Source organism: Hippopotamus amphibius, chromosome 15 (genome assembly GCF_030028045.1).
Source record: "Hippopotamus amphibius kiboko isolate mHipAmp2 chromosome 15, mHipAmp2.hap2, whole genome shotgun sequence".
NCBI lineage: Eukaryota > Metazoa > Chordata > Mammalia > Artiodactyla > Hippopotamidae > Hippopotamus > Hippopotamus amphibius.
In genome coordinates, this window is record NC_080200.1 from 46717864 (window position 1) to 47006221 (window position 288358).

General features: G+C 33.8%; 1 protein-coding gene across 1 annotated transcript; it reads right to left on the reverse strand.

The window, feature by feature from the left end:
- Window positions 1–244469: 244469 nt before the first annotated feature.
- Window positions 244470–246277, reverse strand: LOC130837475 (calcium-binding protein 39-like). Its single transcript, XM_057710446.1, has one exon. The coding sequence runs from the start codon at window positions 245869–245871 to the stop codon at window positions 244846–244848; it is 1026 nt and encodes a 341-aa protein (XP_057566429.1). The 5' UTR covers window positions 245872–246277; the 3' UTR covers window positions 244470–244845.
- Between the last annotated feature and the right edge of the window lie 42081 nt (window positions 246278–288358).

Sequence of the window (288358 nt, forward strand, 5' to 3'; positions counted from 1 at the left end):
CTGCATACCACAATGAAGAGTAGCCACCGCTCACTGCAACTAGAGAGAGCCTGTGTGCAGCAACGAAGAACCAACGCAGACAATAAATAAATAAATAAATAAATAAATATTAAAAAAATAAAATAAAATGTTTTGACAGTTGGGCCTTCCACCTGAGATGTATAATGCCCACAGGTTCTGGAGGCAGAGATGTAACAGACCAATTAGCAGAAGGTACTTAGGGTCCAGTTTTCATGTGCTTCACCTGGAGACTGAGCATAATCTTATTTCAAGTTCCTTCAGGCCCTTCAGCTGAAACAGTGTAACACACCAAAACTGGGCAAAGACTAATGCAATTACCCTGCACTCCAGTTATAGTTGTTGAGGGAGAGATTGATCTAATCCTAAAGACAAAGAATAATCTGGACTCCAATGTCCCTTAAAACATTGATCCAGACAGAACTTTCTCATGTCAGGATAAGTTAAAGAATTTAAGAAGAGAAAAAAGAAAGATGGAAGGAAGGAAGGGAGGGAGGGAGGAATAGAGGGACAAAGTGATGGAGGGACAGAGAGAGAGAGAGAGAGAAATAAAACAATATTATAAATACAAATAAATAATAAACTTGAAGATTCAGAAGACTCACTTGGAAAATGTGCTTTATAAATTCTAGGGAAAATTTTCTGTAAGAAAGACTGCCAGGAAATACAGAATAGATTGAAAAAAAGAAAAAAAAAAGACAACAGATCAAGATAAAAATAGAAATGAATAGGATGCAAAAAAATATTGCATAAAAACCAAAAAGAGCATAAGTAAAATAATACTGTAAACAATATAAAAAAGAACTTACAGTGCAAAACAATGTAGCACTGTGGATGGAAAGTCTGGGAAGCAATCCTACTTTTGAGAAAATAAGGAGCTAGAGATAGAGTATGTGATATAGATGTTAGACAATTATGTTTATTTAACATATACATTAGAAAAAATGAACAGGATCTGTACTCAAAGAAATAATGGAGGACATTTTTTGTGTTTGTAAAAAATTAAGAATGTAAAATTAAGCCTAATTTAAAAAATGGTAATATGTATTTTAAAGGTCTTTCAGGAAAGATCAATGAAAATAAATCCATTTTTTTCTGGAATGCCAGGAAAGGAAGTGTGGTCTGTTCCAATAAGTTGTACCCTAAAGTCCTAAGTTCTCTAGAGTCATCTATTTAGTTTTTATTTAAAAAAATAGACCTCACATTTTTTTTCTTTAATTAGTATAGAAGTTCTTCTTAATTCGGTTTGAATAACAATGGAGGAGGTGTTTGAAGGAGGGCATTAGGGACAGTGAGGGTTATAATTCCTGTGTATAAGATTTTCATATAATTCCATTGTTTGGTCTCATTCCATTCCTGCCCAGGATTTTAGAACTTTAGATTGTCATTATGTTTCTTGCCTTTTTTTCAGTTGCAAATTCCATATATTCTTGGTTGCTGATGACTTGTTTCAATTTGAGCTGTCAACATGGTTTCATTTACTTTTTCTCTTGAAAATAACCTTGAACAAGTCACAAAAATAATAGATTTTTACTCCCTTCCTCCATTTTTCTTTCCTACCTTCCTCTCACCCCCTATCCCTCCCTGCCTCCCTCTCTTATTTCTCTCTCTTTCCTCTTTCTTTTCCCTCCCTCCTTCTCTCTTTCTTCTCTTTCTTCTCTCTGTCTCTACAGCTCTTCCTTGGCTTAAAATGGAATTAAATCCCAATAAACCATTGTAAGCTGAAAATATCAAGGGGGAAAAAAAAGAAAAGTACCTAGAACCTTCTTAACTACTCATACTAAGGTATTTAGTTCTATCTTTTTAATGAGGTCTTGCAAGGAAATGGAGACAAGCTAGATGTTTAGCTTATTATCTCAAAAATTTCTTCAATTGTTAACCAAAACAATACACACATATAATTGAGGGATAAAGTGTAAATAACATAAATCTTTATCATACAGTGGGAAAAAATAAGAGCAAGAGAGCACATGAGAAAGAAAAGAGAGAGAGTAGTGGAGAGATGTATAAATGTGCTAGTTGCTTGATGTAGCAATGCTAATCATGAGATGTTTAAAGACATTTGAACAAGAAATGGGCTTTTAAATATATGTATGGAGAAGATTCTTCTTAAGTGTTTTGCATATCATCTGAAAAAAGGCATTAACAGCATTTTTGCTCTGCAAAATCTTTTCAAGGATGTTTGTATAGTAAGCAACCTTGGAAGACAGAAAATGTCTCCCTCTGAGCAGATTTAACTCTCCAGGATAATAAGATAATAACTCTCACAGGTATAAAGATTGGCAGGTTTGCTAGTAGCTGCTTACGCAAAATGGGGCTTCCTAATGTCAGGGTTCATCTCTTATAAAGCACCTCCACTGCATGTGAAAGCATCATCTGGCCTTCAGTGTGTTGCTCTGTAGGAATTGGGGCTCAGGGAATGGGCAAAAATAATGTGTACAGGGCTACTGTTATTACATTGACCAATACACTTTCCTTTGTCTCTGGCAAAGTTATCTATAAATTTGTTGCTAGAGAATTTATGAATTCACAAGTAAACTAAAATCCTAGACCCTTCAAAGTTCTTGACAACATGTTATTTAAAAATACAACAATCATCAACAGAACTTAATCACACATCAAAAAATGTGAAGTGTTGGCAGGAAGGTGTAGGTAAAAATCGAAATTGTTATATCCCTTAAGGGTAGTCAGCAAATAATGCCTTATATCTATTCATCAACACATAGTATTGTAATCATGCTGTGTAGAGTTAGGGAGGTAGGAAAAACAACAAAAAGACTAAAGTATGTAGTGTTCAAAAAGATTTGCCTGTGACAAGTCTTAGAATGTGAAAGTAAGACAGAATCTGGCAGTTTCTCATGAAAAGATGTTTTTTCTCCTTTTTTAAATGAATTATATGATAATTTAACCTGGAAATATAGTCCTTTAAGTATCCTGGTAGAATAATCAAAAATAGTTGTTTAAATGAAAATAAACATAGTATGATATAGGTCTTTTCCTCTACTATATTAAGTGCCAGCAGACAATTAGAGTAACTTCTGTAAAAGACAAAGAAAATTACGATGCTGAAGAATACATAATTAGGACTTTTTTTCTTTCATGAATTTAAGCAACAAAAAAATCATTCTCAGATATGGAGAATTCTGTAGCTATACCACACACATAGCTTTCTTAAAGGTATTTCTTAGATACCTAGTGAAAGATAATGAAATCAAAAAAGCTCAAGGGTAGGGAATATAAAAAATCTGGCAGATTACCATGAGAGATTATCAACACACATAATTTGCAATGTGTTTCAAGCTTCCTTTGGACAGTTGTTTGCTCAGGAAACCATACTAGTCTGCACACACAAATGATCATGTAAAGAAAGGGACACAGAGAGAGTGTCATTTCATAAAGGCAAAGGAAAATGAATTACATCTTAACAAGAACAAATTCATTACCATTTGATATTCCTCAGTAAATAAATAGAATATAATGGGAAATCTCTCCTTAAAGGGTTTGAGAACACATCGAGAACTCTAGTTAAATAAGATTGTACTGTTTTAAAGCAAAATTACACTTTATTAAACACGAGAACTCAATATTTCAATGTGTTAAAGTGATTAACATTTTAGAGTGTGTGAGTGATTTAGGCTTTATAACTAAATGTCATAAATACGTTCTTTCAAAATCTCTGTATTTTCAATGTTTAACGGATCACACATGCATCAGTTTAATTAAATATGGGGTACAACAAATAAATATGGCATCTTTCTGGTTTATAAATTCCATTTTCTTTTGGATCATCTTAGGTTAAGCCACATCCTTAGGTCTTAAGCATCCATTGTATCTGGCAACTTTGATTATCTGGATGTGCAACACGAAGTCCTTCACATAACCACCACAAATATTAAACCATGTGATAAGAATTACAGGGTCTTCCCATTAAAAACAAAGTAGCTGTAAAGTACTCTTCACATAAAAAGTTTAGATAGTAAATAAAATTCATGTTGAAAAGGAGTATAAGTTTCACATAGAAGATATTTCAATTCCAGAGAAAGAGCAGAGAGTATTTTCTTCACCTCATTTTACTTTCAAAGACCACCAGAGAGAAAATCAAGTTATTCATGTCTCCAATTTCTTCCAATTTGGTGGGAAAAGGAAATATGATTTATCAAATTTGATTTGTGGAAATGTTTAGAATGATGATTCTGCTCTAGGACATGGGCTTATATTTGTGGAAATTTAAAATTTATAAAAAATTTAAGGGACATTTTGCTTAAGGGGAAAAATAAATCACATACTGTCTTATTGAATAGTTCATACTTAAAAATTAGGTCACAAACATGAGGAAATATTTTCCAAAAATATTTTCATACTTGTATTCCAGTGATTACTGCTGTGGCAGGAACGATGAGTGAAAGAGTAAACTCCTTATGTGTCTGTGTGCCTTAATAATTTCCTCTGGCTTCTTGCTCTCCATACCAAGGTACTATGCTAACAGCAGATGTTCTAATTTCTGATGTATAGTTCTAAAAATAGTTGATTATTAAAAATTTTTAAGTGCATTAAGAAAACTTTAAGATTTCAGATTGTTGAGGTAATGCTTTTGTATTACAAATGTGATTATACCCACACAGGATTAAATCTTCCACATTTTCTATTGCAATAGCTTATAAACACTTTTAAATTTGGCATACTATATTAAAAAAACTCACTTTTTGTATAGTGAGTTTTCAAACAAGATATTACCTTTAATAATTTCTCTTCAAAGTCAGCAAAGAGTTAGAATTTGAAAGATTGGTGCTCAGTATAGAGTTTTTATTATTCCATTGTCTATTTATAGATACTAATAACACCATATGGTCCATTGATGCAAACACCTATCAGCCAGCCAAATATTGATTAAGTCACTTGGAATTACCTGAGGCACATGGGGAGGTAAAGGAGATTTGATTACACATTTATATATGTTTGATTAAAACTGTCCTTTAATCTAGTAGAACTTAGATAAAACAAATATTAAAACAAGGAATTTTTTCTCAGAGGAAAAAGTGTTTTTCCCACTTCTCTGCATTTATATACTGAATTTCTCAATAATTTAGACATATATGCAAGACACAATTTTATTTTATCTATTTGCATACTTTCATATATTCAAATATAATCTTGCTACTCTTCACACTTGGTAATTTTAATTGGCAGCAGGGAGATGCTTTCCACAGAAGTAGGGACCTCTTTTCTTGCACATAACCTTGGAAAAAATGTCAGGATTTATTTACATTGTCCCAATTTCCAACAACTTCCAAGTAAATATCATTGGTTTATAGACACCTTCAGGTTAGGTTACATTAAATTGTTGTAAATGGTGGTAATTCATTGGTCTACTTACTAAAGTAGTACTTTTATATTTGCCATGTATTTTAATGAGACAAAAGTATTCAAGTGCTCTAATTTGTTCAACTGCCAGTTTGAAAAGCAAAAAAAAAAAAAAAAAAAATTAACTTAAAGTTACCAAACTTGATAAGGCTCAAATCTTACCTATAATCTATCTGTATGAAATTCATGAATAAGGATGCATATTGTATAATATGTAGTTTATATTATGTGGCTTCTGCTGACATTGCCCTGAAAATAAAAAAAAAAGTAGATTATTATGAATTTTTCTGACCATGAATTCAACTATTTACTAATGATCATCAAATATAATCATAAATACTGCTATTGCTACTATAGTGTGAACCTAAGTACGATAACATAAGCATAACAGTTTTTAAAGCAATATACATATTACATTTCTGGCAAATTCATAGCCTGCAGTGACATTCAGCCAATAACATGATTTTAATTAATTTCCAGGATGTTATTGTTTCATAATTAATAATAATAGGAAAAAAACAACCTTTGCATCTAAATATGATTTAAAAGGGAATATAAAAGCAGTTGTAATTACCAAGTGGTTTTTAAACATTTAACAGTGATACTCTAACAGACAAGTGATTAAGATCTTAGGTATTATCTTGAAGGCAATGTTGAAGATAAACTTAGGAAAAAAAGAATATGGTAATAATTTTTGACAGATTGCTACTAGGCGTAAGTTTTAGAAATAGGAGAAAAGTGGTAAAATGAGTTTCTGAGAATAGGAAAATGTGTGCATAATTTTATTATTTTTAATAAATAATTGATAAGGTTTTTTGTGCTTACCCTTGCCCCCAAATACTTTACTTCTCATAAGCCTCTAAGTATTTTCTGAATAATATTTTAAAAGAAAATGATTTTAGTAACTAGTAATTTTAGAAGATAGCTATTAAATACTTCAATGTAAAACAGTAGTCTCTAGAAACAAAAATCTTGTTCTTAACTGCTTTAAATTCTAGTCTCTTTATGTTTCTTTAGAGTACAATAAATATTTTCTTACCTAAAAATAACTTTGTCAGTGAAGCATTTTACTGTGACAATTCCTGCTTGTCATACATTCACTGCTTTATTTTTCTCTATAATAAATGACAAACATTACAATAAGCACAGTTCTCAGATATTCATTGTCATAATCCAAATCTGCTATATTTAATATCATATGCTTCCCTTTAAAAAAATCAACATTCACCTGACCTGTGCTCTACTAAACTGTTCAGTTAACTAAATGTATCATGAATATCAGGTTAAAATAGGTTGGACCTAATCAGTACTTTTTGGAAAATACATTTGAATAATCTTTGTCAATTTAAACTTAGTCAAGAACATGCAATTTAAATATCTCTCACATAAGAAGTATACCATTTGCATTTTCAGATTCAAGTTTAATTTACAGTATATGATGACGATACGTGAACCAAGCATCATGCTTGAAATACTTAAATAAATTAAATTAAAACTTAAAACACTTTTAAAGTCAAACAAAGGAACTGTTTTTGTCCATTCAGGCCACTGTAATAAAAATGCCATTGACTGGCTAGCTTAAACTACAAGTATGTACTTCTCATGATTTTGGGGACTGGAAAGTCTCATAATCAAGTATCTAGCAGATTCAATGTCTGGTGAGAGCATGCTTCCTGGTTCATAGAAAGCCGTTTTCTGGCAGTGTCGTCATTTAGTAGAGAGAGCCAGGGAGCTCTCTGGGCTCTCTTTTAAAAGGTCACTAATTCCTTTCATGAAGGCCACCTTCCTAACCTAATCGCCTCCCAAAGGCCTCATGTAATCACACTGAGAGGTAGGATTTCAACATATGAATTTGGAGAGACAAAAAACATTCAGTTCATAGCAGGAGTGAGGTTTTATTTGACTTTTTAAAAATACTTATCTAGGCTTATGTAAATAACAAGTATAAATCTCAAAACTATTCTTGAATCATGACTCTGATACTGTAGAACATTTTTCCTACCCCAGAACACAAATGTCAAATTATGTTCTTGAGATATTACTTGCAAACTTAGTCTATATTCTAAAATAACTGAAGTTTTGGTTGCAAAAAATGGAAATGTCAACTCAAGTTGTGAGAACAAACATTATAAATATTTGTTTCTCATATTACTCCCAACAGAAAGCATCAGTTAAAGAGGTGAGTCTAAAAATATTATATCTGTTTTGTAAATGTCAGCCCATCTCTCTTATGGTCATTCCAATGTTTGTTTTCCCAATGCTTCCATTAGCAGTGTGACCATGTTAACAGGTGGGCACTGATCACTCTCTCCAAATCTAATCAAGTTACTACCACTGCTTAACTCTCTAACTTCTAGAGAATAGGTGGATGTTGAACACTCAATATGACATCTCCCAAGAAATCATCTATCTGGCAGCCTCCATTATCTCAGAGGCAGCAAATTATCTTTCCAGGAATCAATGTGTACTCTATGTACTCTATGTATAGTTTGCCTTTCCTTTCTGGTATTAGTTTTCTATCATAGCTTTAGCAAATTATCAACAAACTCATAGTTTAAAACATTACAAATTTATCATCTTACAGTTCTGTAGCTCAGAAGTGTGATGCAGTGCTTTAGTCTGCACCAGGTTAAAATCAAGGTATAGCAGGGTCTTCAGGCTCTAGAGAAGGACTGGGTTCCTTGCTCATTTAAGTTGTTGGCAGAATCCTGTCCTTGTGAAATCTCTGGGGTGTTTGTTTGTTTGTTTCAGAATGTGACCTTAGGACTGTTCCCAGCTTCTAGAGGTCACACACATTTCTAGAGCTCCTCTCTCCATCTTCAAAGCCAGCAACAACAGACTGAGCCCCTGTCAAACTTTAAATCTCCACTCCCTCTTCTTTTGTCTCATCTTTGTGACCTACTCAGGAATGATTGTCCACTTTAGGATATCAAATAACCTAGAATAATAACCCCACCTCAAGCTCCTTAATCTTAATCATATCTGCAAAGTTCCATTTGTCTTGTAAGGAAAGATATTTACATGTTCTGGGCAGTAGGGTATGGACATCTTTGGGGAAGAGTATGATTCTGCCTCCCACATGCGTGTAGTAGTACCTCATCAGCACCTCCACACATGTGCTTACAGAATTCATGAACTATCACACAGTATCACACAAAAAATATCATAGAACAAAAAACACCACCTCCATGGCAATGTGGACATGGCAATGGCATTGATACCATGAGATTTCCTGGTTTTATAGCACATCCAGTTGTCTTAATTCATTTAGACTGCTATAATAAAAAATCACAGACTTGGTGCTTATAAAAAATAGAAATTTATTTTTCACATTTATGGAGGATGAAGTCTGAGGTCAGGGGTGCCAGCATTGCCAGGTGAGGGCCCTCTTCTAGGTTATTGTATCTTCATGCATTGGAAGGGGTGAGCTAGCTCTTTATAAAAGCACTAATCCCATTTGCGAAAGCACCATCCTCGTGACCTAATCATCGTCCAAAGCCTTCATCTCCTAATACCATTGCCTTATGTATTAGGTTTTTAGCATATATCAATTTTTTGGAGGGAGTCACAAATATTCACTCAATAGTACCTATATTCTGTAAGAAATGTTGTTATGCTAGCTTTCAGGATCAAATGACATACTAAAAGTCTAGACCCTCATATATGGTAATGTGTACCCCATAGCTAGAATATATGAACCTAGGCATATACATATCTATATGTATGTGTATATCTCCTGTATATTCACCTTTGCAGACTTCCATGTATATATATGAACCTATATATATATATATATATATATATAAATTAATCTTTATTGGAATATTGTTGCTTTACAATGTTGTGTTATTTTCTGCTGTACAGCAAAGTGAATCAGCTATATCCCCTCTTTTTTGGATTTCCTTCCCATTTAGGTCACCACAGAGCATTTAGTAGAATCCCCTGTGCTATACAGTAGATTCTCATTAATTATCCATTTTACACATAGTAGTGTGTTTATGTCAATCCCAAGCTCCCAATTCATCCCTGCCCTCAGCCCACTGTATCCATACATCTGTTATCCACCTCTGTGTCTCTATTTCTGCTTTGCAAAAAAGTTCCTCTGTACGATTTTTCTAGATTCTACATATATGCTTTAATACACAATATTTGTTTTTCTCTTTCTGACTTCACTCTGTATGACAGTCTCTGGGTCCATCCACATCTCTGCAAAATTGCACAATTTCATTCCTTTTTATGGCTGAGTAATATTCCATTGTATATATGTACCACATCTTTTTTATCCATTCTTCTGTTGATGGACACTTAGTTTGCTTCCATGTCCTGACTATTGTAAACAGCACTGCAGTGAACATTGGGATGCATGTGTCTTTTTGAATTATGGTTTTCTCTGGGTATATGCCCAGTAGTGGGATTTCTTGGTCATATGATAGTTCTATTTTTAGTTTTTTAAGGACCCTCCATACTATTGTCCATAGTGATTATATCAATTTACACTCCCACCAACAGTGCAAGAGGGCTCCCTTTTCTCCACATCCTGTCCAGCATTTATTGTTTGTAGATATTTTGATGATGACCATTCTGCCCTATGTGAGGTAATACCCCATTTTAGTTTTGATTTTCATTTCTCTAATAACTAGTGATATTGAGTATCTTTTCATGTGTTTGTTGGCCATCTGTACATCTTCTTTGGAGAAATGTCTATTTAGGTCTTCTACCCATTTTTGATTAGGTTGCATTTTGTTTGTTTGTTTGGTTGGTTTTTTGATATTGAACTGCCTGAGCTGTCTGGATATTTTGGAGATGAATCCCTTGTCAGTTGCCTCATTTGCAAATATTTTCTCCCATTCTGAGGGTTGTCTTTTCGTCTTGTTTATGGTTTCCTTTGTTGTGTAAAAGCTTTTAAGTTTAATTAGGTCCCAATTGGGTCTTTTTTTTTTTTTATTTTCATTACTCTAGGACATGGGCCAAAAAGGATCTTGCTGTGACTTCTGTCAAAGAGTATTCTTCCTATGTTTTCCTCTAAGAGTTTTATAGTGTCTGGCTTTACATTTAGGTCTTTAATCCATTTTGTGTTTATTTTTCTGTATGGTATTAGAGAGTGTTCTAATTTTATTCTTTTACAAGTAGTTGTCAAGTTTTCCCAGCACCACTTAACGAAGAAACTTTCTTTTCTCCATTGTATATTCTTGCCTCCTTTGTCATAGACCTCAGGTGCGTGGGATTCTGTATATTTACAGTAAGTGATTCAAACTTGACAAATAAGATGGCATTTGGTAGGCCTAGGGACAAAAATGTTACAAGCTTCTGACCTGTCTCTCTGGGTCATGAACCAATGCCAAGGAGTAAACTAATAAATTACTATTGTAAAAAACTAAAACAAAAATGAGCAAAGAAAGAAAGAAAGACAGGCTTAATTATATTGTTGGTGGAGAAATCTAGAATGGACTGTATTCTTTAAAGATGTCTTTAAATGGCTGTCCCAATTATGGAAAGCCTAGATCCAAATCTAATCATGTAGGGGAAATGGGTTCCTAGTTAATACCACTATTGTCAATATTTGTTATACGAGTCTCAACACCATTGTAATTGATATAGAGCTGTTGAAGATATTAAAATTCAGTGTTCTCTTTTAATTGCGGGACACAAATGCATTATTTTAATGCTTTTTAAAACAAAATTACAACTTATAGAATACTTACTCTGGGCCAGACACTGGGCTTGGCATAGATATTTTTTTACATAGGAATTGTGGGTTATAAAAACTAAGTAATTTAACCAATTAAGATTATACAACTGAAAAGTTTCAAGCAGGAAGTTGAATGCTATTCGGGTTTTTCAAAGTCTGCTAACAGACATTTATCTCAAAATTTCTGTGTTAATTGCAGAAAATAATTTTTTAAAGCAGCAATTTACGTGATATTTTCATATTAGTGTGATAATAAACTTTTTCAAATCATGAGAGCATAGCAAACATAAATATAAGGAAATCCAAAAATATTATTTTTAAATTAATAACATGTTAATTCAAATCTTTTAATTTAATCAATGTTTTTATTTAACACACCATTAAAAACCAGACGATTTTAAAAATAAAAGATACTACTTTTGTTTTACATGTAGTTAATATTATATCATTATTACTTACATCATTTTTTTTCAGTGATAGAAATAATTATTTAATTCTATCAGTGAATGAATTAATTCACTTAATTCCATTCCCAATGCTATTTATGTTCCACAAAGCATATTATTTTATTTATTCATAAAATTATGAACATTGCTATGCAATAATATTACAGATATAAGTTAATTTTACTTTTTTAATAACAATTGTTTAGCATATTCTAATTTAACAAGTTGCTATTTGATACCTTGGGCCAAATTGCTTTTATCACTCTTTATACGTGATATTTGCATATGTTAGTACATTTTAGTTTTTTACTTTTCTCACGAACTTAAACATAGCAATTTGTTTTTCACTGATGGTCAGCAGATATTTGATAAAGTTGTGTGTTCAGTTAGCTGTATCCCCCCCCCCCCCTTGGCTTTTTTTTTAATTTTTTATTTTATATTTATTTTTATTTTTTTTATTTTTTTGGGGGTACACCAGGTTCAATCATCTGTTTCCATAGACACATCCCCGTACTCCCTCCTTTCCCCGACCCCCGCCCCTCGAGTCCCCCCCACCCTCCCTGCCCCAGTCCTCCAAGGCATCTTCCATCCTCGAGTTGGACTCCCTTTCTTATACAACAACTTCCCACTGACTATTTTACAGTTGGTAGTATATATATGTCTGTGCTACTCTCTCGCTTCATCTCAGTTTCCCCTTCACCCCCCGCCCCCTCCCATACCTCGAGTTTTCCAGTCCATTCTCTGTATCTGCATGCTTATTCTTGTCACTGAGTTCATCAGTACCATTTTCAGATTCCGTATATGTGAGTTAGCATACAATATTTGTCCTTCTCTTTCTGACTTACTTCACTCTGTGTGACAGATTGTAGTTCTATCCACCTCATTACATATAGCTCCATCTCATCCTTTTTTATAACTGAGTAATATTCCATTGTATATATATGCCACATCTTCTGTATCCATTCATTTGTTGATGGGCATTTAGGTTGCTTCCATGTCCTGGCTATTGTAAAGAGTGCTGCAATAAACATGATGGTACAAGTTTCTTTTGGGATTATGGTTTTCTTTGGGTATATGCCCAGGAGTGGGATGACTGGATCAAATGGTAGTTCTATGTGTAGTTTTTTAAGGAACCTCCAAATTGTTTTCCATAGTGGCTATACCAACTTACAGTCCCACCAACAGTGCAGGAGAGTTCCCTTTTCTCCACACCCTCTCCAACATTTGTTGTTTCCAGACTTTGTGATGATGGCCATTCTGATTGGTGTGAGGTGATACCTCATTGTGGCTTTGACTTGCATTTCTCTGATGATTAGTGATGTTGAACATCTTTTCATGTGTTTGTTGGCCATCTGTATGTCTTCTTTGGAGAAATGTCTATTTAGGTCTTCTGCCCATTTGTGGATTGGGTTATTTGCTTTTTTGGTATGAAGCTGCATGAGCTGCTTGTATATTTTGGAGGTTAAGCCTTTGTCCGTTGTTTCATAGGCAATTATTTTTTCCCATTCTGAGGGTTGCCTTTTAGTCTTCTTTATGGTTTCTTTTGCTGTGCAAAAGCTTTTAAGTTTCATGAGGTCCCATTTGTTTATTCTTGATTTTATTTCCCTGATTCTAGGAGGTGGGTCCAAAAGGATCTTGCTTTGATGGATGTCATAGAGTGTTCTGCCTATGTTTTCCTCTAGGAGTTTGATAGTGTCTGGCCTTACATGTAGGTCTTTAATCCATTTGGAGTTTATTTTTGTGTATGGTGTTAGGAAGTGTTCTAATTTCATTCTTTTACATGTTGCTGTCCAATTTTCCCAGCACCACTTATTGAAGAGGCTGTCTTTTTTCCATTGTATACTCACTCCTCCTTTGTCAAAGATAAGGTGCCCATATGTGTTTGGGCTTACTTCTGAGTTCTCTATTCTATTCCATTGATCTTCCATTCTATCTTTGTGCCAGTACCATACTGTCTTGATCACTATGGCCTTGTAGTATAGTTTGAAGTCAGGAAGCCTGATTCCACCAACTCCATTTTTCCTTCTCAAGATTGCTTTGGCTATTCGGGGTCTTTTGCATTTCCATACAAATCATAAGATTTCTTGCTCTAGTTCTGTGAAAAATGCCATTGGTAATTTGATCGGGATTGCATTGAATCTGTAAATTGCTTTGGGTACTACAGACATTTTCACGATGTTGATTCTTCCAATCCAGGAACATTGCATGTCCCTCCATCTGTTTGTGTCATCTTTGATTTCTTTCATCAATGTCTTAAAGTTTTCTGCATACAGATCTTTTGCCTCCTTAGGCAGGTTTATTCCTAGGTATTTTATTCTTTTGGTTGCAATGGAGAATGGGAGAGTTTCCTTAATTTCTCTTTCTGCTCTTCCGCTGTTAGTGTATAGGAATGCAAGAGATTTCTGTGCATTAATTTTGTATCCTGCTACTTTACTAAACTCATCAATGAGTGCTAGCAGTTTTCTGGTAGAGTCTTGAGGGTTTTCTATATATAATATCATGTCATCTTCAAACAGTGACAATTTTACTTCTTCTTTTCCAATGTGGATTCCTTTGATTTCTTTTTCTTCTCTGATTGCTGTGGCTAAACCTTCCAAAACTATGTTGAATAATAGTGGTGAGAGTGGACACCCTTGTCTTGTTCCTGTTCCTAGAGGGAATTCTTCCAGTTTTTCCCCATTTAGAACGATGTTCGCTTTTGGTTTTTCATATATGGCTTTTATGATGTTGAGGTAATTTCCTTCTATGCCCATTTTCTGGAGAGCTTTTATCATAAATGGATGTTGAACTTTGTCAAAAGCTTTTTCTGCATCTATTGAAATGATCATATGGTTTTTATCCTTCCATTTGTTGATAAGATGTATTACATTGATTGATTTGCATATATTGAAGAATCCTTGCATCCCAGGGATAAACCCCACTTGATCATGGTGTATGATTTTTTTAATGTGCTGTTGGAGTCTGTTAGCTAGTATTTTGTTGAGGATTTTTGCATCTATATTCATCAGTGATATTGGTCTATAGTTTTCTTTTTTTGTGACATCTTTGCCTGGTTTTGGTATCAGGGTGATGGTGGCCTCGTAGAATGAGTTTGGGAGTGCTCTGCCTTCTGCAATATTTTGGAAGAGTTTGAGAAGGATAGGTGTTAACTCTTCTCGAAATGTTTGATAGAATTCGCCCGTGAACCCATCGGGTCCTGGGCTTTTGTGTGTTGGGAGATTTTTAATCACTGCCTCAATTTCTGTACTTGTGATTGGTCTGTTCATGGTTTCTATTTCTTCCTGGTTCAGTCTTGGAAGATTGTATTTATCTAAGAATGTATCCATTTCTTCCAGGTTATCCAATTGATTGGCATATAGTTGCTTGTAGTAGTCTCTCATGATGTTTTGTATTGCTGAGGTGTCCGTTGTTACTTCTCCTTTTTCATTTCTAATTCTGATGATTTGCATCTTCCCCCTTTTTTTCTTGATGAGTCTGGCTAATGGTTTATCAATTTTGTTAATCTTCTCAAAGAACCAGCTTTTAGTTTTATTCATTTTTCTTATGGTTTCTTTCTTTTTCATTTATTTCTGCTCTGATCTTTATGATTTCTTTCCTTCTGCTCACTTTGGGGTTTCTTTGTTCTTCTTTCTCTAGTTGTTTTAGGTGTAAGGTTAGGTTGTTTATTCGATCATTTTCTTGTTTCTTAAGGTAGGACTGTATTGCTATAAACTTCCCTCTTAGAACTGCTTTTGCTGCATCCCATAGGTTTTGGGTTGTTGTGTTTTCGTTGTCATTTGTTTCTAGATATTTTTTGATTTCCTCTTTGATTTCTTTAGTGATTTTTTGGATGTTTAAGAGTGAATTGTTTAGCCTCCATGTGTTTGTATTTTTTGCAGTTTTTTTCCTGTAATTGATATCTAGTCTCATGGCGTTGTGGTCTGAGAAGATGCTTGATATGATTTCAATTTTCTTGAATTTGCTGAGGTTTGATTTGTGACCCAAGATGTGATCTATCCTGGAAAATGTTCCGTGTGCACTTGAGAAGAAAGTGTAGTCTGTCGTTTTTGGATGGAATGTCCTATAAATATCAATGAAGTCGAGATGGTCTAATGTGTCATTTAAAGCTTGTGTGTCTTTATTTATTTTCTGTTTGGATGATCTGTCCATTGATGTAAGTGGGGTGTTCAAGTCTCCCACTATTATTGTGTTACTGTCAATTTCCCCTTTTATGGCTGTTAGCATTTGCCTTATGTATTGAGGTGCTCCTATATTGGGGGCACAGATATTTACCATTGTGATATGTTCTTCTTGGATGGATCCCTTGATCATTATGTAGTGTCCTTCCTTGTCTCTTTTAATAGTCTTTACTTTCAAGTCTAATTTGTCTGATATGAGTATTGCTACTCCAGCTTTCTTTAGACTTCCATTTGCATGGAATACCTTTTTCCATCCCTTTCCTTTCAGTCTATATGTATGCCTTGGTCTGAAGTGGGTTTCTTGTAGGCAGCATATAGAAGGGTCTTGTTTTTGTATCCATTCAGCCAGTCTGTGTCTTTTGGTTGGAGCATTGAATCCATTTACATTTAAGGTGATTATTGACATGTGTGTTCCGATTACCACTTTCTTAATTTTTTTGGGTTTGTTTTTGCAGGTGTTTTCCTTCTCTTGTGTTTCCTACTTAGAGAAGTTCCTTTAGCACTTGTTGTAAGGCTGGTTTGGTGGTGCTGAATTCTCTTCACTTTTGCTTGTCTGGAAAGCTTTTGATTTCTCCCTCAAATCTGAATGAGATTCTTGCTGGGTAGAGTATTCTTGGCTGTAGGTTTCTCTCTTTCAGGACTTTTAGTATATCCTGCCATTCCCTTCTGGCCTGCAGAGTTTCTGTAGAGAGGTCTGCTGTTATCCTGATAGGTTTTCCCTTATATGTTGTTTGTTGCTTTTCTCTTGCTGCTTTTAATATTTTTTCTTTGTGTTTAATTGTCGTTAGTTTGATTAATATGTGTCTTGGTGTATTTCTCCTTGGGTTTATTCTGCGTGGGACTCTCTGTGCTTCTTGGACTTGGTTAATTATTTCCTTTCCCATATTGGGGAAGTTTTCCACTAGAACCCCTTCAAATATTTTCTCAGACCCTTTCTTGTTTTCTTCTTCTTCTGGGATGCCTATAGTTCGAATGTTGTTACGTTTAAGGTTATCACTGAGGTCTCTGAGACTGTCTTCTAATCTTTTTATTCTTTTTTCTTTTTCCTGCACTGTGGCAGTTATTTCCCCCATTCTGTCTTCCAACTCACTTATTCTTTCTTCTGCCTCAGTCATTCTGCTGGTTATAGCATCTAGAGTATTTTTAATGTCAGTTATTTTGTTATCCATTGCTGTTTGTTTTTCTGAGTTCTTATGAACTGTTTCTTGTACTTTCTCTATTTTGTTATCGAGATTTTGTATCATTTTTACTATCATTACTCTAAATTCTTTTTCAGGCATTTTTCCTATTTCCTCTTCATTTATTTAGTCTTGTGGGTTTTTTTCCTGCTCCTTTGCCTGCATGGTGTTTCTTTATTTCCTCATGGTTGTCCAAACTTTTGGGGTTGCTTGTCCTGGCAATAGAGGTGTTTATAGAAGACTGTCCAAGCCTCAGACTAATGTCCAAGTATTGGATTACACGAATATTCAGTCTAGGAAACACATACATGTATAAGACACACAATTACTGAATCCGTTAGGACATAAGTCTCTAGAAAGACCTGACAGAACCCCAGTGTGCTATCAGATATTCAAAGAGAAACCCAGCAGAAATTGACAACTGAAACAGAACAAATCAGAGACAAAAGCAAAAGCAAACAAACAACAAATAACACCCTACACATACAAACATCAATCCAGGGAGATTTTGTAAGCTAGGATCAAGTATAGAAAAGAGCTGGAGTACCACCAGAGAGAATGGAGATTCTCAGAATGTAATTAGACAACTGTACTAAGAACTAAGATAAAGACAAAAGCCTAATATTAAATACCACGGCAGTGCGTCATCTGGAGAATAGAGCAAGGAGTCTGAGCAGACCGACAGTGTTGCTTATAAGTATGTTAAGATAAAATAAACTTAAAAAGGCTGGAAGGAAGGGGAACAGAAGAGCGTAATGTGGTTGGAAATATGCAAATAAAAAGAAAGGAATAGAAATGTATAAAAGATAGGGATGAAAGGAAAGTATGAGAGATATTTTGCCCATACTACCAAAAACTTAGCTAGATATAGAAGTATATAAAAAGGCAAAAAAAAAGAATAAAAAATATCATTAAAAAATTATGTTATAAAACTTCTAGATCCCTTAGGGCTATGATCATATTTAATAAATCAAAAAAAAAAAAAAAAAAGAGAGAGAGAGAGAGAAAGAAAAAAAAAAAAAATCCAGAACTGATCCCAGAATGGACCAGTTCAATAGGTATTGATACTACTATTTCTGTTTCCTTAGCGTCTCAGCTGTAAGTGTCCTTCTCCTTGCCTTAGGTTGTTTTTTGCGTTATTCTGTGACCAGCAGAGGTTCCTTTATTGTTAGTCTGTAAGCGTCGGTGTGTGCGGAGGGAGAGGGTACAATAGTGGCTCCTTCTCCTGGGAGTGAGTGAGCAGTGGTGCACTGTTGTTTCAGTCAGGCTTGGAGGTGCCTGTTGCAGAGGGCGCTGGTGGCTCAGGTGTAAACAGAAAGAGTTGGGCCTCTCTCGGGTTTTTTTCTTTTTGATGCTGTTTTTTTTTTTTTTTTCTCTCCGCAGCCTCCCTGCTGCTGGCGTTGCAAGGGGTTTTAATCTAGCCCTGCCCAAGCGCCTGAGGGTGCTTGTTATCCCTGAGCGCCTTAGGTGGCCCGCAGGGCATCTCTCCACTGCCTGTTGCAGAGGCCCCGAAAGAGAGGGAGAGGCTATGCGCATGGCTCCTCCCCCCCGCCCGTGAGCCTGCAGCCTCCAGCCACCATCATGGCCAGGCAGCTCTCAGGGACGGGGACTCCTCTCCGCGGACCTCCTCCCTCCTGTCCTCTTGGTCTGTCACCCTACCAGCAACAATGTTTCTCACCCTGAACCAGCTCTCCGGTTCCCACGCTCCCACTCCTGGACCCTCCGTTCAGCCGCGGATCGATGTCTCGGTCCGGGAACGCTGAGCTGCGCTGCGGTCCCTCCGTATGTTTCTCACTCCCTCCCATCTGCCACAGCTCCGCCGCTTCACCCTCTTTGAGCCGTCATAGATGCCTCCCTACCGGCTATGTTGGGCTCCCCACAGCCCTCTCTGGTGTCCGAGGCCATCTGCTGGTGTTCAGCTGGTTCTCTGTGGGAATCTCGGCGTCCTTCCGTGCATTCCCAATGCATCTGTGGAGAGGGATGCACTCCATGTCTCTCTACTTCACCGCCATCTTTTTTCCCTACTTACATCTTTAAATCAGTGGAGTTAATACTACATTATCAGTTCAAGTAAAAGAAGATATGCTTTTGTGATTGTTTAAGAAGTAAAAATCCGATATTTCACTTTATTATTTGTAATCTCTGATGAAACATTTTATCTGTGATTAACATGTGACCATGTTTAATTTAAGCATACCAACTTTAATGATTTAACTCCAATGGGTGTTTACTTAAAGCTTTACAACTGTGAGGAAAGATAGCTAATCAGATTTTATAAGATTAGAGCATGGGGAATGGTTGAAATTCACCAAAAAATCTGCTGGAAACAATAGATGTATCAGTGAAGTCTAGATAAAAAAAGGTGAGGCAAACTTTCCAAAACGCACAAAATCCAAAACAAGTCTTCAAACTTGCTGGCTTAATGAGCCAATAGATATGACCTATTTTATGAAATAGATAATTGTTATTCCCAGTGAAATGCGAACAATCAAATCAGCAGCTCATGTATTTTATGTTATGTGTATGGGCTCATAAGTGGCTGGCTATATAATTTTATTTGTATTGTAAATGTATTTGTTTTATTTTATAAATACAATTTTGTTGGACTTATCCAAATAATTGGAGCAATCAGGGTCAATGTAAAATATGAAGATCCAGTGTACATTTAATTTGTTTTCACATTGGGCTAGGTGATGGGACTGCCAAGCTTTGATAATAAATGTCACATGTAGTACATTCATTTTCCAAAACAGTCTAGATTTGTAGAATTCTGTTATGATTATTTTATCCCACTTGTATGTTTTCATTCTCGTATTGCTAATTCTTGGCCAACTTTTTACATTTTTAAAAAATATTTTTTCATGATTTTTTCAGAATTGCATCTATTTTGTATCTATTTTGTTAGTCCATTTAGGGAATAAATATTTGGCTGGGGAAGATCTTATTTATTAACAGATTAAAAGTTTTTATTTTCTGCTTGTATCTTTATTTCCCCAAATATATGAAATAAATAGTTTTGTCCTAAAGAGTATTATCTAGTCAGGAGACAAGATGCATTCATAATGACAAAAAGTATTTACTAAGTGCCAATTCAGTACTTCAGACATTATAACTACTGGTGAGATTGTAAATTCAGCATAAATGTTGCTAATGTGGGTCTTGCTTGATGCTGCAAAATTGACAGAAAAAATTGCTAAAAAAATTCTAGGAAAGGCCATGCTTGAGACAAATTCTTGTTTTTGTTTCACAGCCAGAACTCATTTTAGAAACAAGAATTCAGAGTAGAAGATCTATAGGAGCTATGAACAGACAGGTGGTCTACTGCGGAATTTTGTTGTTTTGGAAAGAAAGAGAAAGAAAGGAAAGAAAGAAAGAAAGAAAAAGAAAGAAAGAAAGAAAGGAAGGAAGGAAGGAAGGAGGGAGGGAGGGAAGGAAGGAAGGAAGGAAGGAAGGAAGGAAGGAAGGAAGGAAGGAAGGAAGGAAGGAAGGAAGAAAAAAGAAAAATGACAAGGATGACAGAAGAGGGCTGCTTGTGAGGAAGAAGAGTTGGAAACTAAACTTGATGATGAAAGAGTCAAGGAAAGATAGAGATGGAGTTTAAACTGTTAACCAGAGGCAGAAGAGATTGTAGAGTGTCAGATAATGCAACAAAGTAGGGAATATGTATTTCTTCTAGATGTTAAAGCAGTCACTCAACTTCATATAAGGCAGCTATGTGGGGGTGATAGCCTGATATTGCCAATTGTTTTAATTTTTCAATTGATTTTTTGATGTCACATTCCATTAAAATATGGGAGTCAAACTAAGCACATAGACCAATTGTGTTCCTGAAAGTCTATTATGAAAGTCTTATGTATCCAGTGTTCACTTTAATTTGAAATAAAACATTAAAATTTTATTACTGTGTATTTGAATTTGAGATACAGGGTGGTAGCTTATATTGTCAATAAAGAAAGATGACGCTAACAAAATGAATATGTTTCCTCTGTTTCTTCACAAAAATATTTTGATTACCTGTCTTTTATCTGAAAGCCAGAGCTTAAACTAAATATATTTTTCCACTTGAATATATCACCAGTTAGACAGAAACTTTATTCCTGTTTATAATATATATTTCATATTTTTTAGATATTAAAAAGACCACAGATACAATTTATTGACTCTAACTGTATTTTAGTTATTTTCAATAAACTCATTGCATATTAGACAGTTTGTTTATTCTCCTCAAGTTGTTTGAATCATTCATTCACAGATATACCCTGAGTTTCTACTGTGTGAAAGGAACTGGGATATAATAGTAAACAAAACAAACAAAAGTTCACCTCTAATGGAACTTATATTCTAGTAGAAGAAAGTGTCATGAAATACAACAAATAAAATATAATGCAGGTTACCTTGTGTGTGTGTGTGTGTGTGTGTGTGTGTGTGTGTGTGTGTGTTACAGAAAGACAAATTTAATTGTTGGAAGGTGGAAGGTGGGGAGAATTGAGTAAGTTTTGAAACTCGAGCTACCATGGTCAGGGAAGACCCCACTGAGGAGGTGATTCTCAATAACAAGTGAGGTAACATATCTTTAGATCTCTGGTGGAAGAATATTCTAGACTAATGTTTCTCAACTTTTTAAATATGTCATTAGGTTGACATATATAAACTAAAATGTATAAAATAGATAACTAATAAGGAAAAATATCAAATTGTACACTTTAAATATATACAGTTTATTGTATGTCAATGATATCGCAATAAAACTCTTAAAAAATAAATGTCATTAGGAGCCTTTTTAGACATTGTTAATTGTCCCCTCTATAAGAAATTCAATCCTGAGAATAAGATTTTGACCATTAAGGTTGAACACTGGAGAGCCAAAACCAATTTTAATACCTAAGGATTTTTTTATTCCTCCAAAAATTCCTTTTTGCTCTCTTGGGAGCAAAACTGACCAGGTTAAAAATGTGTTTTCTAGACTTACAAACCACAAATGCAAAAACTCAAAAGCCCTTGTATGAGAATACATGCATGTCTAAGGACACCTAGAAGGTTAGTGCCTGAGACAGAGAGAACTAGTAAGAGAACAGTAGAAGAATAAAAAGGATAAGAGGGTAGAAAACATATACAACCTTATTAGTCAAAATTTCAACTTTGACATAGTCAGAGGACTTTAAGCACAGGAGCAATAGGATCTAATTTAAGTTTTGAAAGGTCAGCTTGGCTGTTCTGCCATGTCTAGTGGGAATAAGAGAAGAAGCAAGGAAACCATTTAGACAACCTTTGCCAGCAGGTCTGGTTACAGAATCTGAGAGGCCAGTGCAAGATGAAAATGTTGGATTCCAATTTAAAAAGTTACCAAGAATTTCAAGAAGCCAAGAGCAAAGCATTAAACCAAGAGCAGAGTCCTTCTATATATTCACAGAGAACTACTACACAGGTAACTCATATATGAATCTGGCCCTGTTTGCAACAATTCTTGGATCTGGGTGGTGACATTGTCAGTGCTGAGATTAAAAGTTGGATACTGAAGGCTTAACAGACAGGATTTGTTTATAATGTGGATAAGGGTTGTGATAGAAAGAGAAGAGACAATCATAAACTTAGGTTTTGTCTTAAGCAATTAAAAGAATAAAATAGACCTGAACTGAGGTAAAGAGAACAGCAAAGAAATTGGCTGAAGAGGTTTATTTGTGTTACTGTCCTCATTCTTGCAATTTCATATAAGATATCATTTCTGAATTATAACTTATTTTATATCCTTTATGTGTATTATCATTATTTTGAGTTATTTTAATTTTAAAAATGATGCCAGAAATAATGCACTTACTTGAATAATGAAATCCTTTTTCTATATTTTGCGGACTACTTCTTTTAGGAGTTTAAGTCAGTTTCAGTAGTAATTAAAGAAAATATGTTCATAATTGTCATGTAAATATGTACATGAGATTCACATGCATGCTTGCATTTGATTTCACTTTGAGTGTCTTTAAGATTCACATTTACCTTATCTGCTTGAAAGAACTTGTGGATAAATCAAACTAAATATTGATGTTCAAGTAAAGTAATTTGTATCTAAATTTTTGAATCTTAGACTTATGATTAAATGACATAGGTGTCCTTTTCACCTTCATTCTTACTGATTACAAAATGATCAAGTTCTGGATTAAAAAAATAATTCATAAGCAGCATAACATACCTTGTGATAAAAATGATAAGACCACCTACATAGTAAGCTTATTATTTTTTAAAGCCAACATCTGTTAGTGTCTACTAAGCTTTAAAATGTACACATTCTATGAACCAGTAAGTGAACTTCTCCATCGCTACCCCTATTTCTTAATAGCCTTCCTTCCTTATGTTGACTTTTTGTTCTTTAATTTAAAATGCTCTAAGGACACAAATGTCAAGTAAATTGCCTATAATTGCATTCATACTTGTTATTAAATTCAGTTAATAAGTATACTCTAAATATATACAAAAATGAAATTATGCATTCAGGCTTTAATTTTCATGCTAATCTTTTGCTTATTTTCTAATCAATGATGAAAAAAGCCTTAAGATGCTCTTCAGCTTCGACTCTGGAGGTCAACAAGGACAGCAAGAGCAGAGAGCTGATAAAATGGGGGCTACAAGGCAGAGTGAGCCACTGTGATTATTTCCTCAGTGTCTGTCTTGCAAAAAGATCTTGTTATCTCAAAACTCAAGAAGATTATAAAGGTTATTTTTCAAGGTAGAAGATGTGGCAAAAAAACTACTCAATCATGCTGTCAAAGATTTGTGTAGCTGAAATTAGAATTTATATTAGAAAATGTATTCCTCTTTTTATTGGATAAAGCAGAGAATTGAAATTGATCATTAAATCTGTTTCTTAAATTTGATGAAGTCAAACAACTGAGGAACCTAAAACACTGTTTTGAACAAGATATGTAATTATTTTCTAAAGTAATGAAATAAAGTAAGAAAGGACATACCACATCACAGAAACTATAATAGAATGGAGAGTTAATTTCATGTTTTGTATTCATTTCTAATTAATTATTAATATTAAGACTCTACCACAGATACATATTTCTAGATATGAAATATACACTTACTACTATATAGTATTTATCTGGACCTCTCTCTCCACATAATAAAAGATATTAAAAATATTTGGGGATTTTTTACAATGCAATAGTATGTGTGTGTGTGTATTTTAAAAGAGAAAGGCATAAAAAATGTTGACATATCAGGAGCTTTGTAAGCAGCTCTTTGAATTTCAAATAAGGGCTTCTCATATTACGTTTTAAAGAAATAATTCAAAATTTATTTGCAGTTTTTTTTTTTTAAGATTCTACTTCATAATTCCAAACCATTGAGAAAAAAAGACTCTAAGGAGCAATTTATTGATGGATTTTAATAGTGAAATATATGAAAATAAAAAGCAAGGAAGGGAGCTTACCATTTATCTTCTATTATTTTTGTAATAAAATAAAATATTTACTGATTGAGCTCTCCAGAAACAATTCTTCTTTGAAAGAATGACTGTGTACCAGCAATATTAGAGATGCTGATTGTACATGTGGATTAAAATACTGTAAAGGAGCATAAGAAGTGACAACTACCATTTGAAAATATTTGTAATTCATTTGGATTAAAATATATTAAAAGAGTGCAGTAACTGACAAACAACTACCATCTGACAGTATTTATAATTCATATATGTTCATATTTAACCAATAATTTCAGGCAATCAAAAGATTTTATAGTAAAATGAAATTATACAGATTTCATAATTATGTGCAAACACAAAGTCCATAAAATCAGTGAAGACCTAAAATGTTAATTTGAAAATAAAAAATTCTCCCAAGTTTCTTTGATAAAATAATTGCTGATATTAATGTTTTCATTTATCTTCGATATTTCTATATTTTTACATCCATACTCAGTTTAGATTTGTGAGAGTTATATTACATTTATTCTGCATAGGTGGAACTATCCAGTTCTTCAATTCATATAATTTTCTGTTATTATCTTCTAGAAGTATAAAGTGAGTTTCACTAACGTACAGATCCAAAAACAGTATATTGGACAATGTCTTCTATAACATAAGTATACAAGAAAAGAAACTTTTTTTTGGAACAATTTTATCTGGATTTTTCTTGTTGCTACACCAAATGGTTACTGAACATTTAGCAATGAATAATTTATATATCAAATATTTAGCAGAATTATATGCCACACACTGTGCTAGATGCTGAACAAGACACATAAGGTTGTTTCCCTCTTAAAGTGTGTACTCTATTGGGGAATTCAAACTTGGAAAAAAATGTTTACAAGTGTCCTGAATGTTACCTAAGAGAAGAATGTTGCAAGTTGAATTACGAAAACCCAGAGGAATGGATCTTCAATATGGTTTAAGGAAAGGAGACTATACCTCCCAGTTTGTCTGGAACAGGTCAATTTATGTCCATTATCCAGATGTAACTGTCAATTATAGCCCATTTCACTCTCAAGATTGTTCTTGTATAAGCAATAAATGATATAGTTTCCTTACTTAAGACTATCTTAATTACCACTTTCTCTCAAATGTGTTTTGGCTTCTGTTAAGTAACAAATATTCAAACACTGGGCTTTTCAGGAATTCACCAATATGAATATTGCTGATTGAAAGGAATAGCATATTTTTTCTTATCAGACAGTATAATTAGGAGGCAAAGCTACGGTGACCTTATGGAACTTACCATAAACTCACCTGGTTGGTTGGTCAACTTTCGTTTACATGAATGTCCTTAGGGAACATGGAAAAAAATATATAAATTATCCTCTAAGCTAAATTGTGAGTCTTTTTAATAAAGTGATTAGATACTTAGTTGTGATTTACAAGTGCCATGCCAGGAGGAATGAAAATAATATCAATTTGGTAAGTTGTTTAGCAGCAATTTATTGTTAAAATTGAATAAAATATAGACTACTTCTAAATGTATTTGAGCTTTGTTTCTATTTTATAGAAATTTTCCAATGTCATTAAAAGCAATCCAAAATCTTTCCTTCACAGAAGTGGCCTCTTATTCACCCAAAGACATGCTTTCCACGAGAACTACTTTCCAGACAAGAATTTGTTGAGATGTTTCTCTATTGCTTGCTATGTATAGCCAGATACCCATCCTCTGATTTTCACTCCTTTTAGTGCTATAAACACAGGTGTCCATTCCCAGGTGTTCCTCATTTCCTTAAAGATCTATTGCTTCCACTCAGTTCAGTTACTGTCACATTCTTACTTATTGGTTGCAAGTAATAGAAACCATATTTGATTAGGCAAGACAGGTGTATCAAATAGTTTATACAGTCAATGGGAAAGCAGAAGCACTAGACCCAGACAATAATTAAGAAAGACAAAGCACAGCCAAAATCTTTCCACAGAAACAATCAACTAGCATTACTGCCACCAATGATACTTAAAGTCCCTATGGTCACTGCTTCAGCATTCTGGCTGGCAGACAGCTCCACTATACCACTTCAGTTCATTTGCTTTCCTGATTCCCCTTATCCCACTGAATGCTACCTACTTATGCCTTTGTAAAACATGGCAAATAAATAATAACCAATGAAGAGGCTAAGAAAGGACAAAATAGTACAATGAGGGCATGGGGAGAGCATCACATTGGAAAACTGAAGTGAAGACCCTGAGGTCGAGTTTACATCAATGGTAGCCAAAGAATTATTTTTTAAAAACTCATCTACCTAGTCATTCAGATGTCACATATTAAATAGTCCATGACCCTTTGAAATCTTTTCAAATTGGTTGTATGTTTGTATTTTTTTCATCTCTACCTTTTCCCCTTTAAATGTGTCTTCTCCTTTAATTATCTTAACTTATGATATTTTTCATTCACCCACGCTGCTCTTATTTAGGTACAATATGCAGTATAGAATATTATTTTCACATAAGTAAAAGCATGTTTCATATTATGATTTATTTTGTTTGTAATTTATAAATTGATGATGTGATATGTCCATTATATCATTGTGCATTGTTTATTGCTCCTTAACAAACCACATCAAAACATAGTGGCTTCAAGTGATGCCACCTTAATTGGTGGGTAGGCAACTGGGCTCAGATGAGGGACTTTGTGAGGGGTTTTTCTTGGTGTTCTCATGGGCTTGCAGTCATAAAATGGCTTGACTGAGATTGAATGGTTCCATATATCTTCACTCACATGTGTGGCTGTTGGGTCCTACATATGGACTGTGGTTCCTCAGTTCTCATTCGTGTGGTTTCTCATGTTCCAGTGGCATGGCTTTATATATTGGCCTTATGGCTAGAAGAGGAAAGGAAAGGAATGCAGACTTCTTGAGAAGTCATCTCCTAAACTCTAAAATGTCATCTATAGACCATCCTATGGGTCAAGGGAAGTCATATTTCCAGCTCAGATTCAGTGGTTGAGGAAATAGATCCTATTTCTTTTTTTAATTAATTAATTTATTTATATATAATTTATTTATTTTATTGGCTGTGTTGGGTCTTCGTTGCTGCACACGGGCTTTCTCTAGTTGTGGCAAGCGGGGGCTACTCTTCATTGTGGTGCGCAGGCTTCTCATTGCTGTAGCTTCTCTTGTTGTAGAACACAGGCTCTAGACACGTGGGCTTCAGCAGTTGCAGCACATGGGCTCAACAGCTGTGGCTTACAGGCTCTAGAGCGCAGCCTCAATAGTTGTGGCACACGGGCTTAGTTGCTCCGCGACATGTGGTATCTTCCTGGGGCAGGGATCGAACCCATGTTCCCTGCATTGGCAGGCAGATTCTTACCCACTGTGCCACCTAGGAAGTCCCTAGATCCTATTTCTTGATAGGAGTGTGGCAAAGGTATTGCCAAAGAGCATACACATGGGGTAGAAGGAATTATTGAGGCCATTAAAAGAAATCAATTCCAATACCTAACATAAAAAGAATAGAGATAGTTAGTTTAGTTACAGAAATAACATTTTAATTTACTCTATTAAGGATACTACATTAAATGGGAAAGCATGATGAATATAGTAGATGAATATAATAATAAAGGAGAAGTACCCTTTTGACAGTTTTTGCTCTTTCATAGTGGTATTTTATTTCCAACTCATTCAAATATGTTTTCGAAAACAGAGTAGAGTATCTTCTGAATGCAAATGATCTTTTGATTCATATTATTTTCTCAGTGCAAAATACCAAGATAAACAATATTAAGGCAGTAATAAATAATTTTGATAAAATATAACATTCAGAATAAAAAATATATGGCATCTTTTAGTATTAAGAAATATGAGATAAATTAAATAAAAATGGCATCATTTTAGTTTTCTTTATATTTGCTATTTTAGTACAGACCTTTATTGCTCATAACAAAGCACTATAGTGGGAACAGAGAAATGATCCATTTACATGGACTTAGTCATTAGGATTCATATTAGATAAGGGGAAAAAAGGAAGTCATATATGTGAGAAAGGGAATGAGTACAAGATAATTTCTACCATCCTAGTCCAGAGCAATAAGACTTCTGTTACCTAAGCATTTCATTGTTCACCTCCTTGACCTACTTGCAAGAATTCACGGTCATCACAGTAGTTGTAGAATCTAATTTATTTGCAAAGACCTGCGTGGAAAAGGAGTTTACAAATCTCCCTTGGTAATCTTTTTAGGGTCCAGTATGAATTTCTGTCAAGTGTATCTTCCTGTTGTCCAATCTAAATCACTCCTGCTGTGATTTAAACATATTTCTAAGTCTTCTACTCTCAGTGGAAATGAAGAGCAGCTGGTTATAATACTCCTTCATGTACTTGAAGGTTACAGTTTTAAAAGGCACTCATTTAATCTGCTCTAATAAAACTCATGGATCTTGACATATTTCCTTTAAAAGATGATTGAAGGTGTTTAAGTGATCACAAGCCATAAAAATTTTAGCATGTTAATATAGCAATAGACAAACAAAATAGTTCCTATATGTACTTCTCTCCTTGTTCGCAATGCATTACATGTGTTGATAGCTTTGGCATAGTGTTTTTTTTTTTTTTCATCCCATGGGGATCACAGTCAGGATTTTAAGTATTTCAATTTGTGTGAAAGTTGTAATACGAAAAGAAAAGCATGAGTGTATGCAAAAATTCTGACCCTCAATTTTTTAAAAACACTTACAAATCTTTATGAGTTTAATTTATTTAATGATATCATCTTAAATTTCCTTAATTTTCTAATTTGAGCAGTGAAAACATGACAATCTGGCTTATTTTAGGAGTTAGTTGATATGTAAAAACTGTTGAATTCCAGAATTGAATTAGATAAATAATTGTGAGTGGACTGGAAAGACACTGTGAGGAGAGAACAAGTTTTTTATTTAGGGGATATATGGTACAGTAAATCTTCAGAAAGACCATAACCGAATGTATAAGAGTCTTAAATATCTCTTGTCTATACTTCTTATTTAATACAACATCCCAGCTGGAATGCACAGATTATTTGTAGTAGTGTTAGCATCTTGAAGGATGCATCAAAAGGGACACATTCGGGACACCCAAAGTTCTAGATTCACCAAGGCATCCCACTATGGATTCAACCTGTGTCTAGCAAAGCTCAATATGAGCATATAATAGTTCCACCAAAATCATTTGGTAATCTCTCCTATATTTAGATCTTCCAGACTATCAGATTGTGTTCAAATCAATCATTATAAATCTACCTATATTTTATGATTTCCTAGAATCCACCACAAAAGTCAGTGGCTGTAAACAACAATAATATATTATTGCTCAGGCATCTGTAGGTCAGCTGTTTTACACTGGGCTATTCTAAGCAGTCTGCTCATCTTTGGCAGACTTGCTCATGGCTCTACAAGTAAACCAGGGAGAAACTGACATACGTTATGCTGAATCTCATTCTTCTGAGATCACAGACCTAAGTGGGACATATTTCACATGGAGATGGAAGAGCTGCAAGAGGGAAACAGAAATCGGTGACGGGTTTTTTTAGGCCTAAGCTCAAAATCAGTACACTGTCACTTCCATCACCTTGAGCTGTTACCACTTGGGCAAGTTAAGGTTCAGATATACCTGTTGGCTCTTAGCGAGAGGGACTGCAAAATTACATGCCAAGAAGCATGGATATCTGGAAGGGTGAAAAATTATTTAAATATATGTGAAACTATTTGCCTGTGAACCCTATTGGCTAGAAACTTATTTGTTAAGAGAGAGAATTCTACATTAATTATATGAACTATTTTGATATTTTCTAAAATTTTTATTTCTTCTAATATAAGGATATTTTGTATTGGTTTTATATATATATATACATGTGTATCATGCATGCAAATGTTTTATACGTCATACATACATATGTACAAAATCAAAATACACCATTTATTATCAGCTTTGAAATTTATTTTTAAAGTTGTTTTGCAGTATGCAGTATTGTGATTATTTCAAATTCTTGATATAGGAAAAATATTGGTCAAATATCAGGAGATAAACACTTTTCAGTGCCAGGTCACAACTAATAGATCTATCAAATTTTTTAGCTGAATAAAAGGTTCAAACCAAATGTAAACATCAGTCAAATGAATCCGCTTTTTAACTAGTATTTTATATGCTACACCATATATCAAATGAATATACATAATATTTAAAAAATAATAGCTCAGCCTTTAAAACATAAAACCTTACGATAGTTAATTTTGTGTGTCAACTTTGCTGTATCATTGATGTCCAGATATCTGGCTAAACACTATTTCCAAGTGTATTTATGATAATGTTTCCAAAAGAGATTAGCATCTGATCTGGTAGATTAAGTTAACTAAATTGCCCTCCACATGTGAATGGGCATCATAAAAACCCTTTAGGGCATGAATATAACAAAAATTTGGAGAAAGGAATAATTTGCACACACACTCTCTCTCTCTTTGCATGACTGGTTGATCTGAACAGTGGTTTTCTCTTGCCCTTGGTGCTCCTGGTTCTCAGGCTTTCAGACACAGACTTGGAAAATACACCATCAGCTCTCTGGTTCTCATGCCTTTGAGCTAAGTCACCAGCATTCCTTGGTCCCCAGCTTGCAGTAGGTAGGTTGTGGGACTTCTCAGCCTCCATAATCATGTCAGCCAAACTTATGATGTCTCTGTTTATACATATCTATATCTATCTATCTATCCATCTATCTATCTCTCTCTATATATATCTTCTTAATTGTGTTTCTGTGGGAAACTATGGCTATTACAGATCTCTATCTCATGCCTTTCAAATATTTGAGTGGAAATAGAAGCTCTCCAAGTTCTTCCTGCTTGAATGGTTGGGCAGAGATACACCAATATTTAAACTCCTTGTATAAGCACCTGGTTACTAATATTCTATCTGAATGTGTTATATCTATGAATATTAAAATAGAGATATCAAATTATAAATTTTATTTTTCTCATTTGTAGTCTTAATGATCTAGTTACCGCTATTATCTAATTTAGAGTTACAGGTTAGCAAGCTGTGACAGTTCTCATAACATAGTCTAATATATAAATAATGCTGAAACTTTAGTTGTGGAAATGTATTTAATATTTATCCATCTTACAAATTCCTTTTTAATTTTTTTTAATTAGGAAGATATAAAAGTCCACACGAAATGACTTAAGAAGAATGTGTGGGGAAGTAAAAAAGAACATAAACACAGGCACTTCACTTAGGTTACTATTCTTGCAGTGGACAGCAGAGAATTAGAAAATTCCTACAGGGAAAGGTTGGGTCAAGAGAATTTTTTTCTAATATGGATTTCAAAAGTAAAACTCTTTATGCTTAAGGGTGAGAGAGGAAAATTGCAGTAATAAAATACTTGAGTTGGTGGAGGGGTATGGCAATTGGATTATGAATGAAAGACTGTTGTTGAACCCCAGTTCGTGTGCCTTCACACTGTGAGGACGCTAAACCCAAAATATTGGAGTCTGGAGCAGAGAAAAGTATATTGGATGGACCATGGAAGGAGAATGGGAGGCTTGTGCTTAGAAGACCCAAACTCCCAGATGAGTTTTAGGGAAATATTTTTTTTTATTGGAATATAATTGCTTTACACTCTTGTACCAGTTTTTGAGGAACACCAAAGTCAATCAGCTGTATTTATACACATATCCCCATATTCCCTCCCTCCCTTGACTCCCCCCCCCACCCTCCCCATCCCGGCCCTCTAAAGCATCATCCATCATCGAGTTGATCTCCCTTTGTTATACAGCGACTTCCCACTGGCTATCTATTTTACAGTTGGTAGTATATATGTCTATGCTACTCTCTCACTTCAACCCACCTTCCCCTTCATCCCCCGACCACCCCCCAACCTCATGTCCTTCAGTCCATTCTCTGCATCTGCATACATATTCTTGTCTTGTCACTGGGTTCATCAGTACAATTTTTTGTTATGAGTTAGCACACAATATTTGTTTTTCTCTCTCTGGCTTACTTCACTCTGTATGACAGACTCTAGGTCTATCCACCTCATTATATATAGCTCCATCTCATCCCTTTTTATAGCTGAGTAATATTCCATTGTATATATATGCCACATCTTCTTTATCCATTCATTCGTTGATGGGCATTTAGGTTGCTTCCATGTCCTGGCTATTGTAAATAGTGCTGCAATAAACATTATGGTACATGTTTCTTTTGGGATTATGGTTTTCTCTGGGTATATGCCCAGGAGTGGGATTACTGGATCATATGGTAGTTCTATTTGTAGTTTTTTAGGGAACCTCCAAACTGTTTTCCATAGTGGCTGTACCAACTTACATTCCCACCAAGAGTGCAGGAGAGTTCCCTTTTCTACACACCCTCTCCAACATTTGTTGTTTCCAGATTTTTTGATGATGGCCATTCTGATTGGTGTGAGGTGATACCTCATTGTGGCTTTGACTTGCATTTCTCCGATGATTAGTGATGTTGAGCATCTTTTCATGTGTTTGTTGGCCATCTGTATGTCTCCTTCGGAGCAATGTCTGTTTAGGTCTTCCGCCCATTTGTGGATTGGGTTATTTGCTTTTTTGGTATTAAGCTGCATGAGCTGCTAGTATATTTTGGAGGTTAAGCCTTTGTCCGTTGTTTCATAGGCAACTATTTTTTCCCATTCTAAGGGCTGCTTCTTTTCTTGTTTATGGTTTCTTTCACTGTGCAAAAGCCTTTAAGTTTCATTAGGTTCATTTGTTTATTCCTGATTTTATTTCCATTATTCTAGGAGGTGTGTCAAATAGGATCTTGCTTTGATGGATGTCATAGAGTGTTCTGCCTATGTTTTTCTCTGGGCATTTTATAGTGTCTGGCCTTACATATAGGTCTTTAATCCATTTGGAGTTTATTTTTGTGTATGGTGTTAGGAAGTGTTCTAATTTCATTCTTTTACATGTTGCTGTCCAATTTTCCCAGCACCACTTATTGAAGAGGCTGTCTTTTTTCCATTGTATATTCTTGCCTCCTTTGTCAAAGATAAGCTGCCCATATGTGCTTGGGCTTACCTCTGAGGTCTCTATTCTGTTCCATTGATCTTCCTTTCTGTTTTTGTGCCAGTACCATACTGTCTTGATCACTATGGCCTTGTAGTATAGTTTGAAGTCAGGAAGCCTAATTCCACCAACTCCATCTTTCCTTCTCAAGATTGCTTTGGCTATTCAGGGTCTTTTGCGTTTCCATACAAATCATAAGATTTCTTATTCTAGTTCTGTGAAAAATGTCATTGGTAATTTGATAGGGATTGCATTGAATCTGTAAATTGCTTTGGGTAGTGCAGTCATTTTCATTATGTTGGTTCTTCCAATCCAGGAACATGGTATGTCCCTCCATCTGTTTGTGTCATCTTTGATTTCTTTCATCAGTGTCTTAAAGTTTTCTTCATACAGATCTTTTGCCTCCTTAGGCAGGTTTACTTCTAGGTATTTTATGCTTTTGTTGGAATGGCAAATGGGAGAGTTCCCTTAATTTCTCTTTCTGCTCTTCCATTGTTAGTGTATAGGAATGCAAGAGATTTCTGTGCATTAATTTTGTATCCTGCTACTTTACTAAACTCATCAATTAGTACTAGCAGTTTTCTTGTAGAGTCTTTAGGGTCTTCTATGTATACTATCATGTCATCTGCAAAGAGTGACAATTTTACTTCTTCTTTTCCAATGTGGATTCCTTTGATTTCTTTTTCTTCTCTGATTGCTGTGGCTAAAACTTCCAAAACTATATTGAATAATAATGGTGAGAGTGGGCACCCTTGTTTTGTTCCTATTCTTAGAGGGAATTCTTTCAGTTTTTCCCCATTTGGAATGATGTTGGTTTTTGGTTTTTCATATATGGCTTTTATTATGTTGAGGTAATTTCCTTCTATGCCCATTTTCTGGAGAGCTTTTATCATAAACGGATGTTGAATTTTGTCAAAAGCTTTTTCTGCATCTATTGAGATTATCATATGTTTTTTACCCTTCAGTTTGTTTATATGATGCATCACATTGATTTATTTGTGTATGTTGAAGAATCCTTGCATCTCAGGGATAAACCCCACTTGATCATGGTGTATGATATTTTTAATGTGCTGTTGGATTCTCTTAGCTAGTATTTTGTTGGGGATTTTTGCATCTATATTTATCAGTGATATTCATCTGTAATGTTCTTTTTTTGTGACATCTTTGCCTGGTTTTGGTATCAGGGTGATGGTGGCCTCATAGAATGAGTTTGGCAGTGTTCCTCCTTCTTCTATATTTTGGAAGAGTTTGAGAAGGATAGGTATTAGCTTTTTTCGAAATGTTGGATAGAATTCGCCTGTGAACCCATCTGGTCCTAGGCTTTTGTGTGTTGGGAGATTTTTAATCACTGCCTCAATTTCCGTACTTGTGATTGGTCTGTTCATGGTTTCTATTTCTTCCTGGTTCAGTCTTGGAAGATTGTATTTTTCTAAGAATTTATCCATTTCTTCTAGGTTATCCAATTTATTGGCATATAGTTGCTTGTAATAGTCTCCAATGATCTTTTGTATTTCTGTGGTGTCTGTGTTACTTCTCCTTTTTCCTTTCTAATTCTGTTGATTTGCATCTTCTTCCTTTTTTTCCTGATGAGGCTGGCTAATGGTTTATCAATTTTGTTAATCTTCTCAAAGAACCAGCTTTTAGTTTTATTCATTTTTGCTATTGCTTCCTTCCTTTCTTTTTCATTTATTTCTGATCTGATCTTTATGATTTCTTTCCTTCTGCTCACTTTGGGGTTTCTTTGCTCTTTTTCTAATTGTTTTCAGTGTAAGGTTAGTGTGTTTATTTGATTTTTTTCTTGTTTCTCAAGGTAGGACTGTATTGCTATAAACTTCCCTCTTAGAACTGCTTTTGCTGCATCCCATAGGTTTTGGGTTGTTGTGTTTTTGTTGTCATTTGTTTCTAGATATTTTTTTATTTCCTCTTTGATTTCTTTAGTGATTTCTTGGATGTTTAATAGTGAATTGTTTAGCTTCCATGTGTTTGTATTTTTTTCATTTTTTTTTTTTTTCCTAAAATTGATATCTAGTCTCATGGCATTGTGGTCTGAGAAGATGCTTGATATGATTTCAATTTTCTTGTATTTGCTGAGGTTTGATTTGTGACCCAAGATGTGATCTATCCTGGAAAATGTTCTGTGTGCACTTGACAAGAAAGTGTATTCTGTCATTTTTGGATGGAATGTCCTATAAATATCAGTTAAGTCAAGATGGTCTAATGTGTCATTTAAAGCTTGTGTGTCCTTATTTGTTTTCTGTTTGGATGATCTGTCCATTGATGTAAGTGGGGTCTTCAAGTCTCCCACTATTATTGTGTTACTGTCAATTTCCCCTTTTATGGCTGTTAGCATTTGCCTTATGTATTGAGGTACTCCTATGTTGGGGGCATAGATATTTACCATTGTGATATGTTCTTCTTGGATGGATCCCTTGATCATTATGTAGTGTCCTTCCTTGTCTCTTGTAATAGTCTTTATTTTCAAGTCTAATTTGTCTGATATGAGTATTGCTACTCCAGCTTTCTTTTGACTTCCATTTGCATGGAATACCTTTTTCCATCCCTTTACTTTCAGTCTGTATGTATGCCTTGGTCTGAAGTGGGTTTCTTGTAGGCAGCATATAGAAGGGTCTTGTTTTTGTATCCATTCAGCCAGTCTGTGTCTTTTGGTTGGAGCATTTAGTCCATTTACATTTAAGGTGATTATTGACATGTGTATTCTGATTACCATTTTCTTAATTGTTTTGGGTTTGTTTTTGTAGGTGTTTTCCTTTTCTTGTGTTTCCTACTTAGAGAATTTCCTTTAGCACTTGTTGTAAGGCTGGTTTGGTGGTGCCAAATTCTCTTACCTTTTGCTTGTTTGGAAAACTTTTGATTTCTCCCTCAAATCTGAATGAGATTCTTGCTGGGTAGAGTATTCTTGGCTGTAAGTTTTTCTCTTTCAGGACTTTCAGTATATCCTGCCATTCCCTTCTGGCCTGCAGAGTTTCTGTAGAAAGGTCAGCTGTTATCCTGATGGGTTTTCCCTTATATGTTGTTTGTTGCTTTTCTCTTGCTGCTTTTAATATTTTTTCTTTGTGTTTAATTTTCATTAGTTTGATTAATATATGCCTTGGAATATTTCTCCTTGGGTTTATTCTGCGTGGGACTCTCTGTGCTTCTTGGACTTGGTTAATTATTTCCTTTCCCATGTTGGGGAAGTTTTCCACTAGAACCTCTTCAAATATTTTCTCAGACCCTTTCTTTTTTTCTTCTTCTTCTGGAATGCCTATGATTCGAATGTTGGTATGCTTAATGCTACCACTGAGGTCTCTGAGACTGTCTTCTAATCTTTTTATTCTTTTTTCTTTTTCCTGCACTGTGGCAGTTATTTCCCCCATTCTATCTTCCACCTCACTTATTCATTCTTCTTTCTCAGTTATTCTGCTGTTTATATCATCTAGAGTATTTTTAATTTCAGTTATTTTGTTGCCCACTGCTGTTTGTTCATTCTTTAGTTCTTCTGAGTCCTTAGTAACTGTTTGTTGTACTTTTTCTATTTTGTTATCAAGATTTTGTATCATTTTTACTATCATTACTCTGAATTCTTTTTCAGGCATTTTTCCTGTTTCCTCTTCATTTATTTGGTCTTGTGGGTTTTTTTCCTGCTCATTTGCCTGCATGGTGTTTGTTTTCTCATGGTAGTCCAAACTTCAGGGGTTGCTTGTCCTGGCAATAAAGGGGTTTCAAGAGGATTGTCCAAGCCCCAGACTAATGGAAGAGTGTTGTGTCAAATGAATACTAAGTTTAGGAAACACATACATGTGTAAGACACACAAATACTGAATCCAATAGAACATAAGACACTAGAAAGAACTGATAGAAGAACCCCAGTATGCTATCAGACATTCAAAGAAGAAACCAATAGAAATTCAAAACCAAAACCAAACAAAACAGAAACAAAAGCAAAAACAAACAGACAAACAAATAACACCACAGATGTACAAACACAAATCCAGGGTGATATCGAAAGCTAAGATCAAATATGAAAAAGGTCTAGAGTACCACCATAGAGACTGGAGATTCTCAGAATGAAATTAGACAAGTATAATAAGAACTAAGATAAAGAAAAAACCTAATAATAAATACCTAGGTGGTATGTCATCTGGAGAATAAAACAAGGGGACTGAGCAGATCGATAATCTAGCTTAAAAGTATGTTAAGATAAAATAAACTGAAAAAGGAGAGAAGACGGCAACAGAATAGCACAGTGTGACTGGAAATATGAAAATAAAAAGAAAGAAATGGAAATGTATCAAAGATAGAGATGAAGAGAAGGTAGGAGAGATATATAGTCAGCACTACAAAAAACTTAGTTAGAAATAGAAGTATATAAAAAGGCTAAAATTAAAAATAGAAATAAAAATAGAATAAATAATATGTTATAAAACTTGTAGATCCCTTAGGACTAAGATTATAATTAATAAAGAAAAAAAAAAAAACAAAAAAAACTAGAGCTGACCCCAGAAAGGACCAGTTCAATAGAATTAATACTAATATTTCTGTTTCCTTGGATTCTCAGCTGTAAGTGTCCTTCTACCCACTTTGGGTTTTTTGTATTATTCTGCGACCAGCAGAGCTTCCTTTATTGTTCGTCTGTAAGCGCTGGTGTGTGTGGAGGGAGAGGGTACAATAGTGGCTCCTTCCCCTGGGAGTGAGTGAGCAGTGGTGCACTGTCTGGGTCATGGCAGTTCAGTCAGGCGTACAGATGCCTGTTGCAGAGGGACACTGGTGACTTAGGTGTAAACAGAATGTCTCAGAGTTGGGCCTCTCTCTGGACTTTTTGCTCTCAGCTGCCGGCACTCTAAGCCAGCCCTGCCCGAGGGCCTTTGTTATCCCTGAGTGCCTTAGCTTGGCCCACAGGGGTCCTTCCTCTGCCTGTGCTGAGAGACAGAGAGAGAGAGAGACAGAGAGAGAGAGAGAGAGAGAGAGAGAGAGAGAGAGAGAGGCTATGCCCCCTATTCTTCCCCACTGCCTGTGAGCCAGGAGCATCCAGCTGCCACCATGGCCCTGCAGCTCTCTGGGGCAGGCACTCCTCGCTGAGGACCTCTTCCCTCCTGTCCTCTCCGTCTGTCTCCCCACTGCCAACAATGTTTCTCACCCTGAACCAGTTCTCTGGTTCCCACGCTCCCACTCCCAGACCCCCTGTTCAGCTGTGAATCAACATCTTAGTCTGGGAACGCTGAGCCCTGGTGTGGACCATCTGTGTGTTTCTCACTCCCTCTAGTCTGCCACAGCTCAGCTGCTTCAACCTCTTTGAGCCATCGTAGATGCCTCCCTACCAGTTAAGTCGGGATCCTTGCAGTCCTTTCTGGTGTCCAAGGTCATCTGCTGGTGTTCAGTTGGTTCTCTGTGGGAATTATTGTGTCTTTTGGTGCATTCCCAATGCATCTGTGGAGAGGGATGCATTCCACATCCCTCTGCTTCACCACCATCTTTCTCCCTCCTAGGGAAACATTTTTAAAGGCAAGGTATGAGAAGACAGTTGCAGGGTATGTGATCAGATTATGCACAATTCTGATTGGTTGATGGTGAGGTAACAGGGCTATATCACAAGTTTGAAATTCATCAATCCTCAGGCTTCAGTAGGTCTTCCATTTGGCAGGGGTTTAGTATATGTAAAACAACTCAGGAAATGTTCATCAGATACTGTTATCTAGGTACTTCAGGGAAGAACTAAAGATTCTGTGACTGCCATATGGCTGATTTACTGTTTAAATTCTAACCAGTTCTCCTAGTCCAACTGCTATTTTTGTCACTACATGTTTATATGATTTTAATCATTAATTCTTGAGTCAGGATTTTGTGACTCAAGAGAGGCCTGGGAGACTAGAGCTTTTCTACAAACAAGAGGCAGGCAGAGGACACGGTTGGTGGTGTTTTGTCCCAGGAAGGCCCCATAGGATCCAGCTCAGTTGTAAGACCTTAGATAGAAGTAAGGTATTTCTTAATTTGTAATATGAGTGAAGTCAGAACATAAGTGTTCAAAAGAAGGAGCATTGTTAGATCTGGGAACAGAAGTATGACTTCTTCTTTTTCAATTGCTTTAATTTTTCAAACAATGTTAGGAAAAGTTTTCTGCTAAATGTGCAGGGGCAGGTAGATGGGATATAAAATAAGTATATCAGAGAATGGGAATGTAAAGTTAATAGATACATGTAATAGTGCCCATTTGAGGTTTGTGTACATAAATAAGGTGGGACTATGTAATATTGCTATGTTATTCTTCTTGTGATATTCAGACACAGATGTGAACTCAGAATAGATCAATATCTGGGGTGAGGTTTGTCTACTTGCATATGTCAGATGTAGAGAATAGCATAAGACATTAGGGGATGATATTGTTAATAAAGGAAATGAGGAAACAAATTGCTGCATAATGAGAACCTGTGGCATAAATTTGTTGGAGTTCTCAGTGCAATCAGAAGACTTTTGGAGTACAACACTTAGAATAAGTAAATTTGTTGGGAAAAGATAAGATATTTAGGAGACAGGATTCCTTTTTTTTTAAATAGTGGCTTTTTTTCTTCTATTTTTGACTCTGCCATGAATTGTTTTTTATTTTATTTATTTATTTATTTATTTATTTATGGCTGTGCTGCTTGTCTTGTGGGATCTTAGTCCCCTGACCAGAGATCTAACCCAGGCCCCCAGCAGTGGCAACACTGAGTCCTAACCACCAGACCACCAGGGAATTCCCAACAGGATTCTTAAAAGAGGCATTTCAGAGAAAAGGCAGTTACTAGCACTGGCAGTCAATCTTAAGTGTGGCCACGTGAGCAGTTAGCTAACCATTGTAATTCTGATTTTATAGCGGCATGACAGGTTGTCTGGATTTCCTTCATTGTTCTGCAGAAATTATTCTTGAAGACTTTCTGCTGAATACTCCTCAGGAGAAGTTTGAAACCATCCTGATTTCACCCCTTTAACTTGAATTTTATCCATCCCTGAGGCTTCTTCAAATAGTCATAACATAATATATCAAGTGTTGATTGTACCTTAATCAATTAATTACTGACCAATGATTTTTGCTTTTAATTGTCTGCTTCAATTCTTCTTTAATTTTGACAAATTTATATTCTATGACATTTTAAAATACTTTTTCTCTTTCATATTTTGTGCTTTATACTTCAGGTGAATCAATTATCCATTTCTTAATATTCTTGTAATATGTACTTCATAATTATCTTGCTTGAACTTGATGTTATTTAATTTTCCTTCTGATTTCTCAGTGATTATCCCAAGTCTATCTTCCAGTCTATTGGTTTAGGTACTGATAAAAAGGAATTCTGCTCTATATTTTTATCTTACTAATGTTTGTTTCTATAATTTTACTTTTGTCCTCAGCATTATCTGTTTATCTTAACCTTGTATTTTAAATATAACTTTTCCCATTCATATTAAAATTTTTTCATTATCCTAAGAGTGAAATGTTTGTCTTTAACTTTGATGTCATACTTCTCTTTTTTCCTTCTTTTTAAAATTTTCTCCATAATTTTTGCCATATTTCTTTCAATTTTACTGATTTTTAATGTGGACAGCCATACTCAAACTAGGTACTTCCCAGGTAAAAATATCTAACCATTCTCCCTGACTTCATGTGCACTTTGTCTGAGACTGGTTTTCCTCTCCTTAGAGATTAGACCTAAGGGCTGGTTTTGCAGAATTCTAGTCTCTATGCTTTACATTTGCCTGTTGGTAGATTTAGGTTAAAATCCTCAAATCACTTCAGATTTGAGGCATATTTTATTCTTATCCAGCATATTTTAAGCTTTTGAGCAGCTTTCTCCACTTCAGGTTGACCCCAGGAACTTTTATTATAGTTTGGAAAGACTTTTGATCTTAGAGTCATTTGGTATTTTCCTGTATGTTTCCTAAATCCCCTCAGCCTGCTTTTCTTAAATGGATGAACTTTTTCACATTGCTTTTCTACCACCATCCTTATGCCTATTGAAAAACATGGCTCTACCTAGTATATATTTTTAATTGTGTTGGTAAAAGAGCAGTGTATTGATTCTGATGTATGTTTTTGGAATATAAATTTATGGAAAATTTCTGAAGCATAATTTTGCAATATATTTTCAAAGTACATAAAATATATATTTTGGGATAACAATCTGAAATTTATTTTTTCTAAGGAAGCAAGTATTACCAGTAATTTTTAAAGTTATATTAAAAAACTGCTATTTAGAAACAGTAAGAGATTAGTCAAGAAAAATATGGGGCTTAATATAATGGAATAATATACAAGTTCTTAAAATCAAGGGAAATGCAGGTTATACAAATATGGCAACTTTATTATTGCACTGAATATTTATTTATATGTGAATATAAATATAAAATAATCTGGAAGGAAACATAATAACAATGCTATTGTCTGGAACTGAATTACAGATTACATTTAGACCCTTTTCCCCCTGCCAGTTTTTCTAGCATTACCTTGTGTTATTTCACAACCAAAATAAATACATTATTTTTGAAAGCCACTATGTATCATCTTTATGTTATATGTGACTATTAATAGTGAAGGTTTTCTCTTCTACATGGTGTATTTAGCCCAATGATATAACAGTTAGATTAATAAATATGCATGTATATGTAAACAATATTTATTTAATCAGTGAAATAATACTTCATTATATTATACACATCAGAAAATGTATAATGACTAAATTCTTACTCATGAAAGTTTGATTATGATTAACCAGAATCTGTGTGGTCTGAAGTAGATAATCTAAAGATTCTAAATAATACTCTACTACATCCAGAAAAATTGTCTACACATTAGGGAGATGTATTAAACATGAACTCTATTTACCTTAGACAGCTAGCAGCATAAAAGATATTTATTTCTTCTACATATTTTAAGACCCAAAATGTACATTTATATTTATTTTGTAGGAAAAATATATGAGATTTACGAATATGACAACTTAAATTTATCTTTAGCTGTTCCCTTTTGTAGAATTGTGTAAATTAGAAAACAAAAGCCTTCTTAAACTTATACTTAGTTCAGCAGTATGTATTAGACTTTCATTTTCACAAAATCAAAGTGAGGTATTGAAGTATATTGAAGTAGTGAAGTATTGAATGAGAATCAGAATCATTTTATATGAAAATATAGTTGAATGTAACCTCACATAGGACTATTAATCTGAAGGCCATCATGGCATAAGGTATGTCAATAGAAATTAGAAATATAAATACGGAGAAAAACTTTATTATGAAGGTGTTGGTTGTGATGGGGAATGATCTTTTCACACATACTCTTTTAATCTTACTTGAAAAAAATGAAGTGATGCAAGTTTATGAAATCATGCAAAAGTGAAAATTATTTTGTTAGAACAGAGATGTTATAGATGGTTTTATTTTTAAGTACTAAATTATCTTACAATTTCAATTTTAAACTTCAGAAAATAGAAACTGCTTAAATTTCATGAATGACTCAAAATCATCAGGTAATACTAAATTTAAATCAGCATGGGAAAAGGTATTTTTGCTTGAAATATACCTTAAGAGGGAGCCATGGGAACAATGTCTGTCATTATCATTCACTGTGTTTTAGGAGAAAGGAGAAATGAGCACAGATCTATTCCTTAGGCAAGAGTAAGCCCTGTGACTTCTCTGGTCCAGAGAGACAAAGGAACCATGGATCAATTTGCTAACTAACTGTGGTGCAAAGTCCTAGACTTCTCAGAAAAGACTCTCAGATAGCTTTCACTTTGTTTTAAAAAGATAAGGTCTGATTCACTCCAACTTATCTGGAGGTTTAACTGTAAAAACCATGTAATTTTTTATGGGTCATTTTTCTTGTGCCTGTTCTAAAAGTTTCATAGTTCCTTAGTTCCTATCCCTAAGGACTTAATTCCTAGATTGTAGAGTGTATTGGCTATATACACACATAGCCAAAAACAAAACAAAACAAAACAACAACAACAACAACCACACAAACAAAAACCAGAAAGAAAGGAAGAAAATAAAAGAAATGAAAAGGGAAAAGAAAACATAAGGGCACATTCATACATAAAATGAATTAGATAAACATGCAGATCATTAATAGTGTGCTTTTATCTACTTACTTTTCCACATGAACATTGGAAATATTTGGAGGCAGCAAATCAACCAGACTAGTCACATCAAATATGATAAAATTTTAAGATCTTAGTAAATACAGAGATTAGAAATGATGCAAGTTAAAAAAAAAAGTATATAAAATTGACTAGTGGCAAATATAATTCACAGAATATAAGCAAACATCCTTACAAAAAGTTGATCTAGCAATATGGAAGACTCTGGCCATTTATACTTAATTCCATAATACTCCAAATACAGAGAAAGAGATTAAAATGCCACAGGGACACTCAAGGAAAAAAAGAAGAAGAAGAAGGAGGAGGAGGAGGAGGAGGAGGAGGAGGAGGAGGAGAAGGAGAAGGAGAAGAAGAAGAACATTGTTTCTGTAAACCAGAAATCAAACAGCAATTCAAAGTAAAAGTTCAGATTGATCTTGCTAGTAGCCTGGACTACTGGTGGTAGAATGGACCATGGGTTGGGAATTTCATTCTGTAAAGTAACTGAGGGGCAGTAACACTAGTCTAGTATCACTAGTCTAGCTAAGAACAAATACTTAATTTTTTTTTTAATTTAAGGATGAAGAAAATGCATTTGACAAAATTCAACATTCATTTATGATAAAATCTCTCAAGAAACCATGTTTAAAGAGTATGTACCTCAACATAATGAAGACCATATATGACAACCTATAGCTAGCATTGTACTCAACTGTGAAAAGCTAAAAACTTTTCCCCTAAGATCAGAAAGTAGACAAGAATGTCCAATTTTGACACTTCTATTCAACATCATATTGAAAGTCCGAGCCAGAGCAAATAGGTGAGGGAAAAAAAATAGGAGGCATCCAAACTGAAAAGGAAGATGTAAAACTTTCACTATTTCCAGATGACATGATATTATATTTAAAAAACCCTAAAGACTCCATCAAAAAACAGAACTTGCAGCATACAAAATCAGTATATAAAATCTTGCTTCTATTCACTAATAACAAACTACCAGAAACAGAAATTAAGAAAATAATCCCATTTGCAATTGCATCAAAAAGAATAAAATACCTAGGGATAAATTTAACCAAGCAGGTGAAAGACCTGTATATAGTAAATTTTTAAACTTTTTGAAAATTGGTATGCAAAAATTCTATCTTACCTATACACTTTATGTGTGACCATAGTTTGTGTTAAGGCTACATAGTCAGGGTTTGAGAATAAGCACACTCAGCCTCATAGTGAGCATCACATGAAAACGAGGTAGATCAGCGCAATGTCCAAAAGCCAACAACGTGAAGGATAACTGAGCTGTGCCTACGTGAGCTGTGAAGTGTTTAGGGGTTTTTGTGTCTGGGTGAAGCAATCACAAAACCAAGTACAAAGGGAGAGGGGGAGGGAGGGAAGAAGGGACAAAGAGAGAGAAAGGAGAGAGAGAGAGAAAGAGAGAGAGAATGAGAAGAGAGAATTTCCACTCAGACTCAGGGTAAACTTACAAACTAGAAATCCAAAATACATGAAGATAAAAAAAAGTGTGAGTTGGCAGAACTGTCTAGACTAGTCAACTCATGTTTCTAACCATGGTAGAGAGCTGTAACTATGACTAGAAAGCAATTGCTGAACCAGGTTCTACCTTCTCAGAGTCCCTTCAGTCTATGTGTAGCCATGCAACTTGTTTTCCCAATTGGAATATGAAGAGAAGAAATCACTTTCATTTACAAGGAAAGATTCTAAACTACAGATGTGCTTTTCACACATAATCACTTTTCTGTCTTCTGGATGCAAAAAAATGCAGAGGCTCTTATTGATAGAGGTACAACAAGATGGAAGGAGGCTAAGTTATCTACAACAAGAACTCCCATTTTTTTACTGTTATAAGGGGAAAAAAAAATCATGGTGTCTTTGAACTGTCATAAATGAGGGTCTATTTATTAGAATATTAGTATTGCTCTAGTGAAAATACAATAATAATTTGTGCTAATAATTCCAACAAACTCAAAAAGCAGATTTATTCTATCCAGGCAAAATAAATAATTTCAATAACTATGATTAATTACCTCAGATACAAGGAAAATAATACTGTTCATATAACTCCATATAACTCACCAGAGTGAATGATGTCAAAGTGGAAGATTAAATAGGCATATATATTAAAATAAACATACAGAAGTTAAAATATGTAATTATTGGAGTAAAAACAAACTACTTATATAAACTATAGACTGGACAAATTCTTAGGGCATTTTAGTCAATTAGAATTTAAGACTAAGGACTCCATCACTCTTCACAGAGAGAAGAAAACTATGAAAAAGCTATTAAGAAATGTGTACTATTTTAAGAGGCATCGATATCTTCCTGATGATTATTTCAGATAAAAAAAATTAAGAAAATGATAGAGAAAAAAATAAATATAATAAAGGTTAAGGATTTGTTCTATCAAAGACATGACTCTTACTGTAAAAGTTGACATGAATTACTTTCTAGGATAAATAAAATAAATCCACACCAGATAGAACATAATGAAAGTGAAAATATCAGATATGAAGAGAAAATCTGAAAGGGACTTTAATAGTTTAAGTTACCTACAAAAGAATGGCAATGAGACTGAGAGTCCTTTTCTCAGCAATAATAGGCAAGAGGTAAGATGGAGTAATCCCTTATAAGACCTAAGGAAAGGAAACTGTTCTATGAGTCTATAATGGGGTAAGCTATCATTAGAGATTGTTATTGAAATAAGGCTATTTCATCAGTACAAGAACCAATATTTTACCCCTGAATTTCTGTTAAAAAATTACCAAACAGAAATTATGGGATAGATACCAATTATAATGATTACTAATATCTATAGTGTTAACTATTTAAATATTATCTATAAAATTATAACTAATTATTATGATTTAAAAAAAGGAAATAAAATTCCAGCCAATGATGTTTAGGTTGAAACCAGATGTCTAATTAGTAGTTATGACTTACAAATTTCACTTTATTTTATGCACTTAGTATAATTAATATGAAATTTAATTTGTGCCAATTAAATTGTTAAAAATAATTTAAAGTCATTATAAAATTTGATATTGGTACATCATAGTAAACATATCAAAGAATGCTGACAGTACTCAAACTTTAATTTAAAAAAAAAATTTTTCCCTGAAAGATCCTGAAAATCAGCATGCAAATTTGATTCAGTAATTCCATAAAGCAGGAATATGCATTTTCCAGAATTTTAAAAAACTAACACATTGTGAAAAATAGTCCATTTATTTTTAGACTATAACTTTATTACTAAGAGAATATTCTTTTCAAAGAAATTGGGACAATCTGGTCTATTTATAATATTGAAATACTGTTTGTGTCAATATGATTTCTGGGAGATAAGAAATCATGCAGGGGAAACAGATAAAGTGGCTTAATTTGAACAAATTCCCTTCTCTGTCAATATTCTATCTAGCCACATATATATATATATATATACTGAATTGTTTAAGTATACTTTAAATTGTTTTGGGAGTATAGGTAATGCCGGTTAAATTTTTAAGTATACTATGTCTTGTCTCGTAAGCCAATATACCTCTTATTAATAAGGAAAAAATCAAATACAATTGATTTTTATTGGCATGTTCTTACCTTTGGCCGTGACAGTGATAGACAGTGCTGCTACTGAATCATTAATAAGGAGCTATCTCTGTTTATAAATCATAGGCCAGTGTTTGTTAAATACACCATGCCACTTTTCTTAAAATCATCAGTTTCTTAAATAAATAGTCATCATGTCTTTGGAAACATATTGAAAGTATAATGAATTCTATCACAAATACAAGCAAATCACTTGTACCAGAATTTTACAAATCAATAAATGTTTCACATGATGGCTTGAATACTCATTTGCTTTTCAATTTGAAAATATTACTTGTAAAGAGTTATTTCTTTGAAAATTTCCAGCAATCCTTGCTATTATGTTTAAGTTTTCATCTGTACGTGTTTAGTATATATTTTAACCCATTACTACTTTAGCAAAATAACAATTTCTACCCTATTTTTATTTCTATCTTTATATGTAAGCTGTATAAAATATCTTATTGACTATTTCCTTCCTTCCTCATTCAAAAATGTACCTTCTTGCTTCTTGGTTTTCTCTCTGTTCAAAAACATGTCAATTTCAAAACAACCTATAGAGTAAACTTTTAATATATTCCACTGATTTTAGGGGGTTTCTTCATCATTAGAGAATATCCAATCAAACTACTAGTCTACATTTACAAAGATGCAGATGTCATTAAAGAAACTCTTGCTTGTTCAATAGTTAGCCCTGTTAAACACTGCAGTGTGTTAAACTCCTTCAAAATGCTAGAAATCCACTATTTCTTTAATAACAAGACATCCTAAGTTATGATTATGTTCACATTTCCTATTTCAATATTCAAAATGTTTGTTATACGTATATGCCAAGGAGATTTCATTCATTCTTTATACTTAATCAATATCGTAAGGTTAGTTTTATATTACACAATGAAAAAAATTAACAGTAATTTACAGTTTATCCCTAATGCTAAAGATTGGAATTTATGGGGGTTAATGGATCTGTTCTTTTACTTGCTAAATAAAATGTGTCTCCTTAGGTGATGGTTACCATTTCTTAATTAAGAATCCACTAAAGTGCCATCCAAATGTACATAATTTATTCCCTTTATATTATTGGACTGGGAATTTTTCCAATGAATAAAACATCTTATTCTGAGGCAAAATGAAAACTAATATTTTAAAGCTTGAAGAAATATCATTTCCTTACCTTGTTTTAAAGAAATCATTTCTTTAACTTGTTAAATAATAAATCTATATTATAATGAAGAACAAATCAGGATAGTACCTAATCTGACTTTCAGCAAGGGCACTAGCTAAAATCTAAAATGATTGCTTCCAAATGAAAGTATAGAACCCTTAATGGTAGAGGAAAAATATGCATATATATATATATATATAAAATATATTATATATATGTGTGTGTCTGTGTATATATATGTGTGTGTGTGTGTGTGTGTGTATATATATATATATATATATATATATATATATATACTATGTGTGTATATATGTATTATTATTGTTGCCTATTATTTTTTTCTTGTATTAAATAATTGATCTTGCTCCTAGCCATACTTACCATAATAGACAGTATACATATCAACATTGGTTTCTTGAATGACAAAAGTTGTCAGGAGCTTTATAAGGGAAGAGATTTTAAAAGAGACAGTAAGAACCAGATGGCAATACTCTGTAGAGGTTAACATAATGCAACCAAAAAATGGGTCAATGTTTTTAATTTTTATTTGTTTAATACATAAAAGTCCTTTGAAAAGAACTATGAAGTGTTTGGAAAGTCCCTCAAAAGAAAAAACTCTGAAATTTTCAGTAAATATGATTGCCAGAGCTACTTAGCAGACATATACAGAAATGACTCCTGTCTTAACTTTGCCTAATTCCTGAGCTATGGTTAGTCTCTAGATCCTTTAAGTCACTTCCATACACTATTTTTATATGTATTATTGAACTAATGATAATTTTAATGTACCTGGTATGGAATTGTTCCATTAAATCACATTTAAATCATTGTTATACTTATGAGAAATTGTTAATTAATTTGAGAGCTTAAGTTAGTCCAAAAAATTATCCTTTATTCAGTGGAAGAGTTAAGGTTTACAATATATTTGGTGCACATCCTTTCTTGCCACATGTCCAAAAATAATGATAACTTAAATATACAATTATCAACAAATACACTAGAGATATATAGAAGATAAAAATCAAGACCATAATATTTTGAAAATTCAATTGAAGATGTTTCATTGCCAACTTTTATTCATATTATAATTTAGATAGAGATTCTTCATTGGGAAGGTAATTTTTATTATTACAACCTTCAAGACCAATATGAAGATGAATTTAAATCATCTCCTAGAATAACTTAGTCACCTTATCACCCAGGTAAAAATTACTTGCTTAGAACTCTAGCATCCCTGTCATAGTTAAAATATCTCTTTATTTGATTCCACTCTTCACTGATAATCCACAAGTGACTTTTGCATAAATAAATCTGACTTCTTACCAACTTGAGATTTCAATCATGATTGTTTTCCATTGTTTTGCTGCTGAGTGATTCCCAAAAATGGCAGAATGTAATTTTTAATTTCTTGTTACTAAAATTAATCTAGACCTATTTTTCAGAATCTATCACATATCTGAAGAATGTTGCATAAGAACATTGTTAGATACAGGAGAAATGTATGAGAATTATTTCATCTTGTCTCAGTTTTGCACTTGCTGACTCCAACAAAATTTCAAACATTGCAATTTTAAGTATTCATGTTGAATTATTTAATACAAGGATACAAAAAGCAGTGGGTCAAACACAAAATCACAAGTGGTAAGACTTTTCTACTATTTGCATTTGGTGATGAAAAAGTGACCATCATTTTGAAACCCTGCAACAGCTGTCCTATTTTAGCAGTCTCTAAAACCCAACTCATAGCAGTAACATCTTTCCTATCCCCTTTTACACTGATTCTACAGTTCTAGGTATATGTGTACAAAGAGAAAAGTAGGTAATACAGAAATATGATTTCTTTGCAGCAGGAAGAGAAACTATATGACTAAGTATTACCTGAAATTGAAGGTTAGACTAGAGTCCTAACATCCCTGAAAATAACATTTGTTGACAACACACTGATTAGATTTATTAAAAGACTAATATTGATTTTTCTATTAAAATTTGTTCATTCCCATCCTAAAATTCATGTTTCAAATCATTTTTATAAAATAAGGATGCACAAGCATGCCTAAGAAACTAATTAAATTACACCAAACATACTGGCTACAAATGTAGTAGAATTTTATAACAGAGAAAATGCCATGTTTTAGATAACAGCAAAATATTTTTAAACAAATTGCCTGTCATTTTAGATTTTTTTCCTATAATGACTCTTCTAAAAACATCACATCCCATTTTTAATTAAAAATACCATGTACTTGTCTTTATGTATTAGGAGGGAAGACTTATTACAAATCTTGATGTCTCCTTTCATGAGAGGGCACTCATCCATGTAACAGTTCTGGTCTATTATCTACTCCCTCACTGCTTCCTCCTCTAGGCAGAAGGAATTACCTGTCTTATGAGAGTATTTAGAAGGCACAGTGGGAGTGCCGTCCCCCCTCATATCTATCAGGAATTAGGCTATCCTCTAGAGCACACATTCTTTGTTACCCCATGCTATTACTTACAAAGATAGGCTCTGTCTAGAAGGACGTTAAGGTCCAACACAGCCTCTTAACAAGAGGTAAGTCTATCCAGTTCTGGAGTCTGCAATCAAAGCCCTATCATCAAATACCCAAAGCATATTACCCAATGTTAGCCATATCAACCATATGATTATTTCTCTATCTGCTTTTGTCTTTTCCTTCATTTGGTTCAGAATTTGCATAGGGAAAGATGCTAATCTGGGGACACCTTAAAATTCTCAATGTAACCCTAGTATTTATCATAATATTAAAGCATTAGATTACTAGCACTTACTTGTTTGCAAATGAATGCCAACTAGCTTAGGTAGAAAAAGTTGAATTCAGTAGCCTTTGTAAAAAAAAAAAAAATCACAGATCAGGAAGGTATATAGCCAAAGAAATGACTAGAATTCTAAAGCTGAGCACCATCTCTCCTCTCTGATCTCTCTCCATCCTCTTTTCTAATTTCTTCTTGTTTTCACTTCATTCTCTAAGGCCAGTTCTCTCTATCTAGTGGGAGCTATGGTTGCAGACAGATATGTGCTTCTATTTTTAAGTGTCATAAACAGAAAGGAAAAAAAATGTGTTCTTCCTTATCTGTCATTCATAGAAAACAAAAACAAAAACAAGAGCAAACATAGGAGAAAAAATACCTCAAAAAGTTTGGCTTAAGATTTATATGTATTCCTTGAACACTACTGTTGGCAGGGATGGCAAATAAGCTTGACTTGGCCTTTGTCAATGTAACAGAATTCTGTGACTAAGGATTTAGTATATCATTAGAGAAAACAATCAGACAAACCAATGTAGAATAGGTGTAGTTCATGAGATTCAATAGCCTGAAAAACAAGAACAAAACATGTTGAATGCTTTTATATAAAATAGGCATGTTGGGGCAGTGGAATACAGAAATGGATGTGATGTACCTCTTAGCACTTAAGAACATGTGCAGGAATACATAGGGTAAATATTCCAATATTGGCATATTTAACAATATTTTACTCTTTCTTCCCTCTCTCAATAGGGTTAAAATAGCATTTGGGGGTGTGATGTATGCAGATGATAGAAAATGGATAAATGAGTAACATAACCATGCCAGACCATAAATATTAAAAGTTCCTCAAATTTCAGATTTTTCGGGATAGCACAAATAAGCTTTTGGACAGATGTGTCTTCTAGGGCAGCTGTCCATGTGACTAAGTGTATTAGTTTCTTAATGTACAAATGTGCACGGTAAGTTTGTATGCCTTAATTATCTGTGTAATGAAAGAATGGTATGGCTCCAGTAAATTATAAAAAAATAAATCTTTTGTATGTCCTGTTCTCAAGGAAGCAGGGCATGCATGAGACTACTCCTTCTGTGGGGGTGAGGGAGGTGAGGCATGAATCTTTGACTCAGAAGATTGTAGATTTAGTTGGACCAGGAGAAGCAATGAAAAAAATCTGGATAGGATGGTAATACCTGTTTATATTCAGATAACACATACACAATAATAATACATGTTCATTTTGAGATGGCTAAGGAACATACTGGAATTTAATTTAATTTTTGTATTTTGAAATAGTTAAATAAGCAATGTTTGGAGTCACTACAGAAAAAAATATTCATCTAGAAGAGTCATTTAAAATAAATGTGATTTGAATAAAATATAAAATCTGGTTTTGTTTCCAATATGAAAAAGAAATAAATTAGCATTTTAAACCAGAATTACAAGAAGAATGCTTAACTTACTTAAGAGGAAAAGTTGCATTAAGAAACACCAAATTATATGTAAGTGGCTTATTAATATATGTCATTTACCCATTTTTAAAATTCTACTTGGCAAGAAATTATTAACTAGTTTGTGGCAATGTGCACTTTTAAATTAAACAGCAGAAATTGTTAACATGATACATAAATGAAATATTTTTGTATATTTAAATAAAACTTTATTCCAGATAGACTGAATTAGTAGAGGTTGGCTATTAATGTGTGATTATAATTTGCCTTAAAACATTTAACAGCTTATAAAATGTAGAAGGTGCTCTGTTTTCTCTCTGTTGAGGTTAGATTTGGAAGGAGTGTAAACATTTTCCTCAATTATCACAATCATCTGTTAAATTGCCCAGATAATTACAGAATTTCTGGTCCTGCGTGCTAAAGAATGGAAGATGTCTGAGAAAGGTTGAAAGAAGAGATGAAAGGAAAATCACCTAAAAGGATTGAAAGAATAGATTTTCAGATAAATTTTGTGCCAGCTTTTATATAAGAACATTGTAAGTTTTCAAACAATCCAAAAATATATCACCATTTTACAGCTGTGGAAACTGAGGCATAGCCAAATTAAATGAGTTTTTCCAGTAAAGTCATAACACAAAACTAGGGTTAGTGGTTTTCTATCTTATGTTATTTCTATTGTGTGGTATCGTTAGGTCGAGTTATACATTCCAGGAAAAATTTCCAGGCATGGTTAGCCAGTCCAGCCATTTCAGGCAAGAAACAGAAACACAGAATATGGAAAGACAATAGATAAGTGTTTGACCAGTAGTTACTTCTGGAGAGGAAGCAAGATGAGGTGGAGTCAGAGCTTAGGAATAAAACTGACTTGGGGGAATATGAAGGACTGAACTATAACTCTTAAATCAGTAGTATTTCTAATTAATTATTTTATTTTTAATAAATAAACAGTGCATGCTAGAAATGTGTGAAATAACATTAAATATTTGTCACACTATTCCCTGTTAAAGCAATAAATCAATGAAAGGCAATTACATGTAAAGACATACACTAATAGTAAACTAGAAGGGTTACATATGCTGTAGTTAGAACACTTCTGATCATTGTGATGATTTATATGCTGCCATTTTTATGCCAAGGCTAATTTTCTTGATTTTGTACTTAGCAGCTTATTACACAAATTCAAATTTCATACTCATTCCAAAACCCACCCCATTTTTGAGAATGTGACTTACTGTTACAACAACCAAACTTCAAAACATTCCATTTACGGGTCAATGAGACCACTGGTGGGATTTCACTATGCTCAGGAATTTGTTGACGGGACCACCAAATAAGAAAAATACACTACTGACTTAGTTTGCCTAGAGAAGCCTGTACAGGATAGAAGATTGTTTCTTTGATTACAGGATACATTTAAGAAAATCTCAGAGTAGCTTTGGGACTTCCTTGGTGGCAAAGTGCTTAAGAATCCTCCTGCCAATGCAGGGGACATGGGTTCGAGATCCCAAATACAGCGGAACAAATAAGCCCATGTGCCACAACTACTGAGTCTGTGCTCTAGAGCCTGTGTGCCACAACTTCTGAAGCCCATATGACACAATTATTGAAGCCCATGTGATTAGAGCCCATGCTCCACAAAAGAAGCCACCACACTGAGAAGCCCGTGCATCACAAGGAAGAGTAGCCCTTGCTTGCCGCAACTAGAGAAAGCCCATACACAACAGCAAAGACCCAAGAGACTGCACAGTTATGAGACTGCACAGATATGAGAATTACTAACATGATTAAAAAATTAAAAAAATAAAATCTAAGAGTAGCTTAGAATGATCTTGAGAATTTAAAATGTAAAGAATATTAAAAGCTATGATAGATGATTTATCCATTACAAGATATACTCAAAAATGATATTTACATCATGTGAAATAATTTCACATGTAGAACTTAGCATTTAATAGAACATAATTTCTATGAAGAAAGTATGAAAGGCAAGTCTATAAGCAAATAATACAGTTTACACTTTAATGGTAATTGATTGTCTAAAGATCTGCAACAGAATCCACAGTAGGCTTTGTTTTATTTTAGTAGTTTTTGAAACTGTGTTATATGGCAGGCAAACTTCCAAGTCCTGTTAGTCAAATAAGAAATGCTCTGTTTTCATAAAACTCGAGTAAAGCCCTTGGAATAGTTTATATATATTAAATGCATCCTATCATAATTTTATTTCATTATAAAAGAAGAAAAGAACAAATGTAATATGCTTTCTCATACTTCTTTGCATTCCAGCAATTAACTGTGTGTAGGAGGAAATTAAGGGATCATTAAATTCTGATAGTAGGAGAGAGAGACAGAGGGACACCGAAGAGGGAGAACAGGAGGGAGGAGGGAAAATCCTAGGTAGTATTTATGCTATCATTATTTATACTATTATGTTTTATACTTATGCTATTATATTTATGCTATCATTAAAAGATTAAGAAAGAGTTTTTTGGAAAATGCATAGATAGTAAATTATCTCTGATTATGCAAGTGATTAAAACACTTTAATCTTGGCCAAAATATTTTGATAGATATTATTTTTATATTAATGACACTTGCTATGCAAAAGAATAAGCAAATAAATTCTGTGACACTAAGCCAAACTAAATATGTGATTCTGTATGATCCTTATATTTCTGGGTATGAGAATTGTGGATGACTCAAAATTCATGTCTCATTTTGGGTTAAACTGTAACTGCATAGGTTGTTCTACATGTTACCAGTCCAAAACAAACAAACAAACAAACAAAAACACACTATTTATGTCTACCAGTTTAATTTCTTGTAAAGGTTAATCACTCTTAGTCACCCTAGCTGACAAACAGTAAAAAGGCATCAGGTCAACTCCCTGGAAGGAAAACTTCAAATTTGTACAGCTGTACACCTATGGCAATCCATGTATATTTGAAGACACATTTTCTCATTTCTAATATGCATATGGTTACAGATTGCTTTTCATATAAATCTGTGAAATGTTGTGTGGCATGTGAACATTTGCCCATCTGGAGAATTGATCATAAAACTCATTTTCTATGATTTAATGAAACTAGAAATCCATGAGCAAGAACAGTTTCATCTTTGTATCCAAACATTGGTAGGTTTTACAATCACTTGTATGTTCCATAATATGCTCCTAATTTTATAAATGATTAATTTATGTTTCAAAGATAATAAACCTGGTAGTATGAACTTTGGACATAAATTCATGTCAACATATATCAAAGAAATATGTTTTAACATTTTTCATACATCTTCCCCAATACCTCTCCCCCCTGCCTCAAATCCCACTTCTCAGAAAAGCTGAATGCCTTCAAAAACACTATTATGTAGTTTAGTGGAAGCTGTTGCTGGCACTGCACAAAATGAAGTATAGATTATATGATTCAAATGTACCAAAACAAATGATATTTTTGGAATTAAATTAGAATTTTATTGCTTTCTCTGATCATTTTGGAAACTATTCTGTAATAAAAGATTATTACCATCCATGCATGTGCTATGGAATTCTCAAAAGCAGACATCAAAAGAAATTGCCCACCACCAGCCTCTCAGAAAAAATAAAAATTTCTCTGGAAAATGTTAATGATAACTTGAGAAAAGAAATATTTTTTGTTTTCATAAAAATAATCTGTCTACTCTGCTCCAGTCAACCTTTTAAGTGTCTTTGAGATAAACTGAGATAAAGAGATGAATATGATATGGTCCATGCTCCCTAAAATTATACAATATTTTCTAGTACTATGTGGTCCAGAAACTTCTTAGCAAAAAAAATCTATGAGAGACTTGATTTAAGCCGCTAATATGCAATTGCATCTTAATTTTCTCTTTGCAGGCTGTTTCATTTAATAAAATAACCAATTTTTAACAGAAAATCTAAACTGTAATACATCTAGAATTATAATTAAGGATTACTTGGTGAGAATTACCAATATATCCTAATTTTAATAAAGATAGGTAATATGGAAGAGAATAAAATGCAAAAGTTTTATACACCTTGACATTAACTAGAATGTTCTCTCTTTTGATTTATGTTTTTCCTTATCAAGTACCTTGCAAATATTATCTAGGTTATATTAAAGGAATATACTTAACTTATTGATTACCATACTCACTTGTCAGTTATAAAGATTGTATTAAAATAGATCTGTGTTTTCAAACATGGTGGCTGTTAGCCACATGTAGCTAAAGAGAAGTTGAAATGTGGTCAGTCTGAATTGAGATCTGTTGTTAAGTATAATACACATATCACAATTTGAAGATTTAGTGTGAAAAAATATGTAATGTATCTCATAAATTCTTTTAAGAAGATTCAAATCTTTATAAATCATTTTCATGAGTGGAAAAATACACAGGTGTCTTGTTTACTAAGCAATTCTTATGTATAATGATATAAAATCTTATGTATAATGATATAAAAACATAGGACATGTTAGCCTATTTTGCTATGTTTTGAAGATCAGCTGAAATTATGGGAAAGCAAAGAAACAAATAAGTCAAATTGTGTATAAGTATATATGTATTTGTACTTTGTTTTCTGTGTGTGCTTATTTTTGTTGATGTACAATAAATTAAAAAAAGAGATTTGGGGTTTTATTGAGATACATGGCTTCATATTTGAGGTGGTGGAACTGAATGAAGCAGAGATAAATACAACTTACTTCTTATAAATGACAGATTCATTTATCATAGACCAACAGATTCAGAGGAAATAATTAAAAATAACTAGAAAAGTGGGGCCCAATTAACAACAACAATAAAAACATTTTTTGGAGGCATATTAAAGCTACCAAGTAACCCAGGGCTTAAGGGGCCAAAATCTCAGAAAGAAGGAAAATTGAATGAAGTTAGCTAAAACTTGTCCAACAATGCTTCCTGTCTTGAGGTACTTCACAGTCTATAAGCGGCTCATGGGGAGAGGCTAATAAATAGAAGCTAAGAAACTAAGAAGCAAAACAGAGTTTGGCTATTGTGGTCTCTGGGATTTGGGGAGACAAAAAATGGAGTTCATAGGCTACCAAGGAGAAAAGGTAAAATCTTAAGGTTTCAGTTATGATCCATGAAGTGCTATGCTCTAAAACATAGCATAGGCCATTCTTCACAAAAACTTAATGCAAGCCTTGAAGATTCTCAGTCTCTGTCCAAATTAAGATGATCTAACCTTAAAATAACTGCCTAACAGAAGAAATTGTAAGACTCACTTGAAGAAAAAGTACTGTTATTAAGAAATTGACATTGTCATATAAACAATGACCAGCATTCAAGTGGATAACAAATAAATGAATAAATCCGCGGACAAAAGACAAGCATGCCAAAAGACAAGACCAAATTTCTGAAAACAAAAAACACAATTTTGATATCAGCATTAGACAACATAGACTTTTTAAAGCCATTGATACACGAATATGATATAATAAGTAAATGACTTTGCACCATGATTAACTATTGCTATCTTAGAAAGACTAGCAAAAGCTTCTATTCAGAAAAGTATAAGCATTTATCTAATTGAGAATGATTTTTAAATGAGTGTTCATGTGAAGATTCAGAAAAATACTCAAAACAAATAAGAATTACCACCATTTAGAGACAGGTTATATATGCAAAAATGCATTATGATTAACACACACTATAGCAGAATTACTGTCACAGGGTTATTCAGTAGTTTAAACAGAATGTAATTATATGTTTGAAGTCAGAAGCAAAAAGTGAACTAGATTTTAATAAAAATGTCCTATTTGTACAATGCATTGAGAATATCTACTCCCAAGGAAAACACAATGAGTCACTTTGCTTTTCTCAAATATAATTAATTAATAACTTGTATTTAGAATTTTCCATTTCCCTACTAACCTTTGCTCTCTCCTTTGAAAAATAAAATGACTATACAAACTATTTCTGTGTTTTCACAGATTACAAATTGAAGGAGCATATTGAATGGAAAATTATAAGATTTGAGTATTATTCATGTTATATAGATAAGGAATTTAATTGCATTGACATTTTCTTACATAATTATATTTTCCAATGAAGTAATACACAATAGTTATTATTGTATGTTAATAAAGATTCCAAATCAAATACAATGTTTAACATATAATATATTTTGATAAATGTATTCTGAAATGTGTAGAAATTGATTGCAAAAGCAGCATGTTGTTTTGATTAGAGCTACTGTTGGTGAATTCAGTGGTATAGAATATCTTAGGATAGAATATCCTAAGATATAGAATACCTCAGGAGTTGTGCTCTTTGGGCACACATCTGCCCAGAGCTACTGCCCTGTGCTCCACCATCTTCTCAGCCAAACTATTCCAGAGTTGTCTTCATAGAAAGGCACTATTTTGTTATATCCTGGTCCATCTTTAATCCATTCCAGCCTGGCATCTGTATCTGCTACTAACACTCGACCAAAAATCCTCTTGCAGTCACCACTGATTTCCATTATACTAAAGCTAAGGGAAACGTTATACTTTTCACTTTACCATACTTTACTAGACTTATTGCCTGCATTTATTTCTTTCCTTCAATAATATCATTTTTTCCCTGTATATTGTAAGACCACATCCCCTTTCTCCTTTCTCATTTATTCAGCCCTTGTCTCTCTCTCCCTTGTCTCTCTCTCCTCTCTCCCTCCCCACTTATACTAAGATATTTCCTTTTTTCTCAGTGTTCTTTACCACTTTCTTCTCCTTAAAATAGATATGATTTTGGTGTCACTTGGGACCCAAGTTATTCCCATTCTTTCTATAGGTAGCACCGTGCAGTACTGCAATTATATTTCGAGTGCTTGACACTTATTAAGAACTCTCTGTTTATGAAATAATTTTAAAAATAAGCAGTCTTATCCTTTAAACCTGGTTTTAAAGAGTATCACTATGGAAAAAGAATAGTTACTTCATTCTAGAACTTTATACCTACCACACCTTAATATTGTCTTTTCGACATTTGTTTGATGTCTCACAAGCCTCTCTAGTGTACACTTTCCAAAACTGAACCCTTGGTTTGTTTCTTCCCTTCCTCTACACACCCTGCATTTTGTTTGTTTGTTTGTTTCCCCTTACAGGCCCTGACATGCAACAGGCTTCACTGATCATAAAGACTAATTTATCCATGTAATCTCTTTTTGAGCAAAGTTTGGCATTTTTTTTCATCACAGTAATTCCATCTACTGTAATCATACACACATATGCACACATTTGCAAACAGACACATACATGTATGTATATGTGTAGTTTTCAAATGAACCATAACCATCTTTAATAAAATAATTGCATCTGCGTTATTCACTCTTTTATTATCAGCTCCTTACAAAGTATGCGGAATATATTTGGCAATCAGTATGTACTTGGAAATAAATGAATTAATGAGCTTAAGCTCTTTGACTATAGCATTTTCTTTTATTGGTTACATGAGTACACTCTATTTTCTTTAAAACTTATAACATCCTAGTTTGTTTTATAATTGCTTCTGTGCATGGTTTATCACCTGTAATAAATTTTAAAACTATAGAATATAAATGCTATTTTTTGAATTAGTAAATAAATGATTAAATGTTATTATTATTAAGAAATAAATGCATATGTCTTTTACTATTTTAAAGGATATCTCATTATATGCCTACACATTAAGTATGTAATTTGTTCATCTAGTGAAAAGCAATTTTCCTAATAAATCATAATTCTCTGACTCTTTCTTGTGTTTTGGTTATATAAAATACTTTCAGATAACTTCTTAGATATATAAGCAATCTATATGTTAAGTTGAAGCATTATAATTGAAATTGTTCAAATATTCCTATTAATATTATAAATATGTACATTTTTGAAATCTATTCTGTCATTAGGACTATGCTTTTAATAAAGGACAGAAGATCAATTTTGAAGATTTCTTGTCATTGCCTATTCTGCATCTGAATCTCTGTATTCAACATCATAAACTTGCTTAAGAATAAAATTTTTTAATTTTAGAAATAAAAATTCATGCCTACATGTCACTGACACCAAAACTCAGGAGTTGAGCATATTTGTATTTTCCCTAAGCTCTGAACACTTGTGAAAGTTTGCTAAATATAGAGAGCCTCTTGCTCAGTTGGTTTTGTCACATTTACACTCAGTACTACTATTTCATCTTATCCTCTTCCTTCCACGTGCTCCACAGGAAAAAAGGAGTATGATCCTTAACCCATGGCACCATTTGGATTCCTATTGTCCAAGCTATACTTTACATCTCTCTCATCACATGGCTAGGAAAGTGAAAAGAGTTTTGGAAACAGTGGAGTGGAAGCTGGTAAACAATGTTAAAAGAACTAGTACACAGTAGCAAACTCAGTTAAAAATAGGTACACATGTATACATATGGGTTCTAATTAAAAAAGTATATATATGCATATCAAAAACAATTTGACAAAAATAAATTTGGTTATGTTTTACTGAAATTACCAATTTATGAAAAGCATGCAGCAGGTATCATTTATTTGCTGAAATACTATCTTTTAAAAATCTATTTGACATTTGTATTGACTGATTTTTATTTTGTTTACCTGAACTATTGAAGGTATTTAATTGAAGGTAACTTCATATGTCTATATCTATATCTACCTAGCTTACCTATCATCTATTTATCTACCTAATGACAACTTTTACTAACAACTTTTATTACACATCAACAATTTTTATAATTTGCTTTGTTCATATATATTATGTAATTTGATCTTTGTCATACTTCTTTTAGATATACAGACCTGTTCTCTTTACTGTTATTTTAAAGAACAAAAAGTTGAATCTCAGAAATCCAAATTCATTAGCTAAAATAATTGCAAATAACACAGGAAAGGACATACAGTTCCATTTAGGAACTGACTATTAGTGTCCCATGAAGAAACATGCCTGTGATTCAGAGTTTCTTTTCAATATCCAAGTCTTTCTTTTGAGTTGGGTGACATACAACAATAGCATTACCCTTCTTGGTTCTGGCTTTGTTCCCAGGATTATACACATTTCTTTTTCTTTGTATTCTGTTACGAGTCAGATGCTATAAAAACTGAATGGTTTCAATTTTCTAGAAGTACATTTATTCATGGGTGAGACTTCAATGTCTATCGTTCCTTAACTGCCTATCTTCCTGCCCAACACACAAGAGTAGATCAAGACTTTTTATTTCATTCCACAACCAAGCTGGAGAATAATCGCTTAAATATCAAGGACACTGTTGGAGCCTTGTTTCCTAGGAAAATGTTTTGCTTCTTTCCTAAAATTAGTACTCTCAGGAATCTACCAGCCACAACATTGGAGGTATTTGTTTATTTTGGCTCTTCCTTTAGGTCAAGCTAAATAGAATGATATGGCTTGGAAGGAAAAGAATATCTCAACTTTCCCTACAGTTTCCTGTCAAGAAAAGATTAAAATACTTTGCTCCAGACATGTAAGCACATATTTCCTTGATCCAGTGTCTTGGACCTTCTAGATGAATTGAGATTCATCTTAGTGCATTCAGGTTGCTATAACAAAGTACCATAGACTGGGTAGCTTACAAACAATAGAAATTTATTTCTGTTCTGGAGACTAGGAAGTCCAAGAAAAGGGTTCCTATGTGATTGGTTCCGGCGAGGTCCCTCATAAGTGTGGCAGACTGCAGATTTCTGGTTTTATCCTCCCAGGGCAGAAAGAAGGCTAACGAACTCTCTGGGCTCCTTTATATAAGGGCATTAATCCCATTCTTGAGGGCTTACTCCTCATGAACTAATTACCTCCCCCAAACCCTATATTCTAATGCCATCACAATGGGGACTAGGATTTCAACATATGGACTTGGGGTGGGGAGACACAAACATTCAGTCCATTGCAGGACACCTGAACTGGAATTGCTACAGTGTAGTATAAATAAAAAATAGTATTTATGTGATCCAGACTAGTTTTTCCAGGGCCTTGGACTTGGTGGCAATCCCTGGTTCAGAATACTATGTTCCTTTCTGAGAATTTTCTTCTGTGAAAGATATTTTCCTCCAGTATTTCATGAAGAGTGCTGGTTAAAAGAAACACTCAGTTATTTTAAAATTCATCCCTTTTTGAGAGGTATGGTTATATCATCTAGCTTCCTACATTTACAACTTGCTACCTAACGCAGACCCCAACAATCATATACATCATCAAAGCCGTCAATCTTTTGATTCTATCAGTTTCACATTTCTTTATCTTTTAATGTCCTTGTAACCTCCTTTACCCATCTTGAATTCCATGGTCAAGTGCACGTACTTGACCCCATGGTTTGTCATACTCAACTGGCAAAACCACACTCTAATTAAATCTAACACTTCAACTGCTGTTTATCTGCATCCTTAAAGATCAACCCGAAAGGAGATAAATACACAACTACATTGACTGAACTCACTTTAAATTTATGACATGAACCTCAAGTGAAATCTTAATGCAGTTTGCAGTCATGCAATGCTTCCCTAGGATATTCATTCCTCCAGCCAATTTTTACCCATACCCTTCTCTCTCCAAATCTCCACATCTCTTATTCCTCATCTGCGGCTGATGAACTTGTGTTTTATAACATTGGAGGCAGTTAGACACAAACATTCCAACTTCTACTACCACTTTCCAACTTCTTCTACCCACTTACAGCATATGCACCATTTCCTCTAACTGCCTTTTAATCATTGTAGAGCAGATGCTAAACTGGGTGGCAACAACCCCCAAATTTCCCATGGATAGAAATTACAGGGCCCATGAATTTGTATGAAAAAATGCTATATCCTTATTTTTACTAATTCTTAACTGACATATTATGTTTCTTTAAAAGATGAATATAGGCAAACACTGAATTGTAATATTTGTAACTCATTAGCGCAGATCATTTTCACATTGCACTGCATTAGTGTAAATATTCCTTACACTAATCACAACTTTGAAACAATGGCAAACATACCACTCGAACTTGTTATTTAAACCATTAATAGAGAAATACAGTTTACTATAATAAAATTTTGTTTTTAATATTATAAAAATGCATGCATTTACATATGATTGGTTTTGTTTGAAGTCCTAAAATATTACTTTGATTAGAAGTCAATAGCCAGCATGCCAAAAAGTTTCATGGTATAACAATTTTAAGAAATCCTCTAAAGAATTGACCATATCCTAACCACAGTGAATCCCTTTATATGTATACTGGATCATTTCCCTTTTACCTACTCAAGGATATCATCCCAGTAATTTTTCCTGCTTACTTCCATATTAGTCAGGGTACTCTAGGGAAATGGGACCAATCAGAGTAGGATCAGGAGAGAGAAGAAGAAGAGAGAGAGAGAAAGACAGAAAGAGAGAGACAAAGACACACACAGAGAGATAGAGAGGCAGGTCTGAAGGCAAAATTCTTTCCTCCTAGGGAGATTTCATAATTTTTTCTTTTAAGACCTTCAACTGATTTGATGAGGCCCGCCTACATTAAGGAGGGTAATATGTTTTACTCAAAGCCTACTGATTTAAACAACATTTGACCAAGTAATTGGGCAAAATAGACTACTCAAGCTAACACCTAGAATTAACCATTATATCAAGATTTTTGTCATTGGCATAAAAAACACTTAAATTTCTGTCATTTAACAATATGATTTCTTGTGATCTGATCCTATTTTGCTTACCAAAGACAAATCCATTCCTGTTTCCCTTCTCAGGTAAGCTCCCTGAAACAGTTGTGCACCCACACTGTTTCCAAATTCTCTCCTCATATTCTGTCATGAAGCCACACTGATCATGCCTTATCCCAATTCTAACAAAAGTGCTCTTGTTGATGTAATCAGTGATCTTTACCTTACTAAATCCAATATGTTATTTTCATTCTTTATCTTACATGACCCATCAGCAGCATAAAATTCTACTGATCTTTATAACTTTCTTGATAAGCTTTGCTCATTTTGTCTCTTCTTTTTTCTCCTAATTCTTGTAGTCTTTTTCTTCTCTTGTCTCTGATTTCATAATGTTGACTTCTCAGACTTCCAGGCCTCTTCTACACTTCTTTATTATACTGGTTATCACAAGCAGCCTCATGGTTTACGTACCAATGACTCCCAAATATAATTTTTAGTCCTTTTTACCTGAAATCTAAATTCATTAGTTCAACTGCCTGCTAAATATCTCAAATAGTGTCTAATACACATTTAAAGTTCTACACATCTAATAGTGTACCCTTCATATTCCCCCTCCAAATCTACTCTGCCTATCAACTTCTCTGTCTCAGTTGATGACAACTTCATTTTGCACATTTTTAGACATCATTCTTCAAATACTTATTGTCATTCTTCAGTTTTTCTTTTTTCCTTCATACTAGACATTTAGAAACATTTCTGGCTCCTCTTTTAAAATATCAACAAGATCCAACTACTTGTCACTATTTCACTAATATCTCACCAATCATCGCTCTGATCCAAGCAATCCTCTTTGGTAATCTATATTACTGCATTGACTTCCTAACTGTGCTCTACCTTTGACCTCATTCAGTCTATTCTTAGCAAAGAAGCCAGAGTGAGTTTTTTAAGGTATGTGAAATCAAATCACTCCTCTGCTCAAAATCCTGCAACAGGTTCCCATTATGTTTAAGTAAAAACATAATGTCCTGAAATTGGCTACAAGTATCTCTCTGTGATTTGACACCTGCTTCCTCCCTAACTTCATTTTCTGTTCTACTGATAGCTCATTCCCTTCAAATCATATGGGGATGGTGATGGTGGGAGTGATAATCTTGCTGTTTCTGGAACATGCCAGTCATACCTCTGCTTAGGTCATTTGCCCTCATAGTCCATCTGCCTGGAAAACATCTCCCCAGATTTCCTCATGACTCTTACCTCCAATCATCTGCCCTTCTTTGTGAGCCCCACTACAACCTCCCTTTTGAAATTATAACTCACACTTCCAATCCCTATGCATAACATAACCTTGCTATGGTTTTCTTTTGACAAAGCACTTATCACCCTCTAGCATACTAAAAAGTATACTTATTTAGTGTATCAACAGTGTAGTATATATCTCCCACTGATATGTCAAGCTCCACAAAAGTAAAGAGGATGTGTCTTTCTTTTCTTTTCTTTTCTTTTCTTTTTTCTTTTCTTTTTTCTTTCCTTCCCTTTTTCTTCTTCTTCCTCTTCCTTTTTTCTTCTCTCTCTTCCTTATTTTCTTCTTCTTCCTTTCTCCTCTACTACTATTTCTCCTCCTCCTTCTCATTCTCCTTCTTCTTCCCCTTGCCTTCCCCCTTTCTCCTCCTCCTCTCCCTTCTCTTCCTCCTCCACCAACTTCTTCTTCTTCTCAATGTTTTATTCACTGAAGTATTTCAAACGTTTGGAAGAGATCGTATTATAGATAGTAAAAAAAATATCTGTTGAATACAGGGAGCCATTCAACACATTGCATCTTTCTATGAAATTATCTAGAACAAACTTCCCAGTTTAGTTAAAGGAACACTTAGTATTACTTAAGAGAGAGGGAAAAAAAGAAAAAGAAAGCTGGATTTGGTCTTAAACCTTCAATATCTTATAAGCATTCATTTCATTATTGTACGATGGTGATTTTAGCCATCCTACTCAATTTTTCAACATTCCCATTCTAAAATCAGATTGATTTCATTTGGCCAGAGTGAAAATGATTAAGCTCTAATCAAAATAACTGTTAACAAAAATGCCTCCCACACTTTTTTTTAAAAAGAGATATTGACATATTTGTAGGTAATCAGATTTAATAGGACACAAAACAGTAATGCTTTTCTTGTTTTTCTTTTGTTTTCTATCTCTCAACTGCTTCTTTCCTTTTTGTGTGTGTGTGTGTCTGTGTGTGTGTTCTCATCTCAGCTGTGAATGTTAGGTGCATTTTCTTAACTAGAAGTAAACTCTTCTTTTGATTCATCCATCTTTAGGATTTTCTTATTACAAAAATATAGAAGGTGCTTTGGAGACAAACAGCATCGGTTCAGATCTTTGATGTGGCATAAATTAATTTCTTGCAAATGCCACATGATTACTCCATGCTACAATTTCCTCATTTTCTAATTAGGAAAATAAGAATATTTTAGAGCTTTTGTAGAAATTAAATTATTTTACACATCCAGTGTTTATAAAACTATGTTTTGCACATGCTAAAAATTCAATATTAGCCCACTTTATTTCCTCCATTCATAATTCCAGAGGATATTATTAGAAGTTCTCAGTACATAGAAAATATATTAAAGTTAGTATTTGGAAAATTAAAATTCAGTGACAACACAGAAAACTCATTTTCTTCTGTATTTGTTCAGATAAAAAAATCATTGTATTAGATAGTTAAGGTCATCCCTTGGGTAAAATGTACTATATTTCGCCATGAGTTGTCAGTTTGGAAGTTCATATTGATCCTGAAAACCCACGTCTATTAAAAAAAAAAATGAAAAACACCCTAACTTTTTTTTGCTTTACATTTTTTCTCATCTCTTTGTTCTATAAAGAGAATATAAACTTTCTTTTACTGATCTTGGCTTTTACATTTCTTCAGATTCACTTTTCTCTTTTCTGTCACCTTCAGATTACAAAGTTATCCTAAGCGACCTTGAGAGTTGAAATTTTTTATTGAGTTTTCCTTTTACTATCATGCTTTTTTTTTTATTAAAGAACTGTGCTTTGAAAAAGGACATTTTCTTTTTGAAACTAAATTCACTTTTGAAGGTATTTGACAGCATCCATTATTTGTGTTTGTTGAGAGTTCATCAGAGACAACATGGGATGAGGAAATATCTCACCTCCAAGCTCAGAGAACACACTCAGCTTCAATTGCTTCATTTCATCTTCCAATTTAAAGGGGGCTTAAACATCATCTGAAACTACTCATGCATTTGGAAAGACTTCTGAACAATTAAGATTTATTACATATCAATGGCATCTAGTATGTTACAGGATTTCTTCGCAACTTGCCTGTGTGCTGTCCAGCAGGAAAGAGCATTCACAAATATGTTGGCATCTTCTTTTGAGTTGCAACAATCAGGGAATTAACATCTGCAAGGAGGAGATTATACTCATGCATCATATTGAGATTTTTCACACACTTCTGCTATTGCTTCAAAAATACATCCCTTGTGACATATTCCATGAAGGAGCTAATAAATCTGCAGGCAGAAGGCAACCTTGAAACACTGCCACTGCTGTTGAGAAGTAATTAATGATAATATCTTCTCCTCACCATTATGCTTGCCATATTTTTTTAGCTCTTGACTAGGGCACTCATGTATTATTTTTTAAAAATTAGAAGTTTCCATTCATATTATCCCTTAAGCCATCTCATTTTGTGTTATTAACTACAAAACATCTTAGATTGTCAAATTAGAATTGTTTGTATACATTAAGAGAAAAGAAACTAAGTATTTTATTGGTGTGTTAATGACATTTACACTTGAGCTTTCCCTTTATTGGTTTCATGTATTTTTAAAATTATTTTTAAATTTCTCTGTGAGTCTTCTCCTGGTAGCTGTTTATTCTGGAGGGTGTTGAGTTTTAGTTGTGTGTGTGTGTGTATGTGTGTGAAATTAAATTGGTATTAAGATAACCTGGTAATTTCCTGATTCCTTCAAAGGATTCTCTGTATTATACAGAAACTGTATTTTAGAAGCATTTGCCTTCTTGGTGAATAATAAATGAACATTTTTCTCCATACAGTATATCAGGAATGTGATGTATATTTTAATTTTTATAAGTAAAACCTCTTTTGTTAGGGGTCAAAAGCTCAAATCCCTGGATGATCACAGCTGGTGGAGTGAACTAGACATATCTCTGATGTTTATTATAGGTCTAATAGGTATATTTCTATTTACCCAATGTAAATGTGTTAAGTTCATTTTAAATATCAAATACAAAATGGGTTATGAATACCTATTAGCATTATGATTAGATATCTAACTTTCATTGGGTGTTATTAGGTGTCAGGCACTATGCCAAGCATGCTACATATGTTAGCTCATGCGATTTTAACATCGACCTTAGAAAGTTAGTCCCATAATTATTCCTTTTTTACAGTGTAAGGAATTAAAGTTCAGAGAGGTTAAATAAATTGCCCAAAGTCATAAAGAAAATAAGCAGCAGAGCCTGGATTCAATGCCAGGAAATTTGCTGAAATTTCAGCACCTATTCTAATTGTCATATTTCAATTTTTTTCAAGCAATAATAATAACCATAAAAATTCACCTAAAGTAATTTCCCACATAGATAAAAATATTAGAAATTCTTAATCTTCTTTTCTTTTCTCAGTGGAATCTTTTAAGTCTCTTATTATCCTAGTATGCGGATTTGCTAAGAATTTTTTAACTTGTTCAATTCATTGTGTCTTTGTTTTTGTTCATCAGTGTAATTAAAATATTCTATACTTATAAAGGAGGGGAAGGTCAATAAGACAGTAAAACTATTTACTTTTAGATTCATTTTATATAGAGTTTAACTGTAGGTTTATGATTGTACAAATGGTAACTTAATAAGTAATCAACTGTATTTAAATTTAAATTAAAAGTAATTTACATAAAATATACTATCAGCCTGTATTCCACAAAAGAAAAGCCCTACACTGTGAACAAGAATTACCAATATATTTAGTATTTCTGAGTTTTTGAATTAAAGGACACTTAGAGAAAGAAAATTTTTAAAGTAAAAAGATTTTAAAAAATGATACAAATGAACTTATTTACAAAACAGAAATAGACTCACAGACGTAGAAAACCAATTCAGGGTTACCAAAGGGGGAAGAGGGTGGAGGGATAAATTAGAAGTTTGGGATTAACGGATACACACCAAAATGTATATAATATAAATATACAACGAGGACTGACTGTATAGCACAGGAAACTATATTCAATATCTTGTAATAACCTATGATGGAAAAGAATGTCAACAATAATATATATTCTTTCTTTTCAAAGTGAATCACTTTGCTGTACATTTGAAACTAACACAACTTTGTAAAACAACTATATTTAAAAAAAAGTAAAACGATTTTGACTCTGGAAATTAATTTTACATTGTTGTCTCCTGATACTGATTCTAAATATAAGCTTGAATTAAACTTTCAGATTCAGTAACTTTTACCCCATGATCTGACAATCTGCTAAACTTACTGCATAATGCAATGTAAGTTTCCTTATGTTTTAATTGCTATAAACTCAACCTTTGTGTATTTGGCTTTCTCATGAGAAAGCAGGTCTTTGATGAATTTTACTAGCACAATCTATACTATTCAACAGGTTAAATTCAATGGACAATTGACTCACAAATTGTACTGGTTTGCTCAGGCTGCCATCACAAAATAGTGTAGACTGAATGGCTTAAAAAAGACAAATTTGTTCTCTGCAAAATCTGGAGGGTGGAAGTCCAATATCAAGATGTCAGCAGTGTTAGTGTTGGTGAGGATTCTCTTCCTGAATTGGAGATGACAGCTTTTGTTTGTGTCACACAGCCTTGCAGAGAAAGAGACAGAGAGAGCGAGAGACAGAGAGCACACAAACAAGCTCTGGTATCTCTTCTTCTTAAGGACACCAATTCTATTGGACTTCATGCTCTGTAAGGCTTTAGGCCCTGAAGATTCAGAGGGAAACAAGATTTACTGCCTCCAAGATGCCCATGTTCTAGTATGAGAAACAGAGTAAATAAATGGCTTGTTTCTATAATAAAAGTATGTCAAGTTGGAATGCTAAGTAGGAAGGGTGGTTATAACCTTTATGGAGAAAACGATTAAAAAAATCACAAATGTCACAGTAATGGGTCATACAGAGGAGCTAGAATTCAAAGGCAGATGAGTGATTAGAGTTCATGCCAAGCTGTGTATTAGAATTTGCACAAACTTGTATATAACTGCCAATTTTTCAGTATGGCTAGAACAATGAAGGGGATTGGTGAGAAAAGGGGGTAGTAAATGCCACATTCAGGTGTTCATACTCAGTACTAGGGATCAAAGAAAGGGTTTTCAATAGAGGAGTAATATTATAAGCCTTTTATACATTTAAAATGACATGCATGGTATTATTTAAAGAGGTACTGGGGAAGAAAGATACTGGAGGTTTGGAGCCCAGAGGATTTTGCAGTAGCTCTAGTGTCAGCAATTAAGGACCTAAATTAATGTATTTATATCTGAAACAGGGTACAGAGGAGAGAATCAAATAATAGCTTGACAGGTTCCATAAATAGGTCATGATGAGTGATAAGGAGCAAGGGGGAAATCCATGCAAAGACCTGGATTCTAACTTCTAAATAATTCATAAGAGTTCAGTCTATTGTCTGTGGGTAGTTGGTAGCTGTTGCTGTTGTTATTGTGTGTGTGCATGTTGGGAGTCAGAGGATGGCTATTTGTTAGCAGTTGTCCAAAATGGGGTACACTGAGTTGTCTGCCACATCTAATATATACACTATTTAAAGGAAGAAGTCTTGTTGGTAGTATATGTTCATATGGATGTGGATCTCTGAGGTGAGGTATGAGTATGATTTTGGGAAGAGGTAACATGAGGTGGGTGATTATGGAAGAGATTGCTTAAGGAGTGCCTGTTGTATTATTCAGTACATGAGAACTGATTAACAAAACCCAGAGCCAAGCAACATTTCAGAAAGAAACAGAGAAATAGTTGGCTAACTTAATGTCCATTCCCAAGTGACTTCTTCCTTGCCAACTTCACTGTCTCCATTGCTGCTAGGAATGGCACATAAAACAAATTTTACCATAGAAAACAAAAGCAAAACTGCTGGGAAGCTTCAGGGAAAACTTTTACTTTCCAGATGCAAGGAAGTGATTTGCTGGTGGCATCTCTTTCTCCCTTCCTCCTGTGTTGAATATAAATAGGATGACTGAAGTTGCAGGATAGACGTTGTGAAAAAAAAAAAAGAAAAAAAACACAGAAATCATGAGATGTTGCCCTTATAGCTCTGAATCACTTAGTTATGCAAGATGAATACATTTTGGAGATCTGCTATTCAACATAGTGTCTATGTTATAGTTAACACCGTAGGTGCACTTAAAAATTTATGAAGAAGGTTGATCTCATAGTTAGTGTTCTCTCCCCTCCTGACACTTTCAAAAGGGGAGGGGGGGCATTAGGAAATTTTTGGAGGTGATAGATGTGCTTATTACCTTGATAGCAGTGATGGTTTCATGGATGTATGCATATATCCAAACTCATGATATTGTGTACAATAAATGTGTCTAGTTTTTGTATATCAATTATATTTCAGTAAGTTTTTTTTTAAATACACACCTCAAATATTTGTTATCCTGAGAAAATATAACACTTCTTTTCAAGCCATTTAGTAAAGCTCTGTCTCTTGAAGAAGGATGTATCCTATCTGCTACAAAGAAGTAGCAAGGCAAAGAAGGAAAACTCAGAAACAGTCAAAATGTTAATATCCGTTGTCAACTTTATACCAAGAAGAAACTAAGAGACAGCAACTCCAAATTGTTAATGTAAATAAGGAACAAAATATAATTTAATTTTTAAAAATTGATTTTATCTTAAAATTTAGAAAATATCCACACATGGATCTAAATTTATGATAGACACATCATGTTATTACACGATACTTTCCAAACACTTTAAAAAGTAGTACTAAGATCAATTTTGAATAGATCAATCATTCAATAAACATTGTTTTTCACACTAAAAGATGTTCACTTTATGTTTCTTCCAAATTGGAAACAGACCCTTGAAGTTATAAAAGTAATGTATGCTCATCAGAAAAACAAAAAAAAGACAAAAAAAACAGATCAGATAGTTAAGTATAAATAAAATGGTAAAATATACTCAGAATTCCCACTACCAATAAAAAAAACCCTGTTCATGTTTTGATACCTAAACTTTCAGATTTTTTCCTTTGGTTAACACACTATTTAATATGTATGACACAGATATGGTATGCAGAAATTAATGGAATACATGTGTAATGAAATTTTATAGAGAGATATTTTTGTTATATAGGCAGCTCAGAGGAGTAATATATTATTAGCTTTATTCTTATTTTTTCCCTCATTTCTTCCTTTTAAAACATATCTTATTTCCATTAATATATTTTGGAAATAAGAGTCCTTGTCTTTTTTGGTTCATATTATTGAAGAAGGTAGATATACTCAAGCATATTTAGTGTGGATTAGATAACATGAAGTTAAATAATCAAACACAAAATCATGGCAGCTATGAATAGATTGTTTTGGAGAAGAGACACTGCAAACTCAAAGTTAAAAGAAAGTGTGACTTTTGTTCCTTTCTTTCTTTTACTTGCCATTGACTTAATTTAATACATATTTATCTTAGAAATTGGGTTATTTAAATTGCTTTTTCATTTCATTATGGTTCAAAAGGAATTATGGTTTCATTAATATGATAAATAATGTTGAAATTTAAAAATTACAAATGGAGTATATTAAGGAATTTGAAATAAAATGGGGCTTGATCTATGTATTTCATAATTTGTCTCTGGTCTTGTTTTTTTCCCCCATAAATTTGGAACTATATAATGTATATGTACATTTAATATGTTTGCATCACTGTATTTTCCACTTTACTGTGGTCATGGAACAATAAATTTGGATCCAAGCTGTCAGCTCTTATGACTATTTAATGTTGCATTTTATACACATATCTTAATTTAACTAAGTAAAGTTTACTGCTCAATTAACATGGAACTCTATATACCTTGTCAAGAGATGAGATATGCATTTAGTTGCTTTAAATTTTTGAAGATTACTGGTATAGTTTATTTTACAAATTATATATTTTGTTAACATATCCTTTTATTACATTGATTTTTTAATGTTAGAAGCATATCTGATTTTTAATAAAATAAGTAAATGAGAATGATTATCACACTCAGTTTATAAATTCCACTATCAACTTCTCCATTTTTTTCTTCATGTATTTTTGCTTACAGTTTGATTTAACAAATTATTGACAGAAAGTTCCACTTCATGTGAGTGGATAGGTTTTTTGAGTCAAGAAAAAGATTTGTCTATAAAGACCTACATGGTTTTAAATTTTGGACTTGCTCTATTAAGTACTATTAGAAGTTAAGACATAACTTATTAATTTTTTACAACAATTTTATTTACCAAAAAAAACCTACTTTGATTTCATGATGATCACTAGGTAAATAGAAGGTGGAAACTAGCCTAGAATATAGTAGACTAGAATATAGTAACTAATAATATTTCATTTCAAATATAATTTTTAAACACACAGCACTTAGCATGTTAATAAAAATATAGGAGTAGACAAACATTTAGAAACAATCAAGTTACAAGGGTATTTAACTAAATAACAATCAAAATAGAACATCTGATTACCTTTGCTTAGAAACCATTATGCAGATTTAATGCCTTTCTATTTCTAGTGCACACACTTAAATTGAAAGTCTATTTGTTATCAAAAGAAGTCCTCTTACCCCAGCTGTGGTGCTGGATGTGTTGTCTTTGCTTTCTCTACTGCTATATTTACAGACAATATATTGACACATACCACTTTGATTCACCAAGGCCAGATCTTAAAGCAGGCAATAGAGCTTTAGTAAGTCTAGGTGAGAGCACTTGGATTTTATCATCATAAGAAATGGATTTATTTTATTCGTTTAGAAAAAAACTGGACCAAATGGTGTCCAGATCTTGGAGACACAAAACAGGCAAAAAACCAGCAGAAGGGATAGTTGCCAAAAGCAAAAGTAGATATTTTAACAACATCTGCCTAGATTCCCCTGGCCATTGATTTACATGTTGCAGTTAAGGCAGCTTACAATATCTGAGTGCCCATCAGGTTTCAGAGAGCCAAGAAATGTTTAGTTGCTGATTTAAAACAAAACATCCCCCTGTGGCTTGACATCTATTTCTGGGCTCTAAAGGTCATTTTGAAATATTTAGACAGTTAAATTACAGAAATTAGGGCATTATACTTAAACTCTAAAAGACTTTGCTCAAATTGCAGGCTATTGAAGGGCTACACATTAAAGAAATCAAACAAAATATGATGGAAGTGAGGAGACCAGGCTTTGCCACTAACTATGGAATATAAACCTGAAAAATCCACTAATATTCTCTACTCTTTAGTTTCTGTAACTGAAAGATGAATTTGTGAAACCAGACAGCTTACAATGTCCCTTCCAGTACCAATATGTATTCCTGTATGATTTATTGGTATTTCTACTAGAATTATTTGTCCTGTTGGTTTAGATGACTTGTTGAAAATACAAATAATTAATTTTTTGAATTACTATGTCTCAGATATCCTCTATTCTTATGACTATCAAAATAAAGTTTCTCTAAGCTTTGAACAAGACTGTATTTTTAACCAAAGTATAGTTTTTCTATTTGTGTAACATATATAAATCTTGGTATATTGTCAAGGCATAATGTAATCAAAAAGGTATACAAAATAAAGCAACCATGAATATGATTATTATGAAAACAATTTTATTTTTTCCTGGGAGTGATGAAGTTGAACTTTGCTGAAAGTTTTAGTGTTCTCTATTTGAACTATCTTCTGAACTATCTTTGAAGACAAAGATATATGAGCTGTACTGTTGGTATTGATACCTACATTGCACCTTTAATGCGCCTATTAGATTTTATACTCTTATATTTCAGACAATTACATTGTCCGTTTCTTCTTTCTCCCAAAATGTTTGTAAAGATTTTTAAGATAGCTAAAATTTTATATAGCTTACTAGCTTAATTTCTTGGTTATTTCATCAGCTAATGAATACTGGTGTTATATTCAGAGATCCAATTTAGTAAATAATATAGGATCCAAGGTGCAAATCAAAGCAAACAAAGTTCAAGAAAGCATTTGTGTATAAGTAGGATATTTAAATTATATTTAAATTATTTTTCCAAACATTACTTTTCTACACATCTTTTTTAGTGTTGTTTTTCAATGTATCACACTAGCATTGAACAGTTTCATAAGTTCCTAAAGTGCTGCCTCTACCAAGTGGAAGCCTCAGGAAATTAAAATGCCTATTTCACTGTAGTTACTAAGCAAAAGTTTTCTGAATTACCCAGGAGACTCTGCTAAATAGCATTGAGTCAAAAGTCTAATGGAAGTTAAAGAGGTTAACTAGCATTTTTGCTCACAGGTCCTTTTCATATCATAATGAAGAGGAAGTTGGAAAAAAGAGCAAATATTTTGTGTAATCAGCATCTAGTTAGTCTGCTTTTCCAAGAGCCTTGAACTTTCTATAAAATTATAGCTTAGGTCTCCCTTTGTTCAGACTCTATGACTGTCCTACACATATGTGTGTGTATATATATATAATTTTTAAATATATATATTTTAAAATTTAAACTAATATAACAAATTGTGTTTGAAAAATTCCTGTTGAGCTTCTTGGGAAAGATACAGTTTAAAAATAGAGGGATGGTTTGTACAGCCAAAGTAGTGCTCTGAATTCACCTGTTGATAATCACTTTTGTTGCAGGTACATTACAATGATGGATAGTGTGTAAAATAAAAGTTGCAAAATTAGGCTCATAAAAAAATGAATATCTACAACTAAAAGAAAAAGAACAACAGTAGAAAAAGTAGTGAGCACAGTTCTGCCATTGTCTAAAGGGGCTTTAGTCCCATGTGCAGTGGTGGTCAGACATTTGGATTCTACAGCATAACAGGTGCTAAACACACTCCATACATAGATGAGAAATTGGATCCAGCCTCACTTGTTGAATTTAAGAGAGAGAAACAGAAAGACAGAGAGAGAGAGAGAGAGAGAGAGAGAGAGAGAGAGACTGAGAGAGAGAAGAGAAGTGAGAATGCAAAGAAAGTAGAAATCTAAAATAATAAGAAAAGAAAAATATAAAAATAAGAGATAAACCTAATTCTAAAAAGATAACAAATTTTGTAATTAAACTATAAATTCACAACAGGAAATAATAATGCTACTTAACTTAAAAAAGATATTAAGTAAAAATATTGAAGATGTTCACAGAGATAAAATTAGGATATTTGTCCTAAAAATTTATAGACAAATTATTAAACAAAAATACATACAGATATTGTGTCAGCAATAAGCAAACACATTTTGAAAAAATAGAAATCTTGGATAAAATTTAAGTTATGCATACTCTTAAGGATTTGAGAAACAAGAGACTACACACAAAGCACATTAGTGAAACAGAATACAGTCTGAAGAATTTCATCACAAATGAAGCAGAGAAAAAGTCCACATTCCACTATCATGTAGGTAGTCACAAGAGAACTATGAATTCTCTGCACTAACGAAAACAAGTTAGAGAATTAATGGAACTATTGTTTATGCATATAAGAGAGCTCATATCACAAAGAAAACCAATGAACAAACAGCCAATTTGATGAGTATCTCTTGTCAAACAAAGAGGCCCACAGCTGCTTTTATCTTTGGAGCGATAGAAGGAAGAAGAAAAGAGAAGAAAGTTTTAATGGCTCTTAAAAGCAAAGTGAGGGGTAGCCTAAGAGTATAAATTCTCTAGAGTAACAAATGTACAGACAAACTTTAACAATCAGACATTTCTTTCCACCAGTCTTTACTAAGTGCTCACAGAAAGGATGGAGATAAAGAGAGATCTGAGAGTATTAGGACAAGGTAGGAAAACTGATATAACCACTACAGACACTTCAGGCTTTAGCTGGATCTAAGGCAGCAGCCCTCTACAATTGAGGAAATAGCAGGAGAGGTGACAGAGACTGCTAAATTCCGGTCTTTGGGCCCTCTGAGAAAAAGTCTCTCTGAATCTTATAGGGAGAATTAAACACTGGATATATGCATTGGAAAGCGTGACAGAACTGAGAAAGAGAGAGATTTCTTCTGATTTGCAACTGCTCAGAACTATGAGGCTGAAGGCAGAGAAAGCTATTTGAAATCTGCTTTCCTGCAAAATAGAAGCTTGTGGCCCTGAACTCAAATAATTTGAAGCATGCAATGAACTGAATGTAACAAAAGCAAGAAGATTACAATAATACTAATACTACTATACTAATAATAATAATACCCTATTCCAACACAGACTTGATTGCCTTAAAAAAGATTCAGCTTGACAGAAGAGAATGCCTACAGTTGTCTGTATATAAATATTACCTACATAAATGTCTAATGATAGTTGATCAAAATGTCTGGCATTGTAGTGAAAACAAAATTACAAAGCATAAAAGAAGCAAGACAATATGGTACGTTATCAAGAAAGGAAATTGTCAATGGAACAAGATAGAGAGATATCATAGATTTTGGAATTGTTATATATGTACTTAAATTAATTAAGATAAATACATTAAGGAATCTGACAATTAAAGGGGAACAGCATTCCTGACATGACAGAGAAGAAAGTAAAATAAATAAATAAACAAATAAACAATGGTTCAAATCAAAAGTAAGATATAACAAAATGTTTTGGTTTATCAGCAGAGAAAAAAATCAATAGATTTTAAAACAGGTCAAAAATACAAGTATAGTTGAAATTACACTAAAGAAAAATAGAATTAAAAAAGAAGAAAGAAATGATAATCTGAAATTTATAGGAAAATATCATATAGTCTATCATACCTATCATTGAAATTCCAGAAAATAATATGAGAAATAATGAATTAGGCATTAAAAATATGAGGGATGATAATTTAGAATTTTTTAATTGATAAAAGACATCAACTGAAATATCCATAGAGCTCAGCACATGTCGAGCAGAATAAATTGAGAACAGTACACCTATGCACATTATATACAAGCTGCACAAAAACTTATTTTAAAAGCCATTAGATGGGGAAAAGGAAACATAAAAAGAAGGGAAACAATTAGAATGACTTCTCACTGCATCAAATAAAAAATGGAATTCACATTAAAAATTATGAGAGAAAAAGAACTGTTAATCTAGAATTATAAAATCAGTAAAAATTTTCTTCATCAATAAAGTCAATATAAATACATTTTTTCAGCAGGCAAGAGCTGAACAAATTTTTCTTGAACAAAGCTCCAACAGAAGAAATGAAAGAGTACAGATCTTATGCCTCCTTAGGTAGGTTTATCCCTAGGTATTTTATTCTTATTGTTGTGATGGTAAATGGGAGTGTTTTCTTAATTTCTCTTTCTGACCTTTCATTGTTAGCTTACAGAAATGCAACAGGTTTCTTTGTATTAACTTTGTATCCTGCAACTTTACCAAATTCATTGATGAGCTCTAGTAGTTTTCTGGTATCATCTTTAGGATTTTCTACGTATAGTATCATGTCATCTGAAAATAATGACAGTTTTACTTCTTTTCCAATTTGTATCATTTTTATTTCTTTTTCTTCTCTGACTGCTGTGGCTATAATTTCCAAAACTGTGTTGAATAAAAGTGGCAAGAATGGACATCCTTGTCTTCTTCCTGATCTCAGGGAAAATGCTTTCAGCTTTTCATCATTAAGTATGATAACAACATCATTAAGTATGTGGGTTTGTTATATATGGCCTTTATTATGTTGAAGTATGTTCCCTCTACGCCCACTTTCTGGAGAGTTTTTATCATAAATGGATGTTGAATTTTATCAAAAGCTTTTTCTGCATCTATTGTGATAATCATATGGTTTTTATTCTTCAATTTGTTAATGTGGTGTATCACACTGACTGAACTGTAAGACACTGATGAAAGAAATCAAAGATGACACAAACAGATGAAAAGATATACCATGTTCTTGGGTTGGAGCAATCAATATTCTTAAAATGACTATACTACCCAAGGCAATCTACAGAGTTAATGGAATCCCTATCAAACTACCAATGGCATTTTTCACAAAACTAGAACAAAATATTTTTAAATTAGTATGGAAACACAAAAGACCTGAAACAGCCAAAGCAATCTTGAGAAACAAAAACAAAGTGGGGTACCAGGCTTCCCAACTTTAAGCTTTGATTACAAAGCTAAAGTAATCAAAACAGTATGGTACTGGCACAAAAACAGAAATATAGATCAATGGAACAAGATAGAAAGCCCAGAAATAAACCCATGCACCTACAGTCAATTAATCTATGACAAAGGAGCAAGAATATACAATGGAGAAGACTGTCTCTTCAATAAGTGGTTCTGGGAAAGCTGAACAGCTACACATAAAAGATTGAAATTAGAACATTCTCTAACACCACACACAAAAATAAATTCAAAATGGAGTAAAGACCTAAATGTGAGACCGGATACTATAAAACTCTTAGAGGAACGCATAGGCAGGACACTCTTTGACATAAATCACAGAAATATTTTTTTGGATCTGTCTCCTACAGTAATGGAAATAAAAACAAAATAAGTAAATGGGACCTAATTAAACATTAAAGCTTTTGCACAGCAAAGGAAACCATAAACAAAATGAAAAGACAACCTACAGAATGGGAGAAAATATTTGCAAATGATGCAACAAACAAGGGATTAATCTCCAAAATATATAAACAACTCATATAAATGAATATAAAAAAGGGAAACAAACCAATTAAAAAAGGGCAGAAGATCTAAATAGACATTTCTCCAAAGAAGACATAGAGACAGCCAAAAGGCACATGAAAAGATGCTCAACATCACTAGAGAAATACAAATCAAAACTAGAATGAGGTATCACCTCACAGGGGTCAGAATGGTCATCATCAAAAAGTCTACAAATAATAACTGCTGAAGAGAGTGTGAAGAAAAAGGAACCCTCCTACACTGTTGATGTGAATGTAAATTGATACAGCCACTATGGAGAAGAATATGGAGGTTCCTTAAAAAAAACTAAAAATAGAACTACCATATGATCCTGCAACCCCAGTTCTGAGTGTATATCAGTAGAAAACCAAAACTTGAAAAGATACATATGCCCCAATGTTCACTGAAGCATTATATACAATAGCCAAGACATAGAAGCAACCTAAGTGTCCACTGACAGATAAATGGATGAAGAAGATGTAGTATATATACACAATTGAATATTACCCAGCCATAAAAAGAAATGAAATTGGGTAATTTGCAGAAATGTAGATGGATTGAGTTTATCATACCAACTGAAGTAAGCCAAAGAAAGAAAAATATCATATGATATTGCATATACATGGAATCTAAAAAAACACAATACAAATGAACTTATACACAAAATAAACATAGAAAACAAACTTTGATAACTTTGATTACCAAAGGGGAAAGGGCCTGGGGGAGGTATAAATTAGGAGTTTAGGATTAACAGATATACATTACTATATATATATATTTATAAAGTAGATAGGCAGACATAGAAGACAAACTTTTGGTTACCAAAGGGGAATGGGCTGGAGGAGGGATAAATTAGGAGTTTAGGATTAACAGATACACACTACTATATATGTTAATAAAGTAGATAACCAACAAGGACCTAATGTATAGCACAGAAAACTATACTCAATATTTTGTAATTACCTATAAGGAAAAGAATCTGAAAAACACACACACACACATATATATATATATATATATATATATATATATGTATATGTATAACTGAATCACTTTGCTATATACCTGAAACTAACAAAACATTGTAAATCAACTGTACTTCAATTTAAAAAAGAAAAAAAGGAAATGAAACACATATATTTTTTCTTTTTTTAAGTCAGGGAAAAATAGGCTTCTACAAAAAGAACGAAAAAAAGTAGGTATGATCATGATGCAGATTAACAATAAAGCATGTTTTTTCTTATCAATGAATGGTTTAGAAAAAGTCTCCAAATGCATGTTGTTTAGAGCTGAATGGCCCTAGGCAAACTTTGCTTCACCAATGAGAAATTCTGTGCCCTGAATGTGGAGTCATCACAGCAAGCATAACAACATCAATCATTTGGGGTATGATTTTCACTCAGACATATCTGAGTTTAATCCATGCTCCAGCCTTGCTTTGTGAACAAGTAAATTGTAATGACTGTACAAGAAGTCTTGTATTCCCCATCTGTATAATAGGAACCACCATGAATCCTTATAAGAATGCTGCAAGAATAAGAAATGAATATACAAAATCATCAAGCACAGAGCTTGACATCTTAGACCCTCTCAATGCTTCTGTTAATTTTTTGGTCCATGGACAGGATAAGACAACCTGGCATGATTCACTTTAGAGTGGAAAGTGATGGATGGAGCAAAGTGAAGGAAGAGAAGAGAAAGTAAGAACATCATTTTCATGACAGAGAATGGATATGCTGACAATGCCACTGGGAGTCTTGTTTGTTAGAAGTGAGAGAACCACCCAAATGAATATCAAAGATATCAGTGGTTATTTGGCACAGATACATGGTGAAATTATAGCAATTAAAATAAATAACCTAGATGTAGCTGTACAAATAATGAAAACTCAAAGGAAAGTAATTTGGCTAACAAATTATCTGCAGTATAAGGAAACTTAAATGTTTTATATTACACAGATAATATAAATTTTTATGATGAAATATTTAAAATATATTAAAAAGTACAGTGAAAACAATAAAGACCAGAGTATCCACTACTCAACACCATCAAATTAAAGGATATTGTCATAATTATATCAATTTTTTTCAGTATTAAAATAATACATGTATATTTGAAGGCCCACCTCCCTCCCCATTTTATTTTCCACATTCTTGCTCATTTTCTCTCCCCAGAGGGAACACTATACTAAATTTGATATGCATTAAATATTACCCTGTGTTTTCAGCACATTTAGTATAATACTGTTGGGGTTCAGGACACTATTCTAAAACATGGCACATTGGTATGTTGGATATTTTAAGCAGAAGGAGTTTGAGAAAACAGCAGAATCAAGAAGGTCACTCTGACCTTCTGCCCTTTTCTTCTAAAACAGGTCATAAACCATCACGTGAGCCCTCCCTATTTTCAGAAGAAAGGAGCATCTTTATCTCCAAAGACACAGGTATATGAGTAGAATTCACACAAATGGACCTTGCTAAGTTTCCCTCAGCTTATTCCATTTACCTCACATTTCTACACAAATGCCCACTCTTCATCAAACCTAACATAAAAATACTCAGGTCTAACTGTTTCTTTGGGTCCTTATTTCCTTATGAAGTCTCCCATGTCATAAAATTAATGCTAATACATTTTCAGACCCAGCCAGGAACCCTAAGAGGGTCAAGGAAAACTTTTCCATTCCCTATTATACTATCTATAAACAATGTTATTATTCCACATTATAATTCTTTATATACTTTAAAGGTCATGTTGAAATTGGTGTTTAAGAATAATACATCTCGTGATTTAACACTCTTGGTACATTTCACTGTGGTTCATTAAATTTAACTACATTACATATTCCACTATCTGAAAAGAAAAGGAGCTTTAAAAATAACTTCTAATATCTGGGATTTATATTACATGTAGAAATCAAATAAGTGACTTCAAAAGTATGCAGAGCCAGATAAAAGTTACTGAAAGTATGCTGTTTTTAAAGTTCTTATCTTATTGGTTAAGAGTTAGAATATTTTTTGAAGATACACTGAAACATTAAAGAGTATTTTAGTATACACAGTGACTACATTTAAAAGCTCAGTACAGATGATAAAATGGAATACTAAAATGTATCAATTTACCCCTTTCTCAGAAAAACAAGTTGGAAAGAATGAATAAGGAAAAGAAAGAGCAGGCTGAATAAACATATCAAAATTAAAAGTGGAAATTTAAATTCAAGCATGTGAATAATTGCACTAAATATAAATGGAAAAAGCACTCCTAATAAAGCACAGACATTTTTAATCATATTTTTAAATGCAGACTTCAGGACAAGGAATTGCCAGAGCAAAATAGGACATGTCTTAATGATAAAAGAGTCAGTTCATGAAGAACTCCTAGCAATCTTAAATATGTAGCCATCTAATAACAAAGCAACTAAAAAGCAAATAATTCAGGGAAATAGGGAAAGAGCGAGACAAATCTAAAACCATGGTTGGAAATATTAACCCTCTTCTCTATAATTGAAAGTAATGATCCAAAAGGTTTAAAGATTGCTATAAATAAATTGACCTAATGAAACTGTATAGAATATTACATCAACCACAGAAAAATATACATTCTCCTCAACACCAAGATCCACTGTGGGTTAACTCCAGCTTTCAACAAATTTCAAAGGATCCAAAGAGACAGAGTATGGTTTCTGACTATATTATGATCAGAATTGTATTTGAAATCATTAACCATAAAATTTCCAGAGAATTTCACTAATATTTGGAAATTAAGCAACAAATCTACATACTGCATGAGTTGAGGCATCAGGGAGATGAAGTGTCATCACCAAAGCCTGAGAAAGAGAAAACAGCAGATAAAAAAGGAATCTGGAAGCATGCAAAATCTAATAAAGTATTTCAAGAAGATGGGAATGGTTAACTGTTAATTGTTCTTTTTTTAAAATAAGTTTATTTATTCATTTTTTATTTTTGGCTGTGTTGGGTCTTTGTTGCTATGCACTGGCTTTCCCTAGTTGCAGAGAGTGGGGACTACTCTTTGTTGAGGTGTGTGGGCTACTCAGTGCGGTGGCTTCTCTTGTTGTGGAGCATGGGCTCTAGGCACGTGGGCTTCAGTAGTTGTGGCTCTGGGGCTCCAGAGCACAGGTTTAGTAGTTGTGGCACACAGTCTTAGTTGCTCCACAGCATATGGAATCTTCCCAGGCCAGGGATTGAACCCATGTCCCCACATTGGCAGGTGGATTCTTAACTGCTGTGCCACCTGGGAAGTCCTGTTAATTGTTCTTATAGACCACTTAAGATGAGGACTGGGACTAGAACATTGGATGTAGCAAAAAAAAAAAAAAAAAAAAATGGAGAGTATAGATAACAGGACCAGTGAAAATGGAGATTTTAAAACTGGACACACTTTAGGCTAGTGTTTTAAAGAAAAGCAGAGAAATGAGGCCATAGTAGAACATTAGTGTGAAATTAAAATATTTGTTTATAAATATAGGCAATAATACAACATGAGTTTATACTAGTGAGAAAGATCCAATAAAGAAGAGAAAAACTGATGACTCTGGAAAGGCAAGAATTGCTGGGACCAAGCATATTTTAGTAGGTAAAAAGAGTAATATATATGTGAAAGGAAGTGACTTTGGTGTTAGACCGAATATATGTTTCATCTATAAAAAAGAAAGAATGCTCTATCACAGGTTTATGTTGTTCTTGGACATTGTGGGAATTCTATTCTCATTGCTTTAAAATGTCCAGTGTGTAGCATAAAAACAGACACATAGACCAATGGAACAGAAAAGCCCAGAAATAACCCCCTGCATATACAGTCAACTAATTTTGGCAGGAGAGTCAAGAATACCCAATGGAGAAAAGATAGTCTTTTCAACAAATGCTGCTTGGAAAACTGGATATTCACATGCAAAAGAATAAAATTGGATCCCTATATCACTCACAAAATTTCACTACTCATGAAAATTAACACAAAATTGATTAAAGACTTAAATATAAGACCTTAAAATGTAAAACACTTACAAGAGAAAGGGATTCCTGATATTAATTTTGGCAAAAACTTTTTTGGATATGACACCAAATAAACAAGAAAAAAAGCAAAAGTAAACAAATGGGACTACAGCAAACTAACAACAAAAGAAACAATCAATAGAATCAAGAGACAACATGTGAAATGGGAGAAAATATTTGAAAACCATATATAATAAGGGGTTAAATTCCAAAATATATCAAGAACTCATACAACTCAATAGAAAAAAAAAGCCAGTTAAAAAATGGACAGAGGACCTGAATAAACATTTTTCCAAAGAAGATATAAAAATGGCCAACTAGTATATGAAAGGGTGTTTAATATCACTAATCATCAAGGAAATGCAAATCAAAACCACAATGAAATACCATCTCACACTTGTTAGTGTGTATATTATGAAAAAGACAAGAGGGCTTCCTAGGTGGCGCAGTGGTTAAGAATCCGCCTGCCAATGCAGAGGTCACGGGTTCGATCCCAGCTCCAGGAAGATCCCACATGCCGCGGAGCAACTAAGCCCGTGTGCCAAAAAAAAAAAAAAGACAAGAGATAAGAAGTGTTGGAGAGGATGTGCAGAAAAGGGAACACTAGTGCACTATTGGTAGGAATGTACATTAGTACAGCCACTATAGGAAACAGTGTGGAAGTTCCACAAGAAATTAAAAATAGAACTACCATATGACCCAACAATCCCACTCCTGAGTATATATCCAAAGGAAATGAAATTGCTATTTCAAAGAGATATCTGGACCAGCATGTTCATTGCAGCATTTTTCACTACAATCAATACATGCAATCAACTTAACTATTCATGGAAAGATAAACGGTAAGGAAAATGTGGTAACTATACACAATGGAACATTACTCAGCCATGAGAAAGAAGGAAATCCTGCCATTTGTGTCAACATGAATGGAATCTGAGAGTATTGTGCTAAGTGAAATAAGTAAGACAGAGAACAATATTGGGTTGGCCAAGAGGTTCTTTTGGGATTTTCTGTAAGATGGTACGGAAGAATCCAAATGAACTTTTTTGCCAACCCAATATTTTAAATCTTAGTTATATATGGAATCTGAAAAAAAAAGTCCAACTCATAGAAACAGAGAGTGGAATAGTATTTGCCAGGGGCCACAGGTTGGGGGAAAGGAGGAAATAAAAAAATACATATATCGCAGTGCAATAGTAAACTGTAATTAGCTGAAGCAGGAGGTGAAGGATTTGAGATTTGAGGAGAAAAGAAAGTATATGAAACAGTCAGCTAGGATTGAAGAATGTTCGATGATTTCTGCACAGTTAGAAACCCCTTGAGTTTCATTGCCAAAAATTTTGAGTGGGAACAGGTAGCAAAGTATTTTTTTTCCTCCAGTTTCCTTCAGTGGCATCAGAGTGTAATACATGGGATTTAATCAGATTTGTGGTACTATCAACCAAGTAAAACAGAGGGAGGGGAAAGGAATTGAGCATGTGTACAGAGGAGTAATTGTTATGATTACACATAAAATTAGACTAAGGGAGAAAGAAAAAAAGGGTTTGAGCTGGATGATGGTCAGCAAAAGGTGGTCAAATGAATAGGTGTTGTTTTTGGTAGCATCAAAAGATCAATGAAACTGTGATTTTTAGAGATTAATGTGGAAATCTAAGGGGTGTTGGTTGTGGACTGGGATGCTTCAAATTAAGTAGTCATATAGTAAATATTTTAAATCAAAAGTTATACTCAGAGATTCTGCAGTTAAGATAATACAGCAATACTGGAACATCATTTGAGCAGGTGACATTTATGCTCAGGATAGGCCACATGATGGTGAAGCTAAGCCCCTTTACATTTTCCTCTATGACATAAAGCAGAACAACATTTATTAGAATGAAGTTTAGGCATCTCATCCAGCACTGTATGGCAGGAAACATACCCAGTAGTGTCCTGTAGTTCATCTGGAACTTAGCTCTTTGCAGTCTAAATTTCAGTCTTCAGATCTTCCTGAACAACTAGGCTATATTTGCAATATATATTTCTAATCTTCAATATATAAAATGTTCTTATTATGAGAAACTCTTTTCCTCTATATAAGCCCTTGCTTCTACTGTGCCAGCTTAGTAAAAATGAATTTGCTTAAGTGGCCATGGTCAGCTATGAAAACCATCAGAAGTTTAGTTACTAGGGATTTTAGGTGGCCTATTAAATATCAATTTCTTAACTCTAGACAATGAAGCCTATTATTGAGATAAAACACTGGTGATCTTCAATGCTCTGCTACTGTAAAAATCCTGCCCAGCTTGTATTTACCAAAATTAAAATCTAAAGCCACCCACTTGGGCTGCTTCAGGTCCTTACATGTATAAATCTTTTTTTAAGGTTACAGGACATTTCACTAAAATGTTAAAGTTTTAAGGCATCCATCTGTTATGTACATAAATTTTTCCCTGGTTGATGTTGAAACAAATTGAGAAATAAAACAGAAAACAGACATCTGAATTAAAATTATGATGAAAGCTTTACTATTAATAACCCATCTATATAATATGGATTTAGATTTGTGGCCAACAGACTAAGAGGTTATCAATTGTCATTTTAACTGACTAAACTATGGGATTCCCAATTTAGGAAAAATTGGGGAAAACAGAGCAGCCTTCCCTGTTTAGAATTACTACTACATATCAGTTTAGGATACAGTGAAGAAAAAAAAAAAAAAGAAACTCTATTTCTTTCAGCTCTTTTATATGTTAATACCTCACAATCAAGAAACATGGTCCAAGACTTCCCTGTGGTTTAGTGGGTAAGAATCCGCCTGCCAATGCAATGGACACGGGTTCAATCCCTGGTCCAGGAAGATCCCACTTGCTGCTGCCGTGGAGCGACTAAGCCCGTGTGCCACAACTGCTGAGCCTGCACTCTAGAGCCCACAAGCCACAACTATGGAGCCCATGTGCCACAACTACTGAAGCCAGTGTGCCTAGAGCCTGTGCTCTGCAACAAGAGAAGCCACCACAATGAGAAGCCCGTGCACCACAACGAAGAGTAGACCCTGCTCTCTGCAATTTGAGAAAGCCTGAATGCTGCAATGAAGATCCAATGCAGCCAATAAATAAAAAAAAATAAACATAAAAAAAAAGAAAAAGAAACATGGGCCAATGGAGGTCATACACTTAACAATTAGCATCGGCCCCCTAAGGAGGGATGGGTAAAGGTGAGGGAAAAATTTTCATAACAATTTACTATCACAGAAGAGGCTCCCTGTGGAAACTTAAACATAGGAGAAATTTTACATTTCTAGTAAATTAAAATAAGATATTTAGACTTGAAACACATTGATGCACATCAAAACCCATGGCAGGCAGAGACAGGAAACCAATAAGTATTTAGTGTACTTTTATAAACAATAAAGCACTTAGAATAGACAAAAACAATTGTTCAAAATAACAACATCAACCAAAAGGAAGTGTAAAGAAAAAAATAATAAACATATAAATAGGAATATCAAGCAAAGAACAGAAAAAGAGAGGAGAGAGAGAGAGATTAATAAACAAGTAGAAGCTGAAATTTTAGGGGAAAAGGTCAGAAAAGTATAAATATTTCTTAAAAATTCTATACTATCAAAAGAATTAAAGTAGGGCATAAATGACAAATCAAAACACTTAGAAAATTATATAACCAAATACGGATACAAAGGTCATTAAATTGTACAGAGTAAACACGGAAGTAATCCTTAGAGAACAGAGTATGAACAAAAGTATAAAAAATTTGAAAACTTAAGAGTAGTGAATGTGCCTCTGAAAAAATAAAAAGTGGAATTTACACTTCAGGAAGATCTAGGAAATATCAGAAATCAATTACCATAAAAATAAACTGGTAAACTATGAGGCATAAAAAACTAGGAGCAGAGAGTCCTTCAGATTTGTTAAAACTTGCCTTTAAGAAACACATAATCTCCATTTTATGTCACTTTTTCAAGACATTAAAAATAAATCTATCCAATGTATTCTAGAAGAATATAATTGCACACACACACACAAATCTAAGAATAAAAGGAAAAACTTGTGTTTAGCAGAACTGCTACCCAGATACCATCTTCCACCTCCAGGTCAGGGTTGTCAAAGTTCTAATGCAGCATCTATAAAGTGCAGAAACTGATTCTCAGGTACACTCCCCCTTATGTGTCTGGTAACAAAAAAGAAAAAAAAAATTATTCTCTGACCTCACAGACCTTTTTATCTGGTAGAAGGGATAATATTTGTAATAATGTAGATGTAATGAAAGACAGAATATGAAAAATGATGAAATAAAATTTCCCAAATCTGTAAAAATAAATAAATAATTGATTTAGTGGAAAGAGGGGTTAAGGAGAAGGATAAGAATGTATATAGAAACAGTCAAGAATACTGTTTGTGCTATACAGTAAATCCTTGTTATTTATCTATTTTACATGTAGTAGTTTGTGTCTGTTAATCCCATACTCCTAATTTGTCCCTCCATCACTCACCTCCCCTTTGGTAACCATAAGTTTGTTTTCTATGTCTGTGAATCTGTTTTGTACATAGATTCATTTGTATTATATTTAGATTCCACATGTACATATCACAGGGAATTATATTCAATATCTTATAGTAATTTATAATGAAAAAAATCTCAAAAAAAAAGGAACACTTTGCTGTGTACCTGAAACTAACAGTTATAAATCAATTATACATTAATAAAAATTTTATAAAGATAAATAAAAAAACAATACTGCCTAAGTTAAGGCAACCATGTGCCTAGACTCTAAGGCTCATTTAGAGACTTACCATAAAATTCCAATAACACAGCCATTGATTTTCTAGACTGTTCTACCTCCAGTTAATTGAAAGTAATCTGGAAATTCAAAACAGCCTTCCTCTAGATATTTGCTCACTTACAATGCAAGCACATTTTTGTGATGTGTTTAGTTAGTGGATTAGTGAATTGGGTATGTCAGAAAGATTCAGCTTGCTAATTAGCGTTTTTAATGAGTTTTTGCCATGTCACTCCTTAGTAGTCTATTTACTGTTTTCCATACTGTAGCTTGAAAGCCAAAATCTTAGTGGGTTTCAATTAACGCAAAGTATTTCTACTATAATCACCCCAGTCATAATATTTAATGACTTCACTCAATAGAAGACATAGTAATAATAATGCAAGGTATAAGATCAAATGTATAAATATTCATATAATTATGTAACAGATACAAACATTAAAGTAAAATAAAGTAATGTGTTCAGGTAGAATTCAAAGAAGAATTACCTGTATTATACAGGTTATATATATGATATATACATGCAATGATATTTATTTAAATGAAGTTTTAATTAACTTTCAGTTAAATTCAAACTATCTTAGTTTTACTGGCTGCATACTCTGTGATAGATTATTTCATTTGCAAATTCTGTGGCATTGTTGAATACACCGTAACTCATAAGCAGTACCTGTATATCAACTACATTGATTTATTAGTATACTGCTATCTATTATTATACTTTTATGGTAACTCCTGTATTGGTTTGGCACATGTAATAAGCAAAATGAAGAAATACATGTCTATCCATTGAGTGAGTCTATAGTCTGGAACAACTCCCAATTAAGGAAATCTTAATTGTGCTGTGCTGTATATTAGCTGGCTTCCATTGTGTTGTAACTTCACATTGGATAGGGAATTTAGAGTCAGATTTCAGATTTGGTGAATGCTAAGCTTTGTATAAAGCTGAGATTGTTTAACTCTGTCCAAGGTGAGAAACTTCTTTTAAATTTCCTGAATATTTTTATGGAAGATGCAACATATAAAATTGATTTACAAGAAAATCTGTCTCCTTTTCCATGTTATACATTGGGAAGTGCCTTCTCAGCTAGAGACAACATTCCCTAGCCTCCTTACATGTGGTGGGCTATGAGTTGTCTCCAGGGAAATGTGAGCAGAAGGATGTGTATCATTCTAGATAAAGTCAATTAAGAATCAGGAGAGTCTTCCCCTTACTCTTACTTTTCCCTTTTGAGGACTGAGAGCAGAGGACTCTTGGAGTTTCTAGGGGACAGCAGAACCATAGTCAGAAGCAACTTGGTCCCTGAATCACTAGACAGAGAAAACACTCCAACCAGACAGGAACACCCATATTAGCTAGTTAAAGGAGTGAGAAGTAAACTTCTTCTGTGTTAACTCACTGAAGTTTGAGGTTTTATTTTTTATGTTATGGAGAGCTACCCTAATTACAGAAGAAATTCAGCATTCTTCTATACACATGAATACCCTTTTTTTTTTTAAATTGCATTATCCCTGATTATGTGAATGCTTATTAGGTACATTTACAAATCGGTCTCCTAATAATGACCTATCAAACAAAAATCCAGCATACACACACACACACGCACACACACATATCAATCACCCATACTTCAACAGTGGGATAAAGTCAAAGTCCAAATGTTAATATTTAGAAAACTGCCTGAAAAGCAAAACATACATGCATACATTATTATTCATCCAGCTTATCAACACATTGTGGAATAAAAAGGCAAATAAGAAAATATGTTTTCTTTCTCCAGGGGTTACTTCACCTCCTCATTCCTCTTTATTTTATCATGCATATTGCTATGGGGAAACGGGAGGCCTATTATTAAAACAATCCTTAATCCTAAGGGAAACAAGCTGGTTATGCAGATGGGATCTAAGTGAAAAGAATAAGTTATAAAAAAGTTCAGTGAAATCATATTACAGGAAGAATATACAGAACACTGGGTTCCCCATGGAAATCTATGATTATATGAAATTAACTTTAAATCCCCTTTGTTTGTTATTACTAATTGATGGTTGGAGGCAACATAGCTAAAATATGAAAAGAAGAAAAATCCAATTAATTACTTGACCTTATTTTTAATAAAAAATATTTATTTAATAATTATATAATTGTTTTAATAACATTTCCAGACATAACTGCCAGAAATTCATTGAAGGGTGAGTATGAGTCTGGCTTTAAACATTCCATGCTAGGATCAGAATCCTTTGTTTGCAGACTCTCCACTTTATTTGTTCAGTCACACCTAACTGGACAAGGAGCAGGTACCTCACTCAAGCAAGAATAATCAGAATTTCATCCCAAGGAATTTTTTTAAACATCTTTATTGGAGTATAACTGCTTTACAATGTTGTATTAGTTTCTACTGTACAACAAAGTGAATCAGCTCTATGTACACATATATCCCCATATTCCCTTCATCTTGAGTCTCCCTCTCACCCCCATCTCACCCCTCTAGATTGTCACAAAGCACTGAGCAGATCTCTGTGTGCAATGTAGCAGCTTCCCACTAGCTATCTATTTTACATCTGGTAGTGTATATGTGTCAATGCTACTCTCTTACTACGTCCCAGCCTCCCCTTTCTCTCCTTTGTCCTCAGGTCCATTCTCTATGTCTGTGTCTTTATTCCTGCCCTGCCATCAAGTTCATCAGTACCATTTTTATAAATTCCAGGGAATTTTTAATTGGTGATGTTGAAAAATTTTCTCATGGCACTTGGATGTTTAACTTGTAAACTCATGAGCTCTGAATAGGTTCTTTTGCCCTATGGACTCAGTTCCTTCTGGAAATTGAATAACGTTGCATGTGACCAGCAAGATGAAGGAGAAACATTGTGAAATGCTTCTCAGTGATGCTTATAAGCCTTTCCAATCGTTAGTTCTATTGTATCCAGTTTAGGAAGGGACCCTGTATCATTTTGTTTAATCTAACTTCATTAATGTTCTATCACTTGAAATCCCAAAAAAAACTTTTAAAAAAAATCTCTAATATAAACATATAAAATAATGTTGGAAGAAAAATTGGATTTCTTATTCTAGTAACTTCTTGAATCATTTATGCTTTTTCACCTGCAGGAGAACTGCTTCAGCAAAATTTAACAGCATCAATGGGCTATATTAGGACTAGAGGAGAGACACTATGCCTCATTTTTCTGAACTCTAGAATGTATTCTGTCTTTGAAATCTGTGAACTTTTTTCTCTTCTGTGTTATAGTTTAACTTATAGTTCACCCTGAAGCAGTTAAGAACAAAACCTCTTTCTATTCAAAGTGGTCTCATTCCCCATCTCTTTTGGTGAAGCATAACTCATTAGCATACTTTCTTTTCTGATAAATGTATTTATGAAATTTTATTGAAAGTAAAATTGATTATTTCATGATTTTAAACCTCCTGTAATTTACTCTATTAATAACAAAATGTTGGGTGAAACATAAGACTGTAGACAATAAGGTTAGATCCTCAGGTTATATGCAATTGAGGCTCAAAAAAAAAATGTCTACTGTCCTATGCATTTTGTTTGAAGGTGTTACTGTAATTTATTCAGTAACAGAAGTAAGCGACATTTAACACATTTTTGATAAGCATTTCTGTTGCTTGAGAAAAGTTGATAAGAACACTTTCTTTTCCCTTGTAAGCCTTTTTATTTTGAATGGAACATACAAGGTTCAGTTTATTCTATTTATTGTACAGTCACTGCATGAAGGACTGTAAGAGCCAGGCACGGAGGCTCTAAACCACATTTAAGCAGAACAAACACACTGAGTCTCCCAGGCAACAGATTTCATACTGCTGATGGAGGTACCACAGCACTCTGCAGGACACAGGATGGGTCAAGGATGAGTATCAAGGACATCAGTGTGATGGGCGAGTGAACGGACTATGGCTCAAAACACTGAGTAGGGTAAAGAAATGGTGATTCAGAGACTCTGATTCTGACCCCTCAGATGGGGTCTGTATGTAAAAACCACATGTGGGCTTCCCAGCATTTTTTGCCCTTGTTTGGCTGCAAACTGGCCCCTGGTAGTGATGCATTTGGACATAGAATCAGTACCTAGGACAGGGGCACTCAGAACATAATTTTCACACAAGCTACTCAGCACCCACACGACAGAGTCTTCACTCAAAGACCTGGGAACTGGAGTAGCACAACTATAAATATTTTTACAACAAAGAACTCTTAGCATCACCTTCACATTTAAGCACTTTTTGATGAAGACCCAGGACACACAAGGGGGTGTGTGTGTGTGTGTGTATACATATATATCTCCACAATAACTTTAGTGAACATCCACATCTCCTGTAGATACAAAATAAAAGAAAAAGAAATAAAATATTTTTTCTTGTGATGAAAACTCAGGATTTACTCTTAGAAACCTTCATATATAACCTACAGCAGTGTTAATTATATTTATCTTGTTGTATACATATCTCTAGTACTTATTTATTTTATAACTGAAAGTTTGTATGTTTTAACTGCCTTCATCCAATCCCCCCACTCCACATAAACACAAATATGATCGCTTTTTCTATGTGATTGTTTCTTTGTTTTTGAAGTATAATTGACCTACAACACCATGTTAGTTGCCTTTACACAACATATAGACTTGATATTTCTATACATTTCAAAACGATCTCCACTATAAGTCTAATTACCATGAAGGGCTATATTTTGCCACTGCCAACCCCTTCTTCCTTGGAGTACACATAGCTCTATTCTTAGTGACAGATCTGTCGGTTAACTGGAAACCAAACCGTCCAAGGATTTAAGGAAAACAGACATCTGGAATATTTCATACGTCCACACCCAAGGAAGAGATAAACATGTTAAATTCCAAAGTTCACAGGAGGCTACCCCAGGATCTGTCTTTCCTGAGTGCCAAATGTTTTATGTTTTTGTTTTTGTTTTGTTTTTTTGTGTTTGATTTTAACTTGCTCACATTGAGAACAGCCAGGTTGGTCAATACAACCTCCTACCTAATTCTTCCCCAGAGAAGGTAGAGAAGAAATCAGACAAATAGCAGGCAGAGCAATAAAAGACTCCTGCACGATAGGGATGCACCTTCATGGCACAAACAACCCTGGAGACTGGGGGGGGGGGGCAGTGTGGAGGCTGACTCCCCAGGGAGGTATGGTGGGCGCTGAGCTTCACTGGCCTGAACATGACCTTTGGCCCAGTCTGGCCCACTGCCCACTTAATTCCAACAGGTATACAAAGGCAAGAAAGCCTGGACCAGTATTTTGTTCCTACATCTGAGGCTGCAGTGCTGCACAGATGAAGTTAACATTCAACCCAAGAGCCATTACACAGAGAACTCTGCAAGTCCCCGGGGCAGGTCTTCACCCTCCTCACCCCTCACTGAGGTTAGAAGGCAGGAGGGTGACAGACCACCCCAAGAACCCTCCTAACACCTCAACAGTAAAATCAAGCATAGAATTACATTAGTGGATGTCCAGCCAGCTGACAGACTGGGACAGCATGGGAGTTTCAACAAGGCATACTGTTGTTTTCTGTTTATTTTGAAGAGTTAATGTGAAAGGAAGTTGTCAAACCTATTTCCCTATGCTTCAAAATCCATCCAAAGGATTATAATAGGCAGGAAGAGACATTGTGCTGTAAACGTCCAAGTATGGGTGTATCAAGGAAGTTTCCTCCAGTCCTCTCTTATGCACAGTATCTGTTTCTGTTTGTCACTGTTTTTTCAGCTTTACTGAAGCATGACTGACAAATAAAATCATAATATATTTAAAGTATACAAGGTGCTTTGATACATGTATACATTGTGAAAGGAGTCCCACAATCAAGTTAATTAACACATTCATTACCTCACATATTAGTCTTCTTTTTTCTTTTTTTTTTTTTGGTAAGAATAGTTAAGTTCTACTTTCAGCAAATTTCAATTATACAGTAGAGTTTTTATCACTATAGCTACCGTATTATATATTAGATTCTGAGAACTTATCTTAAAAATGTTTGCTGTTCACATGGAGACTGTCACCACTTTTGTGAGGAGGTCCCAAGGCAAATCTGAGTGCTGACTGGGAGGTAGGGGAGAAGAAGGTAGGTTGGGGGACTTCTCTGGCAGTCCAGTGGTTAAGACTCCCTGCTTTCATTGCAGGGAGCACAGGTTAGATCCCTGGTCAGGGAACTAAGATCCTGCATGCTGCAAGATGTAGCCAAAAGGTAAATAAATAAATAAACAGTGAGCTTCCTGAGAACTAGGATGCTGCTAAAAAAGAAAAAGAAGAAGAAGAAGGCAGCTTGGCAGTAGGAAGTGCTGAGAAGCTGGGCTGCCAAGAGGCTTGACTTTCTGTCAGGTCAGTGAGTCCATGTAATGAAAAATGACTCTTAGCACAGCTTATCTCAACATTGTCAGTTTTCTGAGTCAGCTTCGGCACTTTGTTCCCCAGAAACCTGAATTCTTACAGCAGCAAACTGACAAAGGTAAGACCCATGCATACGTATGAAAGTGTTGTTCTGTGGGTTGATTTCCACTGTCCAACACACATACTTGGCTGCAATTTCAGTCTCCAACCATAAGAATGCCTCCTTTCTTTGCATCTATGAGGCCAAAATTTGCTGCAAAGTAAAGATGCTAAAAAATGCATAAACATTCAAAGTTTTACTTCTATTTTGTGCACTTTGTTTCAAAGGATTTCTGCCACTCTGCTGGCACACAGCTCACAGAGGCCAACTGCCTTCCGTCCTGTTATGCTGTATATTATTTCAACATGTTCCATTCTTCTTTGAACCTGGGTGATCAACAAGGGCTGACCAACTCCTTTGCTCCCTTAGCAGCTTCTCTTCCAATTCAAAGGTACTTTATCACTTCATTTTTGCTGTTGTTGCAAAGCCTTTTCACAGGATTTAGTGATAGCATAGGCATTTCTAGATTTCTTTACATAAATGGTTGTTCAAGTCTCTGGTTCTTCCCATGAACCCCAGATGGTCTCCTTTGTCCCATCCACGGATGCAGGTGTCATTCCCCCAGAGCAGGTAGGTGAAAGCTGCTTCTAGATCTTCTGCCAGCTTCCTTAGAAACACTTAATTTTATTGTTATTATTTTAAAATAACTTCTATTATTTCAAGATTTCAAAAGGAAGAAATAAGGAGAGCACCCAACGACCTGAAGCTAAAGTATTCTTTACTTCTGTTCTTAAGCAGTTTTTAAGGGCTCCTTTTTTTTAAATTGAGGTATAATTGACATATAACACTATATTAGTTTCATAAAACTGATTCAAGATTTGTATAAAGTGATTACCACAGTAAGTCTAATTAACATCCATTACCGTACATACAAAGTTTTTACTGTGATGAGAACCTTTAAGATCTACTCTTAGCAACTTTCAAAAATGCAATACAGTGTTATTAACTATAGTCATCATGCTGTACATTACATTCCCATAACTTATTTTATAACTGGAAGATTGTACCTGTCGAGCCCCTTCACTAATTTTACCCACCGCTTATCCCCATCAATCTGTTCTCCATACCTATGAGCTCATGTTTTTTATTTATTATTTTTAATTTCACACATAAATGAGATTACATTTGTCCTTCTCTGTCTGACATTTCATTTAGCATATTGCCCTCAAAGTCCATCCACATTGTTGCAAATGTAAAGATTTCCTTCTTTTCTATGGGTGAACACTGTTCATATATATATATATATATATATATACACATATATATATATATATCACAATTTCTTTACCTATTTATCTATCAATAGATACTTAGGTTATTTCCATTCCCAGTAATGCCGCAATGAACATGAGTGTGCATATATCTTTTTGAGTTAGTGTTTTCACTTTATCTGGATAAATATTCAAAAATGAAATTGCTGGTTTATATAGTAGTTCTATTTTTAATTTTTGAAGAAGTTCCATCCTAATTAATTGGATTGTTTGAATTGTTGCTACTGAATTGTGTGAGTTCTTTATATATTTAAAATATTAACCCTTTATCAGATACATGATTTGCAAATATTTTCTCCCATTCAGTAGATTGCCTTTTCATTTTGTTGATGTTTTCTTTGCTGTGCAGAATCTTTCTAGTTTGATGTAGCCCCACTTGTTTATTTTTGCTTTTATTGCATTTGCTTTTGGTGTCAAATTCAAGAAATTCATCATCAATATTGACATCAAGAAGCTTACCACTTATGTTTACTTCTAGGTGTTTTATGGTTTCAGATATTATGAAGAACACCTAATTTTAAATGAAGCAAAGTAAACTTATTTTAAATTAAAGATAAATGCTACAACAACACTTAGGCTTCAACACTTGGAAATATTAGAACTTAATATACAGATTTTTGTCTATGATGTTAATATAATTATAATATTTAAACTGTACACATAAACTCATATTATACCATATTTGAATAACCTTAAATATCTCACAATATTTTATTGGTATAGTTTTAAATTTAAAGTAAAATTATATGTTTAAATACTTTGTTCTGATTACTCCAACTAATCAGAGTTAGGCCAGAATTTCTAGATTAAGGGCCTGGTCCTCCAGAAGACTGTACTCACTGCAGACACTAGATACAAGTTTTGGGGTCCCCAGGCCACCCTCACTTCTGACCAGCTGGTTATAAATTTGAGGGTTCCCACCACTCCTTCAGGTTTGATAATTTACTAGAACAACCCAAAGAACTCAGAAAGAGCTATACTTATGATTACAATTTGATTACAGCAAACAGGTACAAACCAGAAACAGCCAAAGAAAGAGACACATAGAGCAAACTCTAGGAGGACTGCAAACACAAATCCTTTGTTGTCCTCTCCATGTGGAACCAGGAAGCATCAGGAAGCATCAACCTCCCAGCATATGGGTGATAATACACAGAGTTGCTAACCAAGGAAGTTCATCCAAGCTTTAGTATCTAAAAGTTCTGGTTGGGGTTTCATTCTTTTTTTTTTTTTTTCCCCTGGCTGTGCCACATGGCTTGGGATCTTAGTTCATAGACCAGGGATTGAACATGAGCCCTCAGCAGTGAAAGAATGGAGTCCTAACCACTGGACAACCAAGCAAATCTTGGGGTTTCTTTTTATAGGGATGGTTGGTTGGATCATTGGTCATGCCTCAGTTTACAGCTTCACTCATCTCTCCAGAGGTCTGGTTTATATCATGTTGCTTTAATATATGTTTTTTATTTTGAAATAGTTTTTTTTTTAATATATTTAACTCTTCTTTATGCAGCATGTGGTATCTTAGCTCCCCAACCAAGGATCAAACCTGTGTCCCTGCATTGGGAGCGCTAAGTCTTAACCACTGGACAGCCAGGGAAGTCCTGTTATCATGTTGCTTTAAGCGCTAATCCTTACATGGTTGGTGAATTGCCAGCGTCTATCCTGAATCATTTCCTTCACACAAATTATCTACCATCAGGAGTAGTCAGAACCCACCATGAATAACAATGACACGTCTATCTCTAGGGAAGATCCAAGAGTTTAGAGGTGACATCCCAGGAACTGGGGACAAAGGCCAACAAAATTCATTATTAGACAAATGCTTAATCATAACCAAAAAATGAGTTAAGGAGTACTTGTGTAGTGCAGGTAACATTCTACTATAAAAACTGAGAAACAAAATTAGTGTTTTCCCTCAGACAGTAAGCTATCTAAACATTACAGAAAAGTTGGCCCTAATGCTTTCTGCTGGCAAAGCTAGACTTGTCCTCTAGAAATAGTTTCAGTTATATTTTAGTATAAGGGAAAAGAAAAAAAATAGGATATTTTCCCCCAGAGTTCCATATCATAGCAGGCATCAGAAACAGTGATGCTTTGAAATGTATTCCTAATCATTAGTTATTAGTCTATGTTGTTTGTGGGTAGCAGAGGTATACTCAGAAATGACCCCATAGGCCAGAAAATTCTAGAGAGTGATTTCTGCATATGTCTACAGAACAAAATAGGAACAAAATCACACCTTAGATACTTGAGGAGCTTACATGAATGTATAAGGTTGCATTCTCTGTGACCCAGATGCAGAATAATTATGTTCAGATATTGCACAATCCAATATAACAAAGTGCTTTAAAATGCATTCCTTGAAGGTGGCCTGCCCGAGTACAAATACCTATTCACTTACCAGCTGTATGCCTCGGGGAAAGTCAGTTAACTTATGGTGTTGATATTAATAATGCTCTCTCAGAAAACTATAAAATTTAACTGAAGAGAATTCAGCTGAAGTTATTAAGCAACATCTGACTCATTTCAAATATTTAATAAATGGGAACTAATAGTAGTAGTAGTAATAGCAGTAGTGTCACCGGCAAAGCTCATTAACATTTCCTGGGAAATAAAAATAGAATGGGGTAATAAAATAAAATCTAACATTTTTCTTTTCCTTTGCGCTAAGTCTAGTCTCAACATGCTCATAAGGTGCTGTGTGCAGAGATCTTGTCCCCGACACCTCAGACCAGAGTTCCAAGCGCAAAATGGCTGCCACGCCACTTCTGCTCTGGATAGCATGCACAAGCGCTGCCCGTGACACTCCACTCCAGATGTCGGCCCTGGGCCGTGTGCAGTGACATTGTGCCCAGCACTGCTATCTGCAGCCTGAGCAGCACAGCTGCGCCAACCAGGCAAGAACTCTGCCCACTTCCCTCCGTGCTGATGGAGTGCTAGAAAGCAGCCCTGCCCACCACCTGTGGGGAGAGCCTCCACTCTAGAGAGGGAGCTCACACCTCTTCATCCTCTGATCAAAGAATAAAGATTTCCTTTACTTCTGAACCCAACTCAGTCTGGTTCTATTGGCTCAAGGAGCACTATGAAGAAGGACCCTTGTTAGGAACCAACTTTGGAGGGTAGGTAACAGTTGTAGTAACACTGGTCTCAGTAGAACATTTAGCATACTTTCTTCCATCTAAAATGTGGAATTATTTTTATTCAAAATTAGAAAATCTAAAAATATGCCTTGTAAAACAGAGGAAACACAAATTTTAATTAGAAGACTTAAAAAATACATTCGTGAAGAATAAAGCTCCAGTGTATGCCTTTGGTGAGTAATTTTTGAGAGTTCAGAAATTGTCCCATAGAGAGCACTGAGATAGGAGACAGAGCTCATCCCTGATGGTGAGGTTGAGAAAAGGATATTCCTTTGCCTCCTTTTGCTTTGCTCGAGTGCCTCTATGACTGCTCATCTAACAAAGCTAAGAGGCCACTTCTAGGTACTGAATAAGGGCATTCACTTGTTTGTTTATTGGCTGCAACTGAATTTGTAAGGGCTTTGTTTTGATATCTGTTTGTCCCACTTTGAAATTCCATCTCCATAACATAGTGCCCAGAGTAGAGTTCCTTCCATTCTTTAGTTGTCTAGGGCCCGTCTTTCTGACTATATATCCAGTTTGTTAACTATTGCCCAAGAGCTGTATAAATCTATACTTTATCATGGTTGTTGTTATATAGTTCTTCTGATGAAATCAAAAGTATGACTTTTAATTCTGCTCATTTAGAGGATATATATTTTCTTTCTGCAGTCAAATGCATCTGTCACGGGTCACAGTGTAGCTGACTTCCAGATTGAATGTTGGTTCTCTGCCTTGAGCCATGATGCTTATTGGGAGTCTTCTAATAATTGGTTGTGAGAGAGATCTATTTAACCCCTTTTAAGTATGAGGTTAGGTAACTTCTAAGAGGCATTTAATGTACAGCCCAAAGGCATCTCATCTACTTATTCACATATGTGATCAGTATCACTAGTGCTCACCCCTGATGCATATTTGTAAAATCTCCATTTCCACTTGATGAAGACAGACCTCTGTGCCTTTCACTCTCTGTTGGAATACCTTCTGACATAAACCCTGAAATGACTTTATTAAAGCCCAATAAACCATATTCTACTTTTCAAAGCGGGTACACCTGGAATAATTTTCTACATTAAAATGACAGCACTCACCACTAGACAGTGCTTACAGGCCTCTTTGTCAAAGACTCCAGTCAACATAAGTGTATATTGCTGACATTTCTGATATTTTTTGAGCATGAGAGTTACATATGGAGTTGCATTATTTATCTATTGCTTTGTAACACATTATCAAAAACATAGCTGCTGGAAACAACACACATTCATTATCTCACAGCTTTTGTGGGTCAAAGATCTTGTTACATCTTAGCTGGATTCTCTGTTCCAGGGTATCTCAAAAGACTGTGATGAAGATGTTGGCCAAGGTAGTGGTCTCAACTGAAGTCTTGACAGGGGAAAGATCTGCTTCCATACTCAGGTATCTGGCAGCAAGATTCCATTCCTTGTGAGCTATTGGAATGAGGGCCTCTCCGTCCCATGCTAGCAGTTGGCTATAGGCTTTCCTCATTAACTTGCCCCTTGGCCCTCACCAACATGGCCACTCACTTTGTCAAGTTCACTAAGGATGAGAAAGTTTGTTAACAAGGCTGATGTCATGATCTTATGTAAACTAATTGCAAAAGTGATAACCCATCACTTTTGCCATATTTTATTTATAAGAAGCAAGTCACTAGTCCAGTCTACACTCAAAGGAGAGAGATTACAAAAGAACATAAATACCAGGAGATAGAGATTATTCAGGGTTAAATTAAATTCTTCGTGCAACAGTTACCAGAAGATCAAAAGGGCAATAACCCTCTGAAGCTCAAGAGAGCCTAGTATTGTTTAGGTCACTAATTAAATCCAGATGTTTTCACAATTTTGTGGATAGGAATACTACTCAGATATGGTGCACGATTTCTCCAGATACAGAAAACCGATCTTTCTGCACCTTCTTTAGATTTTGGAACAACAACAACAAAAAATCCAATAATTTAATTTGGCTAAATGAGAAGTAACTTTAGTTGCTCTGGCCCAAATAAAAAGAATTGTACTTTTCTTCCTAGGTCCTGTGCTTCATTCAAGTTAATCAACCTCCCACTAATAGTTATATTACTAATTGAATATTTTAATTCATTTTTACCCTAATCTTTAGGTTAAGATATCAACATCCTATCATCAATTTAATGAATAACAATAGTTTTCAATTAGATCAAACTTCAGTCTCCTCACCAGATGGTGTCAATACACACAAAAATTTAAATGTCCCCATGGGAGAATAATAAATGTATATTTCATTCCATCTCACATTAATGAAAATTGGCTCTGACATTTTTCTGAAATAGAAATTGAAAAAAAAATGAGTTAGTTTAAGCCATCGCTAAATATCAACCCTCCTTCATGGAGTGAATTAGCACCGTATCAGGCACAGCTGACACTGTTGCAGGCACCAATTTTATTCAATACTGGCAGTTAAACCAGGTTTTCTCAAAAACTGTGCTTGACTATTAAACAATACATTTTTAGTTATTCTTACATTGGCATATAATATGTTATTAATTAAAATTGAAACTTCTGTCTCCCAAGTAACCAACATGGTTTTGAATTAAGTATTTCAGTGGAACAAATAATTCTAAAGTTTCCTTATAGCATACCTAACTAAAAGAGCATAAGGGAGCCAATTTGGACAACATCCTTTCCCTCAATACTTGAGGAGGGAAAGTGTACTACATTTAGATATCACATATTTCAAACAACATATTCTGGTAGAGCTTTGGCAGCATCACTGCTCATCTTAGTATACTCCTATCCTTGGAAAACTAATCTATTTGGTTGGTACAATATGTGGAATTAAAAAGCTTGCCATATTCAAATAAACATATTTAAAAGGTAAAAAAAGACTTCATAGTTTATCTGTTCTAATCTCTGATTTTCAATAAACAACCATTATGAATTTCATAGTAAATCTTAATACATATTATATTTAATAAATATAGACATTATAAAAACTAACAAATTTTTCTGAATTAATGTATTTATAATTATATTAAATAAACAATAAGATTTATGAATCTGCCTTTCTCAATACTCAAGCTCAAAAAACATCCTTATCATCTTACTGGTAGTAGTCAATGGGTTTTGTCTTTAATTACAAAATGCTCCTCACTCATCAATTTTATGTGCTAATGAAAAAAATAAGAGATCACTTAACATTAGCAACACTTTAAACATTCTATTGTATTTGGTTTGGTAAAGCAATATTATATTTTTCATATTTTAATTTAGGCCTTATTATCTTGTTTACTCTCAATCACATACTTTGGTCCAGTTTCTAACCCTTTCTGACCAGTCTTTTTAATCACATTATATCCACTAGTTCTAATAAAGGTTTTGCACCATTTTAAGTGAGCAGGTAAAACACTTTTTCATGTGTATTAACATTATGACAAAGCTTAACACATTTCTTTATGGGCTACCATTAATATAACTTTTCTACTAAATTCAAGGTAAATATCTTTTATTTTCTTTATGTTTTCAAAGCTGAAGCTAATAACTACACATGCCAATGTTTATGAAAAATATTGCAATCTATTACAATGTTACTGGAGACCATTTCATGTCTCAGGAAGATATTTTTGCCTACTGACTTCTAAGACAAGTAGATACTGTATTTGTGAAGACAACTTTCGTAACATTAAAATGAGAATAAATTTGAGTTTCTGGATGCATCAATATTATCAATGGCTAATTTTCTACTTCTGTGTAATAAAAATTTATCTCGTATCTCCAACATTTGAGATATTAACATAAACACAGTTAAAAATACATTGAAATTACCCAAATGAATAAAATTCTTTGTGTATGCTCTTCCATATCAATTCTTTAAATATTTTCAAATGGTGATTCTTTGTCATCAATGTGAATAAAAATTAGTCCATGAAATCATTCATGTATTCTAGAATTACTGTTGTAAAATATCACAATATATTAAAATTGTTTTTTATGAATAAGTGACATTCATTAAGTCTGGCTTGCATCAAAAGTCAACATTTTTCAGTATTTCATTATATGATAAGTGTGGTAACTAATATGAGAAACATGCCCAAATATGGGTAGGTGAGTAGTTCATTGTGACAGATGCTGGCTTGACAAAATCATTATGTCTTATATTAATGTATTTTTTCCTGTATCTAACTTGCTACAACTAAACTTCATTAACACTTTAGGAAATATGAGCCTTTCTCCATCTGGTGCCTGGCTTTTTTAAAATGCATTTGCTGTAATTTAGAAAATCTGTAAACAGCTGGCAAAAAATGTATTTTTATTAAGTTCTTCAGCACCATATTTGAAAGACCTGTAGCTTTTGCATACATTTCTAAAATTCAGAATATTTTCTTTATTTTTCAACTCTGTAATCTCCACAGTTTTTCTAAATTTTAAGAGATTAATCGGCTTCATCTTTAATCATGAACCTGTATGTAATTTTCATATTTAAATTTTATATGTGGATAATTCAACTGATATTTGGCCTTAAAATTATTAAAATCATGAGAGACTCCCTTTTGTTTATTTTAACAACAAAGATTTCAGACAGTGGTTCTCAATTCATACAAGATCACTGAATGAATAATTTGTATGTTTCTGTTTTTAAGCTTCCTTTTTACATATATTACATACCATATGTACTTTCTCTATTGCTAAAAATTAGCTCACATCCAGAGTCATATCTTTCTGATTTCCTTACAACCTTTCATATTAAACAGTAATATCAGTAATTTATAAAGATTTAAGGATGTCACTAGAGAGTATAAGTAGTGGAATATATATGTTTTATAGAAACATAAACAATCTCAGAAGCACATCACTGACAAAAGTTAGGAAAAATTGTAATAAGAAAGTGAAGAAGAGCTGGTAGCAATAACTTTAACTAAACAAAACTTTTTGTTTATATTAAAATAGGTGACTAAGTATTCAGAAAAAAAAAAAAACTAAAAAGGCAGCAGTAAGGAGTATATAAATAATTTATCAAAATATTCCTAAAATCATTAGAGATAAAATCTATAAATGAAGGTGGGAACCCAGTATGAGAGACAGTTTTGCTCTGGGTATGTTGCTATAAAAATGATGAACTTGACAAACTTTGGTTCTCCAAGACTCAATGTACACCAAGGGATGAGGATATAATCTCAACACCTGCCAAAGTTGAATTCAAGACCATTCTTTTATAAAAGTACAATTCCACATTGTTATAATTTCTTCAAAAGTAAGAACTAAGTGAAATCTTCATCTTAAGAAGGTTGAAATAAAAGTTGCTCATTGCAGAGCAGGAGGTCTGCTGAGTGAGGATTTCCCTAAAAAGTTGTAATCAGAAGCAAATGCTAACATGGATCTGAAAATCAAGATCACATCACATTTTTAGCCCAGAAGACAGTTGTCCTAAATATCTACTATAAATAAAGACACATCATGTTTGGGGTAATTTTCCTTAATAGCTTCATAAATTATTTTAAGGGACAGTGAGCAAATCATGCTCAAACCAATGGATGAACAGATATCTTATGTTTATAAATTAGGAGACCTGAAAGGGTAAAGATGTCAATTTTCTCTAAATTGGGCTAGAGATTCAAGAATATATATTAAAATGCCATTAATTTTTTTTCTTTTATTGATGTTACCTAACAAAGTTTTCTAAAATTTATTTGGAAAAACAGTCAAGAATAGTCTAGGTATTATTAAAGAAAATTCACATAATTAGTGGATTTTTCCTTACCACAGGGTTTATCGTAAAGCTGTGGTAATTGACAGAATTACATCAGTGAAACAATAGGAAAATACATCAATGGAAAAGAAAAGAGAGTTCAGAAGTAGATCCATATTATATAAACACAATATTTAATTGAGATTGTATTGCAGATCAATGAACAAAGTATAGACATTTAAAATAAACCTCTATGCTATTGGTTATCTAACTAAAAGAGGTAGGATTATAGTCGTTAAGGACACAACCTGGAGCCAGATGCCTACATTCAAATCTCAGAAACGCACTTACCAGGTTTGTAATTTTTTTTTCTTAATTGGAATATAATTGCTTTACATTCTTGTACCAGTTTTTGAGGTACACAAAGGTCAATCATCTGTATTTATACACATATCCCCATATTCCCTCTCTCCCTCGACTCGCCCCCACCCTCCCCGTCCCAGTCCTCTAAGGCATCATACATCATCGAGTTGAACTCCCTTTGTTGTACAGCAATTTCCCACTGGCTATCTACTTTACAGTTAGTAGTATATATATGTCTATGCTACTCTCTCACTTCATCTCAGCTTCCCCTTCACCCCTCACCCCCTCAAACCTTGAGTTCTCCAGTCCATTCTCTGTATCTGTGTCCTTATTCTTGTCACTGAGTTCATCAGTGCCATTTTTAGATTTCATATATATGAGTTAGCATACAATATTTGTCTTTCTCTTTCTGCCTTACTTCACTCTGTATGACAGACTCTAGGTCTATCCACCTCGTTACATTAGCTCCATCGCATTCCTTTTTATAGCTGAGTAATATTCCATTGTATATATATGCCACATCTTCTTTATCCATTCATTTGTTGATGGGCATTTAGGTTGCTTCCATGACCTGGCTATAATAGGACTGCAATAAACATTATGGTACATATGTCTTTTGGGATTATGGTTTTCTTTGGGTATATGCCCAGCAGTGGGATTACTGGATCATATGGTAGTTCTATGTGTAGTTTTTTAAGGAACCTCCAAACTGTTTTCCATAGTGGCTGTAGCAACTTACATTCCCACCAACAGTGCAGGAGACTTCCCTTTTCTCCACACCCTCTCCAACATTTGTGGTTTCCAGATTTTGTGATGATGGCCATTCTGATCGGTGTGAGGTGATACCGCATTGTGGCTTTGACTTGCATTTCTCTGATGATGAGTGATGTTGAGCATCTTTTCATGTGTTTGTTGGCCATCTGTATGTCTTCTTTGGAGAAATGTCTATTTAGGTCTTCTGCCCATTTGTGGATTGGGTTATTTGCTTTTCTTGTATGAAGCTGCATGAGCTGCTTGTATATTTTGGAGGTTAATCCTTTGTCCGTTGTTTCATAGGCAACTATTTTTTCCCATTCTGAGGGTTGCCTTCTAGTCTTGTTTATGGTTTCTTTTGCTGTGCAAAAGCTTTTAAGTTTCATGAGGTCTCATTTGTTTATTTTTTATTTTATTTCCATGATTCTAGGAGGTGGGTCCAAAAGGATCTTGCTTTGATGGATGTCATAGAGTGTTCTGCCTATGTTTTCCTCGAGGAGTTTTATAGTGTCTGGCCTTACATGTAGGTCTTTAATCCATTGTGAGTTTATTTTTGTGTATGGTGTTAGGAAGTGTTCTAATTTCATTCTTTTACATGTTGCTGTCCAATTTTCCCAGCACCACTTATTGAAGAGGCTGTCTTTTTTCCATTGTATATTTGTGCCTCCTTTGTCAAAGATAAGGTGCCCATATGCTTGGGCTTACCTCTGAGTTCTCTATTCTATTCCATTGATCTTCCTTTCTGTTTTTGTGCCAGTACCATACTGTCTTGATCACTGTGGCCTTGTAGTATAGTTTGAAGTAAGGAAGGTTGATTCACCAATTCCAGCTTTCCTTCTCAAGATTGCTTTGGCTAGTTGGGGTCTTTTGCATTTTCATGCAAATTGTAAGATTTCTTGTTCTAGTTCTGTGAAAAATAACATTGGTAATTTGATCGGGATTGCATTGAATCTGTAAATTGCTTTGGGTAGTACAGTCATTTTCATTATGTTGGTTCTTCCAGTCCAGGAACATGGTATGTCCCTCCATCTGTTTGTGTCATCTTTGATTTCTTTCATCAGTGTCTTAAAGTTTTCTGCATACAGATCTTTTGCCTCTTTAGGCAGGTTTATTTCTAGGTATTTTATTCTTTTGGTTGCAATGGTAAATGGGAGAGTTTCCTTAATTTCTCTTTCTGCTCTTTTGCTGTTAGTGTATAGGAATGCAAGAGATTTCTGTGCATTAATTTTGTATCCTGCTACTTTACTAAACTCATCAATGAGTGCTAGCAGTTTTCTGGTAGAGTCTTTAGGGTTTTCTATGTATACTATCATGTCATCTGCAAAGAGTGACCATTTTACTTCTTCTTTTCCAATTTGGATTCCTTTTAGTTCTTTTTCTTCCCTGATTGCTGTGGCTAAACCTTCCAAAGCTATGTTGAATAATAATGGTGAGAGTGGACACCCTTGTCTTGTTCCTGTTCTTAGAGGGAATTCTTTCAGTTTTTCCCCATTTGGAACGATGTTGGTTTTTGGTTTCTCATATATGTTTTTTATTATGTTGAGGTAATTTCCTTCTATGCCCATTTTCTGGAGAGCTTTTATCATAAATGGATGTTGAATTTTGTTGAAAGCTTTTTCTGTGTCTATTGAAATGATCATATGGTTTTTTATCCTTCAATTTGTTGATATGATGTATCACATTGATTGATTTGCATATATTGAAGAATCCTTGCATCCCAGGGATAAACCCCACTTGATCATGATGTATGATATTTTTAATGTGCTGCTGGAGTCTGTTAGCTAGAATTCTGTTGAGGATTTTTGCATCTATATTCATCAGTGATATTGGTCTGTAATTTTCTTTTTTTGTGACATCTTTGCTTGGTTTTGGTATCAGGGTGATGATGGCCTCGTAGAATGAGTTTGGGAGTGTTCCTCCTTCTTCTATGTTTTGGAAGAGTTTGAGAAGGATAGCTGTTATCTCTTCTCAAAATGTTTGATAGAATTCGCCTGTGAATCCATCTGGCCTTGGACTTTTGTTTGTTGGGAGATTTTTAATCACTGCCTCAATTTCCGTACTTGTGATCGGTCTGTTCATAGTTTCTATTTCTTCCTGGTTCAGTCTTGGAAGATTGTACTTTTCTAAGAATGTATCCATTTCTTCCAGGTTATCCAATTTATTGGCATAAAGTTGCTTGTAGTAGTCTTTCATGATCTTTTGTATTTCTGAGGTGTCCGCTGTTCCTTCTCCTTTTTCATTTCTAATTCTGTTGATTTGTGTCTTCTTCCTTTTTTTCTTGATGAGTCTGGCTAATGGTTTATCAATTTTGTTAATCTTCTCAAAGAACCAGCTTTTAGTTTTATTACTGTTTGCTATGGCTTCCTTCCTTTCTTTTTCATTTATTTCTGCTCTGATCTTTATGATTTCTTTCCTTCTGCTCACTTTGGGGTTTCTTTGTTCTTCTTTCTCTAATTGTTTTAGGTGTAAGGTTAGGTTGTTTGTTCAATATTTTTCTTGTTTCTTAAGATAGGGCTGTATTGCTATAAGCTTCCCTCTTAGAACCGCTTTTGCTGCGTCCCATAGGTTTTGGGTTGTTGTGTTTTCATCGTCGTTTGTTTCTAGATATTTTTTGATTTCCTCTTTGATTTCTTTAGTGATTTTTTGGTTGTTTAATAGTGTATTGTTTAGCCTCCATGTGTTTGTATTTTTTACAGTTTTTTTTCCTGTAATTGATATCTAGTCTCATGGAATTGTGGTCTGAGAAGATGCTTGATATGATTTCAATTTTCTTGAATTTACCGAGGTTTGATATGTGACCCAAGATGTGATCTATCCCAGAAAATGTTCCATGTGTACTTGAGAAGAAAGTGTATTCTGTCATTTTTGGATGGAATGTCCTATAAATATCAATTAAGTCGAGAATGTCTAATGTGTCATTTAAAGCTTGTGTGTCTTTATTTATTTTCTGTTTGGATGATCTGTCCATTGATGTAAGTGGGGTGTTCAAGTCTCCCACTATTATTGTGTTACTGTCGATTTCCCCTTTTATGGCTGTTAGCATTTGCCTTATGTATTGAGGTGCTCCTATGTTGGGGGCATAGATATTTACCATTGTGATATGTTTTTCTTGAATGGATCCCTTGATCATAATAGTCTTTAAAGTCTAATTTGTCTGATATGAGTATTGCTACTCCAGCTTTCTTTTGACTTCCATTTGCATGGAATACCTTTTTCCATCCCTTTACTTTCAGTCTATATGTGTCCCTTGGTCTGAGGTGGTTTTCTTGTAGGCAGCATATAGAAGGGTCTTGTTTTTGTATCCATTCCACCAGTCTGTGTCTTTTGGTTGGAGCATTTAATGCATTTACATATAAGGTGATTATTGACATGTGTGTTCCGATTACCACTTTCTTAATTTTTTTGGGTTTGTTTTTGTAGGTGTTTTCCTTCTCTTGTGTTTCCTACTTAGAGAAGTTCCTTTAGCAATTGTTGTAAGGCTGGGTTGGTGCTTCCTTCAGAGGGTTCTTGTGGAGATTAATTAAAGTAATATATGTAAAGTATTAAGATGAATAACTGATAGCTAGCAAACACAACATGTATTGGTTATTATCCATGATTATCATAATTACCTCCATCATCACTAAATAATCACCATCATGATGTGGGAAAACAAATTTGGGATCCTACCTCGTAACATATGTAAAATAATTTACAGGTAGGCTAAAGACTGGAATGAGAACGTCAAAACTTTAAGGATATTTCATTTCTATGTTTGAGGGAGTTAGACATAGGGATGGTTTTGTTGGACATAGAGATGGAAGTCATTTTTATTGTGTTATCTGAGAATTGACAAATATTAACTGAGAATTAATATTTCCCTACCAGTTTTCATGTGCCACAATGTTGTCACTGAACCAGCAGTTAATTATTTTAATGTGTATTTATGTTTCAGTAAATTTTACAGATTCTTAAAATTCTACCCTATTCCTTCTTCTAAGCTTACCCAAGTAAGTATCATCTTTCATAGAGAAAATGCTGTTTTTACTCTACCTGAAAACTTTTCAGCTCATCCAAAATCAGAGTTATGTATTTTATGTATTCAATACTGTTCACAACACTCATTTAGCACTCATCACTTTAACCATACAATATTTTAAATCTGTCCAATGGCTAAAAATTCTGAGCTTAGAGTAAGGCATATCTAAGTTTGAGAACAAATTCTAGCAGTTATTAATTGAAGGTCTGGATAAATGACAAACTTTCTAAAGCTCAGTTTTCATATTTGCAATATAGGATCAAAAATATTTGACTGATGAGATTTGATTGGCTTTAACTCTCATGTAAACAATATGCTTATCATAGCAAGTCTGATTATTTTGCCATTTTCAATTTTACTCTAAACATATCGGCAGAAAATGTTGTGTGTGATATTGTTTATATCCACCTGATCACTATTCAAAATATATTGTACAGAGAATTCTTTAATAAGTGTTTATTGCTTATTATGGGAGCTGCTGCATAAGTTCAATCTCCCCATACTGCTGTAAATTGTGTTTTGAAAGACCTCAGCACCAAATATAATCTTCTTCTCCTATTTTCATGCATTTAGTGCTACACAAAGACATCCACTTCTATAGTTATTGAGAAAGGAATCTTTTTCATTCTATTGTTCCCATATAATTATAAAGCAAAAACTAAAGGAGAAAGAATTCAGGGAGTAATAGAATTTTGCTCTTGTGTGTGAAAATATTACAACCAATGGTCCTTGGTATTCTAGAATGTTTTCATTAAATCTCATTACCTTATTTAAATAACATCTCTTTTTCTAATTGTTTGACTTTCTAAACTCATAATGTGCTTGAAACACTGTTGTCTTTCAAAAACAAACAAAAAACAAACAAAAAACACACTCCAGAAGAGCTTCTTTTCAAAATTAGTTTTCAGCTGATCACCACGACTCCAGAGCATGTTTAATTATACAAGACACTAAAAATAGTCACCAATCACCACCTTGTTACTGCAGAATGCTTTCTCTATCCCTCTCTCTGTCACTTTCCTTCTTTGTCTTTGTCTCTAGGGGGAGGTGGAGTATACTTTTATTTGTATTATGCCAGAAGTAGGGGAGAGACACAATCTTTATTTGCCATTATCTGGCAAGCAATATATTTAGGTTATATGGGCAAGCTGTTATGCACAGATCTTTCTGGCAATTTATATGATGGCTTTTTTTTTCCTGGACTTAGTGTCTTTTAAGAGGCAATGTAGCTTTTTAAAAGAATTTTTATTGAGGTATAGTTGATTTACAATGTTGTGTTAGTTTCAAGTGTATAGCAAAGTGAATCTGTTGTACATATACATATGTATGTGTATGTATGCATTGCTTTGAGTGAATTTTTACTTTCATGGAATCCATGTTAAATGTTAAGGTAGAGCCAGTCAATTCCACACAGAATTATGAATGGCAGAATCAGAAGAGCTCTTTGTATATACTCCCTGAGACCCTAAACTTCACCACTGAGGAGTTGCTATCTGGTCTCTGTTTCAAAACATCTAAACATAGAAACAGCTACTTCTCAATGAGGTTCATTTACCTTTTGTCTGTATATAACTTCAGGAAATGTTCTTTTATACTAAATCTGAAGTTTCCTTCTTAAAATTTCCACCCAAAGAAGTTTATCCTTATGTTTGAAGTCACATAAAATAAGCCTTATACTTTTTTCTTCATTACAGACAATTAAAAGATACAAATTGGAGGACAACATTTTTCTCACAACAAAAAAAAAATCATTTGCACTCTCCTTGGCACTTAGTACAAATTTGAGCACTCAGTTTTCACAAAAGTTCTCTTGGATAGGTATTTTTAACCCAATTTTTGTAGGAAAATAATCAAGGCACAGCTTCTAATACACCATGGTTTTCTTATGACTTTTTTTCTCTGAGAAAAATAGCAGTTTATTTTCTCATCAAATTACAATTTCAACTCTTTCTTAGTATCCCAATTTGTATCCATTAGGCATGCTCTGCTTTTCTTTATTTTTCATAAATTCTTCTTTTTTGCTTTTGTTTTTGTATTTAAATACTAATGCTGAAAAGAAAAGAAGGAAGGAAGGAAAGGAGGGAGGAAGGAAGATAACAAGAAGAGAAAAGGACAGTAGAAAGAAAATGTATTCAGATGCAACCTCTCTAAGACATGTGTTCTACACTGAAGAAAAAGGTTTCCCTCAGCACTATCTGTAATTATCTTTGCAGTTATAATTTGGAGCTTTAAGTCTCTAAATTTGTAATAAAATATTTTTGATGCACTCATGGCTTCTGGTTTCTAAGTGTGTTATTATCTATAATATGATTTGAAGAATGGTGTGAGAAAAGAAATATCTATATTCCTAAAATTGTCATCTATGAAGCTAAGCATCAAAACATGGCAGAAAATACATTTTTAACATCTGTAATCATTAAAGACTAAAAAGACAGTTTTATGTCACTTTTATTCTATACATTGAAAAAAATTATAATCCTATTTAATACTATTATACTCCTATTTAATACTATTATACTTTATACTGTCTTTCCAATTCTATTTAATATTATACCAACACATTTGGATTACAGATACAGGCATATTCCTATACTGCTAAACACTGATTCTTACATTTCAACAGCTCTTACCCTGATCACTTTGTTCAGAGAATTTTACATACTTAAGTAACATATCAATATTTATTGCCCAATAATAACTGACAAATATTGACTGGAATGAATCTTAGCACTGTACCTGTATTAACTCATTTAATCCCCATAAAAAACCCTTATGTGACTGTATACTACTATTCTTCCATTTTAGAGAAAGATGCTGAAGCCACAGAGAAGTTTCATGATATGACCAAAGTTACAAAGTTTGGTAATGGCAGTACCTGGGTTGGAATTCAAGCAATTTGGCTGTAGAGTCTGTGTTTTTAATCAACATCTCTAATGTAAGTCTTCATTATTTTAAATATCCATAATTCCTATAGATGCAGGTTATATTAAGTTAATTTGTCTTGGAACTCATGGCATACAACAGTCTATCATGATTGTTGAATTATATATAATAGCACTAAACTAGTGAATAGCTACAGCATTGTCACACATGTACATACACAAGCAAACTCACCCCCCCACCCCCCCACACACAGAGACAGAATCATCACTGGAAAACATCTTTGAGGTCCAGTCCACTCTAAGATTCCTTAATTTTAGCAAATGCTGGGATGGCAGATGGCTCAGTAGCACATGCTACACAGACTTGAATGTAAATGCATGATTATAAATCACTTACCATCATCACTTTCTAATTCCTTTCACAAGAATTCCTGATAACAGTATTTTTAAAATCACTTATTCAACAATTGTTACTTACTAGACTCAGGGTATTCTGCTTTTCCCCTCAAATTGTGATCCAAACACAAGCATTAAAAACATATCCTGGGAACTTCTTTGTAATGCAGAATTTTAGGGCTCATTCCAAACCTAAGTCAAAAATCTTTATTTTACCAAGATTCCATGTGATTCATATGCACATTGAAGTTCAATAAGCATTGCATTAAAGTATTCAATAGGGTCTGCCTTCCAGTAGCTTACAGTCTTCTCTGATGCACATTATGGTACAGACATGTGGCATTTGTGTTTAAGTGTAAATTATTTAAAATGAAATAACCTTACAAATGTAATTTTTCAGTAACACTAACCACATTTCAAGTGTTCAATAATTACTCATGTGGCTAGTGAATACTATATTGGATACATATTGGGTAATACTATATTGAAAAGTATATGATGATGAAAAGATGATGGAGAATTTCCATGATTGCTGAAAGTTCTATTGAAGGCATTTCTCTGGATCAAGGAGAGACTATTTTTGATGTTATTGGTCAAGAAGTAAATTTTTTAGGCTTTGTGGTTTATGTACACTCTCTGCTGCATGATCTTTTTTAAAAACAACTCTTTTTTAAAAAGTAAAAGCAATTCTTAGCTCATGGGTAGTATGAAAATAGACCACGTGCTAGATTTGGCCTACAGACCATGGTCTGTAGATTCCTGCTCCATATGAGAACTTGGTAGATAAATGTGTGGGTAAGAATGCTTAGAAGAACATGTGCAAAGTACTGTGTGTTGACTCAAAAAGACCAGAAGTCAAAAGCAAAACACACAAAGTTTTTAGATTTTATTCTCATTTAAGGCACCCCTTGATTTTAATCTGATTTCTTTTCCTATTAAACATTTCTAAGGAAGGACAGAGGTGGTCCAACATATATCCTGAATTCTACCCAGTGCTAGAACAGCCCTGCAATCAAACATAGCTGTACCAAGAAGGGACTGACAAAACAGCACTCTAAGTTGACAAAAACTTGATACCTGTAACTGGAGATACAGTATAGCAATTGCAAGAAACAATAATGATGATATCAAATTAACCAAAACAATGTTAGTTCACTTTATTTGTGGCACCTCTTTCTCACAAGAGCTTCAGGCTCCTATAAAGCTTTACAATTGTTTCTGTGAGAGTATTGAAATATTTCACTTCAACTTTGAACAAAAAGCAAGCTAATCCACACCCCTTATTTACCACCTATGTGCATGGAAATTCTGTTTTCTTCTGTAACCATAGCCCTGAGCCCTCAAAAACCACTTTGTGGTGAACACTTCTTGAGAGTCCACTAAATTATAATATTTCCCAGGGAATGGGATAGGATGTCTTAACATATGTTTCATTACATTTTACATAATATGGTAATTTTAGCCCCTATCTGACCTCAAACTATCAGAAAATTAAAGGAAAAAGAAAATATCCAGTGGTAGACACTAGACTGTAATCAGAATTCCTCTTTTCGAAACAAGAGAGTTACTGAATTTAGCTCTTAAGGTTTAGTCTAATCTTCCCTTTGAAGGAATTTCCCTCTAGGAGGGGCCTCTCCTCCTCTACAAAAAGACTTCTATTGAGCCTGTATGTTCTGTTTTCAGTGTTCCCAGGCATGTCTGGACTCTAGGAGTGATAATAGCCCAGATTCAGGTGATATCCCTGCAACACATAAAGTAGAGAAGGAAGCAAAATAATATAAAAATTTTAATTTCTTGATAACTCACTGAAGTAAAAGTAAAGTAACTTTTAAAAGATTTTTTCTAATTAATAGGTTAGATACAATTGACTGTTGAACAACATGGGTTTGAACTACGTGAGTCCACTTATAAGCACATTTGTTTTTCACTAAATATTTACTACAGTGCTACACTCCCCAGTTGGTTGAATCTGTGGATGAAGATACGATGTAAGGTTATGAGCAGATTTTCAAATTCAAGGACGGTTGGCACCCTTAACCCCTGAGTTGTTCAAGGGTCAATTGTATTACATTATTTTATGATAAATATCAAAATCATTAAAGGTCAAATTGTAAAGCCATAAAAGCATTTCATTTTAACTTTATTGACAATCATTTATAATAGCAAAAAAATAAGTATACCTTAATGATAAAAATTTATTCTTCTCCTTTACTTAGGTTAAACATCTCTTCATGGTTTGTGATACTTAAACTATTCCCTGTATTTAAACTTGGCCATTACTTCTACTTGTGAATAGCCTTCTATTTATACAGGAAAAAACTCTTCTATCTGAACCTCATTAAATTATTTGTCTGATTATGTAAATTGTAAATGTTTTAATAATGGAGTTACTTGAAATACATAATGCTACTGACAACTAATTATATTGTAAATTGCATTATAGCATGTTTGCTATTTCAGTTTTACTGCTCAGCCAGGAGGTATAAAATTGGTAGTTAAGTATTCAAAATATAATTACTTTAATAAATGTGCCATACCTTGCATATATTTTCAATCTTCTATTTATTAAAAGAATTGTAACAATGCTTCAATGACAACAAAAAACTTGATTCTCCCATATCAAAAGATAATTGAATTTTGAAACTATAACATTTAAATGGAAGAGTGTTAAGAGCCTTGAAGGCATATTGATATGCTTAGCAAAAACACAAGTGTAAGTTAACTAAACTCTACTTTCACATTGTTTGTGGTTTACTCTAAAACTTCATTGAGTAATTGCTCATAAAAAAGATAAACTAAAGCATATGGAAAATGATATTATATAAATATATATAGTAGCCTTTTGGGCAGAGAACATGAAAAATAATTAGATTATATGTAAACATGACTACAGATAGCAACCACCCAAAGCAGAGAAGGAAACAGGGTGAAATCTATTTTACACATCCATTGTTTGTTGTTAACAAGGACATCATGCCTTGGCAATAAAGGAGATCTGTTTCCCTAGGATACCCTCATCAACTGACACCACATTCACATTATACAACTCATGTCAGTAGGAAATGTTCAATAGTTGATAACAGCTAAAAATGCCCAGAACTTAGATAGACAAAATATTGTATATTACACACTGAGGATTATTTTTTGTTTGTTTTTTCCTGTGTTGCAACATCTCTTCTAGGGTATGGCCTATTTGCTGCATGTTATACAAGTACAAAATTGGGAAACAAATTATGCTAAAGCCTTACTACAAAATCTTGTGATCTCAAAGTGTTCAAGTAGTCTATGTGAACTTCAGTGTACAGTGTGCAGAAAAGATACACGCACCCAGTGCTCATAGCAGCATCACTTATAATAGTCAAGACATGGAAGCAACCTAAATGTCCATCAACAGATGAATGGATAAAGAAGATGTGGTACATATATACAATGAAATATTACTTAGCCATAAAAAAGAATGAAATAATGCTATTTGCAGCAATGTGGATGGACCTAGAGATTATCCTACTGAGTGAAGTAAATCAGACAGTGGAAAACAAACATCACATGATATCACTCACATGTGAAATCTAAAAACACAATACAAATAAACTTATTTACAAAACAGAAAGACTCACACACTTAGAAAACTAACTTATGGTTATCAAAGGGGAAAGGTGGAGGGGAGGGATAAATTAGGAAGTTAGGATTAACATATACACACTACCATATATAAAAGAGATAATAAACAAGGACATACTGTATAGTGCAGGAAACTCTACTTAACACTCTGTAATAACCTATATGGAAAAAAAAATATGAGAAAGAAGAGATATATGTATAGGTGTAACTAAATCACTTTGCTGTATGCGTGAAACCAATGCAACATTGTAAGTCAACTATATTCCAACATAAAATATACAGTACATTTAGTAGGTCTTTGGAACACACAAAATAATTGCATTTGTACAATTATAAATATGCTTTAGAAAATTAAATTTGTTTTGAGATTGATCCTGAAAAAATTATGGGTTCCTCTTTCAATTTGAAAGGCTGTTCTCATTATGAAAGCAATTCATGGTCATATTAACCATGCAAATTTCAGGAAAAATCTTTAAGGACAAAATGATAGGCACTTATATTCTCATTATGCTGTGATAACTTTGTTATAATTTATGTGTGTACTTTGCATGCGTATGCCTCAGTCTATTTTCCTCTTTCTCTCCATATACAAATTATCTAGTAAAAATCTTAAAACTTTTAAATTGTTTTCACTTTAAGATATGTTATGAATATTTTATTTTTTATTTCTTTTTCCAAATACGATTTTTATGATCTCACATCATAGTTTTAATATTAATATTTTGTATTAGTCTGGAAGAAGTCTGTATAGATAGTCAAGAGATAAAGGATATTAAGAACAACCTTATGCCAATAAAATCTGACAATTTGCATGAAATCAGTAACATTTTAAAAACACAATGTATCAAAAAATAAAGGAAGCAACAGGTAATCTGAAAATCTGGTGTCTATTAAAGAAAAAAAGAAAAAATCCCTACAAATTATAATCCACAAGCTCAGACCCATATGTCTTCCTTAAAATTCTTCCAAATATATAAGAAAAGAATGACAGCAATCTTATACAAAATACTCCATATAATAGGAACACAAAGCAATCAATTTTATGAGGCCTCAAGTAACTTTGATACCAACACCAGAAAAGTGTATTAGAAGGAAAAAATTACAGACACATCACTCTCATGAGCACAGATTTGATAATTATAAACAGAATATTAGCAAAAGAAATCAGGCAAGCAAAGGGATAAGTACACCCAATAAAGTATGTCAATTCCTTGAATATATGAGTGATTTAGCATCTACAATACATTCAATGTAATTCAAAATATTAAGAAATAAAAGACCCTAGTATTTCTATAGATACAGAAAATTTGGTTGATAAAGTAATCAATCCATTCATGATATAATCTTTTAGTAAGCTAGTAATAGAGGGTAACCTTTTTATTTAAATAAAGAGTAATACCCACAAATCTACAACAACTATGATCAATGATAGTGAAATATAAACCCTGAGTTCTGTATGAGGCAAGGATATTGCTAGTACTATGAAACACTGTATAAGAGTGGATCACACAAGAACAATAAGGTCAAAAGACAAACAAACAAAAAACAAAACAATGAATGAAAGATAACATATAATACCATAAAATATTTTAAAAATAATAAAATATGGTTTGGAAATGATGATATAATTGCCATTATTTGCTGATGATGACACAGTGCACCCACCAGAATGGCTAACATATTAAAATGAGACAAAACAAAATGTTAGGAAGGTCTTGAACTACTTGAAATATCATCTGCTGTTGGGAGTGAAAATAAGCAGAACAACTTTGGAGCAGTGAACACATACATGCCCTATGACTAGCAATTTCACTCACAGGTAAATAATCTAACAACAATGTTTGAATACTTTTATAAAAGACACATGCAAGAACATTCATAAAGACATTACTTGTTACAACCTAAAATTGGAAACTAGCCAAATACCCATCAACATCAGAATGAAGTTTTTTTATATTACATGATAAAATATTATTTAGTAATCAGAATAAACAAACCTCAACTACATATGAAAATATGGAAGATTCTCATGGTATAATATTGACACAAGAGCCAAACCAAAGAGTATTTCCTGTATTGATCAAATTCAAGACAAGAAACACCCATCTTTGGTGCTGGAAATCAAGATAGGACTTTTCTTGGCATAGTTGGGGTTAATGACAGGAAAGAGGTACAAAGGAGCCTTCAGGGATGCTAATAATTTTATGATTATTGAGTGACTTGCACATTCCTGTTTCTATGTAATATTCAATGAAGAGTTTAAATACTTTCTTCATACTCTATTTTATTGCAATTTTCCCTAAAAGTACATCTTAATTTATTCTTGAAAATTTTTATATTTATCACCTTAATCAGAGTATCATACAACAAACTATATACCTAATTTGAAGTTTATTTCCTAAAATATCCTGTTGCTCTAGGTCTCTAAATTTTATAATTGTGTTTTTAATAACATTTTATAAAGTTATTATCAGTTGAGTTTTTAATATAAAATTATGACATATCCATATATGATTATCAAAACAATGCATATGTAAATATATCTTACATTTGATAAATATTTATTAAAAATAAAATCTTCTGATTTATGCATGTCTTAATTTGATAGGAGTCCTATTTAAAATCATTAAATGCACAAATAGATACTATTTCCTGAAATGAAACCATGTTCCAGCAGTCTTCCTTTATATAACTGTAGACTCTGAGAAAATATGTTCACATAAAAAAATAAATCAAAGTGGCAATGTATTTTATAGTGATATCACTCAACTTCTTGTATGCCTCCTTACAACATCATAAAAATTTCATAGTAATTTATCATCAAAAAATTATTTTTAATGACCTACAATAATATGAGAACTGAATTTTGTTTTTCATCCAATATGTTTAGAACAACAACAAAAATAAATGGACTGGTTTAAAAGGATTTATTACTCAGGAATTGTCATTTCCAATTTTTTTCAATAATTTCACCAGTTAAGCACTACATTTTTAAATGTCCCTTTGTTTGTTATACTGAAATTTTCTTACTCCCAGGATATTCTTCTCTGGTAAGATTCCAAGTATATGAGAAATACGTGAGAAGGGACAATTTTGAAAGTGTAAGAAAGATTGACAGATGAATTCCTATAAATATCAATTTTGAGGAAGAGAGTAAATAGACTATAAGAATCTGAAATGTAACTTAAGATTCTTTAAAGTACCATGAACTTTGGAAAATGTCATGTTTCCTGAGATAGCCATACATTATTATAAAAACTGCTACACTATTGTGCCTTTCAACTTGATCCCTGTCCACATATCCAACTGAAAGAACATTCTACAGCAGGCCCACATGGACTGACTCTCATTAAAGAGGGCTGAGGAAATGGTGAGTTAGAAACCATAAATAGTGTGAATTTTAGAAGAATAGAGATTCAAGTGCAAGAGTTAAGTGGCTTCTCTAGAACCACCCAGAAACTGCTGAAGTATTCTGTGGTCCTAAATAAGAGAGGAGGGAGGGGGTAGATTTAACAAATTACTTAGAAAATATATTAAGTGACTCTTCATAGACTTTAAAATTATGATTTAATTTGAGCATAGCAGGGCACTTGATACAGAAATGGGAGAAAATAAATAAATGGAAAATATGTTCAAGATTGTTTTTCATTAACACAAACTACATTCTTAATGTAGTCTTTAATTCCAGATAATCACTTTAATTGTTGTTTTCTTTATAATGTATTTTAAAATGTTACTGATGTTGAGAGAAGAATCATGAAATATACATACACAACAAAGCTGTTGTTATTTCTATATACGGTTTGATGAGAAAAATTAATTCACTTTTTATTCCATAGTGAAAGAAAACTGAATTTATATAAAGTGACATATTGTTAAGATTGCTTAAGAATATCTTATAAACATGTAAGAAAATGCTTTTCTGCCATAATGAATTATTTTTTCATGTTTCTATTGAACTTGACACTTTGGTTCCTTCGAATAACATTTTAATTGAAGGCCATGAACCTGAAAGTTTAGACTTATTTACTGACAGCAGGGTAATTCTCTGAACATTATTTTTCATGTCATCATTCTGTAATAGTGAAGGACAAATCTGACTCTATATTGGATTTGTTTCTTTTACTTTAACCTTTGTAATCTATTGCTTTTGCTACAAGTTAAGAATATTGTCTATATCTTGAAATACACTAGCTCATTCTCAAGGCTCTTACCTTCAAAGATATAACACTTTTCCATTCATACAGATATAAAAAGTTGCAGAACAGAGAATAATATTTGTCTTGTTAGAGGCTCCTATTACAGGTTAATAGGAACATCAAGACCTGACCTATAGGGATAGCTGCAAGAACAAAGAATTCTGACACCTGAGAAGTTTGCAACAACCAACCACACCCCCTCCCCTTTTAGTATGAAAGAAACTTGAATTTTAACTCAGGTAAGATGGTTCTTTGGGACACTAGTACACCATCTCTTCAGTCTGCTGGCTTTCTGGATAAAGTAGCTACTACTTGCCCCAACAACTGGTCTGTCCTTCTATTGGTGGGCCATGTGGCGAGCAGCATGAGCTTGCGCTTAGCAACAATTCTCTCATAACATCCCCTTGACAAGTTTAATGCTTGCTTATCTACTTGTCTTCAAAATATTTTATACACATTTTACATACATCAACAATTAAGTAGGGACCTCCCTGGTGGTGCAGTGGTTAAGAATCTGCCTGCCAATGCAGGGGACATGGGTTCAAGCCCTGGTCCAGGAAGATTCCACATGCCGCAGAGCAACTAAGCCAGTGCACCACAACTACTAAGCCGGTGCTCTAGAGCCCATGTGCTGCAACTACTGAAGCCCACGTGCCTAGAGCTCGTGCTCCACAACTAGAGAAGCCACCGCACTGAGAAGCCTCCGCTCCACAATGAAGAGTAGCCCCAGTCACCACAACTAGAGAAAGCCCACATGCAGCAATGATGACCCAACACAGTCAAATAAATAAATAAATAAAAATATTTTAAAAAATTAAGTAAAATTCATGACAATAATGAGGTTCCTCAGCTTAATCTTTTGTAGCATGGAGGCTGTGCATATAGTGCTTACTGAAAATTTCCCCAACATGATGGCTCCAGGTTAAAATTTCTAAGATTCTTTACATAGGAAGTGTGAGTATCCAGAGATGTTTCTCAGTCCTGTTAGCTCTGTTGTTGCATTTTGTTTTGTTTCATTTTCCAGATAGTCTCTAAACTGTTCTGTCTTCATCCTGGTCAACTGATGCTACCTAGAGACATTATCACTTCTTCCTTGTCCTGACATGGGTGTTGCTTTGATTTCCATCCCCAATCATCTGGCAGAGATAAAACTGAAGAGAAAGAAAAAAGAAAAAAGAAAATAGAGACATTTAGGTAGCTTTAGATATCAGCTTGCAGAGCCACAATCTAAAGTGTTCCACTTTAGAATGGTCTGAGGTCTATTGTTTCAGCAGGAGTAGTTTTCCTTGACTTGGAAACATCTGTCTTCTATCAAATAGTAAAATATACTTGTATGTTTCATTCTCCTGAACAGCTCATCCTGTTTATTTTCTTTTTCTTTCTTTTTTTTTTTAGTCATGTCCTAGCCTTGAGCAAGAAAAGATTGATGACTAAAGTTGTGTAGTGATTTACCAGACCATCTACTCCATTCATTGTGGAAAATCTCATTCTTTTATTAACGTTATTATTTACTAAGCAGCAGATGCCAAATGCTGTAGCTGAAACTGCTTATCTTCCCAAATCAGTCCTTTAAAATCAACTTTATTTTTAGTGTTAAATAACTTATAAAATTGGCTTCAAGTGAAGCTATACTAAATGTCTAAAATTGGCTTGTAAAATAATTGACCACTGTAGCTGCAAGTTCAAACCTAGATTAGTATTCATTTGGTATCTTTCCAAACCAATTATTTCAGACTTACAATTTTATTTTCTACAGAAATACTTCCTAACTTCTGTCTCTGTCCCTTTTGAACTTACTTTTAGATTTCACTATCCTTTTTCTTGAAAATGTGAATGTTGGGTTAATTAAAAAAATAATAAAGTGACAAAAACAAAAGTGAATTTCAAATGAATATTTAACTGTGAGAATTAAGATAACAACAAAAAGCAATGATTAATATTGTGAACATTTACAAAGCTTATATGCATTTACTTTTTAATACTAATACCCATGTTGCTGTAAGTAAAGAATGTGAGGGATGGAATGGCTATCATTATAAGTCAAGATCAGAGATGCATTATCTTTTTTGTTTCTATGAGGAGACAAATGTTGTTATTTAATACTTTATCATCTGATTTTGTGGGTACATGATCATTATTGGTTTTAATAACTTTGCCTTTAATCATAAACAAATAATTTTATTATACTTATTACAGTGATTAAAATGGTTTGCCCAACATCTTCTGTTGTTGTCAATGAACTGTACAGAAAAACTATCTAAAATTTGAAAATAAGTCCAAAAAACATATTGAAAACACATTAAAACAGGATTTCAATATCATACTGGGTATTGTTTAACAAGCTTCCCTTGCCCTTAGGATTATTTAATTATCTAGGGGGATGTTCCTGTGTACTGATTTTGCTATTTACTGTTTGATTAAAGCCTAGACAATGTAAAATGCACTCTAATATGCAGGTTTCTGTTCGATAGAGAAGACAATTCCCAAATTTATGGTTTTATTACCCTATGGGGATTTCCTAATTTTATATCGAACTTAACTACATTTCTCTAATACCTTTCCTAATGACTACTAATGACCAATTTTCAAAATGTTATTTGAACCAGCTTTCTTATTTTACTGATTTCCTCATTAATGAGTTAATAAATCTTTGACATATGTTCATATCATACTTATAAAGAGGTACGCTTTTAACTTTTTAAAAATTATATTTTGTTAGTATAAATATACCTTACTCCCCTATGTGTTTCTTGCTTCATTATTGAGTTAAATTTTATATGTTCAGCCACCATAATTGAAGCTGTCAAAGAGTCAGTTGCAAGTTTAAAATCTTTATTTGATTAAAGATGTTTAACTTCTGTGATTGACCAAAAAAATGAACTTTTTTAGATGTGTTGATTTCCATATGATTTTACAGCTGACAAAAATTGTGCAAATTAATGCTGAATTTTCTGAAACTCTTTGCTTTGATCTCAATGCTGTTTATTTCTAGACTTATCACACCTCAATAACCATTTCAAGAGGCAGATTTGTTCACTGGTTCATGAGTCTTTATTTCCTTTTGTAAAGTGTATAAACCCTGAACTCACTTTATCCCCTTCCGCTGGCTTGGCTCTATATACTAAGTGAAATTAATTTCTTCTGCTCATTTGTCCTATGCTAGTTTGCCCACAGAAATCTAAAATCAAGTGCATTTTCCTTCTATTCTTACAATTCAAGTTAGTTTATAAGAAAGATTTAGGTATAAGCTTCTCTTATCTGTCAGGATCCAAAATAATCCTCATCCTATTTCTTACTGAAACTATGCACACAAGTTGAACTCAAAGGCAACAATAAATGAAAAATTAAAATTTACATATTTTATATCATTTATAAAATATAGTAAGCATAGAATGTTTCCTATAAAGCCTCCTCTATTTAAACATGTGTAAAAGTGTCAGGAAATAGATAGGTGAATTTTACTTGGATTGGGAAATCAGTGTCAGGAAATGATGTCACTTGCATGATATAAGTACTCACAGCATTTAAAGTCAAAGCTGTTAAAATAGTAAAATACCTCCTTCTATTCTACTGAGCATATTGCATTTCTACTGGGGGAAGGCAGTTTATAGAACTTCAGAGAAAATTGTGTTCAAATTTTCAAAGTATCCAACTTGATGTTTTTCCTCATACATGTCCTGGCAGCTCTGAGGTTTCTTTGTCAATCAGAAGTGCATAAGCTGTTACTAGTGAAAGGCATTGCCATGTCACAACAAATTTCTCTTGCTAAAGCAACATCAACGTGAACCACAGGATTTTATTTTCCACTATTAAAGAATATAAAATAACATGTAAACCAACCTAAATCATATTTGTCTTCATGCAAATTATCTAATTGAAATATTCTCTCTGTTCACTTAAGCTCTAGTGCAAATACTAGAAAGGCATCTCTATATTCTTTTTGCAGAATAAATTGTACTTCCTCAGAAACTAAATGTAATTGATGGTTTACAACATTATTTTTAACATTCTTATTTACATATTATCCTTTTCCCCTAAGTAATTTGAGGAAATAAACCTGCTTTAGATCTTTCTACTGAACTCATTTTCATGTAGGCTTTATCTTTGTTTATTCTGGGAATTAGAATGGAGGTTATTATTTTCAAATAAACCATTATTATATTCTTTGTATTTAGGAACAATGACATTGCCATTCTGTTTTAGGATAGTATATTTTTCAGGGTTTGGTCAAAGAAGAATAAATCCCCTTGATAAAGGGGATTTATTATGCTGATATGATCTTATATATTTGTGAAACTGAGTTAGGCCCACTAAATAAGTCTGTTACCCTGGCATTTGGTACTGGTCCTGAAGTCAGCAGGTTGGGCTATCAGGGAGGAAAGAGGAACATGATAAAGGGGTGGCCAGGAAAACTGGTCCCATCAGGGATGAGCTGAAATCCATTGAAATGAAACCATGTTTTTCTTTGATCACTTCTATCCTCCAACCTCAGTGTAACTTGCAGAACTGGTACACTGCATCATAGTACTCCATATGGACCACCCCTAGGAACTGAGGAAACTAAACAAGGTGGTAAGGTGGAAACTGAAGGAATTACAGCCCAGCTGCTGCACTAAAGAGATGGAGATTTTGGAGGAGCTGAAGGTCCTGAAACCACCAGCCACCAACAGAGTGACCCAACTGAGAATGATAATGTACTTGAGCTGGAACAGGTCCTGAACTTCTTTGATATTTCTGTGTTTCACTTCCCTTTGCTAAATTCTGTGCAAGTTTATCTTGTAGCCTAAGAAGCATGCCATCATTTCTCACTGTCCTTTTAAATTTAAATTTCCCAATTTGCTATTATTTTTACTCATCTTGAATTTGTCCATATAGGGCTTAATAATATCGTTTAGGAAATTAACATGCATTGTGAATTTTCTATTTGTTGAGCATCTGGGAAGCTTTGATTTCTTTTCAAAATTCTGAGCTATTGAACAACTTTAATTGTTATTGGTAGTAGTCGTAGTGCTATTTTTCCTGCTGTCTCTGTATTATATTGCTACTCTTATTATTGATTTGAGACCTCTAAAAGCACAGCTTCATTAATGCTTTCCTTTGTATCTTGTTTTTTTCTTGTAAAGATGATTATAGAAGATTGTATTGATCTTTGAAATTCAGCATTTTCAGTGATATAGTTAGATATCTCTTCCCATTAATTTTCACTGTAATAAATGAGTTATTTTCATTTGCAGATACATGTCTATTTCACCTCAGGATATTTTTTTTTATGTAGTAAATAATTAAAGTGTCCTTTTGTCAGTGTCAACATGTTGTTTTGTTTTAATTTTTAGGAGTCAATGATTTGTATGTTGAGGTGCTATCCATTTTCAGTCCCACTCCCAGCTGTTAATTAAAACAAATTTTTTTGCAGTTTTCATCTCATTATTTATTAAGTTAAGCAGAATATCTTAGGTTCCAAAGGCTCTTTCACCATATTAATAGCTAGATATTTTTCCTGGTTGAATTTGTACTTTTCTGCTTTGATGATAGTTTAAATTTATATCTGCAGTTATTTGCATTATTCTGTTTTTTCATAAATCTGATGACACCTTTCTATCAACATTCATATACATATTTTCCATCCTTTTTATACCTTTCCTGATCATATAATCCCTTGCCACACTGGGCTCCAACTTCTTCTATGCATTTTTATTTTTACGATTTCCAAGTTGTCCAATTTTTCTTCATAGCCAGGACTTCTGTTCTTTATTCATCAATGGAAAATAAAATTTAAAACCTATAAACAGTATTTATACTGTCTTGAGTTTCTATATATTTACCTATGCTGAGAAATATAATATGATAGGATTGCATTTCTTTTTATATGAATCCTATGTGAGGACCCCTAGTTGAACAGAATTTGAATGTTATTTTTAAGCATTAATGTAATATATTCTAATATATGCTTAAAAACTTACCAGTTTTGAAATTTATTTTGAGCCTTTTATTATGGATATCATTTTTTATTTTCTTTAATTCTCTCTTTTGAGCTTCAAAATGCCTTTCTTATTTTTACTATATTTGTGTTAGGGATATATACTCTATATAACTCAAATTTTCAGTATGTTCACTTTCTGGTTTTCAGAAATGACTCTCCCAGATTTCTCCAAGTTTCTTCTTTGAGAATGGGAAAGAGAAATCCTAACACTCAGAGAGTGTACAGAAATCACCCATTTTTTTTGTTTGTTTTTGGTTTGTTGGTTGGTTTGGTTTTTATTTTCTCTGTTATCTGGGACTTCAGCCTCCAAGCAAACTTGTAGCTGTGGCAGTGGTTGGAATTGGAGCCTATAGGGACCAAAATTTAGAGGGTCTGGAAAGTGTTCCAAAATTTGGAGTTGTGGTTGCAAGAGGACGAGGCCAACCTCTGCTGCTTTTCTTTTCTCAGCGATCTCCCGGGATGTGGTTTTAGTTGCTGAGGTTCAGGGCAGAGCAAACTAACTAAAGCAACTCCATCATCATGGTTGGATGAATGAAAAATGGAGTGTAGGGAACCAAAAATTACCACAGAGATCAAAGAAAGGGAAGATCTCAGGAAAGCAACCTCACAAAATTTTTATGAATTCCTCAACTCACCACTGATTTGAAGAGTCTCAAATCAAAAGTGAAACCTTCCTTTCAGTTCCAAAAAGCCAAAAAAAAGAGCAAAATAAACCAAAGAAAGGATATAATAACTATATGCTAAATCAACAGAATTGAGAGCAGACAGCAACACAAAATAGAATACACATACTAACCAATATCAGGAATTAAACATGGGATATAACTAAAGACACCACAGGCATCAAGAGAATGAGGGATTATTATGAAGAAACATACACACATAATTTTGGTAGCACAGATGAAATAGACCAATGCCTTGAAATCTATAAACTACTAAAACTTTCTTAAGATGAAATGGTTAATCCCTATAGTCCTGTTACTATTAAGAGATTGAAATTGTAATTAAACACATTTCACAGAAGAAAACTTCAGGCCTACATGGTTTTACTGGCTAATCCTGCCAAACATTTAAAGAAGAAATAACACTGATTCTACAAAATCCATCCTGGAAGACAGAACACAAGAGAACATTTTGCAACTCATTTAATAAAGCCAGCATTATCCTCATTCCGAAATCAGAGAAAGACAGTACAAGAAAGAAAATAATAGTTTAATATGCCTCATGTACTACATGCAAAATTCCTCAATGAAATATTAGCAAGTTTAATCTAACAGTATATAAAATGAATACATCACAACCAAGTACAGTTTATTCTAGGAATGTAAGTCTGGTTTGATAATAGAAAATTTAATTTAGTTCACCATATCATGGGTCTCAAGAAGAAAAGAAATGTGTGTATATATATATATATGTATATATATATACACACATATATATATATACATGAATTGACACAGAAAAGGCATTTTACAAAAATACAACATCCATTCACAATGAAAACTGTCACTAAACAAGGAATAGAAGGGAATATACCTGACTAAAAAAGGAATCTATAAAAAGCTTACATCTAACATCATGCCAAATGATGAATGACTGAAGGTTTTCACTGTAAGATCAAAAAGAAAAGGCAAAGCTACCCTTACCACTCCTGCACTTTTACACTCCTACACTCCTATTTAATATTGTACTTAAAGGAAGAAAGGAAGGGGAAAGAAGGGTTATATGCATATAATACATTTTTTAATTGGTTAAGCCATCTAAAATTAAATAAAACACCTAACATCACTTCCAATTTGGGTTCTTCTGAGAATGCACATTTGGCTTGGAATTCAAATTGAGTAACTAAAATTTATTATATTATTGATTTCAAGGGACCTATCATATACTTAATACAATAGATGCAGAAAAAATGACATCTCATAAATCCCAGTACCCATTACAGGAAAGGAAACAATAACAAATTAAGAATAAAAGCTAACTTCTGTAAACTAATGAAGATATGTACAATAAAGCTATGCTCATTCATAGCATTCCCCCAAATACTGAGAACAAAAAAGGATATTCCATATCCCCAATTTTATTCAACATTACATTGGATGTCCTACTTGGAACATTAATGTGCAGACAAAAAAAAAAAGTATGTCAATTGGAAAATAAGAGAAAAAATTATTTTACTTTCAGATTATATGATTATGTAACAAGAAAATCCAAAAGAATCTTCTACATGAAATTATTGTAACTGAAAAGAGTTCACCATATTGCTGAATCCTATTTCAATATTGAAAAATAAAGTACAGATTAAAACATGAACCAGAAATTTCACTTACGGATATATATCCAAAATAACTGAAAGCAGGGTTTCAAAGAGTTATTTGGACACCCATATTCATCGCAGTATTATTCACAATAGCCAAGGGAATAGCTTTCAGCCTTAAAAACAGAGGGCATTCTGACATGTGCTTATGACGTGGGTAAAACTTGAAGACATTACACTGAGTGAAAAAAAATGGCCACAGAAAGACAAATAGCGTATGATTCCACTTATATGAGATACCTAGAATAGTCAAATTCATACAGACAGAAGGAAAAATAGTGATTGCCAGACACTGGGGGCGAAAGGAGATGAAGAGTTGTCGTTGCTCACTGAATACAGATGTTCAGTTTTGAAGGGCAAAAGAGTTCTGGAGATTGGTTTTACCTCAGCATGAACATACTTAATACTACTGAACTTAAAAATGGTTAAGATAGTAAATTTTGTTGTTTAGCCACAATTTTTAAAATTAAGTATTAGTTTTTAGTATTCTTCTTCCTTCTCTTTGCCTTGTAAAATCCATTGAAAACTATGCTAATGTTTCCCTCATTTTCTCTAGGTAGTGCATCTTCTTTCTACTTATCCACGCTCTAAATATCCATAAGAATATATTATTTCATTTATTCAAGTCACATCTATTAAGTGTGAAAAGAATCTAGACACTAGTTATGTACTAAGGAAACAGTGGTCAATAGACAAAAAATGCCTTGCCTTGACCACCAAAAAATGATGTGTATATATATATATATATATATATATATATATATAACAGTATACTTTTTAATTCAAATTGTGTAAATACTACTTAAATAGATGAATAGAAGGTAATAAAAATGAGGTGTTCAAAGAAAGTTTTGCCTAGGAGGACATTTAGGCATACAGGGGATATGGGGATATATGTATAAATACAGCTGATTCACTTTGGTGTAGCTCAAAAGCTGGTACAAGAGTGTAAAGCAATTATATTCCAATAAAGAGCTTAAAAAAAAATAACTGGGGACAGCTTTCATGGGATATGGAATTAAAAATGCATAAACCCAAAAATAAAAAATAAAATAAAATAAAAAAATGCATAAACCCAGGAAATTTGTACATGTTTAGGGTTTTCAATGCCCATGATAAGACTAATATAAATGGAATAATTAATAAGGGATATGAGGATTAGGAGATTTGGTGGTAGGGATAGGAGAGGCCAGTCATACAGGGCCTTTGTAAGCCATAATAAGGACTTCAGATTTCTTTTCGCTAACAATGGAAGACATCAGAAAATATAACCAAAAAAGTGATATAATGTATGACATTACATATATATACCTTTTAATATAGACAATAGATTGAATGGTTATGCAATAGTATTGGAGATAACTGAAAAGCCAAAGTCCTGGAGTAGATAAAAGAGGATAGAATTCATCTTCCATAGGATGAGTTTAATGAGAGCAAGCTGTTTCTCCCAACGTGTTAGCAGGAAATAGAAGCAGAAAAAAAGTTTTGCTAGGAAGCAAATGAAGATTAATCTTCAAGACTACTCTCTTGTCATAGGCTCTGAAGAACATTAATAATGTATTAATGTGGGCAAGTGTTTTACGTAAAGTTTGTAAAATAATATATTTTATCTGCATTTGCTAACATTGTTATTTCTTAGTGTCAGTTTTCCCCCATAGTCACAATTCCCTGGTGTCAAATGGTGCTGTGATGGCCACTGTTAATCTATATAAAGGGAAGATGGCTAAAAGACACATTGAGTTTGACTTTAGGGTTTTATGTCTATGCAGTTCACATTCATTTCTGTCTTCCAGGAATATTTGCACCTACTATACTGATCTTCTTGTTACAAAAATTATTTTACTCAACTAATGTATTGTAGAGTAATGGAAATCATTTGTAACTTTGACATTTATTCTAAACACTGGGTGTGCTAGGAAGACATACTTAATTCATCTAAAAAAAAGTAGAGGAAATGTCAAATGTTGTACCATTGGAAGGATAAAAGCTGAAACATATATATAAGAAAGACTAAAGTGATGTAACATACGATAGTGAAGTGAAATTGATTTATTATTATTAGATTTTTAGAAATTCAATTTGGATAAGAAATTAGGATATCCCCTATTAGAGCAAAGAAAGAAGGGTACAGAGAGTAGAGATTTACTAAGTTATATAAACACTTGTTATTTAACAAACTGTCATTAAATTATTATAGGACAGTCACTGTTGCATCATCCTTTCTTTAAAGATAAATCTATGAGAAAAATACAGCTATAGCCAAGCTCTTACTTCTGGATTCTGTTAAAAGGTAGTGCTATATAGGCACTTAATTGATCCTTCTAAAATTTCCCCCAAAATCACCAATCATAGTTATATTAGTATAGCATCATAAACTACCAAGAGGTGCAGAATGGAGTGGCCCTTTTCTGCTCCCAATAAATTATTATCTTTTGACTTTTCCTGTAATTCTCAGGGCAATAAAAGTGAAACAAAAAAGTAGCTAGTAGCTATTGATCACTATGTGAAATCTCATGAAACTATATGATTCTTTTCTTTTAATGATGGATTACTGTCTGTAGCCCACAAATTACAACAAGTGTCATTTATATATTTCCTAAAAGGCAGTGATGACAGAATTATTTTTGTTGTTTGGAAAGAGAAGTGGTTCTATATTTTGGTAAAGCAGCATGACGAAGGGGAAAGAGAACATAACCAAGATTCATGTGCTCATATTTTCAGTTACTAACTAGTTATGCTTTGAGCAAAATAATTCATCTTTGTGAACCTCAGTTTACCAATCTGTGCAATACTATAGTTAGATTTATATCCTCTAAATTTGTAGATAGTACAAAATTATACCTTATCATTTTGATCTGCTGGAGATACAAAGTCATTACAGTTTATAAATAGGATTTCAATAAACTAAATAGACATTATTTTTTGTAAATTACTTTGGAAATTATAGCAAGATTAGATATAGTACTGCAAGATCAATTCTTGAACATTTTAATAAAACAACTCAATAAATAACATTGTGCTCATTTCTCAGAAACTAAAGCTCTTCACATCAATGTTTTATACATTCATTGGGGATCATTTGTATCCCTCATCCTAAGATACACTTCTGTAGAATTACACTTATCTCTTCACAAAGTACTAAAGAGGGAAGTTAAAAGAGTTGATACAAGAAGCTAAGAACCACTTTCCAGGTGAGTCATCTTCTGACACTCCATCTGGTACAGAATTGACAGATTACCAGCAATTTTGGATGCAGCAATTAAAAAAAAAGTTAAAATCTCATTTTATTGGAAGTTTGAAAATCAGCGAATGCCCCTCACTCAAGTAAAATGTTTCAACACATTTTTAGGTCTTTTGAAATCTTCACAACTACTTCTAGAATGATGGCATTAAGATTTTGTAGATACACTTTCAAGTTAAACAACCATAATTGGTGAAAATTATAAATTACTACAATTTTTAAGTTTCTTGAAATTGTCCTAAGGGAATGCAATAAATGAGGACACATTTATTCAAGTAAGTCTACAAATCTTGGAAAGAACAGTAAAAATATGTGGCATTTGGGCCATGACTCTGTCCCTTTACCTACAAACCCAGTATGACAGAAATTCTACACTTGAATTTGCAGGTAAGATCACAGGGTTTCCTATTCTTCAAGCAACCAGTCAAAATTAGACTATTACCCACAGAGAGACAGGCCATCAGTAATTTTCATACACCCCTGCTTCAAATTATAGAAGCTCTGTGCCAGGCAAAAACAGCTAAGAAGGCTGGGGTTCTATTCTGTCTAGCCCTATTCCTTGGGTTGAGGCTTCACCTCAGCTACAGCTAACTGATAGTATGGAGGCCTCAATTACACTCACTGCAGCTCAACAGTAGAGTTGAGGTTTCATGGATAGAGAGGCAAACCCAAAAGACCATAGGCTACTGTCCTTGCTGAGTACTCTCACTCATACAGAAGTGTCATTCCAAGAGAAGTGGGCACTGTATCCATGCTGAGGTACAGAGTAGTGGCACAGGGTTTTCACCTAGGGGGAGCCTCTGAAGAAATTCCAAAAGAATTGACTTTATTTGGAACAGAGTTTGGGGAAGATCAAGTTTAAGAGCACTTTAGAACACAACAGAGATTTTGGTAGTAAGGAATTAGGAGTAGGCTGGTATTTCCATGAGTCGATAAGCTAAACTCTACATAAACTACACGTTTACCAGAAAGAACAAAGGAAAGAGATTGCTGATAACAGCCCTCCTTGGGTTAGAACAAACCTCAAAGATTAGCTTGAAAGAATACCCTTGAAGAAGGAGCCTAATGTAATGTGATCAGACTATTGAACAATATATACTTGAGATCATTGTCCAAAACATTAGAGAAATCAGCTGTCACTTAGTGGAAACTAAAAGCTGGATGTGATGTCAACAGAAGTAAGCAGATTAACAAACATATCAGAGCTGGAGACATTCAAAGGCAACATTGTGAAAACCAGTATCTTCTCAGGGTGACTGTGTGCAAGCCCAAGGTTATTCCCTCTGGAGAATGAAATCAGAGTAAGCACCCTGCTGGGAAAATAACAGGAAGTAAAATAGTACATGCCAGGTACTAAACAGATAAACAGACAACATCAACAAGCTCTTGGAGGGGCATGAAGGCTCATGGTAGTGTGGTTGTATCAGAATCCAAAAGTACTGCACTATATTATCTAAAATATTCCATCTCTAATGAAAAGTTTTGAGATAATAAACTAGCAAATAAACAAAAAGGAGCAATGCATAGAAAGGAAATGAAGCAGAAATTGCTAAGCTTGAACTTAGCAAAGTCTTCAAAATCGCTAGTGTAAATTTTCAAAGGACTAAGAAAAACCATATTTAAAGAAGTTAAGGGAAGCATGATGGCAATACCTCATCAAAGACTGTATCTATAAAAATATAGAAATTACAAAATAGATTGAACATTCTGGAGTTGAAGGGCATAATAACTGACATGAAAAATTAACTACAGGAACTCAACTGGCAGATGTGAACCGGCAGAAAAAGAAAAAGCAAAAGAATAAGAAAACATGTAGATAGATCAATAGAGATTATGCAATCTGAAGAAGAGAAAGAGGAATAAAGATAAATGAACAGAGCATCAGAAAAACATGGAACACTTACTTGTACCAACATACAAATAATAAAAGCACAAAAGGAGAGGAGAGAGAGTAGAAGTAGTTGAGGAAATGATAGGTGAAAATTTTACAAATTATGATAAAAATATTAATTTGTACGCTCAAGAAAGAAAATAAGTGTTAATTAGGATTAATTTAGGATTTTCTTAGTCACATCATAGTAAACGTACTGAAAGATTGACAATGAGAATGCTGTGAAAGCAGCAAAGAAAAATAACAACGTATATGGAAAATCCCAATAATATTAATAGCCAACTTCTCATCAGAAAAAAATGAGGTCCAGAACAGAAGTCAGTAGGATTACATCTGCATAGTGCTGAAAGAAAGAAAAAAATATATTCACTCGGGAGTATTATCTCTAGAATGTTTTGAATGTAAGCTCTCTTTCAAAAATAAAGGTTAAAAAAATACTTCCCCAGAAAAACAAAACTGAGAGATTTATTGCTGTAAGATTGGCCTTATAAGAATTAGTAAAATAATTATTTAACCTGAAATTAAGTGGCTCAAGACAGTAATTCAAATACACAAAGCAAAGAGCATGTTAAAGGTAACTACATAATTATGAAAGACAATATGAATGCACATACATTTTCTTTACTTTAGCTGATACAAAAATCAATTCCATAAACAATAGGTATATAATTGTGTTGTTGGCTTGTCACATATAGAAATGTAATATATTTGACATAACAGGACAATGAAGAGGCCGGACCCCAAACTGTATTGGAAAAAGGAAATGACACAAGATAGTTCTCACATTGGAAGAAATGAAGAGAACTAGAAATGGTTAATAAGTTAATGTAACAAACTATGTAAATATGCATTTGCTTCCCCTTATTTTTTTCAGTTTCTTTAGAAGACATAAAAATGCTTAAAATAATAATTAAAACAATGTATTTTGTAATTTGTAACATAAATTTGATGTAACATGTAAACCAATAATAGCACAAAAAGGAGGAAGAAAAACTATACAGGATGAAGATTTCTATATCCTACAGGAATTAAGTTAGTATAAATTTGAAAGCGATTATGATAAGATATTTATGGTAAGCCCCAGATCAGCTATTAAGAAAATAACTCAGAAAAACATACTGAAAAAAGTGATTAAAGGAATTAAAAATGTTTCACTGTAAAAATATTCATTTAATGAAAAAGAAAGAAATGGAAGAACAAAGGAGCAAATAAGACAGGAAACATTTTGAAAATGAAAATAAAATTGCATATATCAATCAAAATATATCAATGAAGGTACATATGAATGAATTAAACAACCCAATCAAAAAGAGATTGACACACTGTATAATAAAAACAGGATTGAAGACTGTTTTCTACTGGAGACACATAAATCTATGATACAAGTAAGTTAAAAGTAGAAGGATGAAAAATCTTCATCATGCAAACAGCAAATATAAGGAAGCTGGAATGACTATAACTACATCTTACAAAATAAATTTAAAATAAAAAATGTCACTAGAACCATAAAAATGAATGAAGTGCTGATATGCTGCAGCATGAATGACGCTTGAAAATAATATGTTAAGTGAAAGAAGTCAGTCTCTCCCTCCCAAAAAACCCTACATATTGTACAATTCCACTTATGTAACATAACTAATTGTGAAAGAATTGTCCTTAGGCCATTACGTATGCATTTCAGAACAGAACATAGTTTTGCCATAGAATACCCACTCATCAATTTAATCAGCACCATGTTAGCTGTATAAAAATGCTGCTTATGCAGAAGCATAGCCATATACCACACTACAAATAATTATGAAATATTTCCATCTAAAAGTTGTAAGAAATGGTAACATTAATTTAAACCAAAAAATCAAAAAGGCATTCTTTGTATTTTTTTCCTGGAACTTTGAAATCTTTTCTGATTGAAAAAATAATAAACTTCTAATAACTTAAACATAAAGTTTAAAGACACATATAGATTCTGCTCTACATTAGTTGAACACCAGAGCTTGCTCTAAATCACCACTTGTTGGTGAATTGCCAAAGCCTTTCAATTAATTAAGTCACTGTATTTGGCTCTGTCTCTGGTGGGTTTACTGCTTATCCCAAGCAGGTGTTGATGGATTAGGACATTTCATTCTGGCTGATTCCTGATTAAATTTGGACAAAGACTCTGACAGCTGTCATGTCTCTGTTTCCCAGAACTCTTTCCTCAAATCAGAAAGCACCCAGCTTACCACATGAGAAAAGCATGTAGAGCCATCTTGTGCAGATAACTCTAAAGTTAGCAAGAGGTATGCAAAAACATCTTATTTTTATCTTAATCATCTCTGACTCAGCCAGAAGGTCCATTTAAATTGAACAGAAGGAACTTTGAAAAGTCTAATTTTTTGTGTGTAATTAAAAATAAAAATGTAGTGTTCATTTTCCATTATCCCTATTTTATTCTATTAACAGTGCAAAATATTCTCAAGGCCTCAGATTCTCACTCTCACGATAAATATGAGTAAGGGTCACAAACTGTGACTTGGCTGCACTGGATTCCTTCTAAGATCATTTGTCCGGGGAACAATGAAGAAGATACACTGCAGTTTAGATCCTCATCAAAACAGAAAAGTTAATTGGCCTTCTATATCTTTATAGTATTCAAATTACTTAAACTCATTTTGCTTTTGTAAAGGACATTTATTTCAGAATAAAATTCTTATGTAATCTTTATGTTCCTTATAGATCTATTTCTTCTTTTTTAATGGACATGCATGAAACAAATTGTTGCTAAATTTATAAATAATGCCTTACATAGTAATTGCATCTGTTATTGCTTTTGTTTTCTGGGAATTGATAGTGTACCTTCTTTGCAGCAAGAATAATGGAAGTCTATTTATCCATCCCTCTCTACCTTATATTTCCTCTGAGCAGCAAAGTGCAGGGTAGAACCAATTATGAAACACATGAGAAAAATTGTATTGTACACATAATTTTCCTTTCCTTAGTTTCACCCACCTCAGGTGTCTCCTGCTTCCTTGTGGCTTTCTCTTTTCACTGAATAAGCAGTGCAGGTCACTGTGTGAGTCCAGGTGATTCCACCATCTGAGGCCAAGCAGGTAAAGGTCTGGGTCTGGTATTTGGTTAGAATATTACTCAGCCCATGGGATCTGGCTTCTCCAGAAACTGCAAAAGTGACCAGGTAATGCCCTCTACTATGTGGTTCATAGCGATGGTAATTAACTTCTCATGAAGGAACTGCCTTCGACAGGAGGTGCAAGGGAAACAGGAGACAGGTCAGATTGTTTCTCTTTTACCTCTTATAGCAGTCAATTTGGAGGCAGTTTTTTTGTTTGTTTGTTTTGCTTTCTTGTATGGTCTCTCGGAAAACATCCACATGGTGGAGGGACATACTTGTGTAGCAACTCATTTCAAGTCTCCATACGTGGTTGTGAAACTGGCAGGTGCATTTGCTTCTCATCTTTCTCCAACTAATCTCTGTTTTTCTCACTTTCTCTGCCCTGCAAATGCTCCACCTAAGAAATCGTATGCACTTGTCTTGCCTCACCTATGTCTTCAAGGAAACTAGATGTAAACATGAGGGCAAGGAAGCTTTGTTTCTCATCTTGGACAATCCTCTCATGAAGTGGTGCTGTGGACTATAAGAGAGTTACCTTCTTACTGTGAGGGTCAGAGAAGGCTTTTTGGAAGAAGTGACAGATGGGCCAGTGTCTGAAGCAGGTTCTCAGTAGCATTTAACATATATGCCTGAGCTAACTATAACAATATCCTTAAAACCAGAAAAAAAAATTTACACATGATTATGATTTGATTTTACTTCATTAACAATAGATTTTGTATTTTTCCATCTAAAAGAATGAAGAAAAACAGTAGAGAACATATCATATAGTATATATGGCATATACTATATGCATGTATATAGATATGTGTGTTTTTGTATATATATATACTATATATATATGAATCATCTTTTACACAGACTATTAAATCAGAATGACCTGCATTCAAATTCCTGGATTCTTCAGATTGTTAAATTTTCTGAACCTTAGTTTTAGGTTTAATAATTGTAGAAAAATAATATTTAAATAAAATGATTAAAAGATGAGAAGATAGGACAGAAAATAGCAAAAGAGTAGATACTGCAAGCAACATTCTCTTCATTCTCTCACCTGAATGGTGGTTATCTTCTTACACAATGATCATGAGAATTATCTCCCATTAGCCATTTTTGGGCTGAGGAACTTGTTTTCTCCTACTTTTTATAGTTTTTTAAATTCATTCATTCATTCTACAAATATTTTTAATTAACTACTTTTCATGTGATACAGCAGTGATCCAAACAAATGAGAAGTCTGACATTTTAGGGTTTATGTTCAAGAAGATGGGTCCTTTCCTACTCCTTTAATCTCTTCCAAATCACTGGACTATTTTCCCCTAGCCTAAAATGTGCTAAATTACTACCCATAAACAAAACAAAAATACTTCATGTCTCTGTTCTCTAACAATTTAATATAGTTTGTTTTAAAGCCAAGCTTCTACAGTCTGAAAATATTATTGTCATTTTTCTGACCTCCCATTAACTCCTCAACCTACCATAATAGAGCTTCTACCCTCTACATTTCTAATAAAACTGTTTTCCCCAGTTCACAAATTACTTCTTAGTTTCAAAACATGATGAATCCTTTTCAGTTCTTGTCTCACTTGACCTTGCTGTACCACTTAATTTGTGCTCCATTAATTTATTCTTGAAAGTGGCCTTCTTAGTTTCTGTGACACTATTCTCCACTAGTTTTCTTTCAGTTCCTTTGGGCATTCAAGCCTAATAGTGAATTTCAATTTCTTTGACTTTGTCTATTTTGTTAAAAAGAGTGTTCCTGCCTCAGGCTCTCTTCTCTTTGTTAATAAACTAGTCCTGCTTCTGGAATTCTTTCCTGTCCCTGCACATGGGCATCCTTCCACCATGCCCATACTACTCTAATGTATTTCCCCACTGCATGAGATCCACAGTTTTGGACATTTTTCTTTATCTGTTTAGTGCCTCTGCAATGTGAGGTCCTGTTGGCAAGAACAGGGTTTTCATCCACTTGGATGAAATGATAATTTCTAACATAGTTTTAAACATACCCTAAGCACTTAAAAAATGAATTTAAATGTAATCTTAATTACATTGTATAATTAATGGGTGATATTACCCACTCCCATTAGCATATACCCCCTACCACATCTGATGACTTCCACATGTGTATCTCAGGCTCTTTTTCTAAAGAAGTCTCATGTCATTACTCACAATTGGGCCAGAGTTTATAAAATGAGCTCAAATCTTGACAATTTTCTTGCCTAAAACTTTTCTGCATCTTCTCATTTTCTTCACAGGATACAACCTACGCTCCTTAGCAAGGACTATAAATTTCTTCACTTTCTGATCTCTGCTGACAAACTACCTATAATTTTCCTTCATCATCATGATGGTCATTCTGGTGCATCAGCCTGTCTAGGCTATAATTCCCAGTTGTTCAGACATTAACTTGGTGTTTCTGCATTGTGTAGCTGTGCTTAAACCCCATAATCAGTGAATTATAATCAGTTTAAGTAAGGAATATTATCCTAGAAAATGGGGTGAACCTGATTCAATCAGTTAAAAGGTCTTAAAAGCAGAGGTGAGGCTTTCATAAAAAGGAAAACTCTGCCTATGGGTGGTAGTTTCAGCCTGCGTCCCTGAGTACAGTTGTGGTCTCCCTGATTGGCCCACCATATGGATTTTGGATTGCTTGCCTAGCTCCCACAACTGTGTAAACCAATTTCTTGCAATCAATATCTTAGCATATATGTCTTATTCATTCTGCTTCTCTGGAGAACATTTACTGAAACAGATTTTGGTACTGAGAGTGGTTCTAGAGGAACAGAATCTTAAGAATGTGTCGTCTGAATTGGTTTTATGTGATGTAGCATCGTTTCTCTAATTTGATCAGATTTAGAGGCACTCAATTATTCTATTTTTAGCTGGAGAGAGAGTACTGATAGCTCATGGCATAATACAGCAATAGAGATACACAAAATATCACCATTGGATACTTCTAACCAAGTACTTATATGAAACAAGATTCTGAGTGACCATGTATTTAATATCTTAGAACATTTTTGTCAAACTAATGAGTATAATGAGCTGGTTGCTCCTAAATGAGCTGGACAGAGTAGAGAAAGAAAACGATGAGCTCAGGGGTCCAAATTCCCAGCTCAAGCTCCACATACCTGATATAAAATCTTCTATACTACTCTAAAATAAACCCTTGTATCCTGTAGTCATAGAGCTGAGATTTCTGAAAGCTAATCCTAGAGTCTAATCCTTTAAGTGACTAAATTAAAATACAAATTGTATTCCCAACTTTACAAGTATTTTCTGTTAAAGCAAGAGCATTGACTGGGCAGAAATAGGATCCTAAAAATTGTAATTGGCACACATGGGCAGATCCTGATGAAGCTGGGAACATTGAACCCCCTTTTTTGACAAGTCTTCTTTGCCAGTTGAAGCAGACGCCCCACCTCTGCCAGGGGATGTCAGCCATTATTTTCCTGTTGAATCTGTTATTATCTCCCCTGAAGTAGTTGCCTTTCAAGGCCCTGCTGATTTCCCTCAGGGTCTACACCAGCCACACCTCTTTGCTTCTAGACCTTTAAGTACCCTCAAGTACAGACAATCCTCAAAGAGTGAGGTACAAAAGGAACCACATGGAGATGTGCCACATACCAACGGGGTTACATGGTTTTCCCAAATTATATAGACAGAAACCTGGAGGAATACCTGTGGGGATAGACCTTAAGTATAGGGATCATAGTGGAAGAAATATAAAGTTGAATCAGGCTGAATTTACTAATAAGGATCCACTACCAGGGATTCTGTATTCAGTGTTTCAGTCTGACAGGTGAGAAAGGCTCTAATAATTTGGTTGGTTGGTAGGCTACAGCATGGATACAAAGATGACCAGCACTAAGTAAAGTTGAAAAATCAAAACTTTTTTGATTTTCCACAGAAGAAGGTATCTAAAGGCTCAGGGAAATGGAATCTCAGAGTGGAGTTATCATAAAAGACCTCCTTCTACTTCCAGGGAAGGTCCATAAGACACACAACACCAAGACTATAAACTATAAATTTATGAGAGGAGCTCCCAAATTTTCAAAGAATTTTGTGCCACTTCTTCTCTGTAGACAAGAAATTATAGCAGGAATTGCTATCCTTGAGGTGAGATTCCCTAAATACAATTGGAATAATGGGATCCTGGGGTGTCAGCACCAGTGGTGGCACTTAATCATTGAAGGAAAGGAGATTGTGGACATCAAAGCCAAAGTCATCAGAGTAGTCTAACTTACAGAAACATATGGCAATGGCTAGCTGATGATGCATCTAGGTTAATAAAAGATGGACCCTACGCTAAATTCTTTACTAACTTGCATAAGTATTCTAGATCTACTGAATGCAAGACTAATTTGAGTTCATGAATGAAATATATATACTCAGCAACTGGCAGAATCCCCACATTGGTTTCTTGACCTATAGAAAGGACTGTTATGGTAGGAAATGCCAAATGGAAGCTCCTAGAACTGTCTATACCTACAAAAACAGTGAACCAAAAGTAGTACTGCATTCCTGGATGAATCACATGTAGAACTAAAGACGATGATTCCTCCTGTGTCCTCACTGAACTTGTTAGTCCTGTGCAGACAAGAAATAGATCTTGGGGAGTGACAGTGAATTATTTTAAACTTACTCAGATGACTATCAAATGCAGCTGCTATTCCAGACATGATTTTTTTGCTTGAGCAAATTAACACATCCCAAGGTACCGGCATGCAGCTATTTATGTTTGTTTGTTTGTTTTAACCTATTAGTAAAAACCATAAGATGCAGGTTTTGTTTGTTTTTTTCAAGTGGCAAGGCCACCAGTACATGTCCATTGTTCTTCATTGGAGTTAAATCAATTCTCCAGTCCTACCTGACGATTTAGTCTACAGGGACCTTGATCAACATTCCCTTTTACAAGACATCACACCTGTCCATTTCATTGATATTATGCTGATTGGAATTAGTGAGCAGAAAGTAGTAGCTATCTCTAGACATACTCATAAGGTTTTTGTATGTCAGAAGTTAAATAAATCCTCCAAAAATTCAGGGACTTTCTACCTCCGTGAAGTTTTGGGGGGTCTGGTGGTGTGGAGTATGTTGAGACATATTCCTTATAAGGCAAAGGATAAATTGTTTTACTCCTAATAGTCTTCTTTAGACTTTGGAGGAAACACATTTCTCATTTAGATGTTCTATTCTGCTCCATTTACTGAGTGACCTCCCAAAGCTGCTAACTTTAAGTAGGATCCAGAAGAAGAGAAGGGTCTGTAGCAGGCTCAGGCTGGCTGGCATGCAAAATGCTTTGCTGCTTGGGCTATATGTAAGATCTAGCAGATCCAAGGATGTTTTAGGTGTCAGTGGCAGATAGAGATGCTGTTTGGAGTACATGGCAGGCACAGATAATTGAATCACAGTGAAAGCCCTCAGAACCTGGGAGCAAAGCCCTATGAGCCTCTGTACATAACTGCTTTACTTTTGAGAAATAGGTTTTAGCTTGCTACTTGGCCTCAGTTGCAGAGTCTGAAAGCTGAGTTGCTCATCATGAACAGTACACTGATAAACCAAGCCATAAATACAAGCACACACAGCAACACTCCATTATCAAATGGCAGTAATATATATAGGAGATAAAGCTCCAGCTGGTCCTGAAGGCACAAGTAACTTGCATTTGGAACTGGGAAAAATACCAATGCCCCCTACTTCTAATGAATTATCATTTCTCTCCTTGCCTGTACCTATGACTCCATTAGGAATTTCCTATGACCAGTAGACAGAGGACAGAAAACTTGAGCCTAGTTTACAGTTAGTTTGTACAACATGCAGGCACTCTCTGGAAGGGAACATCCTCTTTATGAGGTATCCCTGAAGGACACTGGTGAAGAGATATTCTCTCAGTGAGCTACACCACCTGTGTGACGCAGGAAATCTGTAATGCCACCTCATGCAAGTTTCCTCATCTGTGAGATTCATAAAAATAATATCATTGCATGAGTATTTTGGAAGATTATTTGTGATGATACGTATAAAGCATTTAGGACAGATGTTGCATTATAAGCATATCATGTGTTTGATATATTACCTATTATTATTCCATAATGTTCCTTGATTCTTCTAAAATAATGTATGTTAACATTTTCAAAGATTTCTGCTTAAGAACTACTTAGATATTGACAAAAGGAACTTGAGAATTGGTGGACAGAATTGACCAGTCCAGTTTCACACTAAAGACTATTAAATTGGAAGTTACCTAAAAGTTAGCCAGACAGGTATGATTCATCAAATGGAATAATATAATCAAATGAGAAAACCAGTGTGATAAGTTCACTTAAAAATTAAATATACAGAGCCTTATTTTGAAATATTGGATATTTATAATATTAAATACTTCACCAACTTTTTTTGTTGTTTTGGATGCCCAAAACATATCATCTATAGCAGTACAAAGTGTCATACAACAAGAGAAAAACAAATATAGAAAAGAAGTTCTTGAAGGTTTGAATTAAATCAACAAAGGATAACTTAAAACTGACATCCTTTTAAAATACCATTATGAAACAAGAATTCACAACAGGAGTTAGAAATGTCAACTGCAAAGAATGAATTTCTTTGCTCTTGTCAACGTAACAAAAGGCCTAAAATATTGTTTTGAGTACATTCAATCTTTTCATATTTAAAAATATCTCAATGGTTGAAAAATTACTATTATCCTAATCTAAGAGCATATTACACATATACCTTTTATGCTCTCATATTATGAATAACCCACAGGCATTTTGCATATCTCTGTAGATTTTTGACAGGCATTGTTAATAGTTGAAATAATCTGCTGGGGTGTGAGCAACTTCTTAAAAAGTTTTCTCTGAAAAAGAGATGCGTGGAAAGAACATGTTCTCCTATGAATTTAAATTTTCTTGTGTGGAGATTTAATTATTAAAACAGCCTTGTCCATTTTATAAACATGAGAGGCCAAATAAGAGGAAGCACACTGAGGATGGCAGAGGGAACAAATTGATATAACCTATTCCTTGATGATATTGTCACGCTCCTGAACCCTGAAGTTGCCATCTCTTTCAAATTTTCTGTTACTTGTAATAATAAATTGCCTTATTTTAAGATATTTCTACTTTTTTTCATTTTCCTATTGCTTAACCAAAAGCATCCTAAATGGCACATACTTCAGAAGACATCCAAATCTGGATATTCTAACTCAACTCCAAGCTGTTATTTTTATTATCTAGAACTGATGGTTATCCATAAGCTACACCCTAAAGGCAGAATTGCACCGGTACCTGAAATCTGAGAAAATACTGTGGGACATTGCCAGCGATCTTAGGGGAGTCAGGTAAAGAAAAAGCAATAATTTTGTGTGGTATCCATAATACTAGATTCCATGGAGCATGGGGGGATTTGGTGGCTGGATCCTCCAGAATTTTAATTCCAGAAGTATAACAAGAGAGACCAATGAGAGTAAAGCTAATGGATCTTGGTTTGCTTTTTTTTTTTAATTATGAAGTCCTAGGAAGGAAGTACAATTATGAATTAGGCAAGGTTAATTTTGTTCTATAGAAAGTAATGTCATGATTAGCCTAATCAGACATCCATGTCTCAGTATCCTAGTCATAGATAACAAAACTTATAATAGATATATGGCCCAAATATCAGCCAAATGGTCCAAATGTAAGCTATGGGACAGTTTGATAGTGGCCTATATGGACCTCTTATTTTATGATAGTATTTTTTAGCCAATAGTTTGTTTCATCTCAAAATTACTATTGTGAATCTACTTAGCATGTATTTACATATTTGATTCTCTTTTGCTAGAATACAGAAATTCAATTACGTTTTGTGTACTGAATTTTTGTTATGGGAGTTTGCTAAATTCACTTATTCCTTCTAGAAGTTGTTTATTCAATTCAGGGAAAAAATTATGGTTTATCTCCTGCCACCTAAAAGTGCTACAATAAACAATAAAGAAGGTCTTATTTTCTTTATTGAATGTTAGCAGGTTTAGATAATTATATTTGATGTTTGTTATAGTTTTACTAGTCTAGTCTCATGGTCAATTTTTTTGCAGTGTTTTTTTTGTTTTGTTTTTTTTCTTTTCCTGAAAAAATGGTGATCCAATGTACAGATAAAGTACTACATTATTTTCTCTCAATTCTTCTGCTAGCTCTTCCAATCACCTTTTCGCATCATTCGTGTATTTTATTGTATATATTTCCAGTCTCATAGTAAGAAAATCAAATATAACAAAACCAACTTGATAATTAAATAAAATATATCTATTTTACTTAATGGTAGATTTTTCACCAAAAAAATCAAACAATTCCCCTTGAAATAAAATTAATTCCCCTATTCAGGTGCTATGTTTTACATTTGTTCTCTGTGCTGATAAGAAAGCTAGAGGACATGCTCCAAGCAGCTAAACAAGAGTCCTAATTTTTAAATAATTAAGTAGAGGTAAAGGAGTCAAGAAATGTATATGTGACTATGCTATTTTCTTTTTTTTTTTTATTTTTTATTTTTTTATTATTTTATTTTATTTTTTGGGGGGTACACCAGGTTCAATCAACTGTTTTTATACACATATCCCCATATTCCTTCCCTTCCTTGACGCCCACCCCTCGAGTCCCCCCCACCCTCCCTGCCCCAGTCCTCTAAGGCATCTTCCATCCTCGAGTTGGACTCCCTTTGTTATACAACAACTTCCCACTGACTATTTTACAGTTGGTAGTATATATATGTCTGTGCTACTCTCTCGCTTCTTCTCAGTTTCCCCTTCACCCCCCGCCCCCTCCCATACCTCGAGTTCTCCAGTCCATTCTCTGTATCTGCTTCCTTGTTCTTGTCACTGAGTTCATCAGTACCATTTTTAGATTCCGTATATGTGAGTTAGCATACAATATTTGTCCTTCTCTTTCTGACTTACTTCACTATGTATGACAGATTGTAGTTCTATCCACCTCATTACATATAGCTCCATCTCATCCCTTTTTATAGCTGAGTAATATTCCATTGTATATATATGCAACATCTTCTGTATCCATTCATTTGTTGATGGGCATTTAGGTTGCTTCCATGTCCTGGCTATTGTGAAGAGTGCTGCAATAAACATGATGGTACAAGTTTCTTTTGGGATTATGGTTTTCTTTGGGTATATGCCCAGGAGTGGGATGACTGGATCATATGGTAGTTCTATTTGTAGTTTTTTAAGGAACCTCCAAATTGTTTTCCATAGTGGCTGTACCAACTTACAGTCCCACCAACAGTGCAGGAGACTTCCCTTTTCTCCACACCCTCTCCAACATTTGTGGTTTCCAGACTTTGTGATGATGGCCATTCTGATTGGTGTGAGGTGATACCTCATTGTGGCTTTGACTTGCATTTCTCTGATGATGAGTGATGTTGAGCATCTTTTCATGTGTTTGTTGGCCATCTGTATGTCTTCTTTGGAGAAATGTCTATTTAGGTCTTCTGCCCATTTGTGGATTGGGTTATTTGCTTTTTTGGTATGAAGATGCATGAGCTGCTTGTATATTTTGGAGGTTAATCCTTTGTCCGTTGTTTCATAGGCAATTATTTTTTCCCATTCTGAGGGTTGCCTTTTAGTCTTGTTTATGGTTTCTTTTGCTGTGCAAAAGCTTTTAAGTTTCATGAGGTCCCATTCGTTTATTCTTGATTTTATTTCCCTGATTCTAGGAGGTGGGTCAAAAAGGATGTTGCTTTGATGTATGTCAAAGAGTGTTCTGCCTATGTTTTCCTCTAGGAGTTTGATAGTGTCTGGCCTTACATGTAGGTCTTTAATCCATTTGGAGTTTATTTTTGTGTATGGTGTTAGGAAGTGTTCTAATTTCATTCTTTTACATGTTGCTGTCCAATTTTCCCAGCACCACTTATTGAAGAGGCTGTCTTTTTTCCATTGTATACTCGTGCCTCCTTTGTCAAAGATAAGGTGCCCATATGTGTTTGGGCTTACTTCTGAGTTCTCTATTCTATTCCATTGATCTTCCTTTCTATTTTTGTGCCAGTACCATACTGTCTTGATCACTATGGCCTTGTAGTATAGTTTGAAGTCAGGAAGCCTGATTCCACCAACTCCATTTTTCCTTCTCAAGATTGCTTTGGCTATTCGGGGTCTTTTGTATGCTATTTTCTTTACCATGAGTAAAAGAGGTTTTATTGCACTTGTTGCATTCAATTACAACAAACTCTGGATCATGACATAATTTTGTGACACAGTCCATCTTTACCAATATGAAATGTTAGCCTATATCTTGTATAGATGATAACATTCCTTAATATATTTGAGGTAATTGTAGGAAGTCATAAAATATGGTTGATGTTATTTCATAGATTTTACCTATTGTTAATCATTTCAGATTTATCTTAATTTAAATTTAACATGCTGAGTTTCTCTGTTTATTTCTCCCAACTCACTGTTTTTAATTGCACACAATCAAATTCAGTACTTTTTTTTTTGTATTTGAGACAATTCACTATTTTTTTCCTGTAGCATTTTACAGCAGGACTGAGTCAAATTAAAAGTGCTTCTGTCAGTTTCTAAATCTAGAACACATCACACATCGTGAGGCTTTGTTTCTTCCACAATACTTCCAGTATTTGCTTCAGTTTCCTTGAAAGTATAAAGTATTTTTTCTTTTATTTTCCTCTTGAATATTTTCTTTCAAAGTACAGAATTCTGCACTCTCTAGAATGCTGCTTTTCTGACCAACTACATAAAGTTAACAATTTTTTTTTTTTATGGGTTGATTGATCTCTTCAGCTTATTCACCTTTAGAACAGACAGTCCTATCCAGGTTTGCAATTGTGAAATAGTAACATGAGAAAAGTTTTTTTCTAGGCTATTTTTCTTACTTACTTTGACAATATTTCCTCCTAAAATTCATTATATATATAATGTGCTAAATTTTTTGTTGATGTGTATTCTTTTCTCTCTTCTGATTTTTTGCCTCACATGGCAAGACCATATGGTATGTACAAATCCTCCTAACACAGCTGTAAATAATAGAGCCTTTCAAACTCTTCCTTAAATTCTACATCATGTTAAACACTGAAAGTAATGTAACAGTTAAAGTTTCCATGTCATCTTTCAATTTTGTTGAAATGATTCTGTCTAAAATACTGTGTTCTGCAATGAACATTGTGGTACACGTATCTTTTTGAATTATGGTTTTCTCTGGGTATTTATGGAATCTAGAAAAATGGTACTGATGAATCTAGTGGCAGCATAGGAATAGAGGTGCAGATGTAGAGAACGGACTTGAGGACACTGTGGGGAGGGGATGCTGGGACGTAGTGAAAGAGTAGCATCAACACATACACACTACCAAATGTAAAATAGATGCCTAGTAGGAAGCTAATACAGAACACAGGGAGACCAGCTTGATGCTTTGTGAAGACTTAAAGGGGTGGGATAGAGAGATTGGGAGGGAGGCTCAAGAGGGAGGGGATATGGGGATATATGTATACATGTGGCTCTTTCACTTTGGTGTACAGCAGAAACTGACACAAGAGTGTAAAGCAATTGTATTCCAATAAAGATTAAAAAAAATATTGTGTTCATTTATGTGGTATGAGGTGGTTGCTATTCCCAATCTCCATGTAGTTGGATATTTGCTTTTGTTTTGGGGATGTGTTTCAGAAAAGCGTATTTAACAAATTTTCATTGTTATCTTATCTTAATGAAAATATCTTTTGATGTAAATATATAAAGGTCTAACTTCTTTAAGATTCATTGTGACATTTTCAGCAAGTTAAGATAGGACTGTATCCTTTATTGATATGTGCGTATGTAAATAATATTTGTAAATGTATAGTATCTTGTGCAACTGTATCCTAAATATAGACAGAATATAATTTTGGAAATAATATCCTTGTATTGCATACTTAACCAACATACTGTACAGAAACACAATCCTACTATATATTTTCTGAAGCCATACCTTAAATACGATTCAGCATGCCAGGTACTCAAAGAACATAGTCTGTGAAAGATACTGTTTGAAAATGTCTAATTCTCTAGAATCATACGGCCTCCAGAACTAAAATTAGTAGTCTACCATTGTACATGGTAATAATTGCCAATTGTTCCTTAAAAACCTCCAAATTTTGGCTACTTTATGATGTAGGAAAAAATTATGGCATTCCCGAGTCAAGGAGATGGCAATGGCAGGGTTATTACACGAAAAAGAGAGTGGAGAGGAAGAGTAAATTTTCTGATATAGATTGTTTCAATAGTCTTTCCTCTATATTGCAGTGAACTCTGTAAATAAGTAATGTATCTTTAAACAGTACACACACACACATACACACATTTCTACCTAGAAACTGATTTTCAAGATTAGTTTTTTACTGAATCACACATTCAAATCTGTTTATTTAAATAAAACTATCTATTTCTTCTGTTAAGTACACAGAGATTTCAATATAATGAAAAATACAAATTAATAAATTCATTTCCCTGTCCTTTTGAAAGTAATTTTAAGATTGTAATTTCTTCAGTGATGAGATATATATTCAGGATTCTAAGTGAGTTCAATGAGAACTATATAGGAATTAATTTATTATTCAATACAAAAATCACAATTAATGTGTACAATAATGACCACTTAAGTAAGTATCAAAGGTAATAAATTGTGCATTCTAATTTGTTAATTTGCTTTCCTAATTGTAGAAATACACAGTGTAGCAAAAAACTTATTCCTTCAATTTGCTTTTGTTAGAAACAAATATTTACACAACACCTATTTACAATTCATCCCTTTTACCAGAGCAAAATGTTTCACTGAATAAGCCTATTACACTAAACGAATACACTAAGTGTCTAAATAATTTTGTTCAACAGGTATATTAACATAATGCTTTCTGAATGGATTCTCTGTTTTATTAAAATACATACACATATTCAAAACATATATTGTATTCATTGAAAGTAGTTATTTATATTTCTCTAGCAAGTATTTTCCCAATTTTAATGGTTCTATCTCAATAATTCCATGAGCTTATTTGATCAAGTGGACTTATGACCTGCAACAACTATTTTCCTTTTCTAGTCTTGTGAATTTTCTTATGTTGTATTCCTTCCTCCCAGCCTTTCAGGCCACAAAAGAAATGGTAGTCATTCTTGTGCCTCACTCTCCTTCATCATCCATCATTCAACTCCCAAATACTGTCAGACGGTCTATCTCCAAAATTATCTTGAATATTTCTACTTTTCTCCAACTCCCCTGCTATTATACTAGTCAGAGAAACCACCATCTCTTACCTAGGCAAATATAAAGCACACTTTTCTCAGTTTTTCTTATCATCCAATCTATTGGTAGACTTTATATCTTTTTTTAAATTAACTTGTATTGGAGTATAGTTACTTTACAATGCTGTGTCAGCTTCTACCGCACAGCGAAATGAATCAGCCATACATGTATGTATGTCCCCTCCCTTTTGGATTTCCCTCTCATTTAGGATACCACAGTGCATCAGTAGAGTTCCCTGTGCTATAAGGCATGTTCCTCTCAGTTGGCTATGTTATATATAGTATCAGTAGTGTATATGTGTCAATCTTTATCTCCTAATTTCCCCCTCCCCACCCGTTTCCTCCTTTGTATCCATACATTTGTTCACTATGTCTGTGTCTCCATTTCTGCTTTCAATCTGTTGGTAGACTTTACAGCTTTAAGCCAAAATCTAGTATGTCTTCCCAGTCATATCTAGTCCTTCTTAGGGCTTCAATCATCTCTCTAATAGATCCACACACTAACACAGTATTTCAGGGATCTTAATATGTTTCCTCCCTAACTAGAGCCTGCCAAATACTTTTCTACTCCTTTGCCTTCAAGAATTATGTTCTCCTTGCTTAGAAGATTATTTCCCTCTGCTCTCCACCTGGCTAATTCTCAATGACCTTTCCAGACTTAGATAAAATATTGAATGGATACTTAGTACATCACAGATCTCAGAATTTTGTCTTCATAGGGCTTAACAAAGTTTAAGTTTATATTAGTAATTATTTGCATAAGTTTATATCATACATTGGTTTATAAGTTTTATAAGAAGGAGAAACCTGTTCAGGTGTATACCACACTATTTTAATCTATAGAAATCAATAAACATGTTTTAGTGAAGGAACATATGTTTAGAAGTTAGAACTTCTAAATTTTAAGCAAAGATAAGGTGAAAGATGCCTTGATGAGTCTAGATGACTCTATCCATAAACATAAATTATTTCACCACTGCTTTGAGAAGGACATATTTGGTGCTTGTTTAAATATGACACTTGCTTTTTTGGAGTGCTCATTAGTTTAACAGTAGATCTGATTCATTTCCACATTTCTGTGCATTTTAATTTCTGTAATAAGTATTACTTTTGTGCCCCCTTTTTATGCTAGGCACTTTACTAATCATTCTATATACATCATATAATTAAATCATTTTTCTAATTGTTTTCATTTGTTTTTCTCATCTGGAAACACACTCCATCCTGCCTTTCATTAATTTGGAAATACTTTTCTAAAAATCTTGAAATCATCCATGACAAATATCTTAAATTCAACAATTAATCTGTTAGGCAATCCTCAAACAGCTAACTCCCTTTCTCAAAGCCAAAATTTGTACAATGCCCCACCAGACACTATGTAATATGTACTTTTGCCCCTGTTCCTACAGCTCTGATCTTGCCTCCTGCAATTTGTGACATCCTTGCTTACAGAACCCAGTGATTAATCAACTGATTGGTAGTAAGTGTCACCTTATTGGAAACTATTTTATCCTATTTAAAAGTGAAACTTTTAGCTAAGGTTCTCCTTTCTCCAATTTCATATACTTTTCTTTTTAGCACTCATAACTATTTGTCATATATTTTGCTTATTCATTTATTTGTCTCTTTCCCTTTGAAAAAACTCTAACCGAGATAAAAAGAAACATTTTGCTATGTTTTTAATGCTATTTACTTAAAACATAGAACAATGAGTAACACATAGTAGGCCCTCAATATTTGTTGAATTTGTTGGATTTATAAAGTGATGTTCTCCAAAACCGTAAAATAAAATAAACAAGGACACTAACACTTGCACGTCTTCTTAACCACAAAATATTATCTTTATATTTTCTTGCAAATTTTAATCGATTTCTATTAAGTTCTGTATGATAATATAACTATGAGAAACAAGTCATTTTAATGTGGTTAATATATACTCATATTCTGTAAGAAAGTAGGTTTTACCATACTGAAAGTAGTTTGTATATACGATAGAGTAAAATAGGCTAAAATAAATCTATTGTTGCATAAATGCTCCAGGATTTTAGTGACATGATATTCTAGTTATATATTGATGTGATGAACAAAAATTAAAATCCAATTACCACAAAACATACTACAAAGAAAAATTAAGTATGAATTGTTCCCATACATATTTTTGAATAAGCACATTTTCAAGGTGGTTCAAATCAGACTTTGAATAATGATGGTAAGTTGAAAAGAATCATCTAGCTTCCTCTCTTTCAGAAAAATACTAACAGAATTCACCATGAATCTAGTTAGTCTTAAATTTAGAGCATCTATATTGCATGGACTGCTTCCAAGATCTGTGTCTAATTTTGCATTTTATTCATGTTTGTATATTATCTTTCTTAAAGAAAACCCCATTACATTATATAATCTTTGTTAATCCCCCAAAATATATCTGCTTTTGAGAGTAGATTAAACATTAATCTTTAAGGTAAAACCCTCATAAGCAAGGAAAAGAGATAAAAGAATAGCAGTCAAGAGAGACAGATCAAGATGGCAGAGTAGGAGGACATGCACTCACTCCCTCTTGCAAGAGCACCAGAATTACAACTAACTGCTGAACAATCATTGACAGAAAGACACTGGAACTCACCAAAAAAGACACCCCACATCCAGAGACAAAGGAGAAGCCGCAATAAGATGGTAGAAGGGGCGCAATCGCATTACAATCAAATCCCATAAATGCTGGGTGGGTGACTCACAAACTGGAGGACAGTTATACCACAAAAGTCCACCCACTAAAGTGAGGGTTCTGAGCTCCATGTCAGGCTTCCCAACCTGGGAGTCCAGCAACAGGGGGAGGAATCCCCAGGAAATCAGGCTTTGAAAGCCAGCAGTATTTGATTGCAGGACCTCCACAGGACTGGGGGAAACAGACTCCACTCTTGGAGGGCACACAAAAAAATGTGCTCACCAGGACCCAGGGGGAAGGAGCAGTGACCCCACAGGAGACTAAATCAGACCTACCTGCTGGTGTTGGAGGGTTGCCAGCAGAGGTGGGGGGGCAGCTGTGGCTCACTGAGGAGACAGGGGCACTGGGGGCAGGGGTTCTGGGAAGTACTCATTGGCGTGAGCCCTCCCAGAGTCTGCCATTAGCCCCACTAAAGAGCCTGTAAGCTCCACTGCTAGGTAGCCTCAGGCCAAACAACAAACAAGGTGGGAACACAGCCCCACCCATTGACAGACAAGCAGGTTAAAGTTTTACTGATCTCTGCCCACCAAATTGGATTAAAGTCCTACTGAGCTCTGCCCACACAGCCCTACCCACCATCAGTCCCTCCCATCAGGAAGCACTTTCCAGCCTCCTAGATAGCTTCCTCCACAAGAGGGCAGATAACAGTATCAAGCAGTATCAGCAGTATTTCCTTCTGTGGAACTGAAAACCACAGCCACAGAAAGACACAGAAAATGAAAAAGCAGAGGACCTTGTACTAGATGAAGGGACAGCACAAAACACCAGAAAAACAACTAAGTGAAGAGGAGATAGGCACCCTTCCAGAAAAAGAATTCAGAATAATGATAGTGAAGATGATACAGGACTTTGAAAAAAGACTGGATGCAAAGATCGAAAAGTATACCAAAAACCTACAAGAATTAAAGAGCAAACAAACAGAGATATGCAACACAATAACTGAAATGAACAACACACTAGAAGGAACCAATAGCAGGTTAACTGAGGCAGAAGGGCAAGTAAGTGACCTGGAAGACAGAATGGTGATCATAACTGATGCAGAAAAGAATAAAGAAAAAAAAATGAAAAGAACTGAAGACAGCCTAAGAGACCCCTGGGACAATGTGAAATGCACCAACATTCGCGTTATAGGGGTTCCAGAAAGAGAAGAGAGAGAGAAAGGACTCGAGAAGATAGTGGAAGAGATTATAGTTAAAAACCTCCCTAACATGGGAAAGGAAATAGCTACCCAAGTCCAGGAAGTGCAGAGAGTCCCAGGCAGGATAAACCCAAGGAGAAACACACCAAGACATATAGTAGTCAAACTGACAAAAATTAAAGACAGAGAAAAGTTATTAAAAGCAACAAGGGAAAAATGACAAATAACATACAAGGCAATTCCCATAAGGTTAACAGCTGATTTCTCAGAAGAAACTCTGAAAGCCAGAAGGGAGTGGCATGATATACTTCAAGTGGTGAAAGAGAAGAACCTACAACCAAGAATACTCTACACAGCAAGGATCTCATTCAGAGTTGATGGAGAACTCAAAAGCTTTACAGACAAGCAACAGCTAAGAGAATTCAGCACCATCAAACCAACCCTACAACAAATGCTAACGGAGCTTCTTTAATCAGGAAACATAAGAGAAAAAAAGGACCTACAAAAACATAAACAAAACAATTAAGAAAATGGTACTAGGAACATACATATCAATAATTACCTTGAACATAAATGGACTAAATGCCCCAACCAAAAGACACAGACTGGCTGAATGGATACAAAAACAAGACCCTTCTATATGCTGTCTACAAGAGACCCACTTCAGATCTAGGGACACATACAGACGGAAAGTGAGGGGATGGAAAAAGATATTCCATGCAAATGGAAATCAAAAGAAAGTTGGAGTAGCGATACTCATATAAGATAAAATAGACTTTAAAATAAAAAATGTTACAAGAGGCAAGAAAGGACACTACATAAAGATCGAGGGATCAATCCAAGAAGAAGAGATAACAATTATAAATATATATGCACCCAATATAGGAGCACCTCAATATGTAAGGCAAATGCTAACAACTATGAAAGAGGAAATCGACAGTAACACAACCATAGTGGGGGACTTTAACACCCCACTGACACCAATGGACAGATCAGCCACACAGAAAATTAATAAGGAAATACAAGCTTTAAATGACACAATAAATCAGCTGATTTAATAGATATCTACAGGACATTACATCCAAAAACAGCAGATTACACATTCTTCTCAAGTGCACATGGAACATTCTCTAGGATAGATCACATTTTGGGTCATAAATCAAGCCTTGGTAAATTCAAGAAAATTGAATTCATACCAAGCATCTTTTCCAACCACAGCGCTATGAGATTAGAAATCAACTACAGGAAAAAAAGTGTAAAAAACACAAACACATGGAGGCTAAGCAATACGCTACTAAATAGCCAACAGATCACTGAAGAAATCAAAGAGGAAATCAAAAAATACCTAGAGACAAATGACAATGAAAACACCATGATCCAAAACCTATGGGATGCAGCAAAGGCAATTCTAAGAGGGAAGTTTATAGCAATACAATCCTACCTCAAGAAACAAGAAAAATCCCAAATGAACAATGTAACCTTACACCTAAAGAAACTAGAGAAAGAAGAGCAAACAAAACCCAAAGTTAGTAGATGGAGAGAAATCATAAAAATCAGAGCAGAAATAAATGAAACAGAGACAAAGAAAGCAATAGCAAAAATCAATAAAACTAAAAGCTGGTTCTTTGAGAAGATAAATAAAATCGATAAACCTCTAGCAAGACTCATCAAGAAAAAGAGGGAGAGGACTCAAATCAATAATGTTAGAAATGAAACAGAAGTTACAACAGACATGGCAGAAATGAAAAGCACCATAAGAGACTACTACAAGCAACTATATGCCAATAAAATGGACAACCTGGATGAAATGGACAGATTCTTAGAAAGGTATAACCTTCCAAAACTGAATCAGGAAGAAATAGAAAATACGAACAGACCAATCACAAGTAATGAAATTGAAACTGTGTATAAAAATCTCCCAACAAACAAAAGTCCAGGACCAGATGGATTCACAGATGAATTTTATCCAACATTTAGAGAAGACGTAACACCCATCCTTCTCAAACTCTTCCACAACTTTGCAGAGGAAGGAACAGTCCCAAACTCATTTTATGAGGCCACCATTACCCTGATACCAAAACCAGATAAAGATACTACAAAAAAAGAAAACTACAGACCAATATCACTGATGAATTTAGATGCAAAAATCCTCAACAAAATACTAGCCAACAGAATCCAACAACACATTAAAAGGATCATACACCATGATCAAGTGGGGTTTATCCCTGGAATGCAAGGATTCTTCAATATACACAAATCAATCAATGTGATACATCATGTTAACAAACTGAAGGATAAAAACCACATGATCATCTCCATAGATGCAGAAAAAGCTTTTGACAAAATTCAACACCCATTTATGATAAAAACTCTCCAGAAGGTGGGCATAGAGGGAATCTACCTCACCATAATAAAGGCCATATATGATGAACCCACAGCAAACATGATTCTCAATGGTGAAAAACTGCAAGCATTCCCTCTAAGATCAGGAAAAAGACAAGGAGGTCCACTCTCACCACTACTATTCAACATAGTATTGGTAGTCCTTGCCACAGCAATCAGAGAAGAAAAAGAAATCAAAGGAATCCAAATTGGAAAAGAAGAAGTAAAACTGCCACTGTTTGCAGATGACATGATATTATATGTAGAAAATCCTAAAGATGCCACCAGAATACTACTTGAGCTAATCAATGAATTCAGTAAAGTTGCAGGATACAAAATTAATGCACAGAAATCTCTTGCATTTCTATACACTAACAATGAAAGATCAGAAAGAGAAATTAAGGAAACAATCCCATTCACCATTGCAACAAAAAGAATAAAATACCTAGGAATAAACCTAACCAAGGAGGTAAAAGACCTGTACTCAGAAAACTATAAGACACTCATGAAAGAAATCAAAGATGATACAAACAGATGGAGGGACATACCATGTTCTTGGATTGGAAGAATCAACATTGTGAAAATGACTATACTACCCAAAGCAATTTACAGATTCAATGAAATCCCCATCAAATTAACAATGGCATTTTTCACAGAGCTAGAACAAGAAATTTTACAATTTGTGTGGAAATGCAATAGACCCCAAAAAGCCAAAACGATCTTGAGAAGGAAAGACGGAGTTGGTGGAATCAGGCTTCCTGACTTCAGGCTACACTACAAGGCTACAGTGATCAAGACAGTATGGTATTGGCACAAAAACAGAAATATAGATCAATGGAACAGAATAGAAAGCCCAGAGATAAACTATGGTCAACTAATCTATGACAAAGGAGGCAAGGATATACAATGGAGAAAAGGCAGCCTCTTCAATAAGTGGTGCTGGGAAAATTGGACAGCTATATGTAAAAGAATGAGATTAGAACACTCCCTAACATCATACACAAAAATAAACTCCAAATGGATTAAAGACCTAAATGTAAGGCCAGACACATAAAACTCCTAGAAGAAAACATAGGTAGAACACTCTTTGACATAAATAACAGCAAGATGTTTTTTGATCCACCCCCTTGAGTAATGGAAATAAAAACAAAAATAAATAAGTGGGACCTAATGAAACTTCAAAGCTTCTGTACAGCAAAGGAAACTATTAGGAAGACGAAAAGACACCCCTCAGAATGGGAGAAAATATTTGCAAACGAATCGACAGACAAAGGATTACTCTCCAAAATGTATAAACAGTTCATCCAGCTCAATATCAAAAAAACAAACAACCCAGTCAAAAAATGGGCAGAAGACCTAAATAGGCGTTTCTCCAAAGACGACATAAGGATGGCCAAGAGGCACATGAACAGCTGCTCAACATCACTAATTATTAGAGAAATGCAAATCAAAACGGCAATGAGGTATCACCTCACAGCGGTCAGAATGGGCATCATCAGAAATCTACAAACAGTAAATGCTGGAGAGGGTGTGGAGAAAAAGGAATGCTCTTGCATTGCTGGTGGGAATGTAAATTGATACAACCACTATGGAGAACAGTATGGAGGTTCCTTGCAAAACTAAAAATAGAGTTACCATATGACCCAGCAATCCCACTGCTGGGCATATACCCAGAGAACACCATAATTCAAAAAGACGCATGCACTCCAATGCTCACTGCAGCACTATTTACAATAGCCAGTACATGGAAGCAACCTAAATGTCCATCAACAGATGAATGGATAAAAAAGATTTGGTACATATATACAATGAAATATTACTCACCTGTAAAATGCAAGGAAACTGGGACATTTCTAGAGACATGGATGGACTTTGAGACTGTCATACAGAGTGAATTGAGTCAGAAAGAGAAAAACAAATACCATATATTAACATATATATGTGGACTACAGAAAAATGGTACAAATCAACCAGTTTGCAAGGCGGAAATAGAGACACAGATGTAGAGAACAAACATATGGACACCAAGTGGGGAAAGTGGGGAGGGTTTGGGGGGAATGAATTGGGAGATTGGGATACCAAATTGTACACTCTAAGTATATGCAGTTTATTGTATGTTAACTGTATCTCAGTAAGAAAAAAAAGAAGAATACCAGTCAAATGTTGAAGAATGGAAAGCAAATAAATGAGTGGTAACTAAATTATTAAAACACAAAAGTGGACATTTTAAACTGGCAGTGGGAATAGTTGATTATCAACTTTACATTTAATGCATGGTATTTAAATGATTTATGAATTGACAGCATCTGATACATCTGCAAGTAGTGATAAGACTGGGGTTATAAAATATTTTAAAAAATGAGTAGATCCCTGAATTACTTCTACTATTTCAGTTACATAACTGACAGTCCCTCAAACTAGCAATAAAATACAAAGTTGTTGCCTGGAGATGGTTAAAGTTCTAAAATTAGAGGAATTCAGATCCAGTTTCAAGCACAGGTACTACACCAAAAGTAGAACTCATAATTATGTATGCAAACTGAAAGCTGATAGCCCATCTCCACCTTAATTCTGTGTTCTAGCATCAAACGAAGGCTTTCCTGGAGTACTCCTGAGGGAAACTGACCAGCCCAAGAGGAAATAGTAAAGAGAGTAACATTTAAATCTTTCCCTAATATGCACCAGTCCTATCAACATTCACTGGAGCTCCTAGTACAAACGGCTATTTGGAAACAAGAGAAAATAGAAAGTAAATTATGAAACCTGAATGAAAAAGACTAAAACCAACAGATAATAAGAAACATAGAGAATATGCCAAAATAAATATATATATATTTATATGTATATTTATAAAACATATAAATCTCAGTGATATTCTCAGATTACTGAAGATATGGATTTTGTGATACAAAAGTAGGCTACCATAAAAATTCAGAGAAACATTAATGGAAATTAAAATATAACAAGATTGCAGAAAGTTTTAAAAATATTTTAAATTATTTGAATATTTGAAAGATAAAGTTGAAGAAATAACTTAGAAAGTCAAAGGTATGGGAAATAAGAGAAAAAAAGAATGATCAACTAGATTGAGTGTAAGTGTATAGATTATTCACCCACCCAAAAAAAAAGGTAAGAAATTGTAAATAAATTAATGAAAATGTCAGGACTAAAGAACATTTTCCAAATTCAGAGTCCACTGAAGCCCTGGTATAGTGCATGACCGTAGGCTTTTACTAAGGCAGGATGTCAAGAAATTTTAGAACACTGGCAAGAAAAAGGAGAGAGAAAAAGAGAATGGATCACATACAGACATAAGGAATCAATATGACTTTATATTTATGAAGAACAAAACAGGAAGCAAAATATAGAGATAGTGGAGTAATGTGGTCAACATTGGGAAGAGAAATTGTTTTTTACACCTAAATTTTATAGAAATCTAAGTTATTAATAACATATAAGAATAAAATAAAAAATTTTCAGACATGCAGTGTATCAAATGTTTATAACTCCACATATCCTTTTTCAGAAAGAAGGACTATACTGTGAAGATGATAACTGCTGAAGGAAACCAAAAACCCGGCAGGGAAAAGAGGCAGACATGCTTACAGGAGGAAACAAATACAATATCTAGATATGCACATAGACACCAAAAGAAAGGGAAAGCAATCCAGACTGAAGCAGATCAAAAGACTTTATGAAAATTTTCTTTAAGAATAATGTTATTAACAAACTGAAATAAATGTACACCAAACAAGAAGATTTAGCTAACAGCAAAAGATTGTCTGAATTTTTGATATACAGCAAATTAAGCAAATATAACCGTAAGATATGTAAAGAAAATAAAGTGTATGCAGATAAAAAGAAGTAAGCATGTCTACTATGTGACTCATGTGTGAAAATCACTCATTTACCAAATGCTCAATATTGACCTCAGCAATATGATATATCCATTTTTGGAGGATGGTAGATGGGAAATGTATGTGTATGTGTTGGGGAAGGAAAGAAAGTTGTCTTCAGCTTCTCTTGTGGGAAGTCAATAGAAAAGACCTGAAGGATCAATCAAGCACATTCTCTGGAAATATGAAAATAAACCACAAAGACTCAGCTAACAGTTTTGAAAATAGTTACCTGAGGAAGGGAAAAGAGGGAAGGGTAATGGAGGGTCTTGTAGACCTTTTTTCTTACAAATCTTATAAACTTTTTGTCTCTTTATATGGGTGTCTCTTTACATTATACTTAACTTGATAAATTAAATAATTATAATAATTCAAATCAGAAATGCAGAATATACCACCATTTATATATAAAAACCTTGAGCTGTCTATCACTTCTCAGTGCAGATGTGCCATAGTCAAAGTAACAATTATCAGAACAGTAATTAGAATAAAAGGCTAATTAATAAAATAAATTTTAATTGCAACTAAGTCACATGTATAGTGAGAAAAAAAGATTATTCAGTGAGAAAATGCAGTTGATAAATCAGAGAGAACTGAATATGCTTGTAAATTCTTTGATGATACATGTATATTGTATTTGGCCTGAAGTGGTGTTAATAACACCACTAGAGAAATGGGGTGCGTAGAATTTCCTTTTAAGTATCAAGTGAATTAACATTTAATCTTTTTGATTTAGTCAATTCTCTCCTTTGTTCTTTTCACAAAATGAATCAATTTGTCTCAAATAAAGCTTAAGTATTTTTATAGAGTGAAGGTTGGTCTTTGGAATATGTTTCTTCAGCTCTGTCCTTTAGAATACTTTAGAAGGAAATTTTCATTTTACACTATTTCTAATTTTAAAGAGTGTATACTTTTTGAACCAACCCAATAAATCATTTGCATCACTACCAGATGAAAATATACAAAGCACCATGTGATTTCCCTAAATTAAAGTCCATTAATCAATTATATTACTATCATTGAATCAAGTTTCTACTATTAATGAAGCAGGAGCTTTGACATCTGATGCCTTGCCTCTTCTGTTCACATGTATCTCTGCTTACCATTAGCAACTACTTCATATCCACCTTAAACTGGGTGCATCTCCTAAATGCTGTATTCTCAATTATCTATGCTCTACAGTTAAAGGATATAGAAAAATCCTTTCCAGATCAAGAAGGCCTTATTTCCCAGAATATGATGGCTCAATGATTTCATTTACATCTTTTCTTCTTTTTGCACTTTCATAGTCCTAATCTCCGTTTAGGCAAAAGGAAAATGTCACATTCAGTAGGAAAAAGGATGCATTGAAGAGCGTATAAAAAACAGTATTATAGCTAAATATTAAATTTGTTACATAGTTTTAGTCCCATATCTTTAATTCTTGGAATCACTATTAGTTAAAAGTTGTCATTCCCATATCACACAGGGGAAAACATGAGATGATGAAATTGAAATAATTGGGCCAAGTCATAAAGAAAGTAAATGTACAGCAAGATTTCAAAATATTTCTAAAACAAAGACCCTTCTTTCAATAAGCTACACTGATTCTCAAACGATCTGTTGATTAAGATATTAAATGTGACATGTAGTTGAGAGAAGAAATGTCTAGTTTTCTTTTAATTTTCTGATCAATTCTGTCTGACATCGGAGAAATGTATGCTTAATAAAGAATAAGTCAGGGGACTTCCCTGGTGGTGCAGTGGTTAGGAGTTCCCTGCCAAGGCAGAGGACATGGGTTCAATCCCTGGTCCAGAAAGATCCCACATGCCACAGAGCAACAAAGCCTGTGTGCCACAACTACTGAAACCCACGCACCTAGAGCATGTGCTCCACAACAAGAGCAGTCAGTGTAATGACAAGCCTGCACAAAGGGGCTACAATAAAGTGTAGCCCCTGCTTGCTGCAACTAGGGAAAGCCTGCACGCAGCAACAAAGACCCACCACAGCCAATAAATAAAATAAAAATAAAAGAATAAATCAACAACTAAATCAACTGAAGCAACAACAACAAAGTAATAAAAACTTCACAGAGAGTAGGAAACTTTATAGCCATTATCATTTCTTTCTAAGTGTTTATATTCTAATAAGGTATTCAATAGACATATTCTCCACCACATAGCTTTGTTAATGTTTTTAGAAGATTACAAAGGTAAATCCACTGACTTATTTTCATTATTTGAATTAATTACATGGATTAGTTATTTTTTTCAGATCATAATAAAAATATTGGAACTTGTTGAAGTCCTTGATCAATAATCTCAATATGTGTATGAAACAAATCACAGATTCAAAAAACAGTGCAATGAAAAAAGAAAACTCTCAAATCAACAACCTAATCATACACCTAAAGCAACTAGAGAAAGATGAACAAACAAAACCCAAAGTTAGCAGAAGGAAAAAAATTATAAAGATTAGAGCAGAAATAAATGAAATAGAGAATACTAAACAGTAGGAAAGATCAATGAAACTAAAGCCTGGTTCTTTGGAAAGATAAACAAAATTGATAAACCATTAGCCAGGCTCATCAAGAAAAAAAAGGAAAGGGCCCAAATTAATAAAATCAGAAATGAAAAAGAAGTAACAACTTACATACAGAAATACAAAGGATTATAAGGGACTACTATAAACAATTACATGCAAATAAAATGGACAACTTAGAAGAAATGGACAAATTCTTAGAAAGGTATAATTTCCCATGACTGAACCAGGAAGATATAGAATATATGAAGAGACAAATAACCAGCTATGAAATTGAATCAGTAATTTAAATACTTTCAACAAATAAAAGTCCACAACCAGATGGCTTCATAGGTGAATTCTACCAAACATTGAGTGAGGGGTTAAGACCTATTCTTTTCAAACTGTTCCAAAAAATTTCAGAGGAAGGAGCACTTCCAAAATCATTCATTCTATGAGGCTAGCATCAACCTGATATGAAAACCAGACAAAGATATCACAAAAAAAGAAAATTACAGGTCAAAGTCAGTGATAGGCATAGATAAAAAAATCCTTAGCAAACCAAATCCAACAATGCATTAAAAGAATCATACACCATGATCAAATGGGATTTGTTTCAAGGATTTTTCAATATCTGTAAATCAATCCATGTGATACATCATGTCAACAAATTGATGAATAAAAAAAACTCATATGATCATCTCAATAGATGCAGAAAAAAACTTTTGATAAAATTCTTTATCCATTTATGATAAAAATTCTCCAGAAAGTGGGAATAGAGAGAACATACCTCAATATAATAAAGGCCATATATAACAAACCACAGGAAACATCATATTCAATGGTGAAAAGCTGAACACATTTCCTCTAAGACCAGGAACAAGACAAGGATGCCCACTCTCACCACGATTATTAACATAGTTTTGGAACTCCTAGCCACAGACATCAGAGAAGAAAAATAAATAAAAGGATACCAACTTGGAAAGAAGGAAATAAAACTGTCACTATTTGCAGATGATATGATACAATATAGAAAATCCTAAAGATGTCACCAGAATGAATTTGGTAAAGTTTCAGGATACAAAATTGGTAATCTGTTGCATTTTTATGCACTAACAATGAAATATTAGAAAGAGAAATTAAGGAAACAATCCCACTTACCATCACATCAAAAAGAATAAAATACCTAGGGATAAACCTACTTAAAGAGGTAAAGGTCCTGTACTTGGAAAATTATAAGACCCTGATGGAGACAGAAGATGACACAAACAGATGGAAAGATATACCATGTCCTTGGATTGGAAGAATTAATATTGTTAAAATCACCATACTTTCCAAGGCAATCTACAGATTCAACGCAATCTCTATCAAAATACCAATGGTATATTTCACAGAACTAGAACAAATAATTTTAAGGTTTGTATGGAAACATAAAAGACCCACAATAGCCAAATCAAGCTTGAGAAAGAAGAACAGAGCTGGAGCAATCATGTTCCCTGACTTCAGACTATACAACAAAGCTACAGTCAACAAGATGGTAGGGTACTGAAAAACAAACAAAAAAACAGTATGGTTCTGGCACAAACTGACACATAGATCAATGGACCAGAATAAAGAATCCAGATAAAAACCCACACACTTATGGTCAATTAATCTATGACAAAGCAGACAAGAATATACCATTTAGAAAAGACAGTCTCTTCAATAAGTAGTGCTGGGAAATCTGGACAGTTACATGTAAAACAATGAAATTAGAACATTCTCTAACACCATATATAAAATAAACTCAAAATGGATTAAAGGCCTAAATGAAAGACTGGATACTATAATACTCCTAGAGGAAAACAGAAAGAATACTTGTTGACATAAATCATAGCAATATTTTTTTGGATCTGTTTCCTAAAGCAAAGGAATTAAAAGCAAAAATGAACAAATGGGACCTAATTATACTTAAAAGTGTTTGTGCAGCAAAGGAAATCATCAGAACAATGAAAAGGCAACCTACTGATTTGCAAAGGATATGACTGATAAGGGGTTAATGTCCAACACATATAAACAGCTCACACAACTCAACATCAAGAAAACAATCTGATTAAAAACTGGGCAGAAGAACTGAAAAGACATTTTTCTGAAGAGGAAATGCAGATGACCAACAGACACATCAAAAGATACTCAGCATCACTATTTACCAGGGAAATACAAATCTACCACAGTAAGATATCACCTCACACCTGTCAGAATGGCTATTATCAAGAACACAAATAACAAATGTTGGTGAGGATGTGGAGAAAAAGGAACCCTCATACACTGTTGGTGGGAATGTAAATTTGTGCAGCCAATTTGAAAAACATTATGGAAGTTTCTCAAAAAACTAAAAATAGAACTACCATATGACCCATACATACCACTCTTGGGTATGTATCCAAAAACAAAAACATTGATTTGAAAAGATACGTGTATATGTTCATATCAGCATTATTTATAATTGCCAAGGTATAGAAGCAACCAACATGTCCATGACCAGATGAATGGATAAAGAATATGTGGTATATACATTTATAATGGAATACTACTTAGTTGCAAAAATAATGAAATTTTGCCATTTACAATAACATGGATGGACTTGGAGGGGATTATGCCAAGCAAAATGTCAGGCAGAAAAAGACAAATAGTGTATGATATCACATATGTGGAATCTAAAAAGTACAAATAACTAGTGAGTAAAACAAAAAGAAGCAGACTCACAGATATACAGAACACACTAGTGATTACTGTGGGGAGAAGCAAGGAAGAGTGGCAATATAGAAGTAGGGGGAAAAGAGAGGTTATTATTGGATTATATGACATCACGTGTGAAACTTCTGAAAATTGTAAAGCACTATAAAATTTAAATGATCTGTCATTCAATGTAAAAAATACATTAAACACATAATGTGTATATTGACAGTTTGATGGTTAATTTATGTTACAAAACTCTAGTATGATAAATTCATTTTAACAGTGTTTTAATATTGTTTTAATGTTATTAATGTTATTGAAGTCTCTGAGGGGGTCCCCTAATTAATACAATCCCTCTTTTGCATCCAGTTTCTAAATAACTGAGAAAGCAAATAAGTAACAGACAGAAGCCTGCACTTCAATTTTGGAAAGCATAGCATGGTATGGAAACCAAATGAGTCAGCTAAGTGAACTCCAGATTTGGCAGATATGCCCCATTGTTAGACAGTACTGTGCTTAGACTATCTCCTTGTATTGACAGTTTTAAAGAATGGAAGGTACTAACTGCAAGTAAACCAATTCACACACTTCCAAATTTACCAATAAATTCTGTCTACATATTCCCAAAGGCATCTCCTAGAAGGCTCATAGTAGGCTTAGGAAAGATTTCTTTTAATGGAAGGAAAATCAGGACCTATGAAAGTGCTTTTCCCTTTAACATATTATTGATTTAGATTATATTAAAGATCATTATTGGCATGCCATACTCCTTAGTAAGAGTGGGGGCAGAAAATTCTCTGGTAAGAGATGTAAGCAAACCCATGGTTTAGTTAAAAATGAATGAATGAAGCCATTTCCCCCAAAATTAAGTATAATTTCAAAGAGTGTTGAATTAGGATACTATCCTAGTGTCCCTTGCTACAGATTTGCCTTATTATAAAAGAAATCTTTGCTTGAGATATTTTGTTCAAATGGATTGAAGATTAGGTGTAGAAAAATCATATTTGAAATGAGTGGATTAATATGTTTAATAGAACTGTCAGGAAGTTCTAAAATAATCTCTACAAAAATTACTCAAATATTTTTTAAAAAAGACAAGTTTATTGAAGAGCCATTGTTACTTATTTTTTCATTTCCGACATATTTCTCTAATTTGATGTTAGTTATTCCTTTTCCATGGAGATTCTTTTTATTTCACTGGACACAAGTAGTCCAGAGTTGGTATAATATGCATAGTCATGACTTCCAAAGCTTAGGTATTAATATGATTTCTGATTTTACAGAGTGAATTTACATTTACATGTAAACTAATCTTATAAATATTACATTTAAGTCACTTGGTTATGAATTTCAAGGGGTTATTATTTTATCACCACTTACCAAGATTATTGACCAGGGACTTTCCTTGTCATTCTCTGGGGTTGGGATAGATCCATTTATTGAGTGGTTAGAAATTTTGGCTTCCAGCTTTTTATGGGCTACCTCCAACTGAATTTTCCATCTTGGTGGACATGGGGTTTTTATCAAGTGCATTTGTGTTCCCTGAGGTCAAGAAAACTGAAGCTCAAGTACATCGCACTTGTAAATACCCTTAAAAATGTCAGATTTGGAATTCTTAATTTTGCTTGGTTTTGATATGTAAGTATTTCTTACTATTTTACCATTTCATTAACTGCATTTAAAGCTATTTTAAAGATATTCTCACCATTTTTTTAAATTTTATTTATTTATTAATTATTTTTTGGGGGGTACACCAAGTTCAATCATCTGTTTTTATACACATATCCCCATATTCCCTCCCTCCCTTGACTCCCCCCCACCCTCCCTCGAGTCGCCCCCACCCTCCCCGTCGCAGTCCTCTAAGGTATCTTCCATTCTCGAGTTGGACTCCCTTTGTTATACGACAACTTCCCACTGGCTATCTATTTTATAGTTGGTAGTATATACACATCTGTGCTACTCTCTCGCTTCATCTCAGCTTCCCCTTCACCCCCCCGCCCCCTCCCAAACCTTGAGTTCTCCAGTCCATTCTCTGCACCTGCATCCTTGATCTTGTCACTGAGTTCATCAGCACCATTTTTAGATTCCGTATATGTGAGTTAGCATACAATATTTGTCTTTCTCTTTCTGACTTACTTCACTCTGTATGACAGACTCTAGGTCTATCCACCTCATTACATATAGCTCCATCTCATCCCTTTTTATACCTGAGTAATATTTCATTGTATATATATGCCACATCTTCTGTATCCATTCATTTGTTGATGGGCATTTAGGTTGCTTCCATGTCCTAGCTATTGTAAATAGTGCTGCAATAAACATTATGGTACATGTTTCTTTTGGGATTATGGTTTTCTTTGGGTATATGCCCAGCAGTGGGATTACTGGATCATATGGTAGTTCTATTTGTAGTTTTTTAAGGAACCTCCAAATTGTTTTCCATAGTGGCTATACCAACTTACAGTCCCACCAACAGTGCAGGAGACTTCCCTTTTCTCCACACCCTCTCCAACATTTGTTGTTTCCAGATTTTGTGATGATGGCCATTCTGATGGGTGTGAGGTGATACCTCATTGTGGCTTTGACTTGCATTTCTCTGATGATGAGTGATGTTGAGCATCTTTTCATGTGTTTGTTGGCCATCTGGATATCTTCTTTGGAGAAATGTCTATTTAGGTCTTCTGCCCATTTATGGATTGGGTTATTTGCTTTTTTTGGTATTAAGCTTCATGAGCTGCTTGTATATTTTGGAGGTTAATCCTTTGTCCGTTGTTTCATAGGCAACTATTTTTTCCCATTCTGAGGGTTGCCTTTTAGTCTTGTTTATGGTTTCTTTCGCTGTGCAAAAGCTTTTAAGTTTCATGAGGTCCCATTTGTTTATTCTTGGTTTTATTTTCATGATTCTAGGAGGTGGGTCAAAAAGGATCTTGCTTTGATGGATGTCATAGAGTGTTCTGCCTATGGTTTCCTCGAGGAGTTTGATAGTGTCTGGCCTTACATGTAGGTCTTTAATCCATGTTGAGTTTATTTTTGTGTATGGTGTTAGGAAGTGTTCTAATTTCATTCTTTTACATGTTGCTGTCCAATTTTCCCAGCACCACTTATTGAAGAGGCTGTCTTTTTTCCATTGTATATTCATGCCTCCTTTGTCAAAGATAAGGTGCCCATATGTGTTTGGGCTTATTTCTGAGTTCTCTATTCTATTCCATTGATCTTCCTTTCTATCTTTGTGCAAGTATCATACTGTCTTGATCACTATGGCCTTGTAGTACAGTTTGAAGTCAGGAAGCCTGATTCCACCAACTCCATTTTTCCTTCTCAAGACTGCTTTGGCTATTCGGGGTCTTTTGCATTTCCATACAAATCGTAAGATTTCTTGCTCTAGTTCTCTGAAAAATGCCATTGGTAATTTGATCAGGATTGCATTGAATCTGTAAATTGCTTTGGGTAGTACAGTCATTTTCACTATGTTGATTCTTCCAATCCAGGAATATGGTATGTCCCTCCATCTGTTTGTGTCGTCTTTGATTTCTTTCATCAATGTCTTAAAGTTTTCTGCATACAGATCTTTTGCCTCCTTAGGCAGGTTTATTCCTAGATATTTTATTCTCTTTGTTGCAATGGTGAAAGGGAGAGTTTCCTTAATTTCTCTTTCTGCTCTTCCGTTGTTAGTGTATAGGAATGCAAGAGATTTCTGTGTATTAATTTTGTATCCTGCTACTTTACTAAACTCATCAATGAGTGCTAGCAGTTTTCTGGTAGAGTCTTGAGGGTTTTCTATATATAATATCATGTCATCTGCAAAGAGTGACAATTTTACTTCTTCTTTTCCAATTTGGATTCCTTTTTATTTCTTTTTCTTCTCTGATTGCTGTGGCTAAACCTTCCAAAACTATGTTGAATAATAATGGTGAGAGTGGACACCTTTGTCTTGTTCCTGTTCTTAGAGGGAATTCTTTCAGTTTTTCCCCATTGAGAATGATATTGGCTTTTGGTTTCTCATATATGGCTTTTATTATGTTGAGGTAATTTCCTTCTATGCCCATTTTCTGAAGAGCTTTTATCATAAATGGATGTTGAACTTTGTCAAAAGCTTTTTGTGCATCTATTGAGATGATCATATGGTTTTTATCCTTCAATTTGTTGATATGATGTATCACGTTGATTGATTTGCATATACTGAAGAATCCTTGCATCCCAGGGATAAACCCCACTTGATCATGGTGTATGATTTTTTTAATGTGCTGTTGCAGTCTGTTAGCTAGTATTTTGTTGAGGATTTTTACATCTATATTCATCAGTGATATTGGTCTGTAATTTTCTTTTTTTGTGACATCTTTGCTTGGTTTTGGTATCAGGGTGATGGTGGCCTCGTAGAATGAGTTTGGGAGTGTTCCGCCTTCTGCAATATTTTGGAAGAGTTTGAGAAGGATAGGTGTTAGCTCTTCTCGAAAAGTTTGATAGAATTCGCCTATGAATCCATCTGATCCTGGGCTTTTGTGTGTTGGGAGATTTTTAATCACTGCCTCAATTTCCGTACTTGTGATTAGTCTGTTCATGGTTTCTATTTCTTCCTGGTTCAGTCTTGGAAGATTGTATTTTTCTAAGAATTTATCCATTTCTTCCAGGTTATCCAATTTATTGGCATATAGTTGCTTGTAGTAGTCTCTCATGATCTTTTGTATTTCTGAGGTGTCCGTTGTGACTTCTCCTTTTTCATTTCTAAGTCTGTTGATTTGCATCTTCTCCCTTTTTTCCTTGATGAGTCTGGCTAATGGTTTATCAATTTTGCTAATCTTCTCAAAGAACCAGCTTTTAGTTTTATTAATGTTTGCTGTGGCTTCCTTCCTTTCTTTTTCATTTATTTCTGCTCTGATCTTTATGATTTCTTTCCTTCTTCTAACTTTGGGGTTTCTTTGTTCTTCTTTTTCTAATTGTTTGAGGTGCAAGGTTAGGTTGTTTATTTGATAATTTTCTTGTTTCTTAAAGTAGGACTGTATTGCTATAAACTTCCCTCTTAGAACTGCTTTTGCTGCATCCCATAGGTTTTGGGTTGTTGTGTTTTCATTGTCATTTGTTTCTAGATATTTTTTGATTTCCTCTTTGATTTCTTTAGTGATTTTTTGGTTGTTTAAGAGTGAATTGTTTAGCCTCTATGTGTTTGTATTTTTTGCAGTTTTTTCCCTGTAATTGATATCTAGTCTCATGGCGTTGTGGTCTGAGAAGATGCTTGATATGATTTCAATTTTCTTGAATTTGCTGAGGTTTGATTTGTGACCCAAGATGTGATCTATCCTGGAAAATGTTCTGTGTGCACTTGAGAAGAAAGTGTATTCTGTCGTTTTTGGATGGAATGTCCTATAAATATCAATTAAGTTGAGAGGGTCTAATGTGTCATTTAAAGCTTGTGTGTCTTTATTTATTTTCTGTTTGGATGATCTGTCCATTGATGTAAGTGGGGTGTTGAAGTCTCCCACTATTATTGTGTTACTGTCGATGTCCCCTTTTATAGCTGTTAGCATTTGCCTTATGTATTGAGGTGCTCCTATGTTGGGCGCATAGATATTTACCATTGTGATATGTTCTTCTTGAATGGATCCCTTGATCATTATGTATTGTCCTTCCTTGTCTCTTGTAATAGTCTTTACTTTCAAGTCTAATTTGTCTGATATGAGTATTGCTACTCCAGCTTTCTTTTGACTTCCATTTGCATGGAATATCTTTTTCCATCCCTTTACTTTCAGTCTATATGTATGCCTTGGTCTGAAGTGGGTTTCTTGTAGGCAGCATATAGAAGGGTCTTGTTTTTGTATCCATTCAGCCAGTCTGTGTCTTTTGGTTGGAGCATTGAATCCATTTACATTTAAAGTGATTATTGACATGTGTGTTCCAATTACCATTTTCTGAATTGTTTTGGGTTTGTATTTGTAGGTGTTTTCCTTTTCTTGTGTTTCCTACTTAGAGAAGTTCCTTTAGCACTTGTTGTAAGGCTGGTTTGGTGGTACTGAATTCTCTTAACTTTTGCTTGTCTGGAAAGCTTTTGATTTCTCCCTCAAATCTGAATGAGATTCTTGCTGGGTAGAGTATTTTTGGCTGCAGGTTTCTCTCTTTCAGGACTTTCAGTATATCCTGCCATTCCCTTCTGGCCTGCAGAGTTTCTGTAGAAAGGTCAGCTGTTATCCTTATGGGTTTTCCCTTATGTGTTATATGTTGCTTTTCTCTTGCTGCTTTTAATATTTTTTCTTTGTGTTTAATTGTTGTTAGTTTGATTAATATGTGCCTTGGTGTATTTCTCCTTGGGTTTATTCTGTATGGGACTCTCTGTGCTTCTTGGATTTGGTTAATTATTTCCTTTCCCATGTTGGGGAAGTCTTCCACTATAACCTCTTCAAATATTTTCTCAGACCCTTTCTTTTTTTTTTTTCTTCTTCTGGGATGCCTATAATTTGAATGTTGGTATGCTTAATGTTATCACTGAGGTCTCTGAGACTGTCTTCCATTCCTTTTATTTTATTTTTTTTCTTTTTCCTGCTCTGTGGCATTTATATCCCCCATTCTGTCTTCCAACTCACTTATTCGTTCTTCTGCCTCAGTCATTCTGCTGGTTATAGCATCTAGAGTATTTTTAATGTCAGTTATTTTGTTATCCATTGCTGTTTGTTCTTCTGAGTTCTTATGAACTGTTTCTTGTACTTTCTCTATTTTCTTATTGAGATTTTGTATCATTTTTACTATCATTACTCTGAATTCTTTTTCAGGCATTTTTCCTATTTCTTCCTCATTTATTTGGTCTTGTGGGTTTTTTTCCTGCTCCTTTGCCTGCATGGTGTTTCTTTGTTTCCTCATGGTTGTCCAAACTTTTGGGGTTGCTTGTCCTGCCCATGGTCCAGCTCAGAAGCAGGAGATGCAGGCTCACCATTCATTTTTTTGATATTTTTGTCTTGTTTTTCCAGTGAGATCACTGATGAAGCTACTCAGACTGTTTGCTGGATAGAAAACCCTGATTTTTAAAAATTATAATATACTGCACATTTTCTAAATATTATTTTTAGACATCACAGCCTATAGTATAATGTTTTCTCCATATCAATGATTTTAAGTGTAATTATTAAATGCCTATTTTGTTTTACAGTGAAAGAAAAAAATTTGCTCTGTGCTACTTTAAATTTCCCTCCACAAATAAAGGAGATACACGTTTGTCTCATACTTTCAGCCCAGAGTTTTAGATATCATATTCTGATTCACTATTATTTTGATGCTTCCAAATGATTTACACCTCCCAGTTTTCATGCTCTTGGGAAGTCACCTCACACTTTGACAATGGGCTTATTCATGTGACTGGCAAGCATGAGGGAAGGAGAAGCTCACCAGAATCTCTCATTAAGGCTTTTCCTCTGAAAGTGTTCTTTCTTGGAACCCAGCTGCTTGATGTAATAAGGAAGATCAAGCTATCCCGTGGAGCGACATCACACGTAGATATCTGAGACTTGTGGTCAGTGGTTCCAGCTAAGCTCTCAGCTAACAGCCAGCATCAACTTTCCAACAAAGTGAATGAGCTATCTTGAAAGTGTATCTTCCAGTCCAAATCACATTTGCCAGCTGAAGCTAAGTAGAGCAGAGATGTATTATTCCCACCAAACTCAGTCTGACTTGCAAAACCCTAAGTCATAAATATTTAGAATGAGTTTGTGTGGCAATAGATAACTGATAGTATCAGCGCTAAACCAACAATATGATCTTTGCAGATGAATCATTGCATATTAACAAAGAGAATTAACACCTTAAGGAACTTTGGTAGTTGAGACAAAGGGGCATGAAGATTTGTATCAGAAGATAAGTATTCTTTTGATAGCATATTCCTTCTTAATTTTGTTACATGTGGCAACTCAATTTGTCTTAATTTCACTTCTAGCATCTGTAAAATGGGAATATGATAATACTAACAATTAACCTACACAAAAATTGTGCAGATTAAGTGAAATAACTTTTGAGAAAATGAACCTATCCCAGTCTTGGCACATACACACTAGTTAATAAATAACAGCAATGATGACGGTGATGATGAAGATGATATTACATCCAGAAATACAATTTTGGTGTGAGTATATCTATTGCCTTCCATACATTTTCTTGGTCTATATCTTAGAACTTCTGTAATACTACGTAGTATTCAGAAGTAGTACTTATTACTACTGAGCAGAGCAGAGATACACTGCTTAATCAGGAATAGATATTGTAAATTAAAATGTCTCCTTTTTATTATTGATCCTTTCTTTAAACTCCCTTCCAACTTTCTACAGCATATCTATATAGAAAATAATAAATAGATTGGTGCTTCTTTGGGAGACAAACTGTATATTTCCTTTGTCTTTTTATCACTTACACTGATTACTATAGTTTATTATTTTCCTTTTTTAACTACTCATATAAACTATATCAGAATTCCCTATCAAATATAATATTCATGCTTACAACTATATATTCTGACATCCATAGCATTCAATTAAACCATAAATTTGGCACATTAACAAAGATAATTATTTTTGTCATATATTTCTATTGCTGAAAATAGTTTATTTTGTTTGGTTTTAAACTTGATAACCAGCTGTGCCAAACTTCAATAACACTCTCTCATCTAAGAGATTACTGGGAGCCATTTGAGTTATTTCTATCAGGTGGCAAAAGATGAATTAACAGTGTCAAAACACCCAATTTGTGGTAGTACATTGCTGAGGAACAAACACATCTCCTAATTGGAAACTGACAGCTTTGGCACTCAATTGAACTAATCATTACTCAAATTCACACTAGCTTCCATTTCCTCAAGCCCTATTAAGTCATTAAAATGCCATGACAATCCTCTCCACAGGTGTGGAAAACCAGATCCTTGCCTGTGGCAGACTTAATTAAAATAACAGCTGGATAGTTACACTTAAAAAGGAGAAATCCAAGACATGATAATGTTTCTCAAAGTGCCCCAAATAAAGAGTAGTCGGGGAGAGGCCTAGTTTGTTATTATCTTTACTCCAATTTTGCTCCATGAGAATTATCTATTTTATAGATGCTTGCTAAATCTGTCGGTAACCAAATCATGATTAAAAGAAGTTAACCAAATCATGATTAAAAGAAGTTAATCATAACTTCTAAATGATATATGCATTTAGGTTATATTTAAATAATTTTAAACTTGAAGTTTATAATTTTACTGATAGCTCTTCCTAGATAGCAAAAATATACATTTACTATTGCTTTGTTTTCTTCCAGTAAATGGTCTACTTTTCTCTCTTGCTCCCACAGTTTGACACAACCATTCCCAGAACAAAGTGTTTTGGACTTGCTGGCACTGGTAGATGAAGAACAAGTATGTTATGTGAACTGTGTTGTGACAGTGTAGGGGAGAAAAATTTCCCACCTGAAAATGTGTTTGACCTGTGGATTATTTCAAGCGGAAAACAATCAAAACTCAAAAGACTCAGGGAGAAACTTTGACCTTCCCCCAACTGCCTGAAAGAATTTAGTTAGAGTGCCTCTTCTTGGAACAGAGATATCACCAGACATACCTGCAAAGAGGATGGACCAATTTTGGTGGGGGAAACCAAACCCAGCAGTGCCTAGAGATCAGAGTCCACTCTTTGTCCCATTGCGTCTATAAGACCCAGCAAATATTTGTTTACCAAACATTTGCTTTCCATCTCCCTATGGAGATGCCTTTCTCCCCTTTGAAGTACCAAATCCACTACTTCCAATATTCTCTTTGTCTTTAGCTGAAGATGGTATTTAAGGAAGGAGCTGTAGCCATTTTGGTGAGATACTCAGTTTCCTGAGCCTCTTCCATATACACGTTATTGAATTTTTGTTTAATTTTGTCCTGTTAATCTGTGTTATATCAACTTAATTTTTAGACCAGCCAGAAGAACCTAGAAGGGTAGAGAAAATTTTTTTCCTTCCAAACAAGAGTGAAGCTTTCACTGGTTGATAATAGCTTTTGTGGTTCACAATACCAACTTGACTTTCTTGGTTTGAATCTAGAGTTAGTCTTTGGAGTAGACTATTCTTGATTTATAACCTCAGCTTAAATATGACCTTATTAAAACTCCTCCTTTCTACAATATACGGAATGCTTTTGGCTCCTTCCAGAATTCTCCTCCTTAGACAAAATTCAAGACAATTAGAAAATATTTTTTAAAAATATTTTCAATGCTTGCAATTTTTTCTAACCAGTTCTTCCCCGTGAATCAGATAAGTAGGTTCTGAGTTACCTAGTCAACAAATCTGCCTTCTGGGAAATTGTTCACAAATCTATATGGGAATTTTAGATATACCCTGCTTCGGAAAGAAATACCTCTCATCAGGTATTTGAATATCTTGTCTTTTCTCCTAATAAACAATCGATACAGTGTTTATCTTACTATGTTTTTATATTTACCATTTTTACTACTAAATTATTTTCGAGTTTGTATGTCTTATTTATTACTAGGTCCCCAGGACCTAACATGTTGAGCGAATGTATTAAAAGTGCAGCATCATTTCCCTACAGTTGTTCAGTAGAAAATTGTCATAAATATAGTGTTACATAACAAATTGCCCTAAGAAATTGGTTTTGATTAGATCACCAGGTCTTTCTCAAGCATAGCTAGGATAGTTGTTATTAGAGACTGCCACCCACTGTGTAGGCACAGGCATGCTTTGCTGACAGAGTTCTACAATAAATGAGGAATCTAAGTAGCCTTAGGACATTATCTAAGAGTTTTTAAGGGATTTTACTAAGATAGCATGAGAGTATCTTCCTTATTCCAAATATATTAAGCATGAATTAAATGCTTTATCATAGCAAAAAATCTGCTTTCCGCTCAACCCAAACCCAAATATTTACAGGCAAGACTAGCAGAAATACCTCTCACTTCAGAATTAAGGATATCCTTCACTTACATGTGGAATCTAAAATATGACACAAATGAACCTACTTACAAAACAGAAACAGACTCACAGACATAAAGAACAGACCTGTCGCTGCAAGGGTGGGTGGGGGATGGGGATGGAGTGGGAGGTTTCGGTTAGCAGTTGTAAACTATTATACATAGAATGGATAAATAACAAGGTCCTACTGGGTAGCACAGGAAACTCCAATCGATAGCTTATGATAAACCATATATATATATATCTATATATCTGAATCACTTTGCTGTTCAGAGGAATGTAACATAACATTGTTTATCAGCTATATTTCAATTAAAAATTTAAGGATATCTTAATCAAATTTCTATTTTGTTACTCAGTAATTTTACAATCTTCAGCAAATTATATAACTATTAACTAACTGAATCTCTAATATGCATGATTATTATGAAGATTAATGAAGATAACACCATGCACTTGCCTGGTATATTACATACACGATACAACCTAACATTTATTTGGTGTTGATGCTAATATTCGTAGAAGAATATCCATATATACACATCAATTTTATTAATTTATTATGCATAAAAGCGTTCTTCATATTGTTTACATAAAAATATGCAGTAGGTATATATGGGCAAGGGTAATTTTAATTCAATTAATGCCAGATACATAACTGTTATATGTAGTTTTTTCCAGAATTGAATTGTCTGAGAAATGGCCAGTGAAATGAAAATTTTTCTTTCCTCATTTTTCATATCCTAGAAAGCATATTTCTATCAATCCAGAATCTTATCTGTTATTCAAGTAAAGTAAACTCCTGCTGATAATCAAGTAAATACAAATATAAATACCATGTTTATACAGAGAAGTTTGATTATATCAGTGACTAGATAAAAATCATTTTGCAAATCAAATTATTTCAAAAAATTTATCTCCCCAAGATTGAAATATGATTTAATGTTCTCATCTGTTATTAGCTATTATTAAACACATTTGTATATATGCAAAAAATTGATTTTTTTTGAAATAGAACTTAGAACTATAGCCATCTACTTGTTTAAGATTTCTTAGTTCTTCACTCTATGACATAAATCAAAGCAAGATCCTTTTTGACCCACCTCCTAGAATAAAGGAAATAAAATCAAAACTAAACAAATGGGACCTAATGAAACTTAAAAGATTTTGCACAAAGAAACCAAAAACAAGACAAAAAGACAACCCTCAGAATGGGAGAAAATATTTGCCAACAAAGCAATGGACAAAGGATTAATATCCAAAATATACAAGCAGCTCACAAAGCTTAATATCAAAAAAGCAAATAACCCAATCAAAAAAATGGGCAGAAAACCTAAATAGACAGTTCTCCACAGAAGACATGCAGATGGCTAACAAACACATGAAAAGATGCTCAACATCACTAATCATTAGAGAAATACAAGTCAAAGCCACAATGAGGTATCACCTCACACCAGTCATAATGGCCATCATCACAAAATCTAGAAACAATCAATGTTGGAGAGAGTGTGGAAAAAAGGGAATCCTCCTGCACTGTTGGTGGGAATGTAAGCTGGTACAGCCACTATGGAAAACAGTTTGGAGGTTCCTTAAAAAACTACAAATAGAACTACCATATGATCCAGTAATCCCACTCCTGGGCATATACCCAAAGAAAACCATAATCCGAAAAGAAACGTGTACCATAATGTTTATTGCAGCACTATTTACAATAGCCAGGACATGGAAGCAACCTAAATGCCCATCAACAGATGAATGGATAAAGAAGATGTGGCACATATATACAATGGAATATTACTTATGCATAAAAAGGAATGAAACTGAATTATTTGTGGTGAGTCTGTCATACAGAGCAAAGTAAGCCAGAAAGAGAAAAACAAATACCGTATGCCAACTCATATGTATGGAATATAAAAAAATGGTAGAGATGAACCCAGTGACAGGGCAAGAATAAAGATGCAGATGTAGGGAATGGACTTGAGGACATGGGGTAGGGGGTGGGGGCGAAGGGGAAGCTGGAAGGAAGTGAGAGATTAGCATTGACATATATACACTACCAAATGTAAAATAGATAGCTAGTGGGAAGCTGCTGCATAACACAGGGAGATCAACTTGATGATGGGTGATGACTTTCAGGGCTGGGATAGGGAAGGTGGGAAGTAGTTGCGGGAGGGAGGGGATATGGGGGTATATGTATAAATACAGCTGATTCACTTTGTTGTACAGCAGAAACTGGTACAACAGTGTAAAGCAATTATATTCCAAAAAAGAGCTTAAAAAAAAAGATTTCTTAGTTCTTAATTCTATATACAAAATCTAAAGACAAAGCCTTGCTGAATGCTGTCAGATTATAGAAATAAACATAATTTTTGCATAGAAACATAAATATTTTAAAAATTGTTTTCATCTCATTGAGATGAATTTTCAATACATCTCAATATATTTATATACTATACAAATATAAAATTAGATTTTAATTTATATCTATTCATTTCTCCACATGTACATCTCTATCTCCCAGCTAAATTCCCTCAAAATTCTTATGTAGAGGTTTTAATCTCTAATACCTCAGAATATGACTGTATTTAGAGACTGTATTAAATAGGAAATTAAGTTAAAATGAGGTAATTGATATGACGTCCTTATAAGAAGAGAAAATTTGGGCACAAATGTATAAAGGGAATTCTACCTTCAGACTGTCTTCAGACTCAAGCTGCATGATTAATTTATTTGGGTCTCTGGGTGTTCAACCTGCTGATCTATCCTGCAGATTCTAGACTTGCTGGCCTCAATAATTGCAGAGCCTATTTCTTAAAATAAAACCTCTCTCTCTCTCTCCCCCTACACACACACACACACACACACACAAACACACACACACACACACCCTATTACTTGTTTCTCTGGAGAAATCCAACTAATATACTATACATATATAGAAAGAGAGAGAAGAAAAATGAATTTTTTGTTACAAAAGTGACAAATTGAACTTTCAAATATATTAAGTATGAAAATGTGTTTTATTAGGAAAAATTTTGTAAAGGAAGTTAAGTGGAAATATTATTTTTGTGAAGAAAAATAAAATACAGTAACTGCCCATAACTCAAAGAATATGCTCAAAATAGATAGATGCGGGGGCAGAAAATGACAGTGAGTATCCAATTGCCATAGTAATTTGTACTGGTAATTAAGAGTGTTATATCTCTATTTTTAAAATAATCTCAGAAATCACAAAACTCAGAAAATGGTGTCATTTGGACTGTTTAACCTCATGTATAAAACAAATTAAAATGTGAAAGGGTACACCAATGTCTCTGCCCCACCTCCCCCCAAAATTAGGGAATAATAAAACTAAAATGTTTGCGGGCTTTTTTTTTTACATAGTTAATACCTAGTGGTTTAAAAATAAGGTCAACTTAATATAAAATAGATAAGCAGCAAGGACCTACTGTAGAGTACAGGGAACTATACTCATTATTTTGTAATTACCTATGTGGGAAAAGAATCTGGAAAATAATATATGTATATATTTATGTATAACTGAATAACTTTGCTGTACACCTGAAAGTAACACAACATTGTAAATCAACTCTGCTTCAAAAAGAAAAAAGAAAAATGCTTAAAATTCAGATATATTCATGAGGCTTAATTTCCTTTTTCTTTCTATGTAGAATAACATTAGTCACTTTCACATGACTAGACATAGAATGTTGAAATTCTATGCTGACATAGAATAACACTTAGAGAACATGACTTAGAGCAAGCATTGGCTCCAATACCAAAAATGGAATATATGTTCCCTGAATTTTTTTGTGATATATAGAAAGGTGGGTCTTTTCCATTCTTGGTTTGTGCACTGGTTCAGAAATCAAAACAGTTCTACATGCCTTGGGAAGAGCTCCTGAAAAATATGATAACAAACATAAATGAATGTAAGTTTCTGTTAATAGATGAGAAAGGAGTGTGATCATCAGTTAAGTAATAACAGGGTCTGCAATATATCTGAGGACAACCTTGCCAATCTTTTGTATAGCTTTTTGCTTGATGCTTTCTTGGAAATTTATCCGGGACCCTTAGTTAAATTCCTATTACAAAATGCACAATATATTTTCCTCCTTGAGGTAACTGAACTTGGTTTATAATATTGAAAAAGGAAATATGTAGAGTCAACACATCATTCTTAAGCTTTAGATGCTCATTAAAAATTGAATACATTCCCAATTTTTGAGGTCGTTTAAATAATGTTAGGGTCAGTTTCTTCAGTCTTGGTCACTTTCCACCATGTTTTCAAAATTTGTATAACTTTTTTTCCCATAATAAATTGCCTTAACAATAATTAGTGCTGTCTTTGGCAAAAAGTTACTGAGTAGTTAAGTTAGATGTTTTAATTAGACCATTGATGAGATTTAAGTCAAGAGTTCAATGGCATAGCAAATTATTTAACTTATTTATGTTCCTCCTCATTCTAGAAAACTCTCTTGAAAATCTGTTTATTCATTATAAGAAAGTTGATAAGAATAAAAGAATGGTCTTAATAGATCAGTTTGAACTAGTTAATAAATTCAAAGCACATGTTCTAATAACTCCAGGTAAATAGTCTTATTTTTGGATATACGTTTGTACAAAGATATTGTATAACAAGGAAAATCAGACCAGCTATGGAAAATTAAGCATGATATTATACACAGTCTGAGACAGAAACAATACATATAAAATCTGTCACTAAATGAAACTTAAAGGTAGAGGGAAATTATCTTTTTGCCTGTTTATCTATCTATCTATCTATCTATCTATCTATCTATCTATCTATCTATCTATTATCAATCTATCTACTCAGCCACTTAGTAGAAAAATAAAACTATAAAAACCTTGTCCTACCATACTACACTCTTCCCTTCTTTATCTGGGCCTCATTAAAGGTATTTATTTTTTTCTCATAAGCTTACAAAGTCTTGGTGTGCATCATGTATTCATAGTGAGGGAAGACATTTAATTTAATTACGTTTGTGAAATTACAAATTATCTGTCTGTGAAAGACGTTTTCATTTAAAAAAGGTAATGTTAATGAACATCCATTAGCATACCTGTGCTAGCTACTTATAACTATTAACTATTAGTATATAATTAGTCCACATACAGGTGCATAATTCATCATAATATAATCATAATGTTTCACTACATTGAAATTGATGCCATTTGCTATTGTTTCTAATATTTTTCTACTCCAATTTTACTGCTATTTATTTGTTCCCTTAAGATGATATTTATCGATATTTTTAGTGACTAATACACAACATTCCTTTTACAATAAAACTTCTATATTTTTGTCTATGTGGAAATATCATTAATACAACGTCAAGGATTCTGATTACCTTGAAACTCTATTGGTTTTCTTATAAAATATAAGCCTGTACTCTACAATGGTTGAGCTGTGTGATGTTTTCAAAAGCATCTCTAATCTCCACCCATCTTGCCTTCTCTCCAACAGAAATCCAAACAGCCTATCCCTTTATAAAAATTCTGATTGAAGTCATATCAATCTTAGAAGGCTTAATATGTTAAAATATGCTAAAAGTTTGGAAACTTCTGATCAAAGTAGCTATCAAAAGGCAAAATATTACTGTCATTGTTCTCAAAAGGTAAATAGCAATCATTCATGGACATTGCCCTCCAGTCGCTGTGATCTGATCTACTCCATGAAGCTAGTTTTCCATTGATTAAATGTTCTTATCTCTATTGCCATGTTAATCTTGTGTGGCATCCAAGCTTTTATTTTATCTTCTTTACACAGTCTCCTTCAGGCTCTACAAATGTGAGTAAACTTTAAAGGAATTACAAACCAACAGGCATCCTTCCCTTCTTAACAAATTGCTTTTCATAAAACGTTCTGTAAATCACTTTCTTTAGCTGTCTTCAGACTTCCTTTTCTTTAAGATCTGAAAATAGACTTAATATAAGACTTTGCGGTCCTCCTAAGAACTACTGTTACAAGTAAATAATTAGCTGAGGCATTCATGTGATAGGCTAAGATCCTCTTATAGAATGAAGGGGTGGGAAGAGGAGGAAGAGTAGAGGAGTTCAATTGCTGGCTATGTATTTGGATCATCTGTGTTACTTAACACATTTGGTGAGGAGGATTGTTTTCATTGTAACATTAGTTCATATTCATATCAATATCTATATATTATTTAGCTAATGCTCATGTATCAGAAATACATAATACATTAAAAGTAAAATAGTTTCTCACAGGATGACTTTTGACTTTGAAAAAAAATCTAATATTCTACAACATAAATGATGTGGGAGTTACAGTTTACTGTAATAAACTCAAGAGAATATAGTCTCAGTCCTAGATACCAGTGTCAGGCTGGAGAATTTCAGTGAGCTTGACTTCTTGAGTCTACCATGTTATTATGTATAGGATATGTGTTTTGGTTGTATCCTATTATGTACAGGATATGTGTTTTGGCAATATCTCCGTCTGGTTGCAGTACTGCCAGTGTGTTTGAAATACAAAATCAGTTTGACTGTGTCTCTCACATATGAAAAATATATTCTAAATATCCTGCATAATCTCCTAATAATGCCTAAAACAGTATTTTTTAAAATACATCACCTTATTCTGATTTCAAGATCCCGGGGGGACAATGTCCTTTAAATAAACAGTTGCCTCTGTAGTAGACAGCAGAGAGAGAACAAGAAACAATTGCCACAAGCTAAAGAATGAAAACTTTATGTTAGATATTAAGAATTAGCTTCCCACACAAAAGGCAATTGGGTTTGAATTATACTTCCTAAAAGCCATGCCAAGGGCTATATGACTTTAGGTATTCAAAATCTATAAATATTACAAAGAACCACATAAGAGATTGCACCAGTGGCTAATGTCAGAGTGAATGGTTTTTATGTCTCTAGACTATAGGGATGAGAGAACTACCATATCTACCTAAGAATCTGCAAAAGCCATGATGTGGTATATAGGGTGCTAAGATGCTGTCTGAAATTTATAATATAATATAATGTAATATTATTAGATTTACCTTTTCCCAAAAGTCTTCCTTTAATAAACTATATTTACAGGGAATTGTGCTCTACAGAATACCATGAGGTTGGTACGTTTTAAAATTGTCCTTAAAAATAAATATTTTACTAATTGTACTTTGATCACATAAAGATGGTAAATAAGTTATTCTATCTATCATTCATTTCTTCACCAGAGTTGAAGCACTACATTACTAGGAAACAATTAAAAAACATGGAATAATTTTTTTATCTACTACATACCTATCCATCCAAATTAGTCATAGATATTATTTGCCCAATAGTAAAAGAATCACCTGTATGATTCATAGCTTATCTTTAGCTTTGTGTTTGATCCTTTTTTTATGTTTTGGTGGCAGAACAAGGTTTGGTGTTTGGTTTGTATTGTTTTGTTTTCCACATACCCTGATTTAGAATGCCATTTTCTGTTCTTAAAACTATTAAGACTGAAAACGAGTTTGGTTTCATGTGATTTTTTCAGCTAATCCCCATTATTCTCTATATTTCAATGTGTCCAGACAAGTACAGAGAGAGTTCCTGTGAGTCCTTAAATATGACATTGGGGCATCCACTTTCACTTACAGTAGATGATCAGAAGGAATCACAAATCACTCACACCTGGTTATTGCTTTTGTGATTCAGTCTGCAAAACCAGTTCTGGAAACCCTAGCCCACTTTCCTGAACTTCAGGAAGAGTTATTGTTCATATCTCCATATTTGAGAGCATTATGTTCCATCTTATATAACCTGGTGTTATGTATCTGAGTCACCTAAAAGAGTCATATATGTGGTTATACTTCCCTTGAAAAATTGTGAGAGAAATTTGTTAAGCATTTCAGGCAAAAAAGTGGATCTGTGTTGCTGTTGTTATTTAGCTCAGTTTTTTTACTATGTTTTAGCACAAGTATTTGCCAGCAATTTCTGACCAAAAACCTGCTGCATTTTGAATTGCTTTTTTGGTAATAAGGGACGCCAGAATAAGTCTCTGGTTTTGATGACAAGTATTATGTAAATACATCATTATGGCCTGGATTGTTTTCCACCAAAGTTCATTTGTGGAAGTCCTAACCTCTAATGTGCCTGCATTGGAGATAGGGATGTTAAAGAGGTAGTTAGGGTCAAAGGAGGTCACAAGGGTAGGGCCCTAATCCAACAGAACCTGTGTTCTTATAAGAAGGGGAGGAGGGGTGGGTTTGCACAGAGCAAAAGCCATATGAGAAAACAGAGAGGAAGTGGCCATCTGCAAGCCAAGGAGTGAGGACTTGGGAGAAATCAAACCTACTGACACTTTGATCTTGGATTTCCAGGCTCCTGAAGAATGACAAAAAAATTTTCTGTTGTTTAAGCCAACCATTCCATGGCAGTTTGATATGGCAACCCTTGCAGACTAATACAAATCCCTTAAACAAAGCAGGGTCTGGAAAGGCTGGTTTTAAAGGACAATTGTGTTACCATTGGAACATATCTTCAACACACACAATGTTGTGTAGCACAACTTAGCTGACTGAATTCAAAATCCATGTAAATTGCCAGCCATCCTATGCACCAACTGATTAGGATAAAAACAAATGAGTAAGTAATCCAATATTCAGTTTCCTTGATTGGGTACAACACACAGGCTGCTGTTTAAAAGCTAACAGGGAATTAATTATTTAGAACTCTGTTCTGAGAGTTTGAGTTTGAGCACAATCTGCTCTAATACCATAAAATTTCTCCACTAGAAGTGGGTTGTGTTTGTCACTGTCATAGGAGGGCAGAATACTTTTGGCTGACCAAGGACAAAGGACACAAGGGATCCTAGAACTTCCAGAAACACTTGCATCAATTCATTATCCTCTGTACAAGGAGTAGGACAATATTTGAATTTGGTAAAAGAATAATTGTGGTTTTCTTCCAGAGTATATCCACTGTACTGCCTGTGTCTGGAATGTTTATGAGGTCCTCAGAGTCAAGAACGACTCTCTTACATACTTTTACTGAAAACTATCTGGGCACATCCATGACAACAAGCATTTTTGTTATTTTAGGTATAAATACACTTTTTCTCCTGTTAGGTTTTCATCTTCTGGAAATCAAAGACCATGTCTGATATGTTACTGTAATACTTACAAATGTAGAGTATATATTCTTTTATTAAGAAGGCTTTAATTGAGACATTTATTTTATTTTTTCCCAGGAAATATTCCTGCTTCTGCTTATCTGACTAAAAAGGAAGTTAGGAGGAAGGATACTTGCAGAATGAAAGGGATTGTTCTTAGTGAAAGATATGAAATATAGCCATACTCTTGAATATAATCAGGACATATATGAGTTATCATTCTCCTTTTGGGATAGGCGATCAGATGAGGGCCTAATTACATAATATACACTTGCCGTTTCATAAAAATATTCAATATCAGGTATACCACACCTCCTTAATCTACAATGAGAAAATAATAATAAGTAGAGGATACAATGATATATTTCAATATCTATGACAGAGGGAAAAATACTTTCAAGTTTTCAAATTACTTTTAGTTGATTTAGGCATCAACAGAAAAGCTGTAACAAAGACATATACAGCTCACGCTTTCCCCGCCACACATCTTAAGAATGTGCCCTAAGCAGATTTTAATCAGACAAAAAAAACTATTCAAATTAAACTATAATTATGTTTAGTATTCAAAAATTAAGACCACAAAAATAAACCAAAAATAAGAATTTGAACATTCTTAATACCCTGCTTTCAAAATCAAAACAAAATTCATAAGATGAGCAGTTAAAAACAAACCATTATTTCACATATCTGTTTAGTAAATACAGCACCTGAAGTATCTGTAAGGAAGAATAGTGAATAAGACCCTTGTTTCTATATCACTGATACTACTTACTAATCTGTCTTGTGAAATAAAAGTGACTTTCTAAGACTGAGAAATAGTCTATTTGTATTTATTTAGTGATTAAACAGATTTATAATTACAGAAAAATGTAGGCAAAGTGATCATTGACATTAAAACTTTCCATATATTTTATTGCCTTTGCAATATCAACATTTTTCATGATGCAAACTTAATTAGATGCTCTTACTAGAGTAAGAATAATTATAACATTTTAAAAATAATATAATACAAAGTACAACATAACTTCAGATACTAGAGATACTACCATTTTATGCTTTCATCTCAATATATACACATATAAGATACTTGATAACAAACAATTTTGCTCCATTACTTGTTGTCTAGGTGAAATGTGGATAATTGGGGTAAATATTAGATTTTGAAAATTTGGGTAGGTTCACATTTATCACTGTTTTATACTGTGTCTAAGAAATTAAAATTACATCTCGTTTATCTTATAAAGACTTCTTAAATATATTGTAATATCAACATAAGGCACTATTTTCAGAGAAATTTGAGGCTCTCTTGAATGAGACCCCTGGACACACTGACCTAACAGTTCTATCTCTTTCTGAGGCCAGTTTCATGGCTTCCAGTTGTGTCTCTGAAGAATAGTGTCTCTGCCTTTCTTGGAGGTTAATCCTACCATCTGTGCTCAAACCTCTATTCCATATCCTCCATCAGGCCTTCTTTTTCCTGCAGCTTTCTACTTGTTTCTATTAGCAAATTTTCCTTAAAGTAAATGTATGTTGAAATCTCTCCTACTTTAAAATAAAGATAATTGTTATTTACCACCAAATTCCTTGAATACCATTTCCTTACTCACTGTTTTCACTTCCTTACTTGCATTCCTCCCTCAATCTGCCTCAAATATGCATATTCACATTATTATCTTTTCCAACAAACCTGTGTCATCCTGCAGTACTTCTCTTATACCATCACTATCCGTTTACAGAAAACACAAACAGGAGTTAGTTTCCTTCATTTTGCCCTGGGTATACATCCACTCATTTTTCTATCAAGATTTGTTGATCATACTTTGCTATCACCATTCAAGCCTCTCTTTCTTTTTGATACAGTGTCAGGAAGGAAGGAAACTTTCCTCTGCCCTCCTAGGTTCTTCTGGTTGGTCTAAGAATTAAATTACCATAAAGCAGATAAACAGGAGAACATCAGGTTTAATTCTTTACATATGGGAACACCACATACATGACAGGTTCAAAGACAGAAAGGTAAAATGAAGTCTATATGCCATCCTGAGCTAAGGGACAGAGGCCTGGAGCTTCCAAGAACAGGAGGATTATTCACAGGGCAACAACAAGAAGAACAGATGTTTGATAATTAGATGTTTGCCCTGCCATATAGGTGGGATCACTTAGAAAAAATTTATCTCTGGTAATATCTCTTCTTCAGGAAAAAATCTCCAATGAAATTCCTCAACATAGTTAAGGCAGGGACAGTTGTTTCCCTTGAGCCCAAAGGGTCTCCTTTCGCTCAGAAAAATCCACATGCCAAAGTGATACATTTTGGGGTGGACTGTTCTGAACCCCTAACAACATTCCCTACATTATTTTAAATACTTAGCAGTTTTCATCTGCCTATGGAAAAAGTTCTCTCTGTTGTTTTCCTCCTCCAAACTCCTTTCATTTCAGACTTTCAATAAGAGAGACCTTGCTAAAATGTGTTTTATCTTGTTCTCCCTGCAAACACTTTTGGGTCACTTCTGGCATTAATTATTGTTACATCAGTTTTATAAGGATTAAAATTAGGATGCTATAAATTTATATTATTTTGGCTTGTAATATTATTTGAATTTTTATAAATCTTTTACAGCTTTTTTTATTAGCTATATCTACCTAACATACCTCTTCACTTACAGAAACTTAAATAAATATTATTTATTTACCTATTTAAGATATTTGAAAATTGATTTCTATAATTAAATGCATTAAATCAGCATTATTATTACAGTATTATTTTCTTCTGATAATATTTATAAGCAATTTGTGCATGGCATTTAAAAATATAAATTCAATCTTTTTCTAGAAAGCTTACCTGAATTCAACTAAAATATTGAGATATCGGTAAATCAGAATGTCATGCCATGTTATTATGTTGATCAGATCCAATGATACTCTACAAAGTTAACAGATCATTGATCATGCCACAAATACAAGGATGCTGCAAAGGACATTGATGTAGCAGGTAGGTATTTGATTTTCAAAATTTAAACCTGAAGAAAAGCTAAATACTTGAATTTTTTAGTGAAAAGCTAGGCAAAATATAAATTAAACCCTATTTATGTTTGCATGTGTATATATTAAATTTCAAAAATTAATATTTTAATTTATGTGATATATTCTGACATTCTTTTTTTGGCCCAAATTATTTCACTTTTAAAAAGTGTTTTGTCAACTCATTAAATTGATTTTATTTTTCATCTAATGGCTTCCAATCTGCCCCTCAAAGATGTCAAAATGAAGTATAAATTATTGATAAAATGTATTACTGAGACATCAGGTTTTAATACCAAAGGGGGGAAGGAAACACACTGAGCTCCTTGGTACCAGGATAATTTTAAGAAGGGATTGTAACTGCATCATGGGAGAGGGTCATTTGGACAGCTGTGAATGAGACTGAGAATTCTGAATCTTAGGGTTCCTCTGAACAACTGTGGTAGCTTCAGTCTATCACATGTGAGGGAACAAGCCTTCTATTCATTATATAAAATATTTTCAATAACTGCTTTATCAAAATCTGGTACTGATTCTCCTCCAGGTTCTTCTCGCATTCATCACCACATCTTATTGCCCTAATGTACAAAATGAATTAGATTCCAACATAGTCTTGAATATAAATATTCAAGATTTATTCTAGAAAGAGATAGCCTATACACTGAAAGGGCAAGCCTATAGTAATTTATATTAAGATTTTGAAGGGCTTATGAGGAAGGCAATTTCAAGAATGTTAAACCAAGTAAGAACAAATACTAGGCTTAGTAAAGCCAATCTCTTTAATATGGATATATTTACCTCAAATTTCAGATTTAGTGTGTTGTTTCATAAACATGGGCATGGATCAAGAAAGGGAGGGAATATGGGGATATGTGTATAAAAACAGATGATTGAACTTGGTGTACCCCCCAAAAAATAAAAAAAAAATAAAAAGAATTTAGAAGAAAAAAAAAAAAATGGGCATGGAGTTACTGTTGCAGTATTTCGGCAATTGTCATCTGGACTAGTGAATGACCTACAGTTAATATCCTTCAGTTTCATCATTCAGAGTCCTGAGCAGGAGTTAGAAATAATGTCTATTTCTTCTTTAGTATTCTTTTTTTTTTTTTTTTTTTCTCTCACTGTGAAAAACGACAGTATAACCCAAGTCATACACTGGACCCACTGACTGTTTGAACAGTGGGTTTCTTGGTCACATCTGTGTTGGTACTCAATGCAGTTTAGACATGTTTTAAAATTTAAAAAAATGAGTACAAAATTTTTTATAAGGTCAAAAGGTGGGAACTTTGGCATGTTGCAGAGAAAGGAATCTGAAGGCTTGGATGAAGGAAACCTTGGAATGGATCTATTATTTACAAGCTGCTCTTTATCTCCTAAGCATACCTCCTGGAAGGATCAAAAACCTTTCTCATTACCAAAGATTTAGGAAATGCATTAGTGAAGGAAGCACCACTATTCTTCTAGTCTTTCTAGACTGTCTTGTCTTGGTTGGAGGTAACCAAATCTCATTGCCATCAAGCTGTGCCATTTCATTATTTTTTAAAGATTTGTATCACTATTCAAAATTTTCTTTTTTATTTTCATTTTCATTGTATTTTACCCACTAAGACACCATTCACATGGTGAATGAGAACAAGAACCATGGTGCTTGCTCATGCTATATCATCCCTGGCCTTATTTATAACAGTTCATGACCCAAACTTGGTGGTCTATAAGTATAAATGGATAGATAAATGAAGGGATGGATGAATGATACATTAACAGAATGAGACAAGATAATTCAATATGTGCTGATCCCCAAGGACCTACTATTGATAAATGGCTTTGAACTTGAAGGATATTAGGATTTACTGAAGAATTTGAGAAGTAACATGATCTATTTGTGTTTTTAGAAAGAGGACTTTGACAACTGAGGAAAATCTGTCCCAAAGCAGGAGGGCAAGCTAGAAACAATACAGAATAGACACAATCCTAAACTAAATTGTATGTGAGATACAGAGAAAAAAATGATAAATATTGAGGGGGTAAAATATATCAAAACTAACAAAAATGAATATTGAAGATAATGGACAAGGTGGAGAAAATGATATAAGTATATTACAGATTTCTCTGCTTATTATCTTACTTACAAAGCACTTGAGATTTTGTTTTGCTCTCATTTATGTTCCCATAGAAATGGTTAAGTACTTATTCAGTATAATGGCATCTCTCCCATTTAACAGTTCGGAGAGAATGAATACATATAAAGGGCTTAAAATACTTTTTAAGAGTTACGTAATCATGCACATTATAACAGTTTATATTTCCATTTCAAATTCCTTTGAAAATATTTTTGACGGGTTGGAAAAATGCTCTCCTAAATATACAAGTTTTATCTAAACTACCTAAACTTCAAGTAGTAGTTATTTAATATTGGAGACTAATAATTACTTTAAAAAGTAATATTTCAAGTGAACTGTTTTTCTCTAACTTAATTATAAAATTTTGTCTTATAAACTACCATATAATTGGCACAGGCATCTGGGATTTAAATATATTTAGGTTATACTTCAATAACTCATTTAATTATCTGAAAAGTTTTTCAGGCTAAGAGATTTTTAATGTTTTATTATGCAGTGATTTTGCTTACAAAGAAGAAATTTTAAAAATTATTCTATGTGGATGCAACTCAGAGTTCATGAGAGGTCTAGGTCTCTTTCTGCTTTTGAACCTCCTGGTTTTGGGTAAACAGAAACCCTAGCATATGGGACCCTGGCTTTGAGGTGCCTTTCTCAAAATGTTCTAAGTCCGCCTCAAGTGTAGAACCAGACAAAGCTACCAGGGACATATAGGTGGGGCAACTCGAGCTCAGAGCTGGATCCATTTAACCGGAAATTCTTCTTTCTCCAATTTGGAGGTCTTACTAACACCACTGTCAGTAGCAGGTTTCCCTGCCATCCCATGGAATTATTCAAACAAGCAATCACATCTTCCTGCAGGACCAGGGGTCGCCCCACCCCCTCAATGGCTCCCGCTTCTTCACTATGATCCTAAATGCAACTCCTTGTGGCTTTGTGTGACTTGCTTTGCCATCCTCCCCTGGGTTATGAGTACATGTGATTAATAAACTGCTGTGTTAGGTATCATGTGTTTGGCATTACCTACAACTCTAGGTGGAAATACCTCACTCATTGTAAAAGAGCCAGTAAGGAAATTTTATTGTGGCTATTCAGAAGTCAGTAACCCTCAATTTTTAAAATTTATCAGTATTTCAACATGAAAGAGCTCTTTCTGCTCATAATTGTCTTCATGTACATTAACCTGACTGTATTTGTCAAAATTTTTATTGCAAATTACCAAAGAAAAGAGGTGCTTTAAAAAACCATTTCAAAGGTTTTACTATTTATAGATGCATTTATATACAAAGAAAAACATACACAGAAACAACAACAACAACAAATGTGGTAGATTAAAGGAATAGCTGAGCTGCTTAAAGATTATAAGGATGGATGGTCTGTCAGCTAGGTGGGTGATTCTCTTCTCTAGAATGAATTCTTAATCTCTTTAAAATCATAAAAAAAACACTTGAGGATTTTAATAGGAATGCTTTACTCTCCAGAGGAAACTATAAATTACATCAAGCAAAAAAAGTTTAGTCTCAGACAAGGTTTGGGATGAGGGATTTTTCTCATACACTCTAGTCTTCATTCAATATAGGCACACATTTTAAAATTTGATATTATTTGTTCAGAATTTTCAAGTCATGTGCTATCTACTTACCTCCAATCTATATGCAAAGACCTCATATTCACAACTAGACCAGGTACAAACCATAGAAAATTTTAATTCTGGAATTACCAGGCAGCAGCATTGATTCAGCACTGTTTTTGATGCTATCACAGAAAATCTACATTTTTGTCTCAGGTTTTCTTTTTATCAAGAGGCTTATATTCTGACTACTTTATATAAATATTTATGAAGGAAAGAAAGATGAGCAAAGGGATTTGTGAAGAAATGAACTGAGATTTTTACACTATTCTGAGAGCAAGATATTTACAAAACTGCTTAATTCCACTGAGAAAGTCTGCATATATTTATTACTGTTTTGATATAAACAATTTTGAAATCATGAGAATATCTGTGCTTTGCAAATTAAATAAGATTAATAGAAAGTACTTATGAAATTTGGAAAGTTATGTATTACAAAATTCAAGAGTCTTATGTTTAAGATTTAATCAGTTAACATTTTTATATTTATTAGTTAAATGTTTCAGTTACTAAAGTATTACCTGAGCCACATGGTATATGAGATAAAATACAAGAAAGTAATTTAAGAAAAAATATCAGTAGGAAAAACACTAAAAATAATATCTGAGATGGTATTTCTCATCAGAGTACTAATGGCATTTGGTTAGGGACAGTTTTTCCTTGTGCTGGATACGCCCATGTATCGCAGCATGTGTAGCATCCCTGGTCCTTTGTCACTAAATTACAGTAGCAACTCCCAATCATTCTGGCTTCAAATAATTCTGTCACCCAATTACAATTGCACCTGGTTGGTATCACTCATGGTAAATATAGGTTGTTTGAACTTTTGTATGATCTTCTGTACCACAACATGTAGCAGAGTTCTTGAGTGTCCAAGCTCTTGAATGTCCAAGGGTTGCTAGAGAAAGGGGATGAATATTGTATACCACCTTGGGAGCAGTTGCTGCAGCAGGAACTACAGCTTGTTTCACTTAACACCTAGTGTCACATCATTTTTAGATACTTTTAGCTGCTACTTTAAAGCATCGATAATGGAAGGGACTCAGCATAGGACATAGGCAGATTTGAATGTTGCAATGGATGCACTTTGGAAGTTAATGTGGATGCACTGCCCTTTATCTTCTTGGTCACCTCTGAAGGTGAAGCCACAAAAAGCATTTTCCATGTACAATGACAGCATCCCACCTCAAGCTCTCATGTCACTCTGTTTGTCTGATGGAGGGCTTTCTAAGGTGCCACAGGAACTAGCTAGATCTACTTGATCTGGGATTCAAACCTTGGGACTGGGGCACCCATGAGCTGGTGTTGGAGGCTCTGGGGAGGTGTGGAATCAGTTCTAACTGGAATCCCCTGATGGAGTCATTGCTGGAGTGGTGCTGACAAAATCAAGCAGGAGAGCAGTGAGGAGCATGTGGTTTATTCATCCTCTGCATGTCAATCTCCCCCTGGTGTGTTCCTTTTGGAAGAGCTAAACTGGTAGCCAGCTGACAAAGGAAAGCCATCCTAGCAGCACAAAATGAATAGAGAAGGGTGACAATACCTTAAAATTAGCATATTCTTTGAATATTCTTCTGATTTGTTTCTTAAGACTCTGATTTTAATTTTTTACAATAAAATAGTCTGTGGTAAATTATTAGCTGGTGAGAATGCCTTTGAGAAACGTGTATTTTCCTGGGAGATAAAATACTGTTTTAGTCTGTTAAGGCTTCTAACACCCAAATAACATAGACTGGGAGCTTAAGCCATCTTCTGACTCTATCTTTATGTGACAAAGAGAGGAAGCTCTGGTGTCTCTTTCTCTTCCTATAAGGCCACTAATCCCATCATGGGGACTCCACACTGGTGATCTCACCTAAGCCTAATTATTCCCCAAAGTCCCACCTCTCAATACCATTATATTGGGAGTTAGCATTTCAGCATATGGATTTGGGGGGAACATGAACATTCAGTTCATAACAAATACCATAGAGATAATTGTTGGGATTTTTTACATTGTAGAATGGGGACATGACAGATATCATGCCATATTAACTTATCTACTCTCCCTGAAAATGGACTTTCCTTTCTCATTTGCCAGGCATAACAATGAACTCAGTAAGACTTTTCAATTCAAATTTGTGGAGAATTAGCTATAAATCTGTTTTGCCCACCTATCTGTATAGTGGTAGGTATTTTCTAATCAATTCATTTCATTTCAGAAGAAAGTCTCTCTAGGGTCTGTCAAATTGATGTGCAGAATCTCTTAAGTACTATGTTAATGAATACAGTGTTACTAGCGGTATATGTTGCAATTCACTGAAGTGAACTGCAGGGGACATCTTGTGGTCAAAGCAGCAAGTGAATTGTTTGAACAAAATTCAGAAGTATCAGAACATGATCATTTCACATGTAGAAGAAAATGAAGGAAAGATAAATGTAAGACACAAAAGACACAGAACTAAAGAAGAAGCAATATAATTATTACCTATAAGAATCTCTATCAGAATTGACTTACACAATCCAGAAGTGACAAGCACAATTACAAAAAATGATACAAAAAAAGCCTTTTAACATAAATATTCCACTTTTTAGTCAATGTAAAATTATTCAAGTGTACCAGTGTCTAAGTTCTCATTTCCAATTATCATTAAACCTGGTTGCTTCTTCTCATATTTCCTTTCAACACTGTAGTTTAAGAATAAATATAGTAAGAAAAGTTTTAAAAAAGAGAGAATTATTATAACTCTTGATTCAAAACAAAAGTTAAACATTTTTTGGTTATATTTGCTTCTGTCCACTTATATCTATCTATCATCTATCTCTCTATCTATCTATCTGTATTTTTTATCTATTTTGTAATTATATTGCTGAACCATTTCACATTTTCTGCACATTGCATATATCATAAAACTTGACTTTAGTTATGTATCTCCTAAGTATATTTCCTACCTAAAAGTGATGTCATTATTACATGTAAAACACTTAAAAACTGTAAAATTTAAATTGTATTTTACATTCACATGTTCCCAACATTCCCAAAATTATCTTTGTAGTTGTTTTATTTATAAATCAGAGTTCTATCAAAAATGAAAGTATTTTAAGTATTTGTTAAGTTACTTAGCTTACATTTTTTTCTTCTTTCTTATGGCTTTTAAAAATCTTTCTTTACAACATTTGTGATGAAAATTTTCAAACAATAGAAACATTAAAATAATTTTATAATAAACACTCATACTTGCCACTGATATTTTATCATCAATATTTTATTTTATTTTATCACATATCTATTCATCACTTCATCTCTATGTGTGTCCTTCAGTCTACCAAAATGGGCATTGGCCAACAAATTTACCTTTGACGATTGCTCAAAAATTTGCAAAATGTGCAGATGAGATTGATGGTTGGTCAAAACACCTAGGGCTAAGATGACTGACTGAAGTGTAATTAATTGTGATGATCCTTGGGTCCCATTTTATATTAAGATTTCCTGCTTAATGTATTGAAAACAGCAACTTCCTGCTGAGCTCCACCACGTGCATTGATGATGACACCATCTGTAAATGGCATGAACCTCATTCTCTATTTACTCAGTTAACTGTAGGACGTTCCTTAGGTAGCCAAGAGGTCTGGGAAAGGAGTGACCTCCTCCAGCAACATGACATCTGTCAAAGGTACTGCAGGTGGAATATATAAGAAAGGTCCATATTTACCTCCATCCATCCTGTAGCAAGGAGGCTTCAATAGCTATGCTGAGTTTGTGGTTGCTGCTTCAATGATGCAAAGCACATTAGGTAGTTTAGCATGAAGGATAAGGAATTGTCACTCTAACGACAGGTACTGTAGAGCCAAGATTGACAGTTTCTTGCATCAGAAACCCCTGGGCAGGGACTTCCCTGGTGGCGCAGTGGTTAAGAATCTGCATGCCAATGCAGGGGACATGGGTTCAATTCCTGGTCCAGGAAGATTCCCACATGCTGCAGAGAACCTAAGCCCATGTGCCACAACTACCAAGCCTGCTCTCTAGAGCCTGCGAGTCACAACTACTGAGCCCTCTTGCCACAATTACTGAAGCCCGCATGCCTAGAGTCTCTGCAGTGAGAAGCCTGTGAACCACAACTAAGATTAGCCCCAGCTCACCACAACTAGAGAAAGCCCATCCACAGCAATGAAGACCCAATGCAGCCAATAAAATAATTAATTCACTAATTCATTAATTAAAAAAAAAATGGGCAACTTCTGGCAACAAAATTGCAGGCTAGACTCTAGGAATCATGAGATGAAGTTTCTAAAGCCTCTACAGTAAAGGAGTTTTTGTTGCCCTAATGGGACCATGGTATTAAGTGGCATTAGTTGTGATAATCCGTGTGAAGTGCCATTCATCTTTTTCCAGTTTGAGACCAGATTGGACTGTAAATAGAGAAGCAATAGAAATAATCACTCCTTCTTTGAATAAGTCTTGTACCATGAGTTTCAATCCTTGACAGAATTTACATTGGGACATATTAACTATTTTATCTGTGGGGGAAGGGTCAAGGGGTCTTATTTGTCAAGTCAATTTGCAAGTGCCTGACAATTTATTTATTATTCATTGGATCAGAGTGTACATGTGCACCATAGGATATTTTAGAACAATGGGAGCTATGACCATGGGAAATTTAGGTAAGGTCATAGTTACAAGAGTTAAGGTAGGCATACTTATTTGTCCTCTACTTTTTGTTCAGTAACTTCTCTAAGATTATAGTGGCACCTCATTTAAATTTAGTGGGATCTCCAGATATAAATGAAATTTGAGCCCCTGTATTGATTAAAGCCATGAATGATTGCCAGTTGTGCATTTCAGTAGATGTTAAAGTTAAATCAGAGACTACGTTTTAGAGGTGCAAAACCAAATCTGTGCCTTGTTATTTGTTTGCTGTATAAATTATTTTAGTAAACCCTGTATTTCCAGTTGGGCACATTTCTTTCTTTCTCGTTTTTGGTATTGTCACCCTGTTTATATGATGTGTCTTCCCCCACAGAGCCTCAAATCAGTACCATTAGGGTTAAACACTTTCCCCTTGGAAATGGTTGAATTCATTCCTTGAGTCTGCCACTGGGGTGTCATGAGTTCTTTTCCTTATAACCCTGAGGATCAGTTTCTTTTTTGGTAACAGAGATGTAGGTAGCAGTGACAATAACAAGGTTATTTTGTAGGACCCTAGCGAGCCATCTGCCTTTAGAAATGTGGACCTCAGTAAGCCAAATAGTGATACTTTTCCTCTACAAAAGCAATCATCTAATGGGCTATATATACCAGACATGGTATACCTTTTTCATGTGAGTGCTCTGTAGAATGGCAGCCAACACTAAGTTGAGACACACACACATGTCATAGGATAGAAATTGCTCCTCTGAGCCTGATGTCAGTCATGTGCATGCTGGAACTGAGATGCACAATTTTATCCAAGACACACTGATAGCTCTGGGCTAAGTCACATGACTCAGGGCCACCTTAAGGAGGGCCTCAGTACTCGTATTCCTAAATGCCTAAATGCCTAAATAACATCCCTATCAGAGGCAGTATAGAACTCAGAAAATACAGCACAATGCAGTACAGCTTAAAGAGCAAGCTAGCCAACAGGAAGCAGCTCAAAGTACATGCTTTGATTAGGCAACAGAGTCAGTTAGCAAGCCAAACAGGAGAAGAAAGATCACAGGCAGTAGCGGTCATCATCTAAGCACCCTGATTGCTGTGCCAGCTGGTGCAGCCACTATGAATATTTAGGATGGGCCCCCCTCCCCCACCATTCAAGTGGCTTCATATGTTAAGACTAATGACACCAAACACACACACCAAGAGGGTATAAAAGTATTTATTACTCACATAATGAGGCTTTCTGGCGAATTCCCTGGTGGTGCAGTGCTTAGGACTCCATGCTTCCACTGCAGAGGGCCAGGGTTAAATTCTTGGTTGGGGAACTAAGATTCCACAAGCCACGCTGGCCAAGAAAAAACAAAAAAATGAGGTTTTCTGGAGATAGCAGGCTGACTCACAAGTAGGTCCAAAAATGAATTGAGAGAGCAGATACAGAAGACTGGCTTGGGGGTTTTATTGCTGTTAAGAGTATAGGCCTAGAGTGAGGATTCCCATGTAGGCAGGGAATTTCCCACCAGCACCAAAGGAGGGAGGGTCCAGGCTTTCTTAGTTTTCCCAGATGTTGGGGACAAAGGAGAGAGAGAGGCTTGGGCTTAAAATATGGCAGAGGTAAAACACCAAAATATATAGTCAGACTATCACAACTGTGGCTGGAAAGTAGATACTGCTAAAATGTTTTAGGAAGTACCCAGAGTTACCAGTGATTTTTAATTTTATTATCACTTCTAAAAGGTTTAATTTATTCTGCATAGATAACATTAGATTAAAACAAGGGAACCAAATTGGTACATTCTTGCGATATAAGAAAATAAATATACTTCTATTATATTCTCAGTAAATATGCATAGCTCATATTTTTCTCAAAATTAAATCTGCCTCTGTGAATATTTATACATAGGATTATTATCAATATTATTAAATTTTATTCAATCTTTATGTCTTTCAGAACCCTAGATTAAAGTGAATTTAGTTATTATCTAATTAATTAACATTTTGCAAGCACTTTTCAGAAGTGTTTAAGTGATTTACTTAATGCTACCAAATAGGAGTTAGAATATAAAATTCTCAACATATTACTCTTCTAATAAATATTATGTTATGGAGAGTGCCAATGACTTTCCCCCACACAGCATGTCAATTTCTTCATTTTTGTGATGAATATAATTAGGTGCATCTATGTACTTTGGATTTATAATAGAAAAAAAATCATTCTATAGTAACACCTTATTGAAGGGATTAATTATTTTAAAATATGTGCAAAATTGTATATCTACATATGACATATATAGAAAGAAAAATACTTTTATACTAAACATATGGAGGAGACTTTAACATTCACATATAAATATAAAACTCACTAGCTCATTTTAATCAGCAATAATGAACACTTTGCCTTGTAATACATGTATTCTAGTTCTAAAGTATTTAATATTAAATTAAATTATTCATTCATTTCCCCTAAGCATACAATGACATATTGCCTAACTTAATATTAGCCTTTTTATTAGTTCAATAAAATAGTTCAATATCTTAACGTGTTCAATTAAGAAACAGTTGCATTCATTCACAAAGGTACATTAAGTTTTACTGTGAATTCAAACCCCACTTGATCTTCCAACCACAAAACATAAAAGTAAAATCTACAGTCATACAGTACATATTTAATATCTATTAACTGATTCTTCAGTATTCAAATCTGCTGATGAAATATATCAGAAATTAATGAAACCTAAACTGAATCTGTCAAATAACCTTCATAATTTCAGGGCTCAGGTCATTTTCATATTTAAGAAGAGATCAGCTTTCACTTTTTAAATTTTAATCCTCATTGTAATTCAAAATTACCTTAAATTATATGAAGCTATGATGTCCAATATGGCAATCAGCCACGTGTGGTCCTTTAAATCTCTCTTTCAATTAATTAAAATTTTAAACTGTCAATGCTTCAGTCATGCTAGCCACATCTCAAAGGCTCACAAGTGGCTAGTAACTACCACATTGGGCAGAGTAGAAAAAGAATCAAAATCAGAACATATCAAAAAGGTTATAAGATATGCAAGATGTAAAAATGGGGGCAAAGTATGAGGAATACAGAGTGTTTTAGTGTAGAATAGAACAATTGCTGAATATCCATATACTTAGCTTGCAGATTAGAGTTCTTCAGTTATGTATATCCTGAAATTGTAAAAATATATCACATACTGTTTGCAGTTTATACACACATCTGGCATATTTTTAAATAGTATTTTGGATAGTTCACTGATTAATTTTCATTCATTAAAAATTCAGAAAATATGGAAATCTACAAAGAAATAATCCCCAAAGTCTCAATAATTGAAACAGTCACTATTAATTTGTTGGAGTATTTTTTCTAGTAGTTTATTTTTTCTAGACATAATTTTAAAAATAATTACTAATTTATCTCTTACTAAATGCAGTTTCAAATATTATGTTTACACAACTATATACAAATCCCAAGTTACCATGCATTTTCTTAAAAAATGATTACTCACCTATTTTACATAGTTGGGGTCACAATGTATAAATAAAACCTCTATACATATTTTTAAATTATAATTCTAATATAACAATTTTCTATCAAAATTCAATTTTTGTAATTCCTCATTTAAGCTATTATTTCTCTGATTATAAAATATTAGAATCTTAGAAAACACTGTTTATGGAAAGAAAAATCATTCATAGTCCTATTTTATCTGTTCATGTATCCTTAGAGGGATGCTTATTCAAAGCAATGAACTTCTCTCTTTAAATCTGTTCCGCTTATGAGAGATTAGTTCATGGTCTTAGTGATTTGTTATTTCTCTTTAAGAATATGCTAAAAGTTAAAAGCAGCAATTTTAACATTATGTCCAAAAACTATGTTGGGGAGATCTGACATGTGAATTGTGGAGAAAAGTACAAAGTTAAGGACCAATATCATGTTTATGAGGTAATATACAGATACATATTTCTAGAACTCAAACCAATATCATAATGCAGGTTTGTTATATTTTCTACAAAACTAGAGACATGTCAGTTTGATTTTCCCCAGAAACAGTCCTGAAACAAAGACAATATTACAGGTAGATTTTGGGGAAGTGATTCAGATAGTACAAGTGAAGGAGTAGAAAAAAGCGACAGAGGAAACAGAAGAGCCAATAAATGGTGATTGTGTGAGTAAGTTATGAGATGGGCAATTTAAGCTCAATCTTCTTGGAAATAACAGAGACATTATGTAGGATATCCTCAGAATTGCTCTAAGGAAATATGAGGAGATAGGGAAATTTAAGCTCTGGCTTTTGTCCTTCATGAATTGAATGTTGACTACGACAGCCTTAAATCTCAGGCATCCCAGCACTATCCAACTGGTGACCCTAGCTAGCGCCCACGGTGCCATAAGAAGCCTTCAGTCAAAGAAGCAAAGAGACACATGTGTCAGAGTTGGAAAGCTGTCAGTGTTGATGGAAAATGTCTTCTGCAGATTCACCTGGACTCAGAGGTGGCTAAGACAATACAAAGCACTGCATCTACCCTGACGTTTATAATTCACCCATTTTAGCATTCAATTCTGCCCATGACTTACATTGATTTCTTTCTTTTATGGAAACTTTACAGTAACAGCTAGCCATAGTCTTGAAAAATGATGTAACACTGGAAGATAAGTCCACAGGCTAGAATCCTTGTGCTGCAACTACACCAAAGACTGTAGTTAATATTTATTGCCTTTCTTAATCAATTGTAACCCTCATCTTTGGCTAGGACTTCAGCTGGCTGATTTTAGTCACTATGTTTGGAGGCTTATAAACATACTCCAGTGAACTCTCTGTGTTCTAGACTTATTCTTCCTTTTCTCTATTATAATAACATCCATATAATTTTGTTACATAGGCAATTCACCTACCAACAGAGTAATGCCCTGTTTTGTTTTATTTTATCTTATTAATTGATTGATTGATTGACTTGTTGATGGGCCAGCATTTGGAGACCAAAATGACGTGTAAGTATCCATAAATTTAGTTCACTGGAAGGGAGTTTTTCCTCTTACTCAAGCTCCACACTGGTACACATATATATAACATCTCATCTACTACACTGCTTCATCCACACAATTCCCATTTTGATGGTTTAGACGAATTTTTAAACAAATGCTCTATTGCCTAGTAGTTGATGTAGTTTGTAGTCGGACCAAAGGGTTTCATAGACCAATTTAATTATTGTTGTATCTTCTTCACTCTAAAATAGATCCCTTGTCCTAAGGGGATGTTATATGTGATTTTATATTGTTATATCAAGTACTTTATCATCTATCAGATAGCAGTCACTCAGCAGCACCAAGAGCAAAATTATCAAGAGCAGGAAAAACAATTCCATATCAAAAATAAATGTCAATCCAAGGGAGGAAAACTTGCTACCTCCTTGAAGATAGAAGGTTATCTCATGTAAAAAACTTGACAAGTGATTGGTCTTCTAAAAGAATCAAATCACATTTATGATTCAGTGCTGGTCTTTGAAGGTGACAGACTAAACATTAACAGCTGCCATCTGTAAGATAAGCCATAGTGAGAGAGAATCCATGTGGTTGAACCTGTCTAGTTTACATTCATATCACCATGGCTACACTATGCATGGGACTATTTTTTAAACACTAGAGTAGCTTAGGACAAAAACTGATTAACATCCACCAGATGGATTATGCTGTCTATCTGTTTTTTCAGCAGCACCACTGCAGTGGGTACTTTTTGTTGGGTATGGACATTATAATAAAGATTCTCACACTTTGTACCTACACCTATGCATTCATACATATGCTTCTTTCCCAGGCTCACAGCTCAGATCATTCAGTTTTGCACTTTGAAGTCACTACCAGCAATCAAACCATTGGTCATTCATTCACTACTGGTCAAACCATTGGCCATCGCTTAAGTACCTATATAAGCCTTACAGAACACTTCTACTCTGCAAAGCTAATGACTAAGTGGACTGTTCATAGTGTTGAGAAGATTTTCCCTCAAACTGTCTTTCAAAACCATCCCTGAATGGTGCTTCAGGGTGACAGCAGTTCATTTTCAGCTTTTAATAACATATCAAACTAACTAATTTGCAAATTAAATCTGAGTGTCTTCTCCACTGTATCTACTTGAGCCACATACTAAAATGTATCATTTCCATTTCATGAAGGATCACTGCCTGTCTTGTGAAATCTTATAATAGCCAACTCATGATGGGCATATCTGATTTTGTAGTTACTTAGTGCTCCATAATCAAGACCTCAGATTCTAAAAATACTGAGAGCTTCTTTTCCAGTATTGGGTAGTTCTGTTTTGCGCAAAGCATGGTCTTATTCTGGAACCATAAGGGTCTGCACCATGACTCGCCTATAGGCTACTGCCTCACAGATATCCTTATCTACACTGAGTACCTATAGCATAATTTTACCTGCTGGGTCATGTGGCCTGAATGGAATGACAAGTTACATCAGATGGTGGCTCTGCTGAAAAGCCTTTTTTTTTGAGACCTGTTTAAAGATGAAATCCTCCAAGTGACTTATTAAATTGCATGGGGAAATATTTTCAAGTGCACTATATACTGCTTTTATAATTTGCAGATGCCACCAATTATGAGTCTCTTTCTTAGAGGTAAGATGTATGAGGTGGGATATTTTCAGGGTATGCATCGCTGGACTCTGAAAATCTTTACCAATAGAGCAGAGTGCTAAAACTTTGTGGGTTTTATCTCACATGATCTTGCATGCTTTTGTCTAAACAGGACATCCAGATACTTTCCACTTCCTGTTTATCATACTTAATTAGCATCACAAATTTTATAACAGGGACTTCCATTATGTTTTACAGAATATGGCCACGGTCCCTCCATTTTATAGGCTGAAATGGAGATTATAGGAGATAACTTCATTCAGGGCCAAGAAAGTGGATGTATACTATTATTTTTCCTTTGTGAATGTGAGTGACCTTTTTTTGACTGACTTTTCTGATGGAGATGGAAAAAAAAAAAAATATCCAATTACCAAACGTTAGAAGCTATGTTAATCTATTAAAAATACAATATTTGATATAACAGCTACAAGTGGGGCTAGGAATTGGATAAATTTAGTCCACTGTCATTCAACATGATCTGTATAGTTTTTACAGGCTCCATACTGATGAACTGAATATTAACATCATGTAGACTATCAGGATATCTCTTAAATATTTGAGAGTAGCAATTCCTACTATCCCACTTAGTATATGGCTGAATGAGGTGATTTCAGAAACTTTTAATTAACCTTCTTATCATACTGACACATTCCACAGTTTAGAGAGCTAATGCAATAGTGCTATGACTTACTGCCAATTATGACTCAACTTAGAAGCCACACAAATGACCATAGAATTAATCTATGAATCCACTATAATCTTTGTGAGATGACCATAAGTTAGGGTGATTTTTTTTACTCAATTATTTAGTAGGCCCCTACTATAAATGAAAAAAATAGCATTTCAGATTCTTTTGATTTTAAGCCAGGTCATAACTTATATTCAACAGACATTGACATATATGGGTATTTATTTTCTTATTGTACAGTTGCTCTGATGAATATTCTTGGATCTCTTTAAGGAAAGGATTAGGGTAATATTATATGAACATATGATAGTGTCACAGGGTCCTTCCTAAAAAGAAACAGGTCTTCCCTTCAGCTGTTTTACAGATCATGATTTTCCATTATGTCAGCTGACATCTGCCTTGTGGTCTCCAGCTTTTGCTACTTTTTGGTTATGTAATAAGCAGAACCCATGTTGCCGTCTCATTAATATTGACTCTTTAAAATAGCATGGTTTATTTACCCTTACACAGATTCTTTTTTTTTTTTTTTTACTCTTTCCACCTCTTTTATTTGTTTTTTAAAAATTTTTATTGGGGTATAGTTGATTTACAATATTGTGTTAGTTTCAGGTGTACAGCAAAGTGAATCAGTTATACATATATCCACTCTTTTCTAGATTCTTTGCCCATATAGGTCATTACAAAATATTGAGTAGAGTTCCCTGTGCTATACAGTAAGTCCTTATTAATTATCTATTTTATATATGGTAGCATGTATATGTAGGTTCTTATATATCAAAACTCCCATAGCTTTCCAATGCTGGATATAGTGAATAAGCCAACGCATCCTATTTTCCTTGTACTTTATCCCAATCTACCACAGGTAAGAGATTCAGTAATTGTTATTCCAGAAACCCACAGACTATCACCAAGCCACTTAATAATAATAGTGGGGTTCTTGTTGATATCTGTCTGTGGACTGACTCAATTTCTGAATGCAGTTCTAAAAATCTAAACTTACTTCTGGTACCCAGTCCCTTGGCTTTGGTTCCTTCAAGGGCAGAACCTGAGACAAGAAAGTAAGTTTAGGCAGCTTATTTGAGGAGTAAATTATTGAAGCTCAGATAAGGGAGAGGAAGAAGTTTGACAGGCCAACAAGATTTCCATATACTTATACCTTAAATGAAAAGTTTGCTGATGTCACCAATTGTGGCTAAATTTGTTGAGAGCTGTATGAGGAGCCATGAAGAATGAACCCCAGGATTGTTTCAATAATAGGTTAATTGGAATTTTTATCTCTTACTTCTCATTCCCCAGTTGTTGATGATTGTCCCTGAGTTAAATCTGACATTCCTGCAATATCTTACACAGGAGATTAGCAAACTCAGAGGGATGCAGACACCAGAGGAGGGGAACTGTCAGCCTCAATGGAAACTCATTACAGATGGACTAGAAGGAGAATATATGGATAAGTGGCATCTGCGATGAGGCATTAGGGAGAATCTAGCATGACAAAGCTTTTACAATTAAAAGTGGTACATGCAATACTTATGTTTTTTCTTGCTAAAACAGGAATCTGATTATACAAAGTGACTCAAGCTACCCTGAGTTGGAGGGACAACCAGGCTTAGGCACTGGGATGGATATTCTCCAGAACCCATCTCCACTCTTCTTTCACTCTGTATTGTGGCAGAATGAATTCTACTTATAACACCTGGGACCGCTTCCACTCTGGCTTCTCGTTTTGTTTAGTCACCGAATTCAGAAGCAGAGCAGAGGGCAGGTAGAGGAAAAGGCTAAGATGTTTATTTGCCTTACCATCTCACTGCTCTTTTATGGATTTGTCATGCCTGTGTTCCTCTTCTTCAGGCCACAACATAGGTTGGATAGCACCTCCCCCAAATCTACAGCTCTTGTAGCATCTAGGAAAAAGCTCCCTCCCCCACCTGCAATTAGTCAGAATTCTCCAGAGAAACCGAACCAAGAGTGTCACGTGCAAATCCTATTAACAATTCCTGGGAAATAAAAAAAGAATGTGGATAATAGAGTCTAACCTTTTTCTTTTCCTTTGTGCTTAGTCGTCTCACGTACTCATAGTGTGCTGCATGCAGAGGTCTTGCTCCTGCCACCTCAGACCAGAGTTCCTAGTGCCAAATGGCTGTGGCGACACCTCAGCTCTCTGACCGTGCGCAGAAGTGCTGCCCACGACACAACTCAAGATGGCGGCGGCGGGCCACGTGCACAGACGCTGTGCCGGGCACTGCTTTCTGGAGCCTGAGCAGCACAGCTGCGCCTGCCCCGGGAGAGCTCCACCCACTTCTCTCCCGCTGACAGAGCCCTAGAAAGAAGGCCCGCGCACTGCCTGTCTGGGAGAGCTTGGACTTGGTTCACCGTTCTTTGACTAAAAAAGTAAAGCTTTTTTTGCTTCTGAATGGAACCCGGTCTCTTTCTAGTGACACCAAGAAGGAGGGCCCTTGTTTGGTGTCCAAATAAAAAGAGTCAGTAACATGTTTTTATTAAAAGCTTGCTGCCTTCTGGGAAGTTTATTCTCTATACAGGACACAAGTGATTTTTTTTTTAAACCAAATACAACAAATTATCATAGAAAGAGCATGATCTTTCAGAAATATCTGTTATCACAATCATTCAATCTGTAGCTCCTTCTGTGACTGATCACATTTCAAGCGTGTAAACTAAAATACTAGGATCGCATCTGTTTTTTCATGCCACATTGGGAAGGGCCATTTGCTTTACTCAGCCCATCCATTCAAACGCTAATCTCTCCCAGAAACATCCTCATGGACACACCCTGAAATAATGTTTAACCAGCTATCTGGGCATTCAATACCCCAGTCAAGTTAAAACATAAAATTAAACATCATTCCTCTTTCCACTTAAGTTCTTGGAGCAGCAATAACTTTATACTCCGGCTAGTTAGTGCTTAGTTACTTCACTGTCTGTTACATTTTCTCAAAATTTGTAAACAATCCTTTTATTAAACTTTTTGTCAATTTCTTAGAGAATTCCAACTAATTCTTATATTCAGATAGTGATAAAAGCAAATGGAGAAGCATCAAGAATTGACCAAATGAATGATCTACTTAAGATGTTATAGGTGACATTGCAACTAGACATTTGCTAGGACACTTTTGGGAGAAATTCTAAATGATGAGGATTTTCATTATTAAGTTAAAATTCACAGATTCAAACGGAAGCAACTGGATGGATATAACTAAGTCAATAGTCAAGATCTATCCAACAGAGTATGTATGAAAGTATTAACTAACCTCTCCTACTACTTATACATTTCAAGAAACATTACCTTTCCCCAAATGAAACAGAAGGTATTCAGCTGCTGGGAAAACATTTGGCAAAATGGGCTTTGGAGCATAAAACGTTATAATTGGCATGAAACCTATCAATCCATTCTAAATTAATAGACATTTGAGTTTTTTCCTTTTTATTTTTGACTGATATGAACTGTTTAAAGTTTTTCCATTTTTTCCCATTTTTAAAATTTATAAATAGCAAGCTGAACTTTTTTTTTCGAGTCTTCTGACGTAAACACTTAGATAAATGCAGAAAAAGTGACTAATCAATGAATAGTGCTGCAGAATTACTTATTGTATCATTCTGTGCCCAATAAAAAGATAGAAACACCACAGTAAATGTGAACAGAAAAAGTTTAATATAAACAATTATTAATATAACAGAAGATTAAAATAATAAGTGAATTGGCTAGGAAGAAGTAAAGTGAACTCTGAAGAATGTAGGAACAGCAGATAGAAAGAGCAGTCATCGGTCCAATGAAAAGCCTCGTTCATATTGATAAGATTCAGACATTTTGCAGAGGGCACACCTGTGGCTCTGAGATGACAATAAGTTTCTGCGGTGCTATAACAATGGAATTTGCTGGAATTTTTCTCTCTGGAACTTGCCAGAAATCTGCCCTTAGTGTGTCAGGGAAAGCTGTTCACGAGAGGTTTCTGTGGAGGCATTCTGCTATAAAACTGTCCAAACTGAGGTGAAGGGGAGCTGGTCAGTGGATTCTTTTGGCTGCCATGCAGTGCAGGAGCCAAGCAGTGGAGAAACTGTGAGCACTGTAGGAGCTGGCTGGAGGCACTCTGCTTCAAAACTGCCCAAATCAGGGTAACTGCTGGTCCCTGGGCACTGCTGGCCACAATGCATTGCAAGCCCTGTAGGCACCGGGGAACCAGGGGAAGTCATACACACTGCAGAAACTTGCCAAGTGAGCACACCAGAACCAGGAAGTAAAATTCTTTTCTTCACTTCTATATCCCACCAACACGCTCCACTGACACAGCTTCACTGTCAGCTGGCAAAGAAAAAGTATTTAAAAAGCCAACTTCATAAAAGAGTACAGCTTAATGGCAGTAAATTGATAACCAACACATTTATCCATATAAAAAATGAAATTAGATATTTTTGAAATGTTTTATGTTAGCATAGATCATCCTTCCTAAAGGATGGTCCTTCCTTTAATATGGTCCTTCCTGAAACCTAAAAGTTTTTAATGTATTGTAAAAGTTGTGACTAATTTTATGCATCTAAAAAAAAAAGGCCATAAATGAAATGAAATATCTTTTTCAGGTAGGACAATGGTAGTATTTAATTTTAAGATGTATTAATGAATTCCATCTAAAGATATACTCCTACTTCTTTTAAAATTGAACAAGTGAAGGCAATTTGTTATATAACTTCAAGCACTCATCTCCTTAACCATTACATTCTTAGTCCTTGACAGAATTTTTATATTTGAAAAGATTGATATATTTTGACATCCTTCAAATATTTTAAGGCATTTACTAAATATAATGTGGCAAAGGGTAGTGTCACAATTACAATTATTCCTGAGTTAAATCAGGAGCACTGACTCGCCTTCAATCATATGATTAGATTACCAAAGGCTACTGGGTGTAATTGTTAGCAAATCCAAATGATATCTATGGCCATAATCGCTGGCAGACAATTTCTATAAGGTCAGAACTTTACATTTCTATGGGAAGGATGCTAGGGTTAGTTTTGTTTTGTTTTGCATTGTTTTATTTTTTATATCTATAAAAGATAAATTGAAAGTTCATATAGAGTGGTGTTGCAGTTTATGACCATTTTGTAAATGAGTCTACATCTTAAATCACTATGTTTTAATGACATGTACGAAACACAATATTATTTTATATTCACTAAAGTGCATTCCAATTCTACTGTATTCTCAGCAATTTTATGGTAGACATGAAATTTCTGTTAAAACCTACCTGTTTATGAAATAAAGGGACTCATAAATTTTGGCATTCATCATATATTACTGCATGCCTCAGAAGGTGACAGAATTATTTTTTAAGAAATAGAAATTAAGAAAATAAAGATATGAAAATATATCTTTGTAGATGTTTGCCCCTGAGTTACAGACTAATTTATGTTGAAAGGGAACTTACATATAACAACTTTTCTGGCACCTTCTTTACCTGAACAAATTCAACATTTGACTTCAGCAACTACCTTAACCTGAAAATGATTTAAATTGTACAAAATATTTCTCATATTATCTAACAAATTAAAATAATATTGGGATATGATTGAGTGACCATAAAATAGATTGTCCAAAAGAGCTTTTTTTTTTTTTTTTAGTTAATGGGAACACTTTTATTAATTTAATTTTGACACTAAATATAAACTGAGACTTCTTTGGACATACTAGACAAACAATCACCCTGGCCCTCAGCCTTCTTAATATGAACCTTCTGTTCTGGTTTTTATTTATCTATTTGTTTTGCTATTTGTAGTTTTTAAAATTAGCTTTTAGATTCAAGGTAATTTTGAATTGCTGCATTTTAGATTCAAGGTAATTTGAGGGTTAAAATAAAACTTCTAAATTTTCTTATGACTAGATTGAAGAAAATGTGTTCATTTTTAAAGTTTAAAATTTTCTACTTGGCTGCCAAAAAAAAAAAGCAAAGCAATTACTTTAATAAAAGTTGCAGTCACTGTTTTTTATGGGTTTTTTCTTTTCTTTTTTTAAAATTTTTGTCGAATTGTAACTAAGTCAGATGCTGAATTGGCCAAAATCCTGGAACACAAACACACACAAATTGGTAACTGAATAATAAGGGCATGGTCACAAAAGTGTGGGTAGAGCTAAGAGAACCACAAAAAGATGGTGAAGCTTCCAGCATGTAGCAATGCTGAGGAACTGCTACTGTCTTTAATTCTGAGGAGAAAGAGGGCAGGAGCAGCAAGAATAAATACCCCAAGTCATGTTTCCTCCTTCCTTCTCACTTCTTCTTGATGCCATCCATTGACTAAGATCAACCAGAAGCCAGAGGGCAAGGGAGTCCAGATGATACGCTATGGCTATATCAGTCTCTCAGGGCACAGAGAAATATAGAAAATGGTGGAATTTATATTTGGAAAACAAAACAGAGAATATTCAGCACCCATGCTAAACCTGGGTACCTTGCTCTCAAAAAACACACAAATGAACAAAAAATCCTAGATCTAATTTTCTTGATTCAAGTTTATAAGCTATAATAATCCCTTAACTTAAAATATTGAAAGTATGTATATATATTCTAGTGTGTTTAGGCTGGCATGTAAAATTAATTCCTATGCATATTTTTACTAATTTTACTTTATTATATAACACATCAGTTTTTCTTCAGTAGTTACAATAGTAAGGGCTCATCAGAAAATGATTGCCATGAAACAGGATAATATATACTGGTTGTTCCAACTGACTAAATCTAATGAGAGTCAAAGAGCAGAAAGCTCAATGATGCCTTGCAGAAAGGTCAGTGGCTCAGGTCCCCAGAAAGATGAAGAAGGGTAAAGAGGGGATCAGGAAGGACAAACAGAAAATATCTAGCACATCAGGGTAATATATATCATAACTCCTAAGTTCTATTCCAGAATTTCTATTAATAAAAAGATGTTGAATTCTGGTGATTTTCTTTAAAAATATCCTAACTTTCCAGAGAAAGAAATCTACTGGGGAGGCTGATAATACTCTCCTATTCAACCATGATAAAACCATGTGCTCTCAAAAATAGAAGGGATTGATGTGGAAACATTGGAAGTTGGAGACAAAGAATAAATCTAAAATTAAAGAAGCTATCCAAATTCATTTTAATAAATACCCATTATTATGACAGGTAATTTTAAATAATGTCTCTTGTGAAAATTTGATGGACACTCAAAGTTATCAGAGTTAGTTTCAACTTTGTTCAGGAATGAAATTCTAGACCTTGACAAAGTTAAATGACCTCTAGCTTTTTGCCTGAGAAAATTTCTTTTTAAAATCATAAGAAAATTTGATGTTATTTTTGTACTTTAAATTTGAGGTTCTTCTTTATCTGATTAAATGTTTTAAAAAGATTTACTAAGTTAATTATTCTCTTCAATTATATTTTCTTTATTAATGAGGAACTTATCCATCTTATTTTACAAGCAACAGCAGTATACTCTTTAAACTTTTTTTATTACTGAAATATAAAGAGAACAAAAGTGAAATCCATGTTATGTTTAATATGGCATGAAGATAAATACACAAATATCAAGGAAATATTACTTTAATCACACTGAGTTTAGCTAAGACATTAGCCTCATAAAAATACTACCAGATACTGATGAACTCAGTGACAAGAACAGGGAAGCAGATACAGAGAATGGACTGGAGAACTCGAGGTATGGGAGGGGGCGGGGGGTGAAGGGGAAACTGAGAAGAAGCGAGAGAGTAGCACAGACATATATATACTACCAACTGTAAAATAGTCAGTGGGAAGTTGTTGTATAACAAAGGGAGTCCAACTCGAGGATGGAAGATGCCTTAGAGGACTGGGGCAGGGAGGGTGGGGGGGAATCGAGGGGGGGGGCGTCAAGGAAGGGAGGGAATATGGGGATATGTGTATAAAAACAGTTGATTGAACCTGGTGTACCCCCAAAAAATAAAATAAAATAAAAAAAAAAAAAAAAAAAATACTACCAGTACTTGGAAACTATAGTTAAAAGTCTGAAATTAGAATGATGCAGAGGATACTTAATTGTATTACATTATATTTTCTTTAATATTCTGTTGAATGAACATCTGGATTTACACATTTATTGTATAATTTATACAAGATTTATGAATATATATATTTGTATATTCTATTAAAAACAACTACTTGATATAGATATTATAGCCCTGAAAGTAGTGACTTATTTCACTAGTACATTTTAAAGTTCAGAATTATTCAGCATCCTATGTGGATATAAAAAACATTCAACAAATATAATGATGAGACAATAGTTTAGTTTTAAATTTTTTTCAAGAATACACATCTTTTAAATTGTTTGTATAAATAAAAATAGATTGTAAACATTTTTAAGCAATATTTTCTCCACAGATAACTATATTAAATTTAAAAAAATAACCACAGTTAATCTGGGAATATTTCCATGATTGAAGCATTCTGATATGACATTTCAATATCCCATTAATATCAAGATTAAATATTTCTATTTTTAAATGTCAGGATTTATTTTATATTAGAATTCAGGTAATGGAAAATATTTACCTGGCCTCAGCTTGATTGATCTGATCTGGAAAGAAACTAATGCCTAGTAATGAGACAGATTAGACTTATAATTAAAACATAAAATAGATGATATATTTGTATTTTTTTCAAATTGCAAAATGTACAAGTTAGTATATCTTTTTAAAAATGCTTTAACTTAGTTTCTAATATTCTATTAAATGCAGTGGAATGATTCATTAAGCTGAGTATTCTTGTTCCATCAAGTGAGTTTATTTTAGGAAAAAGTCTTGTAAAACTTTTAAAATAGAAAAAAATTTAAACCTTTTAATATCAAGTGTTTTATTAAAAAACACTACATAGTGAAAAAGTAATGAACAAGAGACAATTAAATATAATCTTCAAAAGCAGATAAATTGAAATTTTATATCTTTGAATACATATATCAAATGTCTTAATCAGCACCTCCCTAATGCATCCTTTCAGATTTACTTGCTTAATGTAGTCCATTCCTCTCCCATATATAAAAAGGACCACACCACACACACACACACACACTTTTAAGAATATTCACATTAAATTTTATATAGTATGTAAATAAGTACATGATTACCTATTTATTATTTAATAAAAAATAAGCACACAAGTAAATTTAAGAACTAAGCAAGTAAAACTGAACATTTATGCCATTTAGTTTAATACTCTACTTTCTAAACAAAACATAAACTCTATGATAATTTTATTTTGTTCTTTTTTGAGTAATGTTTAAATTACATAAATTTTTATAAATTTTTAAAGAGAAAGAATGTTTTAGACAAATGCCCTGTCATACCAAATTACCATAGGTAGTTTAATTCATTTCTGTATCAGTTCCTCCTGGGAGGCAACATGATTTGATAGAATGTGAAGTTTGAGTCAGATAGACCTCTTACACATGTCTGTATTGACATATGTGATGTGAACAATTATTACACACTAAATTCCAGAGTTTCTTTCTTTGAGAGTGGAACAAAATAATAGTCACATTAATATTTATACAGTGAAACCTGAATTGCCTCACGAAGTGACATAAATTAAGATTTTTTTTCAGTCCTGTGTTGCTTCCAAATAAGTTTAGGGTTGGGTCTCTTTTTGCTGCCAAATGAGTTGAGAAAAGGATTTTGATTTTCAGGGTTGTTTTGATTTTGGAATCGCAGATAAAGGAATATGAACTTGAATCACTGTACTCGCCACATAGGTTAGAATACTACTGCAGGAGTTAATTAAATTGCCCTGCATAACACACCAAAATAGTGAATTCAGGATTATAATAATTTTTAGAGGCTAAGCTCTTAGCCACTTTGCTTTGCTGCCTTCATAAGATCATTGTGATGATAGGGTAAAATAGTTCATTCAAACTTCTCGTAGCCACTGTTCTATGGAAAGTCCTGGATAAGTAAAATTTCTTCTCCCCTTCTCAGCATCTTTTCTCTTCCCTCACAGCTGCCCCAAACTCCACCATCTGTGTTCTGTAAAATAATTTTCCAGGAACATGACCTGCAACTCTTTCACTTTGTTCCAGCCACAGTTATACATTCCTGCAACCTTATTCTGAAAATCACCTTTATGTGTGCTTTCTGTGGTTTGGAATCACCAAGTTCCTCTTATTATTTCTCTTCTGACAACTGCTCTAGTCTTCCAACAATTTCTAAGTATAAATGCAATCTATAATTTCATTTAAAAAACAATGCTGGGAAAATGAAAAATAAGAAAAGGAAATAAAGCTTGTGGAAAATTTTGGCCCTAGATGATGAGGAAAAAAATAGAAAACAGTGTTTTATCCATTGGTGAACAGAGTCCATATTTAATGAAAATTATTTTGAGTCTCCTTTAGTATCTTGACTAAAATGTCTAAAAGTTTCTGAGAATTGGGGGATACATGTGAATATTTTCATTCCATTAAATGCTAATTATAATTATAAAATATGACCAAGATAGTTTAGAAAACTTAAAAGGATAAAATCACCCATAATTTACCTAAAAGCTACTAAAGTTGGGTGTGTTTGTTTTATCTTTATTTCCACCAACATATTTTAAAGTGAAGTCACAAATATGTGCATAGATTTGGCTCACAGTGAAATTTTTGATTGATAGTAATTTTTATCTAGCCCATGTCTCTTATTGATTTGAATTTTTAATAAAAGATATTTCAACTATACACTACAAAATTGTTTAATTAATAAAGCTCCTGTACCCTTTTGACATGCTTTCAACATTCTTTATCTGTTTACATATGTTCTGGAACAATATGTGGCAGGCTCACCTTATAGTTTTCGTTTTCTAGCTGTGGAATCAATCATTTACCAAAATTTCCTGTTCCTTTTTGTGGGAATACTGTTTATAAATAAAAATCTGAGCTCTTGGATTGCTAAACTATTGGAGTTTCATTGTATCATGCTGCAGTTACACTGCATGTTTCACTGAGTAGGGCAGGGAATACATTTTTAAAAATACATAAATTTGTGCTCCCAATTCAAATAATTAATCTGCAGAGGGTATCCATAATTTCTTTGACTTTTATATTTGTATATTTTTTCTCTATTCTGAAAATGTGATTTCTAATAATGTTAGCATTACTGCTTGTTACATTATTTAATAAATACAAAATGTTTTCTCTGGGTGGTTATATATTACTAATGTGATATAAAGTTGTTTATCTGTTGTAATGTTTTTCAACTTTTGGACTTTTCTCTCTAGTTAAATTTTACTTTGAATATATAAACATTTACATGTACAAAAATCAAGACTATATAAAAATGCTATACTCAGAGAAGTATAATTTTTCCCCTATTCGCTCCATAATTTTCTTTCCTTCTCCCCTTATTTATAATCAATTTTTATAGTTTGTATTTATCTTTTTAATATTCTCTTGGCAATAATAATCAAATATGTGTCTTTAGGTACACATATTTAACTACATACTCTTGTGTGGCTTGCTGCCTCTCACCCTAGACAGTATTTCTAATAATGCATATGATAATTGCCATATTTTAACTTAACATTTTATTTATTTCTTCTGATATGAAATATGATTAAGTTTATTAAGAGGTGAGTGGAGTTTATTAATACTGTCCCTATATTGTTTTGAGCCCTAATAATCAATGTCTTCTTCTTGTCAAAGCAAAAGCACTTTTTGTAAACTATGTTCCAAGCCTCCTCTCAACCAATTTAATACCCTATATAATCAATTACTCAAGAAAAGCATTACTCAGATCAGAATAGTAGGCCAGAATTATCGAGGGAGAAAGAAAAGATAACATACTCCAAAAGGGGAATGAACTGTGCTTACTACATTTCTCATTTGCCTTTCCCATCTCTCGAGTTAAGTATACGTACATAGAACTGAGAGCATATACAGTAATCCAAATAATAATATAAAATGATAGCTAATATCTGTATAGTAATCACAGTTCTAGTCACAATTCCAAGCCCTTTAAATATATATGTGTAATTTATATATATACAATAAATACTAAACATATTTTAATGCTTAGAACTATGAGTGGACCTACGAGTGCTATATAAATATTAATGATTATTACTTTCATCAATATACATTGACTCTTCATAACAAAACTATAATATTGACATAATACCATTGTCTCCCATTTAACTACTGAAAAACTAAAGCCCAACATCAAAGTAGTGAGTGTTGTACCTGAAATCAAACCAAAGTAGCCTGTATCCAAAATCCTCAGTCTTACAAGCTGTACTGAACTTCCAATATCCCCTTCCCAATAAAATTGTGGTCAGTTCACAAATATCAAATACTAAGATTAGTTTGTCTATCAGTATGAAATTCCTATTTGGAAAAGATAGCAACTACTATTTGTCTGAATGTTATTATTGTTAGAGTAAGAGTGTAGACAAATGCCCTACTTAAAACCTAGGCTTCTTAATCGAAAAATCTGCTTTCATGATGCGTATGTTCCTGATGGTCTGTCAGTGTTATATTCTTTGTTTAATAAGCAAAGCACAATAGGACTATATTTTAATTCATTGATGCAGTTTACCCAATCTGAGTCTCAATTTATGAGAAGTTAGTGCATTATTAGTTGCCACCTGTTAACACTCCCTAAAGCAGTCATCAAAATTATGTTTCCTATATCTCAAAACATAAGTTATTTGGAATGATTCTGAAAGAACTACAAGCTAATGGTATCAAACATTGCTATCAATACAACATTAATGTGCCTAACTGGAGTGCTTATTTCCCAATAATACATACTGAGTTTAAAAGATTCTCTAAGTGATAGTAATTTAATATCTAGGAATATTCTAGTGGTACTTATTTAAGGTTCAGTGGCACTCTGATGAGTGAAACAGTTTGCACCAAAAATTATTTTTTAGTTTTTCTGCTTCCCCTTCTAGTCAAAAATAAAATATTTAAATTTTAATTGAGTCCAACAACTATTTACAGAAATCACTCTAAGAGGCTGTAACCTCCTCTTCAAACTCAGAAGAGTTGAAAATAGAATGAGTTCTCCTTTGTTGAGTTTTCTTTTGTGGCAAGATTACGTTGGAGTAAAAAGAGGGTAGCACTGGTGCCCATGTGGCTATGGGGAGAAACACATACTTCAAGTCGAATGGCTAACTGTATTAATGAAGACATTATTATAATATGTTATCACGAATAAAATCTCAGTTAAAATTGGGTTCAAGATATTATATAAAGAAGATTCTCTAATACATCAAAAACTAACTGTAAATCATTTAATCTAAGATGTAATTAAATGTTCATTACAAGGAAGTGAAAATTAGAGCAGCTATGCCCTGCAATTATTAGATTTTCAGATAAATGATAATTGTGCTTTTTTTTCCACTTTGCAATGGATATTGGAAAAAGGCAGTGCTGTAACTATATAGTAAAGAAAAGTAAGCTTAAAATACTTAAATTACACATATTTATATTTATATACATATATTTTAAAGGAGCTTAAATTGAGCTGTTTTACATGGAGCTTAAATTGAGGACTCTCATTTACATCTTCTTACCTCACAGTCCTAAGCATGCCTTTACTCTGTTAGACACTAGTTAATAGATGAGAAAAATTAGGCTTACACTTATTTAGTAACTTTAGTTTCCCCAGTGACAAAGTATGCAACTGGTGCTTTTGAGAGCGCTTTACCTCAGTAACCTTAATTCCAAGTTTGTGTGCTTCATTTTAAGTTTTATTCTTACTTAAAATTGAAGACTTCTAACCTGTTTCTCTCTCAAATATATAATTATTTGCTAGTCTCTAATCCCATTATAAGTTGTGACTTTCTCTGAATTTTTTTTTAAGAATACTTGCAACTTTGCCTTAATTTTCTGCTCTTACTTGACTCTGCACATGTCAGATTTTCCCTGTATCATGTCATGTTTCATCCCAGCTGACAATTAGAAATTGATGAATGCAGGTTTTAAAACTGCCGTCTTGCATTTTTTTCAGATCAATTTTCAATACTACTCCTCTCTGCTGTCCACCCTGGTAAGTTGAACAAGATGGACTATATTAGTGATCTTCATTTTCTGCTTCTGGTAAAGTGTTGCCAAAAAGGGACCCAAGGTTACAAGGAAATAGGAGAATGAGATAAGGGTATTCACCCCTTGGCTTCCTCCCTGCAGTTACTGGGGCTCCAGTGTTCCAGGTCCATTGTCACTACAATTGCTCTCTGCACTATTATATGGTCTCTTTGGATTTAGGTGCACAGATTCTGCTACCTAACCAGGGAGGCTGCATTATTTTTTCTTGTTTTCCTCACCAACTGCCAATTGTATCAATAGGCATTAAAATTTTTTTTTAATTGTCCTAAAATATGTTTGCCACCTATTTCCTGTTGGAAACATGACTCATACACAGCCTGTTGTTTGACCAAAACAATACAAAATGATTATAAATAATGGCATGATTCTCAAGCTAAACCATCAATAAGTCATCAAAGCATGTACTGTTCCAAACAAACCAATGAATAATTGTTTCTTATATACAGTTTATTAATGGTAGAAGAATATCAAGCAGAAAAAAATGTCACAATGGCACATAGAATTCATTTGACAAAATGAATAGAAACTATTTAGCTACCCAGGTAAAATGTATTATTAATAATTAGACATTCACTTTCCTACAGCTTTTCTTTACCACTGTTCCAACTTTTCTCAGAATTAGTTCCTAATCTGTGATCCCAAGAATGTAGAGCACATGAAAGTAAAAGAAAATTAATCAGAAACCAATTTATGTGCATAATTACCTGGAAATTCAAATGATGACTGAAGGATCTCTGCTGCACAGTGAAACACTTAGTCTTTTGAAAGCACCGTACAATGATTTTTTAAAAATTAATATCTGATATTTTATTCACAACTATAAACATAAAATAATATCAAACTAGTATTTGTCAAAAATGAAACCAACAAGCGTGTGATTTATTTTTCCTTTGTGTTAATTGCAATTATAAGAGCTAAATGTAGATGGGCTACTTTGGGACACTAAATATAACTGATTCACTCCTTATGTTCTACCTGAAGCACAATTGTGAGGCCCTCTGAGTGACATGTTGATTTCCTCTCAGTAAGGGTGATATAATTAATGTGACCTTTTGATAAGGTGGGGGATATAGGGTGAGACAAGTGCTCTCCAGAGAGCTATTAGCAGCTTCTGAGCAATTTGCTAATAGTAGAGCTACCTGTATTAAAATCATACAGTTAAGAAGGTAATTGACAACCATAATAATGAGTATGTACAGGGAAGGGAAAATGTATAAAATGAAACAAAACTGTTAATTACTTTAAAAATGATGAACTTTCAGTACTAAGTCGACTTTGATTTGGGAACTCTGGGTTTGTAAACACAATGAATAACTTTAATAAACCTGCAAGAAATTGTTGACATATCCTGGTGGAAAATGATGTGTCTTTATTTCTACTGTCAGATAACATTTTTTACTAAAGTTTTGTTTTTTTTTTTTAATTTCTCTCAACACTCAACCCCAGATACAGTAATGTGTATAGTAGTGGAGGCAAGAAAAGTTCATACTAATGTATGAGCTCTCTTTACATTCTAAGTTTAAAAAGACCTCCTTACATTCTAGATTATAAAACCTGCCACATGATATACCTATAAATTAATCTATCTTGACTAACAAAGACTCATGAAATCATAGGTGTGCTTGAAGAATATTTTTTCCCAAATTAAAATGATGTGACTGAAATGTGATTACGGATACTTTTTCATGCTATCAGAATTCACCAGTGTGCCCACTGGATCATCAGCAGCTCTCTGTTCGTACAGACTCCTGTGTTTAGCCGTTATTTTCAATTAGTTGTGATTAATTAACAAGGTCAATTTATACTTGTAAACTGCAAGAGGATATTTAGAAAAATGCAAAACTAAAGAAGAGAGGAAGATAGAGTGAAACATTACTATTATGTTTATTTTCTTCACATGTACTTCTAATCAAATTTTATATTTTGACACTTCAGGAGAACAAAATAGTCACATTTTCATTTGTTAAGAATGACAACAGTACTGAAGTAACCTGTGTTACCTAATCATGTGGCTGAATATATATATATTTTTAACAAGATGTGCAGAGCTGGGCATCTATGTATGAATAGAAGTACCATGTTGTTAGGAAAAGATCAGTGTCTTTGAAGTCAGAAGCCTATCTGATGCTGATGCTAGGTAAGTTTCTTTTTTTTTCCCCACTATAGTTTATTACAAGCTATTGAAGTTCCCTGAGCTATACAGTAGGACCTTTTTTTTAATCTATTTTAAATACAGTAGTTTGTATCTGCTAATCCCAAACTCTAAATTTATCCCTTCACTGCTTTTCCCCTTTGATAACCATAAATTTGCTTTCTCTGTTTGTCTGTTTCTGTTTTGTAAATAAGTTTATTTGCATAATTTTTATTACATTCTACATGTAAGTGATATCATATGATATTTATCTTTGTCTCACTTCACTTAGTATGATAATCTCTAGGTTCATTCATGTTGCTGAAAATGACATTATTTCATTCTTTTTGTGGCTAATATTCCATTGTGTATATATACAAGATCTTTATCCATTCATCTGTTGATGGACACTTAGGTTGCTTCCATGTCTTGGTTATTGTAAGCAGTGCTGCTATGAACATTGGGGTGCATATATCTTTTTGAATTAGAGTTTTATCCAGATATATGCCCAGGAGTAGAATTGCTTGATCATACGGTAACTCTATTTTCAGTTTTTTAAGGAACCTCTATACTGTTCTCCATAGTGGCTGTATCAATTTACATTCCCACTAACAGTGTAGGAGGGTTCCTTTTCTCCATATCCTCTCCACCATTTATTACCTGTAGAAGTTTTAATGATAGCCATTCTGACCAGTGTGAGGTGGTATCTCATTGTGATTTTGATTTGCATTTCTCTAATAATTAGGGACCTTGAGCATCTTTTCATGTGCCTATTGGCCATCTCTCTGTTTTCTTTGGAGGAAATTCTATTTATATCTTCTGCCCATTTTTTTGATTGGGTTGTTTGCTTTTTTATTGAGTTGTATGAGCTGTTTTTATATTTTGGAAATAAAGCCCTTGTTGGTCCCATCAGTTGCAAATATTTTCTCCCAGTCCATAGGTTGTCTTTTCATTTTGTTTATGATTTTCTTTGCTGTACAATTCTTATAAGTTTGATGAGGTCTCATTTGTTTATTTATGCTTTTATTTCTATTGCCTTGGGAGACTGACCAAGGAAAACACTGCTCTGATTTATGTCAGAGACTGTTTTGCTAATGTTCTCTTCTAGGAGTTTTATAGTGTCATACCTTATGTTTAAGTCTTTGAGCCATTTTGAGTCATTTATGTGTATGGTGGTATGAGGGTGTGTTCAAACTTCATTGATTTGCATGTGGTTATGCAGATTTCCATATACCACTTACTGAAGAGACTATCTTTTCACCATTGTATATTCTTGCCTCTTTTGTCAAAGATTAATTGCTTGTAGGTGTGTTGATTTATTTCTGAGCTCTCTATTATGTTCCATTTATCCATATGTCTGTTTTAGTGCCAGTATCATGCTGTTTTGTTTACTGTAGCTTTGTAGTATTGTCTGAAGTCTGGGAAGGTTATGCCTCTGGCTTTGTTCTTTTTTCCTCAGGATTGCTTAGGCAATTCTGGGTCTTTTATATGATTTCATATAAATTTTAGGATTATTTGTTCTAGTTCTGTGAAAAATGTCATGTGTAATTTGATAGGTATTGCATTAATCTATAGATTGTTTTGGGTAATATGGCCATTTTAATTATATTGATTCTTGTAATCCAAGAGTGTGGGTTATCTTTCCATTTCTTTGAAACATCTTCAATGTCCTTTATCAATGTTTTACTGTTCTCAGTATATAAGACTTTTACTTCATCAGTCAGGTTTATTCCTCAGTATTTTATATTTTTGATGTGATTTTAAAAGGTATTGTGTTTTCCTTTCCCTTTCTGATATTCACTGTTAGTGTAAATAAATGCAACAGATTTATATATGTTAATCTTGTATCCTGCCACCTTGCTGAATTTATTTATGAGTTCTAGTAGTTTTTTTGTGGAGTCTTTAGCATTTTATACAGAGAGTGTCATGTCATCTGCATATAATGACAATTTTACCTCTTCTCTTCCAATTTGGAAACTTTTATTTCTTTTTTTTTATCTGATTGCTGTGTCTAGGACTTCCAATAGAAGTGAATAGAAGTGGTGAGAGTGGGCATCCTTGACTTTTTCCAGATTTTAGCAGGAAGGCTTTCAGCTTTTCACCAGTGAGTATTATATTAGCTGTGGATTTGTCATAAATAGCTTTACTATGCTGAGATATGTTCCCTCTATACCCACTTTGGTAAGAGTTTTTATATTGGATGTTGAATTTTATCAAATGCTTTTTCTGCATCTGCTGAGGTGATCATGTGGCTTTTGTCTCTTCTTTTATGGATATGGTGTATCACATTGATTGATTTGACTATTTATTTTGAGTGATTATCCTTAGCAACCCAACATATTTCTGATTCTTAAGCATATGCACTATGAATGTTTGTCTTAGCTTGTGATTCATTTTTATAAGTGGATATATGTTCTTATGGGGTTTCAAGGTGATTGAGCAAGTGACTTTACTTGAACTATTAATCCCTTTTATGTTGTACAGTAAAGAAAAGTAAGTCACCCGGTAAAGTTCATAAATGTTACTTTGGACAAAAACTAATGATTACTTAATCTGAATTATTTTATATGCCCTAAAAGGTAACAAATATATGATTATATTTCACAAGTGAAGAAAAAAATATATGCTTTTTGTGCTGTCCCTGACTATAGAATTTAGCAAATTGAATGAATTGATTTAAATTTAAGAATAAACCTAGGGATGGTGCTAAGAAAAACAAACAAACAAACAAAATTAAGAGGGTTTGAGTAATTCATGATTTCATAGTCATGGGTTGTTTTAAGACCACAGCAGCACCAGATTATTAGAAAGTAATAAATAATTGACATAATTGGAACATAGGAACAATATTGCTTAATTTACATCTCCCAGATTGTTAAATTATAAAGTTCCAGAACCACTTTAACTTCAAATATCCTATAACTAAGCATGGCTTAGATATGCTATAGAATTAAGTGTACATATATCACAAAGTTGCATTTGTTGTCACATTCTATATTATTTATATTTCTTTTAAGCAATGTTTTCTTACTCAGTAATTTAAAATGATATTTAGGGCAGAACATATGTGATATATCACTTTAATATAATGTTAAAATATTTCCACAAATTTTTTCTTATTTTTTTATAGAGTAAGGAAAAGGGAGTGTTATAAATACACTAACATAAAAATAAATATAATTAAATCAAGATATTTTATAAATTAGTTTAGGATATATAAAAAATACTCATTTAAACAAATAGTTTTCTTATACCATTTATGAGTTATTTCAGAAATACCGTGACTGCAAATGAACTTATTTTAGCATTTTCTTACTGTTTATCATAGAATTTCAAAGTGCCTCAGTTGTTCTAATTTGTTCTATTCTTTTGATTCAGTCCTAACTCACCAAAGCTAGATCTTATTACTATTGCAATGTACAAAAATTAGGCCACCTAATAATTTTCTCTAAAGATGCTCTGGTTGGAAATGGATGAATGCTACACCGGAAACATTTGATGCCCTCTAGGTATATGCATATTTTTACTATCAAGAAGAGCAAAAAGGAGAAAAGTAAAAAATAGTTTGTTTTCCTGTGAAATTCACATTCCTCACCTACTATATGCTTAAAACAAATTATGATTTCTCAAGTACATCATATTCTATCTGGAATTAACACCCTGGTGAATTGTAACATTTTAATTTTTCGTCAAGATGTTATTTCTTCCAAAACATAATTTATTTTTATATGACAAATAATTATAGGTTTCAATAAAAAAAGATAAGAACCACATACTAAAATATCAACATGATCTGCTTCCTACAGATGTTGGTACAAAAAAAAACAACCAACCAACCAAACAAAATTGCATAATTTCTAAAGCTAGACTCAGCACAAAATTATATTTTCTTTAAACATGGAAACTTCTGTAAACACTACATTCAGATAACTTGAAATAGAGTTAAAAAGCTATTTTAAAGCAGCGCCTTCTGAATAGCCAAGAGATACACTCATATGAGCCAAGAATGAAGAAAGCCAACAATATAAAAATTCTTATTCAGATAGCATCTGTTACCTGTCAATGTTTCAAATACTAAGAATGCATGATAATTAAGACTAATTTTCTAACCAAGAGGAGGTGAACAGTTATTGGGATAAATATACTTAAAGAAATATAGGGATATAATGTGTTAAAGATAATAATAGATGAAGTGAGTAAAGTACAATTTCATTGATAATGGAGATTAGAAAATTGAAAAGTTTTAATGATTATTATCATTTTTTAGGAAAGAAAATTAGATTCTTAGTCTAGTATTATTATCCCATCATATTAAAATTCCTGTTTGGTGGAAAGGGAAAATTCCTTGATTTAATATGGTCCAATATAAAACAATAAGATTGAGAATCCAATATAGAATGGCGACAGAGAGCAATGGAACTAAATGTTGTTATTTTTAAAAGGATTATGATTAATGTTGAAATCATTGAAGAATCACTTTAAGAAAACAAAAGCAGAGAGTTACAGTGTCTTTAAATGATTAGATAAAGATAGATGATTTATACAGTTTATAGGAAAACATAGTTCTGCTATTGTCTGCTATTTGAGACAAAGGTAGATGACTTATTTTGTCCTACCTGCTAATGATAGACAATAAAATTACAAACAAAAAGTAAATCCTGAATAAAGAAGAATTTTTAGAATTTGGAATGGATCTTCTCTATTTCATAGCAGTATTTATAATTGAGGAGCAGAAAAAGGTCAGCAAAGAGGCAATGGAATGAGTGCTCCCAATTTGCAATAAAGGTCTATGAGATCTTAAAACCAACTTTTCCACAGTAAACAAATAAAACTAAAATAGTTTGGTAAAAGATTTAAAATATTTTAAAGACATTTACAAACTAAAGAGAGAGGAATTATCAAATTGTACCATAGTAACTTATGTAGAATATAGAAGCCATTTTGATTGCAGGAATTTATTAAACTTGTCATTTTTTAAAAAGAGTTATTTTATATTGGAGTATGGTTGATTTACAATATTGTGTTAGTTTCAGGTGTACAGCAAAGTGATTCAGTTATATGCATATATTTATTACTTTTCAGATTCTTTTCCCATATAGGTTATTACAGAGTATTGAGTAGAGTTCCCTGTGTTCTACAGTAAGTCCTTGTTGATTACCTATTTTATATAGAGTAGTGTGTATATGTTAATCCCAAACTCCTAATTTATCCCTCCACCCACCTTTCCCCCTTTGGTAACCATAATTTGTTTTCTAAGTGTGTGAATCCGTTTATTTTGAATTATTTAAAAAAAAAATGTTAAAGCTAAACACTCCCACAAGATAGTGTAATAGAAGACATCATCTATAATGGGCTCAAAGGAGGTAAATTCTAAATAATCCAGCCTTCACAAATATTTGTTGGTTTTTATTGTTATTATTGATTGGGTGGTACAGGGATAAAAGTATTGAAGTTGATTTAAGTTGGTCTTCTCATAGTTTTTCCAGTCATTTGACAGGAAAGTCAATTCCTCTATGCAGTTCAGTCCTTTTATCCTAAGTTTAAAATTATTCCTGTTTTTCTCAAGTGCTCTAAGCATCACTATGTCAAAGATGACCAGACACACAAGGAATAAATGACATCATGAACAAAACCAGCAGACACAAAAGACAGCATATTCAAATTCACAAAACTACAAATGTTATAATTACCCAAGAAACAGTATGAAACAAATATCCTTACTGTATTAGTTTGCTAGGGCTGCCATAACATAATGTCATAGACTGGATTACTTAAACAACAGAAATTAATTTTCTTACAGTTCTGGAGGCTGGAAGTTCAAGTAAAGGTGTCAGTAGGGTTGGTGACCTTTGAGGTCTCTCTCTTTGGCTTGCAGATGGCTACCTTCTTGCTTTGTCCTCACATTTTTTTCCCTCATTACGGCAATAATAACACAAAGGTGGAGGTGGAGTAATAGTGAAGTTGTTTGTATGTACTATTGAAATTACGTTAAAATTAATCCAAACCAGATAGTTTAAAATTTAAGATGCTAATTGCAATCCCCAGGGGAATCACTAAGATATTTCTCATAAGTGATTGCATTCCTGTTTTTTCTTTTCATAGAATATATAAGGTAAATAATAGGTGTAGTTATATCTACTAATTCAGTTAGTATTTTAATATTTCACCAAGCAGTAGTTCGATCCATTTTCCTTCATGTCTTTGCTTTGAACAAAGCATAGAGTAATTTTTGTTGTTTCTGGCAATTTTTCACTGACCTACAAGTTTTAATTTTTATGGTGCTAGATTTATAGTCTATTAATACTCACGGACAATTCAAAGTTTTCTTGGTTATGTTTCCTTGGAAATATTTAATTTAAAGTTTATGTAATCTCATTGATGGTTTATTTGTTTTTCTGTTTGATATATTTTTCCTTTTTTTTCTTTCTTTTCCACTGTATTTCATTGACTTAGCAAGCTGGTTTATATTAAAATCTCTCCTTTTCCTGTAAGTCATTGCGCACGTGAGTGTTTTCAATTAATGCTTGTGAGCCATTTTTGAAGTATATTTTTTGAAATTCCAGGATATAAATTTGATTATTTTAAATATTCCTTTTCATTGCTATGCAAAATTGTGTTTATTCTAGATTATCTTTTAGATATATTTTGTTAATCAAATTAAAAATACATTAAAATCAGTCTTCATATGCTTCTGTATTGTAAGTCACTGATTTTAGAAGAATTAAACCTCAAGAATATAACCAAAATTACTTTAGCATGATGTGTAGAATAAATCTGAAACTTTTCTTATTTATTTTTTATCATAAAAAGGAGTCATTTTCACTGCTGTGGCCTGGATTCAAACCCTGGTTGGGGAACTGAGATCCTGCAACCATGCAGCATGGCCAAAAAAGAAAAAAAAAGTCTGCAAAAAGGAGTCAGGTTATTTTGTACAAAAATATCCTAAGGTTTTAGAAAATGTAGTGTTTCTGTTAACATCAATGATATGAATATATTTATGCTATCTTGGAATATATACAGACAGTAATCAATAACATATTTTGTTTACTTTTTGCAAAATATCTAAGAAAATATTTTATCTTTTTCCATAACTTTTATTTTGTAGCCACTTATTTATCATTTAAAATTTTGTTTTGGAAAATAGTCACATCAAATTCTAGAGGATTTCACTTTAAGAAACAGTTTTCTTTTAAGGAGATACAAAATCTTAATGAAGAGAGTCAAAATGTCTCATTCTTTATAAGAGGTCTATTGCTGATTTATCAGTTCATTATCTTCCTAATTTCCCCATTTATAAATTTAAGACATCTGATTAACTTTCTGGTGCTATTTCAAGTATCACCCATGTATGAGCTATCAAATGTATTGAGGACATATTAAGATTATTTGGCTGCTTTAATAAATGATATCACTGTGTTCCATCCTGCTGAAGAAAATGAAGAAAAAGAGTAGAACCCAGCAAGTAAAAGCAGGTATCAATTTTATAGTAAGAAACAGTTTATACTTTGTCTCTTCTGGTTCCTATTTTGCTGTAATGGTAATTTCCCCCACCCAGGGAAATATGAAATGTTTTATATTTCAGAATTATTTATAATACAATTACATGACTTCATAGAACTCAATTAAAATTAATAGACAAGAAGTATTTGGTTTTAGATTAGTTATTCAGTAAGTGTGTATGTACACAGTATTCTCCTAAGCATTGCAGAAAGAATTGTGTAAGGCACTGTCTCTCTTTATTGAGAACATAATCTTGTTAAGCAGAGGAATATACTCAAGTGCAATACTTAAATAAGCAGACAAGGCATCAGCCAGTTTTCAATGAAAAACTCTAAGTAATGTGAAATATCAGATGAAAATGAGGTCAAAGTAAATTATTTCATTGATTTCATACCCTTCACTCAATCATTTATGCATTAATTCATTTAGTGAATATCAGTATTTTAGTTATTCAAAATAAAACTTGTTGAGCCAATACCAGAAATATATGCATTCATCCATTCTTCAGCCAATGATTCAACGTTATGTGTAAGTAACTGTGCTAGGTGCGGATAGGACAAGGATAATTATCATTCAACTCTATCACTTTAGATCATCAGAGCCCAGACAAACACACAATTTATAGCAATGCAAAAATAAGCATCAGGATAGCTTAGAGGACAATTGACTTTGTGTGTTTATGTGTGTGTGTGTGTGTTGGTTAGAGGTCCAAGTTTGAAAATTGTCCCATAAAGTGTTAAGATTTAAAATGAAATCCCTGTAACTGGCCATTGGAATCTGAAGTCTAGAAAAGGCCACATACCTAGAACATTTAGAGTAAATAATTGGGATGTTGATGTGATTCTATGTAAGACCATAGAGTCTACCTAGCAGAAGGAGGAAGAGAACCCCTAAGAAGAGAATCCAAAGTTATACAAAAAGAACCAGGTGAGAAGGGTGTCATTAATATCATGAAAAGAAAGGATTTCAGCGATGGAATTTGCAACCATATCCAATGAACAAAATTACAGTAAAAGGAATATTTAAAAGGTGTCATTTCTTGTTTTTTAACATGACAATTAGTTTAACTTCAGTTCTGAAGTATCTAACCAGACTGCAATTGGTTAAATATATATGATAGGTAAAGTAGAGGCAGGTACCATATTTTATTTTATTTTATTTTTTAAGAGATATACAGATAATATAGGGAGATACAAAGACTACAGTATGCAATAAAATATTTTTTATTTTATATTTTGTTCATTTAATGTTCTCCTTGCTACTGTTGTTATTTAGAGTATGTCACTGGCTTAACCATATGTACGGTTTAAGAGATACAGTCCAAAAAAAGAGAAGCATTGAGTATACAAGAGTTAAGGACAGAAAATTAGTGGATGAAGATGTTAATAAAGATAGCGAGAGATAACATCTGGAGAGTGGATAGAAGAAATATATTGTTTCTGTTGTGTAAGACACATTGCCAACCTAAATAGTGGCAGGAAAGGGCTGTAGTCAGGAATCTCTGATTCTTTGGGATACTGTTATTTGCTATAATGAAAGTGTAAGTAGAAGATTTAGATGGATGAATACTATTGAGACATATAGGGATAAAGATGTCTGAGTTTATACAAAGGAAGAAATCATAAACAAATTGTGAATGTGACACTGAGCATAATATAATGAACCACTCAAAATAATAGAGAAATTATATGGGAGAATAACAAGTTTGAATGCTATATTTCAGATGCTTAGATTGTCATGTTAAGGACCTTGAACATTTCTTGTAAACAACATGTACATACACATATTTAATATACAGACATGGAAAGCAAGTGATTAGTTCCATAGTTATTGCATTAATACAGTTAAATTCTGATTAAGTTTTTCAGCAATCATTTTAATGATATCAGTATATAATTGTCATATGTAAAAATGTTGCCAACAATGATTTAACAAGATTTACTGAATAATAGATTTGATGAAAATGTCAAGAATAATTTTGAGTAATATTGCAAGCATTTAATATTTTCACCATCTGAAGAGGTCACATGCTGAAACAAGAGAACAAAGGATAGACAAAAATTATACTAGATAAAATGTTAATGAGAAAAAGTAAAAAAAAAAAGGATAAAGTGAAACCCACAGAAATGTATTTAAATATGTATATGCCATGTGAGGCTGCTTCTGGACAACAAAGAGTCTAGTTTACTAATTTACTCTACTTTGTTAGGAGTGGTGTAGTACGTTGCCAATGTTACCATTTAACCATATGAATAATTTATTTTAAATAACATGCTTATTTATGATGTATAATATTTAAAAATTTATAAATAATTGGCATACATGAATTGAGATCCAATTACTTTAAAAATGACTTTCCTAAATGCTATGTAATTCATTCTTAATGTATTGCCAGTCAATAATTTTAAGTCAATAGCTTTATAATTTTATTTTGTAATGAAAGTTCATATTTCAATTTTATATCTAGTCTATGTTTACTAATACAAAGAAATAAGTTATTCAGGAATATTGATGTGCTGTCTCAAATATTTATATAAATGAACTCATAACAAAAATTTTTGCCAAGAACTGTACAGTGTCAATTAGATTTTGATTAAAGACAGTCTAAAACAGATATTAAATAAAGGTACATTTGTTATATTAAGATTTGATTAGTTGTATTTAAATTGAAATTCTGTGGCTTTCTGAATAAAATGATCTGTACTGTTACTTGCCATACATTTCTGTACATTTTACATATCAGATATATGATTGTTCAAAGTAAAGTCAAAAGAGTGCATATATTTCAAATATTCTAAAGAATTAAAATACAAATACAAGTTATTATTATTATTATTAAAAAGCTGAAAAAGGAAGAGAATATCAGCCTCATTTCAAATATGTACCTGAAAATGTCTTTTTCAATATTTGTCGCACATATTTTTACAGACACCAATGAACAGAAATGTCAAACAGGTAAAATAATAAGAGAAATATAAAGGAAAATGAATGAATTCAGTAGAAAGAGTCAATGAAGTAGAAATAAAGTATGTTTTATAAATCATGATTTAAATCTCCTCTCTAGAATAAAGCTGTCAATTGTTACTTTTTCATCAAATTTTTTTTCCCACAAATTCATCCTAGGTGGTCCCTAAGTTATTTTTTCACAGTTAAATGTATTGAATTTCTTATTTGACATGGTTGTCCAATAGGTTTTTATCAATCATATAATAACATGAAAACATTCATGAAAGAGTAACAGGAAAAACAAAATTTCATTATGTTGCAATAAATATTTTAGGATATATCCATCATGAAATGTCTAATGTATAGGTACATAGTATATACCATGAATGCATATAGACAAGTATATTCACATGTCCATATTATAGTTGTTTATAGCCACATATTTATATTTTTTTTAAGGAACAAGCAAATGTTCACAAAATAGGTTTTTTAAATCATATTGGCATTTATCTTCTTTAAAGCCAAAATGCAGAGCAAACAAATAAAATATCTGTCTAGTGTATCAAGAACTGAAAACATCATAACAGGGACTTCCTAGGTGGTGCAGTGGTTAAGAATCTACCTGCCAATGCAGGGGACATGGGTTTGATCCCTGCTCCAAGAAGATTCTACATACTGTGGAGCAACTAAGCCCATGCACCACAACCACTGAGACTGCACTCTAGAGCCCATGAGCCACAACAATTGAACCTATGTGCTGCAACTACTGAAGTCTGTGTGCCTAGAGCCCATGCTCCACAACAAGAGAAGCCACAGCAATGAGGAGCCAGTGCACCACAACGAAGAGTAGACCCCACTTGCTGCAACTAGAGTAAACCTGTGTGCAGCAAAGAAGACCCAACAAAGCCAATAAATAAATAAATAAATAAATAAATAAATAAAATAAGAAAACATCATAACAGATTTATATATCATTTTATAAAAATGCAGGTTTCATATTGATTTGCTTTTAGGATGCAAAATATGCAGCAAAGAACTGAGCTTTGGTATGTTTCCAATTTTGCTTCTCTAATTGAAAATAGAGGAGAAAATTAGTAGTCTTTAGTATTTCAGGAATTTGATTCTTTCAGGATAATGGATTGAGGAAAAATTGATTCAATGCTTATTTACTTTTCTCAGTCTCATGGCCTGTGCTAAGGACTGAATACTATGAGCAAAGACACTTTTCATTCATTCTATTCAAATCATAATTATTAAACAAACCAAATTGGTATGCAAACTAATGGTTTGGTAATAGCAAGTATTGTATCTTTCAGGAAATAGCTCAGATTAAAGGAATTGTTCATCAAAATGACTGGATTACTGGGATTTAGACTGGGAAGAATAAGAAAATTTCCACATATTCCATAAACTATGCCCTTCACATTAGTGTCTTATATTAGGATCATAAATCCAATATTAAAATTAAGTGAACCAAAAAGGATAAATTTGGGCATCATTTCTTCTCTGTGGTTTTAAAATTGAGTGGGACCCTATGGGGCTCCTGGGCACAAAACTCTTTCTGTGTCCCCTTCTCTGAGTTCCAAAGGCTGGATTCAAACAGTTGGTAATCAGGGGAGGAAGGGGTTGCAGAGACAAGGGAGGAGCAGTCCAGAACCAATAGTACAGCCTGGGGGCAGGGTCCTGGTTCCCCCTCAAGGGATATTCATAGCAATATTTTTGAGCTCTTCTGCAGAACTAAAACCTTCAACAAATGGAGGATATTAACTATTTGATGAAGCACACTTCATTCCAGAGAAGGTCACAGTTTGCCCATCACCACCTGATGACAGGTGATCTCTGGATTGAAGGAATGAAGGCCATGCAGTCACCCTGATCCTAATCAGCAACCCCTCCCCTAGTCTCTAAGATTTCTCTCCTGTTCCCCACCCTCTCCCCCGCCAGGGTTGGGACACAAAATTTTGAGGGCCTTAGCCCCCTTTGCCTTGCAAAGCAATAAACTATCCTTTCCTACTTCACCCAAAACTCTGTCTCAGAGATATAATTCAGTGTCAGGGTACAGAAGCCAGGTTTGGCTTCAGTTTCACACATAGAATGTTTCAAAGGATTAATTCAAATAAATTTTCCATAACAATTTGTTGTGAAGTAAATGATCATGATGGTGCTTTGTAAGACTCCAAATTATTATTCAACTTTCTTTTTGAGCTCTTACACTTATCATTTTTTAATCCATCAGATCTCATCAATATGGAAAGGCTACAGTTAAAATCTAATGTATGAGATAACCTGTTTTTAAAACAAGTTGTTTTCTATGTCGTCAATCAAATCAGATGGATGAGTTTGGGTTAATGATAATTTGTATGTAAACAAATGTTTATTTCCTTTAAGTAGCACTTTTCTAGGAAGTCAGGACTTATTAAATATTTATAATTCATAATTTTAAAATTCTTGTATGGGGTAATGATAACTTGATATTATAATAATGTGACATTATGATTATATATTTATCATATATAAGGATGCATGAATGACATACTACAAAGTAGTCTAATTACTTTATAATCTACAGTTTAAAAATTCTAATAATAGTGAACAGGCTATATGAAGAAAATATTTCTCTTTATTTAAGGGAACATTCGATTCTTCTTAAATGTATCTGTCACAAATAGACTGACATAGATATAAAAATAGCTTTTTACTTTATGAGCTACCTAATGGATCACTCATTAGGATATGAAATAAAATTTTCTGAGTCTCTTGTAAGAGCTTACCTTAAATAACATGATTTATTCATTTATATGTAGTTAAAGCTGAATTTAACTGAACTTAACCATATCAATGCTCTTACACATGAACTGCTGTTTTGTCCTTATGGGTCAAGAAACCCAGTTCCTCTTTGAAATGAAGAGTGAAAACACACACACACACACACACACACACACTCACTTTAAACTCTCAGCTTTTTCCATATTCATCTTTCCAATCAATGCACCTTCTCACTGACTCCCTTACAACAGGATATAGAAGAGGACTTTCTGTGTTTTGTAAGTTTTATAAATTTTGGAGAACATGTGTGAAAAGAGGCTCTACCTTTTAAAAAGTTTAGGCAACCTGTGCAAGACTTACCCAAACAGCAAAATCAGCCTAACACCTGTCCCCCAGAGTAGCCTAAGTAAGGGAAGACTCTTTCAGAATAAATTGAGGAGATTCTTTGAAGGGATTCATCTGAACAAAGAGAAGAGTGCTGTCACCCTCCTGCTTCCATGGAACAGGGAACTTTAGGCTAAAGGAAGGTCAAAAAATATTCTACAGAGAAAACAGGGATGACTCTCAGAAGGGGAAGCTCACACTGCACTCTGTTTCTTTGGGAGCAAAACAAGTGAGAATATTCATTGTACCTGTTTTTGCTTTCAGAAAGGAAAATTCTGAAGGTGAGAGGCTAATTAGAATCACTCATGATGCTAGAGCAAAGAGGGCAGGAATCAGTTAACTTTCACTTGCATTAGCAAGGATTTATGATGTTACTTTTGAGACTGTGTGGACTCCACTGAGATTTGTAAATGAAAAGTCATTTTGAAAAGATTTTGCCCAGAAAATACCTGCTTTGGTGAAGAAAATTTATAAGAAAAAAAGCTGCAGATGCACTATTTTGGGGGCCATAAACAGAAGTAAGAGTAGTAGAGTTCAATCATTTCAGTGAATGGGACAGAGAAAGAGGCGGCATTTTCAGGCCTACCATCAAAAAGCGGTACTGATGGCTAGGTCACAACAGCACTGGTATTTAAGAATTTGTATTGTTTTTCTAATTCTACCTCCTCCAATCCATTGCCTTGGAAGATGTAGCTACAGGACAGGACAGGACGAAGAACAAAAGAAGCAGGTAGAAAAGTGCAAGATAAAACTAAGTACAGGTTTCCAATCCAAAAGATAAACAGAGGAACTTGAATGGCTTGAGGAACTTGAAATTGCATATGAGGATTTTGAATTAAACAGGACTAGGTTTTTGTTTGCTTGTTTGTTTCTTTATAGTATCTTGAAGTAACCAAATAGCTACAGGATCTTCCTGACAATTCCAGTATAGTATATTTGAAAGTGTTAAAAAGAGAAAAAAAAATCCTGATCACACTGCAATATATTCTGCTAATTTGATGAAATGGCTTTACTTTGTTAGAATTATATTAATAAGTGTTTTAATGCTAAAATCTTTCACTTGGTTATAGATGAAGGGAAAGAAGGATGTAGCATCCAAAGCATTACTGGTCATGAGAGCTGCTCTCAAACAACTGTTTCTAGATTTATGACCAGCATATCGATGCATAATAACTCACTTTTTTCCTTGGGGAAAAGAGAAACACATAGTGAGACATTAGAAAAAGTGTTGTTTTTGACACAGTTAAGCCAATTAGTTCAAAGGAGTAAACTATTAGGAAGAAAATACGGTATTTGGAATGCAGTCACACAGAAAATTGTCCCCAGATTGAGTAAATCAAGTATAAGCTGTTAGTTGGAAGTTACTCTTCAATTTATTTTCTTATGTTTCATGCTAGAAAGGAAATGGTATCAAAGTTAGCCTAATCTCAATTTTACACTTCCTCTGTCTTCCTTCCATTTTCTTCACAAACATATTTCTCCTAAAATTGTATTGCCAGAGATGACAATTTATTTTGTGGGTTACTCCAGCACAAATGACATCCTTAGTAAATTTTATTTACTCACAGCCAGTGGGGGAGGCAATGATCAGATGAATGACAGAAATGTTTCTTTGTAAGAACGAATAAGTGGATGATATAGTAAACAGGTAGAAGGCCTTTTAAAATCAGAAATTCTTGATGTAAAATGTCCTATTCTATAAAACATACATTTTATTTGTACTTGCTACTTACTGTAGTTATAACAGCCAAAGTTAGAGCAGGAAAAGACATAGCTTCTGATTTGATGTGGTGACTAACATATAACTATGTGATAATCATGGTTTCAGATTTATTAAACTGAAGCATAGAAAGTCAACATTTATTTATGTTGAAAAATGTCCCAAACTAGCCACTTCTTATGTTTCAATATAAAAGGATGCCTTGACTCAATGGCCCAGGTGCAGGGGTATGAGATGGGGAGTGGTGAGGGTGACTTTCTTTCTTGTCTAGGTTCACAATTAGAACTCCCTTTGTCCAACTTGATATCTATCTTGATATATACCCTTACATTTGACTCTTCTTCTTGTAATGCAAGTGCCTGACTTAAGTTTGATAGGCAAATCCTCCACTTCAAAGATGGCTATAGACCAAGAATAAACACATTGCCAGCCAGGCTGCCCATCCCTCCTTTTTTTTTAAGAGGTCTTGACTAATTTTCATAACTGACCATTTGGGTCATTTGACTTTTCTCTTCCTGTGTTTTAATATTCCTGCTCTTGTGTTTTAAATTCACTAACAAAAATTGAGACTGAGAATCCCTGGGTCCCAACCTCAACCTCAATCAAAGCAGAACTCAGACCCCCAGACTGCGCTCTGTCTCTCTCTCTTTCTCTTTGCTTGAGAACTCACAGTTTGCCCCAGGCAGTGCCTTCTACACTTCACAACTTGTAAGTAATAAACCTCCTTATTTTTTCAGTTTCCTGATGTTTATTACTGAGGTTGTCTTGCAGTCATAATAACCACAACGGCCAGTCCAGCCACAACACTGGTTATTGCTGGTTATCAGTAGGATGAGCCTGGCACACTATATATATTCCTACATAAACAAAATGCTTTGATAAAATATATTGTAGTGATCAGAAGATTGAATATTAGAGTTCAAGTTTTACCACATACATTTGTCCTGTAGTTAGTACTCTCCGCATTATTTGAGTGACTGTAATTTCTTTGTTAGGCCAAAAACAAAACAAAACAAAACAAAAAAGGCATGAGATAAATATATTCTACAGAGAAATTGTTAATGAGAAGAAAAAGCCATATATGCCTGTCCTATCCCATTCATAGATCAGAGCTGGAATTCTAAGCTGAGGCTCATAGCCAGTACTAAATGAAATATAGACATTTAAAATTGCAACTAAAAACTTTAGTTTTGCTTTCTAAAATGAATCACTTTACTTTGTTAGCCAAATATCACTAAATGCTGACAAGTTAATTAGCTATTCCTAGAATCCATGAGATACTGAAGTGCACCTTAAATTAATAAGAAGGGAAATAGATAGTAATCCAAGAATTAATCAAAGATGTCCTAATTTTTAGTTTCCATTTTCCAAAAAGCCTATTAGAAAAAGAATATTTCTTGAGAAAAAAATAATGCATTCCTTCTGAATTGACCAGTCTCCTCACTGCTAATTATTTAGTACAACTGTGCTCTTCATTACAATTGATTGAACCTGAAATCAAATGTTAAAAATTTTTATCAATAGCAAGAATTTTAGCATTTTATCAATAGCACACACATCTATATCTATATATAGAAAAAGACTAGAGAATATTCAAGAATTAATTGTGAGTTAAACAGCTTTGCTTTAGATTTGCAGACAAACTTTTTATTTAATACTTAAGCCATATGGATGTAAATACTACCTGTTACTGCAATTAGAAGTATAGCACCTATTTATAATCAATGTGAAATCAAATTAGGTGATGCCATAACACAGACATAGACATTCAGTACCTTTTGCATTACAATATGTTCACTGGTGTTTTGAAGAAGAACAGCAATCAGTATGCAAAAACTACTGGGCCAGATCATGTCAATTTCTTTAAAAAACAGATGTGCAGTTTTTATGGTTCACTCAAGAGTAGCAAGCACATTATTGTTTCCAGAGTGCATACATTGAAACAATTATAAAGATGTCAAAATTGTTTCATTGCTCTTTTTCCAATAGGTGTGGTGGAAATTTGTCATGATTTTAGTCACATGGCAAGATTTGAATACTTCTTATTTATGTTGAAGTAAATTCTCATACCATTGTTATTTCTGACCTAGGTGTAGATCAGAAAGTTGCTTTCCTAGCTTCTTGTACAGCTAGGATGTTTCATAATGGGTCCATCGTCTCAATTCTAAATATAAGATTTTCATCTAGAAAAGAGGAATGAAGGCAGCAAACACCATACATTATCCAAGTATGGCAAGGATAATGGCCAAATCACGTGGACATCAGGGCCAAAATGCAAAAAGTTTCTGGCATCCTGTACTCACACCAACAGTGTAAAATGGCAGTCATGGAGTCTTCAATGGAATGTCCCCATGTTGTGATTTGTGGACATGTAGTAATCTCTATGTCTGACTTATTAACCCACCTAAAAACCCAAATATCTTTCAGTAAATTCCATTTATATTTTAAATATGGCTAGTTTCTTTTTTCTTTTCCTTTTCTTTCTACCTAAATATACTCACTGTATCAGAAATTGACGGAAGACATGGTTACAGGCAGTGGAACCTCATGTAAATGAAAATCCATCCCTGGTTATCTGGTCTGATTATATTCCCAGTCAGGGAGGACCCAGCTGATATTGAAAGGTAGCACTTCACCAGGCAAAAGAAAAAGATTTAAATTTTCAAGCATGGTTACTGATATAAACTACCTACACTTAATGTTTCTAGTGACATGATATGGGCATAAAAAATACAAGGTGTACAGGATAGGCTGATTACTTCTAATTTCACTGTAGCCTTAGAAAAGGATAACTCTTTTCTCCCAATTTCTCAACTGGGGAATAATAAGATAAATAAGAGTTGTCTATGGTTCTGCTGAAAGAATTTATCTCAATGTCACTGCAGACTGAAGTAACCAAAAGTCAAATTCAAAGCTGGCAGACATTTATTTTCATTTGAATCATCAGCTTCACTAAAGTTTTTATTAAAATCTCAGTGAATTATTGTAAAAGTATGAGAACTTGAGAACCGTGATGGAGGTAGAGATCATGCAACAAATTCCCAAATCCTACAGAACTACCATTGCCAGCAATAGTTACTCCTCTTCCTCTCTCTCATGTTTTGCTAAAATGTTCTACAATAATCTGTTTCAGTCAGGTGCCTCATTGGGGGCGTAGATATTCCTGTACCCTCACTCCAGCCTTACTTCATTTCCTTCAGTTTTATACTCAAGTCAATTACTGTTTGTTTAGGAGTGGATGAGGTTGGGCAAAACTAGAATAAAATTTTATAGCAAACTAACTTCAAGATTTTGCTTGAAGATATTACCAAAAATGTAGAGAATGTATGTGGAAATAGATCCTGATGATTTTAGGTCTTTAAGAGCTTAACATAAGAAGTATTATGCATATACATACCAGAGAGTCCAAATTCAATGCACTAGTTAAGTGGTGGAAAACTTTCTCTGTAAAAATCCTGACAGTAATTATTTTAAGCTTTTACAGACTACATTATTAAGATTTATCTGGCTTCTCAACCTAAATGTCCATTGACAGATGAATGGATAAAAAAGGTGTGGCACGTACATAAAATGGATTATTACTCAGCCATAAAAAGGAAAAAAATTGAGTTATTTGTAGTGAGGTGGATGGACCTAGAGTCTGTCATACAGAGCAAAGTAAGTCAAAAAGAGAAAAACAAATACCTTATGCTAACACAAATATATGGAATCAGAAAAATGGTACTGATGACCCTAGTGGCAGGGCAGGAATAAAGATGTAGACGTAGAGAACGCACTTGAGGACACGACGGAGGAGAGGGAGGCTGGGACATAATGAGAGAGTAGCACTGATGTATATACACTACCAAATGTAAAATAGATGGTTAGTGGGGAGCTGCTGCATAGCACAGGGAGATCAGCCTGGGACTTTGTGATGACCTAGAAGGGTGGGATACAGAGGATGGGAGGAAGACTCAAGAGGGAGGAGATATGAGGATGTATGTATATACATATAGCTGATTCACTTTGTTGTACAGCAGAAACTAACACAACATTGTAAAGCAATTATATTCCAATAAAGATGTATTAAAGAAAAAGATTTATTTGGCTTCTATGTAGAAAATAGACTTGTAGGAGTGTTAGCAGTAGTGGAGAACCAATTAGGATAAGGTTCTATAGCACAATGAAGAGTTGATGATGACTTAGTTTAGACTGGTAACAGTGGTGGTAGTGGGCTAGGGTGGTAGTGGTGGTCATAATAATAGTAGTATTGAATAGGGTTGTTGTGAACACCTCCATGGTAGTAGTGATGGTGGTGGTGGTGTTCTAGGGTAATTGTTTCTATTTCTGTTTCTAATGATGGTTGTTTCTATTTCCTCCTCTGTAAGATGAGGTTATATGGCTCCTAGAGTGGCAATAAGAATGAAATTAACTGAAACATTAGAAAAGCGATAATGTGCTGAACAAAGTAAGCACACAATAAGTGCTGACAATCTATTATCTTGTTTCCATAACCACTAACCTAACTTACTGTTCCACTTTCTAACTCTGTGTGGCATGCCCACTCATACCAAGTGAGGTTCTCTTCTCTAGTAACACTGGATCACACATCTTCCATTGAACATGCTGTATATTCTTTTTTGTTTCTCCAAAATTTTATTTTAATTTAAATTACAGGGCCAGCCAGATAATCTGATAAGAAATTTACTTCTCAAAAGAAAAGAAATGCTTCCATGGCATTGTTAACAATTGTATACATCTCCACCTTCTTTTTTAAGGGTTAGAAATTACACTGAGTAACTGACTTATGTAAAATTAAACCTTTGTAACACAAAAAGAAACCACTTCCAGCATAATAGTTTTGGTAATATGAATATATTAAATGATCATAACTTCAAATGCAACTTTTCAACTTTGAATGTTTTCACATTTTTGTTTAAAAACAACAAAAAGACCAAAAGTCTTAACTATCCCCAGATTCCACTGTGGTAGTAACACATCAGTGTTTTCTTTGACACGCTGCACCCCTCACTGGCTTCCACACAAAGGCTCTAGTGCTATCACAGCACTGCCAAAGTGGAAGCTGTTGTTTCAAGTTCTAAGAACCAGCTTGGCAAGGAAACCTTTCTTCCACTTGGTGTAATTAATGTCTGCACACTAAATACAGATACTCAGCACTGGACCACGAGAACCAGAATGATGCATCACAGTCAAGTCTGCCTTCCTAAACATCTTGGATATTTTCATTTCAGGGATTGCTTTCTCTACTTCCAATAGAAAAACGTGAATTATTTTACACAGATTTTGGTAAAGACAGCCTCAGGAAAACCAATTATAAATGTAGACTGCCATTTCAATTAAATAGAATTATATACATCTATATTTTCTGGAGTTATTTTCCTAACTGGTGCTCCTAGAAGGAGATCTTAAAGCCTGTTGAAACATCAATTGGGAGTCTCACTTTACTGGCTGATAAATAATTCAATTAGTAAGAGGCTAGCAAAGAATAATTATATAAATTTCTTAATCAGCTACAGCCATGCTGAATTCAAACTGGCAAACTGTGATTTTTAAGTTGTTAGTTGTGATCTTCATATCACTAAGATGAACAGATACCATTCTAATAACTTTACGAAGATATATTCTAGGAGACGTTGTTCTGCTGTGGTCACAGTAACAAAAAAGTGGTGCAAAATCAGTTACTTTATAAATACTGATAATTTGCAGCATTAAGGAACAGGACATTAAAAAAAATAAATTTCCCCGTAGGACACCTATGACTAGGAACTCTTTTTTTCCTAAGAGAAGCCAAGGTTTTAATTATTCAGTTTCACAGCTATTGTACTGGATTACTTACTCTAAGAAAGAAAAGGTGCTCTACAGAGGTCTCCCACACACACAAAGAATCACTGTTAATTTAGCATAATCGATATCATTCATAGATCTGGAGAACTCAGACTCATTTCAAATGAATAAGGCCAATATTATGCAGGAAAGTGTAGCTGACTGAGTTCCAGGTCTGTATTGTGGCCTACTGATGGCACCCCATTAGATAACTGAATACAAAGGATTGGTTTACTTTTTTTCTTTTAATGCTGTGATACTTAAATGTTAAATCAGCATTTTCAGGTGATCTGAAGTATTTCAGTTACATATGAGCATTCATTTTTTGCAAAAACTCAATATTAGGTAATAGTTACATACTAATACAATAACATTCCTCTGCTGTACAAATTAAATCATTTAAAAGAAATGAGCATTCTAAGAATTACATACAAAAAACCTGTAAGCATTGTTGAAATGAAATGCGAGGTGTCGTTGCTAGCTCTACTGTTTCAAAATACCTTCAAAAAGTAAAATTAACAAATACACTTCAACATATCCAGGTTTACAAGTCTCAAGAAAATCAAATGTCAAAAAATTCTAGAAAGCTGTGAAAAGCATATATACATTTTCCTTATGAAGCTTCACACTTTTGAGAAGTTGCTAAGTTTCAGTATCAATTTATTTGTGTGTCAACTTTATCCACCCAAGAAGCTCACATCTTGGATACAGTTCCCCTATGATTTCAAATAAAGCTCTGCACGATCTTCCATGAGCGAAGGCACAGAATCTTACCAGGAGTCCGCGCTCAGATCTTTAACAAAGATAAATGCAAACAGGCAGGTTTACTCTGATAATATCAATGCCCTCTTCCCCTAACACACACTGTCACCTATGCATTTGCCTTCACGAACCTAGCCATGTTCAGAACTTCTATAGCAAACAGTCTTTGAATTCTGAAATGACACAAAGATCAAGAAAAAGTCCACGTGTGCTCTAGTGTGCAAGAAAGCAGCAGCTATGTTCTCCAACTCGGACTAAAAAAAACAAAAAAGGTAAAATGAAAACCGTTCACTTAACAGCAGATTAGCAGTAATGTTCCTCATGAATCGATAACAGTGCCTGATGCTGAATAGCTAACAGCAAATGCTGAATTTGGATTTAATATTTTAGGTGTTTACTGGAAATTAGGCTTCTTGCTGAGCTGGTCTCTTCAAATCCCTGATCTGTTTAACTAAATAGGTCTTCTCATCGTTAAACTGTTCATCCTCGGTCCTGTCATTCTGGAACTTGCTGAGGAACTCTATAAGTTTGGTCTGGTTCTTGAGGAGGATGTCTAGGATGGGCTGCGTCTTGTTAGGATTGGCTACGAACACCTTAAAAACGTGGAAGGCCTCAAACTGGATGTTACGGCTTTTGTCTCGTAGAAGGTTCATCATTAATTTGAGGTTCTCGGGTTTACTGATGTATTTTGTCATAATTGTGAAGTTGTGTCTGTCTAATAGTAGTTCACCGAGAAGCTTGAGTGACTGTCTTTTTGTCACATAAGTTTCTGAATGAAGTAACTTCTCGTATTCACTGAAGAATCTATCATAATGTTGTTCCAAAAATTCTGCACTGAGCAATTTATGTCTTGTAAGTAAATCCTTGAATGTGGCAAATGCATCTGAAGCTATGTCAAATGTCGACATTTCCACATATCTGAAGAAATCATAAAACTGTTCTGACCACAAAATGATTTTTGCAAGTGGTTCATGTCTGATGCATTCTCTTAACATTATTCCACAATTTAGAGCTATTTCTGGAGACTCATACCCTTTCAATAACATGAACAAAATATTCTGTTGGGTGCAGATGTACTCAACAGTAGGAGTTCTTGTACCAATTTGTCTTCTGAGAATATTGTTGAAAATTTGAGCCACATCTTTCTTGCCCTCAAAGTCAATGAGCTGTAAATCAGCTACTAGGGTGCTAAGGAGCCCACTATTATATAGTTCTTGAGCGAGTTGTGCCACTGCTTCTGTCTGTGGCTCTTTTTCATTTGTGCCATACAGAATTTCCTTCATGGCAACCAGATTTTTGGAAACTTCCTCTGTAGCCTTTTCTGCTTTTTTGTCAGAAATGTCTTGCTTTTCCAGCACGGCCATGCTCTCCTTCAGGTTCTTCACGATGTCTGCAGGAGATTTGTGAGATTTTCCAAATGGGAACGGCATGGCGGCAGCGACAGGCGCCTCACTGCGCTCTGCCTGCTTTACGGGGCTGGGCCGGGCGCCTCCCTCTCCGCCTCCGCGTCGTCGCCGTCCCCGTCCTCGGCCGCCGCCGCCTCGGGCTGCTCGCTCGTCCCCGCGGCGCGGCTCGGGCGTTCGGCCCCTCCGTTGTCTTCCGCCCGCTCCTGCTCCCGGCGACAGGATCCCGCGGCGGCGGCGGCGGCTGCGCGAGCGGACGGCGGCCCAGGGGCTCCCGCGGCGGCCGCCGCACTGCTGCGCTTCGCTGGCTCGCTCGGGCTGCGGCTGAGGCTCTGCTGCGGGACCCCGCGCTGCCTTCGCCTTCGCCTTCGCCCGGCTCCCGGAGGCTCAGACTCTCCCAGGCCGCGCCGCTCCCCACTCCCGGCCCGAGCCCGGCTTTTTCTGTATATTCTTTTTTGAACATCACACTTTCAATGAGTAATTCACCTTACCAGGACATTCTACTTCCTCATCTTCAACTATTTGATTAATATATGTCTTTCAAAGTACAATAAAAAATTACCACTTTTAAAGCTTTCTACCTCCTTCGAAAAAATATTTTCTATAAATAAGTGCCTGCTGAATAGAATTCTTCAGTCACTTAGCATTTGATCATTTACTAAATTATGAAAATAAATAAAAAATATATTGAAAAATACATCAATAAATGCATGCACAATGTAATATAGACCACTATAATGTCCTTATTCACCAGTGATAAATTAAAAAGCCAAAAAAGTATTACTACGCCATAGCCAATTTTATATATATATATATATATATATATATATATATATAAAAACCCGTACAAGTAATTTTTTTTCCTCAGGGATTTCCAAAATGCTTACAATATTTAAGACACAGTCATTTTTACTTCTTATAGTTTTTGGATCAAAAGTATAAAAGGGAAAATAGAATAAGAGCACCAATTACTTTTATAAAATTTAAGTTAATTCCATAGTTTTAGTCATGGGGAAATAATTACATGAATAATTATTACATGTGTAATGTGTCTTTGTTAGGATGAATACAACTTTATTATTTGTGTGTTATTATTATCAAGGATGAAGGCGCTAATATACGTTTTCTCCTCATTGAAAGAACATCATTAGATTCATTTATTTTGACAGGTAGAACATTCTGGAATAAATAAAGTAGACATATGAGTCAAGTTCATCTGAAGTAAATTTAAAGTCGGAGAAATTAATCAATAATGAGGTAATGGAATTTTAGATGAGTTGCAGGATGATATGGATTTTGTCATGTTAATATCATCATGTATAACTGGGAACATCTGCTATCTGCCTTATTCTGTGTGGTAAAGCGAAACTTCATATATCCATATAATAACACAGTAAGTCTTGTTACTCAAAAGATCTTAACTAACCCCAGTCAAGTGAATGCTCTGAGACAGTAAGTGATGGATGAGCCTTAGTTAATCTCTGTAATATGATTTATAATCCACCTGGCATTGTTGGACATAGTATTGCTAGGACTGTAACATGGAAGCAATACAGTAATATTACATCAACTTTTTGGTGTGTTTCCTGATTTGATTTAGATACTTTTAAAGTTTTATTCTCCCTTTTTTAAAAAATATGATTTCAAATATATTGTAACCCTTCAGTAATGAAATAGTTTCTCAAAGAAAATGCCAATATATGTGGAAGAATTATAGCATTATTTTAAGGACAATACTTGGGTTTATACAAACCAGAATTCAAACCCTGCTTTAGCAACTTCCCAAACTCTTGACGTTGAGTAAATTTATGATTGCAGATTCAGTTTGCTTAACCAAAAGAGGTGTTGTAAGAAGAAGCGTTATCAAGAAGACACATGTAATCTGCTTTGTTTAGGAAACATGTAGTAAATAAATCAATAAGTTGAAACTACTATCATTACTTAAATTGTAAAAAATAAAGTTTTACTTCACAACTGAGTCATTTTTTGTGTTCTATCTAGGAAGAAATAAAAAGATTTTTGCATAAAAAGCATATTTATTTTCTTGTGAAATATAATCTAAATATCATCTATGCTTTAGGAATATCTAATCAGTGCTAATTTCAAATGGAAATACAAAAAGTTGGGAAAACTGTAATGCTTAGTTACATATATTTAATAAATATTTACTTATTATCACTGTTTGGTAAGATCACATATATATTAATGCTTTCAAATTATTTATTATTAGGATGAATTCAATTACTCAGATCTCTCCAATCCTCAACCTTTATGCCTATGCTTGCCTGTACGGTGCATTGGTAGTTGTTATTACTTTGAAGCAATTCACTTCAAGGTTTCATTTTTTTTAAGATTTTAAGTTACTTGAAGTGAAAAAACATATGTTTTTAAAAACTTTCTTCAACATCTACTCAAAACAGAGCTTTCCCTAATGGCCAGTGAAAAATACCAACATATTTTCTTTTTATCATTTTATTGTTATGGAAATATTAAACTGGGGAGATTGTTTCAGATGTTTTGATTGTTAAAAATCTCTAAGTGATTTTTTCAAATTATCTTTATCCAATTCTGAGCCCAAAATATCTGTGAAGGTGTCAAGTTTATTATCTTCAGTCAAATAATTTGGAAAGGGGTCAGATCTTGACTCAGTTATTCAGTCATACTAACAGCATGAAAAAGAGTGTAGAAAACTTTTAGAACCCTCAACCTAGAAAAATGCAGGCACAGTTCACCTGTGTTCATGCATCACCTGTGCTGGTGAAAAGAAACTCACTTGGGTGCCATACAATTCATTTAACCAATGGAGAGGTTTCATCCAGAACAGAAACAGAATACTTTAAAATATCAGCTCTTGAGAGCTGTAATGCTCTTTAGCAGACTCAGCAAATGAATCAGAAATCCAGAATCCCAGAATTAAGTAGTTTTTACATTTGCTTGAAAAAGTGTTCTAATCCCTTTGCACTTTTGTTTTCTTAAATATATAGTGAAATTAATGTCAGTTCTTGTTTGCAAATGCCAACATAAAATTACATATACATGTTAAATATTACTTATTATTTTACTAATATTCCAAAAATTATATAAAGTTTCAGATTTAGCCATAAATGAAACAGCATTTAAAGATATAAATATTTGCATATTATAAATATGAGCCTTAATCCTCGAGAAAATTCATTTATGAAACAATACAAACTGAGAAATTGTTCCATTACCATGAATATAGTGATGATTATGATGAACAGCTTAGGATGCTGATGTAAGGGAGAGAAAGAAGGAGGAGGATGAAGGAGGAGGATAAAGGAAACTACAGGTTTTTTGTTGTACAGAGTTATTGATGATAATAGATTATTCTCTAGTAGAAAAACAAAACCATGCTGTTTTTTATGATTATCAATGGAAAATGTATTCATTAAGAAATGCAAAATAAAATAATATTCCTGAGATGAGAAGTGACTAGATTTCAGACCTTTGTCTCCAACTAATCCAGATGGATTATGAAACAAAGACTGAAAGATAAACAAAGATTTTTTAAAAAAGTGACAGCTCACCCAGACATGTATAATGTTTCCACCAGAACAAACTTTATGAATAGTTTTTCCTTTATCCTTTTTAATTTTGTTTTAATTTTTATTTTTATAGTAATATTAAATTTTATGACAATCAAATGGCAAGTTCAGCCATAATATTTTAATGATAAACTACTATGTCAATGAGAAAGTTATTTTTCTTATATATCCTAAAGAAACAGTCTCAGATATGGTCAGAACATGTGTCTGTGAATTATTTTAAAGTCGTTTATTTGAATGATTTTTTAAAAATTACCAAATATATGTTATTTCTAAGCAATCGTATATTTTGCTTAATTGGATGTTAAAGAGCAAATACTGGCAAGAGCTATATTTAAATATGCTTTTTATAGTCTCTTACTATATTATGAGAATAATCACATATATATTCTATGTTAAGTACTATATATACATATATACACACATATGTATGTAATATGTATAATACATTCACACTGTATATACATCATATAAATGGGAGAAAGAGACAATATACCCTGAAATATTCATTGTTATTAAATTTAACTTGTGAATCTGTAAGAAAATACTTTGATATAATGTTACATCATCAATAAGGAACAGTGAAAATTTACCCTATTTTAAAGTAAAAGTAAGTTTCCTGGCTAGATTGAGTGAATATTATTTAGGGTGTCCATGTATTTTGTAGTTAAATATAATTCAAATATTTTGATTTACTATTTATTCATTCATTCATTCATTCATTCATTCATTCATGATTCATGTACTTACTGAGCACAAAACTCAATTAGCCACTCAAAGAGCCACAGTTTAAAAGTACATGCAAATAAGAGGAAGAAGATGCATAGGAAATGCAACAAATTTAATCAAATCTATGACTTGGAGTGTACAAAATGGTGGTAAATATATATTCATTTACACATATATTCTTACCCTGGAGGCCTAGTAGGGAAAATAAGTAAAATGGGTGGTTTGCTTGAAAGAAAGTTGCAATAAACATTTCACAGGGATCAGTGGTTTAGTGGAGACATCCTTTAACAAAATCATTACATTCTGTACAAGGCAGAATATCATCTCAAAATTTCCTTGATCATATAAGTCATAAATTTAAAACAGGGCAAAAATTTTCAATTTGTTGCCAGACAAGACAGAACACTCTCCACAGCAGCTTTATGAAATTGTTTGCAGGAAAGCTCTAAGCCATTCCCACAAAAGAAGGCATCTTGTCATGAGTACTTGCTTCAGCCCCTCCAGAATGTTTTATAAATGCAATCATGCAGCTTGTAAGCATGCTAAGATTGACTTCTTTCACTCAAATCAATGATTTTGAGATTCATTCCAGTTGTTGTCTGTGTCAATGCTTGCTGAGTAGCTTTCCCTTGTGTGGATATGCCAGATTTTACATAATCAATTCGCTTAAGGGCAATTTATTCATTAAAGGACATTTGGGTTATTGCTGTTGTTTGACAATTGTGAACAAAACTGCTATCAATATTTGTGAACACTATTTAGTGTGAACATGAGTTTTACTTTCTGTAGGGAAAATACCTAGGAAGGAATCCTGGATTATGTACTAAGTGTATGCTTAACTTTACAAGGACCTGCCGAGCTGTTTTTCAGAATGATTGTACCATTTTACATTCCTGCTGGAAATATATGCAAATTCTACTTGTTCCACATCTTTGTTAAGACTTGATATTGTCAGTTTTTGTTTTTAATTTTACCCATTCTAATACATAGATAGTGGTATATCATTGCTGGTTTTTTGGGTTTTTTTTAAGATTTTTTTGGTGTGGACCATTTTTAAAGTCTTTATTGAATTTGTTACAATGTTGCTTCTGTCTCATGTTTTGCTTTCTCGGACATGAGGCATGTGGGATGTTACCTCCCCCATTAGAAATTGAACCTACACCCCCTGCATTGGAAGGCAAAGTCTTAACCACTGGACCACCAGGGAAGTCCCTCTAGTGCTTTTAATTTGAATTTCCTCAATGGTAATAATAATTAAGCATTTTTTTGTGTTCTCATTTGCCAACTGTGTATATTTCTTAGTGAAATTTATGCTGAAGAACTTTTCTCATTTTAAAATTGTTTTAAATTTATTTTTGATTTTGGTGGGTCTTTATATATTTTGTATTTATATCTTTTGTCAAATATGCAGTTTTCTCTGAATATGTAGCCCATTCTTTCAATATCTTGACAGTGTCTTTCACGGAGCAAAAATTTTAGGTTTTTATTGAAACTAATTTGTTCAGATATTTTTCTTATTCTATTATTCTGCATTAATATGTCTAAGAATTCTTTTCCTAACTAAATGTCATGGAGATTTCTTTTCTATGTTTACATCTAAACTGTTATAATTTTATTTATTTATTTATTGGCTGTGTTGGGTCTTCCTTGCTGCTTGTAGGCTTTCTCTAGGTGCGGGGGATGGGGGCTACTCTTCCTTGTGGTGCTCTGGCTTCTCAGCGCTGTGGCTTCTCTTGATGTGGAGCCTGGGCTCTAGGAGCATGGGCTTCAGAAGTTGCAGCATGTGAGCTCTAGAGCACAGGTTCAGTAGTTGTGGCACACAGGCTTAGTTGCTCCACAGCATGTGGAATTTTCCTGGACCAGGGATCGAACCCATGTCCCCTGCATTGGCAGGTGGATTCTTAACCACTGTCCCATGAGGGAAGTCCCTATAATTTAATATTTTATATTTATATTTATAATCTATTTCAGTAAACTTTTTATGTGTGAAATTCAAATCAAGATTCTTTTATTGCATATTGATGTTCAGTTGTTCTAGTACCACATGTTGAAGTAACCATACTTTCTCTATCGAAATGCCTTTGTAAATTTGGTGAAAATTAATTATCCATAATTATGTAGGTCTATTTCTAGACTTCATTTTGTTTCATTATTGTATTTTGGGATTTCTTTCTCTATTTTTAAAATAAATAAATTCTACTAGGATTTTGACTAAAATTGTGTGAAACATATGGATCAATTTGTTTAGAATCCATATCTTAATATCAAGCTTTCCAATCCATGAACATACTACATCTCATCATTTATTTAGGATGATTTTTTTATTATTTAAAAAAATTTCACTGTATGCATCATGTACATGTTTTCCTTGGTTTCTGCTTAAGTATTTCATTTTATATATATATGTATATATACATATATTTTCATTACATAACTGTATTTCCATATATCTGTATCCCCATATTTCATTTTAAAATTATTAATTGCTAGCATACAAAAATCATGACTGATTTTTATGTATTATGTTTATATCATGTGCCTTTACTAAATTAACTAATTGGGTCTAGGGGCTTACTTTGAGAATTCCTTACAATTTTTAGATGAGTAATTACATGCTATCTTATAGAAAGCTGTTATAAAAGAGAGGTTTTACAATGTTTATGAAGGTTGAACATTCACAAAACTTATGAATACTAATTTAACTTCTATGAATACGTTTTAAAGGAAATTTGTACAAATACCCCAGAAGATAAAGACTGGATTATTTATAATGTAACATTTGCAATAGCAAAGGGTAGGAACAATCTAGATTTTAGAACTGCATTATATTCATACAATAAATTATTATACAAAATTAAGCAAAGAACTATACAAAACATACCAGTGAAACTCACGAACACGTTTGAGCAAACACAGCATGTTGTAGAAATTTACTTTCAGTATACAACCCTATAAAATATACAGAATGTGTGATAGTGTACTATACATTATTTAAGGACATATTTATATATACAGTAAAATTGTGATGCTTGGAAATAAACACTAAATTAAACATGATCGCTAACATACACTGTTTTATACCTGAGAGTATAGTACAAAGCAAATAGTGATTTAGAATTTGCATAATGGAATACTTTTAAGCTAGATAATAAGCAATGGTTATTCCTAACTTTTTGCATGGCATGTTACTGTTTTAAAAAAAATTCACCAATATGATGTCTGTAATTCTGAATTCTATAAAGCATCTTTTAAAACTAAGCTAAAGCTATTCGACTTCACAGATGCCAGACATGACTTCTTCAGATATTTTCCACTTCTGCTCCTTCAGCATTGTCATTGCTTCACCAATGAATAATAGCCCATGGGAAAAGATTCTCATCAATAAAGAAGCCCAAAGAACAGCCATTTCTCTAACACAGAAACCCCAAATGCCACTATTTAGCTCTTTCAGATTGACCATATTTCAGGACAGACAGCAGCAGTATTTATCATTTGTGGCTAAAAGGTTGGTTGAAGTGGTTCTCCTGCACAGGAATGAAGAAATGGTTTAAGAATTGATTGATGCATCACATAAAACACCATCAGTGACAGACTATCTAACTGTCAATTGTCAGTGATTAGCAAATTTATTGAGAAAAGTTTCCCTGGATAAGAGAAAGAGAACAATAACATCTGAACCTACAAACATAGAGTCATGGACACTTACAGAGAAACAGAGATGTTGTCAATGATCTTTTGGAGGGGCACTGGACCATAGAAAATCTTCTTTTTCAAAATTGGTACTGTTTGCTATCAGTGATCAGTACATACATACCTAAAACCTATTGTATTACTTAGAGTTGAGTGCATCAATGTTTTGTAATATTTTATTCATAAAATCTAAAAAAACCAGAATATAGATTTTTAAGAAAGATAATGAAATGTTCATAAGAAATATTGCTAAAAAGCATATTCATTATACCATGGGAACTCAGGGAATTTGGAAAGACTTTATAGTGGTAGTGATATTTAAAGGTATTTAAAAGTAAAAGACAGGGAAAAGAGCTAGAGAGAAGCCATGAGATATGTGGAAAAAACAACATGGCAAATGTGATGTTAGTTGATGCGGCATAGAAGGTGTAGAAGTGGTAAGGTCTTCATGTGGAAGATTAGTTTAGTTCTTGTCAGAACGCCTTTGATGCTGTGCAAAAAAAATCTCACCTATCTGTAGACAATATAAACAATTAATTAAACACAACCCTGATTAATTGGAGTTGGCGATCTAGAAGGGAGAGCTCTCATGCCCTATGACAATAGCCAATCTCAACAAGAAGAAGAAAGACTTTCTTTTCTTTCCCGAGTAGAGCTCAGCCAGTGAAAGACTGTCATATGTCAGCCAATGAAAAGACATGGACTCTTTGTCTACCACAGCTCTCCCAACTTCCTTTCCCCCTCTATAAACCAGTTCTCCTCTCCATTTTTGCAGGGAATGTGCATGTGACTCACCATGGATGCAGATCCTGAATTGCAGTGGTTTGCTGATCCTGAATCAACCAATTTATGACTCAAGCTAAGTAAACACCTTTTGGAATGGAAAACATGTAAGCAAAACTGCATTTTTACACCTCTGCTACACCTAAGGCATTTTTATAGCAGATCTTTTTTTCACAATTTTTATTTATATTTAGCTTTTTTTTATTTCTTTTTTTTCTCTTTCTTTCTTTCTTTCTTTCTTTCTTTCTTTCTTTCTTTCTTTCTTTCTTTCTTTCTTTCTTTCTTCTTCTTGGTTGCATTGGATCTTCATTGCTGTGCGCGGGCTTTCTCCAGCTGTGGCCAGAGGGGCCTACACTTTGCTTCAGTGCACAGGCTTCTCATTGCAGTGGCCTCTCCTGTTGTGGAGCAGGGGCTCTAGGCACATGGGCTTCAGTAGCTGTGGCATGTGGGTTCAACAGCTGTGGCTTGCAAGCTCTGGAGCACAGGCTTAGCAGCTGTGGTATACAGGTTTAGTTGCTCAGTGGCATGTGGGATCTTCCCGGTCCAGAGATGGAATCCATGTCTCTTCCATTGGCAGGCAGACTCTTAACCACTGCACCACCAGGGAAGCCCTGTGTTTGGCTTTTATTATACTATATTATTCCAACTTTTCCTTTTAGCTGCCTATATCTACTCAAGTTCAATCAATCATCAAGTTTTGTCAATGTATTGAGAATCAATGTCCTTCCCTCATACTCAGTCACTTCACCCATCTTGTCTCTCAGCTTATGCTGATTATTGTAATAGCCTCCTAACTGAATTTATCAGAAACTAGTGACTCCCAACCTTTAATCTATGATTTCTGTACCTCTGAACTATTGACGTTTTGGATGGATGATTTCTTGTGGTTGTGGGTATCTGTGCTGTTCATTGTAGGATATTTAGTAGTATCCCTGGTCTCTACATGAGATGCCAGTGACACCTCCACTCCTGCCAGTTCTGATGACCAAAGTGTCCTTAGAAATTGCCACATGTTTCCTGGGGAGCAGCATTTCTCCCATTGAAAAATAATGTTCTAATCCATGATTCACATTGCAACTGGGAGTACCTTTAAGAACTTAGAGTTGATTATGTCTTTTCCTAAACTTTTCCTAATTTTCCAATTAAATTTCCAAATCTGTGACCCTGAAATAAAAAGCTTTTCATGGTTTTGTCCTTGAGTGTCTCTTTAGCCATATTTCTCTTAATGGTATATCCTACACTCCACTAGTGTCTTACTGCAAAGCAAACAATCTGCTTATAGCTCCCCAATATCCTTTTCACTTCTTTTCTCAGTGGCTTCTTTTTTTTCTTTTTTCTTGCTGCTCCCTCTGCCTGAAACTTGTTTACCTGCAATCCTTTTTTAAGTGAATAAATTCTACTAAGGCTTTGAAATTGAGCCTGGGTATTACTTTCTCTTGGTAGACACCTCTTGTACTTCAGGTCCAGTTAGGTACTTTCTGATTGTCCTGAATAATTTTGTGCTATGATAAACATAAGTTTTGTTAACTTGATTCATTTCTGAAACTTATTAAGCCCTCTCAGGCTAGGAAAACAATGTTTTGTTTTTCTTCCTAGATTTTGGAGGCAGCCCTCAAAAAGACTTGAATGTCAGTTGACCTGCAAACTGGATCCAGGCAATTGGAGACTCCTTACCTTCCCCCCTCTCCTTAGAAAGTGAGTCCCATTTGTCTTCCCTGCTCCCAGAAACTGCTATAAGGTTACAGTCTTGAGGTAGAAATGTGATGTTGAGACTGTCAGAACATGGTACTTGACTGAATTCAGTTGAGGCTTCTATATATATATATATATATATATATATATATATATTTTTTTTTTTTTTTTTTTTTAAGACTGGCAGGTGGGTGTAGAAATCTACTCTGGCAGCCATCCAGAAGAAGCCTTGTCAGTAAGTTCATTTGTTTATTAAACCTATCACCTACCAATCTGGAGCAGTCTGCCTCTTTCTTCAGTCTCTCTCTGCCTTCTGCATAAGGGGACTGGTTTTGGATTATACTTGGGCAGTTTCTGAGCAGGTTGCAAAGCAACACCATATTCAGCAGAATTCAAGTCAGCCAGATATGATACAATATATTTGGGAACCATTCATCTTTACATGATAAGACTAAAATCAGTAACAAACTAAAACATAACTAACACAGTGGCATAATTATTTATTTCACTTATTAAAATTTAGATTAGGATTTTATTTTCTTATAAATTATCTTATGATTCATTTATAAGATCATTGATCATTTTAAAAATTGAAGTAAAATATATAAAGGCAAAAGAGACATACAGAAAGAGAGGGAGAGAAAGAGAACCTGAGACGGAATAATTAGGTACCAGATATATAAGTATTGCAATTCTACATTCAATATGAATTAAAACCCAGAACCCTTGAATTCCCATAAGACCTCATGATTCACGGACCATTCCATACTGAGTACTCATTCCCTCTGAATTTACCCCTCATTTATTACTGTTTATTTCACTTAATTAGCAATTGGCTTATACTCAGTTATATTGTTTTATATTAAGGTTATGCAATCTCCCCTACCCCACCCTGCAAATTTGTAAGCCTTTCAAGAGCACGTTCTGTCAGAGACCTTGTGTTTATCTTGAACTAAACAAAATAAATGTTTGATAATGAAAGTAATATGTGTATATTTTTTTATTTTATACTTTTACACTAGAAAGGAAAATAAAAGGGTTGGGATTTTTCTGTTAAAATCAATCTGAAAAGGCAAGAATCTTTTTGAAAGCAACAATCTAAATAATTTTCTTTTGAGATAATTTCACTTCATGGAAACAATATTTTTCCTGGTAAGGAAAAAAATCCATGATATTCTACTTTTAGTATTTTACTGTTTTTAATTTCTCCAGAGACTTTGGTAAAACATAAAAATTAAATATGAAAGTACTTTACTGACATGAGTTAAAACTGCCAATTTTGAAAAAATTTATATTTTAGTAGGATAAAACACTATTTTATAAGTGTAAGTATTCCTATCTTAAAATTACTAGGAATATTTTAATAAGCTCATAAAAATAAAAGACATAAAATATTATATTTAGCTAATACAATAAATAATATATTTTATTTAACCATTGCCTGTTTCATAATTTTATTTAAATATAATTATAACAATTAGTATTTTTAGTTTATAAAACAATCTGTCAAAATTATTACACATATATTATCACTCAAAAGAAACCTCTGTAAATGTATCTTATGAAAAATAGTATCCTTTTAAGATACTGTTTTTAATATTTATAATAAAACTTATGAATACAGATTTCTCAGTATTAGCATTTTCCCTCCCTAATGATGACTATATTGACAGTTTTTGTTATGTCCTTCCAGATTTTGTGTTTATTTGTATGTGTTTGTCTACATGTACAAATGTGTGCTGATAAGCTAAAAAAAGGGCCCCTAGAGATATCAGGTCCTAATCTCTGGAACATGTAAATGTTACTTTTTTGGAAGAAAGACTCTTTGCAGATGTTATTAAATCATAGATCTTCAGAGGGGGAAATTATCCTGAATTATCCAAGCAGGTCCTAAATGCGATCATATATGTTCCTATGAGAGGGAGGATGAGAGAGATTTGACAGAAGGAGGGGAGAAGGCAACTAGAAGCTGAGCAGAGATAGATTTGGAGATGCTGGTTTTGGTTTTTGAGATTGTAGTGATGTGGCCACAAGCCAAGGAATGCCAGCCAGCCCCAAGGAGCTCAAAGTTGCAAGGAATGGATTCTCCTCTAGAGTCTCTGGAGGAAATGCATACCTGCTGACACCTTGATTTGGCCCCAGTGATACTTACTTTGTACTCTGACTTCCAGAATTGTAAACAATAAATTTCTGTTGTTTTAAGCCACCAAGCTTGTGATAATTTGTTATGGCAGCCACATGACACTAATACACTATTCTAGGATCTAAAATTTGATTTACAAATAAATGATCAATATATTGAGTGGGCATATTTTATTTGATACAATAGAGTTCTTACTCGTTATTATTGAGAAGCATAAAAAGTGCTCTGATGGTCACATTTCTACACATTCTTATAGGTGGTGTAATATATTCATTGGTAGTTTCTTAAACATAAAATGACTTGACCTATAAGCCTTTATTATTTGATGGATTCTGTCTAATCACTAACTAAAACTATGGTAGGAATCTACATTCCCAACAGAAATACCTATTTCTTCCCATGGTGGACAAAAGTGGGCATAAGTTTTAAGAATAAATAAATCTACCTCTTTTTATCATAATGTGAGTTTTGAAATTAATATTCTTTATATTAATTTATTAGCAATTTGCATAAATTTATCAAAATATCATCAATAAGATGATATATACAAACCTATAACCACCATCACAATCATAAATATAGATAATCTATATTACCCCCAGAACTCCCTTTTATCCTTTCTAGTCAATAACCCTCTCTATTCCTCAATACAATTGGGGGATACTTTTTTTTTAAGTATTAAAATTTTGAAATACATATTCACATAAACTTTATTATATATATGTATATATATATAATATGATACTTATATAATAAAGCTTGTAAAGACATCTATGTAAATAAAATCAGGTATTTAAATTAAAAAATATTAAAGCCTGACCATTATACTTTAAGATAATTTAGATTGAAAAGACATAGACTATACCATGGTGCTTATAAAGCAACTGAAAAACTTTCATAGATTTTTGTCCTGTAGCTGGAATAAATTAAAGAGAAAATAATTCACCTGTTATTTTTTTTTCCAGTATTCATCAATGTATATGAGGTATAACCAACAATTTTATCTGAAACTTAAACTTTGTATTTTACATTAGGGTGTTATGGATTTTCAAGCCTTTATTGTATAATGTCAGTGGCACATATACAAGTGTGATTATAGATAGGAACAAGCTTTAAGGACAATTGCAATAAAATATTGATAGCAATAGAGCAAAGTTTCCTAGTAATGCCCAACGTTAAAGACCAATAGGATCAAGAAGTAATGGACACACTTTTTCCATCCCAAGGGTCTTAATTTCCAACATTTGCTTGAGGAAATTGTTGTTTCCTTAATATCTTTTTTACTTTTTTTGGAAAAGATGTTAACTTTCATTTTTAGATATTCTCAAAATTAAGCAATTGCATTTTTCTGCCATTATGTTCTTACAAAGTGTACACTTTAATGAAACACTTTGCCAGCTTGAATTGTACACATTCTAAATTTTAACAAGAAATGCAATGATCTATGTATTTATTTTTTAAATACTATGTAAACGTATTTGCACACTGTGTATATATTTGTATGCATATATTTATGTTGTGGATATGTAATTTTATATGTATATGTGTGTATATATATGTATAATACACATAAACAATTATATACAACACATATACACAGTATAACTGTGTGTATCTAAGATATGTATATATTATATATACTATATTTGTATATATATATAAAACCTACAAGTGTATTTCTGTTAAAGAAATATTAAATATCTACCTCAATATTTAAATACTATTTAACTACAGATGAATCAAGAAGAATCTTGTTTATTTTATTTTCACATACTTTCCCATTAATCCTATGAAATTTAACTACAAAATTTTAAATTTCATTAGCACTAAAAAGCTTTAGTCCCCACTGTAAATCACATTTTTTGTTTTGTTTTGTTTTTTTTCTCCTTACACCATTGACCATTTTCCTAAAGTACATCTCTTCATTTTCTAGGTCCATGAATAAAGTATCTGATCATATTTTAAATATTTTTTATAAATGATCCTCAATAAATTTATTACTGTTCATCTAATTTAAATGTATCCTTTAACAAAGTGCCCTTATTATATCATTCTAGAAACAGTGATCTTCCAGAGTGTACTAAAGTGTTGAATCTATATGCAAATCAAGTTTAGAAATATATCATCATTTTGCCATTAAGGGTAGATGAAAATCCTTCCTAAATACACCTCCTAATTTCAGTATATTTTGAAATCCTTGCCCTCAGATATGTATATTTTTAATAAGACCTCAATTTTAAGGGGTAGCTATTAAAAATTGGATGAAACAAATGAAATGATTAAAGAAGAGACTTGAATAAGTTGAGAGACTGAGGACATCTCTGGACATAGGTCTCAGTTAGAGCCAGAAAGAAGTGGTATTAAAACATTAGACATGAGACTGGGAGTAGTACAGAAGGAGAAGAAAGAAAGAAAATGAAATTAATTACATAGCAATTTTCAACAGATTCAGTACCTACCACCCGAATTTCTCATGAATTCTGGATTGTCTGACACTAAATTTCATGTTTAGACTATGATGTAAGATCGGTATCATTAATATGGTGAAAATTATAAAGATATCCTTGAATAAATATCTGAAAATTCATTACCCTGCACTTGTACCTATTTTTGCTATTTTTTGTGCTTCCAATCTCAGGTTCTCTCACCTTCTCACAGACTACGTTTCATTTTGCTATTAATACTTTCTATGTAATGGATAATTCCCCAAAACATACCTTAGTATCCTTATTTTAACACAAGCACGCACACACTCACACACACTCACACATACACACACACAGTCACACAGAGTTTCATTTTTTCCTGACACATCTCCTATAGTCGCTAATCATGTTTTGCACTTCTCCACAAAACAACAACACTGAGATTCTTCCACTTGTTCTGTCCCCTGCCGTGCACCTAGTCACAGATCAACCCATGACAATGCAAATTTCATTCTTTCTAGGCCACTCACTCCAACAATTTCTACCAATGTCACAAAGATATCCAAAGGATACTTTTCTTTTAAAATTTTCAATCTGATTATCTCAATCTACTATAAAAATCTTTTTTGGACTGACCTTCATCCTAGAATAGAATCTTAGCTCTTCATTAGAACCCAGAGGGGTCATAGTTTGGCTCTTGCCTACTTTGCATCTCATCTCATTTTATTCTTCCACTTGTTCACTGAGTCACCATACTCACATCAATTGTTTGCCTCAAAATCCTAGAATCAGAAAATTGAAACAAAATGAGCACGTTATTACCAAGGATGGAAGGGCTTTCATTTTCACTCTATTTTTTCATCCAATTATGTAAGCCTAAAAAGGTTTGGAACAATTTTTTTTTTATTTTCCAATTCCTCATTACAATTTTAACTTAGAGGGATGCCACTGGTATTTTCTAGCAATTTGCTTCACACTTGCAAAGGGAAAAGTGTCAAACCAACCCCAGGAAAAATAATTGTGTCAGTGGGAATTTAACTAGAATTGAGCTCTTTCAAATTGCCAAAACTCAGAGAATACATATAATTTTTAAAATTGGAAAAATTAAGCAGTACTTTTTCTATAAATGACATTAAAGGAATAAAGCCTGATGATGATGATAATATTATTTATATTCTGACTCTTCAATTGTTGAGTTAACAAGTTATGAGGAATATATATTTTTTTATTTTTTAAAAAAAGTGTCAAAGACAGTGAAGTCCCTTATATTTTGGGGATCCAAAGTTTCTAACAATGATTGGATTTTGTTGTGATTTGATCCAGCCTTTAGATGCCTACAGTAAGGGTAACCCCTACACAAAAGCATTTGTAAGAAAGTAAGAAAGTTTCTTGTCCTAAAGAGGGGTTAAGGCACACAATCCTGCACAACTCTTTTATTCTCCTGAGTGGGAGGATTTAATGGAAAGATTGATGTATGTGGATCCTGAAAGTGTCTATGTTAGTCCTGACTCAGCCAGTTTTTAGCTTTATTTTGTGACTTTGGGTAACCTCTCTCTGATCTTCAGATGCTTTATCTATAAAAGCTTGAAAGACAATGCATGCCTTAAATCTCTCAGTTGCTTAACAGAAAAACCATGCAAAGCATCAGCAAACTTACCTAGCAGGATAGTGCTGTATAAAAGTAAATCATTTTCCTTTAGTAGCAGTATATGAGTGTCAGTGTTCATTGTTTTTGCAGGTTCAATAATATTTGACTATGTGGTAGGCACTGTGCTGGGCTCAGAGAGATAATGATAGCATCAGATATTTTCTGGACTTTTGGTGTTAAAACTGGTGAGAATATGGGCACTGAAATATTTCCTTTGGGCTTTCACATTGGGAGGCCTGTAGCTGGTGTATTAAATTAACAATATGAGGATTATGACCTGTTGAGTGAAGAGGCATAAGCCACCTCCACCTCACGGAGTTGGCAGATGTCTCCCTGGTCAGCATCAGAGCTCCCACTTTGGGGAAGGGAAAACCTTGGGATCGTTTTGATGGAAGGCACAATTTCAATTCACAAAGGAGTGAAACATCACAAGATTTATTGCTTATAGGTCCCAGAAACAGGGAGGGGTAGGCACAGTGAGGCAGGGGAAGTCCTCTGTTCCAGGTCATAAGTGACTAGGAGGTAGAAGGTAGAGTAACAAGCATTTGTTATTTAATAAGGTGGTTGGAGTCACTAACTTTTCAATTCTAAGTGGTTATTTAAAAAGTGCCCCAGGGAAAGCAAAGTAGGAATTTATGGCTGGAATCCTAAGCTCACATCCTTATCTAAATGTTCAGACTCTGGGTGTGAGCAGGGTGTTATTCTTTAAAATACATAAGCAGCAACTCAAAGTAGCTGTTTTCTCATCACAACTTTACTATCCAATTTAAGACAAGCATAGGAAACGATCTACCTGGAGTCAAGAACCTCCTTATGATGTGGATAGACCTGGTTTTCGGTTATCTTTCTTGAAGGTCAGGGGAATCCTGAATTTCAGGCCTTTATGTCATTTTAAGCTGATCCACACATTCATTCAGATTTTACCTTTTAACTATAAATGAATTTTGTAACTCAGCTTTCTTCTGAGTTTCATTTGGATGCAGCAGCCAGGATGTAGTCAAATATGTAGTGATGAAAACAAAAGCACACAATTTTATTATTTCAGTATAAAATAATGAATGTTATGATACTCTTTATTTTCCTCTCCCAGGCTTGCCAATCTGAGTAAAGGATTAATTCATCAAGTCAAAGATTTATCACTTCATTATTAATTTCTTTGTTTCATACTTCTGTACAATCTATTCTCAAGTAGTGTTGGATATATCAGCAACACACCATATGAATCCATTGAATTTTCTCTGTCTTCAGTGTCATCATTCCTACCCAAACCACCATCAGCTGTTATCTAGTCTATTAAATGAGAAGGTAAGACTAATATCTCAACTGGTTTATACTATATGTTTTCTTATCGCTGTGAAACTCATCATCCATTAATAGCCAAACTCATATTTTTTAAACATGAAGAGTCCCGTGAACTTTCTCCACAGAGACACAATCCTAACTGGCAAAAATTTAAATATCAAATAAATAAAAAACACTTAAGGAAAATCACTGCAAAAAAATTAAAATGAAATATTATTGATACTCCAGGAGCAAAGAAAAAGTCAATTCATGAGAAATGCTCACTCTAACCAAAGAAGCAAAAAATAAGAGGAAGATTAAAGAATGAAACAGAACAAGTACAACTTTAGAAAGGAGTTATGAACATGATAGATATTAATCCAACTATGAATAAACACTTCAGAAATGAATGATTGTCAAGAGTTTAGTTAAGTGACTCCATGGTATTGCTGTCTTGGTATCCTTGTTTGGCTAAGCAACCTTGACGGGCCTTGGACTGACACTAGCTTCCGCGTGCAAGCACATGCCCTAGATGACAGCCCACAGAGTCACAAGCAAACTTGACTTTTTTACATGACTTCTTTAACCACCCTTACAATAAGCATTCTTCCCACTTCCAATGCCTTCCCCTGTGCCCTTCTTAGATAAAACTCCCATGTAACTTACCAAAAGTCTGCTCATTTGGTTTGAATTATCCAATCTGGCATATGACAAAAAAGAACACATTTGTACTGTCCTTAATTCCTGATTCTCAGCTTTTTAATAAAGAACTTTAGTTTTTAAATTGTGGGTAAACCATAGAGTAGAATTCAGGTTAGAAAATCTTGCGGTTTTCTTTTTCCAAAAACTACAATTAGTTGTTTCAGCAAAATTAATTTTGAGAAATATCAGTGGATAAGAAGCCCTCTTGTTAAGTGGCAGACCCATCTGAATTCTTCTTGGGTATAGATTTTCATTGCTGCAACCAGGAACAAAAGGAAAAAAAATAATGAAGCCTATATATGTGCATTTTGATGTTCCCTAAGAGATGGAGAATTTAATTATGCTGACCTAATTATACCCAAATCTAGTTTGTCTGATTTGATTACAACAGAATCTAGGTTTTGTGTAAGGTAACTGCTGAATCGGGACTACTCTAATTTCTGCCAAATCTAGTTTACTTGCTCTTTTCATGACCAAAATTATCTGGCTTATAGCTACAACAGAATTAACATTTTGCTACACAGGGTATTTATCTGCATAATTCCTCTACCCCAAAAGCAAGAAAATATAATTTTAAAACTTAAAGGTATGATTGGAATGAGCAGAAATTAAACTGGATTTATAGAGGGCAAAAGAAGAATTTGCATGATTTACAGACATGAAAAAAAGTATTAACTATTCCAAATATAACTAACTTCCTAATAATACCATGTACATTTGTATTATTCATAGATTCACAGAGCCTCCCCATTTGCAGAAAAGTTATGTTGGTATTAGAAACAAGTGATGGCATGCTGGGAAAGATAAACACAATGGTTTACAAATTAGGCTTAATTTCTCCAGATCCTTAGAATTTGTGATTAGCTTGGGACTATAGAAGCAAATTTAGTTAGTCTCAACTCACAGTTTACTTTCTCTTGGGAGATAGTAAAAACAGAGCAAAACTTCTCCAGATTATAAATTTTCTCCAGGAAACAATGGCTTCAGTTTATTTAAAAAGAATCTGCAAAATCCCTAACATATGTGTCACTTTAGCTTTCAGGAAAGGGCAAGAAGGACGGACTGTGCAGGTTCAGCCCATGGCACCAGGTGAGCATCAATTATGCCTCAAATGTGTGTAAGGCTTTTTGAGAAAGCTAACTAGCATTGCAGAAGTATTGATTTATAAATAATATATAAGAGGAGCTTAGAAAAATAGATTTTTACTAAATAGACAAGGTATTTTCTTTTTCTCCTTTGACTTAAAACCTGGAGTTTATATTTGTTTCTGTAATATTTTAGTAAACTGTTCTCAAAACAGACAAAAAAAGATAAATATAGAATGTGGTATTATGACCACCTAAGGGTTAAAATACCTTAACTAGTATTAATTTTCTAAGAAACAATAGCATAATTAACAGAGAAATAAAATAAAAGCAAAAGGAAAGGAAAGGAGGAATAAAAGAGAAAAAGAAAAAGAAAAAGAAAGAGAAAGAAAGAAAGAAAAAAAAGAAAGAAAAGAAAGAAAGAAAGGAAAAAAGAAAGACAGGAAGGAAGGAAGGGAAGGAGGGAGAAAGAAAGGGGAGAAAGAAAGAAGGGAAGGGTCTCTTTAATATAGAACAAAAGTCGTATAGTGTTTCCTTAATAATGTAAGTGATTAAGAGAAATTCCCAAACTTCATAAATGAACCTCCACTAAAGAGCTCAATAGTGTTCAAGAACAGAACTATGTTCATGTGTATAATTAGTCCTTTGTTTGACAAGAAATAACATGCTAGGAAGCAGGTTTAAATATCAATACAAACAAAATAACTGCATAGATTTTCCTCTCAACTGTTTGGGGACTTACCGATCATCCTCAAAAAAGTGTGGCCAGAATGAGAGAGCAAATAGCTGTGAACAAAAAATTCAGCCTACCATAGAGCCCACCTTGTGGTGATATAAGTTGAAAAAAACATTCAACATATCTCTGGAAATTTCACTATAAACCACTTTGACACAGGGAATTAGTTTAACTTTATAAAATAAAAAAAAAAGCATTAACCTCGACATGAAGAGCGCGTCACACTCAGCTTTCATGTCAAGTTTGGAGATAGACAAATCGAAATATTTTAAGAATATTTTGTTTCGAGTTGTCCAAAATGAAAACTCATTAAGGAGCATTCAAAATGAATGCAGTATGTTGCAAACTTTAGAATAAAAAAAAGTATTTTTATGCTATGAGTTTAAATGTGTCTACAGTTGAGCTTCATTGTTCAGGTGATATGTTTAGGTCTGAAATAAGTAGAAAGCCAAAGGTGGCTCTGGAGCCTATTCTCTTACATAAAATTTATGAGCTAATGCTATTTATAGTAAGTGATAAGAATAGTTTATTTTTTTTTAATGTTAAAGCACTCTGCTAAGTGCTATGCCTTCACTATGTAATTTAATCCCCACAGTAGTTCTATGAGGCAAAACTATCTCCAGTGCAGGTGTGTAAAACAGGGGAATTATATCTCAGAGATGCAACCAAAATGAGTAAGATTCCAAATTTCAACATTTTAAGTATTGCATTATTTTATAATGCGATTGTGTGTCAAGTTGTTTAAAAAGGAGAAGCACATTTCTTAAAATGGTAAATCCAGTTAATTAAAAACTAATGGAGAAATTAAAATTTATAAAGGGAAACATGTAGGAACCAGAAAATATTTGGAAGCTCCCAAACTGAAGTGATTTTTATTGTGTATGGTTTATTGTATTGAAATGGCAAAACAAATAACCAAAGCAAAATTGTCTGATGCAAATACAAATTGAACCCATTTAAAATCTGTTGATATCAGAGTGTCTCTCATGGTGAAATAGCATGAAATGTTTGAGGCTGTTTGACTTATGAGGGCTTCTGGAGGACCAGACACCTGAGGACAATACTCAACAGATTTTTTTTTTAGCATATGAGAATTAAAAAGGCCAATTAAGTTTGACCTTGGTGACATTCTTCTCTCTGGGGTAATAGAATCTTGCTTTGGAAGAATACAGATAGAGTTGAAAGGCAAAGTATTTGGTTCCTGCTCTAAGAAACAATTTTTATGTGAACTTTCCAACTAAATTGTGATACAAATTTTCAACTTCTTAATATAATCCATAAATTTTTGTGGAAATATTTGTGGAGCTGACAGACTTTGTCAATGTAAATATCGGTTCTCTTGTTTTGTTTGCCAATATAGATTTTCAAGAATACATGTAAATGTGACATTCAAAGCTTTTTTTTCCCCCAGACTGAGAACCATATTTCCCTAAAAAAACTTCACTGAATGCTATTCAAATGCCTATACCAGGCATTATATAGAATATTATATTATTTTATTTTTTACAAAGCACTTTAGATATTCAAGATAATGTCAGTTGCAACAATAAATAGGATAAATTTATTTTTCAATAATGAAACATATTTATCAGTAGTGATAGTTATATAGAGAGATCATATAATTAATATTTTAAGATCAGGGATTTTATAAACATGAGAAATTCAGAAGATATAGAAGGACTTTCATATTGAGCATAATTCTGGGAATATGTCCGTTTTATTTTCATTTGCAGAACTTTTGCCTTTACTTGAAAAAAGCAGTTTTCTTGAGAATACTTAACAAAAGAAAAGGGATGTTTTTGAAATTCATGAATCAAGTGACAGTGCTTCCTCTCTTAGGTAATACTTTCCATTGCTATTTCTACTGCTTGGTTATATTCTGCCAGTAGGGACTCAAGTTATAATTATTTGATAAATCCTCAAGGTGAGAGCATTTATGTCACCACTCACACACAAAAAAGGATCTGTTAACATAATAGTTGTCTGGAGTACTCTCATTGAAGCCATTCCTTGCTCTACATGTTTCTAGTTTGCTTTTAGATACAAAACCAGATTATCTTAGACACAGTTGATAATTTTTCAAGGAAAAAAGAAGTTTTTATTTTTATAGCTTTTAGATGAGCACTGGAAATGCTTTCCTCTTGAGAAAGCCCAGGAATTAAAGAACATGATTGGTGCAAAAGAGGAAGAAGAAAATCAGGATGATCATGATGAATTATATTATACTTTATACCATTATTATGTTTCTATTTTGATTATTCTTCCCAGAAAGGACCAATTCTATAAACGATTGAATGCACTATAAAATTATTAGCAAAACTATAGAGTTATGTATGCAAACCTCATTCCTCTCTAAAAAAAAAAAAAAAGAAATATTAACTATTTCTACCTTGCATTCAATTCCCTGTTTCTCCTGATTTTTCACTCTATTCAACATTTAGAACCCCCTTCATTTACTCCTCTGGAAATGGGTAATGCAATTGATCATATAGAAAAGATAATTTTCATAGTTTGGAGTTGGAAAGTTTAAGCCCTGAGGGGATAGGAAAAGTGCTGGTGAAGATTTTAGAGTTGGAAGAAAACAGGAAGATGATAGGTTACACTATCAAACTCTCCAATTACATGATAGGCCATTTGTGTTGCAGATTAGGAGTGAGAAGGAAGAGAGAGAAGTTTCTGAGAAGAAACTCCAGGGGAGATAGATATATAGATCGATCGATCGGTAGATAGATAGATGATAGATAGATAGATAGATTATAGAGATAGTTGATGCATGGATAGATAGACAGACAGATAGATAGGTGTGACAACTTGAAAGCACAAGCAAATCACTTTTCCTCTCCTAAGAAGAGTGTGAGGCGTCCTTGAGGCCCCAGATTTTACAGAACATATTACATCTATGGACAAACTATCCTGGCCATGTGGCTGAAGAATTGGCACATTGCCAGTGCACCTTAAATATTGGAACATAAATGCAAAAAGGTCTTAGGCAATGCCACAGAGTACCATGTGTCTCAGCAAATATAGGAGGTGAAACCTGAGAACCAGAGAGGCCTAGTTGATTTTGAACAGATCAGAGAGAAAATAAGAATTTGAGAAAATACAACAGTTACATGCATACATCTAGAGTCAAATATCAAAATAATCAAATTGTCTCAGGACACGCCATCATGGGTTAGTAGAGATGTCAAACATCAGGTAACTCATCCCTGAGGTCTTGGCATTATGCATGTTCAACAAGAAGTTAGAAGGATGGGCGAGACCTAAACTTACAAATGTTTTGACCTCTCAGGATAAGAGAGGCATTGTTTTACATAGATTTTATTTTTTCACTGTACGTATTTTCTGAGTGAAGGGAAGTAACAATAAGCAAGTAGAAACTTTCATTCTGTGCTTGTAAGATGTAGGAAACAGAAAAATGAAATTTGGGTGAATGCAATATACTTAAATGTGATAATCCTCATGCTAAGTTAATTACTTTTCTGGTCATTTTGCTGGTAAGACTTAGTTTATAATTAATTTAATTGAAAAGGAAATTTGAAACTGTGGGAAAGGAAGAAGTTAAATTTGACTTAGTTATTTTTATCTTGGCTGATGGATTGGATGGTGAAGGTGTCCAAATCCAAGTAACTAGGCAGGAGCAGATTTGGGGATCCTGAAGACCTTGGGGACACTCTAAACAATATATAAGAAAAAGTCAGAAATAGAGTGTATATATATATATATATATATATATATATATATACACATACATACATATATATGATAAAATATGGCCCTTATAGATATTCAATAAATATTATTGAATAAACATATTACCAAAGAAAAAATTAGATAATGAGAAAATCAAATCAGTTTTAGAGATTTGTTCATATACAGTCATCCCACTTGTTCACATGTAACATCTTCATTTTGGGCTTTTTAATCCTTGGTTTATGTAACATTTAAAATCTGATGGCTTTCATGATCATATTACTTTTTACTTAATCTGATTATGATCTGTCAGTGATACAGAGCTGGACAATGCTTCGAGGGCTAATTTATTTTATGTAGACAGATGCAAAATCATTCATTTATGAGCAAATTTGGGGGAGCCATATTCAGTTAAAAAGTCCAGTGTGATGAGTTCTTTGAGAAAACATGTGAGAAGTCAATACCATCAAAAATTTAGATGCCTGGGTAGCACATAGGATGGGAAAAAGATACAATAGAAGTGGAAATAAAGCCAGAGTATCCAAAGAATTGGCATAATTGGAACCAGAATGCAGACATATGTTTTAAATGTTCATGGACCTGAAATTACAAGGCTATGACACACACCATGTAAAATGGTGGTACTATGAAGATAGCTTCTGTAAAGTATGTGTCTGTGGAAATTCAGTAATGGATAACCTCTTCCACTTAGAAAGTAGCTTTGGTACAAACTAATTTGTAGTTGATGAGAACATCTCTGTTTCAAGAGAAAGTGCTGCATGTTTGAAGAGACTCTTTAAAACAGTGGTTCAGTGTTATTAAAGTATGAATGTGATACTGAAGCTTTCTTACAGTAAAGGTATTTGAAAACAACATTAGCAAAAATTAACCTATTCTTTAGAAGTAGTGTCTATGAAGAGGGATCCAGACTGTATTGTGCATATTACATAATATTACATTATAATAAGTGTTTATATAAGAGAATTATATTTTGCTTACATATATGTGTGTATATATATATGTTTGTATATGTATGTGTGTGTGTGTGTGTGTGTGTGTGTATAGAGAGAGAGAGAGAAAAGAGAGAAATTGAATTTTTTTAAGAATTGGCAATTGTTGCTGATTGGCAAGTACACATTCCACAGGGAAGCAAGCAGATAAGAAATTTCAGGTAAGAACAGATGTTGCAATTTTAAGTTCAAAAACCACAGGGCAGGCCAGGCAGGCTGAAAACTCAGAAACTCAGGCAAGGTTTGTATGTTGCAATTTAAGGAGATTTCTATCTTCTTCAGGAAATTTCCATCTTTGCTCTCAAGGTCTTCAGCTTATTGCATGAGGCCCACTCACATTAGGGAGAGTAATCTGCCTTACTCAATGTCCACTGATTTAAATGCTAATCATGTATAAAAAAATATCCCCATAGAAACATACATACTGGGGTTTGACCAAACAACTGGGCACCATAGCTTAGCCAAGTTACACATAAAATTAACCATCATACAAATTAATGGGCTAGTAAAGGGTAAGAATAATTGTACTCAGCAAGACCCAAAAGCTCATTGAAAAATAGAGTTCCAATCTAGATTAAGGGCTCAATTGTCATGGGCTAATGGAAGTAGTGTTCATTAATTGAGATCCTATATAGATGAAGTCCACAGTGCTTTCTCCTTCCCAATAATAGAATAGTATTTTGTGTTACCTGGGATTTACACATTTCTATATGTGGCATTCTTTAAATCTATTTTTTTTCCACTCATGACAACATGTCTTATCTTTCTAACTTCGTAGAATGTGTTATATTGCTCTAATATTATAATAAAGGGCCAAGACTTTAATATATTGAGATTATGTGTTAATTATATAATATAAATCCAAATTTTAAAAATTACACAAAATGATAATTATTATGTTTTTGTGTCTAAACACAGACAAGGCGAATTTTGTCACCTAGTAAGATCTACAGAAAACACATAGACTGGGATATATAATTAAAATTATGTCATTGTGTGTTTCAGCCAACCAAAATTACATAAAACTTCTCTCACTAAACCTAGTTATAGGTTGATCATTTATACTTAGCTGTAGATTCTCACTGTAAAATCTATCTAAAGAATCATATTAAACATTGGGATGTGAATGTGTGTTTTAAGAAAAAAGTAGGCATCATATTTCTAATGTCCAGTTTTGAGGAAGTCACTGGCACTTGAATTTGGTTAGAAATACTTCACAGTGACATTCTATAGCTATCGGAGCACCTTTCATCAATCCATATGTGATGGATTGAGGTTGAGTTTGAGCAATTCAGGGGAGTTGATGACATTTGTATCTCAACATGAATTTTCCAAATCACTGAGTGCCTAGCTTTTTGTTTTCATAATTGCCATATAAACTTGGCTTCCAATCTGGAGAGCTACAGAGAAACCATATCGTTTTTTCTACAAAGATTAGCCTCTTAGAGTCTTTTCTCAGTAAAGCCCTCTTTGTTTCTTATTCTATTATTTTATTTAGTTTATGCAGTAACATTGGCTCAGCCCTGGCAGGGAAGTATATAAGCTAAAATGATTTAATAACTATACACATTTTCATCATTTAGTATTTTCCAAATATAACCTATATTACATCATTAGGACAAATTTTTGAATATCTTAAAACCGTCCTTCAGCATTTTTTAAATCTTTTTCTTTGAGTTAGAAATCATCTGACATCGGCATTACAGTTCAAAGAAATCTTTAAATTGTTTTCAACATAAAGTCATTCAGAGTTGCTAATTTGGGCATTGTAATATAGTTTCTATAAATGTGGAATTAAAAATTTTAAAAACAAAACAAAGAACAATGGGATGTAATGCTTTAGTGTGTACTAGAAATAAACAAATGTCACAATAGTATCCCATTTACTTCTCTAGAAATCTCTGCAGTACTATAGGCAAATTCATAAAGACAACAATTCACATTCACCTCGGGAAATGGATGCTAAAGCAGCTCCTAGAATCAGTGACAATATTCACTGCTGTTACTCAAAGTGGAATTCCCCATGTGGCACTGAGGGGTGATATGTGCAAGTAGACTCACTAGAGACTGTGTAGAAAATAAGTAAATAAAATATGTATACAATAACACCTATGTGAAGCTGCATAAATATCATTCCTACCTAATTCAGCCCTTAGAATTCAATGTCTTAAAACTGACCTTTAAGCCCAGGAGTCCAATGGGATGAAATTGCTAATTCATAATTTACTTCTATGAATTGTTATCATGCTTGCAACTGTACACCTCCTTTAAATTCCCAACTTGGATTAAAAGGGTCATCTCTATGGGCAAAATAAAAATAAATATTTAAGTAACATTACAGTAGAAACATGGGTGGTATGTATCCAGTAACACAATATAAATAATATCATTACTATTTGGTAATAGAAGAATCTCTTACTGTAAATAAAGTTGTTGTACAATTTTTAAAAAGAACTGCATCAAGTATCTGGTCAGTGTTAGGTAGTTCCACTCACTGCTCTCTTACTATTCACCTTACATCTCCTTAAGCCCTCTTCCTATTGGAGAGCAAACCTCAGAGGAGTAGATAAGATTCTTCCTCCCCATGTGCTCTGAAACCCAAGTCTTGGGTATTAGGAGAAGGTTCAGGCAATTACTTATCTGGGTGGAACTGAGAAACTTGTGTGAATGGTACAAAGGTGAAGTGGCTTTTCAGAAATCAATCATGACAGTGAATTTCTGCAGTAGTGGCTGGTTTTCTGGAGCTGTCACAACTTTTGTCTGGTCCCAATATTGCTTCTAAAAGGTTATTCTTTTGTTTGTTTTGTTATGTTGTATTTCTTCAAGGACCTACCATGTGACAGGCATTGTCAAGGTGTGAAGGTACAATGATGACTATAATAAAATTTGTGCTGTTAGCTTAAATAAAGACAAAGAGAGATATCTTTGATAAAAAAGACATCTTCTTTGATATGATAACATTTAATTAAAAACCAGAAGAAGAAGGAGAAGAAGAAGAGGAAGAAGAAGAAGGGAGAGGGAACAGAGGGGAAGAGGAGGGAGAGAGGTAGAAGGAGAAGGGGATGGAGATGGAGAAGTAAAAGGAGGGGAAGGAGGAGGAGGAGAGGAAAACGAAAAACATAGCTACAATACTGTGGAGGGGAAATGATTTTCAGGCAGAAAAAACAACAAGAAAAAAATTCCTGAGGTTGTTTATGTTTATTGCGTTTAAGGAACAGAAAGTTATCAGTGGAGTATAACATCCTCCATCCTCCAACAAATCCCTATTGCTTTATTAAACCCAGGGTTACTTTCTTTCACATGTGTCAGAACACAGCTTTACTGATGTTATCAGTAACTTGTACAGATGTGGAAATAAGTCTCTGAAAGATTAAATTTATTCTATAAATGTAGGGCCTATTTTTTGGAACTACTTATTCATTTTTACATGTGATTATGCATGTAACTATGTAACTATCTACTCAAAATTAACTAGTCTTCCATTTCTCTCTATATCTATCTCTCTATCATCTAACTTCTATCATCTATTTAATCATCTTTTGATACCTTCAAATTATGACACATTTAAGTTCTTTATTTTGTCTTTGAAGATGGCACCTACTGGTGACAGTTAAAATTGCTTTTAAAGTAAATGATCAGAAGAAATACAAAAGAAGTCCCTACTTTTTGACAACCGCAAGCAAGTGTGGAAACAAGAAATCTATCAAAAGTACTCAAGGAAATTAAACCGTGAAGATCTCCATAAACTCTAGGTGAATGTGAGTCTTTTGTGCTTTACATTCAACTTGCAAATATGTGTGTGTGTGGGGGGTGGTTTTGTTGATACATAACAAATGTTATAACATCTTGCTCCCCTGAAACACTGAAAGGATTTATTTCAGCCCATAGTTCTCTTCACTTTTTTGTTTCTTTGATGAGCTTGTATTATGATCTGAATAGCTCTTATAAGAATAGCATAGGAAAGCCCAAAGAAAAATGTGGACTATTTTACCTACTTTCATACAGTTTCTGGTCTTTATCTGTACTTTGTTTCTCAAATCAAATGGGTAAGATCTGTGCACAAAAACAAAAACAATAAAAACAAAATCACAACTAACAGGAGTAATGAAATAATGAAATCTCAGAAAGGAAAAGAAAAATTAACTTTTACTGGGAATTTCAGGGAAAACCACAAGGAGCATGTTACATTTATAGAGAGCATTGAACATGAATTAAATTTTAATAAAATATAATACAGGACTTCCTCGGTGGTACAGCGGTAAAGAATCCACCTGCCAATGCAGGGGACACAGCCCTGCCCTGGGAAGATTCCACATGCCACGGAGCAACTAAGCCCATGTGCCACAACTATTGAGCCTGTGCTCTAGAGCCCATGAGCCACAACTACTGAGCCCATGTTCCACAACTATTGAAACTCATGTGCCTAGGGCCTGTGCTCCACAACAAGAGAAGCCACTACAATGAGAAGCCCACGCACCACAATGAAGAGTAGCCCCCACTCACAGCAACTAGAGAAAGCCCGTGTGCAGCAATGAAGACCCAATGCAGCCAATAAATAAATAAATAAATAAATTTATAAAAAATATAATACAAATAAAATTTAATAAAAAAGTGTGGCGTTGTTAGAGTCCCACAAACAAGAACAAAGGAGTAAGAAATATATGAGTAAATTCAGCAAGAGTGTGTGAGGTTTGGTGTGGCTGGAATAGGTTTGGTTAAAGATAGAGTAGAGATTAAAGATAGTCATATTTTTGCCAATGGCAAAAAACTTATCATCAGGGAAATTAAATGTTTGTACCTAGGCTTATACGACAAGGAGAGGTGGGGAATTAGGAATATTTAGAATTAACATATAAATTACACTATTTGTCCAGCAAAATATTGCAGAAGATAAGAACTGGAATATTGACAGTACTCATTTATGAACAATATGGAAAAAATTCATTAGGAATTTTTATTTGATAGGCCTTTACAATTGATTGTAGTGATGAAGAACTTTAAGGTGACTTTTTAGACTTCTAATATGGTAAAATGGTGATTTAAATAACTGAAAGGATTAACAGACAAATCATGGAGTGTGATCAAAAGAATTTCAGGATAAGTTTTGGAGATGATAATTTAGAAATTACCTTGAAAAAACAAGGAAGCATTGTCTACCAAAGAGTTAGAAACATGCATCTAGAATCTAGAAAAATAATCAAAAGAAGATAACTATCAGGGAGCTATTAGCATATAAGAACAACAAATTTGTGCAATGTGAAAAGAAAGGAAAAAGTCGGCACAGGTAAGCATAAGACAAAGACTGAGTTTGAGGTCATAATTGCCATTATTTTTCCTAATGAGAAAAAAATGGGGCAATAAATAAAGCAAACAAGCTGAGAAAAGCAGAAGTACTTTTAAAGAGAAGAGTAACAGAAGTCAATGGGAAGATTATTTTACATGGAGAATGCTTCTTATTGTTAGCAATCGTTAAATCAGTCACAGAGCAGCTGGTTTTTTGTCATTTAACCATTTTACATGCATAATTCACTGCCACTAATTACATTCACAATATTGTGCAACCATCACAAATGTTTTTGTAACTCTTTTGTTCCAAAATATTTCATCACCACAAACAGAAACCCTGTACCCATTAGGCAATAATTTCCCATTTCTCCCTACACTTAGCCACTGATAATCTCTAATCCATATCCTGTCTCTATGAATCTTACCATCTTAGATGCTTCTTACAAGTGAGGTCATACATATTTGTCCTTTCATGGCTGGCTTATTTCACTTAGCATATTATTTCCAAGGTTCATCCATGTCATAGCGTGTATCAGAACTTTATTCCTTTTTATGGCTGACTAGTATTCCATAGTATGTGTATGTCACATTTGTTTATCCACTCTTCTATTGATAGAATCATGTTGCCACCTTTTGGCTATAGTAAAGAATGCCACTATGAGTATTGTCATACATATATCTGTGTTTCCCAACTTCAATTATTTTTGGTATATACCTAGAAGTGTAATTGATGGGCCATGCAGTAATTTTGTGTTTAACTTTTTGGGGAATCACCAAACTTTTCCACAGTAGCTATACTATTTCACATTTGTACCCACAATGCTCAAGTGGTCTAATTTCTCCACATCCCGACCAACATCTTTCTCTCTTTCTCTCCCTCTTTCTCTTTCTCTCTCTTTCCTACTCTCTTTCATTCTTTTTCTTCCTTCCTCTTTCTTTCTTTTTCTTTCTTTCTTTCTTTCTTTCTTTCTTTCTTTCTTTCTTTCTTTCTTTCTTTCTTTCTTTCTTTCTCTTTCTCTCTCTTTCCTACTCTCTTTCTTTCTTTTTCTTCCTTCCTCTTTCTTTCTCTTTCTTTCTTTCTTTCTTTCTTTCTTTCTTTCTTTCTTTCTTTCTCTTTCTTTCTTTCTTTCTTTCTTTCTCTTTCTCTCTCTTTCCTACTCTCTTTCTTTCTTTTTCTTCCTTCCTCTTTCTTTCTCTTTCTTTCTTTCTTTCTTTCTTTCTTTCTTTCTTTCTTTCTTTCTTTCTTTCTTTCTTTCTTTCTTTCTTTCCTTCCTTTTCTTTCTTTCTTTCTTTCTTTCTTTCTTTCTTTCTTTCTTTCTTTCTTTCTTTCTTTCTTTCTTTCTTTCTTTCTTTCTTTCTTTCTTTCTTTCTTTCTCTTTCTTTTTCTTTCATGATAATAGCCAACCTAGTAGTTGTGAATTGTTATCTCATGGTGGTTTTAGTTTGCATTTCCCTACTGACTAATTGTATTGAGCCTTTTTTCCCCATGTGCTAATTAGCCATTTTTCAATTTTCTTTGGAGAAATGTCTATACAAGCTCCTTGTCAATCTTTTGTGTTGTTTGTCTTCTTGTTGAGTTGTAGGCATTCTTTATATATTCTTCATATTAATCTCTAGTCATATATATATAATTTGCAAATATTTTATCCCATTCTCTGTGTTGTTTTTCATTCTCTTTATAGTGTCTTTTGATGCACACTTTAGGTGTTTGAATTGTCTTGAGTGACTATTTATATGTGGTGTAAGGTAAGGGCTCAACTCCTTTCTTTCACATGTGGTTATCCAGTTGTTAAGAAGACTGTTTTTTTCCCCATTTAATAATAAAGCTGTGTATTGAAGTATCCAACTATTATTGTAGATCTATCTCTGCTTCTTCTCAACCTTGCCAATTTTTACTCCATGTGTTTTAGGACTCTGTTGTTAAGTGTGTATGCATTTATATTTGTTATATCTTCCTGATGGATTGAAACTTTTATCAACATATAAAGATCTTTGTCTCTTGTAATCATTTTTTATCTTGTAATCACTGTTTACTTAAAATTATTTTTTTCTAATGATAATAAAGAGGTACTTCCCTGGTGGTCCAGTGGCTAAGACTCTGCACTCCCAATGCAGGGGGCCAAGGTTTGATCCCTGGTCAGGATGTCATGCCACAACTAAGAGTTTGCATGCTGCAACTAAAGATCCCAAGTGCCACAACTAAGACCTGGAGCATCCAAATAAATTAATTAAAAAAAAAAGAGAGAGAGAAAGAGAGGGTGCCAATCCTTTTTTGTTTACTATTTAGATGGAATTTATTTTTCCATCTTTTTTACTATTTTCTTTGCATCTTTGTATCTAAAGTGATTCTCTTGAAAAAGCATAAAATGTTTTTTAAAAATCCATCTGCCAATTCCTATTTTTTAATTGGAGAGTTTAATCCATTTGCTTTTAAAGTACTTATAAGAAAAGACTAACTTCTGCCATTTTTCTATTTGTTTTCTATATCTCTTATATGTGCTTTCTTCCACTCAATTCCTGCATTACTGCCTTAATTTTTTTGTAGTGATTCTTAATTCTCTTCTTCTTTTTTTCCCTATATATTTTTAATTATTTTCTTTGTGGTTATCTTGGAAATTATAATTAACATCCTAAACCTAAATAACCTAATTTGAAGAGTACTACCTTACTTTCAGTAATGTCCAAACACTGACATTTCTGTCCCCTACCACTTTGTATTGTTATTGTCACAGATTACATCTTTATACAGTGTATGCCCATTAGTATAGAGTTATCATTTTTATACATTTGTCTTTTAAATCATATAATAAAGCAAAAAGGAATTGCAAAACAAAATACAATGATACTGACTTTTATATTTACTTATGTAGTTACCTTTAACAATATTCTTTATTTTTTCATATAGTTTCAAGTTACTATCTAGTGTCCTTTCTCCAGCCTGAAGGATTCTCTTTAACATTTCTTGTAAGGTAGATCTAGTAGTAATGGACTTCCTTAGCTTTTATGTTCTTCCTCAGCTTTTAATTTCTCTCTTTTTTTTATAAATATATTTATTTTTATTTATTGTCTGTGTTGGGTCTTCATTGCTGCACATGGGCTTTCTGTAGTTGTGGAGAGCAGGGGCTACTCTTCTTGTGGTGCATGGGCTTCTCTTGTTGCAGAGCATGGGCTCTAGGAGCACTGGCTTCAGTAGTTGTGGAGTGTGTACTTATTAGTTGTGGCTTGTGGGCTCTAGAGCGCATTCTTAGTAGTTGTGGTACACGGGCTTAATTGCTCCTCAGCATGTGGGATCTTCCCAGACTAGGGATCAAACGTGTGTCCCCTGCATTGGCAGGCAGATTCTTAACCACTGTGCTACAAGGGAAGCCCCTCTCCTTTATTCTTTTTTTTTTTCCTCCTTTATTCTTGAAGGATAGTTTTGTTTGATAGCTTTTTTCCCCAATATGTTCAGTACTTTGACTGTTATCCCACTGCTTCTGGCTTCCATGGTTTCAAATAAGTTATAAGCCAATAATTTATGGATGATATCTTGTACCTTGCAAGTTGCTTTTCTCTTGCTGCTTTTACTATTCTCTTTTTGTCTGTCTTTAGATAATTTGACTACAATGTGTCTCAATATGGATCTCTTTGAGTGTACTCTGTTGAATATCTTGATGTGTAGATTCATTTCCTTCATTAAATTTGGAAATTTTTCAGCCTTTTTTTTAGTTGTTCAAATATTCCTTCTGTCTCCTTCCCTCCCATTGTTCCCTCTTAGATTCTAATAATGAATATGTTAATCCACTTGATGATGTTTCACAGATTCCCTATGCTCAGTTCACTTCACTTCATTCTTTTTTCTTTACATTCCTCAGACTGTCTAATTCCAATTGTTGTTATGTTCACATTCACTGACTCTTCCTTCCACCTATTCAAATTTGTTGTTGGAATCTTTAGGAAAATTTTTGTTTTAATTTTTGTACCTTTCAATTCCAGAATTTCTATTTGTTTCCTTTATATAATTTTTTTCCTTTATATAATTTTTTTCCTTTATATAATTTTTATCTCTTTACTGATAGTCTCATTTAATTCATGCATTGTTTTTGTGGTTTCCTTTAGTTCTTTTCCGTGGTTCACTTAGCTTTTTGAGCACATTTAATACAGTTGATTTGAAGTCTTTGTTACATCTAATGTCTAGGCTTCCTTAGGGATGCTTTCTGTCATTTTTTCCTTTGAATAGGCCATACTTTCCTGTTTCTTTGTATGCTTTGTGATTTTTGTTGTTGAAAATTGGACATTCGAATGTTATAATGCTATAACTCTGGAAATTAGATTCTCCTCTTTCCCAGGATTTTCATTGTTGAAGTTGTAACTTGTGATCAATCAGTTGGCTGACATTTTCTTGTATTCCAGGAACATTTTTTAAGTTGTCTTTTACTGATTCAAATTCGCTGTTTCGCTTTAAGGCTTTGACTGTTTTCCAGAATTCTGACATAGTTGGTTCAGATAGTTTCTTTTTCTTTTTTATGTTTCTGTGGATAGACTGGAGTTTGGAGCTACCTACTCCACTATTTTGCTGGTGTCACTCCCCAAAGCAACCGTGTTAACATATTCAGTCAATCTTTCTTCCCAAAAATGGTATTTGTATTTTTATTTGCTCACATTGCTTACATGATATCGTCACTAAAGTATTTTCAGCACAGCTTCAAAATTATAAAAGTGAAATTTATCTTCATATCGTAATTGCATTTTTAGCTAATGGTTTATGATAATAAATTGACAAGTTAGGGTAAGTTAAATACGTTTAGTTCTAAGCAGTAATTACTTCAAGGCTCAACTTGACCGCGTGAAATATTGCCTTATTTTATAATTATATATTTCAGATTATTAAGGACATGATTTGAAGCTAAAATAAATTTATGCCTACATAAAATGTAAAATTATCTCCTTTGCATGGACTTATAGAGGTTAACGTATGTTGCAGTGGCAAAATTTTCTTATCAAAAAAAAGATACAAAAAATATGTTAACTCCTGGCCATGTGATGTGATATTCATTCCCAGTATGGTTTTGGTGTGATCTGACCATCTAAAACACTAGTTCTTATTCATCTTTCTATTTAACTACCAGGTGCTCATAATCAAATAATTAATTGAACCTGCAGCACTTTTAACACACACCATATTCAAGACAAAGCAGTCTATATAACAGTAAATTTTTAAATTTACATCCAAAAATTTCTCTTTGAAAAATCAAATTTACAAAAATAAAGGCAGCCCTTATACTTATTCTATATATCTAAGAAAATACTTTAAAATGCTTGGTGAGTATGTGTGAAAATGTGAGATGAAGCTATCACACCACAAGATGGCAGATTAAGGCCACTAAACCAATATTTCTTGCAGGAGTAAGTTTCTATTTTCTTTTATACACATGTTGACTTTTTACAGAATTTTTAATAAAATAATACAAGCTACGTATTATTCAGAAGTAAACTGATAATTGGAGCTCTAGTATAAGTCAGATATTATTTTGCAATCACGAATCTCTTTCCTGTTTTGTCATATTAAGGCATAATAAATAATTTTTCTTAAAAAAAGAGAATTATTTTCTATAATTTAAATGTCTAAGGATTTCTCTGCAACTGCCAAATCTTCTATGTATCCAATAAATATCAATATGAGCACAACAAAACTTTGGCTTAATTTCTGTATAAAATTTACTTTTTGGCCACATTTTGAATCATGAGACACCTACAGTTGCTAAGAACAAACAACCTGAAATTAAAACAAAAGTACTTGAAACATTTTTACTTTGAAATAATCTTACTTCAAAATTTTCATGTTATTATTTAATCCCCTGGATCTCTATCTGCATGATCCTTTCTCATCTTGAATTTTAAGACCTCTAGTATCCTTAAGCTTTGCTTATATTTTAAAATATATGACACTGATGGTAACACAAGTGTGTATATATAAGTGCATATATATATGTGTCTAAACTCACCATATTGTATACATTAATTGTATATATTGTATGCAGTTTTTTTGTATACCAGTTATACCTCAACACAGCTGAGAAAAAATATAACCTGTTTGTTCTTTAAATGAATAAATAAAATATGTGATGCATTTGTATCCTTATGTTTATATTTAAAATTGTATTAGAATTGCCATTTTGGAATCAAAACAACTAAATTGTAGAATTAGGAAAATCTATAGTGAGGATTTGATGAGGTTGCAAATACAGGTAACATCTGGTGAGAAAGCCCCTAGACATAAACAAATTGTAAAAATGTGTTTTTTATTTCTTTTGAGGGAATAGCTAGATGCCCAATGAGGCTGTGTCATAGAAGATGTGTTTTATTATTATAGCTGGAGAGTGAGTCTGAGAACATGTTTCAAAGACAACTTAACTCCGAAAAGAAAATGCCTGGATGATCCAATCAGTACTGGGAATTCTTCTTTTAACATTAAAATAGGAGATTGTAATAATTTGACTTAACATTTATCAAGATGAAAATTCCAGCACTGTGGAAAATGACATAGATGGAAAGGGAGAGTCTAATTTGGGTCATAAAAACCAACTAGGAGTCTTTTCCAATATTCATGATAAAACATAATGAAGTCTCAGACATAAGAATCAAAGCAGGAAAAGATGCCTGAGATGTTGGAGTAATCGCATAGTTATGCATGGGGAATTCTAAAATAATAACCAGTTAATTCAAAGATTACTTATTTATTAATTTAACAAATTAATTGAATTCTTACCCTATGCTGGGCACATTTTTAAACATTATGTTACAATTTTGAAAAGACAAAATCAAAAGCACTACAGAACTTAACTTTTACTGGGAATATATACTCTATGATGGTGTGTTCCAGGCAGAGGAAAGTAAAATTGCAAAAGCACTGAAACAATAATATGTTTTAAATACATCAAAGAGGCCAAAACTACAATATATGAATGAAAAAAGAAAAAGATATTAGGAAATACTTTTTAAAATCATTTGCTATTTTGTGTATCAGCATTGTATAGGCACTGGATGTATAGAAGTAAACAAACATAACCCATTTTTTGACAAATCATACAGTGGAGAACTTACTATATTGGGAAAGGGGTATGAACCAATGTAAGTATGAGAAATGGCTGTGAATGTGAAGAAGAAGGAGTCAAGTTTAATGTCTGCGGTGGTTTCCTGGTAAAGCCAGCTAGTTATATAGCAATACCATTACCTAGATAAAAACATCACAAGCAAAGCAGTTATTGGTGAGGCAAGATGGAGGAATGACAATAATAAGTGCTGCTTTTTTAAAGAATTTGCGATACTATGGAAGTACCAGAAGCTGTCAGTGCAAACCAAAGTCTTAAAGAAAATGATATATAGTCAAATTTTAAAAATAGAATATAATTAGAATAAGTGAGGTGCACAGTCTTATTGAAGGTTAAAAAGAAGATCATATAAGGTTGAGGAACCAGAGAAGTCTTCCTGGAGTATATACCAACAGACATAAAACCTCAAGAATGGGTAGAATTTTGCCAGAAGTAGGGTGTGTTAGGGAGAAAAATTACTGAAGCAGAAAGTAAAGCATGGACATAACGAAGGAAATTTAAAAAGTGTGGGACAAGGGCTGTTTGGTTTTTTTTTTTAAGCTCTTTATTGGAATATAATTGCTTTACATTCTTATACTAGCTTTTGAGGTACACCAAAGTGAAGCAGCTGTATTTATACGTACATCCCCGTATCCCCTTTCTCCTGTGACTCCTTCTCACCCTACCTGTTCTGGCCCTCTAAGGCATCTCCCATCATTGAGTTCACCTCCCTTTGTTATACAGCAACTTTCCACTAGCTATCTATTTTACAGTTGGTTGTGTATATATGTCTATGCTACTCTCTCACTTCATCCCAGATTCCCCTTTGCCCCCGGCCCACCCAACCTCATGTCCTCCAGTCCATTCTCTGCATCTGCATCCTTATTCTTGCCCTGTCATTGGGTTCATCAGTACCAGTTTTTTTTGTTTGTTTGTTTTTTGTTTTGGTTCTGTATATATGACAACATACAATATTTGTTTTTCTCTTTCTGACTTACTTCACTCTGTATGACAGACTGTAGGTCTATCCATCTCATTACATATAGCTCCATTTCATTCCTTTTTATGGCTGAGTAATATTCCATTGTATATATGTGCCACATCTTCTTAATCCATTCATCTGTTAATGGGCATTTAGGTTGCTTCCATGTCCTGGCTATTGTAAATAGTGCTGCAATAAACATTATGGTACATGTTTCTTTTTGGGTTATGGTTATCTCTGGGTATATGCCCAGGAGTGGGATTACTGGATCATATGGTAGTTCTATTTGTAGTTTTTTAAGGAACCTCCAAATTGTTTTCCATAGTGGCTGTACCAACTTACATTCCCACCAACAGTGGAGGAGAGTTCCTTTTTCTCCACACCCTCTCCAACACTTGTTGTTTCTAGATTTTTTGATGATGGCCATTCTGACTGATGTGAGGTGATACCTCATTGTGGCTTTGACTTGCATTTCTCTGATGATGAGTGATGTTGAGCATCTTTTCATGTATTTGTTGGTCATTTGTATATCTTCCTTGGAGAAATGCCTATTTAGGTCTTCCACCCATTTGTGGATTGGGTTATTTGCTTTTTTGGTATTAAGCTGCATGATCTGCTTGCATATTTTGCAGATTAATCCTTTGTCCATTGCTTCATTGGCAAGTATTTTCTCCCATTCTGAGGGTTGTCTTCTTGTCTTGTTTATGGTTTCTTTTACTGTGCAAAAGATTTTAAGTTTCATGAGATCCCATTTGTTTCTTTCTGGTTTTATCTCCATTATTCTAGGAGGTGGGTCAAAAAGGATCTTGCTTTGATGTATGTCATAGAGTGTTCTGCCTATGTTTTCCTCTAAGTTTTATAGTGTCTGGCCTTACATGTAGGTCCTTAATCCATTTTGAGTTTATTTTTGTGTTATTTTAGGAAGTGTTCTAATTTCATTCTTTTACATATTGTTGTCCAATTTTCCCAACACCACTTATTGAAGAGGCTGTCTTTTTTCCATTGTATACTCGTGCCTCCTTTGTCAAAGATAAGGTGCCTATATGTGCTTGGGTTTACTTCTGAGTTCTCTATTCTATTCCATTGATCTTCCTTTCTATTTTTGTGCCAGTACCATACTGTCTTGATGGGGCCTTTGTTATCCCTGAGTGAGTTACCCAGGCCCAGAGGGGTTCTTCCTTTGTCCATTGCAGGCACCAAGAGAGAGGCTACACCCGTGACTCCTCCCCCTGCTTGTGAGTCAGCAGTATCGAGCCACTGCCATGGCTGCCCAGCGTTCCACGGTAGGCACTCTCTGCTGTGGATTTCTTCCCTCCTGTCCTCTCAGTCCATCTTCCCACTGCCAGCAATATTTTTCACCCTGAACCAATGTCTCAGTCCAGACACACTGAACAGTGGTGCAGACCCTCTGTGTGTTTCTCCCTCTTTCCCATCTGCCACAGCTCAGCTGCTTCACCCTCTTTAAACAGTCCCAAATGCCTCCTTTCTGACCCAGGGAAATTTCCCATTGGAGAAGGGGTTTCCCCGTCAGATAAGGGACATTTCCCCGAAATTCACCAATCTCCCCTCTGTTTCAGATCTCCCTACCCCAGGATGTGGAACACTTCCCTTTCCTTTCTTCTCCTCCTCTTTCTCCTTTTTTTTCCCCCTCTGTCCTACCCAGTAATATTGGGATCTTTGCAGTCTTTCCTGGTGTCCAAGTTCATTTGCTGGTGTTCAGCTGCTTCTCTGTGGGAATTGTTGCATCCTTTGGTGTATTCCTAATGCATCTGGAGAGGGATGCATTCCATGTCCTTCTACTTTGCCATCATCTTTCTTCTCCAAGGACTGTTTTAAAAACAACAAATGGTATACTTTTGCTTATTCATGGGGTATAAATAAGTAGAATTAGCATTATCTTACAAATTTATTCATTTAACTAGGGAAATAAATTTCTTATTCATTCAATCATCTTACATTTTCATCTAGTTTGCATGGCATCAATGATAATGCAAAGGTAAATTGAGGCCAGGGATGAACAAGAAAGGAATGAAAGTCCTGTTTCTTACACTCGGGGCATGGAGATTGTGTTTGTGTGTAAAATGAAGAAAATCTGGCTCACACATCAATAGTCTGAGTAACCGTGTATCAGGGTAAACAGCCCTCTATGTAAAGCATCCTGTAGTTCTTCAGGATGAATCTTCACCCAACAGTTACATAGTAGCTCAGAAAGAATGTTTTTTTTTTTTTTCTGAATTATGTTTTTATTGTACATTTCTTCAGACTGAAAAGTATGTACATATCCTTGTTATTTTTGTACAATTTTTGTTGTTGAATAAGTTTTTTAATAAAAGGCACATATTGGCTCAAAGGATGCAATGCCATGCAGGAGCCAGGCTAGAGCGCAGTACTGGCACAGAAATATATAGACTTCATAGATCACTAATGCATATCAATTTGCTTGGTTGAGTTTGAAGGAATAGGCTTTTTAATCAGCTGTGATTTGCTATGGTTCACATGGTGAATATCTTCTTACATTGACAGACTGGGAGAAGAGTATTAATCATCAGCAGAAAAGACACATGCTCACAGAATATGAGGAAGAATATGAGTGATTAGCTATACATGCAATAGTATCTTGCTAGGTAATAGTAGGTGTATAGTAATGCCATTAATCTGCATAAAACTTTTGTGAATGAATGTTTTGGTGGTTCAGAGTAAGAAGAAGGGAGAGCAAAAATAAGTAATCTTATATGCATGAAGATTTTACCATTAGTAGGAGAGTTCTAATGCAGCATAGAAGTGAGAACTCAGAGAAATAGTCATATGATAAACACAGACCTTGATGTATACAGAAGACATTCATTTCCTTTCTGTCTTCTGAAGCAAAGGGCAGAAAATGCCTTTGAATTTGCATTTCATTCTGGCTGAACACTGTATCACAGTCAACATTTATATAATTCCATCCTCATTTCATTCCTATCTCTATTTATATAACACTTCCTCAAGGAAATCTTCACTCAAAAATCTAAAATAATCATTAGTCATGACTTTTGCTGTGCCCAAATTTTCTTCATAAAGCACTTATCACTTCCTGGCATTATATTGTATATGCTACTTGTTTGAGGCTATAATCTGAAATAATTTAATAATAATTTTGGAAGCAGGGCAGATGAACTAGATAGCAGTTATGATCTCATCCTAGCCAGTGATACAATTATAAAAATTGACTGCTATTAATTTTACACTGTAAAGTTATTGTTACAAATCTTTGCCTGTTTTAATAATGAGGACAAAATTTCCTCAGTTCATTTATAAATTATAAAATTCTAATGTGAAATTGTGGTCTTGCTTTTGTACTTTCTATATCTGCAATTGTAAACTTATTTTGCTGACTATCAAGGCAGAAAATGACTTCATATTTTCCTTTGTTTTCTGATTGCAAATAATTAGATTCTACAGAATATCTGAAGACTGTAGCTTATGTAGGTGTTGATCAAAGTGGCAGATATTTAGACCAGGTGACAGTCTGTGTGTTTTGATTGATGTCATACCTTTGGTTAGTTAAATCCAAGCTTTTGTCATTTAGCCATAACTGAGGGAAAAGGAGATTAATGTTCTAATTTCTACTTCTCCTGATCACAAAATATGTCTAACACCTGCCTTCCTTCCATTGTAAACTTTCATTTGGCAGTGAATGTTACTTACATTTAGTAATGAGATATTTACGAGAAAGCATATATAGTTTTTCAGTTTTTTATTGTCTTACTCAGAGTTTTCAATGAGGCCTGACATTGGGTTAACAAGCTTTTACAGTGAGAAGCTTTACAAGAGAAATTTAACTAGTATCTCAGGTTTCCAGGAATAACACCCAGCAGCTAAACCATTAAAGTAATTACAGGGACAGGGGAGTGAACTGGGGCATTTTGTGAGACCAAGAAATAGTAGATCCAACTAAATTGAATTCTCTGAATAATAATGAAAAAAAAATGCATCATCTAAGACACAGAGAG

Coding starts and splice junctions, on each gene's coding strand:
- LOC130837475 (XM_057710446.1), bottom strand. CDS start 245,871: ATGCCGTTCCCATTTGGAAAATCTCACAAATCTCCTGCAGACATCGTG.